Source organism: Triturus cristatus, chromosome 6 (genome assembly GCF_964204655.1).
Source record: "Triturus cristatus chromosome 6, aTriCri1.1, whole genome shotgun sequence".
Classification (NCBI taxonomy): domain Eukaryota; kingdom Metazoa; phylum Chordata; class Amphibia; order Caudata; family Salamandridae; genus Triturus; species Triturus cristatus.
Window position 1 is genome coordinate 1,410,399,303 of NC_140589.1, and position 288,358 is coordinate 1,410,687,660.

Genomic DNA, 288,358 nt, shown 5'->3' on the forward strand with positions numbered 1-288,358 from the left:
TACAAAAATAGAAGGGGAGACCACCCTAGGGCTGACAGGTCCAACATGCGCCCCCCCCAGCCGAAAGAGGGGAGAGCTACCCAACCTCTAGGGAGTTCTCATCACTAAGGCGGAAAAACCTGGAGAGACCGTCAGCATTGGCGTGGTCAACTCCGGGCCGGTGTTCCACCCAAAAATCCATCCCCTGTAGGGAAATGGACCACCTCAACAACTTGGGGTTTTCGCCTCTCATCTGCATGAGCCAGCGAAGGGGCCGGTGGTCGGTCTGAATAAGGAAGTGAGTGCCAAAGAGGTATGGCCTCAACTTCTTCAGTGCCCAGACCACCGCGAAGGCTTCTCTCTCAATGGTGCTCCATCGCCGTTCCCGAGGGAAGAGTCTTCTGGATATGAAGGCCACAGGTTGATCTTGGCCCTCGGCATTGTGTTGTGAGAGCACCGCACCTATGCCGTGCTCTGAGGCATCTGTCTGTACAATAAATTCCTTGCTGAAATCTGGTGTTGCTAGTACTGGAGCGGTACACATCGCCTGTTTCAGTGTGTAAAAGGCTTCTTGGCATGCAGCTGTTCATATGACCTTGCGAGGTTGTTTCTTTGAGGTCAATTCCGTTAATGGGGCTACGATGGTACCATATCCCTTGACGAACCGGCGGTAATACCCAGTGAGGCCGAGGAAAGCTCAGACCTCTGTTCGGGTCTTGGGGGGCTCCCAAGCCAAGATGGTCTCGATTTTGGCCTAGAGGGGTTCGCCCTTACCTCCGCCCACCAGGTGTCCCAGGTACACGACAGATCCCTGTCCAATCTGGCACTTGCTGGCTTTAATGGTTAAGCCAGCGCGTTGCAGTGCCTGCAATACCTCCTGGAGGTGTTGCAGATGGTCCTCCCAGGTGCCACTGAAGACAGCTATGTCATCCAGGTAGGCCGCTGAGAAGGACTCCAGGCCAGATAGTACCTGATTCACTAACCGCTGGAATGTGGCCGGAGCATTTTTAAGCCCAAAGGGAATCACTCGAAACTGGTAGTGGCCCTCGGGGGTGGAGAACGCTGTCTTCTCCCGTGCTCCATCGGCCATGGCAATCTGCCAATATTCGGATGTCAGGTCAATGGTGCTGAGGTACCGGGCTGCTCCCAGCCGGTCCACCAGCTCGTCTGCACGTGGGATGGGGTGAGCATCTGTCTTCATGACAGAGTTCAACCCCCGGTAGTCCACACAGAACCGAAGTTCCGGTGTCGTACCCGGTGGGGCCGCTTTCGGCACCAACACCACTGGACTAGCCCACGGGCTGCTGGAAGGTTCTATCACCCCCAGCTCCAGCATCTTTGCCACCTCACGCTGGATGCTATCCTTCACTCGGTCAGAGAGCCGGTAAGACTTGTTCTTCACCGGGGGGCTGTCCCCTGTGTCCACATCATGGGTACACAAATGAGTGATTCCAGGCGTGAGGGAGAACAACGAGGCGAACTGTCCCAGGACATGGCGACAGTCCCTCTGTTGCTCTGGGGTCAAGGATGGGGAGAGGACTACACCTTCCACCGAACCATCCTTCTTTTGTACCGCTAGAAGGTCAGGAAGAGCCTCACTCTCTTCCTCTTCGCTCCCATCCGTCACCATAAGGAGAGCAAGCTCTGATCGCTCATGGTGCGGCTTCAGGCGGTTGACGTGGAGCACCCTGAGGGGCTGACGGGGGGTTTTCATATCGTCTACGTTCGTGGTCTGGCCTCGCCACTCCACAATGTCGAACGGGCCAGTCCACCGGTCCTGGAGGGCACAAAGCTCCCAAGGTTCCATAACCCACACCTTCTGTCCAACGTCTAACTCGACCGTCCGAGCGTTGCGGTCATACCACTCCTTCATCACGGTCTGGCTAGCCTCCAGGTTCTCTGTGGCTGCCTTCCACAGCTTGGCCATCTGGCTGCGGAACGCCAGCATGTAGCTGACAATGTCACGGGGAGGCTTCTGTGAAGTCTTCTCCCACCCCTCTTTCACTAAACTGAGGGGACCCCTAACGGGATGGCCATAGAGCAATTAAAACGGGCTGAACCCGACTCCCTTCTGCGGTACCTCCCGATAGGAGAATAACAAGCAGGGGAGAGGACGTCCCATTTATGCCTCAAGCCCTCTGGTAGGCTTCGGATCATCCCCTTCAATGTCTTATTGAAGCGCTATATAAGTCCGTTAGTCTGGGGATGGTAAGGAGTGGAGAACCGGTAGGTCACCCCACCTTCCTTCCACATGGCCTGCATGTAGGCGGACATGAAATTGGTGCCCCTGTCCGACACCACGACCTTGGGGAATCCCACTCGGGTAAAAATCCCCATCAATGCCCGCGCCACCACCGGTGCAATGATGGTCCTCAGAGGAATAGCCTCTGGGTACCTTGTGGCGTGGTCCACCAAAACCAAGATGAACCAGTGTCCCGCTGCGGTCGGAGGGTCCAATGGCCCAACAATATCGATACCGACCCTCTCAAAAGGGGTCCCGACCACGGGGATCGGTTCCAACGGGACCTTCAACTTAGTCCCAGTCTTGCCACTAGCCTGACAAGACTTGCAGGTCTTGCAAAAGGTGTCTGATGCAATCCTCATCCTGGGTCAATAAAAATGGGGGACCAACCGTGCAAAGGTTTTGTCCTGACCCAGGTGTCCAGCTAAGGGTATCTCGTGCGCAAACTCCAGCAGAAAGGCCCGGTAACATTGGGGGACCATTATGGCCCTCGACGATCCATGTACCGGCACCCTGGGCTCACTGTATAGGAGACCATCCTCCCAATACACGTGATAACCTCCCAGTTCCTGACTGGCCACTTGGGCTTCGGCCTGCCGCCGCATGCCTTCAAGCGTGGGGCACGCCCTTTGTGCCTGACAAAATTCTTCCCGGGTAGGCCCTCCTTCCACATGCCAGTCAGCAAGGGTCGGCAAGTCCTCCACAAGAACAACATCTACCTCCGCGGACTCCGGGGGCACCTCTGCGGCCTCCCCATCCATCTCACGGGGCATGTCCTCTACTACCTTCTTCTTTCCACGTTTGGCTTTGGGTTGGGCCATGATCCCAGGCTCCAACCCAGGGTGAGTTCCATGCCGGGCAGCCATGGACCGCGTGCTGACGCAAGTCCATCCTGGTAATCCCAGCATCTCGGTGTGAGCGTGAAACTCGACGTCTTTCCACTTGGTGTGCTCCAGGTCGTTCCCTAGCAAACACCCCACAGGCAAGGTAGGGCTCACAGCAACTCTCAGCAGGCCTCTGACTCCTCCCCACTCAAATGGAACACGAGCCACTGGATAGTGACTCATACTGCCGTCAGCCAATACGGCCGGATGGAACTCCTCGGGGACTACTTGGTCTGGGGACACCAGCCGCCGCACGACAGTGGTCATGCTGGCCCCTGTGTCCCTCAGAGCTTCCACCTCCTCCCCATTAATTCTCACCCTCTGCTGATATTTAGCAGTGTTCGGGGGCAGGGAAACTACGGGGACCACCTCTCTATCCCCGAGTGAAACCAGCATCAGGCCTGTCCACTCCCCTTCCCTATCTAAGGGCAGCTCCACCCCAAGCGCTATACTACTCACCCCAGGACTTTTCCTGCCCGTTGGGGCTGGTGGTCGCTTGCGACACTTGGGATCTCCCCTGTAGTGTCCAATCTCCCCACACTCGTAGCACCGCACAATCCTAGGCTGCTGACTCCTGTCAGGGTAAGTGGGTCTTGTGGAATTGGACGGGGGTGGGGTTCCTACTCCCTTCCCAAACTTATTTTGGGGACCTTTCGAGAGTTCCACCTTTTTATCTCCCCCCTCTTTCTTCTGGGGGAAACCCTGTCCGCCTTTCGAGCCATCTCCCCCGGGGCCCTTGTGAGACACCCGGGTGCTCACCCTAATATCTGCCTCCTCCGCAAGCTCACGGGGATCCATCAACTTGCGGTCCACCAGATGTTGGCGCAGCTCCGGAAAGCTCTTATCCAAGAGGTGCTCCCTTAAAAAAAGATCGTACAACCCTTGGTAGTCCTGCACCTCGCTGCCACGCACCCAACCATCTAGTGCCTTCCTCGCATAATCAAAAAAATCTACCCATGTCTGTGTGGACAGCATATGGCTGCCGCAAAACTTCTGCCTGTACCTCTCGGGGTTGAGACCAAACTTTTTTAACAAGGCCTCTTTCATGGTGGCATACCTTACCTGATCCGCCTTGGCCAAATATAGCAGGGTGTTCCTAACATTGGGAGGTATATACCGGTATAAACCACCTCCCCAATTACTCTCGGGTACCCCATGGGCCGTCAAGGCTACCTCGTATGCCTCCAACCATTTCATGATGTCGTCCCCCACTGTGTAATTGGCAATTACCTCTTTAGGTAGGTAGAATTTTGATTCTTGAGGTTCCTTAGGTATGCTGCCACCATTGTCCTTATTGGGCGCGTTCAATTGGAGGGCGCGTAACTCCAGCTCTTTTAGCTGAAGCTCGTGCGCAAGCTTCTTTTCCTCCATTGCCCATCTCCTATTTTCTCTTTCCTGTTCCACTCTGGCCAATTCCCTTTCTTTCTCTTGTTCTAACTTGGCCAGCTCCCACCTTAACTGCCTCTCTTCCCTCCTGTCCTCGTACTCCTCTGGAGACGCGCTCCTCCTCGACCCTGTCCTACTACTGGCCCCAGAACGTCTCCCTGGGGGCACATTTTCAGATACGTCTACGTTTAAGAGGTCGATCACTTCTTGGGCGCTCTCCTCCTGAGGTGCATCTGGCGCCGCCTGTCCCTCATCCCCTCTCCCTTCTGGGTGGGCTTCTAGCCATGCCCTAATGGCGGTGCGGAGTTCCGGTCCTTTGGCCTTCCGCATCCCAGGCACCTCCATCCCCTGCTCGAACTCCCTTAGTTGCTTCACAGTGTACCCCTCGAGGTCAGCTAACCGGAATTCCATACTGGCAGGTGGGGACCTAGACACTAAGGAGAAAAATTCCTAGGGTATAGGCAACAGTTATCGGCTAACCAGGACTCTTGTACTCTCAACCTGGACAGTGGAAATAACAATGCAGCAATCAATGGTTTCAGAGCTCTGGGACAATTAGGCGTTTAATTGTGGTGCCCTTCGCTTCACGGAAGGGTGCTGTATGGTCACAGGTCCTAAGGATCCCACCGCTCGCTAACAATGTAGGACCTGGGGTCTCCAGGCCCTATGGGGCGGTAACGTGACACGAGCGGTCGGGCCACCAAAGGTCTGTGTGTAAAGCAACCATACAACACGTACCTCACATGCGACGAGGAACACACACAATAAGTGACGCCACACTGTAGGAGTTATGTAAATACTCAAGTTTATCCAAGTAGATCATGTTAAATGCAGTTCATGAGGTAGCAGTACATTTCATATGCTGATAATACAATAGCTAGTGAGGTACATATCAGTCATGAGCTATAAAGGCTGTTTCTACCACATATGCAATTCATTAAATAACAGTACTGCCTGGGGCACAACTACCACTCACGTAGCTGCACACGCGCGTTGGGCGCGCTAACCGGTGACGACCTCAGAACGGGGCACCTAGCCTGGAGAGCTACTCGTGATCTCTGGCACATAGCACTGTAATAGGGAATATAAATAACAGAGCGCTACTCGTAATCAATAGCGTTTAACACTTCAACCTGGCACATGAATAACAGCCCGCTACTCGGAATCAATAGCACGTAACACTTCAACATGGCATATGAATCACAGTGCGCTATTCGGAATCAATCGCACGTAAGACTCTAAAGCAGGGCATGTAAAAACAAAGCGCCACTCGTAATCGATGACTCTCAGTACTTTGGAGCGGAGCGTATAACATAAGGCGCCACTCGTAATCAATGACTCTCAGTACTTTAGGACGGAGCATATAACATAAAGCGCCACCCTTAATCAATGACTCTCAGTACTTTGGGACGGAGCATATAACATGAAGTGCCACTCGTAATCAATGACTCTCAGTACTTTGGAGTGGAGCTTCCAGCGGGGAGCGCCACGGGACCTGAGGAGCAAGTCTCTGGCTCCGGTGCAGTTCGTCGGGCACCGCGCTTCAGTACCGCTCGAGGGGGCACACGGAAAGGATCCCTCGGCGGGGTCTCTTCCGTCGTGAAGACGGGGGGGGATCCCACGGAGAGGAAACCCGGCTAAGGGTGCGGTGTGGCTCCCAACCCACAGTGGGCGCACCGGGGGCGATCTCAGCCTCCGGGCTTACCTCGATCTCGGCGTCAGCAGGCGTCCGCTCCCACAATGATGGGGGAACTCGGCCCCGGCCTCGCACACCTCCTCACACAGCTGCGACGGCAGCGACGGGGCCCCGGCTTCTCTGCGGGCCTCGTGACACGGCAGGGCACTTCTCCGGGCCTCCAGGCCACGGCGGTGAGCGCGCTGGCTTCGCCGTCACCAGGGGGGGCTCAAATTAAGGATGGGGTTCTGTGCTCAGCGGAGCACGCTGCCGGGGGTCCCAGACCAGGGCAGGGAGCGCAGGCGTCACAGCGCTAATACCTCGTCGATCCCCGGTGGTTCTCCAGTCAGCTTTGCATCAGGGTTCAGGGGTCAGTCTGGACACGCAGTCTCAGTGCTTGGTGAATAGTTTTTAGAGTTCAGTCTGGACACGCAGTCTCAGTGCTTGGTGAATAGGTTTTAGAGTTCAGTCTGGACACGCAGTCTCAGTGCTTGGCTTGTAAGTTTCTGTTCTTAGATGTCAGATAAGGTCTTGTTGGCGCAGATGTATCTGGCGCCCTTAAGGGGTTCTGTTACAGGGGGTTAGGAATGGAGAGGGCGACTAGATCCTTCCTAGTCAGGCTGGGCAGAGAGTCTCTGGGTCCTCCTACTGCTGGGCAAGATCAGTGGGTTTCACAGGGTCCCTCACTCACTTAAGAGGCAGCACCTAAATCCTGTCACTCTCAGAGGCATAAGTCCCTGGCTAGGCCCTACCGCCTACACTCCTGGTGGATTCTTCCAGCTCTGCTTCACCCCAATGGCCAACTCACCACAAAGGTTTCCCTCCCTCACTTAAGTAGCCCTAGGTCAGGTGACCTCTAGCCAAGGCGGCAAAAGAAAAAACACACCTCCCTTCTAGAAGGTTCCAGCACATTCCAGGAGCTTCCCCACTCTACCTATGGGACAAAAAGGCGGGCTGGAGTCGCAACATTGTTGTGGGGTTCCAGCCAGCTCCTGGCAGCTAGGGTGCTACTATGAAAGACCACTCTGCAGTAGCAGGGGCCTGTGGCAGCCATCTTGGGAGAAGGGAGCACCTGCACCTTAACACTGATTGGCAATGAAAAGGCGCCCGAAGACCTAGTCCAACATAAAAATGAGGGTGGAAAAAATGAGGCACGATACAAAAATAGAAGGGAAGACCACCCTAGGGCTGACAGGTCCAACAGAGGCAGCTAGATTATCCTTACTCCCCTCTCAAAGGGGAGTAAGGATAACGAGATAAGAGACCCGCAGGGGATAGCAGAGGCCTTTGCCTCCTACTTTGCCCAAATATATACCCCCACCAATCTCACAAATGCCAGGGACTCTAGTGATCTGCTTGCTACTATCCTGTTCACCTCTCTCACACAGGAGGACTGTGAATCCCTGGCAGGTGACCTCACAGAAGGAGAATTGACAACAGCCCTATTGGGTATAAAATCAGGAAAGGCTGTGGGACACAACAGAATCCCAATTGAACTGCTTAAATTAAAGGCCTCCAGGAGAGTGCCCACCCTCAAAGCAATGTAACAAGAACGTTTTCAAAAAGGCTCCCTCCCAGATGACCTTCGATTAGCATCGATTGTTGTGATCCACAAACAGGGCAAACCGGCAGAGGAATGTAGTTCCTACCGGCCTATCTCACTCCTTAACACAGAAACAAAGATCTTAGAAAACGCACTAGCTAATAAACTGATTCAAATTACGAATAAAATTGTGCACCCTGACTAATTGAGCTTTCTGCCCGGAACTAATACTGCTCTTAACCTACGGCGAATACACAGGGTATTGGTGAGAGCAGAAACAGTTCAGGAAGACATGGCCTGCTTTCTTTAGAAGCCAGGATGACATTCGATACAATTGAATGGCCTTACCTCTTTGCTGTCCTGGAGTGCATGGGCTTCAGCTCGACTTACATAAAATGGATAGAATGGCTATACACAGACCTGACAGTGCAAATAGTTGTCAACCAACACATCTAGCAGCAGTTTCACCTTGGCTGGGGAACTAGACAGGGATGCCCCCTATCACCCTTAATCTTCGCACTAGTGTTAGAGCCACTGGAGACATGGATGAGAGGGGACCCCTTGAATAGAGGACTGAAATGGTCGCAGCAGCACGAGGATAAAAACTCCTTAAATACTGATGACATACTCCTTTATGTCACGCCCCAAGAAACTCAATCTATTGGATCCTACACATATTCTCAATTTTTGGCAAACATTCTGGTTACACCATCAACTGGACAAAATCCACACTATATATGCTGCATGGACAGGTGCCACGTCTGCTGAGGGAATGCGATGTTACAGTCGCAGTGGAGGGATTCAAGTACCTAGGTATTTACGTCATAACTGAGTCAACACTCTTCCACAAAAATAATCCCCAGGGTCCACTGATACGACTGAAAATCAATTTTCGACACTGGCGTGTTCTCCCTCTGACACTTCTGGGCAGAGCAGCCCTATTCAAAATGCTAGCACTCCCCACTTCCTATATGTGCTTCAAAACACCTTCTTCGGGGTTCCAGATGCCTATTTCACCCACGCAGAGGCCGCGGTCCGGACCCTGTTGTAGGATGGGAAGAACCCACACATTGCAAGGCACAAACTGACAAGGGGATGGTACGACGGGGGGATCTCTCTGCCTGATCTCAAACTATATTATTGGGCATCCCAACTAGCGGTGATTAACCAATGGGTCCACGGCCCTCTGCTTGAACCAGCATTTATGATAGATAAATGGCTGATGAGCCAGGGCGGCTATCAAAGAGCACTTTACACAAACCCCAAGCATCAACACCTGAAATGAAATGAAATGAAATGAAATGAAATGAAAAAAGTATTTAATAAAGCGCACTGCGGCCAAGCGGCTTCCTGGCGCTGGGGACCTGGTCAAAGCTCACAGAGGGAATCCGAGGAGCCTATGAAGAGAAAGCCTGAATGAAAAGAAAAGTTTTGAGGGCTTTTCGAAAATGGGTGTAGATGGGGATAGAACGGATGTGAAGTGGAAGGCTATTCCAGAACTGGGGGGCCAAAACGGAGAGGCGAATACCACCAGTTCTAAGTTTGCGGAAACGGGGGATGTGCAGAAGAGAAAGAGAAGAAGAACGAAGGGTACGACTGGTGACATGGGATGAAATAAGGGAGTTGATGTAGGGAGGGGCAGAGCGGGAGTGAGCTCGAAAAGCGAAGCAGGCTAGTTTGAAAAGAGATCTGAAACGGATAGGGAGCCAGTGAAGAGATTTGAGAACGGGAGTAATGTGAGAGAATTTAGGAAGGGAGAAAATAAGGCGGGCAGCTTGATTTTGGATGGCCTGTAAGCGTCGAGACTCGTAGGCAGGAATGCCCACGTACAAGCCATTCACATAGTCGAGGCGAGAGATGACTAAAGCCAGGACTATGGTTTTGAGTGCATCAGTGGTGAAAAAACGTGAGATTTTCCGGATAAGACGAAGGGAAAGAAAGCAGGAAGACACAACAGAGCTAATCTGACTATGCATTGTTAAGTCGGAACTAACTTTGATGCCAAGGGTGCGAACAGAAGGGGAAGGCGTAGGAGGGGGACCAAAAGAGAGGGGCCAGTGTGCAGGGGACCAGGGGTTAGATGGACCACCCGTGAGAACAAGTTCCGTCTTATCGGGGTTGAGCTTAAGATGGTTGGCGCTCATCCACTCCGAAATGAAGATTAAGGTGGAACTGAACTTAGAAAGAGAGTCAGAAGAAGAAGAAAGATCAAAGACGAGCTGGAGGTCATCTGCGTAGTTATACACAGAGACCCCCCGCTCAAGAAGAGAGGTGACGAGGGGACAGATATAAAGATTAAAGAGAAGGGGGGAAAGAGAGGAACCCTGGGGAACACCACAAGTGACCGGGTGGGGAGGGGCAGAGAAACCGGAGAGATGGACCGCCTGGTACCTATCTCGAAGGAAGGATGCCAGCCAGGAGAAGGCCGCCCCCCGAATGCCCGCTGCGCTGACACGGGCGAGAAGAATGGAATGGTCAACCGTGTCGAACGCAGCGGACAGATCGAGAAGGACCAGGGCTTGGGGGAGGTTGGAATCAGCCTTCCCCTTGAGTTCATCCAAGACCGCGAGAACCACTGCCTCCGTTGAGTGACCTGAGCGAAAGCCCGCCTGATGGGAAGCGAGGAGGCCATTATCCTCGATGTATGAGGAGAGGCAAGAGGTGACATGGGTCTCGAGGATCTTAGCTAAATAGGGGAGAAGGGAAATAGGTCGGAAATGAGCAGGGAGGGAGGGATCCAGACCAGGTTTTTTTAGGATGGGGAGAACAACGGCGGATTTAAATGATAAAGGGACAGAGCCAGCAGCCAAAGAAGAATTAAGTAGAGTGAGCGGGGGAACAGGAGAGGCGGTAAAAAGAGTTTTAAGGATACGCGCCGGAGCACAGTCTGCAGGGGAACCAGATTTAACCTTGATCAGGTAGTTGTAGAATAGATCAAGAGAGATAGGGGGGAAAGTGGCGAGGGAAGAAAGCGGGGAGGTAGCATAGCACATAGAGATAGGTTGAGGGACAGTCGGGATGTTAGCTTTAATCTTCACAATCTTGTCTATAAAAAAGTCATTGAGTGACAGACAGAGGGACTGAGAGGGAACCAAACCGGGGGAAGAACGATCAGAGGTGGCAAGATTGTGAACCAGGGAAAAAATTTCGCGAGATTTGTTTGCAGAGAGAGCTACTCTCTCAGTAAAATAGGAGGTTTTGGCCACAAGAATAGCTTGTTTATACTCAGTGAGGAGAGTTTTATATTTAACGCGCAGAGAGGGAGAGTACTGCCGTCTCCAGAGACGTTCCGACCGCCTGAGGTCGAGTTTTAAAGCTTTAAGCTCTGGAGAAAACCATTTGTGCGCATCGTAAGGGCGGACCGCCTTGATCTTTTTAAGCGGTGCCACTCGATCGCACGAAGAGGAAAGCCGTGTGCTGATGGCATTGGCCTGGGACTCAAGGGGGAGGTTAGTAAGATCAGGAGCGGAGGAAGCCAGAGAAAGTGAAAGAGAGTCAAGGTCGGTATGATTCCAATTACGGGCAAGGTGATTCTTGGGAAGAGAGGGCTTATCAACCACACCCAAGTGAATAGAAAAGGAAATAATATGGTGATCCGACCAAACACAAGGGGAGATAAAGGGGGGTGAAGCAAGGGGACGAGAAGACCAGATTTGGTCAAGAGTATGACCTTGTACGTGGGTAGAGGCTGTGACATGGGAAATGAGATTCAAACAGTGAAGAGTGGCAGAAAAGTCTTTGGAAGGGAGATCTTCCTTTGGATCTCCCGGCCAGAAATTGAAATCTCCGAGAAATAGTACGGAGGAGTTGTTGACCACCAAGGTGGCTAGAAGATCCTGTATAGAGGCTACGAAAGAAGGCATCGATTGGGGGGGACGGTAAACAAGGACAACAGTGAGAGGAGAGGGAAAATTAAGAGAACGGGCCACAAGGCAGTCCACGTTGGATATGAGGGAGTGAGAGAGGAGTTGAAATTTAAATGTTGACCGGACGATCATCGCTACCCCTCCACCGGCCCTGCCGTAAGAGCGATCAGCTCGGAGGGCATAATAGGTATCGGGGACGATGGCTAAAAGATCAGGAAGAGAGTCGGCAGTGAACCAGGTTTCAGTCAGAAATAAAAAATCAGGAGAATCAGTAGTCAGAAGATTAAAGAGTGCTGTCGGGTGTTTGATTGCAGACCGGGTATTCAATAAGTAGGCAGAGGCAACAGTGGGAGCAGGGGGGGGATGAGAAACCGGGGATAATGTAGTGGGACAAAAGGAAGAGTTGAGAGAGGTGGGTATCGAATGAGACAGAGGGGAAGAAAGGATACCAAGTGAGTGTAAATGATGTAAGGAAAAAAGGGGGGGAGAAGGAAAGGCAGATAGTGCTATAAGTTGAGCGGAGGAATAGACCAAGTGAGGAGCAAGATGTGTGGCCCCTGGTCCCGGCCCGTCGCGGACGGGCGCAGACGGGCTTAACTTAGGCGCAACTTCGGCGCGCCTTCGTCGCACCCGCTGCGCCCGTCCGCTGCGCCGCCGGAAGACAGGAGCCATTATATAGGGACACATGAGGGAGGAGGGTCAAAGGGGCGTGGCAGGGGGGTCAGCCAGGGGGGGAGGAGCCAAAGAACTGCAACGCCGAGGCCAGACCCGCCCAAGATGGAGGAGCCGCCCGTCCCTCTCCGAGAGTCAGGCGAGGAGGGGGCGGTCAGCGGAGGGGGTCTGGTCGCGTGCAGGAGAGAGGGCAGCCAGCGAGAATCAGGGCGCCGGGTCCGAGGCGCTCTGAGGCAGTGCAGGTAGGCAGCAGGTAAAAGTCAGGAGATTTTAATAAAACTAGCGTTGCTCCCGGAGAAGCCTCGGGAGGTCTGACGACAGGTCAGGAAGTGCAGCCAGGTAGGCGCCTTAAGTGTCAGCCAGGGGGGGAGGAGCCAAAGAACTGCAACGCCGAGGCCAGACCTGCCCAAGATGGAGGAGCCGCCCGTCCCTCTCCGAGAGTCAGGCGAGGAGGGGGCGGTCAGCGGAGGCGGTCTGGTCGCGTGCAGGAGAGAGGGCAGCCAGCGAGAATCAGGGCGCCGGGTCCGAGGCGCTCTGAGGCAGTGCAGGTAGGCAGCAGGTAAAAGTCAGGAGATTTTAATAAAACTAGCGTTGCTCCCGGAGAAGCCTCGGGAGGTCTGACGACAGGTCCTACGGGTCCCACAGCCCGCACCGTGACAATCTGGCATCAAGTAACTAAGAAAATGGGCTGGCATGAAAGAAATAACACAGGCAACCCCCCTGTGGGAAGGAGAGCAGCTTGACAGATTGAGTGGCTGCCCCGGATATGACAGATGGGACATGATCACTATTGCCTCAGCGGGTGACCTGTGTAAAAGAGACAGGGTATCCACATTTACTGAACTCCAGGCAGAATACCAGTTGGCTACCTCAGAACCTATAAGTACCTACAAATACGTCATGCCATAAAATCAGTGGTCCTACCGGAGGCGTCCCCTCTGGAGGACAGGTTGCTCTCAGAGTATTTGACCCAAAAGGCTATATCCCTGACATTCAAAAAGCTAATAAACAATACACCAGACTCACTAGTCCATCTCCAGCAACACTGGGAGACATATTTAGGAAGACCTGAGGAGGACGAATAACAGGAGGTACCATTATCTCCAAGGAAAGTGGTGATTCCAATGAGGCTCAGACTATTCCAACTTAAGATCCTACACAGGACTTATCTCTCGGGCGGGACCCTGGTTAAGATGAGAATGCTTAAAGTTTTGCACCCAAGAAGCTACCTTTTATCAATTACTGTGGGAGTACCCTAAGATTCAAACCTATTGGGAGGGAATCATCACTAAATTACAGGAGGTCTGCGAGAAAGAAATTACCTGCGCCCCATGACTATGTCTCCTCAACATATGGGAGGCCACTGACCAGCACCCAGCAGACCTGGGTATCTCTGGGTCTGGTAATAGCCAAAAGAAATATTGCCCAGAAATGGGGAGTAAGCGATAAGCCTCAAATTGGGGACTGGGCAAAAGACATGGACAGATCCATGATAGCAGAAAAGGAGGTCTATAAGAATAGAGGATGCCAGAAGAAATGGGACCAAAAATGGGCTAAATGGAATACATTCAGGGGTGAACTTTGCATCCCTCCAACAGAGGAGTTAAGAAGGGGAGGGACCATATCGAAAATCAATAACTGTGATATATACTAACTATGTAATTGTATGCACGGGCTCATATCGAGACACGCTGAGACACTAGCTGTAATGCATACTTCCAACTTTGTGTGGCTTGCCTTCAACAAATTGTTCTGTTAAACACTCTAAATAAAAAGAGTATTAAAAAAAATAGATCTTTGGAGCAGATGCTTATCTGATATTGCTACAAACATTCTTTATCTACTGAAAAAAGACGGGTCGGATTTACTAAGATTCCTGGAGCACAGCGCTCTGTAAAAATAAGCTACATTGCATTTCTTGAATGGACACAACATTGAACAGCATTGGCATGCAACCAACAAACTCATGTGACACAAAATGCTATTTAGCTGTGGACCATGGTGAAAATTACACTAAGCAATAGCTTGTGTGAACTTTGTGCTTAAATCATACCTCTGACTTCAGTTGTCACCGCACAGATGGCCATCCAAGGGGAAAGTCGCATTCTAAGTATAATTTTCACAATCGTTACATGTACTATGCGATGAAAAATATTCCATTCCACCCACCCAAACATCTGGCCATTGTTTGCAATTGTCTTCATTTGACAGGAGTAATCATCCAGCAAAAGGTTTGCAAAACTTTACTAGGTATGCGTTTGCTTCAATATCTATTGGTGCGTGTGCAGTTCCTGCCCTGTATCACCGACCTTGCATCCATTCTCAGGTGTTTTCTGATGTGTAACACAATGAAAATGCATTGGGTTCACAGAGATCTCAGCACAATAATCCTTTTGTGCTTAAAAATTCATTAGTGCCAGCATTGAAGTTGCTTTTAGTCAAATGAACACCCCAGCAACTCTTTGTTAAATCGGTGCCAAATCATTTTGCCAAATTTATTACATCGTACAAAAAAAACTTTAACACTTGCTATAAAGTTGGCAATCTTTCTCCCCGAAGAGGAGATGCCTAAACCTAAACTTATCAGTTTGTCAAATCTGAATACAATAAAAATTTGAACAGTTCACATACAAAACAAATACATCTGGACCTCCCATGCATACACAACTTAGGATAAATAGATAACTATGAAAAAATACAATTGAAGCATTCCATACATAGTCTTATCTAAGAATATAATGCCCACTAAGCCACTTAAATTTGGTGAGGTATTGTCATGAGTATCAATGCATTGCCACATCTTATATCTTTACAGGTGTTTATACAAACTGTACAAAATTTGATTTTGACAGATAAAGACATACATCATAAATCTATTCAACAATTATTTCCTTAACTAATGTGCTTTAATATCTTCATAAAGCCTCTTTCCCTGAAATAAATCAGTGCTGAAAAGGGGCACACAGTCTGGTGATTTAAATGCTTTTCCATACACTCCAAAGCCTATACCAGTAAATCTGCTTTTCAGATTTTACTTAATTAAAATACATTTAATTTAAAATCCTTATACATCCTGGTTTCTAAAGCAGTGATAGTGAAGGCTCATTACCATTACTGAAGTGATGGGATCTATTTTGGTGTTGATGTCCTCATATCAAATGCAAAGAGAAGGGCCCAACATACCAAAGAAACAGAGCTTATATATTCAATTTTTTAATAAAAAATATTCTTTTTTCAATAAGTCTATAAAGATGAAACAATAAAAGTCAATATGAAAACATATACATACTATTCGTAAAAATACAGATAAAGGGAGAAGCAACAAATAAGACAATTACATTTGTCATAAAATCAAGTTAATTTGTAGGGATTTATAAAAACACCACATTGCAGAAACCAATTTCTTTTCAAAATATGATATTGCATCCCACAAATTTAACAAACTCAAGGCGTTGACGCATTTCGGTGGATTGTATATGATAAAACCACCTTGTTCAGGACCACAACAAAATATATTACTCTTCTAGCCATATTTAAAAGCCTGTATACAAGACATGAATGAATATAAGTAACATTTATCTCCCATCCAATCATCAAATGATAAGGTACATTTATTTATCTTCAAGATATCACATCTACAAAAAGTAAAGTCCTTCATTTTTTAACATAGCAATAAAATATTTCCTTATCCCAGAGCTCTCATGCACCCCTCAAGGCTGGAGGACTCACAATCTAAACCTTTCAACCGCATTCCATATCATTCATTCATCACGTGATTGGAATCCCATAAATATTGGTCCCTTATACTAGATATTGGTCCCTTATACTCGATATAGCTGACTCACAGTTGAGATGCACTAGTTAGTAAAAGCTGCTACGTTTGAGTTTTTTCAGCAGTAAAAGTGAAGACCTTTAAATAAATAAATAAAGGGGAGATGGTGATTAATATGATTATTAATCCATCCTATTTACCCAGGTTTCTTATGTGTGAAACTTATTATAATCAATATTCCCAAAGGAGCATACCCCTTTTTTTATATATATATTTTAGGAAACTTTTCTGCTTCAAATCCAAATATTTCACTCCATCAGAAGAAACTAGAAAACGCTGTCCAGCATTCTGTCCTGGGACCTCAAAACCAGGCTTCCGCACACACCCTACAGGGGGACTAAAACATTAAGAAATTGAAAAAATATAATTAAAAAATCCCTTTTTTGTAGCCTTAATCACCGAAATCATATTGAAAATGTTTCATTAATATTCCTCCAATGTGGGTGTAATCAATCTTCTTAATTGCACCAAAGAGAGCTGGAGAACCTCCCTTCATGGTTACTGCTGGGCATAGAGTAGTTCTGTTACATCCGTCCCAGTGGCTAAAAAAAACAAATTTAAAAAACTGAATATCTAGTTCTGTGATAAGCCTCTGAAATTGTGAAAAACGGGTTACAACCACTCTGCAATACTCAACTAGAAGCAAATACGCTCTCTTTTTTGCTCAAGCGAAATAGAGAGAAACTATTGTTGCAAAAATGTACCACATATAAATGCTCACTCTACTTCCTAATGTGGTGACGTGCTAGTCATGATGTGCATCGCAGCACTCATCGTATTTCTACTATTTCAAAGGTGCGCCATGTTTACACGATTGAAGTAACACTAGAGTGCTTATTTCAAAGGGCTCATTGAGCCTAAGGGTATGGTTCAGAAACCTAAATCAACAAATCAATATAAATATAAGCAACTAATTAACATTATCGCACTCCTAAGATCACTCCCTTGTGTGATGAAAAGTTTGGTTTAGTAAAACCAGCCCAAACCCTTATTGCGGTCACATGCTGAATGTGATCTTCGTCACTCCTATCCTCAAGAGTCCAGTATTCGAAAGAGGCGCAATATTTAAATAGTATTTGTAAAACAACAACTCTTAGAGACAAAATTACCATAAAAATACATATAAAAAGAAATTTTTTTACTCATTATTGATATAAGCCTCTATCATAGGGCAGCAATAATCATTCCCTTTTTAAAGAATAGGTTTAGTTCTTACAACTGTCTCTAATATTTCAATTTACTTTTATCTTTTGTATCCTACTTTACTGAAAATGTTTAGTTTTTTGAAGTTCACCATTTAATCTCATTTTATCACATTGTAGTGTTTGTATGAACATATTCACATTTATCAGTCAATGAAGTACAATTTTATTTCTCTCAGGAGGAAATGTAATTACCTTAATTATCCTTCACAACCAAGAGTATAAAGTCTAAAAGCATTAAGCAATTTTTGAAGGCTGCTTGCTGTCACTGCCATTAGCACTGTGTCGTCTACGAATGATAGTAGTGGGATGGGTTTGCCACCAATTCGGTGAAAATTAATTTCCCTGTCCAATAAAAAAGCCTCTAGGCTGTTTATATAGATTAAAAAAAGAAAAGGCGCTAAGATGCACCCCTGCCGGACACCTTCTGTAGACACAATCAGCTTTGTCCTTTCCCCTTTGGGTGCCATATCTTGTAGCAACTGTAGTTTTGGTATGTAACCTGCATAAGAGGGAAATCAGAGCTTCATCAACATCCATTTTCCCCATCAGTGCCCATAGTTTCTCCCGGTTCACGGTATCAAAGGCACTGGACAAATCCATGAAGGCCAGGTGGATAGAACCCTCCCTGGCCATCTTGTACATGCAAATGATCAGGGACAGATTGAGACATTGCTCGGTGGTACCCAGCCCCCTCCTAAAGCCATATTGTGTTTTAGACAAGACCTATGTAGTGGCTGCGCAAGTCTCTAGTCGGGCAAGGATAACCCTCCCAGTACCTTTGTTGTATAGTCTATAAGAGAAATTGGCCTATAACAAGCCAGGTCACTCCTCTTACCTTATGTAAAAACTGGAACCACAATGGCCTCCTTCCAAGTTGCTGGAATGGGGCCAATGACGCCTGCTTTAAAGCCGTTTGTCAATAGAAGTGCCCACAAATTGGGATTTCTTTTAAAGAGATCTAGTGGAACCCCATCAGGGTCAGTGGCTTTTAAACAAATTCCCTTCACTAGAGCCTTCTCAACCTCAGATACTGAGATGGATGAGCTTAGTTGGGAAGCTGCAATTAAATCTGGTGGCAAATCCCCAATATTCTCCTCTAAATGCTTCTGATGCGGGTTAAATATAGCAGAGAAGTGGGATTTCCAAACATCACCCCAAATCAATGTCCATCCGTCTCACATCTTCTGTAAATAGTGGGTGGTTAATAATGTTCCAAGAACTTTTAGTATCTTTGAGGGTGCTTGCTCTCTCCAGATTTTCCCATTCCAGTGTACTCAATTCCTCTTTTCTTTTCCCAATAATGGTTTTGTATGTTAGCCTTGCATTTTTTATTTGGTTTCTTTCATGAGTGATAACATGAAGGGCCATTTTAAGTTTGTTTTGGGCCTCTGTACATTCAGTGTTAACCCATCCACCTCCTAGGGTTCATTGCTATGGGCGGGTCTAGTTAGTCTCTTGGCTACGTCCAAGCAAAGCGGCTCAAATTCCCGGAGCAACCTCACATGGGGGAGAGACTTGCTGTAGGCACCTCAAAATTAGGTGATAATTTGCTATGATAGCTTCTTCCTCAAACTGAGGGGGATTTATCTTGCCCCAGTTTAATCTTACTCCTTTATTTGAGTTATGTTGGATCAGGCGGTCATCGACTTTCCCTATCTGGGCTGTTACGCTGAGAGATACTGTGAGGGGATTCTGATCACTAGCATTATTAGGTTCCACTTCAAAATTCCTGACAAGTGAAATGAACTTCCTAAAAATAAACATATATTCAATGGAACTTTCCCTGCCACAACCAACAAAAGTAAGACACTGGGGTAAGGAACTACAGGCCAAGATATTAATAAGCCACAAGCAATTCCCAGTAGTGATGGAATTTAAAGCTTTACCTTGAGGTGTGTGGAAAGAATGCAGCTGAGGCTGACCCTTGGTATCCAAACCCACAGACACGTTGGGAGCTAAACTTACAGGTAGTGCAGTTAAAGTCCCCCACCCAGAGGCTACATAATGGCTGCCACTTCCCAGAGATTTTAGTAATTTCCACCTGTAGGGATTCAATAACATGTTGGTTATTTTGATCAAAAATATTATAATACCAATTCACCACTGGTATCTTCAACCTTTTAAGCACCACTGACCTTCAAATAAGCACTCCCATACCAGGATAGAAGCTGTACATATTTGAATCATGAGAGGGACCCCCCAGTCTTTGCCTTAAGTACCTCCAAAGGTAAAAGCTCTTGCACTATACAGAGATCCCCCCTCCATGCGATCCCAGCCTCCCTCAAAGGGTGACTCAACCTATCCATCCCACACTCTGGAGTACCCAGAGAATCCCACAATGGTGAAAATTCTGAATAATACCAGATACTCAGAGTCTTCCTAACCCTGTAAAAAAGGCTTCTTACAGCTTTCAACACCTTCAGGTGGACATTTATGAAAAAAGTAGGGACCCGAATATATAAAGGAAGCCTGTGGGTTCCGGTCCTACAACCATTTCTGATAAAATCCAACCCCAGGTGGAGCCATTGGTGTCCTAAGCAACATCCTGCAGTTTTTAAATTGGGAAGCCATACAGTAAGGATTTAAATCTGGTAATGCCAGTCCTCCTTTCATCAATCTCCTCCCCGATGTTTTCCAAGAAAGCTTGGCACCCCTAGAAGCCCAGATGAACCTAGTGATCATCCCCTGTAATTTTCCCAGCTCTTTTTTAGGAAACATAAGAGGAATAGAATTAAAGAGATAAAGTTAGTTTAGGTAAAATTGACATTTTAGTCCAATTCACTCAATTATATATTGACAATGGCAGGTTTCTCCACTTAGTGAGGAGCAAATCTATCTCCTTAGCCACCCATTTTAAATTATGCGCTGGAACCATCTTCAACAAATGTAGTATTGAGATGCCCTAGCCACTTAAACTCAGCCACCACCTGATCTCAGTTAGTAATATTGCAACACATAATCTCTGACTTGGATGTATTCACAGAGTAGCCTGATAGCGCCCCAAAATTTTCTGCAAGTTTTTACACCCTCAGAATAGATCTCATGTATATATAATAAGATCATCTGCATATAACGCTATCTTGTTCCTGAATTGTTGCGAAATGAAAGGGACCACTCGGAAGTCTCCTCTGAGTAGCTGAGCAAATGGATCAATATAAATATCAAACAAAAGAGGAGGAAGCGGTCACCCCTGACTCATACCCTGAGTGATCCCAAAGCTTTCCATCAAGATTCCATTGTCCTTGATATGGGTGGATATCTTTGCATATATTCTCTGAAGGGTCAAGATTAAACATGAGCTAAACCCTATTACTGCCAAGACCACACTAAAATACGCTCAACAAACCCCGTTGAAGGCCTTGGCAGCATCTATTGTGGCAGCAGCCAATGGGATCTTATGGGCTATAGCCAAATCGATACATCCAATTTATTGCTGAGTGTGATCATGTATCTGGCATTTAGTAACAGATCCTTTGTGATCAGTGTGAATTACCTAGGGAGCCAACTTAGCAAGTCTTCCTGCCAAAATGCTGGTGAAAATCCCATAGTCCGCATTTAAAAGTGAAATTTGCCTATATAAATCTGCCCTCTTGGGATCATTAACAGGTTTCAAAACCAGCACTACTGTGGCTTCCAACCATGACTGGGGGATCAGGGCACTCTCAAAATAGAAAAAATTATACAAATTTGCCCAAAATGGTACTACGACCTTTTTTGCATTTCATTTAAATCCGAGGGGATAACATTGGGCCTCGCAGCCTTCCCATTCTTGGCCCGACTCAAATTCTTCCAAAATTCAGTCTCTGTGATTTGTGCTTCAATGGACTCTTTTCCTGTTTCTGAAAGCCTCAGAAGGTCCCTGTCCCTCAACCACCCCCTAAGACCATCAAGGTCTGGGGTTATCTCATCCGTTGTCGTGTAGTTCCTATAAACCTATATAGGATCTGTGCGTTTCGACAACATAGACTGTGGGATTGGTGTTCAAACTAATTCCAAACACCCCCACTGCACTGGGTAATTGTAATAGTTTATGTGGTGTTGCCATGGCACCATGAATGTTCTATGGGCTCCAGGGTGATGGAATGTATGTGCTTGAAGCACAAGCTCATTCCCTGGAAGCTGTTGTGAGATGAGCAGCAATAAACTCGACTTCAACCACAATCTGCTGGTGTATGTGGTCACTTCAATTGGCGACGAGGATGGGATCTACTGCTCATTCTCAGTACCCACGTGTGTACATTTGGAACTGTGCTATTTTCTACAATTTTTTTTTTCATTTTTTCATTTTTTCTTGACCTGTGAACTTCTCCAAGAAATTATTTCTATTTTTTTTGTGAATCCAAGTTCGTGTGTGGACCTACACAGTCATCCAAACCGATGGGACACTCTGTCTCGGTTCTGTTCGTGTTCACAGTCTGGCTGGACAAGTAAAGACTATTGTGGCTAAACGCTTGGAGATACAGCGACGCGCCAACCATATCACTGCATCACTGCAGTGCTGACAAGCGCATCAACTAAGCTCTGACTCGACTTATTGCTAGTGTTGTCGTCGAGCGCACGGACGAGGCGCATGGTGATCGATGCTCCTGCGTGAGTGGCACGGTTGACGTCTGACTCGGAGAGCAGAGACTCGGTGATATATTCGTTTAATGGTGATCAAAATTAGATGTTTCGGCAACATTTGTGAGTTATGTCAGTTACATCTGTTGTATTTTGAAAGTGCTCGCGTACTCACCGCCGTTGCTCAGTTGCGCACGCCATTCACCTCCAAGATTCCATGGTGTTTGTTCACTGCTGTGCAGATTCCTTCACGCAGCGCAGCAAGAGCGTGCCTTGAGCCACACGGCACGGCTCTTAAGTGCGCTCTGACGTCTACGTTCGGATCTACGAAGCAACACACCAGAGACTCCGTTTTTCTTTCCCTTCCTCGTCAAATTGCCACGGAAACAATCGGATGCTTCGTTTCAGAAGTAAAGTGACATGTGACAGTCTGTTAGGTCAAGGTACATTTGACTATATATTGTGCAAGTTTTAGCACAGTCAATAGACAGGATTATTATTTTTATTTTTATGTGTTTTGGATTCAAACAGTGGTAGTTCATTAATACTCTAGCACCATCTTGTGGATGCTCTTTGTTTGCAGCGTGTCATTGTTCATAACAATTTTAGTCAAATACAAGCAACATTTTCAGGTATTATAAAAAAAACAGGGAAAATAGCACATACATAGGGTGTACAGTTATTATATTGTGATATACATATGTTACTCTAATATTCAGGGAGAACGGGGAAACTTACTGTTGCAGTGAAAATTCTGTGGTACTTTTGTTAATTGGTTGATTGATTTTTTTTAATCTTAATTTTCACCATGCAAAATGTACAAGCCCCTTCTCCTTTTCTACAGCTTCCAGGGGATCCACCAGTAGAGTGGAAAGTATGGTATAGAGCCTTTACCAAGTATTTAGGGGCCATTGGAGGTCTCAGATTTAGCGCCGAACGTTAAAGATTTATCCTTGAACATAATTTGGGTTTTGAAGGGCAGGCCGTTCTTGAGCATTTACCTTTGCCAGAGCTAGCAGAGGGGGACGAGCCACTCAATGATTTTGACCAAGCCATTCACATGCTAGAAAAACAATTTGATGTGGAAAAAAGTTTAGTAGTAGCTAGACATAAGTTTTTCACGAGGGAACAACAAACCTCGGAGAGCATTGTATCATATGTCGCTTCTCTACGCATTTTAGCATCTGACTGTGAATTTGAGATGTTTACATCTCAACTCATAAGAGATCAAATTGTTGTACGTTGCAGAGACAAAAAAGTGCAACAGAAGTTACTAACTTTAAAAAACCCAACTCTTGAAGAAACAATTTATATTGTCAAAAGCATTGAATTATCGCAGTCATCGTCCAATGAGCTGAGATCTGATAAAACAACGGTGGGGGCAGTAAGTGATAGTAAAAATAGTGCAGACAAAAATGGCTTGTCTGAGAAAAATACTGGTGAGAAAAACGGCAATGAGGTTAAAGTGAAGTCGCAAGTCACAAAACAAGATAAGAAACAATTTTATTTACAGAAGAAGAATGTGTGTTCAAAGTGTGGTTATTCTGCACAGTTTCCTAACTCACGAGTTTGTCCTGCTCGTAATGCTATGTGCAGGAATTGTGGTAAACAAGGTCACTTTGCAAAAGTATGTAACTCTAGAAGGAATGTCAACATTGTGTGGGAAGAGAGTGACATTCTAGAAAGTAACACAGAGGTTGTGAGTTCCATGAGAGACCTCATGTTAGTTGTGAAGGATGATTGTGAGGACTGTGCAGATCCTATTGTGGACATAGTTGTGGATGGCAAAGTCCTAAAATTGCTGGTCGATTCTGGAGCTCGCATGACAATGATCACGGAAGAGTTATTTGAATCAGTTTGGGGTGACAGACACTTGGAACCTCCTGATAGAAGTCCAGTGTCTTATGAAGGAAGGAGGATCCAACTTAAAGGTTTCTTTGAAAGCACATTGATGTTCAAAGGAAAAATTATCACGGGGAAAGTTTATGTAGCTATCAAGGGACTAGACATCCTGGGGTGGTACCACCAAGCTTTGTTTAAAATGACTCTAAGGCCAGGCACTAAGGAACCAGTCTCTATTGTTAATGAGTCAAGGAGTGAGAAAGTTTTTTCCGTTTGGGGAAGCAGTTTTCCAAAAGTATTTTCAGAGTCACTGGGATTAATCAAAGGCTTTAAACACCTCATTAAGGTAAAAGAGGGAGCCATTCCTTGTAAACATAAGCTACGCAATGTACCTTTGAGTGTTCGGGATGACCTGGCAAAAGAGTTGGAAAAGATGTGTGAAACAGGGGTGATCGAACCAGTCGAATCATCCCTTTGGTTAAGTCCATTGGTTGTCGCACGGAAAAAAAATGGAAATCTTAGAGTCTGCATTGACTTACGCAGTCTCAATAAAAATATCTGGGTGGATTCTCACCCGTTACCCCGTATTGATGACATAGTGTCAAAGTTTCAAGGGTTCAAATGGTTTTCAAAGATAGATCTGTCATCAGCATACCATCAGGTGGAGTTAGATGCTTCATCTAAACACTTGACTGCATTTGTTTCACCATCTGGCACTTTCCAGTTTAGACGGATGCCTTTTGGGTTAGCTTCCGCTGCCTCTGTTTTCCAGCGTGTCATGGAAAAGGTTTTGCTGGGTGTGCACGACACAGTAGTGTTTCAGGATGACATTCTAGTAGCTGGGGTTAGCAAGTCTTCTCATGATAAGAACTTATCTGAGGTGTTGAACAGATTACAGGATAAGGGTATCGTAGGGAACTTAAGTAAATGTGTTTTTGGTGTACAGTCAATAGAGTACCTTGGGCATTGTATTTCAGGTGAAGGCATTCTTCCTAGAGTGGGTCTGATTGAAGCTATTGTCAATATTCCGTCTCCCAAATCCAAGGAACAGGTATCATCTTTCCTTGGCATGTGTGAGTTTTATGCCAAATTCATTTCCAACTTTGCAGCAAAGACCGCCCATCTTCGGGAACTTTTGAAAAGGGGAACTGTGTTTATTTGGGATCAAGAATGTCAAGATGATTTTGACAAAATCAAAAATGAATTGAACCATTGCAACATTTTAACTCCTTATGATCCTGCTCTGGAATCCATTGTGTCGGTGGATGCTAGTTTGGATGGTTTAGGTGGCATGTTGACTCAGATGAGAGGTGGGTCAGAACATACGGTTGGTTTCATTTCCAGATCACTGCGTCCCAGTGAGAAAAACTATTCTGTGATCGAGAGGGAGCTTCTTGCCTGTTGTTGGGCAGTTGAGAGGTTCAAAGGTTTTCTTTGGGGCAGATCGTTCAAGCTTATGACTGATCATAAACCTCTCATTTCCATTCTTAATGGTGTGCTTGTAAAGGATCATACGCCCAGGATAGCTAGGCTGAGCTCCAAGCTTCTTCAGTATAATTTCAATGTTGAACACATTCCTGGGGGGAAAAACATTAGACCAGATTTTTTGTCTAGATTGCCGTTGCCGGTGAGACAAGAAGAATGTGTTGCAGAGGAAGATGAAGAATGTTTGATCGCAAGTATTGATGTTTGTAAAGAGGGGTGTTTCAAGGAGGATGAATGATTTGATGCATTGAAAGCAGACCCTGTTCTCAAAGAAGTTAGAAAGTGTATTATTCAGGGGTGGCCAAAGGAGAAACATTTGGACTCTGAATTACAACCTTTTGCTAAAGTGGCCGATGAATTATCTTTAGAGGAAGATGAAATGATTCTGCGTGGTGACAAGTTTGTGCCTCCAGCGTGTTTGAGAGACCGCATAATCAAGGCAGGGCATGAAGGTCATCTGGGGCAGACGTGCACTAAGCGCAGGGTTCGTTCAATTTATTGGTGGCCCTCAATGGATCGGCATATAGAAAGTATGGTTGAAAATTGCTATACTTGTTGTTCTAGTGACAAAGTAATCAAGACTGTGTCTCCTCCCAAAGTAAGGGTTGAGTTACCTTCAGGGGCGTGGATGAAACTGGCCTTAGACTTCATTGGCCCGTTCAATGTGTTATCCAGTAAATACAGGTTCGGCTTGGTGGTTGCGGACTATTACAGCAAATGGTGGGAGGTGTGTTTTATGACTGAACCTAATTCTACCAAAGTTATCAAATTTTTGGAAAGCTTGTTTGCAAGGGAAGGATTCCCTAAAGAGTTGGTGTCGAACAATGGGGTGCAATTTGTCTCCAACGAAATGTCTGGTTCTTAAGTCAATCTGGCATTGTCCACAAACGTGTGGCTCTTTATCACCCACAGGGCAATGGTTTCATTGAGCGCATGAACCGCATCTTAGTTGATTGTGTGCAGTGGGCTGTTGCTGGTAATATGGATATTGGGGGAGCTGTTCAGAGCATGTTGTGGGCTCATCGGACTACACCGTGTTTGGAATTCGGAAAGAGTCCATTTGAATTACTGAGAGGGAGAGTTGCCACGTTCAACATGTGTCCAGCTTGGATGAGGCAGTGGGGACTTTCAGCTAATTCAGGCTTGTCCTCTTCTCAGGTAAACCATAAAGGTTGTGTTGGCCATGATACTTCTGTATTTCAGGAGGAGAAAGGCTCAAAAGAGAGGTGGTCTCACAATATCAAAGTAGGGGATTGGATCAAGATTAAGATCCCACACAATGTACCTAAAGGTTTTTCAAAATTCAGTCAACCTGTGTGTGTAGATTTGGTCTCGCGGCATGCTGTGAGAGTCAAGGGGAAAAATTGGTGGAATGTGTCCAGAGTCTATAGAATCCCCGACAAGGTTGTGTGTCGAATGGGTTTGAAGGACAATTCTGTTTCGGGTCCCAGTATTTCCTTCCCGGTGGGTGGGAATATTGGGTTGAATGGGGAAAATCGTTCCTGCAAAGAAATGTCTCCAGAGGGATCTTCTGTTTCAATCAGGAGGAGTACACGTAAAAGAATTGTTCCTAAACGTATGGATTTGTAACAGCTCACAATATTTGTAGGGTGTTTTATATGTTCCTAAACGTATGGATTTGTAACAGCTCACAGTATTTGTAGAGTGTTTTAAACTTTTATTGTGCTTTTAGCAAATCTTTTTGTTATTATTCTTTTCTTTTTTGAAATATATTTATTTTGTTTTGTTGTTCTTATTTATGTGAAGAAGGGAGATATTGTAATAGTTTATGTGGTGTTGCCATGGCACCATGAATGTTCTATGGGCTCCAGGGTGATGGAATGTATGTGCTTGAAGCACAAGCTCATTCCCTGGAAGCTGTTGTGAGATGAGCAGCAATAAACTCGACTTCAACCACAATCTGCTGGTGTATGTGGTCACTTCAATTGGCGACGAGGATGGGATCTACTGCTCATTCTCAGTACCCACGTGTGTACATTTGGAACTGTGCTATTTTCTACAATTTTTTTTTTCATTTTTTCATTTTTTCTTGACCTGTGAACTTCTCCAAGAAATTATTTCTATTTTTTTTGTGAATCCAAGTTCGTGTGTGGACCTACACAGTCATCCAAACCGATGGGACACTCTGTCTCGGTTCTGTTCGTGTTCACAGTCTGGCTGGACAAGTAAAGACTATTGTGGCTAAACGCTTGGAGATACAGCGACGCGCCAACCATATCACTGCATCACTGCAGTGCTGACAAGCGCATCAACTAAGCTCTGACTCGACTTATTGCTAGTGTTGTCGTCGAGCGCACGGACGAGGCGCATGGTGATCGATGCTCCTGCGTGAGTGGCACGGTTGACGTCTGACTCGGAGAGCAGAGACTCGGTGATATATTCGTTTAATGGTGATCAAAATTAGATGTTTCGGCAACATTTGTGAGTTATGTCAGTTACATCTGTTGTATTTTGAAAGTGCTCGCGTACTCACCGCCGTTGCTCAGTTGCGCACGCCATTCACCTCCAAGATTCCATGGTGTTTGTTCACTGCTGTGCAGATTCCTTCACGCAGCGCAGCAAGAGCGTGCCTTGAGCCACACGGCACGGCTCTTAAGTGCGCTCTGACGTCTACGTTCGGATCTACGAAGCAACACACCAGAGACTCCGTTTTTCTTTCCCTTCCTCGTCAAATTGCCACGGAAACAATCGGATGCTTCGTTTCAGAAGTAAAGTGACATGTGACAGTCTGTTAGGTCAAGGTACATTTTACTATATATTGTGCAAGTTTTAGCACAGTCAATAGACAGGATTATTATTTTTATTTTTATGTGTTTTGGATTCAAACAGTGGTAGTTCATTAATACTCTAGCACCATCTTGTGGATGCTCTTTGTTTGCAGCGTGTCATTGTTCATAACAATTTTAGTCAAATACAAGCAACATTTTCAGGTATTATAAAAAAAACAGGGAAAATAGCACATACATAGGGTGTACAGTTATTATATTGTGATATACATATGTTACTCTAATATTCAGGGAGAACGGGGAAACTTACTGTTGCAGTGAAAATTCTGTGGTACTTTTGTTAATTGGTTGATTGATTTTTTTTAATCTTAATTTTCACCATGCAAAATGTACAAGCCCCTTCTCCTTTTCTACAGCTTCCAGGGGATCCACCAGTAGAGTGGAAAGTATGGTATAGAGCCTTTACCAAGTATTTAGGGGCCATTGGAGGTCTCAGATTTAGCGCCGAACGTTAAAGATTTATCCTTGAACATAATTTGGGTTTTGAAGGGCAGGCCGTTCTTGAGCATTTACCTTTGCCAGAGCTAGCAGAGGGGGACGAGCCACTCAATGATTTTGACCAAGCCATTCACATGCTAGAAAAACAATTTGATGTGGAAAAAAGTTTAGTAGTAGCTAGACATAAGTTTTTCACGAGGGAACAACAAACCTCGGAGAGCATTGTATCATATGTCGCTTCTCTACGCATTTTAGCATCTGACTGTGAATTTGAGATGTTTACATCTCAACTCATAAGAGATCAAATTGTTGTACGTTGCAGAGACAAAAAAGTGCAACAGAAGTTACTAACTTTAAAAAACCCAACTCTTGAAGAAACAATTTATATTGTCAAAAGCATTGAATTATCGCAGTCATCGTCCAATGAGCTGAGATCTGATAAAACAACGGTGGGGGTTGTAAGTGATAGTAAAAATAGTGCAGACAAAAATGGCTTGTCTGAGAAAAATACTGGTGAGAAAAACGGCAATGAGGTTAAAGTGAAGTCGCAAGTCACAAAACAAGATAAGAAACAATTTTATTTACAGAAGAAGAATGTGTGTTCAAAGTGTGGTTATTCTGCACAGTTTCCTAACTCACGAGTTTGTCCTGCTCGTAATGCTATGTGCAGGAATTGTGGTAAACTAGGTCACTTTGCAAAAGTATGTAACTCTAGAAGGAATGTCAACATTGTGTGGGAAGAGAGTGACATTCTAGAAAGTAACACAGAGGTTGTGAGTTCCATGAGAGACCTCATGTTAGTTGTGAAGGATGATTGTGAGGACTGTGCAGATCCTATTGTGGACATAGTTGTGGATGGCAAAGTCCTAAAATTGCTGGTCGATTCTGGAGCTCGCATGACAATGATCACGGAAGAGTTATTTGAATCAGTTTGGGGTGACAGACACTTGGAACCTCCTGATAGAAGTCCAGTGTCTTATGAAGGAAGGAGGATCCAACTTAAAGGTTTCTTTGAAAGCACATTGATGTTCAAAGGAAAAATTATCACGGGGAAAGTTTATGTAGCTATCAAGGGACTAGACATCCTGGGGTGGTACCACCAAGCTTTGTTTAAAATGACTCTAAGGCCAGGCACTAAGGAACCAGTCTCTATTGTTAATGAGTCAAGGAGTGAGAAAGTTTTTTCCGTTTGGGGAAGCAGTTTTCCAAAAGTATTTTCAGAGTCACTGGGATTAATCAAAGGCTTTAAACACCTCATTAAGGTAAAAGAGGGAGCCATTCCTTGTAAACATAAGCTACGCAATGTACCTTTGAGTGTTCGGGATGACCTGGCAAAAGAGTTGGAAAAGATGTGTGAAACAGGGGTGATCGAACCAGTCGAATCATCCCTTTGGTTAAGTCCATTGGTTGTCGCACGGAAAAAAAATGGAAATCTTAGAGTCTGCATTGACTTACGCAGTCTCAATAAAAATATCTGGGTGGATTCTCACCCGTTACCCCGTATTGATGACATAGTGTCAAAGTTTCAAGGGTTCAAATGGTTTTCAAAGATAGATCTGTCATCAGCATACCATCAGGTGGAGTTAGATGCTTCATCTAAACACTTGACTGCATTTGTTTCACCATCTGGCACTTTCCAGTTTAGACGGATGCCTTTTGGGTTAGCTTCCGCTGCCTCTGTTTTCCAGCGTGTCATGGAAAAGGTTTTGCTGGGTGTGCACGACACAGTAGTGTTTCAGGATGACATTCTAGTAGCTGGGGTTAGCAAGTCTTCTCATGATAAGAACTTATCTGAGGTGTTGAACAGATTACAGGATAAGGGTATCGTAGGGAACTTAAGTAAATGTGTTTTTGGTGTACAGTCAATAGAGTACCTTGGGCATTGTATTTCAGGTGAAGGCATTCTTCCTAGAGTGGGTCTGATTGAAGCTATTGTCAATATTCCGTCTCCCAAATCCAAGGAACAGGTATCATCTTTCCTTGGCATGTGTGAGTTTTATGCCAAATTCATTTCCAACTTTGCAGCAAAGACCGCCCATCTTCGGGAACTTTTGAAAAGGGGAACTGTGTTTATTTGGGATCAAGAATGTCAAGATGATTTTGACAAAATCAAAAATGAATTGAACCATTGCAACATTTTAACTCCTTATGATCCTGCTCTGGAATCCATTGTGTCGGTGGATGCTAGTTTGGATGGTTTAGGTGGCATGTTGACTCAGATGAGAGGTGGGTCAGAACATACGGTTGGTTTCATTTCCAGATCACTGCGTCCCAGTGAGAAAAACTATTCTGTGATCGAGAGGGAGCTTCTTGCCTGTTGTTGGGCAGTTGAGAGGTTCAAAGGTTTTCTTTGGGGCAGATCGTTCAAGCTTATGACTGATCATAAACCTCTCATTTCCATTCTTAATGGTGTGCTTGTAAAGGATCATACGCCCAGGATAGCTAGGCTGAGCTCCAAGCTTCTTCAGTATAATTTCAATGTTGAACACATTCCTGGGGGGAAAAACATTAGACCAGATTTTTTGTCTAGATTGCCGTTGCCGGTGAGACAAGAAGAATGTGTTGCAGAGGAAGATGAAGAATGTTTGATCGCAAGTATTGATGTTTGTAAAGAGGGGTGTTTCAAGGAGGATGAATGATTTGATGCATTGAAAGCAGACCCTGTTCTCAAAGAAGTTAGAAAGTGTATTATTCAGGGGTGGCCAAAGGAGAAACATTTGGACTCTGAATTACAACCTTTTGCTAAAGTGGCCGATGAATTATCTTTAGAGGAAGATGAAATGATTCTGCGTGGTGACAAGTTTGTGCCTCCAGCGTGTTTGAGAGACCGCATAATCAAGGCAGGGCATGAAGGTCATCTGGGGCAGACGTGCACTAAGCGCAGGGTTCGTTCAATTTATTGGTGGCCCTCAATGGATCGGCATATAGAAAGTATGGTTGAAAATTGCTATACTTGTTGTTCTAGTGACAAAGTAATCAAGACTGTGTCTCCTCCCAAAGTAAGGGTTGAGTTACCTTCAGGGGCGTGGATGAAACTGGCCTTAGACTTCATTGGCCCGTTCAATGTGTTATCCAGTAAATACAGGTTCGGCTTGGTGGTTGCGGACTATTACAGCAAATGGTGGGAGGTGTGTTTTATGACTGAACCTAATTCTACCAAAGTTATCAAATTTTTGGAAAGCTTGTTTGCAAGGGAAGGATTCCCTAAAGAGTTGGTGTCGGACAATGGGGTGCAATTTGTCTCCAACGAAATGTCTGGTTCTTAAGTCAATCTGGCATTGTCCACAAACGTGTGGCTCTTTATCACCCACAGGGCAATGGTTTCATTGAGCGCATGAACCGCATCTTAGTTGATTGTGTGCAGTGGGCTGTTGCTGGTAATATGGATATTGGGGGAGCTGTTCAGAGCATGTTGTGGGCTCATCGGACTACACCGTGTTTGGAATTCGGAAATAGTCCATTTGAATTACTGAGAGGGAGAGTTGCCACGTTCAACATGTGTCCAGCTTGGATGAGGCAGTGGGGACTTTCAGCTAATTCAGGCTTGTCCTCTTCTCAGGTAAACCATAAAGGTTGTGTTGGCCATGATACTTCTGTATTTCAGGAGGAGAAAGGCTCAAAAGAGAGGTGGTCTCACAATATCAAAGTAGGGGATTGGATTAAGATTAAGATCCCACACAATGTACCTAAAGGTTTTTCAAAATTCAGTCAACCTGTGTGTGTAGATTTGGTCTCGCGGCATGCTGTGAGAGTCAAGGGGAAAAATTGGTGGAATGTGTCCAGAGTCTATAGAATCCCCGACAAGGTTGTGTGTCGAATGGGTTTGAAGGACAATTCTGTTTCGGGTCCCAGTATTTCCTTCCCGGTGGGTGGGAATATTGGGTTGAATGGGGAAAATCGTTCCTGCAAAGAAATGTCTCCAGAGGGATCTTCTGTTTCAATCAGGAGGAGTACACGTAAAAGAATTGTTCCTAAACGTATGGATTTGTAACAGCTCACAATATTTGTAGGGTGTTTTATATGTTCCTAAACGTATGGATTTGTAACAGCTCACAGTATTTGTAGAGTGTTTTAAACTTTTATTGTGCTTTTAGCAAATCTTTTTGTTATTATTCTTTTCTTTTTTGAAATATATTTATTTTGTTTTGTTGTTCTTATTTATGTGAAGAAGGGAGATATTGTAATAGTTTATGTGGTGTTGCCATGGCACCATGAATGTTCTATGGGCTCCAGGGTGATGGAATGTATGTGCTTGAAGCACAAGCTCATTCCCTGGAAGCTGTTGTGAGATGAGCAGCAATAAACTCGACTTCAACCACAATCTGCTGGTGTATGTGGTCACTTCAGTATGTTTGCCTGTATACCAGCTAGCTCAAAGTGCCACTGTAAACTCCTCTTGTTGCGGGGATTCTGCTCATGCACAGAACTATGCACAGGAAACCAGGACCTCAGGGAATTGTGGTGTACCAAAAAACTCACCTCAGTACCCCGAACCCCTATCCGACTAGCATCAGTGTCTCATTCATTCTCCGTACTACAGCAAAGCTACCAATGATTAGACAACACAGAACAAGCGACTTAGGGTACTCTCAGGAATGGTGGGAATCAAGAACACTCTTTTGTTTTTATTCTCATACCAGTCCACAGCGTGAGTAATCAGTGACACAGAAACGTTTAAAATGTTTATTTTTAACTACGTGCTCTAAGATGCAGTATTTTGGCTAACATAAGCAGGCAAATGATTGGAGATAAAACAATCAGCATTGTTACAATTCCATAAAACACAAATGGAGAAGTCTTGTTACAATGATAGTGGAAACAGGTTGTATAGCATCTTGTGTACCACCCTCCCCTGGCTAGGAGCTAGGTTTAATAATAATAGAAGGTCTCTAGGTTTGAACGGGGAACCCCATACCTCCAAGATCAGTTGAGGCGAATCACATCACAGGATCAGCAACGCTCTCTGTAGATGGAAAGGTTTTTCTCCGAGCGTCAGAATCATGCATGCAATGCAATATTAATGGCACCCGAGTTTCACATATTTGCAGCTGTGTGCGTGTTGTGTCTAGAGCGTGGGCCGATCAACCTGAATCAACAGCATACATTGTTATTTGACCTTCAAGACTTCTGCACACAGTGTACATATTAAGGTCACGGTGTAAGTCTAGGGATGTGAAAAACAGACTGTTCTCATGCGAAGAAAAGCAAACAGTTTAACTTACAATAACAGTTACATGTCGTGTCATGTGCAAAAGCGGTAAAGTGGCAAAATGGCATTTAAACTTCTAATACGCTTATACTAACATAGCAATGTGTGCAAGCAGAATCCTGTCTTCACTACACCCGCCCCTGATCAGACCACGAACAAAAGGAAAGCAATTTAGGAACGCAGAGTTCAAGTTCGAGTGAGACAGAACCAAGTTCATATTTTGCCAAATCGAATAATTGGAAGTGATAAGTTCGAAGATGTGAGGTAAAAATAAAAAGACCAAGAAGGGGTGGTATACTGCCCACCCTGGAGAGAGAAAAATAGTAAAAAAATATTTGAGTACAATACGCGTTGAAGACGGATAATTGCCAATTTAATCCATCAGCGTATATACACAGTATGTTGTTACAGCCTCCAAGAGGAAGTCATTGATATCATCAGTAAAGGATTCAGCCATCCAATTTAATAAACCAAACAAACATACATGTTCTTCGATAGCCGGAGCCTCAAGCACCATCAGAGGACAACTTGCATGTTCTTTGAGGTAACTGTGTGCCAGGAAATCATGTGGCACTGCACATATATCCCAATTCCCTAGAACTCCATGCGGAGCTGCTCAGGCCATAGTCCCGATACCAGAACAGTCCAACTCATGAGCCACTAAGGGACTCATCAGTTGATCACAATCCGGGGCAGGAGATGCTGTATTGGAGAGACACAAATCTAGAGCCCATTCAAATGAACAATCCAGGCAATGGAACACAGGTTGCACGCAAGTAAGGTATGAGAACCGGAAGGATAAACCATAGGCTACACTCAAGGTGGCCAGAGGTAGCGTTCCATAGTATTCAAGCATCCGGTTGCGAAGCTGGAACAGCCGGGGCCGGCTGTCTTGTGACACAGATTGTGCAGCCATTTCAGAGCACACAAACCAACAGCAGCACACCGGCAGCCAAGGCGAGAATGAATGGTAACCCGCCGAAGATGCTGGAAAAAATAGAATGAAAAAATGTCGGTATCACACCAAATATTGTTTGGAACAAGGTCACAAGGCCGGAGCCCACAACTTTGGAAAAATGCGCCAAGCCAGTTGTTGACGAGGCATTGAATATAGTGTGAATCAGAGCGCCAAAATGAAGTGGGAGATCAGTATTCAAAAGCGCATGCACCTCGGTGCGGGTGTTAGCTACGCGAAGGACAAATGTTTCACGAGAAGAAGTCTGGGCGACTTCTTTTTGGGACAATGGAGCCCTTATTCTGCTCATCTTGTTGAACCCTGGTATGGAAGGCCAGATGGATATGTCTAGTCTCCCATGCGGGGGCGGGAAAAGCACATTTTTACAGCAAACTACACGTTGGGAGACAGTTACAATGTACAGAATCCCTGCTAGCATCATGCAGCACGCTTCAATATTTAAAAGCAAATAACTACCGTTAGCAAGTAAAGTGAAAGTGGGTGTTATAGCTGGCACTGGATTTCCCTTTAAAATGCAAGCTCAATTCGGGGCTTGGGTGTTACACGCGCCGTGGAATTGTATATTTTTGCACACTAGTGAGTTATCAGGTGTAGAAGTGCACTCCTCGCCTTTTAAATAAACTTCTTTACCCTCTCTCAGACACCTGTATGTGAATGGGAGCTACCAAACTTCATGGAGAAAAGCGCTACCCAATGGTTCATATCTGCCTAATGCATAATATTTCATACATGAACTGAACTTAAACAAGGGAAAAGGTATTGCAATCAACCCATCAATGAGCCATACAGCCGAGTTAGATTCGGCCACAGAAAATGGTAAAGGTTCCAACTTTTCAATGTGCAAAAGCGAATATGTTGCATCCTTCATGGACAAGAACTTTTGTTTTTCAGTCAGATTAAATGGTAAAAACAGAGATGAGGTATTCATGTATTCCCAAGGAACTTTCTCAGATTTCAATGTTTGTAAAGTCCACGCAAACTGCAATACGGAACGCAATTGATTTTGACCATGGTATAAAACAGACATTTCATCCTGTACAATATCCACAACAGATGAAACAATATTATCAAATATGTAAATTCTGGAAGAAAGAGTATTAATGCTATTATCAACGACAGCAAGCACTTTTTCTAAATTAGCTTGATCAATATCAATAGCCCTCAATCTAGAAGCAGCTTCAATTTGAGATAATTTCCAAACTTTGTTGTAAATAGCATAAACCCATCTTTTTGACCTGCCTCCTACAGGGTCTCTAACAAAGTCATTCAAATCAACATCGTCAGTCAATTGGGACAAATGAAGTTTAACTGATGCTAAGGTAGAATGTTTAAGCCAGTTTTGACATAATTTGCATAGGTAGTAACAGATTAGGAGTGTTCAAAATGGTGATCCATCCTAACCTGTGTATAGCCTGGGGTCAGACCGAGAAAACGATGTTGGCATGTATCCGAACTGGAAAAATTGAATGAGGTATTAGTAATTAGGGACTGCAATTCATCAAGGGACATATATGTGTGATTATCCCAGGTAGGATAAGCACCCATATCAGGAATGGTAGGAGCATTCATTTTTTTAGAAGTAACGAAACCAAAGCAAGTGGTTTGAAAAATAGTAGAATTCAAAAACAACATGTGGTTCAGGATGAGGCATGCGCGATGTAAAGCCTCTGTACCCCGAACCTGCCAGCATTTAGAACCCCAAACACATTTAAGATCAATTGTATCTTTCCACACCTCATAGCCCCCTATAGCTAATTGATCCATAAAATACTTTGAATACAGTAATTTAGTGTGTGTGAGCCTAACTTTGGAAGTGGACTGAGCAGTCATTTTTAAATAAAAGGCTTCAGGTTTGGATCGACTAAAATCGGTAAAATATGTACATTTTATGTCAGTAGAGTTTTCGAACTACCTTCAATGGGAGTTGGGCAATGTTCCCATTGCGTATAATTAACCACATTTCTAAATGCATTTGCTTTATGCAGGAAATGATTGACATAGTGTTGATAACAAAATAACTCTGCATAATTTGCTGAGTCCAAGTACAAATCTTCAGCATCAAATGCTGCATAATATTTCAAATCAGAAAAAAGAGCCTCAATGGCTTGGACATCCCAATCATCAGAGCATATGTTTTGTTTCACAACGTCCCCCATAGAAACATGAAGAACATTTGTACATTAATCACCTCTGTTAGGCCATGAATTTGAAATTTTACAGCATCCCATACAATCCCATCTAACACAGGCCAGGCAGTGATATTGACAAAAGTCTGGTCCCCCTTTATGATGTGTGATGAGGAGTGGGGTGCCAAAGTTCCATCAATTAATCTAATTGCAGATCTTTCGGTAAGATAATGTGCATTCACTAGACAAAAAAAGACAACTACAAATCCAATCGACATGAACAAAAAATAGAGATGAGCACCAACCAAATGTAAGTCCAAGGGGGAATTAAAAAATGTCTCTTAAACCAAACAGCAAAAATAGAAATTTTCGATGGGGCTCTCGATGTCGTTGAGTTAGTGTCAAATGAAAAACGTGACTGGTCAACTGCACTTGTCTGCACACCATCTGTGGGATAGGTATTCTCAGTATCATCATGGTGATCACCAACCTGTGGATTCAACAATGGATTTGTAACTGTATGCATCTCGATGGCAATGTCAGGCCTGTTCGTACTTGCCGAGGCCAAAGCAGAATTTCTAAGCATTGCTGGACAAGAGACCGCTGGAGTCATACTAAGAAGAATCAACCACTCGTTGTAGTTTGACATTGTCAATGGAGATATACCTGTTATCCGTGCGACCAGGAAGTGGAGGTAAAATGACTGTTATTGTACCCTGCACTCCAAGCACTGGAACTGGTGCACGATAAGAGGGGCCAAAGAGCATTTCGTATGGGGTCCGCCCACCCAGAGACCTTCTAGGGAGATCATTAAGTGCACGTTGTATGCTATACAAATGGGCGAACCAGTTTCTGCCAGTACCTATCACCCTAGCTGTTAAGGATTGCTTTAAGTCGCGGTTCATTCGCTCAACAACAGAATTGCCCTCAGGCCGGTATGGAGGCGAACATTTGACCTGCACCCCGAAAGACCTCATGGCTTCCTTGTACACCATAGAGGTGAATGCCGGACCCTGGTCCGAATGGAGAGTGCCACATGCAAAAATTTCCACAAAGACACAAAAATGCCTGATGATAGTTCGAGCATCAGAACTTCTTTGTGACCATACCCATAGAAAGCGTGTGCACGAATCTACTGCAACTAAGATGAACTTATACACAGTATCCGAGGAGAAAGGACTGCAGTGATCTAAATAAACACACCCAAGTGGTTTATTAGATATGTACAACTGTGTTTGAGGTGGATGCGCAGCAGTCGAAGGCTAAATCTGCTGGCAAATGTCACAAGTATGGACATAATCACGAGTTTGTTTATACAATCTGCGCCACCAATAACGTTGCTGCAAGATAGTGACAGTCGCTGAAAGGCCTGCATGAGCCGAGGCCATACCTTCATGCACGGCTGTTATCAAGGAAAGCCTGCGGTCCACGGTGGGAATCAATCTGTCACCAACGTCGGTAATTCTCACATAGGGAACTTTATCAGGACTTAAATGATAAGAGTATTTAGAAGGGCAACCTCTGGGGTAATTATCTCCCTTCTCTGTTGCAGCAATAGCTGCCAAGTTGTCATCATCAATCTTACTTTTGGATCTTGTAACTGCTGCTGCTAAATATGTTGCCACTGCTGTTTTTGCTGCTTCATCAGCTAAACTGTTACCAAGAGCGTGTACTCCTATGCGCTGGTGACCAAGAGTATGAATTACATTCAAGAGAGGCAGATGCTCCTTAAGTTCCGCAACTCGAACCCAAAGCATTTTATGTTTGATTGTGCTACCTTTGGAATAACAATATTCATTCTGAGTCCAAAAGAATACATTGTCATTGTAAGACTGCACACAGTAGTAAGAGTCACCTACAATAAGAGTAGTCACACGTGGATCAGCAAATTTCAGTGCAAGCACCAGAGCACGTAGTTCTGCCAACTGGGTGGTACAGTCCCCTAATGTCTGTGTGTGCACGACATCGGACTTGAATTCGCCATTCACCATGGTACCTACCACTATTGCGCAGGCCGCTGAATAAGCATGCTTAGATTCCGTCGCCGGTTGCGCCGAACCGTCAGTGTAAGTGATACAATGGTAATCCTCAAGCGGGTACATGGACTGAGGAGCAGGATGAACAAATTCATACTGCAAGTACTCCTGAGTTTGCAATGCGGAATCAAAGATAAACATGACATCTGGAGACGTCAAGGAAGTGGCCCATTGTATCCAACATGAATGCAATACTTTAGAATTCGGTACATTGGCTCTCGTCACTGCCTCGAGGGCAGGATATGGTGTCACAACCAACATGCGTTTCCCCTGCGAAAGCGCTCTCCCTTTTAGAATCACCATCTGCACAGCAGTCAATACCTTCTTGACAGAAGAGAAGCGCATTTCAGCCGAAGTGTACAAGTGTGACTTGTAAGCAATAGGGACTGTGTCTCCCTCATTAAATGTCAAATACGTGAAACCCACTGCGCCTAGCACAATTCTTATTACCAGGTTTGTGTGGTTGTCACGTTTCAGTAAGTATTTAGATTCAAGAAGATCAGACTGCAAAGATTGCAGTATAGCTGAATGTTCTGGAAGTCAGCAAGATTTGGTAAAAGTAGGTTGTATCAAGGCATATAGCGGCTTGATGCGCTGGGCATAATCAGGAGTGTAAGTACGCCCAAAATTCAAAAAACCCAGCAAAGATTGTAGTTTTTTCAGAGTTGTTGGAGAGCGCAAACATGCGCATTTCTCCAGGTAGTGAGGTGCTAAACCTCGTCCTTCGTTGTTGAGCTCATAGCCCAAAAACAACACTGTGTACTCTGCAATGTGTGATTTCGCAAAGTTAAATTTGTAACTGAAGTCCGCAAGCATGACAATGATGCGGTCAACACGACACAGATGCGGCCATAATTCGCCGTCTGTGAGATAAATATCATCAACATACGAGTACGCATCAGGGTCGATGCTCTCTAACAGAGAGACAACACATGCAGCAAAGACGCCTGGACTGTTTTTAGAGCCCATGGCTAATCTTTTGAACTGTTTTTGTTTGCCGCCAGAAGTAAAGGCTGTCCATTGACTACTAATAGAGGACAGGTTATGACTATAAAAGTCATTGGAAATGTAAAGTGTGGTCTTAAACCTTTTTCTCACGAAACTATCAACCAGGGCAGAACTGTGGGTTTTCTGTACTGCGCACGTCCGACAATGAGAGTTCAAATTCCGATAATCCAAAACTAGGCGGTACGACCTATCAGGTTTGGTTACAGTGAAAAGAGGATTATTCATGGGTGACACACATGTTTCAATTACACCTTGATATTCCAATTGGCCTAGGATTTCTGCAATGGGAGCTTTCGCTTCTCGCCGTATGGGATATTGGGGTTGTGGCTGTGGCATTGACCGCAATGGAATCTCATGTCTGGGTGAGAGTTTATCCCATCTGTCCTGAGTACGGTACAACTCTGGTGCAAGCACCTGAGCCCTCTCTTCTGTAAAGTTATGCGCCTGCTCCTTTTGCACAGTGTGTGCGAAACTAGGGAGGATTGCCTCCTCCCGTCTCGGAGCACCCAAAATGAAAGGTGGGGCCAGTCCGCCTCCACTAACAAAATGTCATATGTAGAGGTTAGATTTTCCCCCAAAATCCCTCTTATTGTATGTTGTATGTCACCTTCAATTAAAAGGACTATTTCATATAGTCTGTCAGGGTGAGCCACTCTAGTGTCAGCAGTTTCTACTGTAAAGAATGTGTCAGTTGCCTTAAGATACAGACAAGGTGCCGCACTATTGTAACCTTCGCTGCGCTGTCTAGCAGCGTGAACGCCCATGTCAGGTTCCGAAGCTGTGTTCTTACTATCTGCGGCATACCTTGCGGTTAATGCGCTCACTTTCTTTTTCTGAAATGGAGGGCATTGATGTGGAAAGTCGTCCAGCTTGCCTTTGCCATCAGCCAGGCGGGGCTGCTCACGTCCTTGCGGGGCACCCGACCTCTGCCGCGTTCTCCTCCACCGGCTCGTGAGACCGATGTTTTCTGTGAAGAACGAGGAGAACGTTGATCAGGAACCTGAAATCTATCAGGAGACCTAATTCTCGGGCAATCCTGTTTCTGTTGCTGCTCCCCCTGTTTTTTGTCTTTCCAATTTTGTTTAGGAAAAACTGGATGGTCAACTTTAGTAGACTTAACCGTCTGAGTTTGCGGTTGAGCTGCTGTTTTAGCAAAAGGCTTAACAGCCAAACTATTGCAGCCAATGGTCTTATAAGCCTACACAATGATCTTCGGTAACTGCTGGGGTTTATCGGCTTCTGCAACGAGGTGCAAAGCATTAGACACCTGAAAGTTAACCGCATCTCCCTTGATGTTAGCATGGATGAGATCAGCAACTACCTCAAATGCTCCGACAAGCCTCATTCCCAACTCGACTGCTGCCTCCGGACAGTGCTCATCCTGAACAAGCTTGATCACGGAGGGCAGGACTGTCATAGACAGTGTGCCGAAGCACTTTGCATAAACTGCTGCAAATACTTTGCTCCAGTACTCACAATCGGATACCTCGGGTACTAAGTCTTTCTGCAAACTAATTGTTAGAATCCTGTGTTTCTCCACAGGAGTCGTATTAGGAAACACTGCTTCCAGCTGGTCAAATTTCTCTGCAAGCCAATAGGGCACATCGTCCTTATTCTGGGGGCGGTTGCCCACTACCGAATTAACCATGACAGGACTAATAGACATCCCGGCCGGTCCAACTGGTTGCATAGCAACCCCAGGTGCCCACACCTGGAGGTTGCGTGAGACGTATTGCACTAAAGCCCTGTGTACCGCTATCAAGGCTGTATGTAGCTGACGCACGTCGTCCACTGGGGCTTCCAAATAACGTGGATGTGGTGTGAACCCAGCCAAGACTGGCCAAGTGGCCCCAGGGATAGACAAGGGGACTAACCGATCCAGAGTTACGGCATGGGGGAGGGCACCATTAAACCAAATATGATGCTGCCATGGCAAAATCGGAATCTCCTGTGTCCTACATGGTGTGTAATGTGCAGGTATCGCAGTGGGAGTGTAAGAATGGGATGTTTCATCATCCGCATTAATTGCAGGAAACGTAACCCAAGAGTAAAAAAGCTCAAAGGGGAACGCTGCATCGGCACTCTCCACAAAGATTACTGACATACCATCGTCGGGCACCCCAAAGTGCATCAGATGACGCCGGAGTGCTGCGCGACTATGCGGTGCTATATTAATATCACCCATAAGGACACAGAGATGAAAATCAATCTATGAAATGTAGCACAAAAAGGGCAGTAATTCAAAATGCAAATCTTTCTAATTTTCAAGCTTTAATGAACCATTAATCTATCCATTTAGGTAGGCTAATCCGTCACGACTGTCAACCGGAAACAGGAGTGAGGGTGTTGTGGACAAATATAAGAACTACTACTAAAGTGTCTTGAATACAAGACCAAATGTTAGGTGCGCCATGTTGCGGGTATTCTGCTCATGGGCAGAACTATGCACAGGAAACTAGGACCTCAGTGAATTTTGATGTACCAAAAAACTCACTTCTGTACCCAGAAACCCTATCCGACTAGCATCAGTGTCTCATTCGTTCTCCGTACTACAGCAAAGCTACCAATGATTAGACAACCCAGAACAAGCGACTTAGGGTACGCTCAGGAATGGTGGGAATCAAGAACACTCTTTCGTTTTTATTCTCATACCAGTCCACAACGTGAGTAATCAGAGACACAGAAAAGTTTAAAATGTTTATTTTTAACTACGTGCTCTAAGGTGCAGTATTTTGGCTAACATAAGCAGGCAAATGATTAGAGATGAAACAATTAGCAGTGTTACAATTCCATAAAACACTTAGGGCCTCATGTAGGTAGCATACCAGTTACCACTTCTTAAATACCGAGCCGTACCGAATCGGTATTTAAGAAGTGGTAACTCGTATGTAGGTAATGAGTCGGTAATTTTTACCGATTCGTTACAATTCGGTAATTACCGAATCGGTAAATACCGATTCGGTAATTGTGGAGAACATGCAAGGGTGGCAGGGTGTCACATTGACACCCTGTTGCACCCCTGATTCGGCCATGTGTGCACATGTGGCACACATACATGCCCTAAGGGCATGTATGTCTGCCACATTGCACACTGCTAAGCGCTGTAAAATGCTGATACACATACATTAATTATTTACCACCAACTATTAGTTGGTGGTAAATACCGACTCCTAAACACACCCACACACTCCCCCTACATCTCATTTTTGGATTCGGAATTTACCGAATCGGTATAATTACCGAATCGGAAAAATTACCGATTCGGTAACATTACCGATTCGGTAATTTTCCCGATTCGGTAATTTTACCGATTCGGTAAATTCCGAATCCAAAAATTGTCCCCCTACATACCAATAGCCAAAATACCGGTCGGTAACGGTATAATTACCGAAAATCGGCCGTTACCGACCGGTATTTGACGACCTACATGAGGCCCTAAGGGAGAAATCATGTTACAATGATAGTGGAAACAGGTTGTATAGCACCTTGTGTACCACCCTCCCCTGGCTAGGTGCTAGGTTTAATAATAATAGAAGGTCTCTAGGTTTGAACGGGGAACCCCATTCCTCCAAGATCAGTTGAGGTGAATCACATCACAGGATCAGCAACACTCTCTGTAGATGGAAAGGTTTTTCTCCGATTGTCAGAATCATGCATGCAGTGCAATATTAAAGGCACCTGAGTTTCAGATATTTGCAGCTGTGTGCGTGTTGTGTCTAGAGCAGAGGTCAATAAACCGAAATCAACAGTGTTAGAAATGGGGGTCCTCAGTTGCAATGGCGGGCACCAATGTCCAAATAGGGACCCATCTTCCTAAGTCAGGGAAAGCGGGCTACCCCCTTTGACAACCCCTGCTCGACCCTGTGGTAGCGTAGCATGAGCAGTTAGGCCTATCTCAGAGGCAGTGTGTGAAGCCTTTATGGCCATGTACAATAAGGTAGCAACGACACCACACAACTCAGGTAGGTATAGAAAAATAATATCTTTATCTAACAGTTTAACTCAAAATTGTCAAAGCGTTTCAACAACTACAATTCACGTCAACCCGTAGGGACTCCACGAGGCAATTACGTATTCACCAGAATGTGACACTAACTAAGTTCAAGGCCGGGGCCTACTCGACCCGTTGAGCACCAGATACCTGTCGGTGAAAGGGGACACAGTACGCAGCTTCTTGAAGAAGCGGAGACGATGACAGGCGGACTCCCAGCGACCACAAGTCTGGGTTGTGGAGGTTCGTAGCGTGCACTCACAATGGTTCAGGCACTCGGGGACAGGCGGGCTCTCAGCGGCAGCAGCACGCAGATGCGGCGGCCCGGGCTGGTGGTGGCGATGACTCTCGTCGTGCAGCTCTGTGGTGGGCTCACAGTGGCAGCAGCTCTCTCTTAGCTGCGGTGGCTCACGAAACTATAGCAACAATCCTCGACAAGGGTGAACAAGGTGCGGGCACACACAGCGGCAGCAGCTATCTTAGCTGCGGCGGCCCACAGGAAAAAATCCCAAGGATGCAAAGTTGATAAAGGTGCAAGCACAGGACATTTCACGATGGGGTAAAGTGGCACAGGGTGTGGGCACTCAGCGGTAGTAGCTCTCTCTTAACTGCGGTGGCCCACAGAACGAATCACGATGATGCAAAGTGGCAAAAGGTGCGGGCACTAAGTGGCAGCAGCTCTCTCTTAGTTGCGGCGGCCCACAGAATGAATCACGATGATGCAAAGTGGCAAAAGGTGCAGGCACTCAGCGGCAACAGCTCTCTCTGAGCTGCAGCGGCCCACAGAACAAATCACGATGATGCAAAGTGGCAAAAGGTACAGGCACTCAGTGGCAGCAGCTCTCCCTTAGCTGCGGCGGCCCACAGAAGGAATCACGATGATGCAAAGTGGCAAAAGGTGCGGGCACTCAGTGGTAGCAGCTCTCTCTTTTAACTGCAGCGGCCCACACGGATCCAGCGAAGGGTGCAAGGGTTCAGACTCAGGCGGGCTCTCAGCGGCAGTAGCTCTCTCTTAGTTGCGGCGGCCCACAGAACGAATCAGGATGATGCAAAGTGGCAAAGGGTGCGGGCACTCAGTGGCAGCAGCTCTCTCTTTTAACTGCAGCAACCCACACAGATCCAGCGAAAGGTTCAAGGGTTCAGATTCAGGCAGGCTCTCAGCGGTAGCAGCTGTCTCTTAGCTGCAGCAGCCCACACAGATCCAGCGAAACGTTCAAGGGTTCAGATTCAGGCGGGCTCTCAAAGTTGGCAGCTCTCCCTTAGCTGCAGCGGCCCACACAGATCCAGCGAAAGGTTCCAGGGTTCAGATTCAGGTGGGCTCTCAGCGGCGGCAGCTTTCCCTTAGCTACAGCGGCCCACACGGATCCAGTGAAAGTTTCAAAGGTGCCCAGTCCGCGGTCCTCACAGTAGACTAGAGGCTCCGGATTACTCAATGGAGACTCACCTGCAAGCAGAATTCGTTGTATAGGAATTCCGACCGCTGACGGGGTGAAGTTTACTGTCCCTGAGACTTTGGCAGGAGGCGCTCTCGATTCTGGCCCTCGGGTAGTTTCTTCGGCAAGCTTGGTGATAGTTTCAAAGTCCTTTCCTCTGTTCACTCAGACAGAGTTTCGTCTTGTCATCCAGAAGGAACACAAAGTTCCAGCGCAGCATTTTTTTATACCTAAAAAGTCTTTGTTCTCTAAGGTCGCAAATCACTGACTCCAGTCAGACCCAGTTTGGTGGGGTTGGAGAGCACTTGGTTTATGAGGTGACATCCTGCCCTTTCAGAATGAGGTGGTCTGCTATCAGACGCCCACTGGGAGGTGGAGCCATCATTCACCTTGCCAGACACTGCCCTGCTCGGATAAAAGAGTCACCCCTCCCCAGGCTCGGAATACCGATCTCTCTCTCCAGCCAGGTCTGACCGAGCTGGCCCTGCTGCTCCCAAACCAGACGGCCAATACACATTCTCGCAAAGCCTACAGTAAAGCTTAGGCAAAAACTACCGCGTTTTCAGAAGAGGCATTTCTAAATATGGGATATATAAACGAGGTGTCTCTCGATGTCCTGAGCACAAACATATCAAACTCGAAGTTCCTATCCAGATAGGATGATAGAAAGTAATCCTCAACCGGCCCAGTCTGACCTATGAGAACGGATTGTGTCCCACTAGTGACAGTGAAATGGAGGGTAACTCACTATTGGACATGCTACACAGATCTAGGCATTATGGTTATCCTAAGTCATACAGGGGCATATCAGCAAGGAACGGCGATGAATGACGCACAGTGCGCTTAGCGCTTTGTTATTCATTGCCGTCTATCTCTGGAATTTATCGCCCTGGTAGCGCGTTATCAACAACGCGTTTCTCCAGGGCGATAAAAATTCCAGAGATAGCAGGGGAAATCACAGTTTTGTAGAGAACATCGCTGGTTTTCCAGCGATGTTCCCTGCAAAAGGGCGATAACCTTGCTGATACGACTCTGTGGTCGTAGCAGCATAATCCACCCCCTATGTTAGGGATGGGTAAGTCAGGATTTTAGCAGACGTTAGTTTTTGGAGAAAACAGCGGTTTTCTCCAAAAACTAACGTCTGCTAAAATGCTGGGGCAGCCTTGTAAATATTGCGATGTGCACATCAGCGATATTTGCAAGGCTGTACTGCCCAGTGATGCCCACTTTGCATCTCATTAGAGATGCAAAGGGAGGCGTCGGGAAAAAGGGTGCTAACATGCGATTATGCATGTTAGCACCCTCTTGTAAATAGGGCGATAGTTTGATCTCCGCTTTTTTTGCTTTTAAAGCTATAAAAGCGGAGATAAAGCCCTTGCTAATATGCCCCAAAGTTATTTATATACAGGGAGCCTTCGCGCTGTGGCACTGATTAGCAGTGGCACGGTGCCCAAAGCATCTACATCCAGCCAACATAAAAAATAGGAAGAGGAGAGGGGAAGGGAGACCCACGCCAATGATGCCAGGTCTAACACGCATCCCCTCCAGCTGAAATGTGGGGAGAACTATCCATCCCCTTGGGGGTTCTCATCACTAAGGTGAAAAAATCTTGACAGACCGTCAGCATTGGCGTGTTCTGTACAAGGGCGGTGTTCCACCATGAAATCCATACCCTGTAGGGAAATGGACCACCTCAACAACTTGAGATTCTCACCCCTCATCTGCATCAACCATCGTAGGGGCCTGTGGTCTGTCTAAACCCGGAAGTGAGGTATGGTCTCAGCTTCTTCAGTGCCCAGACCACAGCAAATGCCTCACACTCAATTGCACTCCACCTCTGTTCCTTGGGGGAGTAACCTCCTGCTTAGGAAGGCTACCGGTTGGTGTAGTCCCTCCTCATTGATATGTGACAGAACAGCCCCTATACTATGCTCTGAGGCATCTGTATGGACAACAAATTCCTTTGAAAAATCGGGCACCTGAAGCACGGGTGCGGTGCACATGGCAGTCTTCAGGGCATCAAAAGCTTTCTGACAGGTGTCAGTCAAGTTTACCTTCTTTGGCTGCTTCTTAGAAGTCAGCTCAGTCAAGGGTGCAACAATGTGGCCATATCCCTTGACAAAACCTACTGTAGTACCCCGTGAGTCCTAAGAAGGCTCTCACCTGCATCTGAGTTTTGGGGGTTCCCATGCCAGGATAGTTTCAATTTTGGGCTGAAGGGCACCACCTGGCCGCTCCCCACCTGGTGCCCCAAATATACTACAGAACCCTGCCCAATCTGGCATTTACTGGCTTTGATTGTGAGGCCTGCCTTCCACAGTGTCATCAACACCTCCCAGAGGTGGCACAGGTGGTCCTCCCAAGAGGAGCTGAACACCGCAATGTCATCCAGGTAGGCGGTACTGAAGTCTTCCAGCCCAACTAACACCCTGTGACCAACCTCTGAAAGGTGGCAGGGGCATTCTTCATTCCAAAGGGCATCACCTGGAACTGGTAGTGCCCAACGGGCGTGGAGAAGACTGACCTCTCCTTTGCTCCCTCAGTCAAGGCGATCTGCCAATACCCAGACGTCAAATCAAAGGCGCTGAGGTATTTTGCAGCCCCCAACCGATCTCCAAGCTCATCATTTCTGGGGATGGGATGCGCGTCAGTCTTTGTGACTGAATTGAGGCCCCGATAGTCCATGCAGAACCGATGTTCTGGGGTGGTACCAGGCGCGGCAGCTTTTGGTACCAGGACCACTGGGCTGGATCAAGGGCTGCTAGAGGACTCAATCACCCCAAGGGCAAACATTTTGGTAACCTCATCCTTAATGCAGGCCCTTACCTGGTCAGTCACTCTGTAAGCTTTGTGCCTAATGGGAGGACTGTCCCAGTGTCCACGTCATGGACACACCAATCAGTGACACTAGGTACCAGGGAGAACAGATCACTGAATTGCCCCTACAGTTGGTGACAATCACCCTGCTGCTCAGGAGTTAGTGTGGTGGAGAAGACCACGCCCTCTACTGACCATCTCGCTCCCTTGCACACAGGAGGTCAGGAAGGGGCACACTCTTCTCCTCCATCCCAGCATCTGTGGCCAGAAGCATGCCCACTTCAGACCTTTCAAAGTAGGGCTTCAGGCGGTTAACATGCAGGGGGTTCCGGGGAGACTGCAAGTCCACTACGTAGGTAACTGGACTCTTGCACTCCACCACCTCAAAGGGGCTGGGCCACCTATCCTGGGGCACACAGGGCTCCACTGGGGCCATGACCCAAACCTTTTGGCCAGGCTGAAACTCGATCAGAGTGGAATTCTGATTGTGCCAGCGTTATATCTCTTCCTGGTTGGCTTCCAGGTTTGCCTCAGCAAGTTTCCTGAAACGCCGAGTCTGGTTCCTGAAGGCCAGCATGTAACTAAACACATCCTGGGTAGGTTTCCTGGGAGATTGCTCCCAGCCTTCCTTGACCAGACTCAGGGGCCCTCTTACCGGGTGACCATAGAGCAGCTCAAAGGGACTGGACCATAAGGACTTCTGTGGCACCTCAGGGTAATCAAACAACAGGCATGGCAAGAGGACATCACACTTACGCCTCATGGGCTCACCTAGGCCCATAATCATGCCTTTAAGGGTCCGGTTGAATCTCTCAACCAGCCCATTACGCTGGGGATGGTAAGGAGTGGTGAACTTACACGTTACCCCGCACTCCTCCCACAGAGACTTCATGTACTTGGAGATAAAGTTAGTTCCCCTATCGGACACCACCTCTCTGGGGAATCCCACAAGGGAGAAAATCCCCATCAGTGCCCGTCCCACCACGGGGGCCGTCACTGTCCTGAGCGGGATGGCCTCAGGGTACCTGGTGGCATGTCCACCAAGACCAGGATTAACCTGTTGCAGATGGCTGACTTGGGATCCAGAGGCCCCACAATATCAATGCCCACACTCTTGAATGGGGGACTCACAACGGCAAAGGGTTGTAGTGGGGCCTTAATCTTACCCCCACTCTTCCCACTTGCCTGGCAAGTCTCACACGTCCTGCAGTGAGCATCTGAACTCTTGCGCATCTGGGGCCAATAGAAGTGGGTGACTAGCCTCTCAAAGTCTTGGTCTGCCCCAGATGTCCGGCCAGGGGCACATCATGAACCAACCCCAGTAAGAAGGTCCTGAAGTGCTGGGGTACCACCAGCACACGGGCTGACCCAGGCTAGGCTCATTGTAAAGAAGGTCATTCTCCCAATGTGACCCTGTCTGATCACCTGCTGCCTGGGCGGTGGCCTGGCGCCGCAACCCCTCAAGATAAGGGCAGGTTCTCTGTTGCTTGCAAAATTCCTCCCTGGAGAGCCCCCCTTCCTGCTGCCAATGGGTCAGATCCGGTAGGTCCCCCAGTTCAGCCACTTGATCCCCGGTAGGTTCCGGGGTATCCCCCACAGGTTCTGCACCCTCCGGGACCATGGGAACTGCGGAGGCCCGTTTCCCACACCCCCTACCCCTTCTCTTTTAAGGCAGGGGCCTGGGCCATAATGTCAGGCTCCAGGCCCTCCTGAACACCCTTCTGAGCTGTCATGGACCAAGTGGTCGCACATGCCCACTCAGGCAGGCCCAACATTTCCAAATGAGACTTCCTCTCTACCATAGCCCATGGGGAGTTCTCTAGATCATTGCCTAACAGATAGTCTACAGGCATGGCAGGCCTCACAGCCACTTGAAGGGCTCCTGCGACCCCCCCACTCGAAAGGAACGTAAGCCACCTCACACTGACTCTCTGAGTTGTCTGCTGACACTGCAGGGCAAAATGCATGGGGGACAATCTGCTCTTTGGACACCAACCTGGAGCTGACATCAGTCACACTATCTCCGGTGTCCCTGAGAGCCTCCACCCTACGGCCATTGATTGTCACCTACTGCCGGTACTTCTTAGTGTTATTAGGAAGTGTGGGGTTAGGGACCTTCTCAAAGTCTCCTAGCGAGACAAGGATTAACTCTACGGGATCCCACCCACCTTGGACCTCCACCTCCTCCCCCCAGGGCTACACTGGCAATCGGGCGGGATGGTGCACGGGGTGGTGCACGAGGCTAAACAGGCCTACCTGTCGGGAACACTGACTTCTTCTCAGGGGGAGGCTGGGAGAACACTGCTTGGTTCCCTGGGGAATTACTTTGGGGCCCTCTCTGGAACTCACTAAGCTTACCCTTGTCCCCCCCACATCTCTGCTGGGGACCCTGCCCACCTCTGGCGAAGTCTCCCACAAAACCTTTGCGGACCCGGGTGCTCACCCAGCGGTCCGCCTCCTCAGCAAGCTTCCTGGGTTAGTCAGCTTGCTATCAATTATGTGCTGGTGAAGCTCTGGAAACAGTTACTAGAAAAATGCTCCCACGAAAACAAATCATACAACTGCTCAAAAGTTTCCACCTTGCTACCTTTAACCCAGCAATCCATTGATCTGCAAAAATACGATACATATTCAATCCATGTGGTACCCTCTAACTTTTTACAGGTTCTAAACCCTTACCTGTACATTTCTGGGGTCAAACCATACTGGGTCATTAAAGCTTCCTTCATATGGGCATACACCATCCTACTTTCCTCAGGCAGGTCCAACTGGGTATCCCTTCCATCATTCACAAAAGGTCCCCACAACCCCGCTCCCCAATCCTTCTCAGGGACCCGGTGGGACACCATAGCTATCTCATATGCGGCAAACCATTGCCCAATATCCTCACTTTTGTGAAAATCCTTAATGACATCTTTAGGAATATAAACTCTACTATCAGGAGTTACTGAAGGTATGCTGCCACCAGAGGGGGAGACCAGGACACTCCTTGCCCTGATCTCAATCTCCCTCAACATTCTCTCATGCTCCATTTTCATTTTCTGAAGTTCAATTGACAATCGAATCTTCTCAATGTCTAACTTTTGACTCTCAAGGTCCTTTTGACCTTTCAATTTAGCCATCTCCAAACTATGCCTCCTATCTCTCTCCCTGTCCTCCAGCTCTTCTGGGGTCAGGCTCCTTTGGGATACACTAGTACCTGGATTGGAGGCTGTTCTATCTCCCCTCCTCTACTGCGTCATCCTGCTGCCCTCCAGCATTCTCTTCCTCATCCCCAGCGGACTCTCTCGCTTCCCACCAGGCCTTCAGCGCCTTCTGGTACTCCTCTTTCCTAGAGAGGCCTATCACGGAGACTGTGAATGGCTTACAAAATAACTTCAGCTGTCTGGCAGTATAGGTATCTAATCTTTCCTCCTCAAAGGTGAGATCCTCCGAAGCATTGGATGTTGGCCTTCCACTACTAGCAGTACTCATGGCTGCTATCAACAATTCAATACTAAGACAACCAACAGAACAATACTAAAAAAAATATTTGTGGCTGCGCTTTGGTCTACACTCACTAGTGGTGTTTACCAGTTATTGTACATGGATCATAAATGCAAGTCCTGATCCCACCGCTGCCACCAATGTTAGAAATGGGGGTCCTCAGTTGGCAATGGCGGGCGCCAATGTCCAAATAGGGACCCTTCCTCCTAAGTCAGGGCAAGCGGGCTACCCCTTTTGACAACCCCTGCTCAACCCTGTGGTAGCGTAGCATGAGCAGTTAGGCCTATCTCAGAGTCAGTGTGTGAAGCCTTTATGACCATGTACAATAAGGTAGCAACAACACGACAAAAGGACACAACTGTGGTAGGTATAGAAAAATAATATCTTTATCTAACAGTTTAACTCAAAATTCTCAAAGCGTTTCAACAACTACAATTCACATCAACCCATAGGGACTCCACAAGGCAATTATGTATTCACCAGAATGTGACACTAACTAAGTTCAAGGCCGGGGCCTACGCGACCCGTTGAGCACCAGATACCTGTGGGTGAAAGGGGACACAGCACGCAGTTTCTCAAAGAAGCGGAGACAATGACAGGCGGACTCCCAGCGACCACAAGTCCGGGTTGTAGAGGTCCGTAGCGTGCACTCACAATGGTTCAGTCACTCGGGGACAGGCGGCTCTCAGCGGCAGCAGCATGCGCCTGTGGCGGCCCGGGCTGGTGGTGGCGATGACTCTCGTCGTGCAGCTCCGTGGCGGGCTCACAGCGGCAGCAGCTCTCTCTTAGCTGCGGCGGCTCACGAGACGATAGCAACAATCCTCGACAAGGGTGAACAAGGTGCGGGCCCACAGCGGCAGCAGCTCTCTCTTAGCTGCGGTGGCCCACAGGACAAATCCCAAGGATGCAAAGTTGATAAAGGTGTGGGCACTCAGTGGCCACAGCTCTCTCTTAGCTGCAGCGGCCCACAGGACAACTCACGATGGAGCAAAGTGGCACAGGGTGCGAGCACTCAGCAGCAGTAGCTCTCTCTTAACTGTGGTGGCCCACAGAATGAATCACGATGATGCAAAGTGGCAAAAGGGTGCGGGCACTCAGCGGCAGCAGCTCTCTCTTAGCTGAAGCGGCCCACAAAACAAATCAGGATGATGCAAAGTGGCAAAAGGTGCGGGCACTCAGCGGCAGCAGCTCTCCCTTAGCTGTGGCGGCCCACAGAACGAATCACGATGATGCAAAGTGGCAAAAGGTGCGGGCACTCAGCGGCAGCAACTCTCTCTTAGCTGCGGCGGCCCACAGAACAAATCACGATGATGCAAAGTGGCAAAGGGTGCGGGCACTCAGCGGCAGCAGCTCTCTCTTTTAACTGCAGTGGCCCACACGGATCCAGCAAAGGGTGCAAGGGTTCAGACTCAGGCGGGATCTCAGCGGCGGCAGCTCTCTCTTAGCTGCAGCGGCCCTCACAGATCCAGCGAAAGGTTCAAGGGTTCAGTTTCAGGTGGGCTCTCAGTGGCGGCAGCTCTCTCTTAGATGCAGCAGCCCACACGGATCCAGTGAAAGGTTCAAGGGTTCAGATTCAGGCGGGCTCTCAGTGGCAGCAGCTTTCTCTTAGCTGCAGCAGCCCACACGGATCCAGCTAAAGGTTTAAGGGTTCAGATTCAGAAGGGCTCTCAGCAGCTGCAGCTCTCTCTTAGCTGAAGCGGCCCACACAGATCCAGCAAAAGGTTCCAGGGTTCAGATTCAGGTGGGCTCTCGGCGGCAGCAGCTTTCCCTTAGCTGCCGCGGCCCACACAGATCCAGTCAACGTTTCAAAGGTGCCCAGTCCGCGGTCCTCACAGTAGACTAGAGGCTCCAGATTACTCGACGGAGGTCTCACCTGCAAGCAGAATTCCTCGCACAGGAATTCCGACAGCTGACGGGGTGAAGTCTACTGTCCCTGAGACTTTGGCAGGAGGCGCTCTCGATTCTGGCCCTCGGGTAGTTTCTTCGACAAGCTTGGTGAAAGTTTCAAAGTCATTTCCTCTGTTCACTGGGACAGTTTCGTCTTGACATCCAGAAGGAACACACTTGGACAAAGTTCCAGCGCAGCATTTTATACCTAAAAAGTGTTTGTTCTCAAGGGTCACAAAACACTGACTCAAGTCAAGAACAGTTTGGTGGGGTCGGTGAGTACTTGGTTTACGAGATGACATCCTGCCCTTTCAGAATGAGGCGGTCTGCTATCAGACGCCCAGTGGGATGTGGAGCCATCATTCACCTTGCCAGGCACAGCCCTGCTCGGATCAAAGAGTCACCTCTCCCCAGGCTCGGAATACCGATCTCTCTCTCCATCCAGGTCTGACCAAGCTGGCCCTGCTGCTCCAAAACCAGACGGCCAATACACATTCTCGCAAAGCCTATAGTAAAGCTTAGGCAAAAACGACTGCGTTTTCAGAAGAGGCATTTCTAAATATGGGATATATAAAAAGTCCTTCCTAAGAGGTGTCTCTCGATGTCCTGAGCACAAACATATCAAACTCGATGTTCCTATCAGGTTCCCGGGGCCATATAGGATGATAGAAAGTAATCCTCAACCGGCCCAATCTGGCCTATGAGAACGGATAATGTCCCACTAGCGACAGTGAAATGGAGGGTAACTCACTATTGGACATGCTACACAGATCTAGGCATTATGGTTATCCTAAGTCATACAGTTATTTATATACAGGGAGCATTCGCGCTGTGGCACTGATTATCAGTGGCACAGGCCCAGAGCATCTACATCCAGCCAACATAAAAAATAGGAAGAGGAGAGAGGAAGGGAAGGGAGACCCACGCCAATGATGCCAGGTCTAACAAACAACATACATTGTTATTTGACCTTGAAGACATCTGCACACAGTGGACAGACTAAGGTCATGGTGTAAGTTTAGGGATGTGAAAAACATACCGTTCTCATGTGAAGAAAAGCAAGCAGTTTAACTTACAATAACAGTTACATGTAGTGTCGTGTGCAAAAGCAGTAAAGTGGCAAAATGGCGTTTAAACTTCTAATACGCTTATGCTAACACAGCAATGTGTGCAAGCAGAACCCTGTCTTCACTACACTCTTATCAAGGAGAGAATAGTTCCTGGCACTATCGAACATGACAACTCTGTCCCATCAGGGATCGTGGAAACAGTACAGTACTTTTCGCTCAGTCACTCGAGCTCACTTTGTCTCAGAGATATACACAGAATAAATGATGGGGACATTTTAAATAGGCATTTATTGAACCAGCATTATTCTAGTGTAAAATAGGTGTGCTGAGACAACTATAAGTTAGAAACAGATATAAATGATTATAAGCAACGATAGAGTAAAAGGATGGTAGATTCCTACCATAATGCTAAAACAATTAATACAGGCAGATATATATATACATGACAATAATAATGTGCACTCCCATGATACAACCCTAACTAGATGTAGCTAAGTGTACCTGGCATGTATGTAGGTGTAGAGTCAAGAATTCCCCTAGGCTGAAGCCAACCCCATTACCTGAAGTGAGAGACTGTGGGACCCCGTCTTGGTCTCAAGATGGACACTTTGCAAGGGATGTCAGACCACTGCGAGCTGGAGTGTCTGCGTGCAGGAACCTCAGCATCTTGTGGCAGTGTGTCAGCATGGCAGTCTGTCCCCTCTGCCTGCCCTAACAATGATATGGTGTATATATATACGCAAGAAGGTACCCTCAGGTGTTCTACCTTGCTGTGTCATGTCGGCCGAGGATGACAAGGTGTTGTAGAAATTACGTGCAAATCATCTTTTTGTTAAATTGGATAAATGTAAGTTTCAGGTGTCTTGTATGGAGTTTTTGGGTTTTCTCATTTCTTCTGTTGGTATTAAGATGGATTTTAAGAAGACTGTGGCTATTACTACTTGGCCAACTCCTACTTGTGTGAAGGATGTACAGGTCCTCTTGGGTTTCGCTAACTTCTATAGGCATTTTATCTCACATTTTTTAGATATTACTACGCCTATGACAGGCCTTTTGAGGAAGGGGGTGCCATTTGTTTGGTCTTCTGCAGCCCAACTCGCTTTGGAGACATTGGTGGAGAAGTTTACAACTGCCCCTATCTTCAAACATCTGGATTCCGCCCTTCTTTTTTTTTGTTTGGCAGATGTTTCACAATATGCTAGGGGTGGAATTTGTCACAACGGGATGTAGAATCAGGACTTATGCGTCATATTGTCTTCTTTTCTAGAAAGTTGTTACCTGCTGAGCTGAATTATACTGTGGCTGAAAGAGAGCTGTTGGCCATAAAGATGTATTTTCAGGAATGGCGACATCATTTGTGGAGAGTCAGACATACCATCACGATTTACACAGATCATAAGAACCTGTTCTTTCTATCTGCACGGGCTCTAGCTCCAAGGCAGATGAGATGGGTATTGTTTTTTAATGAATATGATTTTACAATCACGTATAGACCTGTGGTTCAACAAGCTAAAACAGATGCCCTATCTTGCATACATGTGGCTCCCTGGGAGGATGCTTCTCCTCATGAAGTCAGACCTATGATTCCAGGGGAAAAGATTGTTGGTTGTACCTCCATAGATGAATTCCTTGTATTGGTCAAGAAAAGAATAAGAGGCATTGATAGGACTCCTTGGTTGAACAATCCACAATTTAAGTTAAGGGATGGAATGTTATATCATGGTGACCGACTGTTTATACCACCAGAATTGAGGAATTAAGTACTTACCTGGTGTCATTCCTCCTCCTTAGTGGGACATCCTGGGATGACTAAGACAAAGGAGTTTTGTCTTTGTTGGTTTTGGTGGGATATGGTAGGGCATGATATACAGGTGTTTGTGGCCTCATGTCCTGTCTGTGCTGTCAGTCAAGCTTCACATACCCCTCTGATAGGTATATTGCACCCGCTACCTATACCTCCTTCTCCATGGCATACTATCAGTATGGATTTTGTTACCGATATTCCCTTAGATGCAGGATGCACCACTATATTGGTAGTTGTGGATCTGTTTACTTAAACAGTTCATTTCATACTTTGGCCTAAAGTGCTTATGGCAAGGGAACTGGCTGATGTTTTCATCTCACAGGTATTACGGTTACATGGCATACCCACTGCCAATGTGTGTGATCAGGAAGCACAGTTCATTTCCCATTTTTGGAGGGAGTTGTGTTCATTGTTAAAGATGGAACTCCGGTTGTCTTCCGCCTACCATCCACAGACAGATGGACAAACGGAATGGACCAGCTGACTATGGAGCAATATATACTTTGTTTATTGCCCTCTTTAACAGGCAGTTAGGTAGCAGTGCTCCCTATCTCTGACTTTGCATATAACAATAGCATACATTCCGCCTTGGGCATGACCCCTTTCTTTTGTTCTATGGGGTTTCACCCCAAGGCTATACCTATTCAACCTTCAGGTCGGGTACTAGAAGTGAGCGCATTGAGTTGTGCTTTAGTAGAGAGTTATGGAAAAAGGCACAGGAACATATTTTGGCAGCTAAGATCAGTATGAAGAAACAGGCAGATAAACATTGGTGTCCAGCCCCTTCATATGCTGTAGGAGACATGGTTTGGTTAGCCACTAAGAACTTGAGATTGGGGAGTCCTAGGAAATTGCAGCCTCGATATGCAGGCCCCTTCAAGATAATTCAGGTAGTGAATCCAGTTGCCATGAAACTGACCTTATCTGATAAATACCGGATACACCCTGTTTTCCATACATCTCTAATAAAATCTTACACTAGAACATCCCTGTCCTTGCCCCCACCTCCTCCGGTGGTGATTGATGAGCATGAGGAGTTTGAGGTTAATGCCATTTTGGATTCCCGGAGGAGGCGTGGTAGACTGTTTTATTTGGTGATTGGAAAGATTATACCCCTGATAATCATACTTGGGAATCTACCAGTTTTGTGCATGCCCCGCCGGTTGGTGCATTTATTTCATGCGTGTCATTCATCTAAGCCTCGGCCTGCGGGAGTTAGTTTGAGAGGGGGTACTGTTAGGTCCCTTGACTAGTGTGGGTCTCCCTGGGATTGGATCTTCTGCTTTTCCTACTGTTCCCTACCTTCGTGTGTGTTGGGAGGTCATTGTTGTAAGCATGTACAGGTTTTACTGTATGGAGGCAGTGGGTATTTAAGCGCTGCTCTCCTTCACTTTCTTGCTTGGTTTTACCTCGGTTCATGCCGCCGGAAGGACTTTGCCTGCAGCATTCCTGGGATTCACGCTGCCTTCCTGCGCACCTTGCTCCACATTAATTTCAGGACGCCGGTTCCTGCAGCGTTGGATTAACCATTTTGTTCTCTTGGATTTCACTGGTTGTGCTTTGCCCAAACTGGATTTAATGTGCAGAACATTTGTTTGGTAAATTAAAGGTTGTATTTGGAGATAACTACAGTTTTTCCCTAATTTTGTTGTCTATTGCTTTCGTTGTGGGTTTCTTGGGCGCTTCCACGAAGCGTAGAGAAGCTGAGAAACAGAAAGGGATCCCTGATTATTTTGTTATAGAAACTGTTTTTTAGTCTTGTTGGGCATTTTTTCTCCAGTCATAGAAGGTGACACTTTGTATTTCCTGATCTGGACAGCCTATTTTTGGTTTTCGGTGACAGCATTGCATTGGTTCCTCATTATCTGGATGGCGTGGAACCTAAGTTGTTTTTGTTACCCTCATGGACAAAGCCTGTGATAAAAAAAGGGGCAAGCAAGACATACCTTCTAGCTCATTAATTTTACCTGATAGTGCATGAACGGGTGATCCTCTCAACACACACTGTCTAATGCATTTTTCATTTCCCTTTTCTCCCAAATGCTGCCTGTTCTTTCCTGGTGTACCTTTTACTGTCAAAGAGAGGGAGCCTAGACAAATGCAGCACCTTGTGTTTTACTTCCCTTGTTTACCCCCACCTTCTCCTGGTGTCTTGCTCTTCTGTTGCCGTAATATATAGATACGGGCAATTGTGGTTAAAGGCACGGGTAGTGAATTGGGACATTCTTCGCTCCTGCAGTGTTGGTTTAACCATTGAGGGGTGGCAGAACAGGTATCTACCTGTGAGTTCATTATTAACTCCTTAATATTGTTCATTGACCTCTCTGATCTTGTTTTTTGTTTACTGGTTTGCATATGCCTGGGTTTAAACTTAACTGGCATGGGGAGCAAGAAAATGATGGATTTAGGCCCAATCTCTATACTGGGGTGAATGTTTTACATTGTTCAATATTTTGTCCATTAATTGTTCTTTTTACACTATAGTGGGGTAGGAATATATTAGCAGAAGAAAAATCAGTACTCGCTTTTTCCTGGGTCAAGATGGTATCTTCGTCAGAGAGAAGAGCATGGACGACCGTCCATCTAGGACTCTAGCTACGAGAGGTGAACTGGATTACCATAGTGACCGATGAATGGTCAGACATATGTCCTAGAAGATGGTTAATTCTTGTATCCTTATCTAACATTTTGTCAACAAGAAATTATATCTAATATTGTATTGTCAACAAAAAAATAATAAACAATACTTGAAAAATAGATGCATTATTTACTATAAAATATGTATCCCTTTGTCGGGCCCATCTGCTGACACCACATATCTGCCGATCCCAGCATACTCCTCAATGATTGCATGGTTTTAGGTGTATTGTTACAATCCTTCCTAGTGGATCTATCGAAAATAAGATCCCGGAGAGTTTTAAAGCCCCCCCAGGACATTTGCTGATACAGTCTCCATCAAATTCCATTCCAAAAAGGAGAGATGGGCGGAGTCATAAGCATTCAGGCCATAATAACCTCCTCAAGTAAATTCATAGTTGGCGCAATGCACACCTGCCAAGACCCATCTACCTGTACTATCTGTTTAAGATGACAACATTTCCATCCCCGTTCCTTTCTTCAGAAGGATAGCTACTCCCTTACAAATCTTCAACTGATCAGTCACTACGAATCTCTTGATCCACCTATAGTTGGAAAAAAGTGCTCCTCTCTCTATTGCTGTGAGTTCGGTCTCCTGCAAAATCAGTACTCTCTTCAAGGTATTGAAATATCAATCCCCGCCTCCCTCTAGATCTGAGGTTATTTACATTCCAAGTCAGGAAACAAATCTCTCTACCTTCCCTCATTTTTTTGTTTTTTTTGTTTTAAGCAGTCTCGACCCACTTTAAAAAAAAATGTGAAGTAAATACGAGATGCGTGAACAATTATAAGAGTTGTCAGGCGATCTTGAGCACCTATTTTTTTTGTTTTTTTCCCACTGCTCCCCACCCAGTGCCCTTAACCGAACCCACCTATATGGCCTTTTGAATGCAAGTAGGCTTTATCCAGAGAGGGGATACAACTCACAAGAACTAGCTGCACTAATTCCCCAAGTGACAACGCCATCCCCCACAGATCTCGCCCTACCTCGCCTCCCTGACATGAGCCTCTGGGATTCATGTATTCGAGTGCTTCTTAATTATATCAATCAGACCATCAACATCTTGAGGGTTATGTTAGTTGTACACTTGATTATTCCACATTATATCCGTGGTGACTGGAAACTTTAACCGCGCTTTAGCTCACAATTTATGAACTCACAATTTATGAAACTCTTCCAGCCTCCTGCCAAGTTCCCACTGATACTGGTCAGGGGCCTTACAAATATCCAACCTAATAATGAAAGAATAACCTTTAATTGTGCATGGCCCACTTTTCAAGGTAATGGTAAGAATAGACTCCTTTACCATATAGGTAAAAAGATTTACCAGTATCTTCCCTTCGTAGGTGTCTGATGGTTTGGATTCCTTTTAAATTTCTCTCTATGCACCCTCTGAATTTCAAGATCTTAATTGATGTCTGGTGGTACTGTATCCCAGAGCAGAGCTACATGAAGGAGTTGATATCGGCCCCTTCCTCCATCTCTGGATATACAGGATCCTGAGGTTATTCCTCCTACAATGGTTCTCGAACCTCTCTAGATCCTTCCTTAGGCCTAGATTTTGTTTAGTCAACAGAGAAATTTCAATAGCATGCTTTCGTACATCTTGTTTAACCAGTACAACTTCTTCCTCCAATACTTTAGTTCTTACGGCCACTTCATCAAGTTTCTTATTCAGGGCTAGGCAAGAGGCTTGAATCCCAGATTGATTGGGCTCTAAAACCTAAAACCTGTTCTTAATCTCAGCCCTGGGCCTAGTAGCTATTGAATTGTCCTCATGTGCATCCTCATGAACTTTGTTTGCCTCAGCACAAGCTGCTCCACCGATCTCACCATGCATCTCCTGGGGAGTGACATTATTGATCCGAGGTATAAAGAAGATCCCCCCACTCTGAACCCTCCGGAGGCGCTAGCACGTCAAACCTATTTTGAGAACAGATTTGTGCAAAAAGCTTGAGTATCACTATTCACCCTCAGGCTAGTGCTCCCTTTAGTTGCTACACTGAGTGAATCTGGGTTTTGTGAACATCCACCTGGGGCACCTTGATTTGATACTGCTGCAGCCATTACTCTGGAGTTAAGGGACGGAGTTACTTTTATTTGTGCTGCTGAGATTATTTTACCTTTTGCTCAATCCAATTTATTAGGCCACCTGGAATGCTTCCAGTCCTTGATTTTGGCCCCCCCAAAGCACCCCCAGCAATAATCTGGTGTACCTTCAGGAGCCACTAACAGAGGGTCTGCGCTAGGGCTTATCTCTTTAGTATTGACAAAATGGGCAGAATGTGCACACAGCGCATACCTTGATTTTCCACCTTGTCTATACGTACTCTTATCCATAGAAACAAGAGGCAGTTGCTAGTGTTTATGCTGGTGATATTGCTGGTTATCTTCCTGACCAGTCTTCCTCCTTGGACTTGTACTGACTCTTCCCCTACGGGCATGGGAAAGAGCTGTTCTGCCTCACTGATGTCCACAAGCCGCAAGATCCCAGCGAGGTATTACACCATGTGTAGTAGTCATGGGGGAATAAAGAAAACCCCACCATCAGGGAAGAAAGTCAAAAGCATGCAGAAACTGAAAGTCAAATAGCCCCCACCCCATCAATCACAAGGCAGCAGAGCACCATGGACACATCACAACTGAGGCAGGCCATACTCTCCCCTGCCAGGAATCCATTGGTCCGATTCAAATACTGACATGCGGCTTCCCCGGTCCCTCACACAGCAAAGGAGATAAAGACCAGTGCAAAAACATATTGCGAGGGTGTAGTGGAGGAAGGGACCACCCGGTGCAAATACTACCTTCCCATCTCCGGGAGCCCACCGCTCTCTAGCACACAACCGCCATGTTTCTCCACCCGAGTCCTGATAGGGGTTTATTTACTAAGCTATGCGCAGCTTTTCATTACTTTCAACTGATTTTTCCAGCATAAAACAGGTTTTACGATGGAAGGTAAATATGTAACAAAAGATTTAGCATTGTTTGGCATCACTATTGTGAATCAAACACAGCAATACATCTTAGTAAATCTCGAATGGGGTCTATTTACTAAGATTTAAAGTGTGTTTGCATCACAAAAGTGGCACACAATGACAGTAAATCTTTTATTACCTATTTACTTCTCAGCAAAAAACTTGTTTTATGCTGGAAAGTCACTTGAAAGTAATAAAAAGCTGCACTTAGCGCTTCTTTGTATTACTTGGTGTCAAGGGGGCATACTATGGGTGGTGCATTGGTGTATTCATGCAGCCACATAAGGTTTCTGACACTAAACCCTATTTACTTAAGGAAGATAGGCCCTATGAAGGCAAAATGCTTTTTGTTCTCTTTATTGTCTGAGTGTGCATGTGAGATGCACTGTACAGCACAAATACAAACTAGGAAAATGTTTAAAGTTAGTCTAAGTAATCTTTCCAGTAAAAAACCTTTTCTTGACTAACAGAGAACTCTTCGCATTATGTTTCAAAGGTGTGTCTGTGGCGCACAGCCGCACATTTCTGCACAGGCATTAGGTAGAGGGCAGGAGAGTGCCATATTCCTGTAAATATGGTGCTCTCCTGCTCTCTCATGCAGCAGAGCATTTGCAGCTGCTGCATTGCGCTGTGTGAGAAACAGCTCAATCTGGTCCATAGCCTCTAGCAGGTCATCGCCATTCCCAACTATACAGTTACTTCAGGTCTTCCATGAAATGAGGGAGAGTTAACAGAGTCAATGGGAACAGAGTTGTGGCTTTGTTATCACTCAGAGGCAACCATGTTTAGCCAAATAGTAAGTGCAAAATAGATTGCAAGGTACTAGTGTGTAAGCAGAATTGCGACACACAAACTTCAGCTGGGCACATTTTACAGTAGTGAAATATTCCTAAGGATTCATCATAGCATATTGTCAGACTCAAATTGTTGTAGCCAGCATTAATTCAACAACCTCAACAAGCTAAACTTTCTGCACTGAGTCATTCTGATGCCCCAATTGAATGATTTGATTCTTCTGATATGATTCCTATGATGGAAACTTCCATAGAGAGTGTCAGTTGACTTCCAATACCATGGAGAGTTGTCCAGCCACACCTAGCACAATCTTGCATGCAGCCTTACTAACACAAACAATCTCTCTCAAGGGACAGACACTCCTTGGGAGATAAAGGGGGAGCCACCGTGATCCAATCCACCACTGACTATGATTGTGAGTGTAGGCGACAACTTGACAACATCAGATATTACACCCCCATTCAGATAGACCCCACCTCTAGACTCAGGACTGAGATTAGCAGTATGGTGGTCGAAGCAGAAGCCAATGGGTGGATATCCAAGAAAGAGGCTGATTTTTTGATCACTAAGGACCCTAGAGTACCCTATTTCTACACTCTCCCCAAGATCCACAAAGGCACCACACCTGTACCAGGGATTCCCATAGTGTCAGGAATAGGGTCGCTCTTGGAACCATTGTCTCGGTTCTGTGATCACTTTTTGCAGCCCATTGTTAAGAAGACTCCCTCATATGTTGAGGATACCACCGACATCTTGCGCATCATTGAGGAGGTAGATGACATCAGTGAGATCAACCTTCTAGTCACCCTTGACGTTGAAGCATTGTATACGAACATTCCACAACAGGAGACACTCAGTGCAGTGGAAATGTGGTTAAGGAAGGAAGATTGGGACTCTCACACACCCATCTCCTTCATTATGGAATGTGCCACGTTGGCACTCACCGAGATGTATTTTGAGTACCAATCGCAATTATTCCATCAGTCACAAGGTACTTCAATGGGTAGTACCTTTGCCCCTAGTGTGGCATGTATCTACATGGCCACCTTTGAAGAGAATATCATCAGGAACATCAATAATCACTATATTAACAACCTTACACTTTGGAGACGGTTTATTGATGATATTCTCATCTTCTGGAAAGGTGACCGCTCCACTTGCGAAAATTTCTGTACATGGGTTAATACACAAAATCAATATCTAAAGTTTACACACACAATTTCAGCGACCAACATACCGTTTCTAGACCTCAACCTACAATTGACACCAACAGGGCTCAGTACTAATCTGTACAAGAAACCCACTGACAGGAATAGCCTATTGTTATACCAAAGTCATCATCCAAGTGCACTTAAAAACAATCTCCACTTTGGGCAATTTGTGCGCTTAAGACAAAATTGTAGCTCCACCAGTGACTACAAGGTTGAGGCTAGGGCCCTTGAAGAGAATCTTAGACATTGAGGCTATCCAGTGAAACTAGTTAAGGACTCCTCCAAGAGAGCATTGAATACCCCCATAAACACTCTCCTGCATAACACAATCAAGGAGCCCACGGATTGCCTTACCTGTGTCACATCATTTACACCCAATTCCACCTACGTCAAGGGGATCATTAAGAAACACTGGGGGATCCTCAATACTGGTGAGATACAATTTCCCCTTCCGAGATTCGCCTTCAAAAGAACAAACAATCTGAAAGATGTGATAGTGCACACTAGACCCCACACTAAACAGGATGTCACACAACGAACAATGTTGGGCCTCCCCCAGTTACTGGGCATTACCCTTGTGGTGGCTGCATGGTATGTGGCCAGACCAAAGTGGTGAGAACATTAGTCTTCTTATCTGACACTTTCACATGGACCATGAGACAACACACAAATTGCAATACATCCAGATGCATTTATTTGGTCACGTGTCCTTGTGGGAAGATGTATGTGGGCATGACAATGAGACCGGTGAAGACCCGCATCACAAAACATAAGAGTAACATCAGATGCCAAAGGGTCACCACCAAAATGTACACCCATTATCGAGAACAGGGACACAACCCAGATTCATTACAATGGTTGGTCCTTGAAAGCCATCCCAAGATTACTCAACAAGCACTGTTCAGGATTGAGCAGCGCTGGATACATCGACTATCCACTTCTACCCAAGGTCTAAACGAAGAGATTCCATGGACAGCCTTGAACATTAGATAGACACTGACTCCATGTATGGGAAGACGTACTTCTACTTTTTGAATACTTTTTGAACCCTTTGAGCTGTTGCACTCTGTACATTGTCTCTGGCACCACTGACATTGCAGACCATCTCTGTACACTCTACGAGTTAGGGGCTGTGAATTATCTAGCTAGATAACAGTGACCCACCAATTATGGGTCAGGCTGCTTTAAACACGATATTGAACATGGGCATTTCCCTTTTTATCTACAGATCTTCGAGGCTCATTTCCTCCATCATTAAACAACTGCCAACAATTGACATCAGTGCATGTTTAATTTATGACAGTACCCATGTGCGTGTGCATTAACTTTGGAGCTCAGACAAATAACATCATTATCTATGACTAACGAGGATTTCTTTCTTTCGGAAATAATCCACACGTAAACATCATTTTATCCCAGACATTATCCCCCATCAATGATCCGTGTGGTTATATCCTTTTACTCAGCAGAATAGTTAGAACTCCATGACTAGCTTCACATTACTTGCTTTTATTCACAATCCAATATGACCGCCATTAAGACCTCCCACTGCACCTCTCCAAGAACTACAGTCAATGTCAATGACGGGGTTTGGACACAGCCACGCCTACTGCTAATCACACGTGACCCGGAAATGGGATATCTAGCCCGTATGGACATGGGAGCACATATCCCGGTACTGGCGTTGTGGGTAGGTGAATCGCCGCGGTCCCCCACTGGACTTGTAAGTATGCCTCGGACTCTTAGGTTGCGCTGTGTATCCGTCACCCGCTACTTTTTGAACGTTGCCGGCATAACAGGGGAACCCGCACTTTTCCCTCAGTCTGAATCACAGATACCCCGGGGGGACTGGCCATACATCAGACAGGGTGACTGCCAGCTTGCATCCAATTTTTGCTTGCAGGGTGGATCGCTATCTTTGCCCGTTGCCTCCATGCCCTCACTGGCAGGTTTGGATACAGGGACAGGCGGGCTCGCTTTGTAATTGTCGTCCGCTCATGATGTAGAAAGGGCGGACATGGAAACCATCAGTCTCATCCCGGTATGTGCATAATCCATGCTTTTTGTTTACTCCTCAAACGTTTTTCTTAGAACATGACTTGTTAACTTGTCCTGAGATCCCTTGCACTGGAGGAGGCACCATTCCTTAAAGTGGGAGATGAGTCCAATTAAGCTAGACAGTCTCCCTTTGACTTGACACTAGGTGAGTGTCGCCACAGAATTGTTGCACCTATTCCATTTACAGTATATGATGGATGATAACTGTTGCTTAGACCAACTACTACTGCTGGTCCTTGTTGGCTGACAACGATTTCCGGTTTCTGACTATAGACTCTTCTGTTTTAAATGTCTTTTAATCTTTTAACGTGTTTTTGGGCTGGCCACTATTCCTGACCAAAACATACTCACACGTTGACTACATATTGTGAGTTTGCCTAGCTTGTCTATGATTTTCGCTGATATTTGCCAAGAAATTTCAAGGAGGTTTGATGTGAACAAATTAACATATGAGCACACTTGTTCTTGATACCGAGCAGGAAATCTTATTGCACCCCTTAATTTCCTTGTTTTCCTAGGTTACCGAACAACACTACTGGAGAGAGGTTTTTGGTAGTTAGCTATCAGGTGCACCATTTAGTGTAGATAGATTAAGTTTACATTTTATTAGGTCCTGAAGAATTGCCACGGTATTTAGTAACCAACAGGCAAGAAACATGTTGACCCCATGAGATGAGCATATATTCAACTGAACCCTCACATCAGGGGAGCTGCCAATCTACACATTTTTAATAAGGTAGATTACCATCCTGAATAAACATTATTTGGACTATCTAACCTTTTTTAACACACCAACTGCACTTCACCTTATCTACACTTTCACGGCCTACACACCCTCACTTCATCATATCGCTTAAGGAACAAAAGATCTCCGAGAAAGAGCCCCTTCGTGGGTGCCCGTCGGGAATTGCACCGCCGACCCTACGAGGAGCAGGTCCATATGATGAAGCATGACACCTAGCTTGCTGGGTATGTGAGGACCCTAGTTCTGCCACAGCTGGATCCCTCTCTCCCCCCTACACACCCCCTCTCCTTCCTGTCTCTCAAAACCTCCATACCACAACTAACCTTAATTGGTTGTTAGCCTTCCCCCTTTTTTCGTTCTCTAGGTAATACCCTTTTAGAGGAAGAGCATCCACATATGCTTTATTCAGTTTGATTTCCAATACCATGGAGAGTTGTCCAGCCACACCTAGCACAATCTTGCATGCAGCCTTACTAACACAAACAACCTCTCCCAAGGGACAGACACACCTGTGGCGACTCAGTATCCTGTTCAACCTCTTACCACCGAGTGGGGACTGAGAAAGAAGCAGAAAGCATAGCTAGTGACGTGACAGTTTACTCCTGGCAACAAAGGCTAATATGGGCATAATCTTGCCAATGTGGTGCTTTTTTCATGAGGTTTTCTTTTTTGCCCAGATGACCCTTTGTTGGCTTTCTTGAGCACAGCAGCTGTGGTTGAAAAAACACAATTTAAAATGTTCAGCAAAGGACATTACCTCTGAATAATCTTGGAACTCTGGGTATGCCATATTACTTTGCAATTGGAGAATGGTCTGCATTGTCCTTGAATTAGAAGGAACGCAAAAAACAAGTAAATCAACAAGCTTATTGCCATAGCACAAAGTTAACAGTTACTTTTGGCTCCATTGTGTTGAGAAAGAAAAGCCGTGAAGCTATCCCTCTTATATTTGCTATCGCTGTACGTCTGTAGTGTTAATGAAGTCTGAAGGTATTGTCAGAATTGACTAACCTTCAATGCAGATACAACGGGAGCGATCTTTGTTTCCACAACTCTTCAAACCTCCTGCCAACCATACACTGACTACATCTTGGTTAAAAGTAGACCAATGGAAAGGGGATTGGATAAGAGTGACAAACTGAGACATTGAATATCAGCACTCTGTCTGGTTTCTCAGTTGGTCATGGTCTGCACTGCAGAAGTTTTGATATCTAAAGACAAGTGGAAGCTTTTGGTGATTTTGTTGTTCTGGCTCCAGCATCTAATTCCTAATATTGTATATGATATGCCTTTCAACAATCTCTACATATCCAACTCACTATAGCCAGATTAAACTTTGTATCTTCCTAGATCTGAAACACAATAATAATCTATGAACACATGCAAAGAGTTTACTGAGCAAATATGCTTTTTCTGGTGTTAAAAACTACCTGTGAGGTTATATGAAAATGTTCTGTTACTTTCAATGTTATTAAATAGCAACATCATAAATGCACACTTGTATCATAGAGCTCCCATGACAACAAGCAATCACTTACCTACCTGATTCAATACCTTAGTTCTTTATGTAATGTTAACAACTCTGTGCAAAGGTGAAGATCCTTCTATCTCCTCCATGGAAACAAACAATTGCATATATAACAGTTTCTACTCCTTACAGAATGACTCCTGAAATTAGTGTTAATTTACCAAGTCTAAATCCTTAAATACAAGTATTTTCCTTGAGCACTTCCCTGTATCCAGCTCAGTCTTTTGCCATCTTCCCAAGACAATAACACTCTGCAATGTTTCAGCACTCTGACAATGCCCTTGCTGTAGCAACTATCTACATTGAATACCTAGCAAGAGGGTTTTGAATCATGAGGAACTTATACTCTAAGAGGTTAACATAAGCACCACCATTTTCCAGTCTCATGGGAGTCCTATGGCTTCATGGGGTATGCAGTTTTCTTTGGTTTCACTCAAGTGGTTTGTTCTAATGTCCAACAGAAATGTAAACTGTCTTTGCAGAGGACACCAAACTACTAACACACCATCAGCTTTGCAATGTGTTTGCTTTCAAGAAGCTCAGAGTATTGCGCCTTCGCTCAAGTCCAGCTTGAGAAAGAAAGCACTTGCCATGAATCATGGCAGCACCACCCCCAACCCCTAAAGACCACCGGCATGGGCATAAATATTGGAAGACAGTACCTATGATTGCTCCTGAGGGCTGAACTCTGCCAGTCCATTAAGTATTGCAATTGTATTTTAATTCATGAATCAAGAGTCTTATGTATTTCATATACTCTCTCAGCATGTACCTAAACTGGTGCTGAATTAGGAGCACAACCGAGTGTTTGCAACAAAACGGACCAATAAACAGGCTGCGACTTACAACATTTCTTTAAGTGTAAGTTCTTAGTACGTAACTAAATGTTTCTAGCCCTGTGGGTTTCATATTGTTTTTTGTAATGGCATATAGCATGCCTTGGGTAGAAAGCCTTGTCTTTTTCTAATTTATCATTTGCTCACTTTTGGACTTCCTGAATTTTGATTAAGTGCTCTAAGATATGAGAAGTGATGAATAAGCTTATAGATCTAATGGCAACATCCTAAGCTAATGTATATATATATATATATTCACTTAAAAAACCATAGGTTTCACACATGTTATAGTTAGCTGGACATTTCACTCGTGAAAAACCATTGAAATTCCCCCGTTATAGTTAGTGCAGGCAACTATAACTCACGCGACCGCAATCCTCTGCTGATGACGTCAGATATTATATCACTGTATTTAGACACTTATTTACCCATGTCTTCTTCCATTAATTTTTAGCTATACATATATTACAAATATTTTTTTTTCAGAAAGACACATATGTCATCAGTGATGTAATATCTGACGTCATCAGCAGAGGATTGCGGTCGCGTGAGTTATAGTTGCCTGCATTAACTATAACGGGGGAATTTCAATGGTTTTTCACGAGTGAAATGTCCAGCTAACTATAACATGTGTGAAACCTATGGTTTTTTAAGTGAATTTGCAAGGTTTTTTAAATGCTAATTCCTAACTATAACGTGTGTGAAACCTATGGTTTTTTCAGTGAATTTGTTCAGTTTTTTAAATGCTAAGTTATGTATTTTTTTTTTTTTTTTCAGGTTTTTCACCGTGCGCGTACCGTACGCGCATGGTGCGCTTCTTCGCGGAATTTTTCCGTTTCTACCGTACGCGCACGCTACGCATACTCCGCAATTTTTCGCCAAAAAATTAAAGGAAATTTTGGCCCTTGGGGGTCCTTCTGGGACCCCTGACAAAGGCTAGGGGTTCAGGAACTGTCCACCCTGCCCCCTTTTCACGTTCCCCACCTTTGTTTTTCACCCCCTCAGACTGCGAGAGACAAAATGGCGGCCGACACTTCCTGGTTTCAACCGATTCGAATGTTTACTAAGTTCTAACAACCAATCAGAATCGCACTCGCGCACGGCAGCGTGCGCATACGGTAAGTTTTACCGTACGCGCACGGTGCGCGCTTACAGATATATATATTGATTTAAATGCTATTTTCTCAGGAAATACTGAACAGATTTACACCAGACCTGCAAAAGGCACATCCCTGACCTGAGGACTACCTCTCTGCCAAATTTCAAGTAATTCTGTTCAGCCGTTCGGGCTGTAGCTTGGACTAAAGGTCCTATGGAAAAATGCATGGGGAAAACACGTTTTGGGACCCCCCCTTTTTCTCAGCCCCCGCTTGACGAATACCCCCGAGACTTTCACGGAAGGAGCGGAGCGCCCCACCTATTTTGAAAATTTCGCGAGGATTCGTCAATCGGCGCCAAAGTTATTCCAAATAGAATGTTGCGGATTTCCTATGGAAACACGGTCCTAACTATAACTATCTACTGGCGACCGCCAGTAGATAATATATGTATATATATATATATACAAAAAAGGGTGACATCCTCACAGCAGAATGTTTAGCATTATTATAGGTCAATTCTGCTAACCACACTGTCACATTGCAATGAGACTTTTCATCCCAAGTACTCTTCAACACGGTGATTCAATTGTTCTGTCTAAGGATGAATACTTGTATACAGATTCACTTCCATGTCTATTTCTTTACACAGTGTAGACCAGGAATTCAAAGTAAATTGAGATGCCCTATCAGTTATCAAAGCTTGAGGTATTTTAAATAAACAAATAATATGGATTTTATAGGAGGATAACCAACTTAATGCATTAGAATGCCTCTTCTTTGCTAAATGGTAAACCACTACTAGCATGGCAGTACATGTTTGACTTTTGGGTAATTCTACCATAGAGTCTGTAAATACTTTATGGTTGGGCTTGATGGACAGTCAATTCTCTAAACAGAACTACATAATTAGTTTGTGAATTCTTAATTGGAGCAGAAATATAAAAATTGTGAACATTTTGTATTACATCAGCCAAAAGAATTGCCCACCAAAAATACCTTGTAACTGTTGCTAAAGGTGTGGTTTTTACAGGATGCTTTGAAGTTTTAGCTTACTTTTTTGTGAGGAAGGCTACTTCATCAATGTTTCAACATTCATCAAAATAATAAAAAGCCTATTTAGAGTTTCATTTAGCAAAATCAATGGTGGTTCACTAATTACCATATTTTCACTTTCAAGTTGATTTTGAGAACATAAGCCACCTGTCTAACCATTGTTTGTGAACCAGGTTTATATTTTAGCGCAGAATAATAAACAGAAAATAATAAGGTTCTGCTAAGCTGTCTGGTAGTCAAGTTCTAGTTGACTTTCAAAACTATAGATTTCTGTGATCAAAGTAAAAGTCTACTTTGTGTTTGACTTTTAATACATTTGGCCTCCATTCCTCAAAGATATCTTAATTGTCAGACATTATTTGTCTGTAAATATCATTCTGTTGGCTTACTATTTATGGGAATAAGCCACTGAAAGCATCTTTCTAGCTGCTAGATTCCTTTAAGCCCCCCATAGCATGATATGAGTTATCTACCTCAAAAAAAAGTTAAAGCTCGATGTTTGTGTGGTTCAAAATAGTGGCTCAAACAAAGTGCTCATTAAAAAAATCTTTGCTCAGACTTTCTGGACCCTACAAAAGCAGCACGTTTAAGAGGTTTGGTAACAGATCTTACTATTTCATAGAGTTGATTATTGAATCGTATATAAAAATTAACAAAGCCTAGGGAGGTTTTTATAGCTTTTGCAGTGGTTGGCATGTGCCATTAGATTATTGCTTAGGGTTGATTATCTACCACACTAATTCTACAGACGTGGTGTAAAAATCACACTTGTCTAGATTTACATAAAGATTGTGGTCTCCTAATGTCTGCAACAATGCCTTAAATGGTTGAACAGGTGTCGCTAAGGAATCAGAGATAGTAGAATAATTTTTTTAATCTGCTTTTGGCTTTAGTTTAAACGATTCTGAGTAAGTCAAGATCTCATTTAAATAAGCTATACAGAACACATCCAAAAACCCTCTCAGCACTTCATCAATCAAATATTTAAAGGCAGCTGGTGCATTGCAGAGCTTGAATGGAATGACATGATGTTCAAATACTCAAGATTAAGTGCAAATTGCAATTTTCTATTCATCACCCTCTTGTACTTTGACTAAATGGTACACTCCCCTTAGAACAAGTTCAGCAAAAATGTATGCATGTTTGATCTGATCTAAGAGTGGCTATCAAAGGCAATGCATATCTATTTTTAACTGAAATACTATTGATTGCACTCTAATCTATACATGTTCTCGCCCTTTCCTTTTGAAGGCATAAATATTACTGTAGGAAATGCAGAAGGCTGTGATACTCTGATACATTCATTAGCTACAATTTCATATGTTTTAATAAATCCTTTTCAGAAGCAGCTTCTCTTCTGTGGGATTCACCCCGAGCAGATTTAAAACGAAACACATGCTGATGGCTTGCTGCAAGCACCTAAAACCATATTATTTTAGATTGTACTGTCTGGTTCAGGTTTATTATCATTGAGTTCCCTGTATTACCTTTGCATCACGTTTGTTCTTTGTAAAGCACTCTCATACCTTTCTGTGATTAGCATTATATAAACCTGGCAAATAAATAAATATAGTCTAAGATGCTCTGATCAGACTCTGTGAGTGCATACACTCAACAAAATGGTATAGATTCTCCTGATTACAATTGCATCTTACAACCATAGTTTTGGTGTGGAGTTAATATACATGTTTTTTCTTAGAAAAGACTTCATGGAAACTTCCTTAACTAGAAGGCAAAGTAATTGCACAACCAATAACATGAGGGGTCATTATACCTGCTAATGTCTTTGAAGGGTGACTAAATTATCATCACCAGATATCAAACAATTGTTCATTCACTAAACAGAATTAAATTGAAGTGTTCTCTCAGCACAATCGATGCTGGCAATATGTAGCATCAACCATGGTGAGCCTAAAATTACCTTAAACTGAATTCCATCTAACATTTCAAAACAAATATTTTTACGATGACCTGATACATACCAAAGACATCATGCATATGAACATATACAGGCCATGAAAACAACATAGAGCCATCTTCCTACCTAATATCTTCAGATATCTCCCTGAACACCTTCAGGAAAACCCTCAAGACCTGGCTCTTTGGCTAAACAGATCTGCGGAACCCCCCCTCAGCGCCTTGAGACCCTCACGGGTGAGTAGCATGCTTACAATTCCATGATTGATTGATTGAGAATTTTTTGGTTAATCTCTATTATCTGTAAATTTTGAGCAAACATAATGCCCATATGATTGCATCAGACTCCTGGTGTTTAAACGTCCTAAAACAGTTGTTAAAGTTACTAAGGGAATGCAGCAGGGATACCAATGTTCAAGGTTTTATTTTGCATTTTTCTTAAAACCCCTAGAATGAGGCCCAGAAATGCTCATGCTTGGGAATGTGAGAAATATGTGTTGGAAGTTGAGGGTGTGACTACCCACCTTAAGTTACAATCACAATTGCTTGGGTTGAACAGTAGGCGGAACCCACATGATCTACTACTAGGCACACTCCTGGACCCTCCCCCAGCTTTCGTTGCTTCTTCTTCCTGATTCCGGTGCCATAGATTCACCTGAGCGTGGTTGTGAGATAGCTAAATTGTCATTCACGTGGTATTCAGAGCAGCACTCGGACGATAAATTGGCATCCGGCCCCAAGGGGGAGTCAGGTTTTATGAAGGTCTTCAAGGGTGAGCAGACAAATGAGCTGAAAGAGGAGCGGGGTCACAGAGTTGTATAACTTTTTGCTGATCTCATTCTCTAAGGTGATAGACAGCAGTTGCAGCAAAGCACCCTGGTGTGGAAGCAATGAGGTTCTCGAGCCGAAGGGAGGTGAGTGCGCTTTGGCTGTGGGAAGTCAATGGAGGGACCACTCTATCACTACGGTCTTTGTGATCTGGCGCATTTCTTTCAGATGTCTCAGAACAGATTTGGGCATGGAACCTGTTTTCTCTGCAGTTATTGACTCTTGGGCAGCATTAACACAGCTCTGTCTGATGCGGCGGCCGAAAATACTGAATTATTGGCTGGTGTGTGTGTGGAACACGCAGCAACATCAAGTGAGACAGTTCTACATCGTCTTACCAGAAAGCAATACAATTAACTGTGGAGTCATGTTTAGCTGCAGCGCACAAGGAGAGAAGTGGTGTTCCTGGAGGAGCATCCTCTTGTGTAATTCTCCAGCCACAGACACAAAGCTAGCTGCCCAGCAGTCGAAGAGCAGTAGTTCACTTGAATTACAATTCAACTTCCCACACAAACGTTGTGATTTTAAAAATGTCATGCCTGCAACAATAGCTGGTCAGTAGCAAATGGAACTAGTACAGGATGGGAAGAGAGTCAATCAAGGGGGCCAAAAACTCCACAGCAAGGAGACAAAGACCAGCCTGTCGAAGCAAGACCAAAGAACTACCCACTTTTTGTCCCATAACTAATAACCTTGGGGCATACTTCCTCATATTTCATGCAATGCAGGACAGCAAGCAAAGATGCTGTGCTGCACTGCCTGAAAGAGAGAGAGCAAAAATGCTCCACATTTACAAAAATATGTAACATTTCATCTCTCTCCTTGTGCTGACTCACTGTGTGCTGCCTAGCTCCAATGGAGGCACCCTTGCACCAAACTAAAAGGGTGCCTGCATTACAGGCAGAATAGTTTTTGTACAGGAAAAGACACCTTCTTGCACCAAAGCAATCCTTAGAGGCATTTTCCTCTTTCTATGTGAATCGCAGATGTCAGCACACATGGAAAGAGGAGTTAACAAGGATCGATATAGATACTTCTCCTTCTTATATACCACTGGGGAAAAAGTGGCATTTTGACACATTTTCACATTTACTAGCTTTAGTTAATTTGTGAATTCATCAAAATCAATTGGTGGATGCAAGGGAACGCCCATGCTCTACCCATGGAGCGCCTCCCAAGTTGAACTGTATTGTAATGAAAAGCAAGCAGGTGTATTGCATTACATTTCTTCAAAAAGCCATGCAAGGTGAAACAAATCGCCCTTCTAGTGGCTTTGTAAATAATAATGAAGCCTCTGCATTGTCCTTGCTTACCCTTGCGTGATATGAAACACTGATTTGTATAAGCCTAAAAGATACTTGGAAATTTCTGTTGCAGAACACTACGTAGATAGTTATATCCCAGTTATAAAGAAAGATCTCTCTTAAACAGGCAAAGGTCTCTTTCTCTCTCAATAATAGAATTTACTGCTCTTTTGAAAATTTCAATACTTCTCCTGATCACTTTCCAGCATCATTTTCATTCATTATTATAGGCTTTCTTTTGAATTTTTGCAGATTGAGAGTTTATTCTCAGTTTGTGTTTGGGCAATTAAGTTCCCCAGGCTAACATTATGGAACTTATGTCTGCCAAAGGAACATTGTGGCATAACATTACCCAACACTAAACTGTACTGTACAGCTGCTTTTGCATCACACTATCCCAGCTTATCATTATAAAAGTAATCTGTACAATGTTTGAGAAAATCACAATCTGCCTGAGACCCAGGTTGTTTCCCCATCTCCTAAGGCTAGGGATTCACATCATAATTTGATTACTACATTGCAAGGGGCTAGTAGAATTTAGGGTGTTTCAGACATTTGGTGTGCATGAGATGCATGGATCATTTTTGTGTGCCCTAAGGTTAAAGAAGTACTAGGCTGCAAATGGGATTATTTGAACATTTTGCTGGGGTTGAATATGAATACTGGGGTGTATGGTGGTCTCTTGTTTTGCCAGGGTGCAGAGTTGTTCCCCATCACTGACTCCCTCCACCTTGGATGCCCTGTTCTGTATGTGAAATGTAAATATTGATTGAAAAGCCATACAATCTACAGCTGTATGTAGTCCAGATTTCTACAAAACCCAAGAAACTCAAATACAAGACATTACAATTGCTTTTTAAAAGGAGGGAAGAGTTTTTCTCATAACTATTCTACTCCTTTAGTTAATGTTGAAACCAGACTGGAAGACTGTGTGCTATCTTGTATCCTATTGACTGACTAGGTTGTACTCGCTACTCCCAAAGCAGCAAGGACCAAATTTCTAACTCCCTGCAACAAGGACTTAGTCAACACATCAATATGAATTAGAAATCAAATAAGACTACAATTTATACACAACCCACTGAGTAATACTCAGAAGAAAGTGTTTCTGGTAACTATCAGCCACACAAGATGAGATCACGGTCACAGTGGAACTCCAAACTCTCTATCGTAAATTAACTCCAAAGATGAAGAAACAGAAACAGCTAGCTCACGTTTTCAGCTGGAAGCACCACCAAGGAGAAAGAAACTGTGTAAAATGCTCCATGTGTTACGGAAGCAAACAAAGAGTCAAACAAGCAATTGCAATGCAATCAGTCTCGCCTTTGGAACTTTATATGTATTTAGCTATGCAGCACATGAGCCTGGGTGCTGAAACATCTACTGTTCTTTAACATGGAAGGAAAGTAAGCACCAGACTGCATGAAACGCCAGGTATGGGAACACATGAGGGGAAAAATGGCCTTTCAGTGGGAAATGGTGTAGTTCGAAGCTCTGTTCAGTGGTCATATCACTCAAAATACAAGATTTGAAAAAAATATTATTGTCTACGGGTGCTCGTGGAAGACAATTTCTATGGACTGGAATTTAGAGATTCCATGCTTAAGTGATTCTGGTATTTTACTGACCCCTGCTGGTCGTTTTCTATCATGAAAGTTAAACAGATGCAGTTGCCAGAAAAAAAATAAAAGGAAGTCACTCAGCACAAAGCAATTATGGTATTTTACTGACCTCTACTGGTTGTTTTCTATCAAAACAGTTAAAGAAAGGCATTTGAACAAGCAGAAAGCAATTCCGGTATTTTACTGACCTCTACTGGTCATCTTCTATCACGACAGTTAAATAGAGGCAGTTGAACAGAAAAAAGTCCCTAAGCAAGCAGGCAAGTCCTAGGGCGGATCTCCAGAGCCCACAAAGTACATACATATATAGTATCTCCTGAAGTATATACAAGAGGTCTTGAATGTTCGACCTAAAAAAGGATTTCCTCCATAAGTAAAATGGCTGCCAGCGTGTGACGTTGAATGTCACTGCAGCATTGGACGTGCAAACTATGACACCCATAGGGAGACTTGCGCTTTAGCCACTTAATGGATTTGCCTAAGTGGGGGGATCATGTCACAGTGAGCGTTTCACCGTGAGCATGTCACCTGAGGATTCCACATGCGGTGAAGAACTTCATCAGTAGGGAACAACTCCTCGAGCTTCCTGCTCGCATTGACACTCGTGGTTGGAGCAGCACTGTCTCAAGCGCTCGCAGTTACAATGTAGTTCCTTCTGATGGCAGATAAATCAAAAAACAAAACAGGCACTGCTCACCACACTAATGCAGGAACTCACATAGCACAGTCTCGTAGTGCGATGCTTTCCCTCATAAATACAGCAAAACTTCGTTGGTGGGTCCCTTGTCCACGTTTTCAGAAATCTTCAAGCCACAGCCATCACACTCATGGTACCAGATGTGATGTGGGGTAAAACAACAACACCATAAAGACCACTGGAGTCTTTGACTGACACAGTTGTAGGTTTATTTCGAAGATAAGGACCCACGACAAGGAAGGCATCTGGATAGATCTGAGTACTGCCAAAGAATTATCATTCTCAGAACTGTGCCGTATGTTCTAAATACAATATATTTCATAACAAAATCACAACAAATAGTATCATAAAGAATACCAATACTATGGCATAGCAACTTCATTGCTCGATTGGCTAGCATTGACACCGTGAAATACGAGGAAAACTATAACTGAATACTCAAGACACCCTGCCACCTCCAATCATTGAGAGGTCACCGGGAGTTCTGGAACTTGTGGTTCATTGTGAGGGGGCATTGCTTAGAAGTACCTCCGTGAATGTACAGCCTTCCTCCAGGCCGTGACAACATATATTGTGCACCGCCAGCCCCTCTTCCCAAGAATCTCTAAGTGCGGGCAGCCTCAACACATGGTGCCCTCAAGCTTGTCTCACTGCTAGAGGTAAGCCCTGCCTCCTGACAGCCACCTTCAAAATATATAATAAATACCTTCAAGATGGGTGGTTGTTAAAACTGGCTTTGCCAGTGCCAGAGCAATTTTAAAAGCATCAAGCATTAGCAAGTCAGTGGCAGCAAAATGCGGGCAATGACGAACGGCAGAAAGAGGACGAGAGAGATGGAATGAAAGCAGTGGCATAGCAAGGTCAGGTGGTACCCAGTGCGGAAAATTTCTTGTCACCCCCGCTTGACAAAATGGCAAAAATATGTGTTTAAAACACATACTTTTGCTGTTTTGTCCCTCCCCTCAGTGATGACACCCGGGGTGGCCCGCACCCACTACACCCCCCTTCCTATTTCACTGTATGAAAGAGGGGACATGGGAGGGAAAGACAGGCAATTGACGAGAGATGGAAAGAGATACGAAGAAGGGCAGAGGGACAAAGAGGCAGAGAATGAGAGAGAAAGACTACAACACTGAACCACAGCAATGCTCTTTGTTGGAGGGAGATGAAGGGAGCCTGGGGGAGAACACGTTCAGAGAGCAAAAGGAGGGAACAGGACATGCCCTCCTATAGACTCCTAAATTACCACAGAAAAATTGAAAATGTAGTTCCATGATTTTAGCAGATTCAACTCATCCAAGCAAAAGCAGGATAAATCAGAATTGAGGAAAGCTATCAGGAGCAGGGAATTTAAATGAACAAGAAACACATACAAACCTGAGCAAGGGTGTAACCCAAAGACCACATTTTGTAATATTGTATTAAATGCAGTCTTAAATCAACAACTCAACCCGTCTGCCTTCAGACCAGAAAATCATTGGCTTTTGTTTTGACAGTCAGCTGACGTTGGAAAGCCAGTTCAAGCCAGTAGCACCTGCAAGGTGTTTCTAATGTAAAAAACTGAGGAAAACACAAGCGTAATTAAGTATATTTGACATGTTCCTCTCCACAAGCACAAGAATGCCCTCTACCTGTGCTGTAATACTCTTTACATTACAGAGCTTCAGCATGTGCACATTATGAGAGCATAGCTGATAACTGGGATGGGCATGTCCTGATTTGTAATGGTTCAAGGCTGTTGAGAGGATTTAACCATTTGCACTTATCACAATGTACTTCACAAAAAGACACATTTTCCCTCTCATAAGTAAAATTCCAGCCTAGAAGCTGCTGCTGTTCAAGCCCAAAACATGTTCTCTGTGTCTCTCACAATGAACAGAAGGGAAAAGGTAAAATGTTTGTGCGGAACTGCCCCCTAAATTGGGGAACTTTCTTTCGGACTTCCTTAAGCTTAAAGAGAATCATATGGACCGGAAGATAATTATAAAAAACTATGGGCCTCATGTAGGTAGCATACGAGTTACCACTTCTAAAATACCGAACGATACCGAATCGGTATTTTAGAAGTGGTAACTCGTATGTAGGTAATGAGTCGGTATTTTTTACCGATTCGTTACAATTCGGTAATTACCGAATCGGTATTTACCGATTCGGTAATGAGGCATACCTTCCCATTGAGGGGAAGGTATGCCTCATTACCGAATCGGTAAATACCGATTCGGTAATGGTGGAGAAAATGCAAGGGTGGCAGGGTGTCACATTGACACCCTGTTGCACCCCTGATTCGGCCATGTGTGCACATGTGGCACACATACATGCCCTAAGGGCATGTATGTATGCCACATTGCACACTGCTACGCGCTTCCAAATGCATACAAACATACATTAATTATTTACCACCAACTAAAAGTTGGTGGTAAATACCGACTCATAAACACACACACACACTCCCCCTACATATCATTTCTGAAATCGGAATTTACCGATTCGGTAAAATTACCGAATCGGTAAAATTACCACATCGGTAACGTTACCGATTCGGTAATTTTACCGATTCGGTAGTTTTACCGATTCGGTAAATTCCGATTTCAGAAATTGACCCCCTACATACCAATAGCCAATATACCGGTCGGTAACGGTATAATTACCGAAAATCGGCCGTTACCGACCGGTATATGGCTACCTACATGAGGCCCTTAATCTTTTTTTAACTCGATGAACTTGGCTTTGGCTCTGATTTGAGCCCCAAAATATCTAAAGGTAATGTTTGTTGTGTTTTACAAATCAACAAAAATAAAAGCACAAGAGCTTATTTATGAGCCCCTGGCAAAACACTTTTGCGCTGCCATTGTGTCACTTTTCATGACTCAGCGGAGGTGTAAATAATGCACCATATTGTGCCATATTTACAGAGATCTAGGCAGATGCAGCACTTTTTAAACCCCTGCACCACATTATATCTGCGTCAGGTAGAATGTATGCAGGGTGGGTGTTCCCCCGCAAGAAAGCCTCGTAGAAGTGGTGCAGTGAAATCTATCAGATTTCACTGTGTCACTTCTAGGACACCACTGCATCAAAATCTTACACCCTAAATCATAGCAGGCATAAGGGTGATGCAGTGCACTAGGTATAGGCCTCCCCATGCATTGCCGGAGTTGTGTCATGCTTACAACACAACTCCAGCAATGCATGAGTTTTGCATCAACAGATGCGTCAGGATTCTTGACGCATCTGTCAATCCTTTCAACATGGAGTGCCGTACAGTAAATACGACGCATCCATGCTATCGCAAGAAGGGTTCAGTGAAAAGTATGCATCGCTGTTGTATCGCAGAGAAGCAACACTTTTCATAAATGAGGCTCACGATTCATTAATGAACAAATGGTGACGCTGTAGCACATAGACTAGGGAGCAGATTTACTAAGATTTTGCGTGAAGGTTGCGTCACTTTTGTGGCTCAGCCCTAAAGTAAAATCACCTTTGTAATTTACTAAGCCATTCAAAGCCACTTTGCATGACCTTGCGTGGTTTAGTAAATCTGAAGTAAGGTAAGGCAGGGAATAGCGGTGCTTTGTCTTATCTGTTATCATGCATTGGGAATGCGTTTGATGGGTGGCTCATGGACGTTCCCATGCATCAACTCATGTATTTTTGGCAATTCCCAGATTTACAAATGCTGATAAACCAATGCAGGTGATCATTTATAGACCTCTGGCTGGAACCACTGTCATGGCAGTTCCTGTTAATGCTTTTCGCATTTCGGTGTAGGACTCATTCAACCTGACAGAACCTTGCACCAAACTGGTTTCTTTTTTATTTTCAAAACGAAAATACTGAAACAGGATTTTCTTTTTGAAAATATAAGAAGCTAAGACCCCCTCACTATAATAGTCATCTCCCATGGTGAGGGGGCACTTTTTGATTTTTTACTGTTCCTTCTTACCAGGATTTGCCTGGCAGTGATAGACAGTAAATAACGACTATATGTCCGTCTATCCTAATTGGGCAAATGGCCATATAGCCAATTCTGTGACGTCCCATACTCTGTTGCTCAATCAGAGACATTTGGCTTTGGTGGTGATAGAGTAGTCACCGCTATAGCCAAACCTATGGTCAACCCACGTATAAATTGGGCAGATAAACCACTGTGTTGGTTTTAGGGAGCGAACGCTGTTGCTGTTGCAATAGAGTTTCCTCTCCGCCAACATATACATTTGACCCATTGTCTTCCTCTTCACAGTCCTTACCAGTTAGCACTTTGTGTCTCACACAGAGAATTCTCCCATAGCAAGAAATATACAAATGATGCCCCAACCATTAGGGCTCCACAGGAAATGATTAAAATGTGACCTATAAAGGAGGGGCTAATATGACTTAACTTGCTTACCTACATAGCAATACGATAGATCACAATTTTTCACAGGGGAGGAAAGGAGGGAACCTAGGACTGTGAAAAGGAAGACTATGAAGAGCAGTAATGAACATTACTTGTAAGTGACAAATTCTTCACCTACCTCATCCGTCTTCCTGGTCCCACTCCTTACCAGTAGTGTGTACTCAAGCTGCTAAAGAAAATATTGACACATTACTACTAGGAGTAATGCTCAAGTGATTTATCAAAGAAGCAAAAAAAAAGAAATGCCTCAATTAACTGAAGACTGAACAGCCATTCAAAATTCCAAAGGAAAATCCTCCCCCATTCTTAATATGTAGTGAGTGATAAATGTGTGGAGAGAAGACCACGTTGTAGAAGCACATCTACCATCTAAGGAGACACCCCTAGAAGCTACCCAAGAGAAGAACACATCCCCAGTAGAGTGTCCATGCATGTTATAATGGACGGCAACACCAACATTTCCAATAGGCCAGAGAATTCACCATCCTAATCCACCTACTTCAAATCAAAAGGCACTTACAAAGTGCATGACTACTCTATAGAGTGTCCTGGCAGTACTTAAGTTTGTAGTAATGGAGCAGCGGCCTATTGTTGGATAAATCAAAAGTGACACATAGGATGTCCAGTTTCCTAAAAGGGGAAGTTCTGTCAATGTAGATAGAAAGGTCTCTAGCAAGTTTATGAGTATGCCACAGAGTCTCTTTCTCTGTCGAGAGGCACCGATAAAAGTATGGAAGAACTAAATCCTGGGACTAATGAAGGTCATATCATGCCTTGAGCAAAAAGGAAGGATCTGGACGTAACACTACCCTGTCCTGAAAGAACCTTAAATATGGGGTGTGGTACAGTAAAGCTCCAATCTCCCCCGAATCTGCAACAGGGTGTAATGGCCACCAGAACGAAGCCTTAAGAGTTAAGTATTTTAGAAATAAAAGACAAAGGTTCAAACAGGGTCCTAAGTCTGAGAGGCGAATCCAGTGGCATCACTAGGGAGGTGCGGTGGGTGCGGACCGCACCGGGTGACACCATCACATGGGGTGACACCGTGGAACACAAGGAAAATGTGGAGGTAGGGAGTGCAGAGGCAGAGTACAGGGGGGCACGGAGAAGTGCGAAGAGTGCGTCAGCTTCGTCGGTGTGGATATTAACATCTGCTCGGAGATCTTGTTGAGGTGTGCCTCGCTTTGCTTTCCTCCTCTGTGGCTTCAGATCGCAGAATGGCTCTGTTTAGTCTGCTGTTCACCTTGTATTTGGAGCAAACGGATGCAGCTTTGGCTGCCAGAAAATGCTTCACCTGCCTGTAGAAAGTGGGCCTTTCAATAACGTGGTACACGTCTGTGACTAAGAGCTAATATTTGTTGCCGGTTGTTGAGTAATGTTTGTTTTCCGAAGATCCTGGACACAGGAAAAGAAGAAGCAACGGGCGGTACCTAAAAGGCCAACGTCAGTTAGCAAGCTAAGTTGAGAGGTCGTGGAGGCGTCTCTCATCTCTATGGTGATGAGCCTTGCCGTGGCTCTGAGTTCAGTTTATTTCACTCAACAAATCGTTTTCGGAACATTTTGAAACTGGCTCAAAACATAAATATATTTTTAGAAAACAAATAGCAACTTCTTCTAGTTTTACACGCAAAATACGCAGTTATTATGATGGTCCGTTAATCAAAGTTAAACCGATGGGAACACGTGACAGACCAGTTTGGAAAGGGGAGAATTTCACGGCAGGCAACATGTGTGAAAGTCAGGTAAGGCTCGAGTCCAATAAGTCACATCTCAGGTATACCATTGTCATAAACCTAATTTAAAGATACGAAATGACTCATAGAAACCATGATCCGGTTCTGGGGTTTCATTTATCTATAGATTCGCAAAGTGTGTACGCGGAGGTGAAATACCTACAGCTACTCGTTGAAGAAGTGTTCCGTGAAGAAGAGTGCTTTCAGTTATTTAGGTCTTGGCAGTGGGGTCACTAAGGGGGTGCGGGGGTGCGGCCCGCACGTCTCCATGAGTAACCGCACTGGGTGACACCAACCCTAGTGATGCCGCTGGGCGAATCCCAACTCCTCAGCGAAAGCAAAGTGAAAGGGTTGAATTTTGAGATAGAAGGATCGCTAATGGCCTTGATCACTGTCCCCACGCTAAGTAATGTGGACACAGACAAACCAAACAGAAAACCATCTCTAAGAAATTCAAGGTGCTTACCTTCCTTGCAAGTAACAAGAAAATACTACCATGGAGAGCAACATTTGGAAAAATTCCTTCAATGTGTCTCATAGACCTTAAGGGTACTCCTTTTTCTCGAGCTCTGGATTGGAAGAGCTATTCCAGGGGATTAGTCTAACTCCTGCAAACTCCTCCTCTCAATCTACAGACCCAGAGGGAGAGATGGTTGAGAGAATTCACTTAAAGAAGAGTGAAACTGGGAGAGGATAGAACCACTGGAAACAACCAGGGAGGTAGAATGGATATATTACTAGGCCTGGGCGATAATTCCGTTCCGTTCGTGGAATTTGCGAAATTTGGGTAATTTCGCGTTCCGCGGAGAACGCGAAATTGAAAAAAAATCTACGTTCCGCAACTTCGCGAAATTTTTTGCTTGTTCGCGTTCTCAATATGCGTGTTCGCGAGATATTTGACCCTGAGCACGCAAACAGCGATCGCGAACAGGAAAAAAGTATCGCGAACAAGCAATTCCGCGTGTTCGCGGAATTTCTGCATGTTCGCGGAGATTTTTTACCGTTTCGCGGAGATTTGCGTAACGCGATTACGCAAATTCCGCCCACCCCTATATATTACACAACAAAGGGAATCAAAGCTGGCATGTCCAAAAGGGAACAACCAGCAAGACGTCCACTTGTTCCCTCCTGATCTTTGATAGAACCTCGCTGAGAAGAGGAAATGTAGGTAAAGAAAGAGGAGGCCCTCCAGCCACATGAAGCTTATTGTGTCCATCGCTTAAGCTTGCTGACATGGTAGATGGGAGCAAAAGCTGGACAGAAGAGCATCCTGGGGGGACCAAAAGGTCCAGCCATGTGGCACCGAATAGTGATAACCTCCAGAAATATCTTGTAAAAGAGAGATATTGAGACTGAGGAGGGGAATGAAGCAGTTCAGCTGATCCACACACCCATTCTTCCCCCCGCAGATACATTGCTGTCAGATACAAAAGATTGTCCACTGCCCAAATCCAAATCTGTTCCACCAGAAATGCCTGAGAAGGAGTGTTGGTACACTTAGATGGTTTGCATAGGCCTTTATGATTGTCTGTTCTGATCTGGGCAACTGCTCCCTTGTTCCACAGAGAAAATGCTAGCAGGGCCTTGTAGACAGATGCCAACTCCTTCCAATTTAAGAGGTCCTGGCATCCGCTGAAGTCCGCAGACCTTGGACAGACTGATTTTCCAGTGTTTCTCCCCATTACAGAAAACTGGCATCCATTGTGGTTAATCATGGAATTAGATGATCCAACAGAATTCATTCAGCCAGATTTGATCAATTTAGCCACCGCTCAAGTTTTTGAGAAATTGGATCCCTGATCAGAACCGTAAATGTGCAATTCTGAGACATTGAGTCCAAAAATGAAAGACAGTGAAAGTTCATATCATACAGATGTCTGCAAGCCCAGAGAACCAGAAACAGAGCAGACACCATATCAACCTGTACCCGTAACCTTTATCTTGCTGAGGCACTTGGGCAATCTTGGAGAGTACTCAAACACCCCATCCCCTTCACAGGAAGGAAGAAACATTTTTCCCACATTTTTGTTGAAAAGTGCCCCAAGGCCTGGAGCTCTTGGGCAGGGGTGATCAGAACTTACGGAATTTGATTCAGCAGATTTCCATTGAGTTCTGACAATAGGCAGAAATAGGCACACTGCGCTGCTTGTGCTGTGATTTAGCTCCCAGAGCTCATTCTGCTCTGAACAATCAGTGTGAATTGCACCACACAGCATGCCAGAGGGTGCAGCTACTAAAGTTGATTTTGCTGCCACTCGAGTAGATTTTCTGTCTACCCAAATGTACCACAGCACAATCCACAGCAGGGTACATTTCCTACCTCCATGATGTTTTTTTTTTCCGAGCATTCAACTGAGTTCCAACTCCAGTTCCGACTCCATGTGTACACAAGTTCCTCAACTGTTAATGTTCTTATGGATTTTTGCTACATCATACACTGAGCTGATTTTTTAACCATGACTGATGATTGTATCAATCAATCAATCAATTCATTTGTAGAGCGCACCACTCACCCGTGAGGGTCTCATGGCGCTGGGGGGTGGGGGGGCGGACGTGCTGCTACTGCTCAAACAGCCAGGTCTTGAGGAGTCTCCTGAAGGCCAGAGGGTCCTGGGTCTGTCGTAGGCGGATGGGGAGGGTGTTCCAGGTTTTTGCTGCGAGGTGGGAGAATGATCTGCCACAGGCGGTCATTCAACAGATGCGGTGGACGGTTGCGAGGGCGAGGTCAGCGAAGCTAAGCTGGCAGTTAGGGGTGTAGAAGGTGAGTCGTTTGTTGAGGTACGCTGGTCCGGTGTTGTGGAGTGCTTTGTGAGCGTGGGTGAGGAGCTTGAAGGTGATCCACTTGTTGGTGGGGAGCCAGTGCAGGTCTTTCAGGTGGGCTGTGATGTGGCTGTGGTGGGGGATGTCGAGGATGAGGCGTGCAGAGGCGTTCTGTATGCGTTGTAGTAGTTTCTGGAGTTTGGCTGAGGTTCCTGCATAGAGAGCGTTGCCGTAGACCAGTCTGCTGACGAGGGCCTGGGTGACCGTTCTTCTGGTTCCGGTGAGGATCCATCTGTAAATCTTGCGGAGCATGTGGAGGGTGTTAAAGCAGGAGGAGGAGACAGCGTTTACTTGCTGGGTCATTAACAACGCGGGGTCCAGGATGACTCCCAGGTTGCGTGCATGGTCAGTGGGTGTTGGTGCAGTTCCCAGTGTGGCAGCCACCATGAGTCGTCCCATGCGAAGGGGGTGGAGCCGATGATGAGGACCTCCATCTTGTCCGAGTTCAGTTTCAGGCGGCTGTTCATCATCCATTCGGCGATGGCCTTCTTCCCTTCATGGAGGTTGGATTTGGCTGTGGTGGGGGCCTAAGTGAGGGAGAGGACCAGCTGGATGTTATCGGCGTATGAGATGATTTTGAGGTCGTGCGCTCGAACGATGTTGGCGAGCATTGCCATGTAGACGTTGAAGAGTGTCGGGCTGAGGGACAATCCTTGAGGTATGCCACAGATGATCTCGGTGTCTTTAGAGCGGAATAGGGGGAGGGGGACACTCTGGGTTCTGCCGGTGAGGAAGGAGGTGGTCCAGTCCAGTGCTTTGTCACGGATCCATGCGTTGTGGAGGCGTGTGCGGAGTGTGTGGTGGCAGACAGTGTCAAATGCAGCAGAGAGGTCCAGGAGGATGAAGGCCGCAGTGTCTCCGTTGTCCAGCATGGCCCTGATGTCATCGGTGGCGGCGATGAGGGCTGTTTCGGTGCTGTGGTTGCTGCGGAATCCAGATTGGGACGGGTCCAGGATGTTGTTCTTTTTGAGGAAGGAGGTCAGTTGCCTGTTGACAAACTTCTCGATGACTTTCGCCAGGAACAGTAGGAGGGAGATGGGCCGGAAGTTCTTGAGGTCCTTGGGGTCTGCCTTGGGTTTCTTGAGCAGGGCGTTGATCTCGGCGTGCTTCCAGCTCTCCGGGAAGGTGGCGGTCTCGTAGGAGCTGTTGATGATCATGCGGAGATGGGGTGCAATGGTGAAGCTTGCTTTGTTGAAGATGTGGTGCGGGCAGGGGTCAGATGGTGAGCCGGAGTGGATGGTGCTCATGATTTTGATGGTGTCTTCGTCATTGATGTGGGTCCAGGAGAGCAGGGGATCGATGTGGCTGGGGGGCGGAGAGTCTGAGGTGTCTGTGTCTGTCGGGGGCCTGGTTGCTGAAGCTGTTGTGGAGTGATCTTGCGGTGGAAGAACGTTGCTAGGGAGTCGCAGAGGTCCTGTGATGGCTGGATGTCGTTGGAGTTGGAGCTGGGGTTAGAGAGTTCGTTCACGATGTTGAAGAGCTCTTTGTTGTTGTGTGTGTTGTTGTCAATGCGCTCTTTGAAGGAGGTCCTTTTGGCGGTTCGGATGAGTTGGTGGTGTCTACGAATGGCGCTCTTGTAGGCTGCGTTGTGTTGCTCTCCGGTGTCTGTTCATGGTGTCACAGCAGGCCTGCTTGGATGCCTGGAGGTCGGCGGTGAACCAGATGGCTTTTCTGTCAGTGCGTCTGGTTGAGGTTTTCTTGATCGGGTGAGAGTGTTGGCGCAGTCATCGATCCATTGCCTGAGGTTGAGCAAGGCGGAGTCGGTGTCGTTAGTGTCTGTTGGTGGGTTTTGGGCGAGAGTGGTGGCTAGCTGGTCTATGGTGACTTTGCTCCAGCTGTGGTGGGGGGCCCCTTGTGTGCGGTGGTGCGTGGTAGGCTTCCCGAAGGTAAAGTGGACTCAGCGGTGGTCAGTCCAGTGGAGTTCCGTGGTGTGGCTGAAGGTGACGTGGTTGCTGGCGGAGATGATGTTTGAGTCCGAGGTTGGTGAGGTTGTCAAGCAGGGTGGTGGAGTTGCTGTTGTTGGTGTTCTAGAGGTGGAAGTTCAGGTCTCCAAGGAGGATGTAGTCCGTGGATGCAAGGGCGTGCGTGCTGACGAAGTCAGCCAAGGAGTCGCTGAACTGTGGCCAGGGGCCGGGTTGTCTGTAGATGAGGGTTCCTCTGGGGGTGGTGTTGGGGTCGGTGTGGATCTGGAAGTGCAGGTGGTCAGCGGCAATAAGCGTGTCGTAGGTGCTGGTTGAGATTCTGAGGGTGTTTCTGTGGACGATGGCAATTCCTCCTCCTGTTCCGTTGGTGCAGTCCCTGCGGGTGATCGGGTGCTGAGGAGGGATTCATCCAGGTCTCCATCAGGAAGGCGACGTCTGGGGAGGAGGAGTCGAGTAGGTCCCAGAGTTCGATGGCGTGCTTGCGGACAGAGTGGGTGTTGAGTGGAATGCATCGGTGGCTGTTGTGTCCTACACCGGTGGACGTGGTGGTGGTTTGGAGGCTGGTGTAGCTGCAGTTCCGGCAGGCGAAGGGTCCATGGGTGTGCTTTGGGGTGGCCCGCAAGCAGGTGTCTGATCAGCCGGTGTTGAGTGCGTGGAGGGTCCCGGCGTCTTAGTGGCGTTGAGTGTCGTGGTGTTGGCGAGGGCCAGGGGGTCTGGCACTGGGCACGGTCCAGGCACGGATGGGCACAGACGGGCTTGCCTTAGGCGCACCTTCGGCATACCAGCGGCGTGCCTGCTGCACATGGCCGCACAGCGGCTGCCATAAGATGGGGCGGTGGGTGGGAGAAGCAGCTGGGAGGCGGGACGAATGGGCGCATGGGGGGTGGGGCCACAGGGGACGCAGCGGCAGGAGAGGGAGAGCAGAAACGGGCAGGAAATGCGAGGCACAATACAATGCTAAAACAGAAATACAGAAAATAAAAACTGTGGCAGACAGGCAATAACAGAGGCAGACAGGCAGAAGGGGGCACAGGGGGTACAGAAAACGATTACACTAAATAACAGAAATACAGAAAATAAAACAGAAGGCTGACAGGCAATAACAGAAGCAGTCAGGCAAAGGGGGTGCAGGGAGCACACAGATACTTACAGCTCCCCACTGGGCCACCAGGGATGAGGCGCAGGTGGAAGCCTGCGGGTGGAGGAGGGCCTCGAACTCATGGCAGCAGCAGCGAGCGGGACACAGGCACACAGGTGGTGCTGCGCGGTGTGGGGAGCGACCTGCCTGAGAACAGGGTCAACTCTTTGGAACACTTTGAAATTTTGTATCTGTACCCACCTCACCCTTTCCATTTGAGTCAATGTCGTGGATTGATTTCAAGTTTTAAATCTCATCTATGTCTTTATCCTTGTAGTGACTGACGTAACAAGGTGACATACTATGAGAACCACATTCAGTCCAGTACTAAGACTCATGTGGGCATATTCTCAAGGACACATCGCCGATTTAGCGGCACTTCTCCACAACAAAAGTGGCGATAGATTCATCGCCCTATTCACAAGCCTGCACTAACAGTCGACATTTCCAGTTTACATGCGATAGCTGCCGCAAAAAACATTGCCAAAGCTGACAGCGACAACTAACGCTAATCATATGCAGAGTATGCGTTCCCGTTCAAAAACTCACGATAACACCATTTTGCGATATTCTCAACGACCAGCCAGATCGGCGATGCAGGCAAAAAACAGGCAATAAGGCACGTTAGCAGCAGGGACTTAAGACCTGCTTTTTTCTGGTCTTATGCAGGACGAAAACCTGCTGTAGAAAGGGAGCCCAGCCCAGAGCCACATCTGATGACCAACAGATGCCATGGAGCTACTAATCATGCAGCTCGGAGACCCAAGAGGACCACAACACCCACCGCCACCACCCCCAGGACCACCCCCACCCCAGGACCACCTCCCCGGGCTACCACCGAGGCAGCGCAGAACAAGACAGCGGACCTTCTGAAAATGCACCAGCCTCAGAGACTTAATGCCAGAGGATGTCATTGACCACTACAGGCTCAAAAGGACAACCATCCTCCGCATCCTGACCCACATCGCCCACAGGCTGACGGTATCAACACAGCGGACAGCCAACATCCCTCCGCAGACAAAGCTGGTGACCGTGCTGCACTTGTTGGCCTCTGGTACCTTCCAACCAACTACTGCCAGAGTCGAAGGAGTCTCACAGCCAGCCCTATCAAAGTTCCTCACACCTGTCTTGGATGCCATCATCAGCTTTATACCCCAGAACCTTCACTTCCCCCACACTGCGCAGGAACAGCTGGAGACCAAGCAAGGCTTCTACGCCATAGCTGGCTTCCCGCACGTGTTAGGGGCAATTGCCCTACTTGTGCCCCCTGCCGATACTGCACAAAATTACTGCAACAGAAAGCACACGCATTCCATCAATGTGCAGGCGATAGTGGACCTGCGGGGAATGTTCACCAATGTCTCTGCCAACTTCCCAGGCAGTGTGCATGATTCCTACATCTTACGACAGTCCATCATCAACCAGCGCTTCCAGGATGGTACCTATGGAAATGCACTGCTCATTGGTAAGTACCAATGAAACACACCACACACCTCAACTCCACAATCATTCAATTCACAACTGTGGGAATGCACACGTAACAAAATCACATACAACATGCCAAACAACATGCCCACCCACCAGACACGACAACACAAGTAACTGGTAACAGGGGCCAGACATGTAGATAAACCATCCACAAAGGCATAACCCCTCTGACACACAATTGCAGAATGTGTGGAGAGGTTGGAACCAAGAATGTGCGAAGGAGGCAAGTGACCCATGAACAAGAATGTACACAATGCCAAGTGTGGCGGTGATGTGCTGGACAGTCTTGAGTATGCAGAGCACAGACATGTCATGTGGATATATACTGCTGGTGTTTGTAGTGTTGTGGACAGTAGACGCAATTATGTTACCTCAGGCAGTGGGGAAGACCTTGGACATGTAGCTATGTCGCCCCCCTGTAAGTGTGAGTGAAGTGGGCTGGGCCGGCATATGCCAGTCCAGTGTAGGTGTGTGAATAAATAGCCCAGGGCTCTGGGCGTGGTTCACTTCTGGGATGGCCACCAAAGTAATTACTGTGTCCATATCCTGACCATAGGGCTACACACTTGTGGCCGACCACCTTCAACGGACAAATCTACACCGGCGACGAAGTGGCTACGTCACACACCACCCGGCACACATCTCGTCATCGCCTGCAGGGGCGTGTCTGCCAGGGTGGTGCCCCTCATCCTGCCACGAGGCCACTGTGATGACTGGTGGTGCCTCTGCGATCCCGTGCCCCTGCTGCACCCCAGCCCGCTGGTCCCCAGACCCATCCGGCGCCCAGCTGTGATTGCCCGCCCCTGTGCACCCAGGCCTCACTGCTCACCTGCCGCCAACGGCGTGTCTCCAAGAGGGACCAACATGCAAACTTTAAGCCAGAAGCCCACAAGCTTGGCAGCCTCCTCAGCCGATCGCTTTCTTCCGCGCAACAGGCCCCCAGCGCACCCAGTGGCACCCCTTCACAGAGTTCTGTGTGTGCTAACTGCTCCCTTCGGCCTACACTGCAGTCCAGCAGGTCTCAGACAAATTGCAGGCTGCACACCCGCTCAACCCAACCGACTAGCAATAGTGTCTCATTCGGTCTCCTACAAATATCAAGAAGCCATGAATGTTTTGACAACCCAGAACACGAGCACTCCCGAATCACCTCAGAGTTGCGGGAACAAGACAATCTTTCGCTCTCTCGTACTAGTCCACAATAATAATAATCAGAGTCACTAAATAAGTTCAAAATGTTTATTTTGATTATAGTGATTCATGAAACAGTATGCGAACCACGACCAGCAGCAAAATGCATAAAGCTAGCATCACCAGCATTGTTACAATACCTTAGAATCAAAAAGGAGTTGTCATTTTATAAAGACTGTGAAAAAGGCAAAATAACTAGGCCTAATCACCCTCCCCTTGGCAGTAAGAAGTTATTTTATATAACAGCAGATCTCTAGGTGTTATTAGCAGACTCCTGAAAGCTTAAACGCAAAGAGGTTTACATCATAGGGACAGCAGAGCTCAGCTCCATGGAACAGCTTTCTTCGAGTGTGTTTCAATCAATCAATCAATCAGGGGTTTATATAGCGCACTACTCACCCATGAGGGTCTCAAGGCGCTGTGTCAGAAACATACAACTACGTAATATCAAAGCACGATTCTTCCATATTGCAGCTGTTGCTAGCATGTTTTGTCGAGGTAATAGGGAATGACCAGAAAAGATAAACAAGAGACATTGTTGGTTGACCTTCCACATCATGGTCGGACAGAATTTGAAGGGAATGCTGAGAATGTGAAAAACAATCTGTTATCATGTACAGGAGGCAAAGTGTCCCGAAAACAAACTCTTGCAGAGGCGTGCGCAAAAGCAGCAGCATAGGGCAAGATAACCTTTGCTAACTTAGCAATGACGACAATGTATCCAAAGGGTCTCATAACCCCATATAACACCCTCCCCCTGGTAAGTCAGTAGGACATAGACAGAAGAACAAAAACAGAGTTCAGAAGTCAGGCAGTGTTCAAAATATTGGCGATGAACTTTCCAAAATAATAATAGTCAAAATCTGAGAAAAAATTGAAAGTTCATAGAAAAAGCTGAAGGCACATTGAGCTTTTGTAAAAAGAGTCAATAATGCAGACAGCGGAGTTGTGACGACCTAAGCAGTTAATCCATGAAGGTACATGTGCAAAGAAATGCAATTCCCTCTAACAGTTTATCCTTGTCATTGGTAGAAAAAAGCGATGACATCCAATTAAGTAAGTCGAAGGAACAGTTATGTTCCTCATAAGCAGAAGCATCCAAAACCAGAAATGGGAAACTTGCGTAATATTCAATGAAACTACGTTGTAGGAAAGTCTGCACAGCCGCACAGATATTCCATTGAGCCAAGATTCCGAGTAAAGCTTCACGCGTCATTTCAGCATCCACAGAACAAGCCTCGTCATGTGCCTCTCAGGGACCCATCAACCGGCTGAAATCAGGGATTGGACACCACGTGTTCAATAAGCAAAGTTCCATCACCCAGGAGAAATGACATATTTTGCAATTTAGCACAGATTGCACGCAAGTATAATAGGCAAAGCGAAAGGTCACGTCATAACTGATGCCAATCATTGCTAAGGGCAAGCATCTAAAAGCCTCATACAGGCGATTGCGGTACAGTTGTAGCTGGGACGGCCTGTGCAGAGCCACAAAGTGAGCAGCCATTATGAAGCACAAAGAGGAGAAGCAGGACACCAGCTACTAGCACCAATATTAAGGGGAACCTTCCGAAAATGCCAGAAAATATAGAATGAATAAAAGCTGGTATTACCCCGAATATAGTTTTAATAAAAGAGACCAGGCCAGAACCCACATATTTTAAAAAATGTGCAAGTCCTGTCGTCTCAGATGCATTAAACATTTGGTGAAATAGTTCCCCAAAATGAAGTGGGAGGTCAGTGTTAACAAGCAACTGTATCTCACTCGAGGTCCGAGCCACATGCGATCTGAATGTTTCTCTGGCGGAAGTAAGGGCCACCTCCTGTTGGAATAAAAGGGATGTGAGCCTGTTCAACTTGTTGAACTCTGCTTTCAAAGTCGGAATGAAAGGCCAAAGTGAAGAATCTAAACTCCATTGCGGGTGCGGGAAAAAGACATTGCTACACAATGTTACGCGCTGGGAAACTGTTACCAAGTATGGGACTCCAGCCCGCAAGCCACAGTCTTGATTTTGTAAAATAGGATAGCTGCCGTTAGTAAGCAATGAAAAGACAGGCGTGATGGATGGTACTGGGGACCCCTTTAAAAAGCATGCTAGATTTGGCTCAGACACGTTACATTCGCTGTGCAATTTAACGTTTTTGCACACAAGAGAGTGAACCACTGTTGAATAACACTCCCCTATAAGAAAAACTTCTTTATCCTCCCTCAGACACCGATAAGCAATGGGCAGCTCCCATAATTCAAGCAGAAAAGCGCTACCAAGCGGTCCAAAGCGGCCAACAGGAAAGTGTTGCATACATGATGTAAATTGAAAAAGCAAAAAGGGCAAAGTGATAACTCCACGAATTAACCAAACAGCAGAGTCTGTTTACGCCTCTGAGTACGGCAAAGGCTCCAATTGTTCAATATGTGACAGTGTGTACACAGCATGCTTCATGGACATGAACCTATGTTTATCAGTCAAGTTAAAAGGCAAAAAGAAAGCAGTGGCATTCAAATAATACCAAGGCACTTTACCCATTTTCAGTGTCTGCAATGTCCAAGCACATTGCATGATGGACCTTCACTGATTTTGACCATGATATAACACTGAACCACCAATTAACACTAATCTCACTTACCTCTCACAGGTGATAAAGGATATGCACTCTGCCCGTGGATGATGACACCCCTCTGAGCCCCGAACACCCCGGCCCAGAGGCAGTACAGTGTGGCACACAAACGCACCAAGGGCATTTTTGAGTACACATTTGGCTTGTTAAAGTCATGTTTCAGGTGCCTGGACATCACAGGTGGAAGACTGCTGTACAGCCAATAAATAGTGTGCAAGATGATCATTGCATGTTGTGTATTGCACAACATATGTGTACGCACCAATGCCCCGTGGATCCAGGTGCCAGATGCGGAAGTTGAGGCAGGTGGACCACACCCCACGGCAGCTGCAGCAGGAATAGCCCGAAGGAACACAATCATTACCAATTTCTAGGCATGAGCACGTCACATTGTGACTGTCCTTAGCAATCATGGAACAGTACAAAATGACCACATGAACAGCATGTGTAAATAAATTTATTGCAACACACATTCCCTGTGTGCATGTCATTCCTCTGCATTAACTCTGACAAGTGTAAGTGTAACATTAAGTGCTAACAGTCTCAATAATAGCAAAAGGATGGTGGGTATATCGCCTCTGTACAGGGAGGCTGTTTAGGGTGTCACGTATTTGAAATGCCATTTCAGGGTGTCAAGTGTGGTATGTAATCCCACTCATCAGCGTATCACATGTGTGCAAAAACATGACATGAAGACTGTTCTTGGTGTCCAAAATAAGACAACAGGGTGTCATTTAGGGTCTAATATGACATTTTGGGTGTCATTTAGGGTCAAATATGAGCCACCCTGATGCAGAGATGCACCCTGTGACTCAAGTCCCACAACATGAGCAACATGGACGAAAGGGGGATGATGTCAGGGGTTGTTTATGCATGTGGATGTGTCAGAGTGTGACCTGCTCCTTTACGGATGTGGTCCACACTCAGCCACCTCAGTGTCTTGGCATGCACCATGTCATGATGATTGGACTGCCGCCATGCTAATCGTCATGCAGTGTCACTTGCATTCTCAGTCTGTTTCATGGACCCACAGCTTTGCTGGGTTCAGCACATGTGCATGGGTTTGTAGTGAAATTAGTGATGTGTGGGGAGCCACCTCTGGGCACATTGTCGACATGGGCCTACTTGCTGTTTCTATGTGTGCTGCAGTATGCCAAGGAGATCAGAGACATGATCCAGAGTCATTGTGGGTGTGCACTGTGCTATACATAATTGTGCATGTGTGCCATTGTGCCCATCTCCCCCGTCCCCCCAGTCCCTGGTTGTTACTCACCCTGTTGCTGTTGGGTCAGGTCATGGTGAGCAGTTTCTGGTCCCCCAACTCCTGCCACTGTCTTGCCACTGATGACTGTGGACACCATTTCCTCATCTCATCCAGCTCCTGCTGTGGCGCTGGACTCCTACCTCCAGTCTGCATTGCTGCTTTCCGGTTGTTAGCGAGTTTCAGCTTGGTTTTGCGCTTCACATCATTCCAGCGCTTCTTGGCACTTCACTCCGATTGCATTCACCTTGGCCAAGATGGACTGCCATATTACATTTTGAGTTGCCAATGACGCAGTGGAGGTGATGAACAGTTGTTGGGGGTGTTCTCTCATCTCCGTAATCAGTATCTTGTTTTCCTGCAGACTGAATCACAGGTTCCTCTTCTTCTTCTCCTTGCCCTTCTCCTTCCCCGAGGTCCCTGGCTAGTCCTCCAGGGGGTTTGTGGGGTCTGGTTGGCCCCCGTAGTTGCTCCAGCTTCCTCCATGGTGCTGCTCAGTTCTTTTTTTTTGTGCAGCTTTTATGGTGAATTTTCCCACTTGCCATGGGAATAGGAAGCCTGGCGCTGCTTGTCGCTGATATTTTTATCGCTGTTGGGCCCATCGCAATTTTTTTCAAGTTCGGGTTTCCTTTTTCATTGGTGTCCTGGTAATTGTAATGCGGACATTTGATACGTTATCGGGGAACTATCGCCTATTGCCGGCATGTTGAGAAAACGCCGTTAACACGGTGTTGGTTTCCCGCGATAGACGGTGTTATGTAAATTTGCATTAGCCTAGGTTTTCGATGATTATTGCACGTTCTTGAGAATATCCCCCTTGTTTTCTTAGCAGGAGACACACACCTCAGAGTTGTCCACCACATGCTGAAGGTGCTGAGTAAAGAATCCTTGTCATGGTGGAGGAGCTGCAAAAATGCCGAAGAGGTAGACACTGCCATTTCAATAGGCTGTGGGTCCAGGCTAGCCCCTGCGAAGTTGAATTTGGTACTGCTGTAATATCGGGTGATGCATAACAGAGAAACTATGGCATCTGTATCAAGACGCATTGGCTACATGAAATTATAGGTACAAAGGAGAGGACTAATATCATATTTAAATATCTATGGCACCTTGTTACATTGTGAAAAAAACAGAAACATAAAAGAGAAAATATTTTATAAGCAACATAAACACAGAAGATAAAGAAAAACAGAACGCTCTACTAATCGGTGTCATTGGATTGGGAGCATTTCCTTCCAGTATAAGATATTGTCATCATGTTTGCTTCATGGTCATTTTGCATGAGAGGATTTTCCTCACAATTATTAGTCCTCTAGTTTCTACCCATGCCTTGCCTAAGTTCTTTCCTGCTGCCCCTGGCAGCCTGCTCTAGTGCATGAGAGGCAGTGTTGGGAACTCTAGCAGTACTTGGGTAATTTGTCTGCCTTCCTTACACTACAGCAGCAGACAAATAAGTTTTCCATCACCTTTGAAAAATGTAAAATTGTGCAATACTCCTCCCACTGTTTTCCTAGGAACTTTGTGAAGAGGAGGGGCTATGATGCAGATTAATTTTCACAGATTCAGCTACTTTCTGGAAACGTGTTTAAAAATGTAGATTCAAAAACGGTATGGAATAAGCCATTACATTTTACGGTGTTTTCCAACAAAGTGACTTTTATCTCCTAAAATTGTATACTGCAAGCTACCACTGAGAAAGTAATTAGCAAATTTATTTAAAGACACAATGACCCTTCAAACCCTTTTGGTTGGTGTTCTAACAGTCAGAGCAGAAAAACAAATAAGACAATTAGAGGGAATGACTTGTCTTCATGTTTTCTTCATATTCACTTTAGAATTTGCACATTGAATGGTGGGAACAACTATTGAAATATAATGGATACCAATCGATATGCATGTTTTATGCTATATATCAAAATTAAAATCCCACTTACAAGCAAACAGGCATGAGAATGTCAGGTAACACTTTTTCTTCCGATGTGGCTGTGTCTTTAAAGGCAGACTTGAGGACTAGACTAAATAAAAAAAGGCCTCAGTTCTCAGTGCAGTTTAAAAATGAGAACACAGACAATTAAATTAGACAAAAAAATATTACACATGAGTATTTGGCACATATTAAAGAAACTCCAATTAATTAATTAAATAATTAAACATTCTCTAAATTATCTAAAAATGACAATATTTGTTCTATGATTTCGTATAAGTAAAAAAAATAAAGATTATCTATGTTTTAGAAAGACCGATAACAGAAGGGCATTTGTGAATTTCTCAAACAGCAAAAGATAACAATGTTATTCCTTTCAGGGATTTGTGATTTATCTTTTGCTTTCTGAATGTAAACCTCTTCACTAAGGTATCGCTCAGGGTTCCACACTTGGCCTTACTCACTTTAATTCATATGTTACTCCCTTTTAATTACTAATTAGCGCATTAGGTTTAACCTTTTTTGTGTACGTTAATGAAATGGAATTTATCTTGGGACTTGATGGAGACACTCCGTACCGCCAGTCTCAGTTGAAGAATCACATGACCTCTATCGCATGTTGGATGAATAACTATTGACTCATAAGACCGAGATACTATTAACCAATTCACTTTTATTTCAGCTAAAAGCCATAAAAAGCATATATACAAAATGTCATCGAATAAAATTCAATACATTTTCCAGTGCTGATCCAGCACATTTGCAGCTTGCCCTAGACTCAGGCAAATAGGATTAAATACAATAAATAACGTTTAACTGTCGCTCCATTTGGAATGTATCTTGCTGACCTGTTGAAATCAGTTCAACAACTCTCCCTGTTACCACTGCCAACAAGCGGTGAGTTATTTTTGTCTCATATGTGACTTTTCATGTATAGATTTCTAAAATAAATTCTGCTTGTTTCTGTGTCCTTAAAATCTTGACAAAAGTCATACTTTTCTTCTTCATTACAATAAAATGATTGTTGCAACTACAATCATACACTGATTTGACAACTGTGACTCCATCGTCTTAGTCTCCATAATACCTTTAACAAAGGTTGCAAACGATTAAGAAATCAGTCGCATGCCTATTTCTTGACATCAAAACACACTGCCATGTCTCACATCAGTATTGTGTTGTTCATTGGCTACCTGTAGCCAAAGGTTTCCTTTTTTAGGCCCTATGTTTTTGTCATTGGGCCCTTTCTCAATCTGGTTCTACCCATATCCAGAAGATTTTTTCTCATAATACCTTCTCACCTGCCAGCGACATTCTGCATCTGGTCATCTTGTTTGCATTCCTTACACCAGACATTCCAAACTATGTGGTAAGTCTTTCAGTTATCTAATTCCTAAAGACTGAAATACTCTTCGTTCATCCCTGCACTATATCCAATTAAACCATGTTTTGCAAACATATAAAAACATATTTGTTCACTCACTAGTCTCACCTCATCACCCCTCGGGTAACTTTCTGCACTATGTATTATCCTTGTAAGTAGCAGTGTACTTTAGAAATATCCAAATTTTCAATCAATCAATCAATCAATCAGTTAGTCTAATAAGATTCTTTTAATTTTCCAAAAATGTATTTCCACAATATTTAAAATTATGTTTTTATCAACTGTAATTATTTCAGGATGTTCTACAATAATTCCACTTGTTTTCCCAACAGAAATGACATTCTTTTATCAGGGTGGGGGTAATATACATGAGGAATAATTTGTTTATAGAGGAATCTAACAATGTATCTCCTGAAGAACTACCCTTCTAAATGAAATACAGCGGAGCAGACTTATCTGTGTTAACTTATTGATTTGTAGGACATAATACAGGACAGAAATCATAAAACATCCAAAACTGTCATAGTGACTTAAACATTATTTTTATTTAGAACAGATTACATTTTAAACTAGCTAAATTATATAAGATTGCCTATACTGCCGGTGATATATGTTGCATGCCATATGCCGTTTTATAGTGACAAACTGTTTGGTTGTTGGCACCTATTAGGGTATAAAGTGAATTAATTTCTTACATTGAATTTATCTCTTACTTTTCCACATTTGTTTTGTTCTTTTATGTAATGTTATCAGTATTAGTTACTACAAAATATTAAATGCATTATCTCTTCTGTTTTTCAACAAGTCACCTCATGTTGTGAAGACTTTTATAAGCTTTCTCATTTAGCTTAGCGGAAGGGTATCCGTTCAAATGACAGAATTGACAAAATACATTCTTTTTCAGCCCAGTCAAATGTATATTTTTAGGTTAGCTTTAACTAATGTCTTTTATCACCGAAATATCTCTGTAATCAAACAACCTCTATCTTTGATTCAATCCATTTCCACCTATTTAAAATTGTATAGTTAAGATATTCATATTTGACCCTGTTTTCTTTCCTTTTCAAATTCATTCTTTCCTATTTCTTTTCTTATTGTATTACTTTGTAGTATATTTTTATATTAAATGTAAATATTCCTCCAAATGTGTGTTTAATTATTTAGATTACCAACCCTTTGTTAATGCTTTTGAAGTAAATGTTTCATTTTCATTAACAATTAATTACTAGGTGTTATATTGTTTCATATTGCTATTGTTGTGTTTTGTAATAGCCTTTTGATCTTGTTATCTCATGTCTGAAAAATGTTTTAAAAAGCAACTATTAAACACAATTTAAAAAAAAATAGAAAGACTGAGGTCCTTACTGGGCAGGTCATTCCTACCCCATGGAATTGTCTAGGGTCTACTTCCTCTAGGACCAGCCAAGGTGGCAATGAAGCCTATGCTATTCTGTTGCTACCAGATCCAAGGCTGTTGTGCCTTTAGCAGTGGACCTTCTATAATCTAAAGCAGCGGCTCCTAACCTGGGATCCACAGACCCCTGGAGAACTATGACACCTACTCATGGGTTCTACGACTGTTTCAAAAATAAAATAATATTAGCAACTTAATAAATTATATAAATATAAAGTGTAAATTTTTTAAGCTCTGTAAATGTGAAGGAGGCAAACAATCACGTAATAACCTTAGCATGATTTGTTGGAACAGTGCAAATACAGCATATTGAATCTAGTATGAATAGTTGGTGGGCTCAATTGCAGCACTACTATGCACTGACAAAAACCAAGCATGCATTGAGAGCACAAAAGACAAAGTGAAATGATTAATTCTAGCATACTCTTTTATGTTTAAAAATAAATCCACATTTTTAAAAGCTCAATCTGCACGTTAAAATTAAAAATTTAGATTTTTTCATTGTATGTGTTTGCAAACAAAATAAACATCTTTACATTTGTCTATTGTTTGATCTTTCTTATTTTTTTTTTAGGTTTAACTGTTAGGCATTGCTTAGGGATAGCGCGTTCTTATTGTGATTCAGCGGGCATACAGAGAAGGCAAAAGGTTAAGAATCTCTGCTCTACAGCAAAGAATTTTGATGATTATTTATATCCTTCTAGTTCCTTGCCTTATGTCCCATCTGTCTGATTTATGTGAATCATCAACAAATGTACTTATATCAAAGTCATAGATTCTTCATGTGGAAATTCCCCAAACAATTGTCCCACCTGCTCTCATGGAATTCTCTGGTAAAGGAACTCTGTCTGCTATGGGAGCACACATTATATCCCCCAATTTTTACCTAAATCAACCTTGCATATTTAATGGATAGGAGACAGTGTTAATCCTCAAATTCACAAGGTAATGTGTCCGTACCTTAAGGCACCCCCCCAAACATCAAATCACTAGTGTAAAACAACTCACTGAGTAATGGGGTCCACCCAGTAACTGAGTTCTAGATCGATTAAAGGTTAAAGGGTTTATTGCAAACATTTAAAAATAGGAAGTACAGCGTCAATGTCATAAAGACTCTCAGATGCAAATTTATATAGAGTATGACAAAGACTAAATTATTATAAGAGCAACTGGGCAGCATCCCTGACAGAATAGGGAAGTATTCTGGCTCACTCACAGCATATCAAAAATAAATATCATATTGCCTTGCAACTAAGCATTAGCCAATTTTTTTAATGATAATTCAACATCATCTATGCTAATAATGTCTGGAGATGTTTGAATAAACTATGAAACATTGATAATAAGACTTTTTTCAAGCAAAAGGTTTCAGTGTAGAAATGGTAAATGTAGTTACAAGCAATGATTTTACATCAGTGCCATGGAAAGTTAATTGTGAGCAAAACAGTACAGCAATGAAAATAAAATAATATGCATCTTATTCAGGATGGCGTCTGCACAGAAATTGCACATTACAAGTTGTGAGATGAAAAAAAAAAAAATCTTTAAAACTCTTCTACAGATCCCCCAATTGATTATTCTATAATCACTAAAACAATTTATAAGACCTTATTAATCACGAGTTTTTTTAGTCAGCATCATGTTCTGCTTTTTTCTTGACTTCTCCTTCATTATCTTTAGCTGGTTGTAAACACTATCTTTGATATGCTCCATCATATAGTCTTGATTCCTTTTTGATGATTTCCTTTAATTTTTACACTCATAATTTTTACCTAAACACCCAGAAAATCTTGCAAGAGAAAAAGGACAATTGCACAAATCATTCTAATTATTACAGGCATTAATATTATACATAAATTCCATCTGCCAAAATTATCGATCCATTCACCAACCTTCCTAAAACACTTACCTAGCTCACTAACCCAAGAATCTACAATTTTCCACAAGCCATGGTCTTTTAAAGCTTGATGTACATAAGAGATGTTAATTACATTGTTAACATAAGAATTAATAGCAGATTATTGGGTATGAAAGAACAGCACCTTTTTACTTTCAGTACCCAGCAAACACCACCTTCTTTTACAAGAAGGATAGCTAGAGATAAACGCTTTTGCAATAACATGGCTATAATATCATTTAATTCATAATGAATTTATGATAGGGCAATATAAGTACTTAAAGCAAGTTTGAACACCAATGGAGACAAACGTCTAATTTTCACATCATGCATAGCCACACCTATAGTAGGAGAAATAGCATTTAATATATTTAATACTATTTGGCCAAATCCATGTTTTACTCTTCCCAAACCAACTGCATCATCCATTCCACTTCTAGAATAGACTATATGAAGTACTAAGGAAAGATACCAAGACCCAACCCAATTATGGGTCAATGTGAAGCAAGCAGTCTAACCACACACATAATACATTCCTCTCAAAATCATCTTCTCACCAATTACAACATAACTTCTTTCACGGGTGCTCTCTCCCACATATTCAGTCTTGCCACCCTTCATAGGTTTATGGTGTACTATACACATTTCAAATTGCCTCTCCTGTTCCATTCTCAATTTAGGTGATAAAGTCAACAATCTAAATTCCTCTTCTTCTTTAATCTGTTTTATAATCTCTATTTCATCTCTCCAATCTCTCACATTCATTACTCTTCTCTCATTTTATTCCCTAATAAACTCATGCACCTCTTTACTCAAATTACACACATTTTGTAGATTTAGTTCCATGTTCAATATTTGCTATCATGTTCTGAAGTTGATCATATTTCAAACCACTATGAACACTTCCATCTTTAACAAGCGGATCCTTCAACAAGATGTTGAAATCCTACAAATTCGGAGACAACAATTTATTTTTCTTAAATATAATAACAAATTCTGTACATGATAGGCCAAAGGAAATGAGGTGTTCTGTGAACCTGGAACCTTCTCCTGTAGAAGAGAACGAAAAGTGCATATAACACAGTTATTAATACTCACTATTTTGACATAGTCCCTCAACATTTTAGCCTAAATACTATCTTGAAATCCACTAAGCTTTCCCTATGTGTCACTGAACTATGTTTCACTTCATTATCTACTGTAGTTAATTCAACTCTTGTGTAGATGTATCAGAGAAGAACAGGTCAGCTAATACTAATAATGTTATTGTTCGACCTGGCACCATTGGTGTCGGTCTCCCTTCCATTTTTTGCTGTTGCATCCTGTGGTTTTGCTATGTTTTTCCTGGTCTAGATGCTCTGGGCACTTTGCCACTGCTGTTCAGTGCCAAAGTAAAGTGCTCCATGTGTAAATTGTTGTTATGGATTAGTGACTCCATGATTGGTCATTTGATTTACTTGTCAGACCCTAGTACAGTGAACCATGTGTGCCCAGGGCCTGTGAATCAAATGCTGCTGGTGGGCTTGTAGCACTGATTGTGCCACCCACAGAAGCCGCCTGTAAAATGTGACTCAGGCCTGCCATTGCTGAGCCTGTGTGCTGTCTGGGACTGCCATGTTGACTTGGCAAGTGCACACACTTGCCAGTCCCTAAACCTTCCCTCTTCTACATGTTAGTCACCCCTACGGTAGGCCCAAGGTACCCCTGTGGGCAGGGTACATTATATGTGAAAGGTTGGACATGCCCTGATGAGTGTGTGGCATGTCCTGATAGTGAAATACAGCCAATTTTGTTTTTCGCTATTGCAAGGCTATCTGTTCCCATAGGCCAGAATAGGCAGTTAGTTTAACACATCTTATAAACATAACTGGCCCTAGGAACAAGATAGGAAAATAAAGTTTAGCATGCCTGAACTCATAATGTTAAAGTGCATCTTTTAGTGAGGGTGATTTTTACATTCTTTGTTTGAAAATACCACTTTTAGAAAGTAGGAATTTTCTTGCCTACACATCCAGTGGGCCACTGCTAGGTTTGTGTATTGCATGTCTGGCTTGTGAGTGACAGGAGCTGGGGAGAGTGATGCGGCTCCGGCAGTCTGATGAGTCAGGGCTGAGCTGAATGGGACCTGGGATGAATTTAGAGTAGGGGGAGGAGATTTCCTTTCACCTGCCTGGGCCAGGTCTGTCTTCAGCAATGCTGTCTCCACCTCCTGCCAGACAGCTGCACCAATGAGGACAGAACTGGTTTTGGCTGGGTACACACAGTCTCTGCCTTCAGAGAACAAAGAATGTGTGTGTATAAAAAGGGGGATCCAGACCCCAGAACTTTAGATCACTTTTGGGAAATCGAGAGGAAACCTTTGCCAAGGAGAACAGCCGGATAAGCTGAGGAGGAATACTGCCCCTGTGCTGTTTGCTGTCTGGGGTTGGCCTGCAGTGGCTGCTTGCTGCCAAGGAAAGGAGAAGAAGGACTTTGCTGTTTGCTTTGTCACCTGCTTGAAGAAAAAGATCTCCAAGGGCTTGAAACTGAGTTTGCCTCCTGGTCCGAAGTCTCAGGGGCACAAAGACTTCACCACCTGCTCCCCTGAATTTCCTTGCTGGGAATTCTAACCTGCAAAGAGGTGCGTGCTGCTGTTTAGGACCTCTGGAGACTTTTTGTCGCTGGGAGCTGGAAGATCGATGCAACGAGAAGCATGTTGCATCCTCACCGATTCCCGATGCATCGCAAAACCAAGGTGAGGAAGCGTGGCGCATCCGCACTTGGTTCAGACGACTAGCCGAACAACCAGGAAGAAGCACGCCGCATCCACACCGGATCTTGACGCATCGCTGAGAAGACCGTGGCAGTACCTGCCATGCGGCTGCAAAAGATCACGCATCGTACCACACCGTTGCATCGCACCGGATCATCGCCACGCATTGAGGCCCCATCTTGTCGCATCGTAACCAGAACACAGTAAGAAACAGATGCATTCCCTCCTCTTCGGTAAGGAACCGATGCATCAACTCCCCTGCGCTGCTGTAAGGAACCAACGCATAACCTAGCCTGAAGCAAGGAACAGACACATCACCTTCCCTGCAATCCTTTTGCTTGTTTTGCCTGACACATCTAAGGTACTTTGTGGGAAAAGTGTTGCATTTACAACTTGCATTAAACTGATCTATTTCTACCACTAACGAGCCTTATTTCTTATACTGTATTGTGAATTTTTGTTGTTTGTTCTTGTGTTGGTTCATATAAAGATTACTTATTTTCTAAACTGGTGTGGTGTCCATTTGTAGTGTTTTCACTGTATTACTGTATGTGTTTACAAATGCTTTACACACTGCCTCTGAGATAAGCCTGTCTGCTTGTACCAAGCTAACAAGGGGGTGAGCAGGGGTTATTTTAGGAGTGTATCCCCCTCACCCTGACTAGAAGCAAGGGTCCCTATTTGGACAAGGTACCTACCTCTGCCAACTAGAGACCCCCATTTCCACAAGTTATTAATAGGACAATCATACTAATGGTTTTACACATTTGCTGTACTCCATTTTCTATTGAGACTAGAAAAACAAAATTATTGTGAAGTTTCAAAAGTTTAAATTAGCAGAAAATGTCTTCAAGCAATACATTATTTCTTTTTGTCTTATTTCTTCAAAAAAGAATTGAAACCTTTTCAAAACTTTTCTATTTTCCAAAGTTTCTTTTCAGTTCTGACTTTAAGAAGTTTCTATTTTCCTCTTTTAGAATTCCTTTTTGTTTAAGCATTAACTTTTTCCTTAACAGTAATTCAACTTCTCAATTGAGTTAATCTTCTTCTGATTTACTTTCAGGTTCACTTTTCAAAGTGTAGTGACAGTGATTTATTGGGCTTTAGACCTCTGCTTCTGATTCTTCTTCTTCCTCAGACGCGGTTGCTAAACATGCACATTCAGGCGATGCATATTTTCTATTTGGGGTTCTCTTTCTTACTGGTCTTTTAGCAACTATTGATTTCTTTAAATTTTTTCTGAATCTAATTTCAATTATCTCTATTGCTTCATTGATTGGCATTAGGCTCTCTGGTTGCTCTTGTTGACAATGCTTTCTTTTACAATTATTTTACAATGACTTCTTTTCTTCAACTCTCTCTTTTTTACCTGCACCCACTGTTGAGCATTGTCCATTTACTGATGAACTCTGTTCAGTTTTAACTGCACGATTCACTGTGAACTGCTTTCTTCCTCTGAGGGTTTGTGTGTCTTGAATTTCCAACTGGAGTCTTTGATTGTTTAGATCAGAGACTACTTCTTGCTACCACTCATGCCCTTGACTTTGACATTGCAACTGCCCTTGACTTTGACATTGAAACTGAACAACACCACTGGTAGCGGTACCAATATCTTCACCGGAATTTTCACTTTCTCCGATCTGGACTTTTATGACTCCATTATATTCACTTGGTTCATTCTCAGAATTTTAAATTTTTTCAAAATGTTCACCCCTCCTCAGATCCATGCTGCGAACTTGAGCTTAACTCTGTGAATAAGTAGTTCTTTTTGCCCTTCTTCCGCTGTCACTGTCACTCTTTTCATGCGAGCAGCGTGGATCCCTTGTAGGATTCCAGCAGTTTTTTAACAGGATTACGTGACACAGCCCCCTCCAAAGTTCTTTCAGGCAACTCCTCCTCACTTGCCGTCAGACAACTGGCCAGTAACCTGGTCTCAAAATGTGGCACTGTATTTCTTTTTTTGCTTCTGTTTCTGTGTTCACCAGGCGAGAAACAGACTTCACCCTATCAGCTGGACCTTTGCAGTAATCCAGGACGATATCATCTGTGATTGACACAAGTGCAGCTGAAGGAGTAAAAACCAATCCTATTGATTTACCCATGATCACTTCATATGATGAAAGACTAGTCTTTTTGTCAGGGATACAGCTGGTGCTCATCAAAACAAAAGGAAGAGCATCCGGCCACTTTAAACCAGAAGGAACACAAACATTGTCCAATTTATCTTGATGGTCTCATTCATTCCCTCAACCACACCAGAAGACTGAGAATGATAGCTACAAAGAAACTTCTGATCAATTTGGAAAGAGGTGTGAATCCATTTGAAAATCATATCTTTAAGATGGTATCCCAGATTTGTCTCAATAGAAGGTGAGATTCCAATCACAGTATCAATTCCCTCAAGTAAGGTTTGGCAACTCTAAGGCAGTCTGATCTCTGGGTAGGATAAGCCTTGACCCATTTAGAAAACAAGCAGACAATTACCAAAATATATTGCAAGCCATTGCAAACTGGCATCTACACAAATCTTGTTAAAGTCTTGTAAATGGGCCCTCTGGGTTGCCAACATCATTCATTATGGATGTTGTTTCCTTATCCTGATTATTTCTCGGGTAGACTAAACAATGCAGTCTCAGCAACATATCTGAAACATTCATTTTCTCAATATTTTCTAAAATTTCTAACCATTAAATCTCTCCCTGATTGTGATTGGCCATGAAAATACCTTGCCTGGGGATACAGAATTGTATCAGGTAGTACATTCCAGAGGTAACATACAAATCTTGATGATTCATCCTGTAACCTAATGTTTCCCAATTATTCTTCTCATCTTCTACAACTTCTCCTGAAGTCCCTTTAACTCACTTAGAGAAGTTTGAATTGAACTCAATATGAATCAATTCTCATTTTCTTTAATTTGCATTAAATTGTTCTTCCTTCATACTTCTCAGTTCCTTGAATCACTGTTTCATCCTCAAGTGCACAATATCTGGCCACCTCATCTGCATAATTATTCCCAAGAGTGACCTCATCCTTTCCTGTCTTATGGGCATTGCACTTGACTACAGCAATCTCCTTTGGTTGTTGTAATGGTTTTAACAAATCAACCACATAGAGGTTATTATTTATGGGAGCTCCAGAAGAAGTCATAAAACCCTTCTGTGATCACAGTTGACCAAAATCATCCACCACACCAAAACCATACTGGCTATCTATTTAAATTGTCACATTCAAACATTCTGACAGGCAACAAGCTCTTTTTAAAGTAACCAATTCTGTCATGGCAGATATGATGTCTCAAGAATTTCAGAAATAAACATGCTGCTACATATTGGTCTTTCAAACAAGCACCACCAGCAAACAAAGACTGGTCAGCCATTTTAAGAGGAGCTTCTCTGATATCTAGTCTTGGTTTGATACATAATTCTGCATCTGCTATGCAGATGTGGTCTTGCTTGTTATCATCATCATTGTTATCCATAGCTTCACAGCTATTGATTGGAATTGAAAATATATTTGCTGGATTCCATTAGTTCCAACCCTTAAACAAAATTGAAATATTCTCTGTTGCCAGTTTGACTTGGTCATATCTAATCAATTATCTGTTTGTCATATGTTGTGTTTTTGTTCATGTCAATCGGATCTCAACTGAGTGTGGGACATATATAATTAAAGTATAGCCCATCACTATCCCTTCAAGTTGTTCATGCAAAGAGCTGCAGCCAAATTCAAACAACTGGGAAGACTTATAGGTGCCTCATCTAATAAAGCTGAGAGGTTCACCACTGATCTCATTGCTCCCCCATTCTTTTGAGTAAGAATCCATAATGCATACTGCTGGATGTTACCCTTTCCGCAGGGTCATCCCCAAACGTTTTGCCTTCACCCTCCTTCTGAACTTGTTTTTGTTGGATTTTTGGACTCTTTGACTTCACCACTGCTAACCAGTGCTAATGTGTGTGTGTTTTCTCCTTTAAACATGGTCAAATTGGTTTACACCTAATTAGCGCATTACATTTACTTGTACGTCCCTAGGGAAGTGGTGCTAAATTTAACCAGGGGGTAAATTAATGCTACTAGTGGGCTTGAAGCACTAATTGCGCCACCCACCTCAGTAGCTTTGAAAACATGTCTCAGGCCCGCCATTGCAGCCTGTGTATGCAGTTAAACCTTCATTTTGTCCTGGCAAGTAAACCTCTTTAATACACATAAACCCTGGAAAATATTCATGGTAGAAAACTAGAGGCTATGGGTACTCAAGGGTGAGCTGGCCTCCAGCCGCAAACTGTTACACAAAAAGCCACCCAAGTAAATCTTTTGAAATGTTTATCAATTCTAACACATTATGCAATATGCTCATGTTACATAAGCCTGCTCCTAGACATACTCACAAGAGATGACCATCGGGAAGAAGGAGCCAGTGCCAGGACCAGTAGGAGACCAACGAGGAATACATATTGATGTTTGTGTGACTACAAGGGTTCCTGAGTCCTTCCGCCTTGGGGCACAGATGACCTGTAATTAAGACACCTAGAGACCTAAGAAAATAGGGTGGCGACAAAGGTCAGGCTACCAAAACAGTGGCATGTACATTGTTTATGTTCCACAAGAGGATCTTGTCTGCTTATGCTTAGGGACTTTTTTTCTGTTGAACTGCCTGTATTTAACTGTCTTGATAGAAAACAACAAGCAGCTGTCAGTAAAATACCAGAATTGCTTTAGCATTCTCTAGATTCCAGTCCATAGAAATTGTCTTTCATGAGCATCCGTAGACAACAATATTTTTTTCAAATCTTGTATTTTCAGTGATATGACCAACGAAGGCCCTTATTTTATATTAAAAACAGAGCTTTGGACTATACCATTTCTAGCTGAAAGGCAAAATTTCTCTCCATATGTTCCCATACCTGGCGTGTCACGCAGTTTGGTGCTTACGTTCTCTCTCTGTTAAAGAGCAGTAGATGTTTCAGCACCCAGGCTAATGTGCTGCTTAGCTAAATACATATAAGGTCCCAAAGGCGAGACTGATTGCATTGCAAATGCTTGTTAATTGATTATTTTTACTGGTCTGTACTTAGAAGTGCCTCACTGACTTCAGGGTGTAGGCCTGCTCTTCATCAATCCAGGTTTTTGAAGAGCCTTGGGAATCCTATGAAGAAGCGTAACACCTGATGTGTATGTCTAGGAGAAGGCTGATGTAATATGAGCATATTGTAAAATGTGTTAAATTAGATCAACATCTCAAAAGCCTCTACCTGCTGTGAGTCTTGCCCCTCAAGTGTTGTCACCCCAGTTCTGGACCTTTGGAAGTGGGCCTGAAGGTGCTCTGCCAGGCCAGCTGTGGTCTTGTGGGCAGAACTGACGCAGTGCAATGTATCTCCTCGCAACCCCACTTTGTAACTGCAGCTGTGCAAAGCATCCCCAGTGCAGGACCCTGTATTGAAGCCCTCATCTTCCTCAGAACTGCTGCTGCACAACACATCTTCGACGTAAGCCCTCACATCATAAGCCTCTCATTAATGCTATCCTTGTAGATGTCGGGGGGCTCTGCATCACAGCCTCAGAACAGCCGCTGCACAATGCATCCTCAATGTAGTATCTCACAATGCTCTACAACCAAAATTTAGGGTACTTTGTTCAGCGGTCTCTCTTGGTCCCTGTATCTGGCCTGCAACCCATCACAGTAAGACTGAACTTATGACTTTGTCTGGATCCGATAACCACAGTTGGCGCATTGTGCTTTTAGGCACTATTTCCACTTAAATCTTTAACCCCTTGGGTGCGGGTTTATTTCCCGCGCTGTGCGGGAGAAATAAACGGTGGGTGGGATTACGACGGCTCCCGGCCGTCGTGCGCACACGCCCACCGTGATGCATAACGGCCGGGAGCCGTCATGCGCATACAAGGGGTTAAATGTGCATATCTCTAAATTGTTTTTTTGTAATTTTTGTCTCAAATATTCTATCTAATTTTAACCTATTTTTCTAAATTGGTGTTGTGTTTTCACTTCTTACTGTTTGAAGTCCGGCATAAATAATTCACACATTGCAACTAATTTAAGCCTGATTGCTTTTGTGCCAAGATACCTGAGGGGTAAGCATAGATTAATTTGTGGTTTGCTTGTGTTTCACTCTCACTGAGATTGTGGTTGCTGCTTGAGTTGAGATTCACCCCCTCAGCCAGTAACCCGATTTCCAAAACACACATACATCTTTTTTTTTCATGACAGAAAAGAAAGAAAGTCAAATTGGAGTCAGGTATTCCAAGGGTGGGTGCACTACGTAAATTTTTTCTCAATATCCAGAATGCCTCTGAAAACTCTTTATCAAATAGTAAAGGGTTCTTTATTTCACTGTGGTTCAACCTTATTAAAGGTGTTGTAATCAAGGAAAAGTTTGGTATCCACTAATGAAAGTAGTCAACAATTCCCAGGAGCATCTTCACCTCCCTCTGGGTGGGAGGAGGTTTCATTTTCAGAATTGCAGAAACACATTCTATTGAGACTTTCTTTGCTCCTTTTTCAATGTGATGACCAAGATAAATTACTTGCTCTTTCCTATACTGCATCTTTGTTTATGGAATTTGTATGAATACTCTCAGCTAAATGATTCAGCAAAGGAATTGTGACATGTTTACAATCTTATTTTGTTGTACATGAGACCAAAAGTTCATCAATAGACTGCACCAAGTTACAAGCTGCTCTCAAAGATTTGACTACAAATTGAAGTATTTTCAGAATACCATGTGGGATTCTACAAAAAACAAGAACTTTATTTTGAAATTAAAATGCAAAGAGGATCTGGCTCATTTTGCAAGTGATGGAACTTGAAATAAGGTTACAGCTGTATTCAATACCACTAGATAACATGGGATAGCAAATTAGCTGTTTCCTTAAATCCTGCAAATTTTCCATTTCCCATTAAATTTCTTTATTGGCATCGGGGAAGAGCTGCAAGTGCTACAAAGTACTTTCTGAAGAATCACATGCTCAATCATTTGCTGACTGACAGGTTTCATTCCTTGTTCTGCCTCTTTTGAAAGTCTATATTGTTTAGTTCTAGGTAAAACAGCATTAGGTTTCACACTAATCTTCACACGTCGGGCACCTTTTATTAATCCTATCTCTTTTCCAGAGAAATCCCACACTTCTTCTTTGACAGCATGTCTTGAATCTAGCGGTAGGTCATCTTTTGTCAATGGTGGGAGCATTGAACTCTTGATTCTTGTGGTTTAATTAAAAAAACTGAGCTTTCATTTTGGGTTTCTATTTCAACACCATCTGTTGTGCAGTAAATCTCACAATTTATTTTGTATAACAAGTCTCTGCCCAACAAATTTACAGAAATTGAATCACACAAAATTAACTGATTTTCATTTGCCTTATTTAACTGGGTTATCTGCTCTAGTCTGCTAAACAATTTGTTTATTGCTGATCACTCAGGCTTCTCTTCTCGAGAGGGGTAGGTTTGGGACTTCCACAGAATGAACTGTAGCATGAGTAGCTCCTGCATCCATCAAAAATGAAACAGGGTGGTCATTGACTTCATCATCAATGTATTTGCACCTTTGGTCTACCTCTAGAACTGCTCCAAGTAGGCAATCCTCCTTGCCTCCCAGGCACCATCATTGTGAATTATTCCCTGAAGAAAACTGAGGAGAATCATTAATCAGAATAAATGGATCCTGTTGGTACCCTTAATTATATGGCATTTTATTTCTAATATTTTACTGCAACACTGAGGCTGAAGGTGTTACCATTTGAAACTGTTCCTGATCATGCATACTCTACACAGACGTCAGTTGGGATGGAGCAGTTGGCAGTGTCTGTATACATCTGGGGAATACATTTATTCAGAATTCTAGCTGAGCTCTGTCTACATTCCCACTTCCAGTACCCAACTTTACCACAGAAATGATAAGTAGTGTTCCTTTTCAGCATTTCAACATTCATACTCATTCCAGTATTATTCATCATTCCTCTTCCACAACCTTGTATTTACATTAACGCATTTCCCATTCTCACGCCTTGCATTTGATACATCCCATTCACTGAAGCATTTCAGGATTGCATATAACCCAAATCTGAAGCCATTAACCGATTTTGGGCACTCCTCTCAAATTGCTGTGACTGGGCAACAGTCAGCGTATGCTTGTTTTTTTCTGCTTTGCATCAAACCAATCACTGCTTAATTTGTCAAGCTTCAGAATCTCATCTATACTCTTTGCCTGCCACCAAATTTCACTTTGCTGAAGTTGAGTACTAAGCTCTAGACCCAAACTCATAATGAAAGCAGAAATAAAACCACTATTATCATCCTTCTCTGGACATAGACTCCACAATGCAAAGTATGCATAAAACTCTCATATTAAGCATGCATTGATTCTTTTGGCTTTTGTAAAGTTCTCAAAATCTTTGGCCAATTTATATCCTTTTCAGGCAACTTCTTTTTCAAATGCCCAATCACCTGTCAATATTGGTAGCTACCTCCTCAAAAGGGGAATTCTTAAGTACACCCCTAGTTGGTTCTTCAGTTGGCCAAGCAAGAGCAACCTTACATTCAGACCACAAGTCACTAGGAACTACAACTTCAAACAACAAATTCAAATCAGTCCACATTTGTAAAATCACAGTCAACCTATGTACTTCCTTATACTACCTTTCATGTTCTTCACGCAATTTTGGAAAAATTGTAATAAAAGCATAAAGATCAGCTCTTGCCCAAGGTACATGCACTAAATTCTCTCTATACACTTTTCTTAAGGGAAACTCGAAAATAGTTTTTGCTTCTGAATACTTTAATTAAATATTTAATTTTATCAATATTGTTGGTCCATAATCTGTTTAAATAAATTGTCCCTCAGAACATTTCTCTAAATTCAATTTTCAAAAGTTCAACATTAATAACTCTCTTCTTAGGAAACTCCTCAATCACAAACATATTAACATGTGGATCAATTAGAATAGGAGAAACAGCTGTGATATCTCTGCTAGTACTCAGTAATGATATCCTTGTGTTCTCAGGTGGGGCTCTTGTTGTTGTACTTACATCCACAGATATAGCTGGTGCCTGACTCTGAACCATTGTATTTTCTCCTGCTGTACCCACATCTTGCACTCCACTAAGACCAGGGCCTGTTCCCTATCCCTGTAAACTGCCAGTATATGGAGGAGGCCTAGAATTTGAAAGATCATGAAGAAAATTATCTTCCTCAATTGAATCACGATTCCATTGTTTTCCCTTACCAAATGTCTTTTTGTCATCTGTTTCTTTGACTATTACATCAAAAACTCTCACCCTTTCCATTGTATCCTTCCTCCAGCATTTCTTATGTCAATCACATTTATTTTTTAGCCATTGTGTAAATGAGACTTTCACTTGCTTTGTCAATTAATGTTCTTTCTCTCCTTCTCAGTAGCCATTCAATCCCATTTGGTTAGTGCCTCAAACTGTGTAGGTCTAGGTAACAGCTTTCTGTCATTCATATTTTTGTTTCAGAAAATCTAACATTTTAATGAAGGAAGTGCCCTCTAAATGAAGCTGTCTGTTTTTACCAGAAGCGGTATATTCATTCCATTTGGAAATCTATGTACATTCATAGAAACCAATGTCCATCATCATTTTAAATTCAAGCATTCCCACAGCAGGTAATTTCTGACTCCCAGTAGAAGGTACAACAGAAATTGTAGGCTTTTTCAACACAGCACCCATTATTTTGGCTGGAAAGATCTGAAAACCACACAAAAAGTAGTGAACAACAGCTAATCCCAGCACAACTCTGTCAAACGTCAACCTATCACAGAGTAGCTTTGTTAGCAACAAACCAATGACAGCACAGCTTTGTGGTGATGGATCACCAATTTCAGAACGGCTCCCTGGCTAACTGATCACAGTGCACCAAAAACCCTTAATTAAGAAGAAATGTATGTTATTAAGGTTTGGAATTTATCCAACCAAAGATGGAACCCCTAAATGGGAGTCCAAATGGGCATCGAATATTTGTCGGCTTTGTGGACAGTATGACGAAACCTTGATGCATATGGTAACACTGTGCCCAAAAATGATGAAGGAATGGAAAATAATTTTAAAACCTATTTTTAAAAAAATGGGACTTAGGACTTGTAGATCGGCATTAATATTTTGCCTAAGTGATGTCAATGTTTATATTATTCACCAATTTGTAAAATTTATGTTTATAGTAGAAAAGAAATGATGTAAGGTTGACACCCAAAGTAAATGTTACATTTGTTAAGACTGTGAATTATTGATGTTGTTGCTTTTAAGGTGATGATGAATTAATTTTATGGCACTTTTTCATTGTTTGCTTTCATAGTACTACTTTAAGATAATGTATTAATTGTCTGTTTTTAGAGCGCTATTCTTAGATGATGTTCCATTTATAATGTTTATTATTTTTACCAAATGGCACACGTGCACTTTATCCCTGAAAATTGTCAAGTGCTGTAAACTATTTTAAAAATTGAATTAATAATTTTGGATTATCTCGAACTGCAAAAAGTGAATTGATTGTGGTTAATTTTATGCATTGTATCCAGGAATGTTCAATTAGGTAAAATGTGTGGTTTGTATTTATTTTTGTCCTTTTTTGTAATGGTTTAAATTAATCAACAAATAAATAAATCAATCAATCAATGATCACAGTGCAACTTCTCTGTGAAAAAGGAAAACAATTGCAAAGCCCTTTTCTCAATGCACTTACTCTTATTTGAACAAAACTTACTCTTATTTGAACAAAATAAAGTTTGTCTTCTCAATATAAAATTGAAATAATATCAACAATTTAAAATAAGACAAATCATGAAAACAGTAGAAATAAGAGAAGCTACAGGAAACACCGCTATACATACCAGTTCAATGTTGGCAGACCACATCCACTAGAAATCTACCCTGCCTAGTGCATGTAGGAGCAAAGCAAGCCCACCCAAATTAGACATGCAATCCCAGGAAAGGAAAACTCTTAAATTAAGAAACCCCTATTTGAGAATGTAGTGTCTCAAAAGCACACTATCTTATGCAGACAATTAAAGCACAATATCTTGAGATCTTGGATTTTGATGAACCTAATAACTAAACTAATCAATAATAAAACAAAATGTTTTTAAACAAAATTCACAAATAAGAATAATACAGGAGAACAACGTGATCAAACCACCACTTGAACCCAAAATCAACCTGGCATAGCCAAACACTTCACACATAGCATATTAATCCATTTCACAACACACAATTCAACAGCATACCATAAGTACATCAGAATCACTCTTAAGCATCAAAATCATTGTGCTTTAGTCATACTTATGCCCCAAATCACTCAGGAAAAGAACTGTGGGTCAAGTTTCTCTGCAAAATCCGAGGATTGGGAAACTATACAAGGAAAATTCCCTATCTTTGCATATTGGATAAAGGAAAGAAAAGGGACTACAACAAAAGCTACAGGACGCTTCTAGAAAAAGAAAGTGCTCTTCAATATGCTACCATCCACTACTAAGAGGATTTGTGGGGGCAAAAACAGAGCCCCAAAATTAGGAAACCTCAAAACTGTACCTAAATTGAACTTTACACCTTTATTGGATTGGAGACGGTGTTAAACCTGAATTACATAAGGTAATGTGTCTCCTCATAAAGGCACATCCCAAACATAAAATCAGCAAAGTAAAACAACTGATTAAGAAATGGGGTTCACTCAATAACTAAGTCCTAGATCAATGAAAGTTCAGGGGTTTTATTACAAAAGTTCACAGCTAAGAAGGACAGAGTCAGTGCTTTATATGCTCTCAGATGTAAATGTATACAGAGTATGCCACACTCAGAAAATATTATAAGTCACAATAGGCAGCAAACTCATTAGAAAATTAGGCAACATCCCTAGCAGAATAGGAAATTCTTCTATCTCACAGCCGAAATCAAGGATTTTTACACTCAACTCTTACATATTAAATCAACAGTACTGCATCGTAGTGTGACTAAATATATGATTTCTGCAGAAAACCAAAGCACATAGAAAAAACGTCATATTGCCTTAGCACCTAAGCACTCACCCATTTAATGAAAAAATATTCACCATCGTTTTTGCTAATGTCATCCAGAGACGTTTTAATAAAATATGAAACATAGACAATAAGGCTTTCTTCAAGTGACTAGATCCAGTGTTGAAACAGAAGATGTAGTTACAAGCAGAAAGTTTACATCTGCACCATGGAAAGTTAATCGTGAACAAAACAATACAGCAATGACCATAAAATAATATGACCTGAGCTTGACTATGTGCATCAGAGCCTCTGGGTAGAGGATGTGCACTTGGGGGAAGCACAAGTGAATGACAGAAATGGCATCCAACTTGCTTAGATGGCGTCTGCCCAGAAATGTGGCATAACTAAAAAATATTATTAAACGCACTTCTATAAATCACAGGACATTCCTTTGAAAGGCAATTGCACTATACCAATCAGTGGGTGTAAAATCATGAGTGAGAATGCATTTAACACATTGTTAATGTATATTATACATTGTTAATGATACAAAAATAAATCTTTAAAAAAGATTCACATTGCGCAAAATATATTAAGGATATATCTGCATTGCACATAATTTAATGTAAATATATTATGGGGTGCACAAAGCAGTGTCTAAGAAGTTTGCTTACGAGTTTTCCTGTGTATTTTGCTAAATATAGATCTTGGTACTTGCTGCATATATATTCACATATTTAGTAGCAACAAGAGCACCCAGAAAGGTCAACTAGGGACCTTGGGAATTAAGTGATTATAAACAACAATTGTCCCTAGTCATAAGAAAAAATAGAGTTAATGATAAATAAGGACCCAGTCAGTACTTATCAAAAGGGAGACTTGTCCAGCCGGACAGAGGTCATGAATTTTACTGATATTCAGAAAGTAGCCAAAATATAAAGAAAATTAATAAAGTGGGACACAAGCCTGCGTCCAGTACATACATTAGAACATAGAAACAAGGAGGTTCAGGCATAAACACATAGTTTGCTTATAGATATCAACAGTAATTGAGAAACAAACAGTTTAGACAACACCCTTATGTCTCAAAAATCATGTTTTTAACATTTCGGGTATTTGTAAGTGTCGACGGCGTTTCGATCCTACTAAACGGATGCAAGGATCATCATCAGGACAAGGAACAATAATGCCTGCACGATGCAACCGCAGCCGCGGTAAATTCAGAACCGATATTTGAAGTTGATGCGGAGGTAATTGTCCGAGGGCTAGGTATTGCAATCGATTTCTGAGCTTGGCTCGGATTACCAGGGGTCCGTGGACCTGGGAATAGGTTCCCCATTGCCGGTAACCTGCTCCCGCACTGTCGGATTGTCCCGTTACTCAATCACCATCGGAACCTATTCCCAGGTCCACGGACCCCTGGTAATCCGAGCCAAGCTCAGAAATCGATTGCAATACCTAGCCCTCGGACAATTACCTCCGCATCAACTTCAAATATCGGTTCTGAATTTACCGCGGCTGCGGTTGCATCGTGCAGGCATTATTGTTCCTTGTCCTGATGATGATCCTTGCATCCGTTTAGTAGGATCGAAACGCCGTCGACACTTACAAATACCCGAAATGTTAAAAACATGATTTTTGAGACATAAGGGTGTTGTCTAAACTGTTTGTTTCTCAATTACTGTTGATATCTATAAGCAAACTATGTGTTTATGCCTGAACCTCCTTGTTTCTATGTTCTAATGTATGTACTGGACGCAGGCTTGTGTCCCACTTTATTAATTTTCTTTATATTTTGGCTACTTTCTGAATATCAGTAAAATTCATGACCTCTGTCCGGCTGGACAAGTCTCCCTTTTGATAAGTACTGACTGGGTCCTTATTTATCATTAACTCTATTTTTTCTTATGACTAGGGACAATTGTTGTTTATAATCGCATATATATTCACTACACAAAGCCCAGAGGAAAGGACATGAATGAGCTGTTTTATTAAAATTACACACACATAAAAACACAAGATTAAAAGGGCAATTGTTAATAATTCTTAAAAACGCATGAAGTGAAACCTGTTTATGTATATGGCTGCTTTAGGAAGTAGTGGGAGGCTGCATAGCTAAGATCGAAATAAATGGTCCAGTTCTGATGGTGTTGTAATAATTTACAAGTGAGCAACTAAATGATGCATTGATTATTTGTAAACCTGGAGTTATTTTTCTTTTGCTCAGCTTCCATGATCGTTGTGTGATCTTTCATTATCTTGTCATTCGTACTTTTACAAATCGAGGCTTTTACGAGTGGATTCAGGTCAGAGTTTGCAACAGTTTTTCGTGCACAATGAGGAGTTACACTACTCCATCAGGTGAAAATGACTTTTCAATGAGTCACTTTATCTAAAGCAGCATCATGAACAAGTCACAGATTAAGAATACACCATTTTCTCAGAGTTGCAAATGCTATCTGTCAAAACAATCCCGGCCTAGATGAGATTTCTGGTAAAGCTTGTGCTCCACTCAAGTTATTTTTTATTGTATAGTTAATTTAAACCTTCATAATTAATTCATTAAAAAGACACTTATATTGATACAGATAAAATGATTTTTCATAGCAATCTGTAAAAATCATAACCAATACAAATTCATATAAAAGACAGGCGATTATCCATCCATGCCTGTTATTATTATTATTATTATTAACACTTATGGAGCGCGCGGCTACTTCCAACGGAAGTGTCCCGGCGCTAGCATCCTAACTAAGGGAGGAGAGACCAGGAGGATCACTGTATTTAGGGCAGACCAAAAAGCCAGGTTTTAAGAGCCTTCCTAAAAGGCATTTCCGCTTCTATATTTCTCAGATCATTAGGCATAATATTCCATAATGTAGATGTTTTAACAGAGAATGCACGGCCGCCCGTCCTTACCTTCCTAAAACGAGGGGTGACCAAAAGGTTCCAACTGTTAGATCTGAGTGTTCTCACTTGACGGTATTTCTGGAGCCTCCGCTTCAGATAATGAGGACCTACCCCTCTTATTGCTCTATGAGCCAATACAAGAGCTTTAAACTGAACTCTTCTCCTCACCGGAAGCCAGTGTAGGCTGCGTAAATGGGGGGTAATGTGATGTCGCAGTGGCACATTTCTAATCAGCCTGGCTGCTGCATTTTGAATACGCTGTAGTCTCATCAGATACTCTGGGAGACCAATATATAGGCTATTAGCATAGTCAAGTTGGGAGGTAATTAGGGCATAAACCACTGACTTCCTGCAATCCATCGGCAGGAAGTGAAGAAATCTACGCAAAGCCTTAAGTTTCCAAAAGCACTGGGAGGAGACATGTGTAATTTGTGCCTTACCTGTGAGTTGTAAATCAAACCTGAAACCCAAATTCCTCACCGAGGACACAGGTAGACGGGCGGATTTAGCTCAGTTGGCCACCATAGCTCCGTACGTGGAGGAATTGGTTGATTAAAAAATAAGACCTCCGTCTTATCAGTGTTCAACTTTAGGCAGCTATCCGTCATCCATGATGAAATATTTAAAATACACTGTCTAAAATAAGCGAAGGCTGTCTCGCTTTGACCTTTAAAAGAGAACACAAGTTGAGTGTCATCTGCATACGAGACAACCTTCCCTCCCCATTTTTCTACAATTGCCGCAAGGGGAGTCAAATAAACATTAAAAAGTGTAGGGCTTAAAGCAGACCCCTGTGGGACTCCATAAGGCATAGGACTAGAACGGGAGACATAGGGGTGCAGAAATACTTGGTGCGACCTTCCTTCAAGAAATGAGTGAAACCATCGCAAAACAGTCCCTGTTACTCCTAAATGATATAATCTATTCAGGAAGATCCTATGGGAAACCGTGTCAAAGGCAGCGGACAAATCCAGCAGCACCAACATTGCACAGCTTCCTTGGTCTAAGGTTTCACAAATTGATTCTGCCACCTCCAGAAGGGCTGTCTCTGTACTATATCCTGTCCTAAATCCAGACTGAGAATCATGAAGATGGTCATTTGATTCTAAGAAGTCCGAAAGTTGTCTCTGAACTTCTTTTTCTAAGATTTTAGCGGGAGCCAGCCGGAGAGAAATAGGCCTAAAATGTTTTGCTCTGCTGGATCGGCATCCACTTTATTAAGGATAGGCTGAACAAAGGACTTTTTTCCAACTAGATGGAAAGATCCCCGTCTCCAAAGAGGTATTCCAGATTGAATGCAGGATACCATTAAGCCTAGGTGCTAATAGCTTAAAGAATCTGGCAGGCCAGGGGTCAAGAGGAGAGCGTGATTTAACTTTCATTAGTTCTTTCAGTGACATCTCCATCTCAAAAGGACAAAAAGCTGACCATTTATCTGATGTGTCAGGAGTTGCAACATCAGACGTTCCTGATACAGGAAAGGCAGAGTAAATGGTAGAAATGTTATTTTGAAAAAAAACAGCTAGTTCCTCACAGAGATCCACCGATGGGGGAATCGTGCTCTTCAAGGCCTGAGGTTTCATAAAGCCTTCTACTATTTTGAAAATCTCTCTAGGGAAGTTGTCAGAGTCCATAATCTGTTTTGCCACGTATTCCCTAATAGTCCTACGCTTCGCTGTGTGGAATTTCCTCTGTGCTGCCTTATATTCACACTTAGCTGAGGGTTCATAATTTCTTCTCCAAACACGCTCAAGCCTCTTACACAGACTTTTCTCCCTATGTAGCTCCATGTTAAACCAGGGCACAGAAGGTTTACTCCTGGACAATTTGACCGATCTAATCGGGGCCAATTTGTCAAGGGCTGAATTGATCCAAGCATTAAAAAGAGGAGCATCGAGATTGAGATCGCCGGAGTGTTCGGGGGGGTGTTATATAATTCACCACCCATAGAATCAGGAATAACCTTCCTCCAGTTCCTCCTGTTCTCTGTGATAGACCTTCTATGGCTGTCACAGACCCTCCAAGTCAGCCTGAACGTGACCAACATATGGTCCGACCAGGTCACAGGTAGGGGCTCCTCCACCTGAATAACAGGGTCATTAGTAAAGAGGAGATCTCAAATATGGCCAGCTGCATGAGTTGGATATGATACCTTTTGAGTCAAATTTAGACTTTTAAGGGTATCTTCTAATTGAATAGCTGACGGGCAGTTCACCTTGTCCATATGGACATTACAATCACCAAACGGTGAAATTAGAGTACCTCAAAGAAAGGTTCGCAATACAATCAAACAGTTTCTGCCAATAAGTGGCCACGGTATTAGGGGGTCTATAGACCAAGAGCCCTGCCATAGAGGACACATTACGAAATACAGTGCTGCTTCTTTTCATATAGCTCAATAATTTAAAGAGAAGTTCATCTAACAAAAGAGCGTAATACATATTTTTAGATAAAAATGTATCATAGGAATGTGCAAGTGCAGAGCATTCCTTTTAAAATCATACGGTTTAAATTCATTTAGAGAAACTGAGAAAGCAAGTTATTTACATACGCCTGTTACCGACATATTATGACATCAAATAGTATTAAAGTGCATCTAGATAAATGCATAATGCAAATGTTAATCTAATATTAAGCAATTGGTATAAAAATAGTTCATCATAAGAAAGTGCAAATATAGAGCAGCGGTATGATTGCATTTTCCAAGACTGCAAATCGTTCATCAGTGTTTTCTAGCAATCCTTAAAACGTTTGTGTACCTACAAATCAACATGGGTCTGTAGATTTTAGGCTTGCAATTACTGCCTGCCTGCAGGTCTGAGTACCACACTGATTTAATTGGACTTTCAGCAGTAGTCTTTTATCTTGTAGAAAGGCTGGGCATTACATGAAATGTTAATGATATTTTCTTCCTCCTTACACAATCTGCAACTTCCCTTTGTAGTCACCCTTTTCCACAATTTTCTAGTGATTTCTCCCAGAAGATGGCCAAAGCGATAACACATCAAATCAATTTTTAAGCGCATTGACCACCCGGTCTCTAAATAAAATTGGCTGTTAAGTATCCTATATTCATCAAGTACTGTCCAAGCATGCAATCCAAGAGAACAAGTATCTTTGTCTTTAAGCATGAATGTTTTCTTCATAATGTAATTAATCAAAAGGCAGCCGGAGAGGGGAAACGGTCCCATATTGAATCCCTGGATCTTTAATGGCCAGATCGAAGAAAAGGTGGGTTGGTGCAGTTTCATTCGTTAGCAATTCCTGCCAAAGAGCTTGGCACAATTGACTTCCTGAGGCAGACCTGATTCTTTTCTTACATAGTACTCTTTCCTCACTATTAGCTGATTTAATATACCAAAATTCAGCCTTATCTAGACTGGGTAAGCATTTGGAGGGAGGCGGAATAGCAATTTTGAAGTTTTAGATAAGATTGAATTTATGTGTGCTGCATCTCTGCCCCGGAGTGGTTCACGCCCATAAATAATACTCAGAATACGTTTGCTGCTAGTACTTTCAGTAAAAACAGAAAGCTTGGTCCATTCAGAGCTCTTTGTAGGGTGCCAAAGGCCAGGATCAGAGTGTTACCTCTCCTCATCAAGTCTTTTCTTTGCTGTTTTAAGGAGCCTCTATCATCAAAAAGTTCTAATAGATACCTATAGGTTCTTATTAGCTCAAGTTGTTCACTTTGTATGAACCATTTGTAGCGTTTCTTTATCCTGCAACTAACTTCCACAATCTTTATTATTTTCAGATTTGCTGACATGCCTTTGGTTGAAGAGTATAAGAATAGCTTGTCAATAAGTAGTTGCAGCTTAATTTTTGTCTGGCTGACCAAGATCACATCATCTGTGTATAATACATCTGAAATGTACATGGAACCTGATTTAGGGGAATGGGAGTTTCCTGCATCCAATTTGGACAATAGATCAGCTAAAAACAGATTAAACAAATATGGCACCAAACACAACTTTGCAATAAGCCCTGCAATGTTTGCATATTCCTGGATTGAATAGAACCATCTCCAATTTGCAACCTTGCCCAGGTGTCCATGTACAGCAACTGTATGGCTTTCAAAAGATGAGCCGGGATACTCTTGGATGATAACTTTTGCTAAAGAAGGTTATGTTGCACCCAATCAAATGCAGCCTCATAATCAACATCACATAATAGAATTGTTGCTTCTTTTGGCTGAGTTCCTCCATTATTAATTATAATGCAAAAATGTTGGTTGCTGTAGCTGCCCCTTGTGAAAACCCTGCTTGGTTTAGAGGGTACACTTTAATTGTCTTTCATCCACCTCAGCAGGTCTGTAAGTAACAGCCTACAAAATGTTTTGCCTCGATGTCTTGGAAGGTGATCAAGTGATAATTTTTGGGTTGGTGCTGATTGCCATTCTTGAAAATTGGGTCAATTATGGAGTCCCTCCACGAGTATGGTATAATGTACAGTTAAATACTGTTGTTAAGGTAGCGGCCCAGAACATTGGGTTTGATTTAAACAATGCCTGTGGCATAACATTTGGTCCGAGTGCCCCATCCTGCCTGCATCTTTGGATATCATTATGGGTTTGTTCTTTTGAGAAAATATACAGAACAACTTCCTGGCTGTTAGATGGAAACCGTGTAACCTAAAACTGATTATGAAGGTAAGATACAGTTACTGCAGGAAGAATTTAAAATGCTCCTTCAAGAACTTGACCCAAATGTCCTCCGATAGATAAGAGCTGGTAACTGCGGCAGGAGCGGCTTGGAAAGGTATAAAGCCTTTCTCCCAAAATTTTGTTTTGCATTTACTTTTTCATCCCATATTATATTTTCTGATTTTATTTAATTTGTTGAAGGCTGTACGTAAGGCTAGGTTCATTGGAATTTTGTTTGACCAATCTCCAAAATTGATTGGGCTCCTTCCTTACTGCATGGCAAAAATTGATAGTTTGATTCTTCTTTGATCTTCTACATAGTCTTTGTTATGCAGCGGCAATGTGCCACTCGTAAGACATTGGTTGTCCGTAATTTTTTCAGTAAAGAGAGACATTTCGTGATTAAATTAAGCAAGTCCTTGCTAAAACAGTGATTTGCTACAGTTACGGCCATATCCATTATATATTCTGTTATGTTTTCTGACCAATGGAGCTTACGATAATTAGTTGTGCAAAGTTCTCCCAGTAAGGAAGATGCCGTATGACAGAGACAATTTTGGGCTTTAATTGCTAATTTCTTGTTGCCAATGGTCACTGTTTGTTGTTTTAACAATCTCAATAATGTGACTAGGTGGAGTAAGGGAGAGTGGCAGCTGCATTGTCTAGTATGCTATTTGAGACAGTGGTAAAATATGACCACTCCAGTGGAGTGTCTTGCTGGTATCTGCAATTCAAGACTCTTAGGCCTAGGGATTTTAGGACTTTGATTGTTGTATTTCGCTTAGCATCCCATAATCTCCTACTTTTGCACCTCGTGGACTGAACAGGGGCGGACCATAGATGGTCAAGCTGGGTTATTTGGTTGTCTTGCAGAAATGGGCAGAGTAGAATTATGGTAAAATCCCCTGTGATTAAAATATCGGAAGATAGTTTTTTCTTGCAAGCTGGCTAATAATATGTTTAAAAGTTTAGATATACTTGAGGACCTTGTTCCTGGATTTGGAGGTATATACCGGTTTGTCAGTAGGAGAGAGCTCCTTATTTCTTTATGCCACTTCGAGGGATTGATTTTTAAGATATTTCAGTTGTTTGAATCCACCAGTTCACTTTCAAACTACAGTGCTATCAGAATAAAGGTAGCCAAGCCTTCCTTTAGGCATCCAAACTTTTTTGTTTTGAATGCAGGGCTAAACAAATCCAGAAAAGCCATTTATTGAGAGCAGGTGAATAGCCCTGGTCTCTTGCAAACATGAGATTTCCTTTCAAACTATATGAAAGTTTTTTTCCTGATTTTTGGTTTGGGCACCATTAATGTTGCATGAACAAATGTATAACGTTCCAGATGATTCGGTGCTTGAGATGTTTTAATGTTGTGACCCCTAGTACACAGTTAGGTATAAGTTCCAATACTAAATCCCATTAAACACACCACCTTATTAATAATCTTAGACTAGAAGTAGAGACTATGTGTACAATGATTGAGGGCCTTACTTCCATGGTCAACCTTTTATTGCAATAGGATTCTTCCCATTCTGAGAACATTAACTCTAAGACAAGACAACCATCCCAATCTTGTCAGGTAAATTATTTAGAACGCGAGACAGATATTAAAGACAAGGGCTACTGTCATAAGGCTTCCACCCAGCTCTTCCCTGCTGCCACATCTGATATGTTAGCACCAGCTCTCACGTGGACAAAGCGTCCAGTAGATTTTAGTATAAGCTCAGCACCAGTGCAGGCACATCTCACCAGTAGCAGACCTCTTTCTTTACCTTTAGTACATAATCCTTTGCATAGCCCACAACAACGACGGGCTGACCTGACTAGTTCCGACTTGCTCCATGCTCTTAAAATCTTTGTGGTTAACAGACCTAAGTATGATACCAGAAGCGGCAAAGAAAATGCAGACTCCATGGCTAACAAAGTCATCCATTGAATTTGCCTTGTTAGGGGCTGCCGCTCAGTTATTCGGGAAGATATTACCAGGGCACATAGACTTATCTCCCGAGCCTAACCATTAAATTGTATTTAGATCACTTTGAAGGGGCCTGACCTTGCTGAAAAAATCCTTGCCCTGGAATTCCGCACTTACCCTCCAGAAAGCTCTTCCATACAGTTTAGGCGGTTTCCACCTAGTAGCCACTATGGGCGACCGTCTCGGCAACCACCTCCTTATCTAGCAGGATGTTCTTCTCTGGAGGCTAACGACTGACTGCAGAGCAAGCCCCAAAACCACCTGGGATTTCATGCTGTTTCTCCAATTTGCAGGGAAACCCCCTCTTATACCCATCTAGTATCCAGTTCCAGTGCATCACCCCTGACCTGGCACCTAGGAACATGGTGACAACACCTCTTTTGCCTGTAGGAATGTGGGTTTCTAGCGGTGAATCATCTAATATTCCCAATGGGCAAAGGCTAGGTTCCCACACTTTTTCAGGGATATCTGGGATATCTTGGAATATAGCTGGGTCGAGGACAAAGGTCACATCTGTCGATTGGTACAGCTTTATCGAGTATATCGACATCTGTCTTTTTCCGAAAACCTGGCTGGTGGATCCCCTCCTCCGTATAGGCTACTTAAATTACCATATTCCAGCTATTAGCGGGGGAAAAGGTTGACCCTTAGGGGGTCTTTAAATTTGGGTCCGCCAAGCTATCGCCTTTGATATCCAGATACACCAGTCTCAGAGTAAGGATACTCTTACAATCAGGTTGAAGTGGGGTCAGCAAAATGTAGTTGACATTTATAATGTCTATACGAGAGGATCAAACGGGAACAAGTCGGAAGTCTTAGCGGCTCTTGATGATTTATTAGACCGGTATTCCGGGGGTTCCAACGTCCTAATCGCTGGTGATTTTAATGTGTCTTTTGAGCCTCTTACAAACAAGAAATGTGATCTCACTGCTGAGGAAGATGCTCAGTGGGGCATCCCAAAACTAGAACTAGCACCCATAAAAAAATGGTCGGATGTGGCTATTCAAATAAATTCCATCTGCCTGGAGAAAAGCCTACGGGCGGCAATTGGAAGATCTCCATCTGATAGACATGGGACTAGCACATATAATAATGGTCACAGTGCTAGCCGCATAGACTATCTACTGACCAACTTGCAACTATGGCACGCTTTTAGGGATATGGTTGTAAGAGAGCGGCTAGAGAGCGACCACAACCCCCTATGTGCAATCTTTGATTTACTGCCATAGAGAAAACTCACTCAGGCAGTGTATTGCTCACTCTCTATGTGGTTCCCACAAATAACATGAGATGACAAAAATGGGTTAACATACTTGAGAAACCTGATGATCTAGATATTATTTCCTTAGACATTGAAAGTGCGATAGCTGAGCTAGAGGCATGTGTGGCCAACCCTGTGATTTCTGAGTCCATAATTGGCATCCATGATAATTCTTTTGGTTTTGCCCAGCTATGCACTCACTACGTTAGGCAAAGTAAGGCTAGGGGCACTCAGCCAAAGAAAGCTTGCCAGTGGTTTAATGAAGATTGTTAAGTGGCACGCAGATCTTTAGGGGTTGCGATTAAAGAAGGGGGCCCCAGCAAAGTACGGCTTTTAAGGCAAACTTACAGGAGAGCCCAGGAAAAGGCCAAGAAAGCATGGGACGAGAATAGGTGGCAGGACCTCAGACGGGCATTTGCAGGCAAAAGTTCTAAACAGTTCTGGATTATAGTAAAGGGGGACAGGGATGGCCAGCCATCACAGCCACAAAATCATGGAAGCCAGGACCAATGGGTCATCCATTTCAAACCCCAATATGCCCGTAGCATAGGCGAAAGTGAGGTGGAGGAGTCCACACATTCGCATTCGCATTCGCACTATCATGGCTTGGTTTTTGACGAGCTCATGTCTGGGAGCAGTAATGAGGAGCAGTAATGAGAGGAAAAGCACCGGGCCCAGATGGTATCCCGGCAGATATATTCCTTTATGACAAGAACAAATGGTATTGGTCTATAGTGCTGCTGGCTAATGCAATTGCCCAGGGTACACCAGTCCCAGATTCCTGGAAAGGGGCTGAGATCACCCCTGTTTTCAAAAAAGGGGATAAATCTCACCCGGAAAACTATAGGCTTATTAGCCTAATAGATGCCCTACAAAAGATAATGGGGCAGTTAGTTTGAAATAAAGTGCAGGACTTGATAGACGAGCAGGGAATCTTATCCACACTACATGCTGGCTTTTGGGCACGTACCAGTACTATTGACCAGGTATTTCGATTCATCTTGCTATACTGGAAGACGGTGGTCCTGGACAAGAGCAGCTTGTATGCTGCTTTGTGGACCTCAAGTCAGCTTTCAACCTCGTCTCCCGTAGGAAATTATGGGTAGTACTGCAAGTGATGGAAATGTCCCCTGAACTGTTATCCCTCATTGCTAGGCTTCATGAGGGCAACTATGCCCAAATTTGTTGGGGCTCGCAGGGTAATGCTACGAATCCCTTTCCCAATCAATCAATAAATCAATCAATATACTTATAAAGCGCACTACTCACCCATTTGGGTCTCAAGGCGCTGGGGAGAGGGGATGCTACTGGTCGAAAAGCCATGTTTTGAGGCGTTTCCTGAAAGTTAGGAGGTCCTGGGTCTGGCGTAGCTGGAGTGGTAGAGAGTTCCAGGTTTTGGTGGCGAGGTGTGAGAAGGATCTTCCTCCGGCGGTGGTGAGGCGGATGCGGGGGATGGTGGCGAGAGCATGGTTGGCGGAGATTGCGTGTGGGAGCGTGGAAGGAAAGTCTGTCGTTAGGGTAGGCTGGACCGGTGTTGTAGAGAGCCTTGTGTGCGTGGGTCAGGAGCTTGAAGGTGATCCTTTTCGGTACGGGTAGCCAGTGTAGGTCTCTGAGGTGGGGAGAGATGTGGTTGCGGCGTGGGACGTCAAGGATGAGGCGGGTGGATGCGTTCTGGATACGTTGTAGCTTGGTTTGTAGCTTGGCCGTTGTTCCTGCATTTAGGGCATTGTCATAATCCAATCTACTGCTGACCAGGGCGTGGGTGACGGTTTTCCTGGTCTAGACAGGGATCCGCTTGAAGATCTTGCGGAGAATGTTGTAGCAGGAGGAGGAGATTGCGTTGACCTGCTGAGTTATGCTGAGAGTGGAGTCCAAGATAAAGCCCAGGTTGCGAGCGTGGGTGGTGGGTGAGGGTGCGGTGCCTAGGGAGTTGGGCCACCAGGTGTCGTTCCATGCTGAGGGGTTGGAGCCGAAGATGACGATCTCTGTTTTATCGGTGTTTAGCTTGAGGCAGCTTGATTCCATCCAGTTGGAGATGGCGTGTAGGCCATTGTGTAGGTTGTTTTTGGCAGTAGTAGGGTCTTTCATGAGGGAGAGAATCAGCTGGGTGTCGTCTGCGTATGATACTATGTTGATGTGGTGTGTCCGAGCGATGTTGGCGAGAGGAGCCATGTAGACATTGAAGAGCGTTTGGCTGAGGGAGGATCCTTGAGGGATGCCACAGATGATCTTGGAGGCCTCAGACAGGAATGGCGGAAGGCGGACTCTCTGGGTTCTGCCGGTGAGAAATGATGAGATCCAGTTGAGAGCCTTGTCGCAGATTCCGGCGTTGTGGAGTCGTGTGCGGAGGGTGTGATGGCATACCGTGTCGAATGCGGCAGAGAGGTCCAGCAGGATGAGTGCTGCGGTTTCTCCTTTGTTGAGCATGATCCTTATGTCGTCTGTGGCAGTGATGAGTGCGGTCTCGGTGCTGTGATTTTTTCGGAATCCGGATTAGGAGGTGTCGAGCGCCTTGCTGTCTTCTAGGAAGCGGGGAGAGCTGGGTGTTGACGACTTTTTCGATGACCTTGGCCAGGAAGGGAAGGAGGGAGATCGGTCGGTAGTTCTTCGGGTCGTCTGGGTCCGCCTTGGGCTTCTTCAGTGGGGCGTTGACTTCTGCGTGTTTCCAGATATCCGGGAAGGTGGCTGACTCGAAGGAGCTGTTGATGGTGTTGCATAGGTGGGGAGCGATGATGTTGCTAGCTTTATTGATAATGTGGTGAGGGCAGGGGTCCAATGGGAATCCGGAGTGGATGGAGGCCATGGTGTGGGTGATGTCTTCTTCGTTGACGAGGGTCCAGGTGTGGAGGAGGTTGGTGTTGCTCAGGGTGTCAGGTTCGTGGGTGTCTGCGGTCTGTTTGGGGCTGAACCTCCTACTTTTGCACCTCGTGGACTGAACAGGGGCGGACCATAGATGGTCCAGCTGGGTTATTTGGTTGTCTTGCAGAAATGGGCGCAGTAGAATTATGGTAAAATCCCCTCTGATTAAAATATCGGTAGATAGTTTTTTCTTGAAAGCCGGCTAATAATATGTTTAAAAGTTTAGATATACTTGAGGACCTTGTTCCTGGATTTGGAGGTATATACCGGTTTGTCAGTAGGAGAGCGTTCCTTATTTCATTATGTCACTTCGAGAGATTGATTTTTAAGATATTTCAGTTGTTTGAATCCACCAATTCACTTTCAAACTACAGTGCTATCAGAATAAAGGTAGCCAACCCTTCCTTTGGGCATCCAAAATTTTGTTTTGAATGCAGGGCTAAACAAATCCAGAAAAGCCATTTATTGAGATCAGGTGAATAGCCCTTGTCTCTTGCAAACATGAGATTTCCTTTCAAACTATATGAAAGGTTTTTTTCCTGATTTTTGGTTTGGGCACCATTAATGTTGCATGAACAAATGTATAACGTTCCAGATGATTCGGTGCTTGAGATGTTTTAATTTTTTGACCCCTAGTACACAGTTAGGTATAAGTTCCAATACTAAATCCCATTAAACACACCACCTTATTAATAATCTTAGACTAGAAGTAGAGACTATGTGTACAGTGATTGAGGGCCTTACTTCCATGGTCAACCTTTTATTGCAATAGGATTCTTCCCATTCTGAGAACATTAACTCTAAGACAAGACAACCATCCCAATCTTGTCAGGTAAATTATTTAGAACGCGAGACAGATATTAAAGACAAGGGCTACTGTCATAAGGCTTCCACCCAGCTCTTCCCTGCTGCCACATCTGATATGTTATCACCAGCTCTCACGTGGGCAAAGCGTCCAGTAGATTTTAGTATAAGCTCAGCACCAGTGCAGGCAGACCTCTTTCTTTACCCTTAGTACATAATCCTTTGCATAGCCCACAACAACGACGGGCTGACCTGACTAGTTCCAACTTGCTCCAAGCTCCTAAAATCTATGTGTTTAACGTACCTAAGTATGATACCAGAAGCGGCAAAGAAAATGCAGACTCCATGACTAACAAAGTCATCCATTGAATTTGCCATGTTAGGGGCTGCCGCTCAGTTATTCGGGAAGATATTACCAGGGCACATAGACTTATCTCCCGAGCCTAACCATTAAATGCTATGTCCCATGCTACATGAAGCACCAACCAAAGAATGGATGTCCGGTATGCTGGGAGGGTGGGTGGCACAAAACGCATGTTTGAATCAGAAATTCAGAAGTCCCTTGCTCACTTTGCCACTGGATTCAAGCAAGCCTGGCTGAAGACGGCTGAAATGCCAGAAACCGGTCCTAGGAAGCTTGTTTCCGGTCCAGGGAAGACATGGCTTGGCAGTTCGGGCTGGACTGTTCCCATGAGGCACAGAGTCAGACTGATTTGCATATGGCCATGTCTGAACTGGGGTGGCGGAGTGGGCTAAAGAACGGTGATGGATTAAACCCAGATCAGTTGACTGGGTTGAGTGCTTGCAATGTTCAACACTCCGTCCATCATTTCCTTTGGTTTTTGCTTTGTCCGCCATAAGTTGGCAGGGTATGCTCAGATGTGAGTCCCTTGCTCACTTTGCCACTGGATTCAAGCAAGCCTGGCTGAAGACAGCTGGAATGACAGAAACCGGTCCTAGGAAGCTTGTTTCCGGTCCAGGGAAGACATGGCTTGGCAGTTTGGGCTGGACTGTTTCCATGAGGCACAGGGTCAGACTGATTTGCATATGGCCATGTCTGAACTGGGGTGGCGGAGTGGGCTAAAGAACGGTGATGGATTAAACCCAGATCAGTTGACTGGGGGTGAGTGCTTGCAATGTTCAACACTCCGTCCATCATTTCCTTTGGTTTTTGCTTCGTTCGCCATAAGTTGGCAGGGTATGCTCAGACGTGAGTCCCTTGCTCACTTTGCCACTGGATTCAAGCAAGCCTGGCTGAAGACGGCTGAAATGCCAGAAACTGGTCCTAGGAAGATTGTTTCTGGTCCAGGGAAGACATGGCTTGGCAGTTCGGGCTGGACTGTTCCCATGAGGCACAGGGTCAGACTGATTTGCATATGGCCATGTCTGAAATGGGGTGGCAGAGTGGGCTAAAGAATGGGGATGGATTAAACCCAGATCAGTTGACTGGGGGTGAGTGCTTGCAATGTTCAACACTCTGTCCATCATTTCCTTTGGTTTTTGCTTTGTTTGCCATAAGTTGGCAGGGTATGCTCAGACGTGAGTCCCTTGCTCACTTTGCCACTGGATTCAAGCAAGCCTGACTGAAGACGGCTGAAATGCCAGAAACCGGTCCTAGGAAGCTTGTTTCCGGTCCAGGGAAGACATGGCTTGGCAGTTCGGGCTGGACTGTTCCCATGAGGCACAGGGTCAGACTGATTTGCATATGGCCATGTCTGAACTGGGGTGGCGGAGTGGGCTAAAGAACGGTGATGGATTAAACCCAGCTCAGTTGACTGGGGGTGAGTGCTTGCAATGTTCAACACTCTGTCCATCATTTCCTTTGGTTTTTGCTTTGTTCGCCATAAGTTGGCAGGGTATGCTCAGACGTGAGTCCCTTGCTCACTTTGCCCCTGGATTCAAGCAAGCCTGGCTGAAGACAGCTGGAATGACAGAAACCGGTCCTAGGAAGCTTGTTTACGGTCCAGGGAAGACATGGCTTGGAAGTTCGGGCTGAACTGTTCCCATGAGGCACAGGGTCAGACTGATTTGCATATGGCCATGTCTGAACTGGGGTGGTGGAGTGGGCTAAAGAACGGTGATGGATTAAACCCAGATCAGTTGACTGGGGGTGAGTGCTTGCAATGTTCAACACTCCGTCCATCATTTCTTTTGGTTTTTGCTTTGTTCGCCATAAGTTGTCAGGGTATGCTCAGACGTGAGTCCCTTGCTCACTTTGCCACTGGATTCAAGCAAGCCTGGCTGAAGACGGCTGAAATGTCAGAAACCGGTCCTAGGAAGCTTGTTTCGGGTCCAGGGAAGACATTGCTTGGCAGTTTGGGCTGGACTGTTTCCATGAGGCACAGGGTCAGACTGATTTGCATATGGCCATGTCTGAACTGGGGTGGCGGAGTGGGCTAAAGAATGGTGATGGATTAAACCCAGATCAGTTGACTGGGGGTGAGTGCTTGCAATGTTCAACACTCCGTCCATCATTTCCTTTGGTTTTTGCTTTGTTTGCCATAAGTTGGCAGGGTATGCTCAGACGTGAGTCCCTTGCTCACTTTGCCACTGGATTCAAGCAAGCCTGGATGAAGACGGCTGAAATGCCAGAAACCGGTACTAGGAAGCTTGTTTCCGGTCCAGGGAAGACATGGCTTGGCAGTTCGGGCTGGACTGTTCCCATGAGGCACAGGGTCAGACTGATTTGCATATGGCCATGTCTGAACTGGGGTGGCGGAGTGGGCTAAAGATCGGTGATGGATTAAACCCAGATCAGTTGACTGGGGGTGAGTGCTTGCAATGTTCACACTCCGTCCATCATTTCCTTTGGTTGTTGCTGAATCAGAAATCAGACACAATTGCCCTCATCCCATATGGCCCAAGGTACATACCCATGCACCATGCGCAATGCACAGGGATTGAGAAAGTACTGACAAGCTAGCTCATACTTGGCCCTGGTGTAGGCAGCACAAGGCCCTCCTGTGACCAGTGCAAAGACAAACACCAAGACAACAAGGTCAGATATCTAGGACAGGAACTCACACTCACTCTCATGGCAGCATGCTCCATGGGGGGACAGCTACATCACCTGGGAGCCCGACGGCCAAATCACACTACACACACCAGCAGGCCCTGTCACACACACCCATTACACAAACAGACACAACCAGGACAGGCAATGGATGTACCCACTGTCACAATGGACATGCAACACAACAACACCAATACATAGCCGAAGAAGCATCCAAGCCACAAATCGACATGTCAAAAGACTCAGGAGAACATATCAAACTGTCCCCCGCAACATACCCATCCACAAGTGAACATTGAGGAGAATGCTAGGCACATACAACTACCTGGAGGAACAGTGCCAACTTGAATGTGTATCAAACATGTATGTTGCATGAAACAGCATTAACATTGTCTGTCTCTCACACACAGGGCAATGTAATGAATATCCCCCCAACAATAGGGGGGAAGAATCACAGTCACAGGCTCTGGAGGAACCTGATCCCACCGGCAGCGACGCCTCTCAACACTCCGCGGATGACCCCGACCGTCCTGGACCCTCTGGTGTCCAAGCCCCTGCAGAACCTGGTTCAGGAACATCTGTGCCAACCACCACCCTCATTCCTGCCACATCCCAGGAGACACCGAGGAGCCCTGCCCGCAGTGAACAACTGAGCCAGTCTGACCAGGAGGAACAAGGTGCGGCAGGCACTCAGGAGGAGGCAGACAACACCGCCACTGCCATCCCTCAGGGGTCCCGTAGACCCGATGTGCCCACAACGGCAGGCCATGCTCGTGTGGGCAGGGGTGGTGGGAGTGGAGGACGACGGAGGCAAGAACCTGACCAGCCAGCTGAAGGGACCGGTATGTCACACATCCACAACATCATGGAGGCATACCGGCGTGACACCAGGGAGTTCAGCCAGGTAGTGCTGACCCTCACAGAGATCAACAACCAACAGGCCGAGCAACACGCCAGTCAACAAGAACACCAAGGACGGATGGAGGCAAGACAGGCTGAGCTCCTGGCGGTGCAAAGGGACATAAGCCATTCACTCTGTCGGATCGCCGACAACATGGGCAACCCTCCCTGTGCCACCAGGCACAGACCACCACCAGCCACAGGGAGGGAGGAGGAGGAGGATTCGTCCGACGGAGCGTCCCAAGCATCGTCAAGGCCTGCATCTAAGGGTCCCGCGAGGAAGGTGGGTCGTCCACAGAAAAGACCATGAGAGGCAGCGGCCCATCCACATCTCCCAGGTCACCTGGCCTGCCACCTGGCCTTCATGTGCGACACCATCACCTCATTGACTGACATCATCTGCCACATGGACTTGCTGGTCAAAGTCTGACCAATGATGCCAAACACTGTGGTCTGGACTCTGATGACTTCAAATGCCAAGGATCCCATCTTCCCCTGTGAACTTTGGATTCTATGGTCCCCGCATAGCACCTTTTTCTGTGCACAAATCACGCCCCAGACCTATAAATAAAAAAATGAAGACATAAAATTTCATGTTGCAGTCATTTAGCATGAGTCCACAACATACGTGTGGGGATGTGTCGAAGTATGCCTGAGTGTGGAACAAACTCCAGCCATCCATACACTTGGATCTGAGTCCGGTCGAGGACACACATGGGTCACAATGTTTCACAAAAGACAAACATGGAGCCCAATACTCACCCGTGATGGCCTCAAGCTGCTGAGGGGGTGCTTGCAATACTGCTCAGACAGACCAATTTGGAAGAGTATCATGAAGGTGTAGAGGTCATGGGTCATGTTGATGTGCCCGGGGAGGGAGTCCCAGGTCTGTTTGGCGAGGTGGGAGAACTATCTCCTGCATGCAGTTTTCATGTGGATGTGATGAATGGTGGCCAGAGCAAGGTGGGCTGCATGGAGTTGGGCCAACGGGGTGTTGGATGACAGACATCCAAGGTCGGTGTTGGGTCTGGGGTTGTGGACTGCCTCCAGAGTGTGGTTGAGGAGACTGAGGGTGATCCTGCAGCACACAGTGAGCCATTGTACCTATCTCAGGTGGACGTTGATGTGGCTGGGGCGGGGGATGTTGCAGATGAGGTGTGCGGATGCACCCTGGATGTGGACAACTTCTCCTGCAGTTGTGCTGTTGTGCTCCGTAGAGGCCAGTGCTGTAGTTGAGCCGGCTGGTGTCGTGGACCAGGGGGATGGTCTATCTTGCCTTAGAGTGGATCCATCTGTGGGTCATTTGCAGCATGTGGAGGGTGTTGCAGCATGAGGTACAGATGGTGGTGAGTTGCATGGTAATTGTGAGCGATGGGTCCATGATGAACACCAGCTTGCGTGCATGGCCACTGGGTGCTGGTGCGGTGGAGAGACCAGTGGGACACAAGGAGTTGACCCAGCTGTAAGGGGACAATCCTCAGATGATGACCTCTGTCCTGTCCAAGTCCAGCCTCAGGTGGCTGATGTTCAGCCATTCCTCAACGGATCTCATGCCTTCTTGAAGTTTGGATCTGGCAATGGCTGAGTCTTTGGTGAGTTTGAGGAGCAGCTGGGTGTCAATGGCATCCAAGATGATGATGAGGTCTTGTGCGCATGTGATGGTGGAGAGTGGGGTCATGGAGACATTGAAGATCGTCACGCTGAGAGAAGAGCCCTGTAGCATGGCCCAGATGACCCCAGTGTACTACATGTTGCAGGGTGGAGGCAGACTCCCTGGGCCTTGCTGGTGAGCGACTTTCCAATTTAACCCTGGGCCCTCCTCTGGATACCGGTGTTGGAGATGTGTGAGCTGACAGTGTGGTAGCACATGGTGTAGAATGCCATTGAGAGGTCAAGGGTGGTGGCCTCACCATTGTCGAGCATGGCAAAGTTGTCGTTGGTGGTGGCAATGCTGACGGTTGCAGTGGTGTGATTACTGTGGAAGCTGGTCTGGTGCCGGTTGCCTGGAGATGGTTGCATGGAGGAAAATTGTCTTTTGCTTGTTGAGTGTCTTCCTGATTACATTTGCTGGGTAGGGAAGCAGAGTGATGTACCAGGAGATCCTGCGGTACTGCCGTCCATTGTTTAAGAAGGGCCTGGGTCTCTGCATGCCTCCTGCACCCATGGAATGTGGCAAACTCAAAGGAGACATTCAGGACGCGCTAGACGTGGGCTTCAAGGATGTGGAATGATGTGGTTTAGATGTTGTGTGGGAAGGGGCCTGATGGAGAGCCAGAGTGTATGTTGCATATGAGCCAGGTTGTGTCATTGCTGCTGATGAGAGTCCATAACCTGATGGGGGTTTGTCCTGCGGATAATAGTCCTGTCTGCCTCTGGGTGCCAAGGCTGTCGTGTATGCCCATGAGCTTGCAGTGGTACAAAGTTGCAAGGGATGTGATCTGCCTTGCAAGGGTGGGGTGTCTTGGATGGAGATCTGCTGTCAGTTCACTCACAATGCTGATGACCTCCTTGATGTCGTGTGTTTGGGTGTCTCGCCACTATCTGAAGGATCTCCACTTGTCCTTGCTGATGATATGGTGATGGCTGTGTGTGGTGTTTACCAGGGCTGTAAGGCAAATGATGGCTCTTTGTCTTGCAAGGTTTGCACAAGAGTCCGGCTAAGTCTGTAGGAGTCCAGTAGGTCTGCCTTGTCCCAGGTGCCTTAACTGTTGTTCTGCTTCACAGAAAAGTCCGTCAATGTGGCACGATTGTTGGATCAATTGCTGATCCAGTGCATGAGGTTGCAGGGTGTGGCGGGGGTGTTGTTTTGAGTGTCCCAGACAGCTTGTCTGTGGTGACTTACATCAAGCATCTTTGGGGGATCGGTAGCGGGGTGTGGGGCAGTGTGTTGCTTGTCGGAGACGTGGATTCAAATGTTGATGGACCAATGATGGATGGTGATGTGGTTCCCCTCCAGCAAGAAGTTACTGGCCCCCAGCCACATGTAGCCCATGGAGGTGAGGGCGTGCATGCAGATGTATGTGTTGATGGCTTAGCGGAATAGTGGATGTAGGCCCGCAGATCTGTAGAGGAGTGTTACACAGAGGGTTGCCATGGTGTTGCAGCAAACCTGGATTTGTGACTCTGAGGGTGTACTTGTGAATAAATAGCAATTCATCCCCCAGGATTGGTGTTGCCGTCCCTGTGGGAGATCTTGTATCCGTCTGAGATGGCAATGAAGACGTCATGTGTTGAGGATGCTTTTGTCCAGCTTACTGTCATGAAGGTGATGTGTGGGGCTGTTGTGTTGAGGAGGTAATAGAGTCCAATGGCGTGCTGGTGGATGGAGCGGGTGTGGGGTAGGAGGCACATTACCTGGTTGTTCTGACAGGGTCTTGTAGGCTGGGCAGCACTGTGTAGGCAGTTGGAGTAGCACACTCAGCATGCGAAGGTGTCGTGTGTGTGCTTAGGGGTTGCCTGATAGCAGGAGGATGATTGTCACGATGACATTGCTTGGAGAGTGGCTGCAGCATGAGCCTGTTGTGTTTTGGGTCATGCAAAGGGTCGTGCACTGTGCATGTTACAGGCGCAGACGTTCCTGCCTTTGGCACGGCGCTGGGGCTACAGTGGCACACAAAAGCTGCTGCCTGCATTTCGAATCGGTGGAGGGGGAAGGGCAGAGCATTTTTGAGGCTGGGGGTTGCAAAATCAGGGTACTCGGTGTACTACTAGTGCGTACCCGTAAGGGGATCGCAATAGTAGTACACGTACCTGTACGCACTAGTAGTACACGTACGTGTACTACTAGTGCGTACACGTACATGTACTACTAGTGCATACCCGTAAGGGGATCACTCTCCTCGTACACGTACATGCACTACTAGTGCGTACACAGTAGTACATGTATGTGTACTACTAGTGCGTACACGTACATGTACTACTAGTGCATACCCATAAGGGGATCGCAATAGTAGTACACGTACGTGTACTACTAGTGCGTACCCGTAAGGGGATCGCACTAGTAACTAGTGCGTGCACGTACGTGTACTACTAGTGCATACCGCAATAGTAGTACACGTACATCCTTGTGCGACTGGTAGCCCTCCATTCCAGGACATGTGTACGCCTGTATAACTATTGTAAGCGTGTGAAATGCTTACACGTACGTGTACGCACTAGTAGTACATGTTCGTGTACTACTAGTGCGTACCCGTAAGGGGATCGCACTAGTAGTACACGTACGTGTACTACTAGTGCGTACCCGTAAGGGGATCGCAATAGTAGTACACGTACCTGTACGCAAGCGTACCCGTAAGGGGATAGCAATAGTAGTACACGTACCTGTACGCATGGGTACGCACTAGTAGTACATGTACGTGTACTACTAGTGCGTACCCGTAAAGGGATCGCAATAGTGGTACACGTACCTGTACGCACTAGTTGTACACATACGTGTACTACTAGTGTGTTCCCGTAAGGGGATCGCACTAGTAGTACACGTACGTGTACTACTAGTGCGTACCCGTAAGGGGATCGCACTAGTAGTACACGTACGTGTACTACTAGTGCGTACCCGTAAGGGGATCGCAATAGTAGTACACATACCTGTACGCACTAGTAGTACACGTACGTGTACTACTAGTGCATACCGCAATAGTAGTACACGTACATCCTTGTGCGACTGGTAGCCCTCCATTCCTGGCATGTGTATGCCTGTATTACCATTGTAAGCGTGTGAAATGCTTACACGTACGTGTACGCACTAGTAGTACATGTACGTGTACTACTACTGCATAGCCGTAAGGGGATCACACTAGTAGTACACGTACGTGTACTACTAGTGCGTACCCGTAAGGGGATCGCAATAGTAGTACACGTACCTGTACGCACGGGTACGCACTAGTAGTACACGTACTTGTACTACCCGTAAGGGGATCACAATAGTAGTACACATACCTGTACGCACTAGTTGTACACGTACGTGTACTACTAGTTTGTACCCGTAAGGGGATCGCACTAGTAGTACACGTACGTGTACTACTAGTGCGTACCCGTAAGGGGATCGCAATAGTAGTACACGTACCTGTATGCACTAGTAGTACACGTACGTGTACTACTAGTGCGTACACGTATGTGTACTACTAGTGCATACCTGTAAGGGGATCACACTAGTAGTACACGTACGTGCACTACTAGTGCGTAATACGTGTACTACTAGTGCGTACACGTACGTGTACTACTAGTGCGTACCTCTAAGGGGATCGCACTAGTAGTACACGTACGTGTACTACTAGTGCGTACACGTACGTGTACTACTAGTGCATACCGCAATAGTAGTACACGTACGTGTACTACTAGTGCGTACACGTACGGGTCAAATGCACTGTACAACAGGTGCCGTAGGGGTATGTGTGAAACGCACAGTAACTGTGTGTGGATTTCAAAATTACATAGGGGACACATAAGGGACAAGTGTTAGGCCATAAATGCGTGTACTACTAGTGCATACCGCAATAGTAGTACACGTACATCCTTGTGCGACTGGTAGCCCTCCATTCCTGGCATGTGTATGCCTGTATTACCATTGTAAGCGTGTGAAATGCTTACACGTACGTGTACGCACTAGTAGTACATGTACGAGTACTACTACTGCGTAGCCGTAAGGGGATCACACTAGTAGTACACGTATGTGTACTACTAGTGCGTACCCGTAAGGGGATCGCAATAGTAGTACAAGTACCTGTACGCACAGGTACGCACTAGTAGTACACGTACTTGTACTACCCGTAAGGGGATCGCAATAGTAGTACACATACCTGTACGCACTAGTTGTACACGTACATGTACTACTAGTTTGTACCCGTAAGGGGATCGCACTAGTAGTACACGTACGTGTACTACTAGTGCGTACCCGTAAGGGGATCGCAATAGTAGTACACGTACCTGTATGCACTAGTAGTACACAGTGCGTACACGTACGTGTACTACTAGTGCATACCTGTAAGGGGATCACACTAGTAGTACACGTACGTGCACTACTAGTGCGTTATACGTGTACTACTAGTGCGTACCTCTAAGGGGATCGCACTAGTAGTACACGTACGTGTACTACTAGTGCGTACACATACGTGTACTACTAGTGCATACCGCAATAGTAGTACACGTACGTGTACTACTAGTGCGTACACGTACGGGACAAATGCACTGTACAACAGGTGCCATAGGGGTATGTGTGAAACGCACAGTAACTGTGTGTGGATTTCAAAATTACATAGGGGACACATAAGGGACAAGTGTTAGGCCATAAATGCATGCTGGTTGTCATGGATACCGAGTTTTCAGTTGAAATTTGTCCATCAGGTGTCCTGGAAAAGTCAGTTGGCAACAAAATACAATGTTGCAAAGTGGTTGTTGACTTGACATGATGCTCAAATGTTGAACGATGTAAATGCTGTCACTGGTGTATGTTTAAAGGGATTGGAGTAAACGTATGATGCGAATGATTCAGACCAATCACTATGTACTCCTCAAAATGAATGCCCCTCAGCAAGACAGATATAAGGCAGCCAGAACCCATGAGAGGGCACTTGCCTGCACAACTCAAGAGTCAACAACACTGCTGCTGTCTCTGCTTCCTCTGGCCATGTCACGTGCTGTGGAGAGGGCCCAGCTATTCACCCTGGAGGAGAATGAGGCATTGCTGGACGTCCTCCTCCCACAGTACACCAGCCTGTATGGGAGACCAGGGGAGCAGGTGAGTGCTGACTAGGCCTGGGCAAAAATTTCGTTCCGTTCGCGGAAATTGCGTTAATTTGACATTTTTGCAATCCGCGGAGAGCGCGAAAATGTCAAAAATTCCGGTTTCCGCAGCTTGGCGATAATTTGTTTCTTGCTCGCGCTGTAAAATGATACATTCTCGCGCGCGCGCGATCGCCTTACCTGAATCCCTGCGTTCGCCGACAAGTTTTCTTGATCCGGTCGCGTTCTCCATGAGATGTTGTATTGTTTTTAGCCATTTGCGCTGTCTCGCGACAGTTCGCGCCCGCAGTGACGTCATGCGTCGCGCGATCACGTCTTTCTTCTCGCGATCATGCACCGCGAGAACAACTCAAAACAAGATGGCCGCGCCCGCAAGCAACCACATGGGTAAGTTGGCGACCCGCAACCATGCAGAAAATCTCGCGAACATGCCGGAAAAAAACTTCCGCATCTTTGCGATATTTCTGCTTGTTTGCGATAATTTTAAACATTCTCGCGATAATTTGCGAAGGTTAATTCCGCAAATTCCGCCCACCCCTAGTGCTGACTCCACTACCTTTGCCTATGCACCTGTTGTGTGACAGTCCATATAGTGTCCAGGAGGTTCACACATGTAATGTTGTTTAGAGTGTGTCCCGGGGGGGAGCATGCATATGGTTCTCATGCAGAGCATGATGTAGTTCCTGTGTGCACTCCTCACTTGCAGAGTGCTTACAGTGACTTTCACTGCATAGTGCATGACACATTCAGCCTGGCAAATCCTTGGTGGCTTTTCTTCCTGTTGTCCTGAGGTGATTCAGTGGTCGCCCCGGTGTGACAGGTGACTGTACCCACAGATGTGTATGAGTTGAGTGGACCTGTGGTGAGAGTGTCCAAATGACGTGTACGGCCTCGTGGACATTGATGTGTGTGAATGTTCCTTGTCATGTGGGTGAGTGTCTATGTGAAGTTTTGCACCACAGCTGCATGGTGGAGGAAACATATCTACCCATCTGATGTGACAAGTAAGCGGTGCTTTGTGTCTGACTTGCAGAGCTAGCACGACACCTGTGACTCCCCACCGGCAAATGGCACATGTGCATAGTGAGGGTTGTATCCGCTGTTGTCAATGACAGGCAAGTGATCTGTGCCTGGGTGTGTCTGTCTAGTCTGCTGAGGGTGCGTCAGTGGAGTGGGACATGTGACTGCTTGGCACGTGCTGGCCACCAGCCTGCTGTTGCATGTGCTGCACAGTGTGTGGCATGATCAGTGAGTGTGTTGCACCCCTCATGCCACCTGTTGACTTTCAATGCCATGTAGTGCATTGGCGCTTGCACACAGGGCTATTTCTTGTTGTGAATGAGGCAATTCATGTCAGCATCCTATGCCCTGTTCAACATTTCAAAGATGTTCTAATGTGTGTCTCTGGGACATGGAGCAGGTGTATTGATGTTGTGTCACTTTGTCATCCTGACAGGTAACTGCCTATGAGAAGGGAGTGATCTGGAACAACGTCGTCAGGGCCATGAGAACTGCGGGGGAGCGTAGTCGGCAGCTGCCACAGGTCCGCAAGAGGTGGCAGGACATCCAGTGCTGGACCCGGTGGATCGCCCGGGTCCAGCTGGGGCTGGACCCTCCTCGCCCCCACGGCGGCCGCCGATGTCTGACCCCCCACATGAGACGTGTCCTGGCGGTGGTCTTCCCTGACCTCGATAGGCAGTTACAGGAGAGACCGCAGCAAGGAGGGGGTAGGTACATGGCTTTTGGTCGTGTTATGTGTCACCTGCTTTTGAAAGTGCTCTTTCGCATGAATACACTCCCAGAGTTGATATGTGCAGTGCATTTTCTGTTCCCCATTGTCACCTGGAGCTCTTTTTCATCCCTTCCCCTCCTTGACATGTGTCCCCTGGTCTGTGTGTAATCACATTTGCACATGGTCATCTAGGGTGCCAGTGAATCTAAGTGCACATAGCTTTCTGCATCATGTTGGAGGGTGGTCTGTGACTTGTTGGTACCTTGCCTGTGCCATGACCTGTTCACTATGTTGAGGGTCCATATTTGTTGTCACTGATGATGATTCTCAACATAGGAGTGTGAGCTTTCAACTGAACCCCCTTGCAGCATGCACGACCAATGTTGTGGCCTCAGACATGATGTGCATGAGTGGGAAATATGCATAGTGCCATGACGGTTGAACATGGTACAGTCAGCTCATTCCAGGACCACAGAGCAGTGTGTCCACTACAGCCTCCTGAGACAGCCTGGCCTCCTAATCATGTGTGTCATCCAACACTGTTCACATTCACTGTGGGTTTGGCATAGGTCTGCCTCTGTGGCATTGTTACCTGGCCTAGTTTGTATTTTTCAAATGTGTGCTACATGTGTCCACTGGACAGGGATACACCATTTTGCTTGTGCATACTCACACTGGGCAGTGCCTGTGTGGCTATTCACAACAATCCGTTGATGGTTGTTTGTCACAAATATGTGTTGCCAGCCCCACAAGGTGATGTTGTGTCAATGAAGCAAGTTTTCAAGCACAGTTATTGTAACCCTGAATAAGAGGTGTCACTTCTTGATCTGTTTCAGTCACATTGACTCAGGTATGGGGGGTTGTGCGGGAGGGGCATACATGTGCAACCATGATTTTTCATTGCCAGGTCTGACTTGTGTGTGAGAATTGGCTGTACATAAAATCAATGTGCAGTGCTCCAGTGATGGTGGCCAGTGCTTAATGTTAATGCTTTGCAGCCTGTGTCAGTTCTTTACAAACATGTATCGTGCTCATACATTTTTGGCACCTGTGTGTGGTTCAGATGCAACGCAGTTTTGACTTTGTGTGCTGACATCTGTGTGTACATTCTGGCTTGCCATGAGGGTGTCCCCACAGTACAGCTAGGCTTTTTTTTCAAAACCAATTGCAGGCCCATTAGCTTATGCATTGTCCTGGGTGTGGACTTGTGTGCCACTCCAGATGACAGGCAGGGCCTGGTTCTCCTCCTCAGTGAAGGCTGGGGCCCTCTCCAGAGTACGTGCCATAGCAGAAGCCAGAGGATGCAGAAACAGCAGCAGTGGCAGCAGGGATGTGGTCCAGTAGCATGTAGTGCAGGCAAGTGAGCTCCCTGGGGGCCAGCCAGCCATATATCTGTGCTGCAGAGGCAGACTCTGTGCCATGTGTCCCAAGTGGTAGGTCCAACACGGTTGCATTTTATGAATCTGGCCAATCCATTTAAAAGTACGACTCGTACACGCCTTCTGCATCGTTCAAATCTTCACCTTCATGGAACAGTTGAAATTGCAACATTGCTGTAGGCATCCAACTGAATTTCCAGTGCACAAATCGTACAAGTTTTGAATCCGCATCCGTCTCCATGACAGTCCTGAGCCAATGGGTGCACCTGGCTCGTTCAACTGACTGTACAACGCGTACTGTACAACGCGTATTTTGAATATACACATGCACCCATCTCCATACGATTCAATGGCCAAGGCATACGCCTGTCTCGGACCATGCCTGTTCGACGCGTATGCATGATAGTCACCCGCGTCGAACCTCATTGCATTCAATGACAAAGCGTACGCACGGCTTGGACATGAGCCATGCAATGCATACGCATTGTCACCCGCGTCGGACCTAATTGCATTCAATGACAAAGCGTACCCACGGCTCGGACATGAGCTGTGCAATGCGTACGCATTGTCACCTGCGTCGAACCTCATTAGTGTGACTATTATATGGATGCAACATACATATACTGGCCATGGACACCTGCGCACATCTGCCACACTATAGCATTGGCCACACAGTGTCCCATGGCATGTAAGGCTGCATTCCCTGGGTGTTTGGGGGGCCACAACTGTTTTTTTGGCTGGCACTTTGTGCAGCCACTCCCAGGCTGTGCACGTGTACATGGGGGCAGAATCCTTTGTGTGTTGTGCACATTACCACTGTGATGTGCAATTGGACAGTAATGGGCATGAGTCAAGGCCACAGTGTCAGGTTGGATATGTTTAGGACGTGTCACATACACCCTGAGTCCTAGGGGTGATGGCATGTACATCACAGTGAGACCTGTAGCCACAATACTGATGTGCACACACAGTCTGTGTGCATGTTGTGTCTCAGATGTGTCTGATCACATGTTACCAATGGGTGACAGTCTCCACATCCATGTGGTATATGCATCAACCTTGATGGGCTGTTTGTCTAAGAGACGCACATGTAGGGCCGGCAGGAACAACAGTGGCCACTACCTGTGGGACTTACGCTTGCCTTGTGGTGTGTACGTGCTATGCCATGTCCATTGCTGTGTTGATGTGGCAATACAGGGAGCCTGGGTTTCTGCATGGCAAAGATCTGTGATACCTGGGAGGCATAAGGCCTCAATTGTCACTGGGGTGTGTTTTTTAGGCCTCGGCTAGCGTGCAGCGCATGCGCTGCTCGCTTTGCGAGGCATGCAGTATACACTATAGTGGGGAAGCTTCGTGCAAGCTCCGCCCACATACCGCCCACATTTCTTATTGGCTTTTTTCCTCAATGCAGCCTTTGGATAGGTTTTATGCTTGTTAGTCCCGCCTTATGACGACCATGTCGTCATTTGTATCCTGCCACGGCTACTGGCCCCTTTTCTTCAGGCACTATTTAGGTCCCTTCCCTCCCCCGCAGTCCGTCGTTCTTGGCCCCTCTCACCCGCTCTCCGTTCATGCACTTTCTTCGCGTGCGCATCCTGTGAAGTGATGTGGTGTGGAAGGCAGTTGTAATTATCCATCTGTGCCACTTACTGCCGTTTGGTGAGGGCACGTGAACGAGCTCCCCTGGCTCCAGCACTCTCCTTATCCGGTGCGGACCGGGCCGTTTGACAGCGAAAGCATGAAAGCCTCAGTGGCAGTCTCGTATGTGTACAGAACAACACATGTAGGGGAGCAGCACCGCCACAGTAGTATCTTGAACATCAGTTTCCTCTTCTACCGGTGCGCCGTGTGTCCTGGTTCAGTTTGAATAGGGCCGCCTCTCCGGAGATGCTCTGTGGAGGCGGCCGGCAGAATCCGTCTTGCCCGGTGTGAGTGCGCCGCAGCAGTGGCTGGAGTTAGCACCGGCGTAGTACCATTCTCCCCGTGTTTCTGGCAGGAGAGAGCTGCGCCCGTGGCTGCATCAAGGTGCCAAAACCTCTTTCGTGTCGTGCACTGCGTGACTTTCCTTCAACATTTATCTTCCTAGATAAGTCACTTCTCGAGCCCAGGCCTCCACCCCGCTACTAACGGGGCAGCCATGTGGAAGAGATTATGAAGAGAGGATGTGGTCCGTCATCCATGTAGACTTTGGTGCTGGAAACTAGAGTTCGAGCCTCGAGGTCGCGTCCTGCGTCCACATCCTGTGATTCTGGACAAATCACAGGATGTGTAATGTAAATACAGTGCTCATGTAAAGCCTCCAATACTTTCGGGTCGAGTTTGCGCTATATAAATAAATTAAAAAACCAAAAAAACTCCCCGTGCCTGAATGTGTAATGTAAATACAGTGCACATGTAAAGCCTCCAATACTTTCGGGTCGAGTTCGCCCTATATAAATAAAAAAAAAACGGGACAGCCATGACGGAAGAGGAGCAGCAGGCACCTAGAAAAGTCGGCTTCTCACCGCCACGGCCGGCAACACCAACGGGCTGACAAAGTCGATCCAAGCTGTGAGGGTGTGTTTGTGTCTGAGTCAGTATGTCTGTGTGTGTTTTTGTATGGTATGCCTCCGAGTCTGTGTGTGTGCCAATGCGCGTGTGTTTCTGTGTCCAAATATGCGTGTGGGTGGGTCTGTGTGTGTGCCTGTTTGTGTCTCTGTGTCAGCATGTTTGTGTGTGTGCTTACAGGACTGCATACCTGCATATTCTAACTGCATACATACCACAGGCAGAAATATATGCGCGATAGGTGCTTTAAAAAGTTTTCACGACGTGTGATTTTGAAAGGCTCGGTCCTTCTTTGGGTTTTCGGGTCTCCGTTTCACTCCAGTCTGTTCCTTGTCTGGTGTTAAAACAAGTTATAAGTTATCTTTCTCTCACCCTCACTCTCTGTCCCCTTTCTCTCATGCAAGTTTCACAGTGTGTGTATATGGGTGTATATAGCGTGTGTGCCTATATATGGTTATAACACATGTACATTTTGAAAATGGTCATGCACACACACATTTAAGTTCCATTACCATACATTTACGATGCATATTTTACAAAAATACACTCCGCCCATTGTTGCAGTATTGTATGTCTTTTATACATTCATATACACCCGAGTTCCCATATGTATAATGTGTGTGTGTGTGTGTGTGTGTGTAACATGTGGTTATATACCAATAAAAACAAATTTGTGTACGTGTGTAGATGGATGGATGGATAGATTGAGTATGGTATGTCTGGATAAACTAATCTGCGTGTGTGCCAATACGTATATGTGGAAATATGAATATTGTATACATGCACACTAATGCACTAAATGCGTGTTGATGCACGTGTTCGTGCCAAACAATTGAACTACTGCAAAAAGAAAGGTAGTTCGATGATAAGGATATATGTCAACTACAATACGTTTGGCGCACGCTACTTTGTGGAGAGCCACATGTGTGTAACACAGCAGACATCTTCCGGCGGGCCCAGGGAGAGAGGCCGCGGTATTTACATGAGTTTATGATGCCAAGTCAGGTGACAATACTCTTCCGGTATTAGCCAATAAAGCAACGTACTATATGGCCGGCTGCGGCCTTGTGATGGCATGCTGAGGGGAGCCCACCTCTGGACATCAAAGCAGGCCACACTTAATACCACGTTCCTAAAACCAAAGCCACGTCCTTGCAAGAGGCAAACTCTAAACCGGAAAGAGTCTCTAAAAACAGGGGTTGATTTTCACTGCCACCGGATAAATAATTCTGTGTATGATTATTTGCGTATTTAGTTTGCACAGCAAGAATGCGATCACGAAGCTGACTTCTGTGTTCCCCGCGCAGAAGAGGAGGGTGGGCTCTTAAAATAACCTCTCCACTGAGGTTTACCGACTGCCCTGTTTCCCACGAAGGGACACCTCGGCTGGAAGGGGGAAAGGGGCAGGCAGCATACCCCCTGCATGGAACACATGTGCAGAACAGATCTGTGCAGGCAGTCGGCTGTGGCTGCATGGCGTACCGTCTGCTGCCAGGTGAACGCCAAGGGTAAGCAGGCCTCCGAGGGCCCGACAGGAGCACTTGACAAAGCCAATAGCCTGGCTTTGTGGCGCCAGCTAGGCCTGGGCAAAAATTTCGTTCCGTTCGCGGAAATTGCGATAATTTGACATTTTTGCGTTCCGCGGAGAGCGCGAAAATGTCAAAAATTCCGGTTTCCGCAGCTTGGCGATAATTTGTTTCTTGCTCGCGCTGTAAAATGATACATTCTCGCGCGCGCGCGATCGCCTTACCTGAATCCCTGCGTTCGCCGACAAGTTTTCTTGATCCGGTCGCGTTCTCCATGAGATGTTGTATTGTTTTTAGCCATTTGCGCTGTCTCGCGACAGTTCGCGCCCGCAGTGACGTCATGCGTCGCGCGATCACGTCTTTCTTCTCGCGATCATGCACCGCGAGAACAACTCAAAACAAGATGGCCGCGCCCGCAAGCAGCCACATGGGTAAGTTGGCGACCCGCAACCATGCAGAAAATCGCGCGAACATGCCGGAAAAAAACTTCCGCATCTTCGCGATATTTCTGCTTGTTTGCGATAATTTTAAACATTCTCGCGATAATTTGCGAAGGTTAATTCCGCAAATTCCGCCCACCCCTAGCGCCAGCACATGCTTTCACAAATGCTGATTTTTGCAAGTGGTACGAAAGGTGGCTTGACTGATCACCTCACTGTATCACCGTGCATGCTAACAGTTACATTACACAAAAAATGTTGGCATGTATACAGGGCTTTAAGTGGACCGGGTCTTGCCGGTGATGAAGTTTTAACAAGCATTTGCAATGCAATATGTCTCCCATTTACGTGAGTTTAAGCTATTGGCATTGTAATTGACAATGCCTTTTATTTATGTTTTAAAAAACAAAAATAATACCTGGTGTGTCACGCAGTTTGATGCTTACTTTCCCTCCATGTTAAACAACAATAGATGTTTCAGCACCCAGACTAATGTGCTGCATAGCTACATACATATAAGGTCCCAAAGACGAGGCCGATTTGCATTGCAAATGCTTGTTTAACGTTGCAGCGGCACATAGGTTGGGTGACACAGCCAGATGATTGGCCCATTACACTACATGGGATTCATGTGGACATGTGGGATTGAGATGTGAGGTGGTGGTCTTGTAGGTGACATATGTGTCCATGCCCAACAGCACACACCTCAGTACATTGTGTAATGTCATTAACTAGCATGTGATAGTGATCGTGGTCATGGCCACATGGGTGGATGTACTGACAATCTTCCTTTGTGCATCTCTGTACTGCAGGGCACCAGCTGTCCATCGTCCGTTCCCAGACCTTGCAACCATGCAGGAACGCAACTGCATCAGACAGTACCGCTTCACCGGGCCACCGATTGCGGAGTTGGCGGATCAGTTGGTGCCACATCTGCTACCTGGCCGGACATACCCTACAGCACTGACCCAAGAGGTGAAGGTGATGGCAGCCCTGCCTGCTTTGCTACCGGTACCTTCCAGTACACTGTGGCTACTGCTGGTGGTATGTCGCAAACAATGTTTAGTCGGGTGCTACTCGATGTCTTGGAGGGGATGTTGCAATTCCTCGACCTGTATATCAAGTTCCCGAGCCCAGATGTACTCCCAGAAAATAAGGATGCCTTTTATATACTGGGGAGGATGCCGAACATCATCAGATCTATTGATGGGACACATGTTGCCCTGATACCACCACAGGCACATGAGCAGGCATACCGGAACAGGAAGCACTACCATTCGATCAATGCTCTGGTGGTCTGTCTTGCTGACATGTTGATCACACATGTGTGTGCACGGTTCCCTGGTTCGGCACACGATGCCTACATTATGAGCAGTAGTCGCATTGCAACGCTGATGTCACAGATGCCAGCTCAGCGTGCCTGGCTTGTCGGTGTGTACTGACTGTCTCTCATTGTGTGTGTTTGTCACTGTTGTATTCCGCACTCCTACAGAACTCAGCTACTTGTTCATGTTTGTGTGTGTAGGTGACTCCGGATACCCCAACATGCCGTGGTTGCTGACACCCCTCAGGAACCCTGTGACACCAGCCGAGATGCGTTACAATGAGGCACATGGTCGGAGCAGGAGGGTGATTGAGCGGACATTCGACCTCCTGAAAAGCCGCTTACGCTGCCTGGACAAGACCGGAGGGGCCCTCCCATATGAGCCTGCAAAGGTGTGCAAAATAATACTGGTCTGCTGCATGCTACACACCATGGAGGTGCGGAAGGAGGTGCCTCTCATCCAGGATGACGATGACGCCGACCAACCTCCGGCACCTGTAGAGGATCCCGGCCTGTGCCAAGATGCCAGTGATGATGAAGATGATGGTGATGTCCGCTCCCAGCTCATCAACAACTTCTTCACCTGAATGTGAGTTTCCAGGGTTGTTATGTGAATGTATGGAGGTAGCCTGGAATGTGTTGAGCCAGCTCTGTTGCTGTCTGAGTGTTTCTGTGTGCCACTTGACTGGATGCGTGCTGTGACATGTCCATTCAGCTGGTGTGTACTCCACAATAGGATAGTACTGCTAACTAGTGTTTGTGTAGGTGTTTTGCAACATGTTTTGTGCATGTGTATTGCATTTCTCTCCTGTTCTTCTGTGCTTTTGACTGTATCTTGTCTGTCCTTCCCAGGCTACTTTGCCTGTTGTGTGGTCAACACTGACCCCCAACACCCAGAAGCCAACACCAGTGTGGAAGTTGACAATTCCCATCAACTGATGTACCACACATCCCTGGACTTCCATTCTCCAACACATTGGGAGCGTGTGTCCACTGTTACGTAGAATTATCGTGCCACTATTGTGGAATAAATGTGTTGCTGATGTGTAATGAACCTGCGCTACGCTTTGTTATATGCGTTGTCTGTCTTCCCACATCTGAGTGACATCTGCTTACCTCACCTGTGGACTTGTTACCACTGACTGGGGTTGTGCATGCCAATGCGTTTCAGGTCAACATCATTGTGTGTGATGAGTAACACGGCCATGGTGAGTATGTTTTGTGTTGCCATAGTGGTGAGTCTCCCTCACATGTGTCACATCCCCAAGACTCACCTTACGTTGGTCACATTGTTGCAGTATTTGGCATGCACTGTGTTGTGTAGCTGATTGACATCTCCCTGAACATGACAATTTGGAATCACAACTGAGGCAAGTATGGTGAACTGGTGAGTTTATGTACAAACATGTGTGAGGGAAGTGCACAGGATGGTGGGTGCTGTACAGTGGTTTGGGAATCCAAAGTTCACATTGGAGTTAGAAGTGCTGGTAGATGAAATGTCCAGAGTAAAGTCCACAGTCATCTGATACATTGGCCCAACATGAACCCTCCATGTCATGTTGGTGAGTTGTGTGCGATTGGACAAGGTGAACGGGTTGCGCACAAAGAACATTGTCCAGAACAGGTTTGGAGGCCCTTGGGTATGTGCTGGGACATCTGCCTCTCACATGTCCTTCTTCGGACGACCACTCTTCTTCTGGGGGGGGGGGATCCTCATGTGCAGGCCTCTGCGGTGCAGGGGACTCTCCGCCAGAGTCCTCCTCCCTCGCTGTGGCACTGGCAGATGGTGTTGCGACAGATGTTGTGGGCACACAGGGGGGTGTGGACAGGTTTGTGTTGATCTGGCGGAGGCATTGTAGTATGTCCCAATGCACCGCAGTGATGTCATCCCACTTGGCCTCTATGCGGGCATGGTGGGCGACCTGCTCATGTTGCATGTCCTTGAGGATCCCCACTACCGGGCGAAATCCTCCGGTGCTATCCTGGTACGCATCTAAGATGCGTGCCAGTTGGGGGTCATCATGCAGTCCAGACCCCTCTGCAAGGCATACCCTGTGCCTCACACCCCTCCCAGCACCCCTCTCCATACAGGCAGGACCAGCGGCGGTACGCACAGGTGACACTGGGACCGCTTGGGTGGTGTTGCTGATGGTGTTGGCTGTAGCTTCCGGTGGGTCCTTTGTCCCTGTGCTGTGGGTGTTGATTGTCCTTGGTCTGTCCGTGTTGGCGGGGGTGCCCAGTCAGTGTCCAGATGCTGAAGGCATGGGTACAGGAGGGGGGCAGATGTTGATGCTGCTGGTGCTGCATGATGGCTCACACCGGAGGGGCCAGGTTGGTCGTCGTCATCTGAAGAGGACAGTGAGAGAGTCAGACCAGAGAGCTCAGTGTCCACCAGAGTCTGGGACTGGGTATCCTCGTCATTTGGTGCTGGGTGCCCAGCACCACCTGTGTTTGGAAGAGACACACAATGTGATTTATGTTTCTACTTGCATCGTTGGTTCACAAGCATGACATTGTCTACTTTTCAAACGGATGCCTGCCTGTACACTGCTTTTTCCCAGCTTGTCACAGACAGAGTTTGATGTTGTTGTTGGCCATTTCCCAGCATGGCCTTGTGCTCCCCACAGCAGAGCCCAGTGTCAGACATCTTGTCAGTCCCTTCCCACTCCCTGTGAGGCGAGTATGGTTCAGTTTGATCTTGCTGGGCCATGTGCGTGGGTGTAGGTTGTCTGTGACTGCGACTCCCATCATACTCTTGGCTACACCCCCCTTCCCAGCATGCCCATGCTTCCTGCCTCTTGACTCTGCTTCCCTGTGAGGGGGTCTGACAGCAATGGCAAGATGGCTGACTATGTAGTCCTGATGTATGATGTTGGCCATTTTCCAGCATGGCCTTGTGCTCCCCACAACAGAGCCCAGTGTCAGACATCTTGTCAGTCCCTTCCCACTCCCTGTGAGGCGAGTATGGTTCAGTTTGATCTTGCTGGGCCATGTGGGTGGGTGTAGGTTGTCTGTGACTGTGACTCCTATCATACTCTTGGCTACACCCCCCTTCCCAGCATGCCCATACTTCCTCCCTCTTGACTCTGCTTCCCTGTGAGGGGGTGTGACAGCAGTGGCAAGATGGCTGACTGTGAAATCCTGGTGTTTGTTTGGCTACAAGTCCCAAGTGAGCTCCTGTGCTTCACACAGCAGCACCCATTACGGGGTATCTTTTGCTGATATTTCACAGAGATGTGTGTCAATGCATTGTCCCCGGTGAGTTGTGTGGAGTTTGTGTTGAGGGGGTGTGTGTCTCCACATGCTGGTAAGTATGGTCAGAGCTGTCAGTCCTCCTTCCCACCCGGCCAGACATCCCACCATGAAACGTGCTTCCATTGTAGGGCGTGCAAGTTGTCTTTCAGGATGTCAGTTAGTGGTGTCCTGCTTCTGATTTGCACACAAGCCCTAGCAGGGCCTTGTGCTCCCCACAGCAGGACCCAGTGTCAGCCATCTTGTCAGTCATTTGCTCTCCCTGTGATGTGGGCATGTTTAAGAGAGGTCTTGATGGGCCAATCAGGAGGGTGTGCATTATCTGTGACTACAGGCCCCATCATGCTTTTGGCTACACTCACTTCACCTGCATCCCCACTATTCCTTCCTGACAGTCAGCAGCACTGTGAGGTGGTGTGTTTGTGGTGGCAAACTGTCTGGCAGGGTGTATTTGGCTTAGTGCCACTGGCTTGCTCTATTTGTTTGTATGTTGGTGCATGTCATGACACAGTCTCCAGTCACTATGAGATGGCAGGTATTGTGTGTGTCTGACTGGCATACACATCTTGGACTGATTATCTATTGGTTTGTGTAGCTTTGCTTGCGGTGCATGGTTTCACTGTCCCCTTGTCACACAATCTTGGGTATGTTGTTTGTGTACTCACCAGGCTCTGGGATGTGTGTTAGGCCATGGACGCTCTCTGGTGGTAGGATGTCCCGCACCTTCTCCTCCCAGGTCCTGAAGTAGACTGGTTTGGCAGGGCGTGATCTTTTTCGATGAGTTTCTTGACCCTCCTGCGCACGTCATACCACCTGTTCTGGATGTCGCCCTTTGTGCGCCTTGCTGGTGCTTGTGCGTTCACCTTGGCCACAATCATCGCCCACATCTTGGTTTTCTGTGAGATGGGGGTCCTTTGAACCAATGTACCAAACAAATGTGGCTATACTCTGATGATCTCGTCTATCAGCACTTCTAACTCACTATCTGTGAACTTTGGATTCTTCTTTGGAGGCATGGTGATGGGTGGTGGTGGTGAGGGAAGTGTGTGTGAGGGTGCAAGTGATGGTGGGTTGGTGTTGGTTTTGCTGTGTGTATGTGTGTGTGCTTTTGTATGAGGTGCTGATGGTGTGTTAGTTGTGTGATGGGTGAGTTGTGAGTGTGTCTGTGGTTGTTGTGTACTGGTGTTTGCTGCTGGCTTTGTCTCCTGTTTGAAAGGGATGATGGTAGTGATTGTAGTCCTTTATATAGTTGGAGTTGTGGGTGTGTCTTTGTCCCATGTTTATTTTTTTGGGTATTTATTGACTTTGTCATTGCTTGTTTGGTCCTTTTTTTGTCTTTTTTCCTTTGTGTTTTGTAGGCATGAAGGAGACGTTCATGTGACGGAAACGGACGCTGCTGTTGTCTCGTGCGGGCTTCTCCACCTCATTCACGCTGCCTGTCTGCTGTGTTTGGTACGCGTCGTTCGGGGCGGTCTCTATTGCTTGTGTGCCGGGTTGTCTGTGCGTGTCGGTCGTGCGGCTTGGTCTCCGTGCGAGTCGGTCTGGCTTTACACACATTGCATCGTACTGCGCTAATCGTACATCGCGGGTACGGGTCGGTCGGGTTCATTCCGGGTTCGTGTCGGTCAGTGAAAACCGCGCAGGTTTTCCGGCCGAATCACTATTTTCCCTACGGTTCGGTCGTACGGCTTGTATTCCGTACATGTCGGTTGTAATTCACACGCGTTGCATCGTACTGCACGGGTCGTACGGCGCTGGTCCGTGTCGGTCGGTATTCGGACCGGGTCCGTGTCGGTCGGTTCGTTTTGCGGCCGGAATCGGAATTGGCCCCTGAGTGTTTATTACACTAGGGGGCCTCTCCGATAGACCGTTAACCCAAGTGAACTGATAGTTCTTCATCAATGTTGTGCCCTGACGGCTGTGCTGTCTGGTATTAAATTATCATTCTGGACTCAAGGTGTCTTAATTCAAGGACTCTATTCCCTCCCCTCTCTCTCACTGGAATAGTGTCTAGAACACAAAAGGAAAGGAGGCTGGTGTTATGTTTGTGCGACTTCTTAAAATGCCTTGCTATTGGGTATTGCTTGTCATCTTTGGTGATCGCCCTTAAGTGTTCCAAAACTCTCTTTTTGGCAGGATGGATAGTGCTGCCAATGTAATTTGTTTCACACGGACACTTAAGGGCGTTCAAAGCATAGTCAGTGTTGCAGGAGACATGTTTAGTGATCACAAATGGTTTGCAATTTGCCGACAGTTTGACCAGTTTTCAGTTTTTGCTATATTTACAAGCCTTGCACTTGTTGCAGGTATAGAAACCACGCACCGGATTGGCCGCAGGTTTGATAATGGGTCCCACAGTGCTTTGACATATGATGTCTTTTAGGGATTTGGCCTTTCTGTATGTGACCTGTGGATAATGCTTTTTTTTACTTTAGAAAGATCCTCATCTGTTTTAAGGATTCTCCAGAACTTGTTTAGACATTCTCTAACTTCATGTGCCTGATTGGAATAGGTAGTGATAAACATAATCTATATATATACATCCACACAAGTCCGAGACAAAGGTAAAGTGAGCACCGATTACCTGGGTGCGTGCATTACTTTTTAAATACACTGCAACCTGCCATCTGGGCTGTCCAGGGCCTTCTCTAGGGGTGACTTATATGTAGTAAAAAGGAAGGTTTGGGCCTGTCAAAAGGTGTACTTTTCCAGCTCGAAATGGCAGTGTAAAAACTTCATATACAGGCTGAAATGGCCAGCCTAAGACATTTTTAAGTGGATAGCAAAATCAGTGCTACAGGCCCTCAAGTGGTATTTAATTTACAGGCCATGGGTACAGTTAGTACCACTTTACTAGAGACTTATAAGTGAATTGAGTATGCCGATTGAGGATACGCCAACGTTACCATATTTTAAGGAGTGAGCACATGCATTTTAGCACTGCTTAAAGTCAGCAAAAATAGGATCAGCATAAAATAGAAGAGGAAGGTAAAACATTTTGGAGAAGACTACCCTAAGGCTGACAGGTCTAACATGTGTCCCCTTCCCTCCCCAGTGAAAGTGGGAGATAACTTCACATCCTCTTGGTAGTTCTCATCACTAAGGCAGAAGAACCTGGATAGACCATCAGCACTGGTGTGGTCTGACCCACGATGGTGTTCCACGATAAAGTCCATTCCCTGTAGGGAGATGGACTACCTCAACAGTTTGGGATATTCACAACTCATGTTCATGAGCCATCTGAGGAGCCCGTGGTCTGTCTGAATCTAGATGTGAGTGCCAAACAGGTCTAGTGTCAGCTTCTACAGCGCCCATACAACAGCAAAGGCCCCCATTTTATTAGTACTCCACCTCTGTTACCGTGGAAGAAAGCTCCTACTAATGAAGGCTACAGGTTGGTCTAGACCCTCCTCATTTAACTGTGCTAAAGCAGCCCCTATGCCATGCTCTGATGCATCTGTCTGCACTATGAACTCCTTAGAGAAGTTGGGAGCCTTGAGTATAGGTGCTGTTCACATGGCCTCCTTAAGGGTATCAACGGCTTTCTGGCAGGCCTTTGTCCAGATCACGTTTCTGGGGTGCTTCTTTAAAGCCAGCTCTGTTAATGGTGCCAGATCCCTTAACAGATCTACTACAGTATCCTGTGAGGCTCAGGAAGGCCATCACTCACACCTTCTGGCCAGGTTGCAACTCAACTAGAGTGGCCTTCTGGTCATAATAGAGCTTCATAACTTCTTGGCTGACCTCAAGATTGCTTATCACCTTTTTCCTGAAGCGATGTGTCTGGTTGCAGCGGGCCAGCATGTAACTTACCACTCCTGAGGGGGTTTCTTGGGAGCTTGCTCCCATTGCTCTCTTATAAGGCTAAGAGGTCCCCTAACAAGGTTAACATAGAGGAGTTCAAAGTGGCTAAACCCCACTCCCTTCTGTGGCACCCCCATTGGCAAACAGAAGACATGGCAGGAGGGCGGTTTACTTATGCTTCAGGGGCTCAGGAAGGCTCATTATCATGCATTTGAGAGGTTTGTTGGTGGTCTCCACAAGCCCATGTGTTTGGAGGTGATAGGGTGTGGAGAATTTATAAATTGCTCCACACTCATCTCACATGGACTTGATGTACGCCGACATGAAGATAGTGCTACTGTTAGACACAACCTCTTTAGGGAAACCCATATAGGTAAAACGTCCCATTAGGGACCTGGCCATTGCAAGTGCAGCCACCGACCTCACAGGGATAGCATCTGGGAAGATAGTGACATGTTCCACCAAGACCAGGATGAACCTGTTGCCTAAAGCTGTTTGGGGTCCAAGGGACCAACAATGTCATTGCCCACCCTCTCAAATGGAGTGCCAACAACAGGTAATGGGGTCAGGGGAGACTTGAGCTTTTTCCATGACTTTCCACTGGCCTGGCATGTGGAACAGAACCTACTGAATGCATCTGAGTCTGTCTTCATCCAGGCCAATAGAAGTGGGTAACAAGCCGGGTGAAGGTCTTGTCTCAGATGTCCTTCCAGGCGAATATCATAAGCCAACCCCAGTAGGAGGGCCCTGAAACATTGGAAGAAAACAAGCACACAGGCTGCCACAGGTTGAGGAATCTCAAGCTCGCTATATTGGTCATCATTCTCCCAATAGATAGGGTGATCTCCAAAGGTATCACCTGCTGCCTGGGCAGTAGCTTGCTGCCTCAAACCCTTTAGAGTGTGGCACTTTTTTGGTGCTTTACAGAATTCCTCCCTGATGGGCCCTGCCTCAACTTGCCATCCAGCAAGCCCAGGCAGGTCACCCAGGGCAGCAACGTTCTCCCCGGTTAGCTCGGTATCATACTCCTCAGGTGCCCTGTCTGCTTTCTCGCGTCTGTTGCGTCTACTCTTTTTGGCAGCTTGGACCATTGTTCCAGGCTCCAGGCACCCTTGACTCCCTTTCAGGGCAGCCATGGACCTTGTTTTTATACACACCCATTCAGGCAATCCCAACATCCATAAGTGTGACCTGAGCTCTCCCTCCTTCCAGAGAGTGGGCTCCAGGTCATTGCCTGACAGACAATCTACAGGCATGGCTGGACTCACAGCTACTTTTAGAAAACCTAAGACCCCCCACTCAAAGGGCACCAGAGCCACTGGTAGATGACTCTCTCTCTGTTATCTGCGACTATGACTTGGTGGAATGTGCTAGGGATGGCATGCTCTGAGGATACAAGCTGACACCATACAATAGTCATGCTGGCTCCTGTATCCCTTGGAGCCTCCACCCATTGTCCATTGACTCTACTTACAAGTTTTGACAGGCAGATGTGCTTTTGGCACCAACACCTTACCTCCCAGGGACACTAGGGTCACCTCTTTTCTTTTTTTCTGTTCACCAAAGCTAACAAGAACCATACCTACCCAAGTGCCACACTTGTAACACTCTCTACATTGGGGGACAAACTTCCCTGTCTGTTTATCAAAGAATCCCTTTTACTTTGGTTCAGATTGAGATTGGTTACCACTACTCCATTTTGAAATACTTTGGCGGCCTTTTGAGACCTTCTTACTTTTAACATTTTCTCTCCCCCTCTATCTTTTGGTGGGACTAATGGCTACCCTTTTGGGAGTCCCTCCCAGATACCTTTTTGGACACCCTGGTGCTAACCCAGGAGTCGGCCACTTTAGCAAGCCTCCTGGGGTCAGTCAGCTTGCTGCCCAGTAGGTGTTGGTGCACATCTGTAAAACAAATATTAAGCATGTGCTCCCCGAGAATCAAGTTGTACAGCCCATTGTAATCATTAACTTTGCCCCCCCTCACCAAGCTGTTCAGAGCCTTGTTAGACAAGTCCAGGAAATCCAAATGTCCAATATAGTTTAAATTAGTCCAAATCCGTGAGGTTTCTTTTCAAAGTAATCTTCTTTATTTTAATTGTCATATACACTTTAAAACATCCAAAACAGCCAAAGCAGCCGACGCGTTTCGTCCACCTCGGGACTTCTTCAGGGCAAAAGAATTGCCGTATTAATCATAGTATTTCTTATGTCTTTCTCTATTTCAATTGTCATGTAACTGGAAGCATCATTATGTATCATTCAAAGGGGTGTGTGTCTTGATTTCAATTGCAAGGAAAAGAGATTATTCGCTAAGTAGCTAGGTCGAGTCTTGTCCTTCCAGCATGGGTCCTATTTACATTCTGTCCAACAGTGTAAGTGGCAGTGTCGCTCTTTATGATGGCCGATTCCGCATCCGTTTCAGGAAGAAACGTCACCCCCGTCAGGTTGCAACCTGACGGGGGTGACGTTTCTTCCTGAAACGGATGATACATAATGATGCTTCCAGTTACATGACAATTGAAATAGAGAAAGACATAAGAAATACTATGATTAATACAGCAATTCTTTTGCCCTGAAGAAGTTCCGAGGTGGACGAAACGCGTCGGCTGCTTTGGCTGTTTTGGATGTTTTAAAGTGTATATGACAATTAAAATAAAGAAGATTGCTTTGAAAAGAAACCTCACGGATTTGGACTAATTTAAACTATATTGGACATTTAGAGTGGTGCAACTTGTGCTGTTTTTTTCACTTTCATTCCAGAACTTGGAATAGCACTGTGTTAGCGGGTGCTAATCAAGTTTGCACACTCATGGTGAATGAGAATATCACCATTAGATAGGATGGGATAATCCTAAATCCGGTGCTGTCCCAGAGGGATACCGCTAGCTTTGCTTTCTTTTGTTTAAGTCCAGGAAATCAACTCAAGATCATTTCGGAAGTTTGCAGCCGTCCCTGATCCTCTGCTCATACTTTTCAGGTGTCAGCCCTCATTTGGCTAGAAAGATAGATTTAATGAGAGTGTACATGATTTGGTTCTCTACTTTGTGCACTTTAGCACTAGTCAGCAATGGTAAAGTGTGCGGAGTCCTAAAGCCAGCAAAAACAGGATCAGGAATTGGTTTTTTTTTGGGGGGGGGGGAAGGTTTGGGGGTATCCCACACTAAGACTGACCGGTCAACCAACATGTTTTATCATTTTCCCAGGATCTAAAATGTTATCTTACTTGATTGAATAAAGAAAAAAGAAGGCAAAATACAGGATGCTATGAACTTCATCACATAAATTGCAATACAAGTTACATTGAAATGTTATGAACACATGCATAGCATGTGCAAAAATATAATTTTATCTGATACACATAATGCCCATTTAATCATAACTCACAATTTACATAACTATTATCCCAGTATGTACAACAACATTTGCAGGGGTTTGGGAAATGCTCTGTTTAATCCAATAATTTTTTGCAATCAAAAGCCCACTAACGAAGAATGATATGTCAATACTGTGCACAAACACTTGCTTACATGGAAACCATGCAGAGAAGACTCAATAAAAAATATATATTATTCAGAGGTATAATAGAAAATGATTGTACAATCACTGTATGAAATTAATCCACCTAATGTGAAGATATAACTTCAGCTTGCAATTGCACCTCTAAATACATTAGCAACAATAATGGGAGTCTTCAGTCACACTTTGGACTCCTCTCAAATTCTATATGTTATGCTCAGACACAGTTATACGCTAATCTAATTTCAACAAATTATGGTTCAGATGACTTCATCAAGTCCACTTGTCAGATACCATACAAGAAACTCAGTTACATTGGCATTACTTCGTGATTGATGGATGTGTAGTAATATTCTTTTCAGAAACATTCGATGAATGATCAGGCAAATGGCAATGCAGATTTCTCCATCAACACTACCTGAGCAAAAATATCCAGTAATGACTTGCTAATGCCTCAGCAGATGACAGTAGTGCATGACCTAGGAAGGGTTAAGCAGACCCCATAACATGATTCTGGCAAACTTTGCAATACTTCTTTAAAATACGATACTTTTTCCTCAAAATCAAGTCTCAAGAACTGTAACAAACAAAATCTCCCACAGCATGCTCATCATTGTATGTTAGGATTTTTTCTACATACTACTGTACTTTCTAAACACATTTCTGAAACAAACAAACACACAAACTTTTCTACAATGTTAATAAACCTGAATGTGGATTAGTAGCATACATTCTAAAAGAGGGTATCACCATATTAGATTATACTAAATCACTCACCATCAGGCAAATATGTTTTCAATCAGTTCATGACTGATCTCTGTCATCTTGCTGATGCATCTCACCAACACCACCCTGAAGTTCCCTTCTTTGCTCATCACTAGCATCCTGATGATGGAGCACACCAGTATCACCCTGGGGTTCAAACTGCTAATCATCATCAGGGATGACTGGAAGGTCTTTGCTGTGAAGCATAACACAACAGAAAAATATATAAAGTGTGCACATTGATGGATTGGAAATGCTTCTCATTGCAATATACTTGCTTCTAGTCATGAGGTGGCACTAATGTAACATGGGCTCTATCTATTTCACCAACATAGTGTATGCCACCCAAGCCAAATAAATCAGCCTTGATATTGTTGAGTGTATCATTATCTGTTGGAGATGAAATGTAGTCACTCATATGTCCAGCAGAAAATCCAAGACCTGTCTGAGGACAGCTGAAAAGATTTACTGTGACATCCCATTGGGGTCACTAACTGTGTAGTGGAAAGAGCCAGTTGGACAGAAATGTAATACTGCCATACATAACTTTCACAATAGATCGGAGCGTGGTCTGAAGCTAAAAAGTCAGAGGTGCCAGCATGCACTTATCAATAATGTGCCTTTTCTTGATGGTTTCCAGATCTGGACATGGTTTTTACACTCCTTCATTTCATTGACATACCCTTTTTCTTTTCCCCGAGCCAGTGGATACTCATATCTGCAACATTTAAGTGCAGTGTTTAAATGTTGTATGTTCATACACTGGTGTTGGATGTTTTTATTTTTATTTTTTTATTTTAGCCCAGGTAAACTGACATACATATACATTTCCATGTTTTCTTTATTTTTTCTGAGCAATTGCTTTCATATTTTATTATTTTGTCTTACACTTATAAACATGTAATGAAAATAATGTTTCTTTTTAAAAATCAGCAAATACTCAATAAATACACTTAAACAATTTGAAGATTAAAAACCACTTTCCTAATTTCCATAATTGTTTCTATTTATTAATGTAAATTTCAATTATTGTATGTCTGCTGCACATTTTTGTTTAAACTTTTATACCATTTGATGAAATGTTTGTCAAAGTTGACATACATTACACCTCAAATGGTATATCGCTATACGTTTACTGTAGATGTTCTGGTTGTTTTTGACGGAAGTAGTGCCACTGATTATGGGTGCTGCAGTCAGTAATGCACTACCAATGCATCATGTTGTCAAGCATACTTATGCTGACAATGTTGGGATATGAAGGTGGAATAAACATGGCAGATTTCTGACATATCCGTCACAGCTGACAGACAGCTAAGTATTGTCTATACCTTCCTTTTCCAGTGTTCATGGTTTAATGGTCCATGATTGATGTAATCCATCATACGTGAAACATCATGATTGATGGAATTCTTAATCCGTCGTATAAGCATTCATTGCAGAATTTCTGTCACACTGGTGTACACTTTTTTAAAGTGAATTCATCATTTGTCTTCCTACCATCAAGTGTAACAGCCCTCATACATGTGTTGATGCTCATTTTCTTCTTCTGGAGCCTACCATAACTGAAGGAGCAGGTGTCAGGATCCCAAACAGCAACCCAGAGGAATTGACTGTCCTTGGGGTGGAGTCCTTGAACAACTAAAGCCAACTATTTGGGCCTGCAGAGAACCAGGTACGCTCCATACCTGGAGTGGACTTCAAATAATAAGATATTTGCTTTCAAAACGATTGTGAGGGACTTTGCAATCTCAAATTAATATTTGAATACTCACATCCCCATAAGATGGTTTTTTAAAACCTATGATGTGCCAATTTGTGACTTACACACAAGGTAAGGTAAAATCAAATTTGATTTTGACCTTGTGTGCCAACATTATAAATATAATGGCTTAATAAGACACAGTGCCCCTTGGGCAACCACCCAGCTCCTAAATGTACAAGTCAATGCTTCACCAATATATAAAGTTCTTTTTACCTTCTTTTTTAACCAATGTGTATGGCTTGAACATTTTTAGGTTCTGGATTCCGCTAACATTAATGATTCCTAAGAAATATCCTCATTTAAATGTTGTGACAAAATACTTACCCAGGAAGGTATGCTGTGTTATAAGAAAAAAAGTATTGCATTGTAGAGGATTTGCAGGACCCTCCTTTGCTATGGAGAAGCTATCTGGTCAATCAGGGCAATAGCAATCACAGTGACAAAATTATTTATATCATTGGTATTACCAAACATGTTATGTTTTCTGAAGAAGGTTGTTTTAATGTCATATATGTTTTAGGACAATACACTACCAAAGCCCAGGAATGCCCTGCCATGGAATTTAATTTTCCACTGCTAAGTCAGTGGTGAAAGTGCCTTTAATAAATGAACACTGCGCTTGACTTCATCAAGAACCATAAATGTTTGTTTTGTGGCCTGGGTACTTCCTGACATTTTAAAAGAAGTTACATCTACATACAACATAATGAACTTGATTTACTTTAGGACGTATGGCTACTCAGTCACAATATGACAAATAAGTCATACCTATAAAGACAAGTTTCTATACTTTGAAGACTACTGTACTATGATGCAGACTCCTTCCATTACAATTTCATGAAGTAATGGTCTATAATAAAACACATACATCTCTAAATATGGGCATTAATGCAATCAAACAATGTTGAATGATGGCCAAATAAAATGTAACATACACTTTTCTAAGTAATTTGATATGAAAAGATTTTGCATGATTTTTAGGTTGTTTGGCATTTTATTGATTCAGATGTTAACAGATATCCCAGACACTATATTAAATTTAACAAAACTAATATCTTGACAGTCTCTGACCCTCCATGACGGGGTTCATTCGGGAGGTGGCCTGTCCTGATTTGGTTAGGGTGGTGAAGACCAAGGAGCAGTCGCAAGTACAAATGGGTAAGTGTGTTTACTTTGAGAAATACGCATGTTGCTCGTAGCCATTCTTCAATGTTTTTAGGTTGCAGTTATGTCACAATTTCACCACCGTCATTTATGGCCTGATGTAGAGTTTTGCAGACAGTTTGCTCTGTCAGATGTGAAATAGATATCCTAGTCACCTTAATACAAGTCCTATCGGATATAAAACACTTGGAAAAAGACTGATGGGACATCCTGCACATTTGTCACAGAGTAACTTGATTGACAAACTATAAATCAGTACATTAAAGATCAGTACATTAAAGTTTTAAAGAAAATGTTATTATGAGTATCATAGAATATATTAGATTTTGTCCTCAGATTATTTATTTCTAAACAGATTTCCATCACACATTTGACAAATATCCCGGTCACTTCATTATAAGTAAAATTACTCATAAGTGCAAGAAGGCGAATGGAATATTTGTCCTGTTTATGACGCTGCAACATACGCATCAAAATATAAATGCGGCACAGTGGCAATACTATAGTTGTACATTTACTGATGCTATAACTGTTACAGATGAATTATGCCCTCTAAAACATTTCCAACCAGCCCTTTTATCAAGTGGTTCATGAGACCCATACTGCTGTTGTGTACATAAGCAGTTTAGGATGTGTTCGTGTTTATTAAACATGATGGGCCGTATTCATAAACTGCACCTTGTAGTACATTTAGTAATACTACAAAAGTGTTACTAAAGCACTACATAATTCTACTCACAATACTAAAAGTAGAGCTCTCCTCCTCCAGATATTTTCTATGGGGCGATCTCACATGTACATTTACTACTTAGTACTAAATGTGGAAGAGACCAGTGGTAGTGGTTGAAAACTGGGGCATACTTACACCAAAATAGCTGGAGTTTAGGAAATATAAAGAATAGTTAGTGGAGGGTTAAGGATGGTTTTAAGGATGGACAGATACCCACTCACAAAAGAGTAAGTACATTCCTATACACAAACTGGACTTCTAAAGTTATTAAAGGAAGAAAGAACCAAAAGAGTATTACATGTACTCTAACTCAGACCTGGGGTACATCCTTTACCACACAAGGCATAATACTGGACTGCAACACCTTCCCATAGAACATAATGTCATTAGGGACTTAAAATTAAAACATATAAGATATAATGTTGAATTAAATTGCATTATTTAAAATTGTTGCAATTGTAAATAAATGTAATTTAATGTTAAAAACATTATCTAAAAATTAAATGATTTTTGTATTTTATTTTAACATTTCTAATGAAAAACAATTAATTTAAGAATTAATATAACATTATTTTTTATTAAAATGCAATTAATTATTTTTTATTAATTCCACTTAATTCCATCATTTTAATAACCAATAATATATAATAAAGAAATAATTTTTATTTTATATTAGGGGATATTTTTAATTTAAAAGTCAGAAGAACAAGAAATGTAATTTAGTTTAAGAAAATTAAAATAATTACACTATAAGTTATGTTATAATTGTAATGTATTTATTTTATTATACCTGTACAATGCATATGAAAAGGAATTTATATCAATATTTAACATAAAAATAGCTTTGGAAATATTTCTTCAGTTTAATAAAATCTTTTACTTTTCCTTATACTTTACCATAGGGGAGAACTCCAACCCAATTATTCATACTTTTAATTATTTTAAAGAATTGATTTGGTTTTAATTGAATTTAACATTATTTCATCTAGTTTTATTTAAGATCTTACCTCTATTATTTTCTATGTGAAGTGCCTATGAGTGAGCATGGATGTGGCTGAACTTACTCCAACTCTGAGGTGGAGTACATTTACAACTGTTTTGAGTCCTGATGGCAGTAAAAACTACAGAGGTGCAGTTTGTGAATAGGAGTCGGCTTAGTCTTTTATGGGAGGGAGCATGTCCCTCTCTGTGACCCTCTTTAGACCTCCTTCAAACCCTTCTTACTCCTTCCTAAACCCCTCCCCTTTAGTCTTAAAAAATCCCCCATTTTCCTGCCCTTTCCCCCATATTTGCTACTAAAATGTTAACTTGTATGTGCGGAGACTCTGGATTCAGGAAGGAGAAATCAGCCCAGAAAAAAGTAGGACAGATGGAGACATAGGCCTTTGCAGGTAGTTTGTGAATTGCATTTTGCAGTACATTTGTCATATTATTGTAGTACTACAAAATGTACTGCAAAGTGCAGTTTAATGAATAGGCTCTTTGGAGATTAGTACAATAATGTTAGGTAAGGCTGCACATGTATGCAAAAATACAGTGCATGCAGCACATGGCTGTGACATATGAAATTGACATATCACATATGCAAAGCCATGGATTGTATATGGAATGTAGTACCACTTCACCATACATTATGAGGAGTTCATATATTTGAGTTCTGCGACCATATAGAGGAACAAGCCCAAAAAGTGAGTCACGATATATAATTAAATTGAACTTCGAGTTAACCTACAAAATCTTCTTAACATGTGGCAGTGGGTATTTTAATCGTTACAATATAATACACCATTACCATCCCACGAACTTCTTAAATTATTGGTGTCTTGCTCCTTCGTATGATAGAGTAAGTATGGTTGCACACCAAACGGCAATTAGTAATTTCTTGCAAAAAAAAAGAAGTTGGAACCAGAGGTCAAAATGCATAGTAACATGCTGATTCTTTCTCTTAAAAGAATAATGTGCAAGCCTTGCCTTTCTGCTGATCAATGTTCATTTTAGAAAAGAGATCACACAAGTGAAAAGTCATATCTCATCGCCCTTGTCAAAACTACTGAAAGGCCTGCTTCTCACCTCCACTGCTGGCAACAAACATTATGAGGTTACAACTCAACTGTAATAAGTTATAATTGAACATTTGTCTTGCTACAGGTGGCTAGAGATGTCACAAGTTGCCTGTAATGAGGAAATTAGAAACAGGTTTGTTTACTGGGAGTGCTGGCTTCCATGTATTATGTAACAAATAGCAGGCATGAGCAGCTTAAATACAGAAGGGCCACTAATTAGGACACACCCAGTGAACTTGGACTCTAAACATGGTTTTAGAAATGTGCAACTTGTACATGAAAGACACACTATAACTGCTAGAATCCTGTATTAAAAAAATCTAAGAAGAACACTTTTAATAAGCTGGGGGTTCCCTGAAAAAGCAGTGGTTATGGAGAATAGTAGACTGCTTGGCAAGGGAGCAGACAGAACTCTGCATGAACTCAAAAGTATATTTTAAATGGGGAATAGTAGATATTCAATCACTCAATTTTCTGGGCCTTTTAGATAATCTTCTGCGCCATGCTGATGCCCAACCGCAACCAAATGTGCCTGTTCAAATGAGTGTGTGCACACTGTTCTCACCACTGACAGGCCAGTAGATGATGTGACTGAGAAGTGGTATTTAAAATATTGAGCCTAGATGGTTTGTTAGTGAAAGGGCCAGTATTTTAGTATCAAGATCAGTAAAAACTAATGGAAAATTCAGTAAATCTTTGCGTTTTCTGTTGAAATGTAAGCCTAAAACAGATATCTAAACTGCTTCCAAATTATTTTAGTGAAAATAGAAGCACACTTCTCATGTAAAAAAAAATATTCTAGAGTTTGCGTTACAAAAACCCTAATTAAAGGCCAGCTCTTGGAACTTTAAAATCTCAAAGAAAGAAAATATGGCCAGTATTTTGAGAAAGATGGCAAATGTAAGTGCATTGCAAATGTGATGGAGTGATGCAATTAAAATGACCTTGAGCTTGCATGCATGCACACACACACACACACACTCACACACACACATTTGCATACACCACAGCTCCAACAATATGTCCAGTGCTTGACTTTGCACCCAAAGGTAAAGGTAACTGTGCTAAGTGATGACTGTGGGGGTCCCTCAGGGTTAATTAAGTGTCGATCTCTACAGTTGGAAAGTTTCCTTATGGAAAAGTCACTGGACCACCTTCTTGATGGAATGAAGTTGAGTTTCACCCAGGCTTTGTGGGAGAGAAAGAGACCAGAAATCGGTTTGCATCTCCTTGATCTTTCCTGCAGTCAGTGTCACTAGGTAGAGTATGAAGAGGACACAAACATGTATAAAGACTCATCAGAGTACAGCAGCACAGTTCACACCACCATCTGGTATACTAAATGTCCATCAATTGGCTTTCATTCTCGGCTATCCTAAAATATGTTTCAGATCAGAGAAATAAGTGTTGTTGCTGATCACTGGCAAACACTAGCACTAATTAAACAATACCTTAGGATAAAGTGCTCCCCTGATTGGAATGGAACATGTCATGCCTCTGGTTATTTGTCTCTTCCATAATGGATCCATGTGTGGGTCCAGAAGCTTCATGGAAAGAAGAAGGTATAGGCACTATGCAGGACTGTAATGCTTTGAGTCTTGGCACTGGGATGTGTGCTTCCTTGGCATTTAAAGACTTGAAAGGGTCCAGACTATTTCTAGATAGACCCCAGGGACTCCTAGGTGTCTCCTTGCCTGTCCACAAGTTTGAGTTAAGGCTCAGAAGAAATTCTAATGATCATGTGATTGTTTTAAAAGTAGTTTGTGAGATATATTCCTGATAAAAAACACTGTCATGATTGATTCCAAGAATGCCTTTGATAAGTTTATATGAGGAGATCTCAGGGCATACCAACAAGGGGCCTGGTTCACAAACCTAAAGTTACACTTATGAGTAAATTTATTAATTTGCAGCATTTTCTGTAAATGGGGAGGAGAACTCTGCACACATATTTATAGGAGTGTGGAGTCCAAAAACTCTGCATCTAGTTTGTGAGTACTGAAAAGTAGTAAACATACACAAAAAGTGAATCAGGATCAGGCATTGTAAAGAACGTGCAAACACTGCAGTAGGGCCCATCAAATGTGCTGATTATAAATAACCAGCTGTCAGGACGGATTCATATTTTTGGGGGAAGAAGGATGGAATGTCCTATGGAGCACATTCATATTCGTTTTTTGTACGGAACCTCTGGTCCATTTAATTGAAAGAATTTTATAATAAAGAATACAAATTTTAATGAATACCAACCTCACATAATCTATATATGGAAAAAATTACTAGGATATAGTACAAACATAGGTCAATCAGTGAACCAATCAGAACGAGGCTCAGAATATACATGTCTGTCTATACCAAGATAATATCTCTTAATTGTCAGACAAATCTTTGATCTTTATAAATACAGCAAAATTTCAAATGTATGAGGATTTGGAGAGTTGCAGATCCCAATCTGATGTGCTGTTATGATTATAAGTAAAAAACACAGAGTTAATTCGAGATTTAAAATGTGTGAGGAATTTATGTATACATATTATTGAATTACCTAATTTATCAAAATTGCTGGTATTACCAAATACTCCATTTGAAATGTAACTTGTTAAATCTTAACATCCATCTAAATTCAAGTTTCAGGTTATTGACAGATTGAACATAAAATGTAATCATCAGCACAAAGCAACAAGCATTTACAAGTCTTCAGAAAAGAATCGCAAGGGAGTCGCAAGACCTCTGCAACTCCCTCGCCTCATACTTCCACAACAAGATCGCGGACATACACAACAGCTTCAACAACCAACCAACGCACACCACGACCGAACAACCACCCCCCACCACCACCCTCCACGCCTGGACTCCGATCAGCACCGAAGACACCATCCGCACGATGAACTCCATCCACTCCGGATCGCCGACCGACCCCTGCCCTCACCACGTCTTCAACAAGGCCGTCGCTGTCATCGCACCCCACCTGCGAGACATCATCAACACATCCTTCGACACCGCCACCTTCCCGGAGAGCTGGAAGCACGCCGAACTCAGCGCTCTACTCAAGAAACCCACAGCGGACCCCACCGAACTCAAGAATTACCGCCCCATCTCGCTCCTCCCGTTTCCAGCCAAAGTCATCGAGAAGACCGTCAACAAGCAGCTGGCCGCCTTCCTTGAGACGAATGGATCCCTCGACCCCTCACAGTCTGGCTTCAGAGCCAACCACAGCACCGAGACCGCCCTCATCGCCGCCACCGATGACATCCGAGCCCTGATGGACAACGGAGAAACAGCGGCCCTCATCCTCCTAGACCTCTCCACGGCATTCGACACTGTCTGCCACCGCACCCTAGTACAGCGCCTCAGCAACGTCGGAATCCAGGAGAAGGCTCTGGAATGGATCATCTCCTTCCTCGACGGAAGAACACAGAGAGTCCACCTACCACCGTACAAGTCAGAGGCCACCGAAGTCATCTGCGGCGTCCCTCAAGGATCCTCGCTGAGCCCCACCCTCTTCAACGTCTACTTGAGCTCCCCCGCGGCCATCGCACGCCAACACAACCTCAGCATAATCTCCTACGCCGACGACACCCAGCTGATCCTCTCCCTGACCAACGACCCCGCCGCCGCCAGAGCCAACCTGCACGAAGGGATGAAAGAGGTAGCCGAGTGGATGACGACCAGCCGCCTAAAACTGAACTCAGACAAGACGGAGGTCCTCATCCTGGGCTCTTCACCCTCCGCCTGGGACGACTCCTGCTGGCCTCCCGCCCTGGGCACCGCACCCAAACCGTCAGACCACGCACGCAACCTGGGCTTCATCCTGGACTCCTCCCTCTCCATGACCAGGCAAGTCAACAACGTCTCCTCGGCGTGCTTCAACATCCTACGCATGCTACGGAAGATCTTCTGGTGGATCCCCACCGAGACCAGGAAGACCGTCACCCAGGCCCTCGTCACTAGTCGACTGGACTACGGCAACGCCCTCTACGCCGGTACCACCGCCAAGCTCCAGAAGAGACTCCAGCGGATCCAGAACGCCTCAGCCAGACTCATCCTCGACATCCCACGAACCAGCCACATCTCCGGACATCTGAGAGACCTACATTGGCTCCCCGTCAACAAAAGAATCACCTTCCGCCTCCTCACCCACGCACACAAAGCCCTACACGACCAAGGCCCGAGCTACCTCAACAACCGAATCAACTTCTACGCTCCCAAACGCCACCTCCGATCAGCCAACCACGCCCTCGCCGCCGTCCCCCGCATACGAAGAGCGACTACAGGAGGAAGGTCCTTCTCCTACCTGGCCGCCAAGACCTGGAACTCCCTCCCGACCGACCTGCGCCTGACCCAAGACCACCTCTCCTTCAGGAAGAAGCTGAAGACCTGGCTGTTCGAGCAGTAGCGGCACCCCCCTCCCCCCAGCGCCTTGAGACCCTACGGGTAAGTAGTGCGCTCTATAAATGTCTTTGATTGATTGATTGATTGAATCAGTAGAGAAAATAAATAAAAATAAATAAAACCAACAGTTTAAATAATTAAATACTAAGCACATAAAACATCAATAAAAACACTAGAAATTATATTAAGACAAATGCATAAGCAATCCCTGAGCAGGTGCTGAAGTTTGGTAGGCAGGCAGACAATATATATCTAACAGACCAGGCAGCAAAGAGAAATTTAGATATACCAATCACTAACACGCTTGTAGAATCACTCTTACATATTCTAAGAGTGCTTATATGATTTGTCAAGCCCAAAAGATGACACAAAGGTACAATCCAAGTGGCTCTAGGTCTGGCATATCTTGGGCAGAAAAATAGTAAGCGTTCCTCAACGAGCACACATGACTGGCACAAAGTAGGCCCAGGCTTTGCAGAACCCCAAGATGATGCATACACAGCAGGTGGCAAAGTCCCATACCTAAACTGCAAAAAAAAGTGGGATAGCACGTGGCAGTTGAATGTAGTTTAGAAATTCCTGTGCCTTAGATGTGGACTAATGCAATATAAAAGCCTCATGAGGCTACCCATAGAACTAAGTGTTTCATTCTGAGCAGCGTTCCCAGTATCTTGACTTAATCACAGTAACTGCAGTGGACGAGATAGAGGATGGATCTTCCCAAAGGTTAGCTAGGCCCAGATCATGCAATGATTGTTTTACATGGGCCAGGCTCTTGAACTTCTTTGAAAATTGCAGTTTAAGAATATCTGAAAGAAGCCCTCAAAGGGTTGCAATTCTTCAGTAGCCCAAATGTGAATCCAGCAGAGTAATGGCCTTAGAATGGCCAATGCAGAGATGGCTTAAGGTCAAGGTCCAATCAGATGGATGCTAAAGGGGTATCTCTTCCCAGTCCTGTTAGGGCTCTGATAAAGTTGGTTCTCGCTACTGCCCAATGGACATGTGTGAACGTAGCCCCATAATTCTCTACCACATAATGCAGCACTCCTTAGTTGTGCCTTATAAAGGCAGGAGGAATTTGGTAACAGGATGACTTTTTTGGCAAATCTAAAGATAGCTCCAGTTCTATGAGTTAAGAATGCAAGCTTTTACAGTTCTGAGAGGCCCATGATCTGGAGCCAGCTAAACAGATTCCTAGATAATCAAATTCCTTGACCCTTTCTAATACTTCCCTTTCCATGCTGACAGTGCCCCTCACCCTCTTTCTCTTACAATACGTCATCTGCTTTGTTTTAGAATCATTAATTTCCAGTCCATACAAGGAATAAAACAGATTAAATCAATCCACAATGGTTATAAACCACTCCTAGTTTTGGCGAGCAGGAGAGTATCATCAGCAAAGAAAAGAGCCAGAACTTTCTGATTGTCGGTCAAAAACTTGACACAGTTGTGAATATATAAAGGAAAAAGAGTAGGAGCCAGAAAAAAGCCCTGAAGAACACCCTTGCCAATAGCAATTTCCTTGGGTAATTGAAGCCGCACAATGATGTTAACCAAATTACTAGGAATTCCCATCCAAGTTAATACCTCTCAAAGTTTCTTCCAGGGAGCCAAGTCAAATGTGGCACAGAGATCAATAAATCCAACAAAAAGAGAACCCCCTCCAACATCTACAGTCTTCCACCTAACTAGTAGCAAGTGGAAGACCTGATCGATGCAACTAGTCTTGGATCTAAATCCTGTCTGGAGGTTGGAGACAATATTATTTTCATTGATCCAATCCAATAGACCCTTCAGAAACATATGTTCAAAAACCTTTTTCAAGTTGTCCAGGAGACATATTGGACAATAACTGAATTGAATGTGCGCGCTACCTATTTTATAAACAGGGAAATTCTCAGTCCCTTTCCAAGTAGCGGCATTGCTGACCCTGCGGCAACTGCATTTGAAACAATATTGATCTAAGGAACCCAAATATTAGGGTCAGATCTAAAAAGATCAGCTAGAATCTTATCTAATCCAGGGGACTTTCCGTGCTTCAGGGAGGATCCTGCAGCTGCAGTCTCTGGCATGGAAAAACAACAGAAAAAGGGGCCAATATACAGGCAGTATCTCCCTCACAGCTAGAGGGTGTCAAATCAAATTCTCATGGACAAGAATAAAGATTCCCAAATTGGGCAACCCAATCACATGGCAAGATAGATGTCTCCGCTGGTTACCCTCTACTTTGGCTTACAAGCTACCAGAGTTTCTTCAGATCGTTGTTGATGTGGGCATCTAAAAGGTTGTTCAATTTGTTGCTCTCCCAATTTGCCTTGACTTGCCTTATTTCATACCGCATTGAGTTCAGCATTCCCTGATCTCATGTCATAGTCCTTTTTTAATTTCTCTGGGAAGATTTCTCTTTGCCTCTATGCAATGTTCTAAAAACAACCCATTCTGGCCAGCCTTCTTGGGGGCCTTCTTAAACTTCTTAAGAAAAAAGCTTTTAGACATGCAAATAATCTAACATGCTCATCGTTAACCTTGTCATTATTCCCCCAATTATTAGACATTGCTGACAAATGAAGAGCAACAACTGAATACATATCCACGACTAACTCGGGTGAAGAACACACAGCATATCACTTCACGTTCCTACGGTTGATTGTTACTTCCGATAGCTGGCCACAAACCTGGGAGGGAGGTGGCAAAATGCCAGGAATCCTTCAAGGTTAAGATGAAAGGATTATGATAACTCTTGTTTCTTTCTATCAAAAGTTGCAAAGTTTTTATTATGATTTGGAACTCAAAGAGGTTCACATAAAAAAGACACAGGGGTCAACATAACCAAATCTCACAATTCGAAATATACAAAATTAAATACATGTCAAAAACGGTTATATACAAATTTAAACTAGGAAAATGACATCATCTGCATAGAGTAGACAACCAAGTTTCATTGTTCCTAAATTTGGTGGGTCCCCCTTACACTGACCAACTCTACTAGGCAAGTTGTAGATTTTTAAGGGAAAAGAGGATTGGCGCTAGTAAGCACCCTTGCTTCAACCCATTATGGGTTTCCACTTGGCTCAACAAGCCCTGGTTCCCACCCATCAGGGCCTGAGTCCAAGTAGAAGAGTGCAAAGCAATACCTAGCCTGAGCAGGTGCGCTGGAATCCCTAATGCAACCAATTTCCTCCACAGCGTCCCATTATAAACCACGTCGAAGCTGTAGAGAAATCTATAAAAGCAACATATTACCTATTCGATATTTTTCAATCAAAGTTTGGAGGGCTGTGATATTGTTGAAAGTACCACAATGCTTACGGAAGCCAGCCTGTTCCACATGGATGAGATTATTACCAAAGGCCAGGTCCTGGAGGCGCAGAAGAATACTCTTGGCAAATAGTTTCCTGATCGAATCCAGTAATGTAATCTGCCTAAAGCTGGCAGGAGAGGTTTTAGGACCCTTTTTCTATAAAGGTACCACTATGCTTCCTTTCCAAGAGGATGGTATAGTCCCATATACCATACACATAACAGTATTGGAACACTGGCTGGAGAAAAAGGGCCCATGCCGAAGTATCTTGTTTAATAAGAGATATCAGATGATAGTCCAGGCCCACTGCACCAGAGTGCCTTGCACCCTTATAAAACTTTCTATCTCTTCAAAAGAGGGAGGGCCATATACATTCAATAAGGGAGACTCACCAATTGAATCCAACTGAATTCCGTCACTAGAATTTGATGCAATTAACTGTGAAATATATTGGATCCATTCTGCATCGGATATTAAAATGGCTTCTGCCTTAACTCTACAATCACAGTATTCTGCTACTACTGCCCAATATTTGCATGAGTCACCAGAAAGTTCAACCTCACTCATCTTTATCCATTTCTGATACTCGTCTCCTTTACATTTTGACACCTTCAGTCTCGGTCTCACCCGTTTCAATCAATTGATTTCCTTTTGCCTCAGTAGTGATGACTGCTTAAATTGTTCCCTTACTAGAAAGTTTATCTTTTGATTTATCTTTTTTACCTCCCGAGAGATAGCCACTAAAGATTTAGCGCCAGTAACTCATTTTTATTCCCACATGATCTAAATAAATTCAACTGCTTCTCAAACCAGGCAGTAGGATTTTCTTGTGCAGGCCCAGAGCTCGCTGTTTTAACAAGTCCTGCAAAGTTTATTGAATTTTTATTTGACCTAAAGGTACCCCTATTTGTTTTAGTATAGACAATCATGTCATTTCTGGGATTCCAGGACTCAAGCACCTTGAGTTTTAAATTGATGACCTCCGAAATATTACCATGCTTGCTCAAGTTCATCCTCAATACCTTAAACTGTGAACAAGCACCAAACAATTTGTAGGATACCACAATGTAATCAATTGGTGATTGCCCTCAAGAGGAATGAAAAGTAAAAGAAGCTGGGGAATACTCTGGGAATCTCCCATTTAAAGCAACAAGGTCATTGGTTCTCAGACAATCCAAAAAACGTAAACCTCGCCTGTCTAATCTAATATAACCAGGCAAAATTGCCTCTGGGATACTCTATACATCGTCCAGCTCAGGGTTGCCAAAGGTCCAACTGGAACAATTTGAGATTTTAGCGTTAAAATCGGCCACCATAATTATCATTGTTCATTCATCTACGGTACTAACACTCTGCACAAAAGAGAACATAGACTCAACTAGAAAGTCAGACAACCTCCAAGGGGGATGTACACATTTACCAGAAGTAAGGATGACTACAGTCCTCCTATAACATTACCCAAAGCCAGTTGTATAAATATGCAAAGATCTGAGAGATGGACAAAAACCATGTGATTCCAGTTTATACTGACGCTAAGTAACATAGCTAAATCTCCTGTGGAATGGCTTTTTACTGTAGGTTTTGCTGCACAAGTAAAAACAAAGTAGTTCTCATATTTAAAATCGGAACAAATACAGGTTTCCTGCAAGCAAATTATCATAGGCTGGAATTGAATTAAAAATTTAGCATGGAGGTAGGCTGTCCTAAGTCTGCCGTATTCCAGGAGATAATTTTGTCCAGCGGTCTACCTCTGCAGCATAGGGAGTTTTGCCTTTTGTTTGGAGCCATTCAGTGTACCTGCTACCCAAATCCAGGGGGCCAACTCATCTCCCATCTGTATTTCCTGACCCTCTGGTCCTCATAGCCCAAAATATGTATCACTCTTCTTCCTGAGACACTACCAATGGAGATTCTAATATCCTTCAGATTTACAACCCCCCCGCTATTACGTCCTACTCTAGAGAGGCCCTGCATGTCTACCCTATGGTTATCTATCAGAGCATCCACCATCTCCTCAAACAGGTAGACATCAATACCCTTTTTACGAAAATGGTCAACATTAGCCAGGATTAGCTTTACAATAATCCTAGAACTAAACGTTACTCTGGAACTTGGAAGTATGCTTTGAGGATCCAGGAACACCCAATCAATGTCTCTACTTGATACCAGACTCATATCTTTAAAATCTGACAATAGCTGCAGGATAAATCTTCTATTTAATGGGCCCAGTTCCCTATCTAACAGAGAAACAAAGTTCATGGTATTAGATAGATATCCTGGCCCTGGTCCTTCAACTAACTTATTGCGCTGCTTTTGTCCAGCCCCCGATTTAAGGAATTGAGCTGGTGGGAAAAAAAGGGCGGCTTCCCCATTAAGAATCCTCCTATAATTTAGATCAATCAGTACAGGGAGAGAATCCGCACAAGAGAGTGGAGATCTTTCCAAGTTTTACCCTGCCTCTAGGGGAGCTCCCTTAACTTCCACTTCTGTACTCACCAATTCTACAGAGCCTATCCCAGTAACATCTTTCACTGTTTCAGTGCCTAACCTACCACAGTTATTACAGTCTGTTACCCCCATATCCATGAGCCCCATTCTCCTGCCCAAACCTACCAGAAATTGGAACTTCTGATATATTAGAATAAGGACTAAACAAAGTATCGTTCCTGAGCAAAGGACAAATTGACATTCGAAGTTAGATCATATCAAACTATCAGTCCAATAAAGTTTCCGGATTCAAAGTATTCTCAAAAAGTTATCTTCTTTATTTTCTTGTTTTCTTTATTCTTATCACATTTATAGATGTGTTACACATAACTTCTTGATGGTAAGTTGGTATAAATGACTTCACCAAATGTAGCCAATAGCCGACATGTGTTTCGTCTCAGGGCAAATCACCCGACGACTTCCGCAGGGCAAGCACAAATCATTCACTTACGGACCGAGGATGACGGCAGGATTACTCTCCTTCTTGTGAACTCATTCTATCTACACTTATCCGGACCAGATTAACTGACCGATTGAGACCCATGTTATTTGGGACCACACACAGGTTTTACCTGGATTGTGGTGAATTTATCTACTGAGATTTGTGCTTGCCCTGAGGAAGTCGTCGGGTGATTTGCCCTCTGACGAAACACGTGTCGGCTATTGGCTACATTTGGGTATTGGCTACATTTGGTGATGTCATGATAACTTTTTGAGACTACTTTGAATACGGAAACTTTATTGGACTGATAGTTTGATATGATCTAACTGTGAATGTCAATTTGTCTGCTTGGGAACAATACTTTGTTTAGTGTTCATCCAACGTGTACTATTTAGTCACAGAGGATTGTTGGAACGTGGGTGGCCATTTCCATTTTGTTACCTGGAGCAACCTTGAAGACATTTGGTCCTGTTACTTGAATATTAGTTTTGCGTAGAGTGTAACCTAGCCACGCTACTATGGTGAATATTAGAATAAGGATGCAGGGTATTTACTTCTGGGGAGTCTGTTTCCAGATCAATAAGAGGTCCAGCCTTCACTGACTCATTTACTTTTTGGGGCTGGGTAATGGAATTGGACTCTTAAGGGGTGCTGGAAAACCTCTGTTCTTTAGGCTTGAACTTCGTAATGTGCCGGATCCTTTTTCTTTTTCTCCTTGCGGGATTTAATCCCATTACACCCTAAGGGAAAGAAACCTTTCATGGGAGAGACATCGTCTTGTTGTTTAACCTTGTACCGTTTGGCACTGGGAGGATCATTTTGTAAGACTATAGCCCGGGGAGTTAGGGGGAACCCTTTTTTAAAAATCAGAAATAAGGGTGGAAAATTCTTAAGTACGGATGCATTTACAGTCTCCCCTTGGGCGGCCTGATGTTGGTACCCAGGTACCTTGCTTCGGTAGGAGGAACAGGGCATATTGATGGCCTTGAGTATATCTTTGGATTCCCCAATAGGGGTGGCAACCGGACCAACATAATTTCCCACCTGATCTAGCTTTCCTACCACCCCATTTAATACCATTATATTAGTCTGGGAAACCTGAGATCTTATTTCAATATCCCTTTCATCCTACTCTGGACATAAATCAACAGAAGTGAGATGTTCACCCTCCTTATGATGAGGGACAACACTTCTAACACATAATCAGAGTTAGCAATTGATTTATCCAACAAAGCCAACATAGAGCAAAGAATCCACTCTAAAGAATGTGGGATATCAGAGTGTGCCCTTCCCCCACCATTCCCATCGATATCCATGTTCGATGACCCTATGGGGCCTTGTGCCCCTGTACATGTAGAGACATCAAATTTCAAGGATTCCAGTGAGCCTAAAAAAGAAACACTTGAGGAAGGCGTACTGCTGAACAAAGCTGGTAATGGAGGACGACTAAAAGGACAGTCGGAAGACAAGCTCAAGGCCATGTCTGAGGCAAATGGCAGCATTAAATTAGCCTCCATAACTTGATTTTTCTCCATAAGTATAGCAATGTCTGGCAAAGAAAAGTCCTCCAATACACCAGGATCACCACTACACACATTGGCACATAATCCACATAATTCACTGTGAGTCACTCAAGAGGCCTCTTTAGGCAAAAACATTCCTAGCATATAGTCAACATTTAAGGTGTCAGATAAGGCCCAGTCATAAGCACAGACTCAGAGTCCAACTTAAAACCAACTGTATTTGTCACAGAAGCATCCCCCATGTCCATTTCTTCCATTGCCTTCTCTATGCAACAAGGCTCAGTGAGGTGAGTTTGAGGAATGGGCTGCACTGAGTTATGCATGAGGAGATTGAGCTGGCGTGACACTTAGCCCTGAGAGTGGACTGTAACGATACCCAGCTCGCCTTTTTCATTTGCCCCTGTGGACATCCCCAGTTCCTTGTTTCCTTCCCCTCTTCCTTTCGGAAAACAGAGACAATCGGGGGATGGGACTTCTTTCCTCAAATAGTTTTAATTGTTTAGGAAAGCTTATGTGATTAATGATAGGACCAGCTGAACCTGAGGGGGGGCTGTGGCCTAGGCCTCTCCAACATGCCATGCACCAAGACAGTACTGGGCCCACCTCTAATTCCTGGTTGCTGACTGGTTGCTGATTGCTGTTAGCAGGTTGCTTTAATGCTTATGTGCTGCTTGTATGCTGCTTACGTGCTGCTTGGTGGCTACTCATATGCTACTGCTCTTGCTGCTCCTTCTATGAAGCCCCTCAGTCTCGTTTTTTCTCTCTTTTGTTTTTTTCTTGCGCCAGCCCACCAATGCGACCCAACTCCCCTGAGCAATTAGACCAAAGGAATAACCCCCCTCTGTAGAAAGGCGATGAAAGCTGGAATAGCACAGCAACGCCGAGTCCAAACTCAAAATGAAATATCCTTTGCAGCACAGAAAGTGGATTGAAGTTGAAATTTTGACCAGTGGTACCAGTTTCACAAATCCACATAAATTGTTATAACTTTTATAACTGTTATGGCCAATGGTGTAAAAAAGGAGCTCAAAGTGCTCTAAAGATGAGTTGTGGGTTTATTGAGGGAATCTCCTTAAAAGGACTTAAAATGAATGAAATACAAGGCTTTTCTTTTTTTTTATGCTTAAAACAGAGTTCAGCACAGGATGCCAGGCACCCAGGTAGATATGGCCATGAGTAACTAGAGGGCCTCCCGCTGGTGTTCCTCTCTGCTGAGGGATTGTTGCCAAGCTGAAGTCTTCACCTACTGAGAGCCAGAAAAGGGCTGGAGGTTAAGCCACAATTGAATAAGGCATGTTTACAAACATCCAATGCAAGGCTTTCTTATCCAACCACTCTTTTCAGGTAGCTATGAAGATCTTTTTTCTAAATCGTTCCCTCTGGCTCAGATGGTCCCTCAAGGTTCCTCCCTGAGTTAATCACTTTTTAATGTGTGTATACGCCCCCTGCAGATCTTACTGACTCTTTCAAGGTGACTCTACTTTCCTATGTGTATGACACACAACATTTAATTTCTCTTATGGAACAACCAACATTTCCAAAGCTAAAGACATGCCTGTCTGAGGTGTCAATGTGGATTAGTCAGAACTGTGTTAAACTTAACATCTCCAAGACACAGGGATTGATGATAGGTAGGCTAGCCAGTATCTGCCCACCGACTTGATGGCCAGATTTCGTGGGAAGGCTGCCTACACCTAAACGAATGGTGAAGACACTTAGGGGCATATTTTCAAGGACCTATCGCCGAGTTAGCAGCACTCTATCGCTGCCAAAGTGATGATAAATTAATCGCACCATTTACAAGCTGGTGCTAACAGCCCAAATCACCAGTTTTCTGGCGATAGCAGCCGCAAAAAACATTGCCACAGATGACACTGGCAACTAACGCTAATGACATGCAGAGTAGGCGTTCCTGTGCAAAAAGCAGCAACAACACCACTTCGTAACATTCTCAACGACCAGCCAGATCAGCGATAAGTTCACTAAACTTGCGATAAGGCACGTTAGCAGCAGGGATTTAACACCTGCTCTTACCTGGTGTTAAGTCGGACGACAACCTGCACCATGAAAGGGAGGCCAGCCCAGAGCCACACCTGCAGAACGACAGATGCCAAGGAGCCATTAATCATGCAGCTCGAAACCCCAAGAGGGCCACAACACTCACCACCACCATCCCCTGGCCTGCCACCCCCCCAGAAGCCCTCCGCCCCCCCACCGGACCACCACAGAGTTAGCGCAGACAAGGACAGCCGACCTTCCGAAAACGCACCAGCCTCACAGACTTAACACCAGAGGATCTCATTGCCCACTACAGGCTCAAAAGGACAACCATCCTATGCATCCTGACCATCATTGCCCACAGGCTGACAGTACCAACACAGCAGACAACCAACATCCCTCCACAGACAAAGCTGCTGGCTGTGCTGCACATGTTGGCCTCTGGGATCTTCCAACCAACAACTGCCAGAGTCGGAGGAGTCTCACAGCCAGCCCCATCAAATTTCGTCACAACTGTATTGGATGCCATCACCAGCTTGGTACTCCAATACCTTCACTTCCCACACACTGCGCAGCAACAACTGGAAACCAAGCAAGGCTTCGAAGCCATAGCTGCCGTCCCGCACGTGTTGGGGGCAATCAACGGCACACATGTACTCCTCTTGCCCGTTGCCACCACTGCACACAATCACCACAACAGGAAGCACACGCATTCCATCAATGTGCAGGCAATAGTGGACCACCAATGTCATCGCCAACTACCCAGGCAGTGTGCATGATTCCTTTTTCTTCCGACAGTCCATCATCAACCAGCGCTTTGAGGCTGGCACCTATGGGAATGCATTGCTTGTTGGTAAGTACCAAATGAACACACCACACATCTCAACTCCGTAATCATGCAACTCACGACTCTGGGAATGCACACGTTACAAACTCACACACAACATGCCAAACAACATGCCCACCTACCAGACATGACAGCACAACTTACTGTGGTGACCTGGGCAAGCCATGTACATGAGCCATCAATGGAATGGCACCTCAGCCACCCAATAGCAGAATGTGGGGAAAGGTGGAAACCTTGCATGTGCAAAGAAGGCAAGTGACCCATGAATGAGAATGTACACAATGCCAAGTGTGGCTTGGATGTGCTGGACAGCCTGCAGTATGCAGACCACAGACATGCCCATGTTCACATATACTGCTGGTGTTTGGGGTGTAGTAAACAGTGGACGCAACCATGTTACCCCAGGCAGTGGGGAAGACCTGGGACAATGATGGGAAAGATATGGCAGGTGTAACACACCCTACTGCAGCTGCAGCAGGAATATCCCGAAGGGACACAATCTTGGACAATTTCTTTACATGAGCACGATCAGCTCTGGTGCCCCTACCTCAGTGCACTGCGACTCGCCGACCCTTCTAATTTGATATTGGGGTGACCTCCGTACTTGTTCCGGCTACCAACATGATGCTTCGCAGTTGTTTGTGTTATGTTGGTGTTTTCTGTTTCCGCTTAAATGGTGAACACTGTTCAAGTTGTTGCTACCACCAACCACTCCCTGAGGGCTGGCTCACACTCACCCCACACCCATCCAGCAAAGGCGTCACTGGTCAGATGACCCTGGTACTGAAGAGTGGCCGGGCGCACCTGTCCGTAGCCAGTTCAACTGACTATCAAAGTGTGTCCGTGTGCTCATTACGTATGCATGATGGCCCCGGGCCCTACCACATTACATTGTGCGTTGTACAGCGGACGCAACCATGTCACCCCAGGTAGTGGCTCTGACCTTGTACATGTAGCTCTGTCATCCCCCCTTCATACATAGGAGGAGTGGACTGGGCCGGCATATGCAAGCCCAGCGTAGGGGTGTGAATGATTGTCCCGGGACTCTGGGCGTGGTTCAGTACTGGAAATGTACATATGCGTGTGGCTCTGTCACAGTGTGTGTGTGTCAAATGGTGAGTGTAAGTGGTCCCTCGTGAGAATTAGACACCGACGTATGTTATCGAGTTCAGCTGCCATGAGTTCGAACCCCACCCGCACCTGTTCAGCCATCTCCTTCTGGCAGTCTAACACCTGGCCGTGGGATGCGATGTGTGCTTCTGTGAGGTGCTGGGAGCCATCCGTGGTGGTGTGTGCTTCCTGCTGTGTGGTCTGTGCAGGGGGTGGGGTCTCCTGGATGCAACTGGGCTGCCCTACTCCTGGTGTTGGGTTGCCTAAGATGTCCATGAGCTGGTGTAGGGCGTCGGTGTCGATGGTGTGGAGATCCTCTTCATCATCACTGATGAGTTGTCTGGTCTGCTCTGCAGGAAGTGTTGATTGTCCCTCTGCTATATGAAGGGGAGATGCATTTTCACATTGTGTTGACATGTATGTTGATGCATTGTTCATGTTTACCTCGGGACTGCATGACAATTTACATTGTGACTGTTTGGGAGGAGTTGACTGTTTGATGCGGGACAGTGGACATTTGAACTACATCACGGATGTGAGGTTGTACACGTACATTTTCATCTCACAGTTTCCTGCTATGCCAGATGTGATTAGCCAGTTTCCACGCACAGGTGGAACCACTTGTGTCCTCTGTTCTGTCGTGGGAGTGTTGCACTTTGTACCACATTGTTGTCAATGTTGATGTGCTGTCATTGCTATGTGTGTGTGCTGCATTGTGGTTGAGTCGCCCCTGCTGCTCAGATTTGGCTGCCCCTTATTCCTTTCAGGCAGTGTGCCTTTGACTTCTGTGCTTCGACAGTGCTGGGATGTTTCAGACTTGGGTATATTGGGCTCTTGGTCTAGTTGTGATATTGGGCATGGTTTGTCCGCAGATGTTTTGTTGCATCAGGGGTGGTTTGTGCACGTGGATGTGTCGGAGTGTGGCCTGCTCCTTTACGGATGTGGTCCACACTCAGCCACCTCAGTGTCGTGGCGTGCACAATGTCATGATCATTGGAGTGCAGCCATGCTAATCGTCGTGTAGTGTCACCTGCATTGTCGGTGAGGCTCACAAATACGATTCTTTGCTGGGTTTCACATGTGTGCATGTGTTGGTTGTGATATTGGTGATGTGTGGGGTGGGACCCCTTTGGGTACGTTGTGGATGGGGGCCTACTTGGTGTTTGTATGTGTGCAGCAGTGTGCCATGGGTGTCAGTAACATGATACAGAGTGATTGTGGGTGTGCAGTGTGCTCTGCTTAATTGTGCATGTGTGCCATTGTGCCTATCTCCCCCCATCCCCCCAGTCCCTGGTCGGTACTCACCCTGTTGATGTTGTGTCAGGTCATGTTGAGCAGTGTCCGGTGCCACAACTCCTGGCACCGTATCCCAATTGCTGACTATGGCCATCATTTTATCCATGTCATCCTGCTCCTGGTGTGCCGCTGGACGCCCACCTCCAATCTGCGTTGCTGCTTTCATGTTGGCATCGAGTTTCTTCTTGGTTTTGGCCTTCACATCCTTCCAGCACCTCTTGACCTCTTCCATTGTCCTCCTCGACGCTGCATCTGCTTTCACATGGTCCAAGATAGTCTGCCATATTTGCGTCTTTGTTGCCACTGACACGTTGAATGTGCTTCTATCACCTCCGTGATGATGATCCAGTTTTCCTGCAGACTGAACCGCGTCTTCCTCTTCCTCTTCTCCTTGGCCTTCCCCAACCCCGAGGTTCCTTGCTGGTCATCTGTGGGGCTTGTGGGTTTCGCGTTGTCCTCTGCACTCGGCCTGGGTGCATCCATGGTGCTACGCAATTTATTTGTTTTTGGTATTTGGTTTACAATGATTTTATAGTGCATTTACCTGCATGAGGCGTGGGGATTGCAGACCTGTCGCTGGTTATCACTGATTTTTGTTTTGAGATTTGGGACATCACAAATCTGTTTGCTTTGGTGTTTCGCATTTTTTTGGCATCGCGTTGTTTTTAACGCGGTCATTTGGCGCGTTATCGTGAGACTATCGCATGGTGCCATTGTGTTGAGAATACAACATTAACACTGTGTTATATTCCCGTGATCGACTGCGATGTGCAAAGTTGCGTTAAGCAAATTTTGCGATAGTTATCACACGTTCTTCAGAATTTCCCCCTTGGTGTGTGGACACCTTATCATTCATGCACCCGATCAAGTCTTTCTTGACCGTTAGCTTCAGAATACTTGGGAGCTTGAAGACAATTCAGTTTTTTTTCCTCTCTCGGCCAAGAAAACCATAGTCCAGGTCTGAATTAATCTCTTTTGGATTATTGTAATGTGTTATACTCAGAGCTCTCACAGGGTCTTCTCAATCATCTTCAGACTGTTCTGAAATATTCTGCTTGCTTCCTTTTGAAACTCCCAAAAAGGGTTTTGTTGCACAGTCATCCTGTGCCCTGGGCACCCCCCAACTTTTTACTGACTGATGCTGGTGGTAACTGACTCTGACTGACTCTGGACTCTGCCTAACCACGCCCAGGGCCAGTGCTATGCTGAAAGAAACACATTAGAATACAGTTAAAACACCTACATACACTAGGGTACACAATGATATGCTGGGGTACCCCTGTGATTGTCATGACCTACCCTATAAGCCCCTAGTATATAATAGGGCAGGGGGGTTGAAACTACCTAGAAGTCCCTAGTACCCTGGGGCATGGCAGTTTAGAGGCCAGTAGCTCTTTTTGTACTTGCATGTGTGCACTGCTGAAACCTGAGGTCAGTTTAAAAGCAGCACTGGGTGCCAGGACTGCTTTTAAAAAGTAAATTGTGTCCAAACTCGACTTTGGTGTTTGGGGCACTTAAAAATTGATACCCTACAATATTTTGGTATATTAGAGACCCCCGGGGTATCCCCTAGGTATCCCAGGGGTGGGGGGTCAGGTATTTATAAGTTACACCCTTATAAGAATGAGTTTCTATATGCCTGGGTAAAGTGAAATTTCACATTTCACTCCCCACATTGTGGTACAGTGCTACTCAAATTTGACTTTGATGCTAGGAGCACTGTGGAGGGAGGATCTGCAATATTTCTACAGATTCAGAACCCCTAATGTCTCCCCTAGTTGAACATGGGCTGGGGTTCCTGTAAACATAAGTACTTATAAAATATGTTTTTGTAAGTCCTGGTGCTGAAAAAATGGCCCAAGTCATTTTTCCCATTGCAAATCCCCTGTTACATAGATTAACATGGTAGGAAGCTATTGATTAATAACTATGGATAGGAGAGGGCTAGACATACCATTCAAAGACTTCCCAGAATGGTATTATTAAATCCAACAATATCATATTGTTGAATTTCTGTGTACATGCAAGAAGTTATAAGACTTTCTTGTTTGTAATTCCAAATTCAGACTTCCAGTGGTCTGCCCTGTATGGTCGGAGTTAAGTGGATTAGCCAGGCTGCCTTGTAGAGGTGATAAAGAGCCCCTGGGGTTGACCAGCTCTGCTGGGAGGGCAGTGTGCTGTTCCATAGGAATTCCAGGCCAGGGGGAGGAGTCATAAACCATGGTCTTCAAAGAGGAGAGCAGAGGCCAGTGTCATTTACAGCTCTGAACTTACCACCTCAGGCAGATGGTAGGATTAAGGAAGGTATGAGCAGATGCAGGGGGAGAGTCTAAGTAAATTAGCCATTCTAGGGGTGTGTTTAGCCAGCTCTTACCTCCTTGCTGGAAAATCAGCCATTATGGATTTGGAAGATTTGATGCACTCTGGGACAAAATAATGCCACACTCTACAGGATGTGGTCATAAATTGAGGAGTTACCCTGCTCCCAGTGGTCAGAAGTGACCTCTTGCATGACCCAGAGAACTTGGAATAAGTATCTGAGAGGGGCAGAGCCCTTCAGATCTGCTGCTTGAAACTTACTGAAGCAAGACGTGCCCTGCTGAGAAGTGTTGCTGTGCAAAGATGTCCAAGTCCTGACCTCTGAAAACTGAACCATCTGAAACTACAGCCCTGTGGATTATTTTGCTAAAAAATAACTAAAGAGTGAAAGCTACAGGTTAAAAGAGCTCAACAGTAACATCACCAACTAAATCTATGCCTTGGAGAACCATCAGTGGATTTGTAAGGGTTTTGTACCAGTGGATTGTGGAAACTGACGTCCTCAACTTTCAAGGACCATCTTGGAGCTTCCAGACCCTTGGAGTAATGATGAATACAGGCCCCAGCTAGGCCCGCAGGACACAAGGGTTCGCTCTCCTGTAACGGAATCTATAAGGAAGTTGGCACGGAAACTGCAAAGTACAAAGACAGCATTTATTAACCCTTAAGGGTGGTCCTACAATCCACACAACACTCTTCAGTATTGCATAGAGTAGCACAAAGAACTTGCGTACACAGTCCCCTTTTATACACAACAGAGGGGCTCATAAGTGGGTGGATACAACATGAGGCCGAAGAACATTACCATTTATGGTCATTTTCGATACTGAATCAATATGTGGGCGGAGTTAACACACTCCTTAAGCCCGCGAGGACATGGTCAAGCAAGGCTAACTGATAACAGATGTGGTCAAGTCTGGGCATGTGCCAGATGGACAAAGGAGCTATTTATAGACTGTTACTAGGCAGATTACAAGAGCAACTAACACAGAGGTTGGACTCTTCTCGTGGGGATCACGTGGAAGCATGACAATACAAAATGGAGTCCAAACTTCGGTCAACATTACAGAGAAAACATGATCTATAAGAGGGGAATTAATGTCTTTAGTAAATGCTTAATCACATCGTTGTTTCAATTTACAACAGACGACCCTTTCAGCATTTACTGAAGACATCCGGTTTGTTAAGATAATCATCATATATGTCAATCGTCATCATTTGTTCAACTTCTTTAGCTAGACGTTTCTGGTGAGCAACATCGGCAATAGCTTTCTTATCGGGGATACAAAATGATACACATAATGAGCAGAGTAAAGGACCACACTGAACGCAGATACAGCATGAAAACAGAACCGCTACAATAATGCAGAGACCAGTTAGAACCTTCCATCCCCAGGCAGTAATTAACGCCCAAAACCATCCAGAAAAGGACCAAGTGCCGTTTTCTGTATGGATCTCAGCTGCAATTTTATGCAGTTTATTGATGGCATTATAAACTGATGGCGTATGATCAGGGATAAACACACAACAGCTACTTCCAATAATTTTACATGCTCCTGCTCTGTCAGCTAGCATAACGTCTAATACCATACGATTCTGCAATGCAACAATTCTAGTAATCTGTAATTCCTCCGTAAGATTCCCAAGAGCAGCAGCAGTCTGATTTGTCACAGCTTCTACCACTCTTGTTAACCTTCGGATCTTCCTACTGTTCAGGGCAGCTCCAACAAAGAAAAGCAGTCCTAAGTTAAAATCAATATACTGTTGCAGACTGGTATCAGTCTGATCTACATCATCAATTGATAAAGTACGTTTATACCTATTTACAGTCACATTATTCAATAATTTCAGATCCTTATGATAAGATGCGGGAGCTAGGAATACAGGAGGTAATAGAAATGATACATAGCATACCCCAGGCCACCCAGCTGGCAGACGGTAATAACCTTTATTTCCACACACAAAATACGTATTATGGGAGGCCAAGAAGGTACTATTGTTCAACCCATCAATATTCAGAACAGTAATGCAATCACTAACACCAACAGGAATAAAACCCACACTCTGGACACACAGGTCCGCTTGAGCTTGTGCTACTTGAATTACAAACTTGTCCTTTCCCACAGTGTCTCTTGTGTTCGTAAAGATGTAGGGAATGGATTCATTGTCTGGTCGGTACTCTTCCCACTCCCAAATTGTCCCATTCGCTTGTGGATACCCATTTTTGTCTTGATGGCATTCTTTATTGAGTCTGAAGAGCAATCGTCCCACTGTTGGTTTCCGAGTAGCAAAAAGCAAAGTATACCATGCTCTACAAGAGCCATTATGAGAGAAAGGAAGTGGTATAAATGGCGTTCCTCCTTTCTTCTGATGAGCTGGCATCATCCCACATATCCAACAGTTCGTAGCATTCGTAGCAACGTGGGTATGATGCAGCATCTGGATGAAAGTGTTATTCAAGTAAGATTGTCGATGCTTCAACTCTTGATACGGTAATGTATAAAAGTAGTGCTCCTCAGGCACCGGAGTTGTCAACACAAGAATCTTCCGAGCAGGAGTTACATCCTCCACGAACCATGTGGTTATCCCAACAATGGCTACTGTCAACATGAACCCTAATGCACAAAGGATTTTCTTTTTCTCCATATCAAAACAAAAATAAAACCCAATATCTTCCTGAAACTAAAAGTCTGTCAGAACTCTTCCCCTTGGGCAGCGGTTGATTTCTTCACCAACGGGCCAAGACGGGTGTCGCTACACTAATGCAGGGCTGATCCCCCCCCCTTGCCTCATCGGCTCTCCGTTTCACTAACCCAAGGGCCGTTCTGACAGTATGTCCCGGTACTGAAGAACTCACTTCCTTGGTCGAAGATGATATCGCCTTCCTCCAGGAGTCGCGTGGTCCGGAAAGAGCTCCTCAGTGGCGTTTGGCTCCGCAGCACGGCCTGTCTCTGCAGCCAAAATTTCTCGTTGATCGGTCAGCACGGCAGGTTCCACCAATCCGGGCGGCACCTTCCTACAGTGCAGAGAGTGGATCCAATTCTTTCGGTTGGAGACTCGCACAGCCGTCCTCGTTGCGAGGAGGACCTGCTCAGGGCCCACCCATCTCGGTTCCAAGCTGTTCGTCCTGTCGAAAACTTTCACCATGACATGGTCACCAGGCCGGAGACCATGTCCTTCGCCGGTAGACCGATCAGGGAGCGCCTCTCGGACCTGTTGATGGATAGAAACCAAGTTATCCGTTAACTGTGCTAGATAATCGTTCATCATTACACAAGGTACATCATACATAGCCTTAGGTTTTGGCGGACCCCAAATATTCATTGGGCGTCCGAAGACAATTTCGTAAGGTGTAAGGCCAGTTCGAGAGTGTGGTACCGATCTAATTGACAATAACGCCAGTGGCAGAGCGTCTGGCCAAGTCAAAGACGTTGAAGCTTGAATTTTAGCGATCTTAAGCTTCAGTGTACCATTATACTTCTCAACTAGGCCTGCAGACTGAGGGTGAAACACGGCGTGGAACTTCTGGGTGATGCCCAGGCCCTTCAAGACGTACTTTATAACATCCGCTACAAAGTGAGGGCCGTTATCACTCCACAGAAGTCTACAGACGCCATATCGAGGGAAGAACTCTTTCAGCAGCATCTTCGCAGTAGTCATTGCAGTATTGTCTTTCGTAGGGTACGCTTCAACCCATTTGCTGAAAGCGCAGACCACTACTAGGACATACTTCAGATTATTACAGCGCTCCAGTTGGATATAATCCATCTGCAGAACCTCAAAGGGTGCAGTGGGTGTCACAAATCCTCCTGCTGGAGTTCGAGTACCTTTTCCTGGGTTATACCTCAGGCAGATCATACAGGTCTGCACCACCCTCTTCGCTGTGCTAGCAATCTCTGGATGCTCCCAGACTTGGGTAAGCAATTTCACAATTGCGGAAGCTCCAACATGTGCTAGCCCATGTGCCATCTGAACCATAGGCTGTACAAAAGCCGTAGGTAATTTCCATCTATCCATCTGCTTATTTCTCCAGCAGCCCTCGTCATCCAGTTCTCCCTCACTAGCCCATTGTTCCCGCTCTTTGTCAGAAGCGGTCCGTTGCATTTCTCGCACTTCCTCCTTCGCATCATGCCATCTTTCCACCTGTGACTTTACTACATACACGGCAGTAGCACCGGGCTGCATCGCAGTCTCCCGTGCTACTCGATCTGCTAACGCATTCCCTTCTCCAACTTTATCAACTACTTTCCTATGGGCGCTACACTTAACGATGGCAATTTTCTTTGGGTATGTCAGTGCAGTTAAAAGATTATGAACTAACTCTCCATGCATTATCTGTACCCCATGTGACGTTAAAAACCCTCTCTCCTTCCAGAGTAGGCCGAAGTCATGCGCTACTCCGAAGGCATAGCGGCTATCAGTATAAACATTCACACATAGTCCTGTACTGAGCTCACATGCTCGTGTTAATGCTATCAGTTCCGCTGCTTGAGCTGATTTCTGTGGTATGCGTGCTGTCTCCACTATCGTTTGCAATGTGGTAATCGCATATGCTGCTGAAGTCGTACCATCTGGTAGCTTCAGACAGGATCCATCCACCCACAGTTTTCCATCTACATCTGGAAAGGGCGTATCCTGGAGATCAATACGACCCTTTGTTTGTTCCTCAGTCACGAGAATACAATCATGCGCTTTCCGCGCCTCAGGCTGGGTTTCGGGGTATGGCAACAATGTTGCCGGGTTTAACGTTACGCACCTTTTTAACGTAATATGAGGAGCCAAAAGCGTCAACTCATATCCCGTTAAACGGGCACTGGTCAAATGCTGCGTCTTTGTTTGATTAAGCAGGGCATCAACAGCATGGGGGACTAATACCAACAGCTTATGAGATAACACAATTCCCTCGCTTTGGCGTATTGACACAGCTGTCGCCGCAACCGAGCGAAAACACCCTGGTAATGCTCGGGCGACAGGATCAAGTACAGCCGAAAAATATGCACAAGGGCGCTGCTTATCGCCGTGCATCTGCACTAAAACTGACAATGCACATCCATCTTTCTCATGCACATACAACGAAAAGGGTTTTGCATAATCAGGGGTCCCTAACACTGGTGCTGAACAAAGGGCCTGCCGTAGTTGCTGAAAAGCAGTATCACACTCATCTGACCAAGGGATTGGGATAGGCGTGTCCTTTGTCAAGAGGGCTAACAATGGCTTAGCTATGTGCGAAAACCCCAATATCCACTGTCTACAAAAAGAAACAAGACCCAGAAATGCACGCACATCCTTCTGTGTGGACGGTCTCGGTGTATCCAGAATTACTTGGATACGATCCGGTGTGAGTGCACGTCCCTCCTTAGACAAAAGGTGACCCAAATAAGTCACCTTTGGTCTACAGAATTGCAATTTCTTCCTAGATACCTTATGATTGTGGGATGCTAAAAAGGAAAGTAAGGATAACGTACTTTTTTCACACAACTCCAGGGTGTCAGCCGCCAGCAAGATGTCATCGACATATTGAATGAGGGCGACACCCTCGAGCAGTACAAAGGAATCCAATTGTCGTTTCAGAGCCTGACTGTAAATGCTAGGGCTTTCCGTATAGCCCTGGGGGATCCTACAGAAACGATAAGATCTATTATTCAATGTAAACCCAAAAAGATATCGGCTATCAGGGTGAATGGGAATGGAAAAGAAGGCATTCTTCAAATCAATCACTGAGAACATGGTCGCCGTAGGCGGGACCAAAGTAAGCAACGTCGTGATATCGGAAACCACTGGGTACTGAGGTATCACGATCTTGTTCACTTCTCTCAAATCAATTATAAACCGATAAACTCTGGCATCCGTATCCTTTTTCAGTATGGGAAGGATCGGACTGTTACAAATGTTGTAGGGGACTTCCTCCACTACCCCTACCGCCATCAAATCCTGCACTATCTGTATGAGAGCCTCCTCGCCCTCCTGGGAAATACGGTACTGTGGGAGGCGTGGTAACACCGCCCCCTCCTTGACGCTAATGTGGACCGGTGGAATCACCATTTGTCCCACATCAGTATCCGAAGTTGCCCACAAAGCACGAGGGAGGGTAGCTAACAGCGCATCCTCTGACATCGTACACATCCGTTCTGATCGAGGGTAATTGTCATTCAATATTACCCGTACACCAGCAGGGGAGCAACGGATCGTAGCCCTAAAATGCTTTAACATATCAAGACCCATAATGTTATCCGGTGTGTACGGGGCAAGCAGGAATGGACAGGGTGCAGAAAAAGAATCAACCTTAAACATGAGGGGCTGTGAAAGAGGGCTTCGGGAGAGTGTACCGTCAAACCCTACCGATGTGACCATTAAGCCGGATGGGGGAGCCCCCGGAACCAATTGCTTAGACAGTGCACTACGTGTCGCTCCTGTATCCACTAGGAACTGATCAGTAGAGCCCAAAACCTCAGCCGATACATAAGGGCCCTTCTGATCGACCGGCACCTCAACTGATTCTAACCCCCATCCAACGCATTCCTATGCATGCTGAGAGTCATGGTACCCCGACCGGTCAATCCCCGACGCTTGGTACTGATGCTGGCGATCAAAAACGTTTGATCTATCGCGGTGCTGTCCGGCAGAGTCAAAACGAACCTGTTCGTTAGAATTCCCTCGAAAGTTCGAGAAACCCCCTCTACCTCGCGGGCCACCATAGGTGTGCCCCTGACGCGATGCATGCAACACCGGGCAGTCCCTAGCCCAATGACCCGATTGCTTACAATACGCACATTGGTTCCTATTTAAATCAGATCGGCCCGAGGGAGGACCATAAGATCCTCCCCTACCTCTATTACTACCCCGCCGGGGCGGGCCATAGACTTGTGCCAACATCACCTTTGTTTTCAAATCTTTCGATTTCTTTTCCTCCTGGCCCTTTGCTTCTTGCTCCTGACGCTCATAATACTGGGCGATAGTCAGGAGGGCCGTCGGTGTAGCGGAGGACCAAGAACTTTCACTCGCTTTTAACCGGGCCGCAACTGCCGGCAGCAGATTAGCCACATATTTATCCGCAAAAAGGTGGCGACCCGTATCGTCAGTAAGCGACTGGCCACTAAAATCATGAAACGTCTCCTCAAAGCGCGTAAAAAAGTCCGCAACTGACTCGTCAACTTTCTGTTTACATGCAGCTAACATATTCCAGTCAATCTTTTTAGGGGGGATAATTGTCTTCAACTTAGCCACAATAGCAGCAGGGAGATCTAAAATATTCTGGGGCGGTTTCTGCGCAGGCTTCCTCTCCCTATCCTCATCCTCCAGTTCAGACCATCGAGCCTTAAAAGTGGCAACATCATCTACCTTTCGCACAGATCGCCACATATCTGGTGGTAGAATAAGCCCAAAGAACAAATCTATATCTGCTAGAGTCATAACGCAAGAATTCAAGGCCCCCTCGACTTCTTCATAGAAGGCCGCTGGATTCTTGCGGGGGTCAGGCAGCGCATTCTTTAATGCCATCACATCAGCTCTATGCCACGGAGTATAAACCCAATTATACACAAAATATCCCTTAGCATCGGCGGAGGTAATGTCCGAGCTAGTCCCCGCTCCTTTAGGAGGAACATACAAAGGCGCCGCCTCGCGCATTGGCTTAGCATGCACTAGATCGCTCTTATCTGATTGAGAGGTGGATGAATGGCCTTCTGCGGTACACGAATCCGACTGCGTCTCCTCCCCTGCTCGTTGGCGCGCTTTTTCTCTGTGGGCCAGCACCGCGTCCCGCAAGGCGAATAGCCGCCGAGCCGTATCAGGAGCCTTAGAGGGAGGAAAAACACCATCATGCAATGCTTTAGCATCCGATGTCACTTCTTCAGGCTCAAAGACACTAGAATATTTCCGAAAAGCAGCAATCACTTCCTCAGCGAAATGACTCAAAAAATACAATCTCTCTCTATCCTGCCACGACCCCCAAGTATGGAACAATTCGTCCACGGACACCTTACCCTTAAGTGCACGGAAGGAAATTTGCCGAAGCTCAGCCATATGCTCAGCCGATAACATGGACCGCGTATCTACCTTACCCGTACCCGGGACGGAATCTTGCGGCCTCGGAGCAGATGCGCCGACATAAGGGGGCGGAGAGCGATCTAGTAAATAAAAATCATCATCAAGATTATTAAGGACAGGATAGAGTGGCTGCCGAACAGCATATTGACCCGAAACTTGTAGCCTACGCTCCTTCTCTTGCCTGTCCGTCTGCTCTCTGTCCTCCCGACGCTTCGCTTCCTGTGCTCGCACATGATCATTCTTCCGTTGTTCTTTATCAAACAGCGCTTTCTCACGCTTCTCTCGCTCACGCACCTCCTTCACCCACAACCGCACACACTCAAACATATCCTGACGAGCACGCCGCTTACACATACACTGTTCCACATACTCAATCTTACGTATATCAAACGATCCATACAAAGGCCATCGTAACTCAGGATCTTTTTTTGTATATTTCCTCCATACTGTGCTGTACATTATGGAAGAAAGACCATGCTTCACATACATATCCCTATTAGGAGTCCCCTCTGGGGGAGCTGGAGCAGATTCCTCGAGGTTCAACCGGTTCCCAAAACAGCAACACCACTTACGGAGTGCGCTGAAAGCAGGCATGCTCAGAAATAATGCAAAATATGCAATATTATAGAAAAAATGGCACTTAATCGTTGCGCCGTTCAAAGTTACACAGCTCCGGAGAAATTTCTCCACATTACCTGCCTATATGTGTTGCAACGCATATATATTTTCACAAAGACAAATACAAAATATGACTAGTCATCACAAATCAAACTCAAATAGCCAGATCAGGCTGCAAAAAAAACTCGGAGCAAGTACCGTACACCGGTTCTTACCAATCAAGAGTCCAGATTCCAACTGCCAAGCTCCACAATCGCCCAAACGGCTTTCACGGCAAGACCGACAGAAGAGGTCTCAGTCGGGGACCGGCGCCACCCAGACGGTCAGCTCGGAAGGGAAGGAAGAAAAACCTCGGGATGCCAGGGCTAAGACGCCGCTGGCAGTGATCACGTCCCCGGCCAAATTCCTCACCTTCGTCGCGACCAGTCCTTCGAGCATCCGAGTCGCCGATGAGCCCCACGTGACGGGCGCCAATTGATGAATACAGGCCCCAGCTAGGCCCGCAGGACACAAGGGTTCGCTCTCCTGTAACGGAATCTATAAGGAAGTTGGCACGGAAACTACAAAGTACAAAGACAGCATTTATTAACCCTTAAGGGTGGTCCTACAATCCACACAACACTCTTCAGTATTGCATAGAGTAGCACAAAGAACTTGCGTACACAGTCCCCTTTTATACACAACAGAGGGGCTCATAAGTGGGTGGATACAACATGAGGCCGAAGAACATTACCATTTATGGTCATTTTCGATACTGAATCAATATGTGGGCGGAGCTAACACACTCCTTAAGCCCGCGAGGACATGGTCAAGCAAGGCTAACTGATAACAGATGTGGTCAAGTCTGGGCATGTGCCAGATGGACAAAGGAGCTATTTATAGACTGTTACTAGGCAGATTACAAGAGCAACTAACACAGAGGTTGGACTCTTCTCGTGGGGAACACGTGGAAGCATGACAATACAAAATGGAGTCCAAACTTCGGTCAACATTACAGAGAAAACATGATCTATAAGAGGGGAATTAATGTCTTTAGTAAATGCTTAATCACATCGTTGTTTCAATTTACAACAGTAAGTTTGAGACACTTTGGGACCCCTTGAGACACTTCAGGAAGAAGTTCAAGAAGTTTGGAGAAGTTTGGCGAACTTTGGAGCAACTTTGAAAAAAAGCCCCATAGAGGGACCGACTCAACCTGGCCAGCCAGGCCGCCTGCCTTCAACCGCGAGCCGGTCACGCCAACCAGGTTCATCCCGCTAAAAGCTCCATAGCTTCAAAGAGATTGACCGGGACTAAGAGAAATCTGAAGCCGGCGAACCCTCACCGTATCCGGTTACATGAGGAGCATCGAGACACCCCGCAAGAAAAAGCTCCAGAAAAGTTTCTAAGTCTGCTCGTAGAAAAGGTGACCGGGTGCAACCGCGAGAGCCAAGCCGCCTGCCTTCCATCGCGTGCCGGCCTGGATTCCTGGGTTGCCCCGCTGAAGCGATCTTGAGAAATTTTCTAAGTCCGCTCCAGGGAAGTTGACCGGGAAGTCGTCACAATTCAAGCCAGCGAATCCTCACCGGATCCGGACTGGCTGGGAGCTTTGAGGACCCTCGGAAAGAAAAGCTCCAGAAAGGTTTCTAAGTGTGAAGGTAGAAACTGAGACCGGGACCTGCCGGGAGCTGTAGCCGCTCAGGGCTCCATCGCGCCCGGCCTGAAACTTTGACTTTGGTCCGGTGTATCGCGAACAGGTATCACAATATGGTGATATAATCTACTAAGTGCTATATCATATCTCTGGTTCCCTACATTGGATTTTTGTCGTTTTGGTGTCATTTTAAAGATAAAAATATTTCCTATTTTTATAAATCGGTGTTAGATTTTTATTATGTGTTGTGTCTTAATTATTTACTGAAATGGTGTTTTTAAATGCTTTACATACCTGTCTTTGAAGTTAAGCCTATCTGCTCGCAATCACGTTACCAAGGGTTGAGCATAGGAATAATTTTCTAAGACCTATGCTGAGTCTTATCATGTGCTATTGGCCTTATTGCCAGTGGCAGACCTACAATTGCCCCTACCTATAACCCACTTTCCAACAGGTTTCCATCAGTTTGCATCATGCTCAGCTGCACTGGCTTCCGGTGGAAAAAAGTCAGTTCAAGGCCGTGTGTTTTGCCTACAGGGTACTATCTAAAACTGACGCCAAGTACCTTCAACCCTTTCTCACTCCAGATAGGCCCTCTCGTCCTCTTGTATGCAGTGTCAGAAAACTACTACCAAACTATGGAATTCCTTGCCCACTAAACTGTGCTCAATAATTGTTCAGGAAGCTTCTGAAGACCTGGTTCTCAAGGCTAATCAGCTATGCTCCTTAAACATGATTCTAGCGCTGGGGTGCTACCTTGTGTAGCAGCTATATACTTTATAAATTTAATTTATATTTATTCTGCCTATAACAGCAAGTGCAGACCCTTGTACAGTGTACTATTCACGAAGAAACCACAGCACAAAACAGCCAAATAGCCCGTATCTCCAAGTAAATCACCTAATGTTGATGGGGCGAGTCTGATAGTATACATTGCAGCAAAAATGAAGTTAAACAATTGTTTCCGAAGTGTGTTTTGTAATGCAACTTCGGAAGAAAGCCATTTCACTTTTCACGAGCTTGCCATTTATATATTTCTTTTTTTTACTACCTGTTACAGTACACTGTTTATAGTTTTTTTAACTGGGCACATTGATACTTACATGGCACTATATGTTCCTTTTCCTAAAAAAAGAACGATATAGTGATAATAAAAACAATATTATTTGAAACATTACCAAGACAGACTCCTGTAAGTAGGTTTCATCTATATCCGGAGTGTGTGTTCTTAACACTTCATTAACCTTGGAATGTAGAACTGAATGACACAGATTGGACAGATTGATGCCATAAGTAATCATTTAAGGGATTGAAGAATGTATTATTGTCCTAACCTTCTGTATAGCTGCATCGGGCATCACAAGGCCAGTAAACGTTTTCATCATGTCTTTTCTGCGGTGGTGCAACTCTGATTGCATCTAGCTAAATGTTCCATCGAACTTGTCATTAGCACATGACATACAGCTAAAACCTTGAAATAAACAAAAAGGAGTTTATTCAGTGTGAATTTCACGCAGTTAAGCAGTAGTAATGCACCGCTTTGCCAATGTTTTCCTTGATTCTTTTATATCTGGTCCTTTATTCGTCTTTAAAAGTAGTCTATATTCAGCTTTACAGGTCTGCACAGTTGTGTGTCGTTCTTCATGGTTGAACGTTACAAGTTTGCATAAATTGCCCCTTTCTATTGACCTTTCCCGATTTGGTATTGCGATTTCTTTCAGTTCTATTCTCACACTGCATGTGCTACTTTCTCGCGAGTTTACCTGAAACCAGATGTGCGGTGACCTTTTTACCTCTTCCTCTCAACTTTAAAACTGATAAATAATTCTGGCATTCCAGGGGGTACGCCAATGCTAGATTGATACAGTAGTGTGAAATGATGGAAAGTTTTTGGGGTAAAATTTGGCTTTATGTGATATTAAAAGCATTGGGATGGTCAATTTATGGCGAGTTAGTAATTATTGCTTGGCACAATACTAATAATGGTGAACATGCGAACTGCATTATTGCATCATATATAGCACATGTGAGAATTAGAGCCAAGCCAGAGCAATGAAACCGGTCCTAGGATGCTTGTTTCCAGTCCAGGGAGAACCTGGCCCTGCAGTTCGGGCTGGACTGTTCGCATTGGGCGCAGGGTCAAGACTGATTTGCCTATGGCTGGGTCCAAACTGGAATTGCATGGTGAGCAAAAAAATGATGGATTTAGGCCCAGATCTCTGTACTGGGGAGAATGTATGACATTGTTCTGCATCCTGACCATCAATTGTTCTCTTTGCATTTGTCACCCCGAGTGGGACGAGAATGCCCAGACGTGGGTCCCATGCTCTCCATGCCACTGGATTCAAGCTATCCTGGCTGATGATGGCTGAAAGCCCGAAACCAGTCCCAGGATGCTTGTTTCCAGTCCAGGGAGGACCTGGCCTGGCAGTTCGGGCTGGACTGTTCCCATTGGGTGCAGGGTCAAGACTGATTTGCATATGGCTGGGTCCAAACTGGAGTGGCATGGTGAGCAAAAAAACGATGGATTTAGGACCAGATCTCTGTACTGGGGAGAATGTATGACATTGTTCTGCATTCTGTCCATCAATTGCTTTTTTTGCATTTGTCACCCCGAGTGGGACGGTATGCCCAGACGACGGTCCCGTGCTCTCCATGCCTCTGGAGTCAAGTTATCCTGGCTGATGAGGGCTGAAAGCCCGAAACCGGTCCTAGGATGCTTGTTTCCAGTCCAGGAAGGACCAGTCCAGGGAGGACCTGGCCTGGCAGTTCGGGCTGGACTGTTCCCATTGGGCGCAGGGTCAAGACTGATTTGCATATGGCTGAGTCCAAACTGGAATGGCATGGTGAGCAAAAACACAATGGATTTAGGCCCAGTTCTCGGTACTGGGGAGAAGGTATGACATTGTTCTGCATTCTGTCCATCAATTGTTATTTTTGCATTTGTCACCTCGAGTGGGATGGGTATGCCCAGACATGGGTCCCGTGCTCTCCATGCCGCGTGGGTCAAGCTATCCTGGCTGATGAGGGCTGAAATCCCGAAACCGGTCCTAGGATGCTTGTTTCCAGTCCAGGGAAGACCTGACCTGGCAGTTCGGGCTGGACTGTTCCCATTGGGCGCAGGCTCAAGACTGATTTGCATATGGCCGGGTCCAAACTGGAATGGCATGGTGAGCAAAAAAACAATGGATTTAAGCCCAGATCTCTGTACTGGGGAGAATGTATGTCATTATTCTGCATTCTGTCCATCAATTGTTCTTTTTGCCTTCCTACATGTCAGCTGAACACCACCCTTATGTGCCTGCCTACTAAGATAGAGGATCTCTCTTCTGAACCAAACACAATAGACACTAATGCCCAACTTTTGCTGAACAAAATTAATCAAGTCCCTACAAAATACGTTGTCACCACGCTGGATAATGCGCAGACCAGCTTTAAATGCATGTTCAGCAAACCTTGCCTTTTTCGGCAGCTACTGACCAAGGCAAATTCATCTTCAGTTTCTACAGGGAACATAGACACTTCTTGCCAAATTTAAGTACTTCTCTCTTCTCTCTTTGTAGAGGAGGTCAATAAAGCACTTCACAAGACACCTCCCAAGGAGACTTCCTCTTCCCTTACAAGTTATGCATCTCTACACTTTCACCAGCTTTATTGTCCCGAAGCAAAATCCAGAAGGTTGTGGGTCGCATCACGCAGTTTTTCCCCCAGGTGACTCTCCATCACCACAGATTTGTTGGCCTTGTAGACTGTGGCTTGTTACTGGATAGACTTCTTTGTCTTTTCCCTGTTAGCTCTTTTATCTCTACTCAATTGGTTTTCACAAAAAGAATTGTCTTTGGTGGATCAGGTGATGCAAGATATGTTTCAGAAATACATTGTGATTCAGGTTCTAATTGAAGGAGGTTTGTGAGCTTGCTTTTCGGTGTCAGGAAGATATCAAAGAGCCTGAGACCAGTCATGAAGCTCCAGTCTCTCAATCATTGGGAAGTCAAACAGCACTTGAAAGTGAAGGTATCAAGCTTCTGCAATCCATATTCCATTCTGTGAAGTGTATTGTCAAACCTGACCTAAAGGATACATACTTTTGCATCCCTTACACACAGAGCACTAGCTTCTTCTAAACTTGCACTGGAGGGATCAAAGGTGACAGTTACACTGCATCTCACTGGCCTTTGCTACAGCCCATGGTGGTTCACCAAGGTCCTGTGTGGAGTTAAGGCCTAGCTACGATCCATGGACATTTGCCTTATTTCCTTTATATCATTCTGATGTAGCAGTGTCCCATCACCCTCGCCAACCATAGCTATTCTATCTGTCTTCCTTTTCCATGATTTAGGATTTTTAGTCAGTTTCAATAAAGTCATCCTGTGCTCTTTCTTTAACCCCTTGGATGCTCATGACGGAGCGGTTCCGTCATGAGCATCAGTTGGGCTGTGCTCATGACGGAACCGCTCCGTCATGAGGACAGCCCCTGGGGGAAGCGCTGGCGCTCCCCCCCTGGGGCATCGATCGTGCCCCCACAGACGGGGATGGCAGCGGAAGAGTTTCCGCTGCCACCCCCGAGCCCCCCCCCACGCTTCCTGGTGACGTCAGCGCGCACAGCGCACGCCGGCGTCATCAGGAAGTGCTCGGACGCCTGGAAGCCATTTGCTTCCAGGCGTCCACAGAGGCAAGGTGAGTCTTGTTTGCTCCGGTGGGGCGGCGGGGGCCTTTCAGAGTGTATTGAGGCATCGGGGGAGAGGAAAGAGTATTTCCTCTCCCCTGATGTCTCAATACAGGGCATTCCTGCTCCACGATCACGCACAGCGTCGTGATCGTGGAGCAGGGATGCCCCACTAGACACCAGGGATGTGTGTTTTTTTTATTTTGGAAGCGACCCCTTGGGTAAGGGTCGCTTCCTGGGGCCATATATCATTAGAAGACTTTTCTGCCCCCTCTGGGGGCAGATCGGTGTTTTTTTTTCGCCGTTTCTGCTCCCAGGGGGGGCAGAAAAGCCCACTAGACACCAGGGATATCAGTATTTATGTAGGAAGCGACCCCTTGGGCAAGGGTCACTTCCTTGGGCCCCTAAATTGTTGGAAGACTTTTCTGCCCCCTCTGGGGGCAGATCGGTGTCATTATTTTGCCGTTTCTGCTCCCAGGGGGGGCAGAAAAGCCCACTAGACACCAGAGATCTTATTATTATTGTAGGAAGCGACCCCTTGGGCAAGGGTCGCTTCCTTGGGCCCCTACATTTTTTGAAGACTTTTCTGCCCCCTCTGGGGGCAGATCGGTGTTATTTTTTTGCCGTTTCTGCTCCCAGGGGGGGCAGAAAAGCCCACTAGACACCAGGGATCTAATTTTTGTTGTAGGAAGCGACCCCTTGGGCAAGGGTCGCTTCCTTGGGCCCCTAATTTTTTTGTAGACTTTTCTGCCCCCTCTGTGGGCAGACCGGTTTTATTTTTTCGCCGTTTCTGCTCCCAGGGGGGGCAGAAAAGCCCACTAGACACCAGGGAATTAGTTCAAATAAAAATAGAAGTGACCCCTCGCTTCCAGGGTGCAATTTGTTTTCTCGCACACAACCCGATTGACCATTTGGGTAGTGACATAGCATGTTATAATGTTTATTGTTATATTTTTTGTGAATTCCAATTGTAATGTTTTTTTTTTGTTTACTTTTTTGTTCTAGGTGAAGGCTTTTCTTCTTTTCACGTTGCCGTTTTGTGACTGGTGGTTCTGCTGTTTGTGTAGTTTGGTAAGAGACTTATTTTTGTACAATGTAAATGTGTTTGATTTCTCTGCCTGTTTTTTTTTGTGCAAATGGTGTAATAATAGCAGTATGTTTGGTTTTTGAGTGTCAAAAACTTTTTGCATTGGTGCTCGATGTGTATTTTGTTGTCTTGTGAGTAATTTGTTTTTTTTTCTTCTTTCTAGTTTGATATCGTTGGTTTTTGCTGTGTCACTGCAGAGTTTGTTTCTGGTGAGTGCAGCTGTCTCTTGTAATTGGATTGTATAGTTTTTGAGTACATTGATCTTTGTGATAAAGGTACACATTTCTTTACTTACTTGGTTTGCACATTGTTGGTTGTTGTTGACTTGTTTGTGCAGTCTTCTATCTTAGTAAGTATAATGGCTAGCCGCAGGATTACTGCTCAGCAGGTTGTTGGTTTGCTGTTTGAGTCTTCCTCTGACCATGGTTCAGAGACTGACTCTGCATCTGAGGGAGAGGAGGCAGGGGACGATTCTGGCAGTGGGTTTTCTCTCCGTATGGGGTCATCGGATGATGAAGATACTCTTAGTGCGGATGAAGTGCCTGTGTTAGAGGAGGAGACTGATGTGCCGATAGTGCGGCAAGAGGCATCTGGGCTGCAGCCTGCGGCTGCAAGGCTTCCCGTTGGTGTAGTGCGGCAAGAGGCTTCTGGGCTGCAGCCTGTGGCTGCAAGGCTTCCCATTGGTGTAGTGCGGCAAGAGGCTTCTGGGCTGCAGCCTGCGGCTGCAAGGCTTCCCGTTGGTGTAGTGCGGCAAGAGGCATCTGGGCTGCAGGCTGGGGCTGCAAGGCTTTCCGTTGAAAGTGATGACCTCTGGGTTGCCCCTGGCATGGTGCAGCCGGCATTGCCAGAGTTTACTGGTGTTCCAGGGTCTAGAGTGAATACTGAAAACTTTTTTCCGGTAAATTTTTTTCAGTTGTTTATGGACGATGTGTTTTTGGCAGAGATTGTTGAGCAGACTAATTTGTATGCCGAACAGTTTTTGAGGGACAACAGTGCCAGTCTTAAGCCACACTCTAGAGCTACCCGGTGGACTCCCACAAATGTTGAAGAGATGAAGAAGTTCTTGGGTTTAACTTTTTTGATGGGCTTGCTAAGGAAGCCATCAATGTCTTCATATTGGTCTAGCAGTCCCTTGATGGCAACGTCTATTTTTCCGGCAGTCATGAGTCGTGACAGGTATTTGCTTCTGCTTCGGATGATGCACTTTGTTGATAATGGTTTAGCGTTGCCACGAGATCACCCTGATTGTGACCGTCTTTTTAAGATTAGGCCTGTCCTTGATCACTTTGTTGATCGATTTTCTGAGATTTATGCCCCTGGTAGAGAAATTGCAGTGGATGAGTCTTTGGTGTTGTTCAAGGGCAGCTTGGTTTTTAGGCAATACATTCCTAGTAAGAGGGCACGCTATGGAATAAAGCTGTATATGCTGTGTGACAGTAGGACTGGATATGTCTCTAATTTCAGGGTGTACACCGGTAAGGAATCTAGGTTTAACCTCCCTGGTTGTCCGTCCACTTTTGGAGTGACTGAGAAAATTGTTTGGGAACTTGGTAGAGGAATTTTTAACAAAGGCCACCATTTATATGTAGATAACTTCTACACTGGTGTGCGGTTGTTCAGGGAATTGGCCAAAGTGGACACTGTTGCTTGTGGCACAATCCGCTCTAACCGTAAAGGTTTCCCGAAAGAACTTGTTTGTCAAAAGCTTGTGCGGGGACAGTGCAGTGTGTTGCGTTGCCAGGAGCTTCTTGCTGTGAAGTTTACAGACAGGAGAGATGTCTACATGCTGACTTCCATCCATGATGAAAGCACTGCACCTGTGACTGTTTGGGGTCAGGTCGCTGAAGCGCGCAAACCTGTGTGCATTTTAGACTATAATAGGCACATGGGTGGTGTTGACAGAGTAGATCAGAGGTTGGAACCTTACACTGCTCTTCGTAAGGCTTACATTTGGTACAAGAAGTTGGCTATCCATCTTTTCCACTTGGCAATGTTTAATGCTTTTGTTGTGTTCCAGGATTCTTGCCCTGAGTCAAAGATGACTTTTGCTAAGTTTCAGGAGTCTGTAATAGGCAGCCTTGTTGTAGTGGAACAGGCAAGTGTTCCTAGAGTTGGAGTGGTGGAGGATGTTGCTAGATTGAAAGAACGCCACTTTCCAGATCACATTCCTCCCACACCCGCAAAAGATTTTCCCAGTAGGAGATGTAGAGTCTGTTGGCGAAGAGGTTTGCGGAAGGAGAGTCGTATGTACTGCCCCGATTGTCCCTCTCATCCTGCACTGTGTCTCCCTGCTTGTTTCAGAGCGTACCACACGCGAAAAAACTTTTGGGAACATTCATGAGTGGTAAAGTGAACTGGCTGGTCTGTATTCTTTGGAAAATATGATTCTGTTTCAAGGTTGGTGTTAGTGCAATGTATTTAGTTGCTGATTTTCTGTTAGAAGATTTGTATCTATTTGCAATTTGTTTGTGTTTTTATTTTTTTCAAAAAAAATCCTAAATGTGATGGCGGTGTGTGTAGGCTTGCGCTTGGCTGTTGGCGTGTGTGGTCTGGCACTTGGTTGGTGGTGTGCGTGGAATGGTGCTTGGCTGGCGGTGCGCGTGGACTGGCGGTGTGCATGGACTGGCGGTGTGCGTGGACTGGTGCGTGGCTGGTGGTGTGCGTGGAATGGTGCTTGGCTGGTGGTGTGCGTGGAATGGTGCTTGGCTGGCGGTGTGCGTGTAATGGTGCTTGGCTGGCGGTGTGCGTGGACTGGTACTTGGCTGGCGGTGTGCGTGGACTGGTGGTGTGTGCGGACTGGTGTTTGGCTGGTGGTGTCCGTGGACTGGAGCTTGGCTGGTGGTGTGCGTGGACTGGAGCTTGGCTGGCGGTGTGCGTGGAATGGTGCTTGGCTGGCGGTGTGCGTGGACTGGTACTTGGCTGGCGGTGTGCGTGGACTGGTGGTGTGTGCGGACTGGTGCTTGGCTGGTGGTGTCCGTGGACTGGAGCTTGGCTGGCGGTGTAGGTGGATTGGCGATTGGCTGCCGGTGTGCCTGGACTGGCGATTGGCTGGCGGTGTGCCTGGACTGGCGCTTGGCTAGCGGTGTGCGTGGACTGGCATTTGGCTTGCGGTGTGTGTGGGCTGGTGCTCGGCTGGCTGTGTGTGAGTAGTGACTTTCTGCTGGTCACTACACACACTGCTAGCTGAGTGCCACTCCACGCAATCCATCAGCCTGTGTAGTTGCTGTGTCTGGATTGTGGGCGTGTGAAAGTGATGGGCCCTTGAATGGCGCTGTGTGCTGGTGTGAGTTTTGTTATGTGATGGGCCCGCGGCTGGCGGTGTGAATGGTTTTGTATGTCTCACACGTATGAAAGGTGTATGAATGGCCTGTAAAGAGGTTGGTGCCTTGTCGTGGCTTTACAGCTCACGAGCTGTGAGTCAATGGTTCAGTTTCTCGCCCTTTCAATTATTACCAGTGCATTTCATGTTTTGTGAAATCACTTGCTAATACAATTTTATCTACTGAACCATCACTCACCCTCGTGCCAAATCCAACCAGTATGTGTGTGTGCTTGCGGATTAGATGGCTGTGCAGTAATATTTGTCTTTCTGAAGCAGGGTGTACCTTGTCCCTTTTTGGTGATTTTTGTACTGTGTTGCTTTTGTACCTGGTGGTGCGAATGGTCTTGTTTGTATCACGTATGAAAGGTGTGTGAATGGCCTGTAAAGTGGTTGGTGCCTTGACGTGGCTTTACAGCTCACGAGCTGCGAGTCATTGGTTTGGTTTTTTGTGAATTTAATTATTGACAGTGCATTTCATTTTTGTGAAATCTCTTGTTAATAAAATTTAATACACTGAACCATGACTCGCCCTCGTGCCAAATCCAACCAGTATGTGTGTGTGTTTGAGGAATAGATGGTTGTGCAGGAATCTTTGTCTTTAGTTTCTATGCCAAGGTACACTTTCAATGCAAGAATAACCCACCAACTGTAGATATTGTCGAAAACCCTTGGGAGTTCATGGTGATGTCTCTCTAGTGAATTGAAAAATATTTTTTATCCCCATTGTCCTGTAAACCTCAAACTGTCTGCCACATTTTCTTTGCAGTATTATTCCAAAATTCTCACGCTGTAGTAACAATAGTTAATCTGGTTTTGCAAGGGGGGTTACTTTGGTTTTTTGCCCGGTGCTCGGCGGCCATCTAGGGAAACCTACCAAACCCACACATTTCTGAAAACTAGACACCCGGCGGCTTCCAGAGAGGTATGGCTTGTGTGGATCCCCCAACGTTTCCTTACCCAGAATCCCCAGCAAACCTCAGTTTTTGCTCACAAAATCACTTTTTTCACACATTTTGGGGTGGGAAAGTAGTGGCATCACCGGGCTCACACAAATTTACCACCACCCAGCGTTCCCCCAGGTCTCCCGGTAAAAATGGTGCCTCACTTGTGTGGGAGGCCCAAGTACCCGCGGCAGGCAAGGGCCCAAAACGTAGTGAGGCGACATCAAAATGGCCTATCGCTAAACCACCTGGTTTTGCAAGGGGGGTCACTTTGGTTTTTGGCCCGGTGCTCGGCGGCCATCTAGGGAAACCTACCAAACCCATGCATTTCTGAAAACTAGACACCCGGCGGCTTCCAGGGAGGTATGGCTTGCGTGGATCCCCCAACGTTTCCTTACCCAGAATCCCCTGCAAACCTCAGTTTTTGCTCGAAAAATCACTTTTTTCACACATTTTGGGGTGGGAAAGTAGTGGCATCACCAGGCTCACACAAATTTACCACCACCCAGCATTCCCCCAGGTCTCCCGGTAAAAATGGTGCCTCACTTGTGTGGGAGGCCCAAGTACCCGCGGCAGGCAAGGGCCCAAAACGTAGTGAGGCGACATCAAAATGGCCTATCGCAAAACCACCTGGTTTTGCAAGGGGGGTCACTTTGGTTTTTGGCCCGGTGCTCGGCGGCCATCTAGGGAAACCTACCAAACCCACGCATTTCTGAAAACTAGACACCCGGCGGCTTCCAGGGAGGTATGGCTTGCGTGGATCCCCCAACGTTTCCTTACCCAGAATCCCCTGCAAACCTCAGTTTTTGCTCAAAAAATCACTTTTTTCACACATTTTGGGGTGGGAAAGTAGTGGCATCACCGGGCTCACACAAATTTACCACCACCCAGCGTTCCCCCAGGTCTCCCGGTAAAAATGGTGCCTCACTTGTGTGGGAGGCCCAAGTACCCGCGGCAGGCAAGGGCCCAAAACGTAGTGAGGCGACATCAAAATGGCCTATCGCAAAACCACCTGGTTTTGCAAGGGGGGTCACTTTGGTTTTTGGCCCGGTGCTCGGCGGCCATCTAGGGAAACCTACCAAACCCATGCATTTCTGAAAACTAGACACCCGGCGGCTTCCAGGGAGGTATGGCTTGCGTGGATCCTCCAACGTTTCCTTACCCAGAATCCCCTGCAAACCTCACTTTTTGCTCAAAAATTCACTTTTTTCACACATTTTGGGGTGGGAAAGTAGTGGCATCACCAGGCTCACACAAATTTACCACCAACCAGCATTCCCCCAGGTCTCCCGGTAAAAATGGTGTCTCACTTGTGTGGGAGGCCCAAGTACCCGCGGCAGGCAAAGGCCCAAAGCGTAGTGAGGCGACATCAAAATGGCCTATCGCTAAACCACCTGGTTTTGCAAGGGGGGTCACTTTGGTTTTTGGCCCGGTGCTCGGCGGCCATCTAGGGAAACCTACCAAACCCACGCATTTCTGAAAACTAGACACCCGGCGGCTTCCAGGGAGGTATGGCTTGTGTGGATCCCCCAACGTTTCCTTACCCAGAATCCCCTGCAAACCTAATTTTTTGCTCAAAAAATCACTTTTTTCACACATTTTGGGGTGGGAAAGTAGTGGCATCACCGGGCTCACACAAATTTACCACCACCCAGCGTTCCCCCAGGTCTCCCGGTAAAAATGGTGTCTCACTTGTGTGGGAGGCCCAAGTACCCGCGGCAGGCAAGGGCCCAAAACGTAGTGAGGCGACATCAAAATGGCCTATCGCTAAACCACCTGGTTTTGCAAGGGGGGTCACTTTGGTTTTTGGCCCGGTGCTCGGCGGCCATCTAGGGAAACCTACCAAACCCATGCATTTCTGAAAACTAGACACCCGGCGGCTTCCAGGGAGGTATGGCTTGCGTGGATCCTCCAACGTTTCCTTACCCAGAATCCCCTGCAAACCTCAATTTTTGCTCAAAAAATCACTTTTTTCACACATTTTGGGGTGGGAAAGTAGTGGCATCACCGGGCTCACACAAATTTACCACCACCCAGCGTTCCCCCAGGTCTCCCGGTAAAAATGGTGTCTCACTTGTGTGGGAGGCCCAAGTACCCGCGGCAGGCAAGGGCCCAAAGCGTAGTGAGGCGACATCAAAATGGCCTATCGCAAAACCACGTGGTTTTGCAGGGGGGGTCACTTTGGTTTTTGGCCCGGTGCTCGGCGGCCATCTAGGAAAACCTACCAAACCCACGCATTTCTGAAAACTAGACACCCGGCCGCTTCCAGGGAGGTATGGCTTGCGTGGATCCCCCAATGTTTCCTTACCCAGAATCCCCTGCAAACCTCAATTTTTGCTCAAAAAATCACTTTTTTCACACATTTTGGGGTGGGAAAGTAGTGGCATCACCGGGCTCACACAAATTTACCACCACCCAGCGTTCCCCCAGGTCTCCCGGTAAAAATGGTGTCTCACTTGTGTGGGAGGCCCAAGTACCCGCGGCAGGCAAGGGCCCAAAACGTAGTGAGGCGACATCAAAATGGCCTATCGCTAAACCACCTGGTTTTGCAAGGGGGGTCACTTTGGTTTTTGGCCCGGTGCTCGGCGGCCATCTAGGGAAACCTACCAAACCCATGCATTTCTGAAAACTAGACACCCGGCGGCTTCCAGGGAGGTATGGCTTGCGTGGATCCCCCAAAGTTTCCTTACCCAGAATCCCCTGCAAACCTACATTTTTGCTCAAAAAATCACTTTTTTCACACATTTTGGGGTGGGAAAGTAGTGGCATCACCGGGCTCACACAAATTTACCACCACCCAGCGTTCCCCCAGGTCTCCCGGTAAAAATGGTGTCTCACTTGTGTGGGAGGCCCAAGTACCCGCGGCAGGCAAGGGCCCAAAGCGTAGTGAGGCGACATCAAAATGGCCTATCGCTAAACCACCTGGTTTTGCAAGGGGGGTCACTTTGGTTTTTGGCCCGGTGCTCGGCGGCCATCTAGGGAAACCTACCAAACCCACTCATTTCTGAAAACTAGACACCCGGCGGCTTCCAGGGAGGTATGGCTTGCGTGGATCCCCCAAAGTTTCCTTACCCAGAATCCCCTGCAAACCTAATATTTTGCTCAAAAAATCACTTTTTTCACACATTTTGGGGTGGGAAAGTAGTGGCATCACCGGGCTCACACAAATTTACCACCACCCAGCGTTCCCCCAGGTCTCCCGGTAAAAATGGTGTCTCACTTGTGTGGGAGGCCCAAGTACCCGCGGCAGGCAAGGGCCCAAAACGTAGTGAGGCGACATCAAAATGGCCTATCGCTAAACCACCTGGTTTTGCAAGGGGGGTCACTTTGATTTTTGGCCCGGTGCTCGGCAGCCATCTAGGGAAACCTACCAAACCCATGCATTTCTGAAAACTAGAAACCCGGCGGCTTCCAGGGAGGTATGGCTTGCGTGGATCCCCCAACGTTTCCTTACCTTCCTTATGTTTGAGCCCGGTGATGCCACTACTTTCCCACCCCAAAATGTGTGAAAAAAGTGATTTTTTGCGCAAAAATTGAGGTTTGCAGGGGATTCTGGGTAAGGAAACGTTGGGGGCTCCACGCAAGCCATACCTCCCTGGAAGCCGCCGGGTGTCTAGCTTTCAGAAATGTGTGGGTTTGGTAGGTTTCCCTAGATGGCCGCCGAGCACCGGGCCAAAAACCAAAGTGACCCCCCTTGCAAAACCAGGTGGTTTAGCGATAGGCCATTTTGATGTCGCCTCACTACGTTTTGGGCCCTTGCCTGCCGCGGGTACTTGGGCCTCCCACACAAGTGAGGCACCATTTTTACCGGGAGACCTGGGGGAACGCTGGGTGGTGGTAAATTTGTGTGAGCCCGGTGATGCCACTACTTTCCCACCCCAAAATGTGTGAAGAAAGTGATTTTTTGAGCAAAAACTGAGGTTTGCAGGGGATTCTGGGTAAGGAAACGTTGGGGGATCCACGCAAGCCATACCTCCCTGGAAGCCGCCGGGTGTCTAGCTTTCAGAAATGTGTGGGTTTGGTAGGTTTCCCTAGATGGCCGCCGAGCACCGGGCCAAAAACCAAAGTGACCCCCCTTGCAAAACCAGGTGGTTTAGCGATAGGCCATTTTGATGTCGCCTCACTACGTTTTGGGCCCTTGCCTGCCGCGGGTACTTGGGCCTCCCACACAAGTGAGGCACCATTTTTACCGGGAGACCTGGGGGAACGCTGGGTGGTGGTAAATTTGTGTGAGCCCGGTGATGCCACTACTTTCCCACCCCAAAATGTGTGAAAAAAGTGATTTTTTGAGCAAAAACTGAGGTTTGCAGGGGATTCTGGGTAAGGAAACGTTGGGGGATCCACGCAAGCCATACCTCCCTGGAAGCCGCCGGGTGTCTGGCTTTCAGAAATGCGTGGGTTTGGTAGGTTTCCCTAGATGGCCGCCGAGCACCGGGCCAAAAACCAAAGGGACCCCCCTTTCAAAACCAGGTGGTTTAGCGATAGGCCATTTTGATGTCGCCTCACTACGTTTTGGGCCCTTGCCTGCCGCGGGTACTTGGGCCTCCCACACAAGTGAGGCACCATTTTTACCGGGAGACCTGGGGGAACGCTGGGTGGTGGTGGGGATCCACGCAAGCCATACCTCCCTGGAAGCCGCCGGGTGTCTAGTTTTCAGAAATGCGTGGGTTTGGTAGGTTTCCCTAGGTGCCGGCAGGGCTAGGGTTCAAAATCTACAGCTAGTCACTTTGCTAAAAAAAGGGTCATTTTTCACTGCAAAACCACGTTGCGTTTTGCGCCGTTTCCTGTCACGGGCACTATGCCGACCCGCACAAGTGAGGTACCATTTTTCTCGTAGGACTTTGGGGAACGCGGGGTGGGTGGAAATTTGTGGATCCACGCAGATTCCAGAACTTTCCATCACAGAAATGTGGGGAAAATGTGTTTTTTTTGTCAATTTTTTACGTTTGCAAGGGATTCTGGGTAACAGACCATGGTGGGAGGCAGTCAAGTCACCCTATCCTGGATTCCCCTGGGTGTCTAGTTTTCAAAAATGTATAGGTTTGCTAGGTTTCCGTAGGTGCCGGCAGGGCTAGGGTTCAAAATCTACAGCTAGTCACTTTGCCAAAAAAAGGGTCATTTTTCACTGCAAAACCACATTGCGTTTTGCGCCGTTTTCTGTCGCGGGCACTATGCCGACCCGCACAAGTGAGGTACCATTTTTCTCGTAGGACTTTGGGGAACGCGGGGTGGATGGAAATTTGTGGATCCACGCAGATTCCAGAACTTTCCATCACAGAAATGTGGGGAAAATGTGTTTTTTTTGTCAATTTTTTATGTTTGCAAGGGATTCTGGGTAACAGACCATGGTGGGAGGCAGTCAAGTAACCCCATCCTGGATTCCCCTGGGTGTCTAGTTTTCAAAAATGTATAGGTTTGCTAGGTTTCCCTAGGTGCCGGCAGGGCTAGAGTTCAAAATCTACAGCTAGTCACTTTGCCAAAAAAAGGGTCATTTTTCACTGCAAAACCACGTTGCGTTTTGCGCCGCTTCCTGTCGCGGGCACTAGGCCGACCCGCACAAGTGAGGTACCATTTTTCAATAGGACTTTGGGGAATGCGGGGTGGGTGGAAATTTGTGGATCCACGCAGATTCCAGAACTTTCCATCACAGAAATGTGGGGAAAATGTGTTTTTTTTGTCAATTATTTACGTTTGCAAGGGATTCTGGGTAACAGACCATGGTGGGAGGCAGTCAAGTCACCCCATCCTGGATTCCCCTGGGTGTCTAGTTTTCAAAAATGTATAGGTTTGATAGGTTTCCATAGGTGCCGGCAGGGCTAGGGTTCAAAATCTACAGCTAGTCACTTTGCCAAAAAAAGGTTCATTTTTCACTGCAAAACCACGTTGCGTTTTGCGCCGTTTCCTGTCGCGGGCACTAGGCCGACCCGCACAAGTGAGGTACCATTTTTCTCGTAGGACTTTGGGGAACGCGGGGTGGGTGGAAATTTGTGGATCCACGCAGATTCCAGAACTTTCCATCACAGAAATGTGGGGAAAATGTGTTTTTTTTGTCAATTTTTTACGTTTGCAAGGGATTCTGGGTAACAGACCATGTTGGGAGGCAGTCAAGTCACCCCATCCTGGATTCCCCTGGGTGTCTAGTTTTCAAAAATGTATAGGTTTGCTAGGTTTCCCTAGGTGCCGGCAGGGCTAGGGTTCAAAAACTACAGCTAGACTCTTCGCAAATAAAGTGTAAATTTTCAGTGTGAAAATGTGGTGCATTCACCTTAGGTTTTGAGCCACTTCCTGTCGTGGGCACTATGCCTACCCACACAAGTGAGGTACCATTTTTATCGGGAGACTTAGGGTAGTTCAAATTTGTAAAGCAACTGTTATTACCTATTGATTTTTGATGCATTTCTCCCTTCCAAATGAAAGACATTGTGTAAAAAAAAAGTCATTTTGAAAAATGACCAATAATTGTCATGCAAATATGAGTATTCCCAATTTCGAAAATGTGCAAATATGCACTGTTTCTAAACTCTGTAATTTGTTCCCATTTCAGAAATACATAGGTGACTTTCATACCGATTTTTCCATGTATACATTTTCCCACAATAATTGCTATATACCCGGAACAAAAAAAAAAAACATTACAAAATGCTGCTCAGTTTTCTACTCTGGGTTCGTTGGGCTCTTGGTGAACCTACAAGTCCTATATGTCCCCACAACCAGGAAGGTCCACCGGATGTAACGGTACATTGCTTTCAAAGAGATGTCATAATTCGAAGAAGTTACAGGTGAAAACGTTGACTCAAAATGCTGCTTTTTTCAACAAATTTTTAATTTTTCCTATATTTACCTGTAAGTTTCTATAAAGAAACCTTGATGGATCTACACAAATGACCCCTTGCTGAATTCAGAATTTTGTCTACGTTTCAAAAATGTATAGCTTTCCAGGATCCATTATTGTTTTTGTACCCATTTCTACCATTAACTGGAAGGAGGTTGAAAGCACAAAAAATAGCAAAAATAGGGTATGTCCCAGAAAAATGCCAAAACTGTGTGAAAAATGTTGGTTTTCTGACACAATTCTGTCATTCTCTAAAAGCTGGAGAAATGGTGATTTCAGCCCCACAACCCCTTTTTTGATACCATTTGCAGAGAAAAACCCAAAAGCTTTCATTTGCAGCCCGTTTTTCCAATTTTTCACAAAAAAAACAAAATTTTGCTGTATTTTGACTAATTTCTGGGAACCCTGTAGGAGAATCCACAAACCCTGGGTACCTTTAGAATCCCCAAGATGTTGGAAGAAAAGGACGCAAATTTGGCATGGATACCTAATGTGGTCAAAAAGTTACAGGGGCCTAAGCGCGCACTACCCCAAATAGCCCAAAAAAGGCTTAGCACAGGAGGGGAAAAGGCCTAGCAGCGAAGGGGTTAACTACAGATTTTCTGAATTTCACCATGGACACCTCCTTCTGTACACTCAGATTTTCTCCAAAGGAAATTGACCAAAAAATGTTGGGTGGTAGTTTGCACTCTGTTTCCTCTATTTCCTTTTGGAGCCTTGTTCGACTGATAAGCCCCCTGGGTGCCTCATGTCAATCTGTTTTCTACCCCTTTACACTATGAGACTCTCCAATGCTGGAACAGCGCCCATCTTATTAAAAGTCACTTATACTCAGACCACATTATTCCAGATGAGGAATCTTGGTCTTAAAGTCTCTGGAACTCTTTGCCGCTACCTTTACCAAGTTCTATTGCTCTATTTCAAGTTGGACACTTTTGGCCAGAGTTCATTATGTGAAAAACTCAAAGTCATATGATCAATGCCACTTTGTAATTAAGTTATTAGCTGCAGAGTATGTGTGTCATTCACAAGTGATAAGTCCACAATTGTTTTTTTACTGGGAACCAGGCACCTCATTGTACAACTTGATTCTCTCAGGGTAGCAGAGCAATCCAATACCTACTCATGGAAAGTGGTGTGTGCTAGTAACAATAGCTTGCTGGTACAAAACAACAACATTCAATAAATCATTGTCCAGTTGGTGCTATTTCCTTTAAAAAGGAAAAGTGCTTTTATTACACAAACACTACTAAATACTGTGGATTAAATTACAATCATGCACAAATAGGTAGATGGAAATATCTTTGGTCACACCCTCGCATCACGTTACATCCCTAGTGGGTCGAAAACACTGGATGTAACATCACAATATAAGGGGTTGTCATTACCAATAAGGCAAGCCTAACGACTTTTCGAGGGTGCTACCACATCAATAAGCAGCCACATGTATACTTCATCATTGTAACACCATGGAAATCTTTGGGAACAATAGCAATATGCACTACATGTTATAAACCACCATTAAAGTCAATGGGGTAGTGGAAATGTTCAACAGCGCCTTTTTTGTTGTGACTATTTTATTGTTTGATTAATTGAAAATCCTTACAATGTGTATAAAAACAGCATTTATTAAACTGGTAAATCTCATATTGTTACCATCAACATTATGAATAGCATACTGAATTCAATAATATATGCCTCAGAATTTCTTTTTGACTATTACTCTACTGCTACTACAGCTTTAGGACCATCCAAAAGGAGTCCACACACCCTAGAGCCTCTGTGCCAGTATAAGCTCCAGGAGAACTAAGAAATGAAGGAAGACCTTTACCTGGGTCATACAGTCTACCGCATGGGAGACTTAGGGTGATGTTGTAAGGACAACTTCTGTGGTGCTGCTGCACACCCTGCAACCCCCCACAAACACAGTGCAAACATGATGGTTGCACCAGTGCTCATCCACAGAAAGCAATATGGGGTGATTATGGGGCATTCCTGTGCTGAATCAATCCGTATTTAATAAGAGGCTTCCCACTCTCTTAGCCATGCCAAAAGCGACTTTGTGCCACTTTCCTTTTTTTATGATGGGAGCACCCAAAAGCCTTTGTTCATTTTTTTTTTTTTTTTTTAGAGCAGCACAGGGATTCCACTTTGGTGCTGCCTGGAAGGCTGTATCCCTCGCCGACACACTCTATATTAGTTCAGGAGCTGACATGTTTCTTCTCATGCCCGCACTCCATGTGGGTAGGAACTCCTGATTAGTATGTCTCCCCCTCTAGACATAGGCATCAGTCATTTCCAAGAGCTTTGGCCTGACCCCAGAGACGTCCTGCCTCTGGCTTTAGTCCCAGGAGGATGGGGTTCCCAAGACAATTTAAAATGAGCCCTGCCTAGTTGGATGGGTCCTCGAGGAACAGAATAAGTCAGAGGAGGAGGCCCCATGCACGTCCATCTCTGGACAAATAAAGAGGCTCCTAGCAGCCAGCCCTAGCCACCACTAACTTTCTCTTCAGGCTTTCTGGCCTTTAAAGGACACTTTGTGCTGGAAGATTGGTTTTCTGTCTCCCTGTGTCAGATCTATCCTCTGCCTGGCTCCTGGTGCTCTTCTCTTGCTTGTGGGGGACTCTTGAGCAGCCCCCTCAACAGCCAAAATACAAAACACTCTTCCTGCTGCACTCAACAGATCCTAGAAACTCCTGGCTACTTGCAGGGTACCTGTGTGTCAGTGAAGTGAAGGGCGACTCCCCAGAAATCCCAGGTGAACCATCCAGGGTCCCCCATCAAGACCATTCCTCCACCTTTTTCCTCGGGAGGCATAGTGAGTCCAGTGACACTGGCCATGGAAAGACCCCTGATAATACTTAGGGTGATCTGGAGTCAAGTTCCAAAGTCTATCCTTGCATGGACATCAGGTGGCTTCTCCTTCCAGCTGGAATTATTCTCACCTGTTTCTCTTTTGTCCAGGGGTTCTTAAGTGGGGGTGGGAGGTTTTACAAAAAACAGGAGAAAAGGCAGCGAGGGATAATTCAAAGCTGCACCACCTAGCTATACACAAGTCACAAATATACGTATAGGTCAAAGTTGCCCATCTCCTTGGTCCACTGCCAACAGATCACACAGTTATAGTACACTTAAAGAAGCACAGAAGCATACAGCCAAAGTGCAGCCTATGTGTTTCGCCCTGAATAGGGCTTCCTCAGGGCAGTAATCAAAGTACTCCAATCTTATAATGGTCACTGAAGTCCCAGGATCATTATATCATACACTTCAAATTGGTATGCAATCATTCCATTAATGCAAGTACTGTCAAGGAAAAAAACCTTCAGTTTGTCTTCCACTTTCGTCAATAGTCCACAGTTACTCAAAACACGATGTAAAATCTTCAATATGCGTAGTGCAATCCAAATTCTAAGTTCTTGTGTTCACTATGATAGGTGACACTCCTGGGGTTAAACGTTGTCTGCGATAGTCACTTCATATCAGGCCCCCGTACAACGTCGTGCCTCTCGACCCGCCGTCAACCTTGAAAACACAATTCAGAGTGAAACGCATTGGCTGCACTTTGGCGGTATTGTTGCATCATCCTACGCCATTAGTGGTCCAAGAATCCATTAAAGGATCATATTTAACATCACTGAAGAGTCAGGATTGATTCGTCTATTGTGCATTTTGAAATATTCATGTTGCCTCTCTGTGCTTCTTTAGGTGGGAAGTTTTAGAAGCCAGGTTCCCTAACCAATTCTAGAGCATGGCCTCATCACACAACCCTAGTGTCAACCCTCCTGAACAGTATTCGGGGACATTCCAATTTGGCGACTTCAAGTCATCTGTCGAAAGAGCTCCACCGAGAGCCTCAACCCTGACCCTAGCTGACACAGCTGCCTGATACCTTTCCATCAAGACTTCAAAGGTGAGCCCCTCCTTTGTTGGATTTAGAGGTCTGACCCTCCTCCCTTGTCTAGGGGCCTGGCCTGTTCCAGTCCAGTTGTAGTATGGAAAGGAAATTACCAAATGTAGAGTTCCGCCCCACTCCTTCCTTTCCCAGGAACAGGGTCAAGCATTGTTAATGGCCATTCTGTGTGGGGAGTCCTTTGATCCTCCTCTTGGAGGGAAGAGCAATTAACTTGGCCCAGTAGGAGGGACAAAGGCAGGGAATCTGATTATGAGCTGAGCCAGAGAAATAATAATAATTGAAGTGGCAAAAGGAGTATAGGTATGATATCATAGACTGTAAATCTACCCTTAGGGTGCATGTTTTGTCCTAGATTCATACCTCACCGGATCCTCTAGGCCTAATTGGGGCAAAACTTCAGTGTAGATTTCGCCTGTTATGTATAATACGGTGTAATTTGGCAATGACCTTCAGAAAGCACCACAGACCTACACTATAAATGCCAGTTCATATTGTAAAGCCTACCCCAGGTCATTATCATTTCTTGAAGAATCCCTTCTGTGAAAGGCTACCTGTGTGCAAATACCAGACTGAAGACAATGGTAGTCTCACATGTGTGACCATGATTGTGCTAACATGTTCATGTGCAATCAGCTCAGAGCCTCTTAACATTGCTGCGCAGCAGCAGATTTATCTTAAAATCTGAACACTCAGTCTATTCACTATGAATTTACAGTTAGTGATTCTTAGGTTGTGAGATTCACTCACAGTAACACTCCAAAAACCAGGTGGTCAAGTTGTGAAAAATCTAGGAGGATTAAATGTGCAGAACCCATTTTCTACACTTTTGCCGATCTCTCCCAAAGATTTCTGTGTACACAGCTTTCCCAGCTACCTTGTGGTTATAAGGGAATAGCTACCAGCTTCTCCAATTTATCTGAAGATTAGTACTCTCATCACCCCTGATATTCCGGCAATTATATGTTGAATCCATAAGATTGTCAGCACATTAAAACCCTAAGGGTCCTCTTTATTTGAAGCTCCTCACCTCCCTTGTCAGTCATCAGCTTCTGTTCTTCATGATTATGCACCTAGATACAAAGGGTTCACCCACAGACAATTTTCTCTGGGACTAGAGCAAATTCCATCCTTATAGTTTTCCCCATTCTCCCTTCTCTCAAGAGTTCTTCTGTTACAAAACTTGGTTGCTTTGGCTGTCCTGCTGAAATATGGATTCATCAACTTCTGGAATGTATAACCAACTTTTCGTGCCTGATTTCTCACTACAAATTAGTTCACTGATTATGGAGGGTTATCCCATAACCTAGTCCTTTGAAGCCAGCTCCACCACACTGATTGCAAAACTTATGGCGATCCTTGTTCTGCCAAGACCTTTCAGAATCCGCTTCTGACCTGGTCAATGGGTCCTTGGTTCCAAGAACCAGATGTGATTAGAAGCCTTGCTGGACATCTTGGCTTCCTGGTATTTGGAATGGAATATGGATCCCATCCTTACCTCTCCTATCTCTATATTTAACTTTACATTTTCAGCATCTCAGCCCTGCTGAGGGTATCAACAATTTACAGCTCTGTCTCCATGGTGAAAAAAGGAAGGTAGGGCACCTAATTTTAGAAAACTGAGAAATAGCCAAAGGAAAACTCAGAAAGAATTAAAAAGAGGTCAACTCTGGTGTCAAATCATTTATCTGGGATTTTGTGAAACACACATCACTGTGTGGTACTGTACAAACACAAGTCCTAAGCCACACTGTTGAACACAAATCCTGGAAATTGGGTTGTTGGTTGACTGGGGTGTTAGCCCTGGTAAAACAACAGCCATAATCCCTGGTAGGGTGAACCGCAAAAAGGCACTAAATTAACCTATGCTTAACCAGTGTAGATTCGCAAAAAAGCAGTCAGGCTTAACTTAGAGTCAATGTGTAAAGTATTTATGCAGCACATATATGACAATAAGGTGAAACCACAGCACAGGAAAAATCCCACACCAATTAAAAAAAATAGAGTAAAGTTTAATAAATTTTCTGACACCAAACAACAAATATCCAATCAGTAGAACTGGACTTAAGGGTTTTTTAAGTTTTCAGTAAAAATTAGCACCTAAAAGATCAAAGCGCCAACTGCAGACATCTAGTCGTGCGAGACCGGGTTAAAGTTGAAAAATATGGCTGAGCGCGATCGAGCACAAGTTAGATACAAGAAGTAGATTGGGCGTGGTTGGCACTTACCTTTGGAATTTTTAAGAAACATTTTCGGAGAAAGTAAAGTTCAGGGAGTAAGGCTGCAGGCTGTGTCCGAGGAAGGAGCGTCATCATCGGGGTGTCACTGGTCGAAGTTTGAGCGTAGTCACTTTTATGGAAGTTGGAGGCTGTAGTCGACAAGAGTTGCAGGAAGCCGGATACCCCTTTGGCAAAGGATGTCTGAACAGGATTTGATGCTGCGGAGAAGAATGTTTTAGGAGCTTCTTATGATTCCAAATCCTTGCACCCAAGCTTGTGTCATATGCACATCAGGCCAACACACCACCAACCATATTGCCATTCCCTTGTCCCATTCAGCATGTGCTGTTTCCTAAAATCTGTAATATGTTTTGAAAAAACCACCATGGGTCTCATATTTTTAAATGTGCACTAACGGTTGCTTAAATCATGAGACATATCTGTCCATATCCACCTGTCTGTAACAGCCGCATGATTATGAGTCAAGCCCAGACCGTTGCTGTTACTCTTGTGTCAGTAATCTGGCACGTGCCTGTATATATCCTCATAACACGACTTGTGTACTCAGCCAATCATTATCCTGTACCGGAAAAGTGCACTTGGTAAATATTCATGTGTTCCTAATTATCCATGTGCCGCAATCCTCCACATGCTTCCATTTGAACATTATTACAGGAAAACGTATGTCTTTCTAGAAAGAGATGTAACAATTATAAATATCATAGCTCTACTCGTTTCAAGTGCTTGGCTTTTTCTCCTAAGAGAGAGCTCTTCTCCTCGTCTCCTCCAGGAGGCTCGCACCCCCACCTATCTTAGTGAAGCTCCCAGCCTGTTTTCAGCAATTCCTGCATTCTCTACACAGCCAATCGGACCTCACTGGTTCCCCTCCTCCTTTTTAAAAGAAAAGACGTACCTTCCCACAAAACAGCATTTCTTCTTTGGCTGCCATTCTTCCAGAGTGGTGATCTTGCTGGACCATTTTTTTTAATCTACAAACAGTAAACTATATTTCCCTCCTAGGAGCTCTGGAAAAGAAAGCGTGACATAAACGAAGACTCATCCAACAGGAAATACGAATGACTTTCTCGTTATCAGCAGCAACTATTGACAAATAAGGGTGGGTGGGTCTTCCAGCGGAGTTCACTGAGTTTTAACAACTCTGTGCTGTGCTTGGAGCATGGAGTTTGGCAAAACCCCACCGACCACTGGCAGAGCGGTGTTTACTGACAAGCTCTATGAGCAGTATTGTCTTATGTTGTAAAGCTGGCCCATTCCAGGAATGCTGCTTCTTTTGCGGTACTTCTAACACAGAGTAGACATTGCTGGCTTGTAAATGGGGGCAGCAGTGCAGAGAAAGATGATCAAAGCAAAGCTCTAACGCTCTAACTGTCACTAGAACTACTCCACCACCCATGCGAAGCATGACTTAAATTGAAATTCGAATACACTTGTTTCAAAAAGTCAGCTAAAACTCCTTTGTCTCATGGTGGCACTTGGCTCTCTTCTCTATGTGCGTATTGAAAACTGTCACAGAGAAGTGACTCCAATACCCCAAACCTCAGCTAAATAGCAGGGTGTGAGCTTGCTGGAAAAATTATGCAGCCACTCAGATGAGATGGCTACATGAATCCACCAGGTAAGGGCGTGTTAGTTGTCATGCTGGGACAGCGACTTCACAGCCTGCGGCATTGCTTGGGCTAGGGGGGCTGCTGGTGCTCCAACAAAGTAGGGGGTGAAGAGGGCCCAATCTCCGATCTACAGCAAGAACAACATCAGAGCCCTGAGCGGCAGCAGGCTGCCGCCTGGCACCCAGTGCCATCGGAGAATATCCTCCCCAATCAGAGACAGCAGCAGGGAATGCCAGGGTGGAGACAGGCTATCACTGATAGACTTAAGTTCACTGGCTGGATTTTGTAAATGACTTACTGTATGTGATACCCCAGCCACAGGTTGACAGTCAGATCCAAACCACAAGGCACCCACCAGCTAGCTGATGACTGATTGGACGGGCAGTGAATACACACAGTAAAGACTGAGGCAAGTGTGAATCCACAGCGAATGAGTACTTCGGAATTCTGTGAAGTGTGCTAGGACTGGCTGAGTTGCCCCCAATACAGCAATCCTGGGTCGCCTAACACATCAGGAGTCCCTCACTCTACCAGGTGACCCTCATAAAATAAGTTCAACCGTGAGATTGGCTTCCTAATGATGAATAGCGGACCCCAAACAGACTTGGACGATCCAGCGAGTAGCGGGCAGGTGGTTGTTGGACTTGGACCTTTTTGCAGGGTCATCCCTGAACTTTTTGCCTTCCTCCTGTATTTTCTTCTGACCTGTTGTTGGCTGTTTTATGACTCTGGGCACTTTACCACTGCTGATCAGTGCTAAAGTGCATATGCTATCCCTATGGTAAATCGATGTATGGATTAGTGATTCCATGATTGGCTGGTTTGGTTTACTTGTCAGATCCTAGTACAGTGCACTGAGTGTGCCAGGGGCTTGTAAACCAGATGATTTAATCAACTTGTGAAGGATCTCCAAGGGCTTGAGAAAGAGCTTGCCTCCTGCTTAAGTCTCAGGGACAACAGACTTCACACACCAGCTCCCCAAGAGTTTTTTGGAAGTGCCTGCAGTTGTGTTGGGCTTTCTAAGGGACTGCGTGTTGCAAGGAGCTGGAAGCGCGATGCTCGAAGAAGAAGCATGTCGCCGAACTGTCGCTGCCGCTTCACAACGCGACAGCACCTCGCATCACCGGAGAAGAGGATCGACGTTGCATCAGATGCTGCTGCATCATTGGAGAAGCGTGCCGCAGCCAGTGTCGTCGCATCGCTGGGAAAGCGTGTCGCTACTGCAGTTGTCGCATCATTGCCGAAGCACCTTGCATCGCATGAGAAGAGGATCGAAGTCGCATCAGACACCGCCCCATCACCGGGATGCGTGTCGCAGAGCCTGTCGCGGCTCAGAAGAATCGTTGAGTCGCCGCACAGCCATCGGGCGTGCATGCATCATGTCACATCAAGAAGAAGATGCCATCTTTGTCGCATTGTACCGGATCTTCATCGCATCACGGCGTTGCGAGCCGCATCGCCACGGAAGCGCAGTAAGAAACCAACGCATCACCTCCCCTCGCAGAGAAGAACTGACGCATCCCCTACAAATCAGTAGGGACCTGATGTATCACCGTTCTTGCGTATAAGGAACCGACGCATCACCTTCCCTGCAACACTTTCGTTGTATCGCGTTACGAATCCTAAGGTACATTGAACTCAAAGTGTTGCATTTAAACATCTAAAGAGAACTAAGTTAATTCTACCATTTCAAGTACAGTATTGTGGATTTTTTTCATTTATGGTCTTGTGTTAAAACTATATAAAGAATACTTATTTGTATACTACAACTTGTGTGGTGCCCATCTGTGGTGTTGTCACTGGGTTACTGTATGTGTTCATAAATGCTTTGCACACTGCCTCTGAAATAAGCCCGTCTGCTCGTGCCAAGCTACCAAGGGGGTGTGTTGAAAATTAAAACAGCGATATGATTAAGCATTCACTAAAGACATGAATCTCCCTTCCTTAGACCAAGTTTCTCTTCTTATGTTGACCAATGTCTGGACTCCATTTTGTATTGTCATGTCTCCACGTGCTCTGCACGAGAAGAGTCCTATCTTCGTGTTAGTTGCTCTTGTAATCTGCCTAGTAACAGTCTATAAATAGCTCCTTTGTCTGTCTGGCGCATGCCCAGACTTGACCACATCTGTTATCAGTTAGTCCTCGCTTGACCATGTTTTCGCGGGCTTAGGAATGTGTTAACTCCGCCCACATATTGATTCTGTATCGAAAATGTCCATAAAAGGTAATGCTTTTCGCCTCATGTTGTATCCACCTACTTATGAGCCCCTCTGTTGTGTATAAAAGGGGACCGTGTACGCAAGTTCTTTGTGCTACTCTGTGCAATACTGAAGAGTGTTGTATAGGTTGTAGGAGCACCCTTAAGGGTTAATAAACTCTGTCTTTGTATTTGCAGTTTCCGTGCCAACTTCCTTCTAGTTTTCGTTACAGGAGAGCGAACCCTTGTATTCTGCGGGCCTAGCTGGGGCCTGTATTCATCAATTGGCGCCCGTCACGTGGGGCTCATCGGCGACTCGGATGCCCGAAGGACTGGTCGTGACGAAGGAGAGGAATTTGGCCGGGGATGTGATCACTGCCAGTGGCGTTTTTAGTCCTGGCATCCCGAGGTTTCTTCCTTACCTTCCGAACTGACCTTCTGGGTGGCGCCGGTCCTCGACTGAGACCTCTTCTGTCGGTTTGCCGCGACAGCCGTTTGGGCGAATTTTGGAACTTGGCAGTTGGAATCTGGACACTCTTGATTGGTAAGAACCGTTGTACGGTACTTGCTCCGAGTTTTGAAGCCTGGGTTGGCTATTTGAGTTTGATTTGTGATGACCGGTCATATTTTGTATTGATTATTGTGAGAATATATGCGTTGCAACACATATAGGCAGGTAATGTGGAGATATTTCTCCGGAGCTGTGTAAATCTGAACGGCGCAAAGTTTAAGTGCCATTTTTGATAATACTGCATATTTTGCATTATTTGTGAGCATGCCTGCTTTTAGCGCACTCCGTAAGTGGTGCTGCTGCTTTGGAAACCGGTTAAACCTCGAGGAATCTGCTCCAGCCCCCCCAGAGGGGACTCCTAATAGAGATATGTATGTGAAGCATGGTCTTTCCTCTATAATGTACAGCACAGTGTGGAGGAAATATACCAAAAAGGATCCTGAGTTACGATGGCCTTTGTATGGATCGTTTGATATGCGTAAGATTGAGTATGTGGAACAGTGTATGTGTAAACGGCGTGCTCGGCAAGACATGTTTGAATGTGTACGGTTATGGGTGAAGGAAGTGCGTGAGTGAGAGAAACGTGAGAAAGCGCTGTTTGATAAAGAGCAACGGAAAAATGATCATGTGAGAGCGCAGGAAGCGAAGCGTCGGGAAGAAAGAGAACTGGCGGAGAGACAAGAGAAAGAGCGTAGGTTGCAAGTCTCGGGTCAATATGCTGTCTGCCAGCCACTTTATCCTGTCCTTACTAATCTTGAAGATGATTTTTATTTATTAGTTCGCTCTCCGCCCCCTTATGTTGGCGCGTCTGCCCCGAGGTCACAGGATTCTGGATCGGTTTCGGATAAGGTAGACACGCGGTCGATGTTATCAGTTGAGCGTATGGGTGAGCTTCGGAAAATTTCTTTGCGTGCGCTTAACGGCAAGCTACCTCTTTCTGAATTATTGGAGTCTTTGGAAATGTGGCAGGATAGAGCGAAGTTGTATTTTCTTGAAACTTTTTCTGATGAAGTGATTACTGCCTTTCGGAAATATTCAGATGTTTTCGAGCCTGAAGCTGTAGTAGTGGATGCTAAAGCATTACGTAACGGTGTTTTTTCTCCCTCTAAGGCACCTGATGCGGTCCGACGGCTGTTTGCATTGCGGGACGCGGCGTTTGAACTTAAAGAGAAGGCGCGCATAAAGACAGGGGAGGAGGAGCAATCGGATTCACGTACCGGCGGCGACCAATCATCTACCTCCCACTCAGATAAGAGCGAACTAGTGCATGCTAAACCAATGCGAGAGGCGGCACCTTTGTATGTTCCTCCTAAAGGAACAGGGACTAGCTCAGATATGTCTTCCCCCGATGCTAGGGGTTATTTTGTGTATAATTGGGTTTATACTCCCTGGCATAGGGCTGATGTTATGGCATTAAAGAATGCATTGCCTGACCCCCGCAAGAATCCAGCGGCCTTTTACGAAGAAGTCGAGGGGGCCTTGAATTCTTGTACTATGACTTTAGCAGATATAGGCTTATCTTACCACCGGATATGTGGCGATCTGTGCGGAAGGTGGATGATCAAGCCGCTTTCAAGGCCAAGTGGTCTGAGATTGAGGATGAGGATAGGGAGAGAAAACCCGCGCAAAAACCGCCCCAGATTATTTTAGATCTCCCCGCTGCTATCTTGACCAAGTTGAAAACAATTATCCCCCCTAAAAAGATTGACTGGAATATGTTAGCCTCATGTAAACAGAAGGTAGATGAATCAGTTTCAGATTTCTTTACGCGCTTTGAGGAGACATTTCATGATTTCAGTGGTCAGTCACTTACGGATGATACGGGTCGACATCTTTTTGTTGATAAATATGTGGCGAATTTATTACTGGGAATAGCAGCTCGTTTAAAAGCGAGTGAAAGTTCTTGGTCCGCTTCGTCTCCGGCATCCCTCCTGACTATGGCTCAGTATTATGAGCGTCAGGAACAAGAAGCAAAGGGGCATGAGGAGAAGAAATCGAAAGATTTGAAAACAAAGGTGATGTTAGCACAAGTGTATGGTCCGCCACGTCGGGGTGTCGACAGAGGTAGAGGAGGATTCTATGGTCCCCCTTCCGGTCGGTCAGATGTTAATAGAAATCAATGCGCGTATTGTAAACAGTCGGGTCATTGGGCTAGAGATTGTCCGGTATTATATGCATCTCGTCAGGGACGTGGTCAGGGACGACCGAGAGGTAGAGGGGGCTTTTCGAATTTCAGAGGGAATTCTAATGATCGTGCTCGCTTTGAACCTAACGTGCAGCAACGAGATAGACCTAATGTATTTGATCGGCAAAATCAGTATCAGATGTCTGGGAATGACCGCTCTGGGTACCATGATTCGCAGCATGCATAGGATTGCGTTGGATGGGGGTTGGAATCAGTTGAAGTACCGGTTGATCAGAAGGGTCCTTATGTTTCAGCAAATGTTTTGGGTTCTACTGATCGGTTCCTAGTTGATACAGGAGCTACTCCCAGTGCACTGTCCAAACAATTGGTTCCGAGGTCTCCCCCATCTGGCTTAATGGTTACATCGGTAGGGTTTGATGGTACACTCTCTCGAAGCCCTCTTTCCCGACCCCTTGCATTCCATGTTGACCGCTTTTCTGCACTCTGTCCGTTTTTGCTTGCTCCGAACACGCCCGACAACATTATGGGTCTTGATATGCTCAAGCACTTCAGAGCTACGATCCGCTGCTCCCCTACTGGGGTACGTGTGATATTAAACGATAATCACCCAATGGCAGATCGGATGTGTGTGGTTACTGAATTAGCTTCCCTCCCTCATTCTTTGTGGGCCACTTCGGATACTGATGTGGGACAGATGGTGATTCCGCCTGTCCACATTAGTGTCCAGGAGGGTGCTGTGTTACCGCGACTCCCTCAGTATCGTATTTCCCAGGAGGGGGAGGAGGCACTCATACAGATTGTGCAGGATTTGATTAAGGTGGGAGTAGTGGAAGAAGTTCCCTATAATGTTTGCAACAGTCCTATTTTACCCATTTTGAAGAAAGATACCGATACCAGGGTTCATCGTTTTATCATTGACTTAAGGGAAGTGAACAAGATAGTGATACCTCAGTATCCAGTGGTTTCTGATATCACGACGTTACTTACTCTGGTCCCGCCAACGGCAACCACGTTTTCAGTTATTGATCAGAAAAATGTTTTCTTTTCGATTCCTATTCACCCTGATAGCCGATATCTTTTCGGCTTCACTTTGAATAATAGGTCTTATAGATTTTGTAGAGTCCCTCAGGGTTATACAGAGAGCCCTAGTATTTACAGTCAAGCATTGAAAGGACAATTGGATTCCTTTGTTCTGCCTGACGGTGTCGCCCTTATACAATATGTCGACGACATCTTGTTGGTGGCTGACACCCTGGAGTTGTGTGAGCAGTGTACGTTATCCTTGCTTTCCTTTTTGGCATCGCACAACCACAAAGTGTTGAGGAAGAAATTGCAATTCTGTAGACCAAAGGTGACTTATTTGGGGCACCTTTTGTCTAAGGAGGGGCGTGCACTCACACCAGATCGTATTCAAGCAATTTTGGACACGCCAGTGCCTTCCACACAGAAGGATGTGCATGCATTTTTGGGTCTTGCTTCTTTCTGTAGGCAATGGATATTGGGGTTTTCACACATAGCTAAGCCATTGTTAGCACTCTTGACAAAAGACACTCCGATTCATCTTCCCTGGTCAAATGAGTGTGAAATTGCTTTCCAGCAATTGCGACAAGCCCTTTGTTCAGCACCAGTGTTAGGTACCCCTGATTATACGAAGCCCTTTTCACTGTATGTGCATGAGAAAGATGGATGTGCATTATCAGTTTTAGTGCAGATGCACGGCGACAAGCAGCGCCCTTGTGCATATTTTTCGGCTGTACTTGATCCTGTTGCCCGAGCATTGCCTGGTTGTTTTCGCTCGGTTGCGGTGACAGCTGTGTCAATACGCCAAAGTGAGGGAATTGTGTTATCTCATAAGCTGTTGGTATTAGTTCCCCATGCTGTTGATGCTCTGCTTAATCAGATAAAGACGCAGCATTTGACCAGTGCTCGTTTAACGGGATATGAGTTGTGACGCTTTTGGCTCCTCATATTACGTTACAGAGGTGTGCAACGTTAAATCCAGCCACATTGTTGCCGTTCCCGGAAACTCAGTCTGAAGCACGAAAAGCACATGACTGTATTCTTGTGACTGAGGAACAGACAAAGGGTCGTATTGATCTCCAGGATACGCCCTTTACAGATGTAGATGGAGAACTATGGGTGGACGGATCATGCCTGAAGCTACCAGATGGTACGACTTCAGCAGCGTATGCAATTACCACATTACAAACAATAGTGGAGACAGCACGCATACCGCAGAAATCAGCTCAAGCAGCGGAACTGATAGCATTAACACGAGCATGTGAGCTTAGTACAGGATTGTGTGTGAATGTTTATACAGATAGCCGCTATGCCTTCGGAGTAGCGCACGATTTCGGCCTACTCTGGAAGGAGAGAGGCTTTCTAACGTCACATGGAGCACAGATAATGTACGGGGAGTTAGTTCACAACCTTTTGACTGCATTAACATATCCAAAGAAGATTGCTATAGTTAAATGTAGTGCCCATAAGAAGGTGGTTGATAAAATTGGAGAAGGGAATGCTTTGGCAGACAGAGTGGCACGAGAGACTGCGATGCAGCCTGGGGCTACTGCAATGTATGTTGTAAAGTCGCAGGCAGAAAGATGGCACGATGCAAGGAGAGAAGTGCTGGAAATACAGAGGACCGCTTCTGATAAGGAACGGGAGCAATGGTCCAATGATGGAGAATTAGATGATGAAGGGTGTTGGAGAAGTAAGCAGATGGATAAGTGGAAGTTACCCACAGCCTTTGTACAACCTATGGTTCAGATGGCACATGGACTAGCGCATGTCGGAGCTTCCGCAATTGTTAAATTACTCACACGAGTTTGGGAGCATCCGGAGATCGCTAGTACGGCAAAGAGGGTAGTGCAGACCTGCATGATTTGCCTGAGGTATAACCCAGGAAAGGGTACACGAACTCCAGCAGGAGGATTTGCGACACCCACTGCACCCTTTGAGGTTTTGCAGATGGATTACAGTCAGCTTGAGCGCTGTAACAATCTGAAGTATGTTCTAGTAGTGGTTTGTGCCTTCAGCAAATGGGTTGAGGCATACCCTACGAAAGACAATACTGCAATGACTACAGCCAAGATGCTATTGAAGGAGTTCTTCCCTCGATATGGTGTTTGCAGATTGTTGTGGAGTGATAACGGACCCCATTTCATAGCCGACGTTATCAAGTATGTCCTGAAAGGCCTAGGCATTACTCAGAAGTTCCATGCAGTATTTCACCCTCAGTCTGCGGGATTGGTTGAGAAATATAACTGTACTTTGAAGCTTAAGATCGCGAAGATCCAAGCTTCGACTTCTTTGACTTGGCCAGACGCTTTACCGCTGGCATTATTTTCAATTAGATCGATACCGCATTCTCGGACCGGTCTCACACCCTACGAGATTGTGTTCGGACGCCCAATGAATATTTGGGGTCCACCAAAACCGAAGTCAGTGTATGATGTACCTTGTGTAATGATGAATGATTATCTGGCACAGTTAACGGATAATTTGGTTTCTATTCATCAACAGGTTCGAGAGGCGCTCCCTGATCGGTCCACAGGTGAAGGTCATAATCTCCGACCTGGCGATCAGGTTATGATAAAAGTATTTGAAAGAACGAACAGTCTGGAGCCGAGATGGGTTGGTCCTGAACAGGTCTTGCTTGCAACGAGGACAGCTGTGCGAGTTTCCAATCGGAAGAACTGGATCCACTCTTTGCACTGTCGTAAAGTGCCGCCTGGATTGGTGGAGCCTGCTGTGTTGACCGACCATCGAAAAATCCTGACTGCAGAGAAAGGCCGTGCTGTGGAACCGAACGACGCTGAGGAGCTCTTCCCGGACCAATCGATTCCTGGAGGAGGAAGATATCATCTCAGACCGAGGAAGTGATTTTCTTTTTTGTATCTAAAGACGTTGTCAGAACGGCCCTTAGGTTAGTGAAACGGAGAGCCAATGTGGCAAGGGGGGGGATCAGCCCTGCATTAGTGTAGTGACACCCGTCTTGGCCCGCTGGTGAAGAAATCAACGGCTGCCTAAGGGGAAGAGTTCTGACAACCTTTTAGTTTCAGGAAGATATTGACTCTTTATTGCAAGATGGAAAAGAAGAAGATTCTTTGTGCGACGAGTTTTATTATCATTGTAGCTATTGTTGGTATAACCACATGGTTTGTTGAAGACGTGACTCCTGCCCGTGAGTTGCTTGTTTTGACCACTCTAGGGCCTGAGGAGCACTACTTTTATACCCTTCCGCATAAAGAATTGAAGCATCGTCAGTCTTATTTGAATAACACTTTCATCCAGATGTTGCATCATACCCATGTTGCTACGAATGCTACGAACTGTTGGATATGTGGTATGATGCCAGCTCATCAGAAGAAAGGAGGAACGCCGTTCATACCTCTTCCTTTCTCTCATAATGGCTCTTGTAGAGCATGGTACACTTTGCTTTTTGCCACACGGAAACCTACAGTAGGACGATTACTTTTCAGACTTAATAGGGAATGTCATCAAGATAAAGATGGCTATCCACAAGTGAATGGGACAATATGGGAATGGGAAGAATATCGACCAGACAATGAATCGATCCCCTACATTTTCACGAACACCAGAGACACTGCAGGGAAGGAACAATTTGTGATTCAAGTGGCACAGGCTCAAGCGGACCTGTGTGTTCAGAGTGTGGGTTATATTCCTGTTGGTGTTAGTGACTGTATTATTGTACTAAATATTGATGGGTTAAATAATAGTACTTTCTTAGCCTCCCATAATACATACTTTGTATGTGGGAATAAGGGTTATTATCGTTTATCAGCCGGCTGATCCGGAGTATGCTATGTAGCATTTTTATTACCCCCTGTATTCTTAGCACCTGCATCCTATCATAAAGATTTGAAATTGTTGAACAATGTAACTGTAAATAGATATAAACGTACTCTATCTATTGATGATGTTGATCAAACTGATACTAGCTTACAGCAGTATGTTGATTTTAACTTAGGATTGTTTTTCTTTGTTGGAGCTGCCCTAAATAGTAGGAAGGTTCGAAGGTTAACGAGAGTTGTAGAGGCTGTGACGAATCAAACCGTTGCTGCTCTTGGGAATCTTACGGAAGAATTACAAATTACTAGAATTGTTGCATTACAGAATCGTATGGTATTAGATGTTATGTTAGCTGACAGAGGTGGAGCATGTAAAATTATCGGAAGTAGTTGTTGTGTGTTTATTCCTGACCATACGCCATCAGTTTATAATGCTATTAATAAATTGCATAAAATCGCAGCTGAGATTCATACAGAAAATGGCACTTGGACCTTTTCTGGATGGTTTTGGGCATTGATCACTACATGGGGATGGAAGGTTTTAACTGGTCTCTGCATTATTGTAGCAATTCTGTTTTCTTGTTGCATCTGTGTCCAGTGTGGTCCTTTACTCTGTTCTCTATGTGTGTCATTCTGTATTCCTGATAAGAAAGCTATTGCCAATGTCACCTATCAGAAACATTTAACCAAAGAGGTGGAAGAGATGATGAAAATTGATATATATGATGATTATCCCAATAAGCCGAATGTCTTCAGTAAATGCTGAAAGGGTCGTCTGTTGAAAATTAAAACAGCGATATGATTAAGCATTCACTAAAGACATGAATCTCCCTTCCTTAGACCAAGTTTCTCTTCTTATGTTGACCAATGTCTGGACTCCATTTTGTATTGTCATGTCTCCACGTGCTCTGCACGAGAAGAGTCCTATCTTCGTGTTAGTTGCTCTTGTAATCTGCCTAGTAACAGTCTATAAATAGCTCCTTTGTCCGTCTGGCGCATGCCCAGACTTGACCACATCTGTTATCAGTTAGTCCTTGCTTGACCATGTTTTCGCGGGCTTAGGAATGTGTTAACTCCGCCCACATATTGATTCTGTATCGAAAATGTCCATAAAAGGTAATGCTTTTCGCCTCATGTTGTATCCACCTACTTATGAGCCCCTCTGTTGTGTATAAAAGGGGCCCGTGTACGCAAGTTCTTTGTGCTACTCTATGCAATACTGAAGAGTGTTGTATAGGTTGTAGGACCACCCTTAAGGGTTAATAAACTCTGTCTTTGTATTTGCAGTTTCCGTGCCAACTTCCTTCTAGTTTTCGTTACAGGAGAGCGAACCCTTGTATTCTGCGGGCCTAGCTGGGGCCTGTATTCATCAGGTGAGCAGGGGTTATTTTAGGAGTGCATCCCCTTACCCTGACTAGACGCAAGGGCCCCTATTTGGTCAAAGGTACTTACCTCTGCCAACTAGAGACCCCCAAATCTAATAGTGGTCATTTTAACAATGCACAGACTTGAGGAGGGGTGTTTTGAATGGAACAGAATGAAAGGCTTGTCGAAAACATTTAGTAGTGTGTCAATTAGAGGTGGCCATCGGCCGAGCAAAAAACTCTGCAGAATTTGCTGGAGTTTCTCTGTAACTCTGTGAAATTCCTCTTATTAACAATACCATTTTTGATAGCATGGACATACCAATGATTAGTATATGAAGTTAATATGCTTGCTGAAGGGAATCCAACCTGAAATTCTAACCTAAGATCTGGCTCGTCAAAAAACTCTGTGGACTGTGATCAGATAAGAAATCAGGAGATATAATTTTCTATGCTGAAATAGAAATCTATTTCTGTGAGTAATTAATCCCAAAATTGTTCTGGCACATAAGTAACAGTTACAGTTTGTGTTTTTATTAATGTATTTCATGTTCCTTCTCCCTTAGTATCTCTTGTGAAGACACATTCTGAAGGTGGAAGACTCCAATCATTGGCAGGCAGGCTAACGGACCAGACACTTCACACGAGGTGCCAGATTCAATCTTGTGCAGTCTGTCTCTCTTCCCCCTTCCCTCCTGGGACAGCACCTGATTTGAGGTTCCCATCCTTGATCGGTTGCAGTATCAGGAGTAAGCGCAGAACCAGCATCGTCTCCACAGAAAGGCTTCCAGGTGAGTGATGCAACAGATCTACCGTGAAGTCAGGTCAACAGGCAATGCACTTCAGGCCGATCGATGAGCAGGTTGGTCCTAGTCTTCTCTCTGTTCTCAGAGCAGGTTTTAGCCCAAAAAGTTTCAAGTCTCAAATTTAGGATTTTGGCTATCTGGGCACCTTTAGCACCACCACGAAGGATCCAGGACTAAAGGGGCACAACTTGGAGGTTTAGGATTGACTCAGATGGGCCCAGATGGCGGGAGCCTGCTACGTCCCTGTGGTTCTGAAAACGAGGCTAGCAAACAAGCCCTTGAAGTCAGTCTAGTACTCCTGGGTTCAAGTGAAGAAGCAGGGCTCAAGCAGCAGGCCAGGTCTCTGATGGTTCAAGCAGGATCCATGCAGCAAAGCAGTCCTTCCAGTGGTAGCAAAGCATTTTTATAACCACAGCAGCAAGCAGTCCTTTGACATTCCTTTTACAGGTCTAGGAAGTGAACTAAAAAGAGGGTTTGAGGGCCCTATGTAGATACCTGGTCTTTTCATTGGTGAGGGAAAAGTTTGCAGAAGTTTCTCTTCGAAGTGCCTGGAATTGCCTGACCTTCCTGCCCTGGCTCCAACCTGGCTGCAGAGAAAATGTAGAGGTTACAAACCCTGTGTGTGAAGGTATAACAGTCTATTCTGTTGCAAGTGGGGCTGTACCCAGCACCTCCCCCACCCTGCCTGCAGATGGCCCATTCAGGCACACTTAATCCTTTTATTGCGTGTCTGTCTGGGAGAAATTCACTTAGTCCTAACAGCCAACTACTCCCTGTCATGTGACCGAGGGGAGGCTGCATGAACTAAATGGCAGAGGGCAGGAAAATCCCCTCTTTCTAAAAGTAGCTTTTTCAAAACTGTAATATAAAATCCAACTTTAACATTAAAGAGGACTTTTAGTTACAATTTCATAGATGCCAAACATGAAATGTTTATCTGTCTCCAATCAAACGATCACACTTATTAAATGTAATAAGACAGCCCAATGTTATCAAAGGGGACAGGTAGGCCTCACAGTAGTGAGAAATCAATTCAGAGGTTTTTCACTACCAGGACATATTAAACTTATAGGAACATGTCTAACATTTTAATTACAATGCACCCTCCCCTATAGGCTACCTAGGGCCTACCATAAGGGTGACTTATATGTAATAAAAGGGGAGTTTAAGGTTTGGCACAGGGTTTATATTGCCAAGACAATTGGCAGTTTAAAACTGCATCCATGCTGCAATGACTGGCCTTCAACTTGTTTTAAGGGGCTACTTAAGTGGGTGGCACAATAAGTCTGGCCTGGGGAGTAAACCAATTTGACCATGTTTTAGCGAGTGAGCACATGCACTTTAGCACTGGTTAGCAGCGGTAAAGTGCACAAAGTCTTAAGGCCAACAGTAACAAATTCTGCACAAATGGGAGGGGTGAGGGTAAAATGTTTGGGGGTGATCCTGCCGAGAAGGCCAAGTCCAATAAAAAGTGATAACCTTTGTTTGGGAACATGTTCAAAAGTCATGTTTCATCTCTAAATAATTGTAATTTAAAATGCTCTTTAATGGTAAAGTTGGAGTTTAAGTCACAATTCTGAAAATGCACTTTTGAAAAGTTGCAATTTTCTTTTCCTAGCCATTAAGGGCCCGGTTCACACAGTGCCTCCACACTCATGACAGAGGCCCCGCAGTTGTGGTGGGGGTCTGCACTTGTGACGAGGGCCCCGCACTTGTGGTGGGACCTCCACAATGAGAAACTGCAGTGCAGAGGTCCCGCCATGAGTGTGGGGCCACCACTATGAGAGCAAGCCCCTGCCCCTGCCATGACTGCTGGGTTTCTACCACAAGTGCTGAGGCCCTTTGTGAATCAGGCCCTTGGTGTCTTCAGTCTGTGCCCTTGGTCACATGACTGTGATTAGAGTGACAGTTAGATTTTATGGCTTCTACCCAGAAAGTGAGACAATAGGGGCAGAGCTGTTCCCTCCCCGACTTACATTGCAAAGAAGCTGCCTCCAGCGCACTCAGAAAGAACTTTAAAATATGACATGAAGATTCTGACAAAGGTTCTAGTGACTTGACTAGGTAAAGTCATCCACTTCTTCATACATGACAATCAAGTCAGATTTGTACCACATCACTCACATCATAATCATATGTGAACTTTATCCCATGTACTTCAGCAGACTTGAATGGATACAGACGAAAAATTGCTACTCTCATTAGACGATTAGAAAGCATTCGATTGGGTGTAATAGCCATACCTTTCTTGTACCATGAAACGCTTTGGCATAGGCAATACTTTCATGCCAATGGTACAGTGTCTCTAATGGATTCCTCTCAACCCTGATGTCATCGCATGAGAAACAAGACAGTCATGCCCACTCTCACCTCTGCTCTTCCTTTTAACTCTGAAGCCGTTGGCTAGCTCCATCTAGTTCTCATCACAGGTGGCGGGCTATAAACTCCAGTTGGAGAACTCAAGATACTATTGTATGCCAATGATGTGCTCCTGACTGTTGGTGACCCCAGAAGACCGATCCTGGCACTGATGAGCCTCATTGAGGATTGCTCTTGTTTCTCAGGATATAAGGGAAACTGGACTAAGTTGGAGGCCATGCAACTAACCCCAACACTGTGCCCATTTCCCTACTCTGCCTACCAGTGAAATTGACCTACAATGGGTTGAAATATGTGCGCATCCTGGTGAGCAGTAATTTCTCTGCCATAATTCAGGACAGGGTCTGTGGAAAAATAAAAAGTAATTTTCTCCACTGGTCCGCCTTACAGATCTCCCTATCGGGGAGGGTTCTGACTGTTAAACTCCTTACAACTCCCAGATTGAACTACATATTCTGGATGCCCACATTCAGCAAATCGGCAACACTCCTCCAGAGGATCGAAATAACTATTCAGAAGTATATCTTGGGCCAGACAGGACCATGGCTTGCTTCCTTCCCTCTTTATACAGCTTTGACTTCAGGAGGGCTCCGACTCCCCCAATTTCGGTCTTATTATAGAGCTCAACATCTTTCCCAAATGGTGTACCATTTAAATATTCTTAAAGAAATGCCTATGTGAGTTAACATCACACATCAGCTTTTTCAAGACTGCCCAAGTCTCTCTGTTCTGTATGCGCGACTGAAATCCTTGATTGATCCTCACAAACCGATGCTGCTCAAGATGCATAAAATCTGGACATCTACACTTGCCCTGCTGTAGGGAAGATGGTCTAACTCATCCTAAAGCCCAATTTTAGTACAACCAGGCTCTAGCCATCTACAAGGCCCCTTTGATATGGCCTCAGTGGAAACGTAAATGGATCACTACACTGGAGCATGTCTTGCAGGACCAGTCCATTAAACCCTTTACAGAGCTTTATGAGTAATTTAAGCTCCCCAAGTTAAGTTTTTTGAACTACCCCAACTCTTTCACTGTTTGCAGACCCACCAAGGATTCATCAAATGGGTTCATGACCTTTTATATGACACCTGTTCTCCAAACCTTTGGAATGCCTCCTACTACAATGGTGGGGATAATGACCACACCTACAGAACTCATCAACAGACATGGCCCTACTCATGGCGACTCTTGATAACATTCTTTGAGAAGCAAGTATGAAGTTCAGTTATTAACACACATTTTTCAGAATTGGTATTTAAACCCCTACTACCCTTCATATGACTAAATTGGCGCCTGGCCCACATTGTTAAAGAGGCAAACAACCAAACAGGGACCATTTTCATATTCTCTGGTGCTGTCCTAGGATACATGCCTTCTGGTCCAGAATATAGAGGGTGATACAGGACACACAGAACTTTCATCTCATACCAAATGCTGCCCTTGCTGTTCTTCGTGGCACTTCTGATATCCCGGAGAGGACCAACCGTGGCTGCTGCCCTGGCTTCGGCGAAAATCTGTCTTATTCGGAGCTGGTTGACATCCAAGGTGCCCACACTGGTGGACTCGATGGGGTGCATGGCGCCAACGGCGGCAAAAAAACACCTGATGCACAAGCTGAACGATTGGCTACCCTTAATCCTTTCTGTTACTCTTCATATTAGTGGATATCGAGCATCTTGTGAAAATAGAGTAACACGCTGCGACGAATATTGGTATGTTTCTCTGCATTATCCACTTCCGCATATTTCTGCTCATGCGCACTGCTGTGTAACTTCTGTTTACGTGTTCCTATACCTGTTATTGCTACTCGCTCTGAGGTATAATGGTTACATCACGTAGAGATGACCTGTTAGGATGTTAACTTTTTTCCAATTGGTGTACTGATAACAATTTTTTTAACATAATCAAGGGCTGAACCTCAGACCGTCGAGATTGCTTTGAGGAAGACGCATGAGGCCATAACAGCGCGATGCCTAGTTGAGAGTCTACGTGTGTAACTAGTAAGAATGTAACTTTCACGCTTTATGACAAGACAACTGTCGCTGTATCGGATATTGTATCTAAAACTGGGCTAACAATTCAGGAGCTTCATGGTAAAAACATTTGGCAATATTTCCCCAAAAGCTAATTAAATGGTACCACACGGTCAATTTAAACCGAAAGCCTCAGTTACCGAGTTTTACACTTGGGACTAACTGCAAACACGAGCGAGAGAAAGAAACCTGTAAACGCTGCTTCATAACCATTAAAATACACTTAGGCAGTATCCATTTCAAATATACATTAGCAGATGTTTCGCAAACACTTGTAGCTGATGAATATTTGCTAAGCTAGTCAGAGTAAATGGAATTTTCAAAGTGTTTTTATCAACAGGCTAATGTGGAATTATCTCCATCCAGCTTCAGTCTAAAAATAGCTAACATATGTAAACGATGCAGTATCTTTGACTGCCATATGCTACTTTTAATGCAAAGCATGTAGCTCCACGCTGCTGAGATGCCTGTAACAGCTCCTATATTTAACGGATAGCTGACACCACAGCATTACTGTGATACTGTCATGTGTTTTATGCTTTATTTTACGGAGATATAACACTTTGCAACCTATTACATTTATACGTTAGTACCCAATTAAATGCATTATCATTTTTATCCACAAAGATGGGATACAAGTTCAAGACAGAATGGCTGCAATCAAAAAGCACTGACTGAGTCATTGGGTTTGACTTTGGTATGATGTATGCACACGAAGATATACACTGTTCATGCACACGTTGACATAACCCGCACATTAATGCATATTTGCACAAAGAGAAATGCACCTAGAGACACTCATGCACAGAAGAAGCACGCATCTACTGAGGTAAAATACAAAGACCAATAGATATAAAGGTATCCATGCCCACAGATCAACAGGTTACCATGCACACAAACCAAGAAATGTGATGATTACATGCACACAAACCAATAGACACCCATGCACATGGGCGATCCGATTTAGAGCTGTCAGAGCACACAGACCAACTGAGGTGCACACACCCCTGCAATACACAGACAAACGTACAGTTCCTCATCGTATTTAGCGCTTCTATGTAACAATACAATGCGCTTTCCATTCCAATTTTTTTAATGGCCTCTTTGATAGTGCCTCTCTCTCTAGGACTAGCAAATGTCACATTGCTAGATTTAACCTTGACCTTTGGAAACTATTATCAAGTGTGTTCATACAACTCGTGTAAGTATACACAAACAGTGATACTAAACTTAGGAGCAGCTCATGCGTACTGCCGTAAGAGTGTTGGTGCCCTTACCCTGTGCGTTACTTGACATTGGCACTTCATTCTGTCATCTCTTTTGTATTATTTACATTGAGTGGGATTTCATATGAGCAGTTTGTGGCCCTGTATGAGTGCGCCACTGTGCTCCATCTTTGATGATGCCTTTGAGGAGCAGAGTCAACTCTATGAAGAGTGATCATTGCGATATCTCAGACCTTAGACACATTGGAAACAGAGGAGGTCCAACCTTTAGCTACATTGAGGAAGGTGTTGGAGGATTCTCCACATAAATGAACAGATGCAAAATGCAAAGTGAAAGGCAGAATGTCTGAACTAGCACTATCCTGTTGAGTCAATGGAGACCAAGCTTACCAAACAAAAAGGAGAAGATAAGGAAAAAAAGAAAAGGGATGCCCTGAGTAGTGGTCTGAACCAAGTACTGCAACCGGGAGTTGTCTGATTGATCAACTACCCATGCATGAGAATTAAAGAAGAGCAAAGACATGTGGCACCATTTACAGGTATGGGGAAGGGAACCGCACAACTACTACCCATGAGAATTAAAGAGGAGCAAAGACATGTAGCACCATGTAAAGGTATGGGAAAGGATCCCCACACCTAGTACCCATGCCATGAGAGTTGAAGAGGAGCAAAGACATGTGGCACCATTTAAAGGTATGGGAAGGGATCCCCACAGCTAGTACTCATGCCATGAGAATTAAAGAGGAGCAAAGACATGTGGCACTATCTAAAGGTATGGGGAAGGGAACTGCACAACTACTACCCATGCCATGAGAATTAAAGAGGAGCAAAGACATGTGGCACCATTTAAAGGTATAGGGAAAAGGATCTTCACAAAAACACACTGGTATTATATACCAAGATAAAATAGATCCCCCATACCTATTGGTGAGCAGGTGATCTTCACCCTGACCATTAAGACTAAAAACCATATGACTCGATGTTGCAGAAATGCCTGAAATGAAAAGACTGATTCCAAATGCATGAAATGTAACTTCTTAGCTTGTGGTTGGTAAGAGCTCTCTGTTAGAAAACCTCTACCTCAATCTTTATTGTGAAACAATACCAATATGTTGTGGAAGGAGTGGCACAGAACCTAGCCTAAAGATATGTGAGGCAAGAACCTGGGCCATATCTAAAGTAGAGGTAAGCCCTCGAAAATGCACTAAATTTGAAATGTTAGCAGAGATTGGCCCTGAAGGTATTAGGTCTCGTCTGAGCCAGCGCATGCGCTGTACTGGTGAGACTTTTAGTAAGAGCTTCAGAAAATGCTACCACTGTGGTCTAGAGCTTGCGGTTACGCGCGTGGGCGCGCGCTTACGAGCAGAGATGCCATATGGCTTTCCTCTCTGTCATGGGTCATCAGCTTTCAAGATACGAGAGCTTTCTTTCACATTCCTGAAGTCGATAGCTTCCTTGTCATTTGCGTTACTAAGCAATCCTGGACGGAGCCAACTGTTAAATTAAATGAATCAGGTTATTCGTGTTTACAAGCATCTCCTGAGAAACGCGGCAAAACTTTCAAACGACTCCGTGGTTTGAAAGTTTTGCAGCGTTTCTCAGGAGATGCTTTTAATCAGCTTTCAAGATAGGAGAGCTTTCTTTCACATTCCTGAAGTCATTAGCTTCATTTTCATTTGCCTATATATCCCTACCTCTCTTCTACCCCTCTACCTCTACTCTACCTCTCTTCTATCCCTCTACCTCTACACAACTCTCTCACAGACACTCTCTCACAGACACTCTCTCACAGACTCTCACAGACACTCTCTCACAGACGCTCTCTCAGACTCTCACAGACACTCTCACAGACTCTCACAGACACTCTCTCACAGACACTCTCACAGACACTCTCTCACAGACACTATCACAGACTCTCACAGACACTCTCTCACAAACTCTCACAGACACACTCTCAGACTCTCACAGACACTCTCTCACAGACTCTCACAAACACTCTCTCACAGATTCTCACAAACTCTCACAGACACTCTCTCACAGACTCTCACAGACACTCTCTCACATCACAGACACTCTCAGACTCTCACCGACACTCTCTCACAGACTCTCACACACTCTCTCTCACAGACTCTCACAGACACTCTCTCACAGATTCTCACAGACACTCTCTCACAGACATTCTCTCACAGACTCTCACAGACACTCTCTCACAGACAGTCTCTCACAGACTCTCACAGACACTCTCACAGACTCTCACAGACACTCTCTCACAGACTCTCACAGACATTTTCTCACAGACACTCTCTCACAGACACTCTCTCAGACACTCTCTCAGACAGACTCTCACAGACACTCTCTCACAGACTCTCACACACTCTCTCACAGACTCTCACAGACACTCTCTAACAGACTCTCACAGACACTCTCTCACAAACTCTCACAGACACTCTCTCACAGACACTCTCAAAGACACTCTCTCACATACACTCTCTCACAGACTCTCACAGACACTCTCTCACAGACACTCTCTCACAGACACTCTCTCACTCCCTCTCACAGACTCCCTCTCACAGACTCCCTCTCACAGACTCCCTCTCACAGACTCCTTCTCACAGACTCCCTCTTCCACTCTCTCTCACATGACTGACTCACTCTCACTGACTGACTCACTCTCTCTCACTGACTGACTCTCTCTCACTGACTGATTCTCTCTCACTGACTCTCTCTCACTGACTCAGCACCATCACAGCATCACTCAGCAACACCACAGCATCACTCAGCAATACCACAGCATCACCCAGAAACACCACAGCATCACTCACGATCAACACAGCATCACTCACGGCCAACACAGCATCACGCAACACCAACACAGCATCACTCAGCACCACCACTCAGCACCACCACAGCATCACTCAGGGCCACAACAACATCGCTCAGCGCCACCACAGCATCAGTAAGCACCACCACAGCATCACTCAGCACCACCACAACATCACTCAACACCACATCAGTATCACTCAGCAATGCCTTTGCAATAGTACACCACCACATCATCATCACTCAGCAAGACCTAAGTATCATTCAGCATCACCTCAGCATCGTCTCAACACCAGTCACCACCACCACCACCACTACCACCTCAACATCACTCAACACCACCTCAGCCTGCTCTCGGAATCTGCCATCGGTTGATTCTCCCCTAGCATCTGGCCGCTGCTTGTGTTATAATACAGGTACTAGTTCACAACCGTCAAGCTCCAATTGTTTATGCCCCCTCAAAAAAAAACTTTAACAAGCATTGCAAGAACAAAAGAAAAACGAGGACATTTTTTATTGTACATACATTTTTTAATATGGTTGTTCTGTTGGATATAATATTTCTTGGTCATATATAAGGTAACAAAAATGCTTCTGGAACTTTTTTATTACAACTTTTCAGCATGCTCCACAGCAGCCACACTTCTCTACAGCACAGCTTAAACACATTGGCAAAGTCAATAGCTCTGCCTAAACACTTATAAGGCCCCAAAGGTGAGACCTGTTGGCTATGCCAATGCTTGTTTTTCTATAGGTAGAGAGATCCATGCCTCTCACCCTGCAGGAGTTGCCAATTAAACCCCTCAAGTTCCTTGAGGTTTTACAATCAACAGAGGAGATCAGGGGCAAGATGAAAGAGTGGCACTGCAGATGGGAGGCCCAAGTAGAATGAGACAGCAATCTGTGGGTCCTGCAATGTAGATCGTTTGCCCACATACACTTGTTGGCAACCAAAGTTGACCGGCCGGGTTGTAAACGTAGCATCAGTGTAAGCTACTAGTAAGTAAGCTGGTTATTCACACGTGTAGTTTTGTTCCTTCCTAGCTGGACCCAGGGGGCCTGTGTGTGTGTGGGGGGGGGGCTAAGATTGAGTGCCCACTTTCACAGAAGGTTATTTCAAAAGTGTTTACTATTCTGATGAAGAAGATTGCTGGAAGAGGTTTGATGTCTACTAATTTTATGCAGTAACGTATTTTCATGTTCTCCAGAACTGTTAAACAAATATACCCTGTAAATTGATACGGGGCTTGTTGAATCGCACTTAATTTGTTTTTTCTTACAATAATCTATTCTATTAAGTATTGACATATTTGGGCCAAGCTAAGGAGGGTGTCTCTTTCTAGGTGTTCACCGTAAGCCAGTCGGGCTTTCTCATGGTTGATCTACATGCAGAAGGGACTTATTTATTGTTAGACCAAAAATACGTTTACCTGGTCACATACAATATATAATTGTTTTCACAAGTGGCAGGCGTCTGAACTGGGTTTATGTTGGCGTTGTGCATTGCTATTATGGCACATTATTGTATGGACAATTATCTAGGGGTGCATTCGGTGTATTATAAGGGTTTGGTGTTTCAGCTACATATGTACACTGCTTTGTGTTCTAAACTGGTTAGTTATAAGCTGATTACGCCCTGCACTTAATGAAACACACTATTTTGTTTCGCATATATAGATTTTAGGGTTATGGCAAAAAAAGAAGACCAGTGCCCTATCACTATCCACATTGGCAATACATGAATTAAATGTAGCTTTGGCAACAACATAATATACTTTCACTTTGAACCTTTTCAATGACTATTGACGAATTAGAGCAGGCACTGGCATTTCCAGTGGTAATAGTGACACAAGATAAGCCAAATTGTCAAATTGATGAATGATGCCTCAGAGGTGAAATCGGGAATTGATAATGTTGGAGTTACTAGCAGTCAATCGTTAACATCCTCTATAATAAATGGACTGAGGCTTGAAAACGACCTCAATGCAAGCAGAAATCCAAAGCATGCATTTTCGAAAAGGGAAAGGTTCTCCTTTGTAGTATGGACTCAACTCAGTATTGCTTTCACCGGCCCTTCTGGAACCTATGGGTGAGGGCCTTAATCACTTTGTCCCTTTAATCCGTACCAACAAGACTTATTCCTCGGAGAGACACTCCAAAATAATGAATAATGTACAGTCGAGCTGGTTGGAGAATGTGTAGGTTAGTGTTTTCAAGTTTTCAGGTTCAAGTTTATTTACTTTGTGTAAGTTAGTGAATATAGAAGGTCTTGACGGGGCAGGCAGCTCGGAGTGCAATCAAATGGCTGATGACAATTGCCAATCTGTGGCTATGCTGGCTAGAAAGCAAGTTCTAGGAAATGAGTTCTATTCATAATGAAGTAGCATTGTTTAGCTTTGGCCGTGCTAGTGTATCGTCATCTAAGTAACAGCACAGATAGTGATTGCAATACTTAAGATGAAAACTTGTTCTTTTGAAATTATCTTTATGGCGAATCAAGCTGCATGACTGCCCGTGCCTAAGGTTCCAGGAGGTATCCCAAAAAAGGCTGTTTTTTAAAGTAATTTTAAGTACATCTGCTCTGGCTACTGACTTCCTGCAGCTTGAAACTCACGCCCATATGTATCATTTTTCACGCAGTGCAGTGCAGCACGCCACCTTGCTGTGCTGCATGAAAGGGCAGGGTTGTGTCATATTTGCCATTATATGATGCTTTCCTGTCCTTTCCAGGCACACTATTGCTCCCAGTGATTTGTGCTGCATTGCGTTACTCTAGATATATCCAGACGTGCAGGGCCATGCAAGGTGGCCTTGCGTGGCTCGAAAACTCTCACTTAGGTTTTGCGTTGCCCTTGCACCACTTTGCGTGGTGCAAGCGCTACGCAAAACCTTGATAAATATGGGCCTTAGTGCGCCAAACGTGGGTATACACTTACCTCTGATACAGCTGCACATCAGGCAACTTGTATTAAAAGGAAACAAAGGTAAACATCAGTAGACAAAACAAAGTGACACTGGATTCTTCTGTGAATTTAATTGAGTCAGCCTCTTAAATGTCCTGCTTGCCTTAACACATGACACGGTGCCCCTGCGAAAGATTGCATCTGTTGACATAGTCCCCTCAATGCCAAACGTCCGATTTTACAGAATAGATTTAGTGTTGACCAAGCCTAGCAGGGCTGTGCTCCAAGATGGAGGACCCTGACTGATCACGTTTCGTCAAGGCGTATGACATATGTTGCTTTTAGGAAACACGAGCACTTGAAGAATAGGCGTTTGAAGGTTATATTTCCTCTTTTTTGCTCCTGATGTAAAAGACATGAGTGGAGACTTCCTGCAGCCTTGTAAACCTTAGTAGCAGATTCACAGTAATACAATCACATCAAACACTTTCACACTAACCTAAGTATACAGCACACACAGCTTCTGCACATATTTCATAATATGTTCAAGGAGGGTGAACATAATATGAAGTAATTTGTGTAACTTAAATATCGAACATGATGGCTCCTTCTGACTGATGAGTGACCTTAAAGAGTTATTGTTAAGGATAAATGAGCATCGGAGTCCACCTCGGTAAGCATGTTCGTTTACAGAGGCTTAAAGTGCCCCTCCATCTCAAATTGCCTCTGAGACTTAGTGGGATGGATAGAGGAAGATGGGTTTGGGGCATCCTAAAAATTTAATATGGGACTGTAAAGTGAAATAAAGCATGAAGAGTTATGTTAGATGTCTATTGCTTACGTGTAATCAATAGATATTCTTCCTCAGGTGACCTGCACAGAGGACCTGAGATGGGGTCAAGGGAAAGTTTAATAGAATACGTCACCATCAACCCTATAGCTTGCCACACAGTAAGTGATCTGAAATTATTACTATGGAGAGAAAGTGATCATGTCAGGTCAACAGACATAAAAATGTTCCTTGAGCCAGACTCTTCAGTTGCTCTGCACTAGCCACATTAGGACTGACTCTAGCAGTAACACTTCAAGGTCAGTAAAGGCAGAGAGGCTATAAAGTCCTACAGGAGCAATCTTTCTGGCAACAGTGGTTGTTATGACTACTTCACTTCATCAGTTCGCGCTTGGCATATTTGTTAACCCATCTATACAATGTTCCTCTTCTCAATTGACTCAGTTCCCCTTTTCTTATTGTTTCTGTGGTATGCCTATAACTTTTATCTGTTCCTTTTTTCTCCTTACTCGCAGGCATCGTCCTTCGTGGTGCTACAGTGATAGGTCATTATTCCTCTTCAGTATGACTGCAGGTTTGCTTCAGCGCTAGGTACAGTTCACCTGCACGCTACACTCGGTAAGTCCCTATCTATATAATTGTTTGTGAACAGTGCCACTCTTCTTACTCTAAATGAATTGCCCATGCATAAGCTCTTGGCTGTGTTTACTGAGTTCTGCAATTGAAAAGGTAATATAAAGATGTATTCTAATACTAGTAGTAAAGTAGTGTTCCCAGATTTTACTGTAGTAGTAGGTTCCCAGACCTACCTGACCAACGGATGGTAGAGGGTCCAATAGCTGCTCTTAGGATATTTCCTAATGTCATCGCTGTTGATGTCCTCAAGGTGACCACCTGAGGCTATTACATGACAGAAGCTGACAGGAGAGAGAGAGGCATGCATACCGTAGTTAGTCATCGTAAATCCTAAAGAATCATAACAGAAGATGCTAATATATGGTTTGAAAGTTCATTTTGAAACCCGCAAACATTGCACTCCTTTAACCCCTTCACTGCTAGTCCTTTTTCCACCCTGATCTAAGCCCCTTTTCGGCTATTTGGGGTAGTTCACGATTAGGATTAGACCCACGTAACATTTTGTCCACATAAGGTATCCATACCATATCTGTGTCCTTTTTTCCAGCAGCCTGGGGATTTTGAATGCACCCAGGGTTTGTGGATTCCCTGGAGGGGACTGAGAAATCCACCAAAATACAGTAAATGTTGTTTTTTTTGGGAAAAATGGAAATAAAGTGCTGCAGAAGAAGGCATCTGTTTTTTTCCCTGCAAATGATATCAATAAAGAGTTTGTGGTGCTAAAACCACCTTCTTCCCAGCTTTTAGGAACAGTCAGACATTTGATAGAACACCACATTTGTCAACACAGTTTTGGTATTTTACTGAGACATAGCCCATTTTTTTCCTGTTTGTGATTCCAACCTCCTTCCAGTCAGTGGGAGAAATGGGTGTAAAACCAACGGTGGATCCTAGAAAGCTATACATCTCTGAAAAGTAAAAAACATTACGAATTTAGCAAAAGGTCAGTCACATAGATCCTTCAAGGATTTCTCGATAAAAGTAACAGTTGAAATAAACAAATATTGAAATTGAGTTTAAAAAAACCCATTTGTGCCTATGTTTTCACCTGTAACTTCTTCTAACAATTGCATCTTTTTAAAAGCAATATACTCTTACATCCGCTGGACCCTTCAGGTTTCAGGGATAGATAGGGCTTGTAGGTTCACCAAGAAGTACCCAGAGTTAAAGCTGAGCTACAAGTTGCAATGGTTTTTCATTGTGTACCGGTTATACAGCAATTAATTTGGTAAAATATAAAGAGTAAAAAATAGGTATCAAGGAAACCTATGTATTTCCAAAATCGGAACAATATATGAAGTTTAGAAGAAGTGATTATTTGCACATCTCTGAATTTTTGGGCATCCATGCTAGCATGTGAATTAGAGAGCATTTTTCAAAATTACTTCTTTTTACACACTGTCCTACATTTGGAAGGCATAAGTGCAGAGAAAGCCAATGTGTGATAACACCTGGTCTACTCTTATGCATTCCCCTAGGTCTGCCAATAAAAATGGTACCTCACTTGTGTTGGTAGACCTAGTGCCTGTGACAGGAAATGGCCCAAAACGCAATGTGGATACATCTCATATTTCCACTGAAAACTGACACTTTTTTGCAATGTGCCTAGCTGTGGATTTTGGGCCCTAGCTCAGCCAGTAACTGGCAAACCTAGCAAACCTATACATTTGTTAAAGCTAGACACCAGGGGTAATCGAGGATGGGGTGACTTGTATGGCTCACATGTGGTTCTGCTACACATAATTCCTTGCAAACCTCAAAAGTTGTCTAAAAAACACATTTTCCTCATATTTCTGTGATGGAAAGTTCTGGAATCTGAGGGGAGCCACACATTTCTTTCCACTGAGCATTCCCCAAAGTCTCCCATTAAAAAAGGTACCTGAGTTGTGTGGGTAGGCCTAGTGCCCACGACAGGAAACTGCCCAAGATGCAAAGTGGACACATCAAATTTTTCCACTGAAAACGGACCCTTTCGTTTACAATGTGCCTGGCTGTGGATTTTGGGCCCTAGTGTTAATATTGATGTTAATGTACGCAATGATACGTGCATGTACAAAAATGAAATCAAATCAACCACATTACACTCACAAAACAGGATCAATTTATTTATTTAGGCAATTTGTAAAGCGCGCAAATACCCATGGGTGTCTTGGCGCTAAGGACGGCTGAATAGAGGAATGACTGGAAGCGAGTAAATTATTGGTTAAAGATCCAGGTTTTTAGTTACTTCCGGAAGGAAATCAGGGTGGGAATGGTCTTGATGTGAAGGAAGAGTGTGTTCCATAGTCTAGCAGTGGCGACAGTGAATCTTCTGTCGCTCCAAGAGGCTTTCTTGGTTGTGGGGACAGAGAGCAAGTAAGCTGCTGATGAGCGAAGGGGTCTACTAGGCATGTGGGGACAGAGAGTTTTTTTTCAGGAACTCAAGTCCTGTGTTGTGAATTGCCTTGTAGGCGATGCATAAAGCTTTGAACTTTGTTCTGCTTCTGATAGGTAACCAGTGATACTGTCGTACCACCTTGGAAATTGGTTTAAACTTGGGGGTGCTGATAAAATCCTTGCAGCTGCGTTTTGCACCATTTGTAATTTGTTAAGGACTCTTTCCTGGGCATTGATTTGTAGACCATTACAATAGTCTACCTTGGACATAACCAGCGTGCTAATAAGCGTCCTGCCGGCGCTGGATGGTAAGAAAGGTAGAAGTTTTTTTTAATCACCCTGATGGCATAGAATGATGATGATGCATGGTGCATGAATGATAGCTTGCATGGTGCATGAATGATAGCTTGTCGTCAAACAAGACACCTAGGTTTCTGACCTTTGCGACGGAGGACGGAGGTGAGCCTAACACAGACGGCCACCAAGTGGGGGACCAGCTAGGGAGGAGGTTACTAAATATTATCACCTCCGTCTTGTCTGAGTTTAATTTAAGGCAGTTGTTTGCCATGCAAGTGATTATTGCAAGCATTCCCTCTTGGAAGTTTGCCGCGACTGTCCCTCCATCATTATGAACCGCTAGCACTAGTTGTGTGTCGTCGGCGTATGAAGTTAGTCGCATGTCGTAGGACTTTATGATCCTTGCCAAGTCCAACACTCACATATTAAACAAGGTTGGGATTAGCGATGATCCCTGTGGAACACCGCACGGGAGTACAAACAAAGGAGAATTGAAGTCGCCAAGATATACTAGTTGGGTGCGGTTAGATAAAAAGGAGGCCAGGAGGGCCTTGGCTCTGTCTCTAATGCCTATGGCTGAGACACGGTTGATCAGGGTTACGTGATCGACCGTGTTGAATGCTGCTGAGAGATCCAGCAGCACCAGGACCGCGGCACCCCCATGGTCGAGTATCATCCTGATTTCATCGGATGCCTTGATGAGGGCTGTTTCGGTGCCGTGGCCTTTCCTGAAGCCAAACTGGGTGTCATCCAGGAGTTTGTTTTCTTCAATGAAATGGGCCAGCTGAGTGTTCATCACTTTTTCAAAGAATTTTACGGGAAAAGGGAGACATGCAATGGGTCTATAGTTTTTGGTCTCTGTGGGGTTGAGGTTGTTCTTTTTTAGTAGTGGTTTGATGACAGCTTTTTTCCAGGTGGAAAGGTAAATTCCTGTCCTGAACATTGAGTTGCAGATGTTTGCTAGGTTAGGGCATATAATGTCGGGAATCAGTTTCAATGAACCAGATTTGATGACGGAGATAAAGTTGATGATTTGGTCTACGGTGACCTGGCTGAATTCCGAAAAGGTAGGGGTAAAGTTATCATCGGTGGGGCTGTGTTCCCGGGGGATGGGAGAGTTTTTGTCATTGCTAGGGGCGAGGCACAAATTGTTGGTTGTGGAATGTGCTGAGAAGTTAGCGTAGGTGAGGCTGACTTTTTCTTGAAAGAAAGTGGCCAGAGAGTTACAGAGAGTTTGTGTGGGGATTATGGGAGATTTGGTCCCTGGCCCTGATAGCTTGGTCACAACCTGGAACAGCTGTTTAACAGAGTCTTGTGCTGTTTCAATTTGGTTGAGGAAGTACTTGCTTTTCTCTGTGATTAGAAGGAGTTTGTATTTAGTCATGGCCTCCTTGTAATGTGTTTTTTCTACGGTGTTATAGTCTCGACGCCAGCGTCTTTCTAAGTTCCTGCATTTTTGTTTCTCCAGTCTTAAAGCCTCGGAGAACCAGGGGGCAGATGGTATTTTTCTATTTTTTGAGGCATTTTTTAATGGAACCAAGGCATTGAAAGCAGTGTGAAGCCATTGTGTGTAGTTAGTGGCTGCCTGTTCAGGATCGTGCGGTAGATCTTTTTGAGTAGACAGCAGGTATGCTTTGAGGGCATGCAGGGAAATGCTACCCCAGGCCTTGAACTGTTTGGTGGGGGGAGAGATCTGGCATGACTGGGGGTGTGGCTTTCTGTCTGGATGTTGAAGAGTACAGCAGAATGGTCCATCCAGGGTAAAGGGAGGAAATCCTCTAAAGTAATTAGGTGGTTGTTGAACAACCCATCTAATGTATGGCTGGCTGAGTGTGTGGGCATTGTTACTATTTGTGGGAGTCCTACCGTCTCGAGTTCTGCAAGGAGGACTGAGGTGTCGTGGTCGCTGTAGGCTTCAAGATGAAAATTGAAGTCTCCCAAGATGGAGAAGTTAGATTCTCCTGCTGATGGTTCTAGTAGGTGCTCTATGGATGAGATAAATTTAGCTTGTGGTCCAGGTGGATGGCAGAGAAGGATGCTTTAAGGAGTGGGAGAGTGTTATCGTGAAGATAAAGGCTTCGCAACTTTTAGTGGGAATTAAATCTGCTCTAACTGAGTATTTGTCTTGGTAAATGAGCGCCAGTCCCCCGCCTTTTTTGCTGGGTCTGTCGAATCTACGGACGGAGAAGCCGTCAGGTGTTGCGGTGGAGAAGTCTGGTCCGAAGGACGGATTGCCCCAGGTTTATGTTGAGAACAATGAATTGCATTATGCTTCAAGAAATGTATATAAAGCAATTCAAAACTATTGTACTAGAGTTGGTCCACAGACCCGTTTCTGTATGCTGCACTCCAGGCAGTAGTGTTTGAGTAAACCAACCATTCTTGTTTTGCCAAACTCACTTATATTTGTTTTTTAAATTCATATTCAAGCAACACAAGCTCAGCCACCACTTAGGGAAACCTAGAAAACCTGTAAATGTTTAAAAACTAGACACACAGGGGAATCAAGGATGGAGTGATTTGTGTGGCTTTCACCAGATTCTGATACCCAGTATACCTTGCAAACCTCAAAATCTGTCTAAAAACACATGTTCCTCACATTTCTGTGATGGACAGTTCAGGAATCTGCAAGGAGCCACATGCCACTCAGCATTCCCCCAAGTCTCCTGATAAGAATGGTACCTCACTTGTATGGGTAGGCCTAGTGCCCGCAACAAGAAACAGACCAAAGCACAACATGGGCACATCACATTTTTCCACTGAAAACGGAACTTTTTTTGCAATGTGCCTAGCTGTGGATTTTTGGCCCTAGACCAGCCGGCATCTAGGGAAACCTAGCAAATCTACATTTTTCAAAACTAGATGCAGAGGGGTATCCAGGGTGGGCTAACTTGTGAGTCTCTCACTCCATTGTTTACCCAGAAACCATTGCAAACCTCAAACTTTGACTAATAAACACACTTTCCTCACATTTCTGTGATGTATACCTCCATTAACCTGGCATCCTCACAAGTCTCTCAATTAAAATGGAACCTCAATTGTGTGGGTAGGTCAAGTTCCCTTGACAAGTGAGGTATAATTTTTATCGAGAAACCGAGGAGAATGCTGGGTGGTAGAAAATGTATGCTGGTGCTGTGTTCCCAGACAGAAATGTGAAGAAAATGTAAGGTTTTTTTAGCAGAATTTTAGTTTTGCCATAGGGAATCTTGGTAAGAAAACATTTGGCCACACCTCCCTGGACTCCCCAGGAGGTCTAGTTTTCAGAATTGCCTGGGTTTGGTATGTTTCTCTAGATGGCCGCCGAGCCTGGACTAAAACGCAGGTGATCCCCTTGCAAAATCAGGTCATTTTTTCATCGACAATTTTGATGCGTCCACAATAAGTTTTGAGCGCTTCCCTGTCGTGGGCACTTGGCCCACCCACACAAGTGAGGTAGCATTTTTATCGTAAGACCTGTGGGGACTGCTGGTGGCAAAAGTTTTGTGCCGGCCCAGTGATCCCACAACCTGTCCACAAAGAAATGTGAGGAAATCGTGATTTATTTTGCTAAATTTCAGGTTTGCTGGGGATTCTGGGACTCACCAGAGTGTTTCGTTTTCAGAAATGTCTGTGTTTGGCAGGTTTCACTAGATGGCCGCCGAGCCGGGGAGCAAAAACACAGGTGACCGCCTTGCAAAAACAGTTTTTTTATAATAGACTATTTTGATTTGTGATCTCCACAATACGTTTTGATTATCTCCACAATACATTTTGGGCCCTTCTCTGTCATTGACACTTGGCCCACCAACTTACACAAGTGAGGTAGCATTTATATCGGGAGATCTGGGGGAACACTGGGTGGTAGGAAATTTGTGGTTTCATTCTGATCTGGAAGAACATGGCACAGTAATTCAAGGAAAATGTATGATTTTACTCACATTTTGAGGTTTGCAGGGCATTGTGGGAACACAAATTGTTGAGCTCCACAAAAAGGCACACCACCCTGTACTCCCATGGGTTTCTAGTTTATGAAAATATCTAGAGCTGGTAGATTTACCCTGGAGACAATGTACACTTTGGCCGAGAAAGAAAAGCTAAATATTACTGTACAACCATCTATTCCTCAAGTATACACACACTAGTTGGATTTGGCACAAGGGTGAGAGAAAGGTTCAAAATGTATATTTCATTAACAAGAGGTTTCACAAAAATGAAATGCCCTATTAATAATTAAAAGGTCAAAAAACTGAACGAATGACTCACGGCTTGTGAGCTCTAAAGCCGTGACAAAGCACCAACCTCTTTATAGACTATTCACACACCTTTCATATGTGACACACGCAAGAACATTCAAACCACCAGCCGTGGACCCAGCACATTACAACACTCACATCAACAGAAAATGTAGAGATAGTGTACACTCTGGCAGAGAAAGAAAGAAAAGACAAATATTACTTCACAACCTTCTATTCCTCTAATTCACATACATACTGGTTGGATTTGGCACGACTGAAGGTTCAGAATGGAAAATTGTATTAACAACCGATTTCACAATAATGAAAGGCACTGTTAATAATTGAAAGGTAAAAAAATTTAACAATGGCACAGCTCGTGAGCTGTAAAGCCGCCACAAGGCACCAACCGCTTTACAGGCCATTAACATGCCTTTCATACATGACACACACAAGACCATTTACACCACCAGCCACTGGCCCACCACATTACAACACTCACATCAATAGACAGCACCATTAAAGGGCCCATCACTTTCATACATCCACATGACTGACACATCATTCACACCAGCTTGTGGCTGATGGAATGTGCTCACTGGTGTTTGACTAGCAGTGTGTGTAGTGACCAGCAGCAAGTCACTACTCACACACTGCCAGCCAACTGCCAGCTCATACACTGCCAGCCAAGTGCCAGCTCACACCCACCACCAGCCAAGAACTCGCTCACCACACTGCTAGCCAAGCACCAGTCCATGCACACCACCAGCCAAACACCAGTCCATGCACACTGTCAGCCAAGCACCAGTACATGCACACTGCCTGACAAATGCCAATCAATGCACACTGTCAGCCAAACACCATTCCACTCACACTCCCAGCCAAGCGCCAGCTCATGCACACCATCAGTAAAGCACTAGTCCACACACCCTGACATCACATTTCTTTTTACAAAAAGGAAAAGACAAACCAATTGGAAGTAGATACAGAACTATACCTACAAACACAACAGCTCTAACTAAATACATCAGACTAATGCCAAGCATGAAATCTGAACAAAAAATATAAAACGATACAGGCCAGTCAGTTTACTTTTACTCTCGCCATTGCTCCCAAATACTCTATGGCATGCGGTACAATTTGAAACGTGGGCACACACAGCCCAGGATTAAAAGGAAAATTGGGGCTGTACATACGACTCTCCTTCCTCACACCTCTACTGGTACAGAATCTACATCTCCTACACAGAAAGTCTTTTTTGGCTGTGGAAGGAATTTGATCAGGAAAGTGCTGGTCTTTCATTCTTGCCACATCGTCCATTGCTGTAACTCTAAGATATCTTGCCTGTTCAACTACAACAATGCTGCCCATCACAGACTGCTCAAACTGAACAAATGTCATCTTTGAGTCTGGAGAACAATCCTTCAGTACAGCAAAAGCATTGAAGGCTGCTAAACGGGTAGCCAACTTCTTATACCAAATGTAAGCTTTACGAAGAGCAGTGAACTGTTCCAACCTCTGATCTACTCTATCTATACAGACCATGTGTTTGTTGTAGTCTAAAATGCACACAGGTTTGTGTACTTCATCAACCTGATCCCAAACAGTCACAGGCAAAGTACTTTCATCATGGATTTTACTCAACATGTAGACATCTCTCCTGTCTGAACATTTCATATCTAGAAGTGAATCGCTAGGCTAAGCACTGCACCATCTCTTTTCAAGTTTTTTGCACACAAGCTCTTTTGGGTAACCTCTACAGTTAGAGTGGATTGTGCCATAAGCAACAGTGTCACATTTGAACAATTGCACACCAGTGTAGAAATTATCTATGTAAAAATGGTGACCTTTGTTAAAAAGTCCTCTGCCACGTTCCGACTTTTTTCTTACTAACTCCGAAAGTAGACAGACAACAAGGGGGGTCAATACTGGAATCCACACCCTGAAATTATAAGCATATCTAGTAATACTCTCAGACAGAAAACACATCTTAATTTCAGAATGCGCCATCTTGATAGGAATGTACTGCCTAAAAACCAAATGGCCCTTAAACAGGACCAAGGACTCACCCACAGCTATTTCTCTCCCTCTTAAATAGAGCACTGAAAATCGATCTACAAAGTGGTAAAAGGACAGGCTGAATCTTAAAAATATGGATACAATCAGGGTGATCTTGTGGCAACCCTGAAGCATTAGCAACAAAATGCAGCATTCCAAGAAGAAAATACCGATCTCGACTCATGGTTGCAGGACATATAGCTGTTGCCATCAAGGGACTAGTAGACCATAATGAAGGCAACAACAGTTTCCTTATCAAGCCCATCAAAAAAGTTAAACCCAAGAACTTCTTCAACTCATCCATATTTGTGGGTGTTCACAGGGTAGCTCTAGAGTGGGGATTAAGTCTGGCACTGTTGTACCTCAAATGCTGTTCAGCATCCAAATTAGTCTGGTCAACAATCTCATCCAAAAATACACCGTCCATAAACAACTGAGAGGAATTTATAGGCAAAAACGTTTCAGTATTCACTTTACACCCTGTGACACCACTAAAGGTAGATAATGCTGGCTGCACCATTTTTGGGGCAGCCCAGAGTTCAGTTCTTCCAATGGGAAGCCTTTCAGCTCAAGGGTGCAATCAAGATGCCTCATGCTGCACTACTGGCACATCAGTGTCCTCCTCTAAAAGAGGCATTCCCTCCAAACTGAGAGTGGCTTCATCATCAGATCATTCCTCTCAGACAGAAAATTCACTGACTGTTGCGCCACACCTCTCCCCCCACTGGGCGACCCCCAAAAGGTCAGATCTGCTGAAAATATTTCCGAATTAGCCCCCAAAGGGGCCGAAACATGGACATTTGTAGCCCCAGGGTAGCGACCCTTGGATAAGGGGTCGCCCCCTACAACAACAAAAAAAATATCTGGTTGTCTAAGGATATGGATTGCTGCTCCACAATCACGTCCCACCCACGATCGTGGAGCAGGAATCCATTTCAAACAGACAAGGGGGGAAAGGAAAAGCTCTTTACTTTCCCTCTGCATCTGCAATATAAATTCCTTCCTCCCCCCGAGAGAAGGATGGTCTTGCAGAAACGTCCTTTCCTTGGACGCACTGGAAGCAAATGGCTTCCAGCTTATCCCTGGCTGCACCTAATGACGGTGGCACTGAGGGCAGGTTGGGGGTGGGAGCATAAGGTCATCCGCTGTCTTCAATGTTGAGGGTTTGAAAATCGGCCTCTCATGTAGTGAGAACCTGCTCTTTCCCCATGGGTATGTGTGAGGACAGAATGGTTCCATACTCAGCACACACCCATAGTGGCTGAAGATGGAACGGTTCCGTCCTCAGCACACAAAGGGTTAAAGCTTAACATATATCTTCTAGTGCTACTCTTATTTTAGTAAGGCTAAAAGAAATTTTTTAATACAATGTATGATATATAATAAACAATAGCATTTCATATTGAGCATGGTGCCCATAAATATATTAGAAACAAAGTCAAAGAGCAGACATCCAACTCACTTGCCACTACCATCCAATTGCTGTGTAGTGCCAGTCTCGATTTTGGTGGACTGCTAAGAGCAGAAGTCAACACTGTGGCAGATGGTGGATGGCACAATAACAACGGAACTTAAAAACATTAAAGTAAATGTATGAGTTTATAACAGTGTAATAGTATAAACGTCAAGGTTACATTTGAATAAAATTATAAGTAATTCCTAAACAGATTGTCAAATGTATTGTTAAGATTTAACAAGGTAAGTGATCGAAGTTCTGTATAGTGTGTTAGTCACATTATTAGCATAAGGACATACCTTTGTGTGTAGATGGGTTGCATTTCAAGACCTGCCATGTGTGTTACCCTACTGCAGTTGTAATGACTCCTCCACTAGAGGAAGCAACCAATGTACTCAAATGAGTTTCTGTACGAAAAGAACGAAAACAAAATATATATTTTTTTTTTATAAGGCTTGTGTTAGAGGATGTTTTTAAGGGATATAGATTTCAAGTCTGCCTAACAATACAGATGTGATTGAATGGCTGATATGGTTGATTGATTGTAGGTTTGCTTTTAGTGGGGGGGTAGAATCTTACCTAGCACTACATTCCCGCAGGTCACTGATGGAATTGGTCATCTTCTGCCATAAGCTGCCTTCTAGGTGCCACATAGGGTTAATGGAGGTGTCCCATATAGTTGTTTAAAGTATTTTACCACAAATGTAACTGCAAGGGCTGTCTCCTGAGTGAAATTTCTTCACCTCTTCATAACAGTGGTCTGCATTCTTCAGGAAGAATGCGGTGGCTGCAGGATCTGAAAGCAGTAGAGAATAAAAGCAGATCCTACAGTGTGGGCAGTATACATGAATAGTTTCAAGCGCACAGAATTGTCTTATTCCCTTACTCATGGAAGTCTCCTACACTGTTGCAGAGGTCTTCACCCTGAGTGTGGAGGTCTTACAAACTGTGCGAACATCACCACCCGAGTGCTGTGCTGCATAAAAAATATATTCATAACCTTACTAGTCATAACTTTACTGTTAGAAATTATGTATATTCTGACTCCAGCCCCCTAGATTGAGGGGTGGAAAGATGAAAGTCTTCACTTTGTAATAAAATAGCACCAGAAAATGGTGAAGAGCCCAAATTAAAACATTTGCTACAAACTATAAGAGTAAACATACACGTAGTTTTACTCACATGTAAATGTACATTTGAGAATAGGCCCCCATGTATCAAATGCATAAGTCACATGTATACTGTGGGACTATAGGGATATTTGAAGAAGAATATAGTGGACTTGAGCATATTGTTTTTTCATAACATGATAAATCCTCATTTTGTTTAGAGTACCTGGAACTTGCTAAGGCCCTCAATACGAGCAGCCTTTAAACAGTGCGATATTTGTCGCACCTGATAAAATTTGACTCCGCAGAGTCAGAATGTAGCGGGTGAGATAAATATCACCTGATTGCAAGTTTTTGGAGAATAACTTTTAGGTTTTGTGCTTACAGCACCAAAATCCACATTTGCTTGTCAATACCAGGCATTTTTCCCCAGATAAATTTCAGGAGGTTTGACCTGTCAGAATTTATCAGGGTAAAACTACCAGGGTGAGATAGTTATCACGCAACTCATAATTCTGATCTCTGTGCAAACACGGATTTGCAGAGGGATGGAAATTTAACCCTGAACTCTTAAAGACTCCCGAAACATGACTGGGAATTCTGTGGGCTGCCAGTTTGGGGGCCAGTCTTGGGCCCCTGGGGAGGCCATTTTTGTTACCGGGGGGAGCAGCAACATCGGCCCCCTGTAACAAAATCGCCCAATACTGGCCCTAGCAAACAGCTCAGCTGCCCCCCCTCCCCCCAGGGCCGGCCGAGCAGATTCCCAGGGCCGGCCCTGCTAATACATAGACATCTTTGTGGACAACTTACAAATGTAATTTTACAGCTGCAGACTGCTTTTCATAGATCAGCACTTCAGTACTATTTTACAGTCTCTCGCTTAGAAAAAAAGGCTGTTGAAATTAAAGAGGTATGCAATGAAAAAGATTTTATTGTTAGGAAAAATGCAATCATTCATATTTAGCTAAAATGCATCATAGTAGAATTGCACCTGAAAGAAATTTGCAAGTATTACTGGAAGAAAATGAAAAATGCAGACAAATAAAAACATAGTATATTTTGAATTGAAGCACAGTTTGCATTTCAAACGTAAATTAACTATAGGTGAATGTGCATGATATGATGTGAGAATTTACTACGTCCTGAACAGCAGTATTACTGTGCCTATCTTAAATCAACCACATCCTAGTGACTTCATTTTCGAAGAGAATGACAACACACATTTGGCACAACAGGAAAAGTTTCAGTTTTATCTAAACTTTTCTCAATATACATAGTAGTATAGAAATGGCAATGATGATCAAGTAAAATATATCATAGAATGTGCTGTTAATCATTTTCAGTCCAAATGAAATATTCATTGATACACATTTGCCCACCTAGCCTGAGAACCAGAGAGCCCTTCCTGTCATTGTCCACTGAGTAACCTGCTCACCTGTCCACCTGCACACTTTTCAGATTTGGCATGACAGTACAGTAGTCTGCAAGACCTATTGTTATTAATATACAGATAGGGTATTCAGACAAAATATCAGAATAAAAATATTGTCATACAAAAATATCGTCTCCAAAATATCGTGATATGGAAATATATTCAGCATGAATATCGTCATCAAGAATATTGGTTTTAAGGTAAGTAATATCGATTTTTAAAATATCAAAGGCATTAATATTGTTTACAAAAATATAGATGTTTATAATATTATTTTAAAATTCTTGTTATGTACTTTAGTATGTATTTTAAATGTATATGATGTGAATTTTTTGTATAAGTATTGTTTTTTTATATAGGGCCAAATTACGTTGTCGGGTGTCTGGAACCGTCCGACCATAGGTTGGCGGTTCCACCTCCTAATTTGGATGCAACCGCCGTTAGGGTGGTTAGAAACATCCATTTTGCTATGGTAGCTAGTGCCATGGTAGGAAAAGGCCCACAGCACAAGCTGACATAGCAAAATGTTTTTTTGGAAATACACGGTGCCTGCCACACGGTGCAGGGATGTTAAGGGAGGCAACGTAGGTGCCTCCCATGCCCCATAGCAGAGGGCCAGGGGGGTAGGGGACCCTGCTAGAAGCACATAGGTATCTCCCCGCAGGTTTCACTACGACTGCCGTTATCCTAATATGGGGGTCGGACTGAAACTTACGATGTCAGGCAGAAAGCATCCTACAGCTGGTCGGAAGCTTTCCGCCTGACATCGTAATTAGGCCCATAGTTGTTGAATTTCTAGTAGATATGAAATTGAGTTGAATTATTATTTGTGATTTTTAGTACCGAAGTGGGTTGTGAGTTTTTAGGGGTACAGGGTAAATTAATACATTAATAATGAGTTTTAATTAATAATATTTGTTTATTTGGTAATTAATTGTGTTAATTGTGAAATACATTTTTTTAAATTTAATTTGTAGGTGCCTGTAATGGGGGTACAGGGTGGGAAGTAGTTTAATTTCAATTATTTAAGATGTAGTTGTTAATTACTATCATCTATTTAATTGATAATTAATTATGCTAATTGTTTAAATAATTTGTCTTCATTTTAGGTGTGAGCTGTGGGGTTTATAGGGTTACAGGGTGGGAAGTAAATTAATTCAAATTAATTAAAAATTAGTTGTTAATACAACATTTTTAATTGATAATTATTTACGTTAATTGTGTAATTAATTTTAAATGTTTTATTTTATGTGGGTTGGGGGTTTATAGCAATACAGGATGGGAAGTAAACTAATTATAAGTAATTAATATTTAGTTTTTAACTAATAGTAAATATTTCATTCATCATTACGTATGTTAATTGTGCAATTACATTCTTTTAACTTAAATTTTAGGTGTGAGTTGTGGATTTTGTATGGGTATAGGGTGGGAAGTAAATTAATTATAATTAAGTAATAATTCATTTTTAATTAATCATGATTTGTTTATTGATAAATGTTAATAGTGTAAATAATGTGCTTTTTAAAGTTAAGTTTTAGATGTGGTTTGTGAGTTTTTTAGGGGTATAGGGTGGGAAGTAACTAAAATAAAATTATTAATTACATATTGTTTTGTTAATAAATAATTTGAAAATACAATTATTTATTTAAATGAACAATATATATTTTTTAATTATATTAATATTTGTAGTTATTTATATGTGTTTAACATTGTAATATGTATGTATTTTTTTTATTTCTAATATAAAATATATTTGTATTTTATTTATATATTTATATTTGTATTTGTTTACTATGATTTTCCAATTATTTTATTGTGTTGAAGACCATTTGGTTATTTTTAATGTAGCACAGACTGGATTGGGAATAGTACATTTTACCTCTCTGCAATCCAACACTTTCCCTACTGTTGCACTAATTGGAGTGGGAATAGTACATTTTAACCCTCTGCAATCCAGCACTTTCCCTACTGTTGCACTAATTGGAGTGGGAATAATACGTTTTACCCCTCCGTAGTCTGAAACTTTCCCTACTGTTGCACTGACCAGTGTGGGAATAATACATTTTACCCCTCCTCAATCCAACACTTTCCCTACTGTTCCTCTGACTGGAGTAGGAATAGTAAATTTTGGCCCCCCGTAATAAAACACTTTTCCTAATATTGAAGTTATGGAACTTTTACCCATCTGCAATCCAACACTTCCTCTACTGCTGCAATGACTGGACTGTGTATACTAAATTTACCCCTCCGCAATCTAACACTTTCCCTACTGTTGCACTCATTGGAGTGGGAATGGTATATTTTACCCCTCCACAATCCAACACTTTCCCTACTGTTACACTGACTGGAGTGGGAATAGTAAATTAGACCCATCCATAATCCAACACTTTCTCCACTGTTGAAGGTATTGGAGCTGGAATAGTGAATTTTACACCTCCACAATCCAACACTTTCCCGACTTTTGCACTGACTGGAGTGGGAATTGTAAATGTTGCCTCTCCACAATCAAACACTTTCACTACTGTTGCACTGAATGGAGTGGGAATTGTAAATGTGACCCCTCCAGAATCCAACACTTGCTCTACTGTTGCAATGATTGGAGAGGGAATACTACATTGTGTGATGTAACAGTTTTCCTTCTGTTGCATTGCATGCAGTTGGAGTAGTACTGTTTTAGACATCTTTAGCAGATAACTCTGCCTACTACCTTTGCATAAATTGCAGAGGGAATAGTATGAAATGTAAAAATATATAATATATTTTTTATAATGTTACAATATATACTATGGTTTTGGTTGTTTCAAAGAATATTATTTATAATTAATAATGTTATACAATTGTATGAAATGTTTGTTGTTTGCTATTTTATTTTATTTAAAAGTGTTTGTTTTTTAAATATGTTATGGTATGTATATATATATATATATATCTATATATATATATATGTTATGTTATGTTATGTTATTGTGCTTGTAAAGCGCTCAACTCACCCTGGGGCATCTCGGCGCTGCCTGGTAGACCAACAACTTAGACAAAAACCAGCAGAAAGGACTAAGAGAAAGCTCCGAACAAAAAAGCTTTAAGCTTTTTCTTAAAAAGTTTATATCTGGGCGTTGCTCGCAAAGCAAACAGGAGCTGGGTCCAATATTTTGGGCCTAAATAAGAAAAAGATCGGCCCCCTGTCCGAAAAAGACGGAAACGGGGGACCTGCAGAAGACCCTGAGAGCTAGATCTGAGATTCCTTGCGGGGCAATATTTGAAAAGTTTTTCTTGTAAATAGAGAGGGCCACTATTGTTAAGAGCAGAATAGGTGAAACAACAGATCTTAAAAAAAGCTCTCTTTTTCACCGTTAGCCAGTGGAGTTCTCTAAGTAGTGGTCGAGAGGGGGTGCCTGCAGGTTGATTCAGGATCATCCTTGCAGCTGTGTTCTGGACTACCTGCAGCTTGGCTAGGTGGATCTCGCCTACTTCTGCCATCAATGCATTGCCATAATTCAGATGACTGGTGACCAGGGCTTGTACCAGAGTCCTGCGATGGTAGGTAGGCATATAGGGAAGGATTTTTCTCAAAAGCCTAAGGCTTTAATAGCAGGATGCAGATGTGGACACGATATGTTCTTTCATAGACAGTGCCCTGTCGATTTTTATGCCCAGGTCATTGACTGAGACCTTAGGGGTGGGGGCAGAGCCCAATTTAGTTGGCCACCAATCGCTTGACCAAGCATTGGTTGCTTTACCCAGTAACATAATCTCTGATTTGTCTGGGTTTAGTTGTAAGAAATTTGCCGTCATCCAGTCATATATTGTCACCAGACCATTTGCAAAGCAAATTTTCTCCTCCTCTAAGTTACCCCCAATAGTGAACAAGAGCTGGGTGTCATCTGCGTAAGAGATGATCTCGAAACCCAACTGTTCAACTATCCTTGCCAAAGGAGACATGTACATATTGAAGAGGGTCGGGCTCAGACAAGATCCTTGCGGCACACCTCTCTTCAAAGGCATCTTTGGCGAGGAATAGGGACCCAGGATAACTGTTTGGGATCTATCCGCCAGGAAATGTTTTAGCCATTTCAGAGCCGTTCCTTTAATACCCCCAGAAACTAGTCTCTCCGCAAGCTTAGTGTGCGAGATGGTATCAAAAGCTGCGGAGAGATCTAGAAGGATCAGTATTACTGCACCCCCTGCATCAACTGTTCGTCTAACTGAACCAGTTACTGCCAGCACGGCTGTTTCTGTAATGAATCCTTTCCGAAAACCTGATTGTGAGGGGTCTAGGATTCCATTTTGTTCAAGGTAGGAACAAAGTTGTTTATTTACAAAGCCTTCCAACAATTTGCCCAAAAGTGGTAAGAGGGAGATGGGACAGTAATTGGAGAGGATAGTTGGGTCCGCTGAGGGCTTTTTCAGAATAGGATGGACAGATGCCTCTTTCCAAGCCGTAGGGATGGTGCCTGTAATTAGAGAAGAGTTGAAAATGTCTCTAATGGCCGGAGCACAGCTAGTGGCTAAAAGGGCCATGATTTTCGGAGGACATAAATCATTAGGAGAGCCTGATTTTGCCTTGGACAGGCCCTTTATGATCTCATCAGTGGTAGTTAATTCAAATTGCTCCAAAAAACCCTTAACCGTTGGGGCTCCAACATTCGGTTCGGACAACAGATCTGGAGTCAATGACATTTCTGGAGGAAAATGATTGTAAATTGTGGATATCTTATCCTTAAAAGACAATGCCAAGGAATTACAGAGGTCCTGAGATTCAATAGGTGTTTGGGCGCAGGCTCTGGGAGAGGAAAAATCTTTGACTATAGAGAATAAAACTTTAGAAGAATTACTGGCTTGTTCTATTTGTTTGATGGTGAAAGAGCGTCGTGATATTTTCAGGTTTTGGTGGTAAGTGGCCAAGGACTGTCTAAACAGGAGTCTGGATTGACATTCCTTATTAGCTCTCCAAATTCTCTCAAGGCGCCTACAATTAGCTTTTTCCCTCTTAAGCTCCTCTGTATACCAAGGACTAAAGTTTCATCTTGTAACTGCACTCTGTTTAATTGGTATGATTGCATCAAAAGCAGTAAGAAGGGCAGAGTTGAAGGCTTCTAATTTTTCGGCGGGCTCAGTTAGGTCAGTTTCCCCGAGAGGGGGGAAGATCTTGTTAAAAGCTTCTATAGAAAGATTTCACCACACTCTATGTTGTCCCAAAGCTATTCTCTTCTGTGGTTCCCCCTTTTTTTCCCACGCCTTATTAAAGGTGAAGGAAATCATTGAGTGATCCGTCCAAATCAAGGGGTAAGGTGGATCACAGCTCAATTGGTCATCGTTAGCAAATACTAGGTCTAGTAAGTGGCCAGCTCGATGTGTTGGGCCATATATATATATATATATATATATATATATATATATATATATATATATATATATATATATATATATATATATATATATACATATATTCAAACTGAAGAGGTTGCCACTATGGTGGGACGCACTTGCTGGAGGTAGGCCATAAGCAAGGTTAAACACAAGCAACATCTCCCCATACTGATTCTGCAAACGCGTTTTGGGATGACTCCCTTCCTCTGGGTAGGTAAAACAAAAAATTACAGGCAAGCAGTTCAAAACATAGTCCCTTCTTTAGACTGCGTGATGCACTACCTCGATCAAAATCAGGTGGGTAATGAGCTTTGCATGATGGGACTGGTAGTCCATATTTACATATCCAAGTGGATGCTGCCTTACAATTGTTTAAAAACTTCTCACATGGGACAACCAATGCTGAAAGTGTAGCCCTGGTAATAGGAAAGACCCCTCCAGCTCCGCATCACACTGAGAGTGCACAGCTGCGGACCCACTCGGGTCTTGTGGTGGTGCGAGCCGTGGCCTGGGCTTGGCCACAAATATTCAAACTGAAGAGGTTGCCGCTCCGGTGGGACGCACTCGCTGGAGGTAGGCCATAAGCAAGGCTAAACACAAGCAACATCTCCCCATACTGATGCTGCCAACGCGTTTCGGGATGACGCCCTTCCTCTGGGCAGGTAAAACAAAAAATGAAAGGCAAGCAGTTCAAAACATAGTCCCTTCTTTAATCAGCGTGTTGCACTACCTCGATCAAAATCAGGTGGGTAATGAGCTTTGCATGATGGGACTGGTAGTCCATATTTACATATCCAAGTGGATGCTGCCTTAAAATTGTTTAAAAATTTCTCACATGGGACAACCAATGCTGAAAGTGTAGCCCTGGTAACAGGAAAGACCTCTCCAGCTCCGCATCTCAATGACAGTGCACAGCTGTGGACCCACTCGGGTCTCGTGGTGGTGCGAGCCGAGGCCTGGGCCTGGCCACAAATATTCAAACTGAAGAGGTTGCCGCTCCGGTGGGATGCATTCGCTGGAGGTAGGCCATAAGCAAGGCTAAACACAAGCAACATCTCCCCATACTGATGCTGCCAATGCGTTTCGGGATGACTCCCTTCCTCCTGGCAGGTAAAACAAAAAATGAAAGGCAAGCAGTTCAAAACATAGTCCCTTCTTTAATCAGCGTGTTGCAATACCTCGATCAAAATCAGGTGGGTAATGAGCTTTGCATGATGGGACTGGTAGTCCATATTTACATATCCAAGTGGATGCTGCCTTAAAATTGTTTAAAAATTTCTCACATGGGACAACCAATGCTGAAAGTGTAGCCCTGGTAACAGGAAAGACCTCTCCAGCTCCGCATCGCAATGACAGTGCACAGCTGTGGACCCACTCGGGTCTCGTGGTGGTGCGAACCGTGGCCTGTGCTTGGCCACAAATATTCAAACTGAAGAGGTTGCCGCTCTGGTGGGACGCACTCACTGGAGGTAGGCCATAAGCAAGGCTAAACACAAGCAACATCTCCCCATACTGATGCTGCCAACGCGTTTCGGGATGACTCCCTTCCTCGGGGCAGGTAAAAAAAAGAATGAAAGGAAAGCAGTTCAAAACATAGTCCCTTCTTTAATCTGCGAGATGCACTACCTCGATCAAAATCAGGTGGGTAATGAGTTTTGCATGATGGGACTGGTAGTCCTTATTTACATATCCAAGTGGATGCTGCCTTAAAATTGTTTAAACATTTCTCACATGGGACAACCAATGCTGAAAGGGTATCCCTGGTAATAGGAAAGACCCCTCCAGCTCTGCATCGCAATGACAGTGCACAGCTGCGGACCCACTCGGGTCTCGTGGTGGTGCGAGCCGAGGCCTGGGCCTGGCCACAAATATTCAAACTGAAGAGGTTGCCGCTCCGGTGGGACGCACTCGCTGGAGGGAGGCCATAAGCAATGCTAAACACAAGCAACTTCTCCCCATACTGATGCTGCCAACTTGTTTCGGGATGACTCCCTTCCTCCTGGCAGGTACAACAAAAAATGAAAGGCAAGCAGTTCAAAACATAGTCCCGTCTGTAATTTGCGTGATGCACTACCTCAATAAAAATCAGGTGGGTAATAAGCTTTGCATGATGGGACTGGTAGTCCATATTTACATATCCAAGTGGATGCTGCCTTCAAATTGTTTAAAAATTGTTCACATGAGACAACCAATGCTGAAAGTGTAGCCCTGGTAATAGGAAAGATCCCTCCAGCTCAGCATCGCAATGACAGTGCACAGCTGCGGCCCCACTCGGGTCTCATGGTGGTGCGAGCCTTGGCCTGGGCTTGGCCACAAATATTCAAACTGGAGAGTTTGCAGCTCCGGTGGGGCGCACTCGCTGGAGGTAGGCCATAAGCAAGGCTAAACACAAGCAACATCTCCCCATACTGATGCTGCCAACACGTTTCGGGATGACTCCCTTCCTCTGGGCAGGTAAAACAAATAATGAAAGGCAAGCAGTTCAAAACATAGTCCCTTCTTTAATGTGCGTGATGCACTACCTCGATCAAAATCAGATAGTTAATGAGCTCTGCATGATGGGACTGGCAATCCATTACATATCCAAGTGGATGCTGCCTTAAAATTGTTTACAAATTTCTCACATGGGACAACCAATGCTGAAAGTGTAGCCCTGGTAATAGGAAAGACCCCTCCAGCTCCGCATCGCAATGACAGTGCACAGCTTCGGACCCACTCGGGTCTCGTGGTGGTGCGAGCCGAGGCCTGGGCCTGGCCACAAATATTCAAACTGAAGAGGTTGCCGCTCCGGTGGGATTCATTCGCTGGAGGTAGGCCATAAGCAAGGCTAAACACAAGCAACATCTCCCCATACTGATGCTGCCAATGCGTTTCGGGATGACTCCCTTCCTCCTGGCAGGTAAAACAAAAAATGAAAGGCAAGCAGTTCAAAACATAGTCCCTTCTGTAATCTGCGTGATGCACTACCTCAATCGAAATCAGGTGGGTAATCAGCTGTGCATGATGGGACTGGTAGTCCATAGTTACATATCCAAGTGGATGCTGCCTTAAAATTGTTTAAAAATTGCTCACATGAGACAACCAATGCTGAAAGTGTAGCCCTGGTGATAGGAAAGATCCCTCCAGCTCCGCATCGCAATGACAGTGCACAGCTGCGGACCCACTCGGGTCTCGTGGTGGTGCGAGCCGAGGCCTGGGCCTGGCCACAAATATTCAAACTGAAGAGGTTGCCGCTCCGGTGGGATGCATTCGCTGGAGGTAGGCCATAAGCAAGGCTAAACACAAGCAACATCTCCCCATACTGATGCTGCCAATGCGTTTCGGGATGACTCCCTTCCTCCTGGCAGGTAAAACAAAAAATGAAAGGCAAGCAGTTCAAAACATAGTCCCTTCTTTAATCAGCGTGTTTCACTACCTCGATCAAAATCAGGTGGGTAATGAGCTTTGCATGATGGGACTGGTAGTCCATATTTACATAACCAAGTGGATGCTGCCTTAAAATTGTTTAAAAATTTCTCAAATGGGACAACCAGTGCTGAAAGTGTAGCCCTGGTAATAGGAAAGACCCCTCCAGCTCTGCATCTCAATGACAGTGCACAGCTGCGGACCCACTCGGGTCTCGTGGTGGTGCGAGCTGAGGCCTGGGCCTGGCCACAAATATTCAAACTGAAGAGGTTGCCGCTCCGGTGGGACGCACTCGCTGGAGGTAGGCCATAAGCAAGGCTAAACACAAGCACCTTCTCCCCATACTGATGCTGCCAACGCGTTTCGGGATGACTCCCTTCCTCCTGGCAGGTAAAACAAAAAATGAAAGGCAAGCAGTTCAAAACATAGTCCCTTCTGTAATCTGCGTGATGCACTACCTCAATCAAAATCAGGTGGGTAATGAGCTTTGCATGATGGGACTGGTAGTCCATATTTACATATCCAAGTGGATGATGCCTTAAAATAAGCCTGGGCGAAGCACTACGCTACGCTCGCGTAGTTTGCAAAGTTCGCGCTACTTCGCACTACGCGAACTGCACGTAGCACAGTGCGAACACGCGTAGCGTAGTGCTGCGGTCATTTTTTGCTTGCTCGCGGTCCTCAACGTCAAGTTGGCGACCGCGAGCAAGCAAAATGACATCCCGGCGAGACTTTTTCCTTGTTCGCGATCAGCAACTTCAAGTTGGCGATCGCGAGCATGGAAAATAAACCCCCCGGCGAGATTCCCAACGCGTGGAGGTCAGGTTTCTCATTGCGAGTGGTCGCGTATGCTCGCGACCGCTCGCGATGAGAAACTACCAGTTCGCGTTGAGAAAGCTGAAGCTCGAGTAAAAATCTACTCGAGCAGCAGAAAACTACAGCGCGCACTGTGCAAGATGCCATTTTCAATGATTGCACAGTGCCGGTTGCTTGTCCGCACTGTGCAATCATTGAAAACGACATCTGGCAGAGTGCGAACAAGGTACTACGCAGTTCGCGAAGTGCTACACGTAGCTCGCGTAGTGCGAACTTCACTTTGCGTAGTTTCGCAAAGTGCTACTTCGCGAACTACGCCCAGGCCTACCTTAAAATTGTTTAAAAATTGTTCACATGAGACAACCAATGCTGATAGTGTAGCCCTGGTAATAGGAAAGATCCCTCCAGCTCCGCATCGCAATGACAGTGCACAGCTGCGGACCCACTCGGGTCTCATGGTGGTGCGAGCCGTGGCCTGGGCTTGGCCACAAATATTCAAACTGAAGAGTTTGCCGCTCCGGTGGGGCGCAATCACTGGAGGTAGGCCATAAGCAAGGCTAAACACAAGCAACATCTCCCCATACTGATGCTGCCAACACGTTTCGGGATGACTCCCTTCCTCTGGGCAGGTAAAACAAATAATGAAAGGCAAGCAGTTCAAAACATAGTCCCTTCTTTAATCTGCGAGATGCACTACCTCGATCAAAATCAGGTGGGTAATGAGCTTTGCATGATGGGACTGGTAGTCCTTATTTACATATCCAAGTGGATGCTGCCTTAAAATTGTTTAAACATTTCTCACATGGGACAACCAATGCTGAAAGTGTATCCCTGGTAATAGGAAAGACCCCTCCAGCTCTGCATCTCAATGACAGTGCACAGCTGCGGACCCACTCGGGTCTCGTGGTGGTGCGAGCTGAGGCCTGGGCCTGGCCACAAATATTCAAACTGAAGAGGTTGCCGCTCCGGTGGGATGCATTCGCTGGAGGTAGGCCATAAGCAAGGCTAAACACAAGCAACATCTCCCCATACTGATGCTGCCAATGCGTTTCGGGATGACTCCCTTCCTCCTGGCAGGTACAACAAAAAATGAAAGGCAAGCAGTTCAAAACATAGTCCCTTCTTTAATCAGCGTGTTGCACTACCTCGATCAAAATCAGGTGGGTAATGAGCTTTGCATGATGGGACTGGTAGTCCATATTTACATAACCAAGTGGATGCTGCCTTAAAATTGTTTAAAAATTTCTCAAATGGGACAACCAGTGCTGAATTTGTAGCCCTGGTAATAGGAAAGACCCCTCCAGCTCTGCATCTCAATGACAGTGCACAGCTGCGGACCCACTCGGGTCTCGTGGTGGTGCGAGCTGAGGCCTGGGCCTGGCCACAAATATTCAAACTGAAGAGGTTGCCGCTCCGGTGGGACGCACTCGCTGGAGGTAGGCCATAAGCAAGGCTAAACACAAGCAACTTCTCCCCATACTGATGCTGCCAACGCGTTTCGGGATGACTCCCTTCCTCCTGGCAGGTAAAACAAAAAATGAAAGGCAAGCAGTTCAAAACATAGTCCCTTCTGTAATCTGCGTGATGCACTACCTCAATCAAAATCAGGTGGGTAATGAGCTTTGCATGATGGGACTGGTAGTCCATATTTACATATCCAATTGGATGATGCCTTAAAATAAGCCTGGGCGAAGCACTACGCTACGCTCGCGTAGTTTGCAAAGTTCGCGCTACTTCGCACTACGCGAACTGCACGTAGCACAGTGCGAACACGCGTAGCGTAGTGCTGCGGTCATTTTTTGCTTGCTCGCGGTCCTCAACGTCAAGTTGGCGACCGCGAGCAAGCAAAATGACATCCCGGCGAGACTTTTTCCTTGTTCGCGATCAGCAACTTCAAGTTGGCGATCGCGAGCATGGAAAATAAACCCCCCGGCGAGATTCCCAACGCGTGGAGGTCAGGTTTCTCATTGCGAGTGGTCGCGTATGCTCGCGACCGCTCGCGATGAGAAACTACCAGTTCGCGTTGAGAAAGCTGAAGCTCGAGTAAAAATCTACTCGAGCAGCAGAAAACTACAGCTCGCACTGTGCAAGATGCCATTTTCAATGATTGCACAGTGCCGGTTGCTTGTCCGCACTGTGCAATCATTGAAAACGACATCTGGCAGAGTGCGAACAAGGTACTACGCAGTTCGCGAAGTGCTACACGTAGCTCGCGTAGTGCGAACTTCACTTTGCGTAGCTTCGCAAAGTGCTACTTCGTGAACTGCGCCCAGGCCTACCTTAAAATTGTTTAAAAATTGTTCACATGAGACAACCAATGCTGATAGTGTAGCCCTGGTAATAGGAAAGATCCCTCCAGCTCCGCATCGCAATGACAGTGCACAGCTGCGGACCCACTCGGGTCTCATGGTGGTGCGAGCCGTGGCCTGGGCTTGGCCACAAATATTCAAACTGAAGAGTTTGCCGCTCCGGTGGGGCGCAATCACTGGAGGTAGGCCATAAGCAAGGCTAAACACAAGCAACATCTCCCCATACTGATGCTGCCAACACGTTTCGGGATGACTCCCTTCCTCTGGGCAGGTAAAACAAATAATGAAAGGCAAGCAGTTCAAAACATAGTCCCTTCTTTTATCTGCGTGATGCACTACCTCGATCAAAATCAGATGGGTAATGAGCTCTGCATGATGGGACTGGCAGTCCATTACCTATCCAAGTGGATGCTGCCTTAAAATTGTTTAAAAATTTCCCACATGGGACAACCAATGCTGAAAGTGTAGCCCTGGTAATAGGAAAGACCCCTCCAGCTCCACATCGCAATGACAGTGCACAGCTGCGGACCCACTCGGGTATCGTGGTGGTGCGAGCCGAGGCCTGGGCCTGGCCACAAATATTCAAACTGAAGAGGTTGCCGCTCCAGTGGGACGCACTCACTGGAGGTAGGCCATAAGCAAGGCTAAACACAAGCAACATCTCCCCATACTGATGCTGCCAACGCATTTCGGGATGACTCCCTTCTTCGGGGCAGGTAAAAAAAAATGAAAGGAAAGCAGTTCAAAACATAGTCCCTTCTTTAATCTGCGAGATGCACTACCTCGATCAAAATCAGGTGGGTAATGAGCTTTGCATGATGGGACTGGTAGTCCTTATTTACATATCCAAGTGGATGCTGCCTTAAAATTGTTTAAACATTTCTCACATGGGACAACCAATGCTGAAAGTGTATCCCTGGTAATAGGAAAGACCCCTCCAGCTCTGCATCTCGATGACAGTGCACAGCTGCGGACCCACTCGGGTCTCGTGGTGGTGCGAGCTGAGGCCTGGGCCTGGCCACAAATATTCAAACTGAAGAGGTTGCCACTCCGGTGGGACGCACTCGCTGGAGGTAGGCCATAAGCAAGGCTAAACACAAGCAACTTCTCCCCATACTGATGCTGCCAACGCGTTTCGGGATGACTCCCTTCCTCCTGGCAGGTAAAACAAAAAATGAAAGGCAAGCAGTTCAAAACATAGTCCCTTCTGTAATCTGCGTGATGAACTACCTCAATCAAAATCAGGTGGGTAATGAGCTTTGCATGATGGGACTGGTAGTCCATATTTACATATCCAAGTGGATGCGGCCTTAAAATAAGCCTGGGTGAAGCACTACGCTACGCTCGCGTAGTTTGCAAAGTTCGCGCTACTTCGCACTACGCGAACTGCACGTAGCACAGTGCGAACACGCGTAGCGTAGTGTTGCGTAGTGCTGCGGTCATTTTTTGCTTGCTCGCGGTCCTCAACGTCAAGTTGGCGACCGCGAGCAAGCAAAATGACATCCCGGCGAGACTTTTTCCTTGTTCGCGATCAGCAACTTCAAGCTGGCGATCGCGAACATGGAAAATAAACCCCCTGGCGAGATTCCCAACGCGTGGAGGTCAGGTTTCTCATTGCGAGTGGTCGCGTATGCTCGCGACCGCTCGCGATGAGAAACTACCAGTTCGCGTTGAGAAAGCTGAAGCTCGAGTAAAAATCTACTCGAGCAGCAGAAAACTACAGCGCGCACTGTGCAAGATGCCATTTTCAATGATTGCACAGTGCCGGTTGCTTGTCCGCACTGTGCAATCATTGAAAACGACATCTGGCAGAGTGCGAACAAGGTACTACGCAGTTCGCGAAGTGCTACACGTAGCTCGCGTAGTGCGAACTTCACTTTGCGTAGTTTCGCAAAGTGCTACTTCGCGAACTACGCCCAGGCCTACCTTAAAATTGTTTAAAAATTGTTCACATGAGACAACCAATGCTGATAGTGTAGCCCTGGTGATAGGAAAGATCCCTCCAGCTCCGCATCGCAATGACAGTGCACAGCTGCGGACCCACTCGGGTCTCATGGTGGTGCGAGCCGTGGCCTGGGCTTGGCCACAAATATTCAAACTGAAGAGTTTGCCGCTCCGGTGGGGCGCAATCACTGGAGGTAGGCCATAAGCAAGGCTAAAAACAAGCAACATCTCCCCATACTGATGCTGCCAACACGTTTCGGGATGACTCCCTTCCTCTGGGCAGGTAAAACAAATAATGAAAGGCAAGCAGTTCAAAACATAGTCCCTTCTTTAATCTGCGTGATGCACTACCTCGATCAAAATCAGATGGGTAATGAGCTCTGCATGATGGGACTGGCAGTCCATTACCTATCCAAGTGGATGCTGCCTTAAAATTGTTTAAAAATTTCTCACATGGGACAACCAATGCTGAAAGTGTAGCCCTGGTAATAGGAAAGACCAATCCAGCTCCACATCGCAATGACAGTGCACAGCTGCGGACCCACTCAGGTCTCGTGGTGGTGCGAGCCGAGGCCTGGGCCTGGCCACAAATATTCAAACTGAAGAGGTTGCCGCTCCGATGGGATGCATTCGCTGGAGGTAGGCCATAAGCAAGGCTAAACACAAGCAACATCTCCCCATACTGATGCTGCCAATGCGTTTCGGGATGACTCCCTTCCTCCTGGCAGGTAAAACAGAAAATGAAAGGCAAGCAGTTCAAAACATAGTCCCTTCTGTAATCTAAGTGATGCACTACCTCAATCAAAATCAGGTGGGTAATGAGCTTTGCATGATGGGACTGGTAGTCCATATTTACATATCCAAGTGGATGCTGCCTTAAATTGTTTAAAAATTGTTCACATGAGACAACCAATGCTGAAAGTGTAGCCCTGGTAATAGGAAAGATCCCTCCAGCTCCGCATCGCAATGACAGTGCACAGCTGCGGACCCACTCGGGTCTCATGGTGGTGCGAGCCGTGGCCTGGGCTTGGCCACAAATATTCAAACTGAAGAGTTTGCCGCTCCGGTGGGGCGCACTCGCTGGAGGTAGGCCATAAGCAAGGCTAAACACAAGCAACATCTCCCCATACTGATGCTGCCAATGCGTTTCGGGATGACTCCCTTCCTCGGGACAGGTAAAAAAAAAAATGAAAGGAAAACCAGTTCAAAACATAGTCCCTTCTTTAATCTGCGTGATGCACTACCTCGATCAAAATCAGATGGGCAATGAGCTCTGCATGATGGGACTGGCAGTCCATTACATATCCAAGTGGATGCTGCCTTAAAATTGTTTAAAAATTTCTCACATGGGACAACCAATGCTGAAAGTGTAGCCCTGGTAAAAGGAAAGACCTCTCCAGCTCTGCATCGCAATGACAGTGCACAGCTGTGGACCCACTCGGGTCTCGTGGTGGTGCGAGCCGTGGCCTGTGCTTGGCCACAAATATTCAAACTGAAGAGGTTGCCGCTCCGGTGGGATGCACTCAGTGGAGGTAGGTCATAAGCAAGGCTAAACACAAGCAACATCTCCCCATACTGATGCTGCCAACGTGTTTCGGGATGACTCCCTTCCTCTGGGCAGGTAAAACAAATAATGAAAGGCAAGCAGTTCAAAACATAGTCCCTTCTTTAATCTGCGTGATGCACTACCTCGATCAAAATCAGATGGGTAATGAGCTCTGCATGATGGGACTGGCAGTCCATTACCTATCCAAGTGGATGCTGCCTTAGAATTGTTTAAAAATTTCTCACATGGAACAACCAATGCTGAAAGTGTAGCCCTGCTAAAAGGAAAGACCCCTCCAGCTCCGCATCGCAATGACAGTGCACAGCTGCGGACCCACTCGGGTCTCGTGGTGGTGCGAGCCGAGGCCTGGGCCTGGCCACAAATATTCAAACTGAAGAGTTTGCCGCTCCGGTGGGATGCATTCGTTGGAGGTAGGCCATAAGCAAGGCTAAACACAAGCAACATCTCCCCATACTGATGCTGCCAATGCGTTTCGGGATGACTCCCTTCCTCCTGGCAGGTAAAACAAAAAATGAAAGGCAAGCAGTTCAAAACATAGTCCCTTCTGTAATCTGCGTGATGCACTACCTCAATCAAAATCAGGTGGGTAATGAGCTTTGCATGATGGGACTGGTAGTCCATATTTACATATCCAAGTGGATGCTGCCTTAAATTGTTTAAAAATTGTGCACATGAGACAACCAATGCTGAAAGTGTAGCCCTGGTAATAGGAAAGATCCCTCCAGCTCCGCATCGCAATGACAGTGCAGAGCTGCGGACCCACTCGGGTCTCATGGTGGTGCGAGCCGTGGCCTGGGCTTGGCCACAAATATTCAAACTGAAGAGTTTGCCTCTCCGGTGGGGCGCACTCGCTGGAGGTAGGCCATAAGCAAGGCTAAACACAAGCAACATCTCCCCATACTGATGCTGCCAACGCGTTTCGGGATGACTCCCTTCCTCGGGGCAGGTAAAAAAAAAAATGAAAGGAAAGCAGTTCAAAACATAGTCCCTTCTTTAATCTTCGTGATGCACTACCTCGATCAAAATCAGATGGGTAATGAGCTCTGCATGATGGGACTGGCAGTCCATTACATATCCAAGTGGATGCTGCCTTAAAATTGTTTAAAAATTTCTCACATGGGACAACCAATGCTGAAAGTGTAGCCCTGGTAAAAGGAAAGACCTCTCCAGCTCTGCATCGCAATGACAGTGCACAGCTGTGGACCCACTCGGGTCTTGTGGTGGTGCGAGCCGTGGCCTGTGCTTGGCCACAAATATTCAAACTGAAGAGGTTGCCGCTCCGGTGGGACACACTCACTGGAGGTAGGCCATAAGCAAGGCTAAACACAAGCAACATCTCCCCATACTGATGCTGCCAACGCGTTTCGCGATGACTCCCTTCCTCGGGGCAGGTAAAAAAAAAAATGAAAGGAAAGCAGTTCAAAACATAGTCCCTTCTTTAATCTGCGAGATGCACTACCTCGATCAAAATCAGGTGGGTAATGAGCTTTGCATGATGGGACTGGTAGTCCTTATTTACATATCCAAGTGGATGCTGCCTTAAAATTGTTTAAACATTTCTCACATGAGACAACCAATGCTGAAAGTGTATCCCTGGTAATAGGAAAGACCCCTCCAGCTCTGCATCTCAATGACAGTGCACAGCTGCGGACCCACTTGGTTCTCGTGGTGGTGCGAGCTGAGGCCTGGGCCTGGCCACAAATATTCAAACTGAAGAGGTTGCCGCTCCGGTGGGACGCACTCGCTGGAGGTAGGCCATAAGCAAGGCTAAACACAAGCAACTTCTCCCCATACTGATGCTGCCAACGCGTTTCGGGATGACTCCCTTCCTCCTGGCAGGTAAAACAAAAAATGAAAGGCAAGCAGTTCAAAACATAGTCTCTTCTGTAATCTGCGTGATTCACTACCTCAATCAAAATCAGGTGGGTAATGAGCTTTGCATGATGGGACTGGTAGTCCATATTTACATATCCAAGTGGATGCTGCCTTAAAATAAGCCTGGGCGAAGCACTACGCTACGCTCGCGTAGTTTGCGAAGTTCGCGCTACTTCGCACTACGCGAACTGCACGTAGCACAGTTCGAACACGCGTAGCGTAGTGTTGCGTAGTGCTGCGGTCATTTTTTGCTTGCTCGCGGTCCTCAACGTCAAGTTGGCGACCGCGAGCAAGCAAAATGACATCCCGGTGAGACTTATTCCTTGTTCGCGATCAGCAACTTCAAGTTGGCGATCGCGAGCATGGAAAATAATCCCCCCGGCGAGATTCCCAACGCGTGGAGGTCAGGTTTCTCATTGCGAGTGGTAGTGTATGCTCGCGACCGCTCGCGATGAGAAACTACCAGTTTGCGTTGAGAAAGCTGAAGCTCGAGTAAAAATCTACTCGAGCAGCAGAAAACTACAGCTCACACTGTGCAAGATGCCATTTTCAATGATTGCACAGTGCCGGTTGCTTGTCCGCACTGTGCAATCATTGAAAACGACATCTGGCACAGTGCGAACAAGGTACTACGCAGTTCGCGAAGTGCTACGCGTAGCTCGCATTGTGCGAACTTCACTTTGCGTAGCTTCGCGAAGTGCTACTTCGCGAACTACGCCCAGGCCTACCTTAAAATTGTTTAAAAATTGTTCACATGAGACAACCAATGCTGAAAGTGTAGCCCTGGTAATAGGAAAGATCCCTCCAGCTCCGCATCGCAATGACAGTGCACAGCTGCGGACCCACTCGGGTCTCATGGTGGTGCGAGCCGTGGCCTGGGCTTGGCCACAAATATTCAAACTGAAGAGTTTGCCGCTCCGGTGGGGCGCACTCACTGGAGGTAGGCCATAAGCAAGGCTAAACACAAGCAACATCTCCCCATACAGATGCTGCCACACGTTTCGGTATGACTCCCTTCCTCTGGGCAGGTAAAACAAATAATGAAAGGCAAGCAGTTCAAAACATAGTCCCTTCTTTAATCTGCGTGATGCACTACCTCGATCAAAATCAGATGGGTAATGAGCTCTGCATGATGGGACTGGCAGTCCATTACCTATCCAAGTGGATGCTGCCTTAAAATTGTTTAAAAATTTCTCACATGGGACAACCAATGCTGAAAGTGTAGCCCTGGTAATAGGAAAGACCCCTCCAGCTCCGCATCGCAATGACAGTGCACAGCTGCGGACCCACTCGGGTCTCGTGGTGGTGCGAGCCGAGGCCTGGGCCTGGCCACAAATATTCAAACTGAAGAGGTTGCCGCTCCGGTGGGATGCATTCGCTGGAGGTAGGCCATAAGCAAGGCTAAACACAAGCAACATCTCCCCATACTGATGCTGCCAATGTGTTTCGGGATGACTCCCTTCCTCCTGGCAGGTAAAACAAAAAATGAAAGGCAAGCAGTTCAAAACATAGTCCCTTCTGTAATCTGCGTGATGCACTACCTCAATTAAAATCAGGTGGGTAATGAGCTTTGCATGATGGGACTGGTAGTCCATATTTACATATCCAAGTGGATGCTGCCTTAAATTGTTTAAAAATTGTTCACATGAGACAACCAATGCTGAAAGTCTAGCCCTGGTAATAGGAAAGATCCCTCCAGCTCCGCATCGCAATGACAGTGCACAGCAGCGAACCCACTCGGGTCTTATGGTGGTGCGAGCCGTGGCCTGGGCTTGGCCACAAATATTCAAACTGAAGAGTTTGCCGCTCCGGTGGGGCGCACTCGCTGGAGGTAGGCCATAAGCAAGGCTAAACACAAGCAACATCTCCCCATACTGATGCTGCCAACACGTTTCGGGATGACTCCCTTCCTCTGGGCAGGTAAAACAAATAATGAAAGGCAAGCAGTTCAAAACATAGTCCCTTCTTTAATCTGCATGATGCACTACCTCAATCAAAATCAGATGGGTAATGAACTCTGCATGATGGGACTGGCAGTCCATTAAATATCCAAGTGGATGCTGCCTTAAAATTGTTTAAAAATTTCTCACATGGGACAACCAATGCTGAAAGTGTAGCCCTGGTAAAAGGAAAGACCTTTCCAGCTCTGCATCGCAATGACAGTGCACAGCTGTGGACCCACTCGGGTCTCGTGGTGGTGCGAGCCGTGGCCTGTGCTTGGCCACAAATATTCAAACTGAAGAGGTTGCCGCTCCGGTGGGACGCACTCACTGGAGGTAGGCCATAAGCAAGGCTAAACACAAGCAACATCTCCCCATACTGATGCTGCCAACGCGTTTCGGGATGACTCCCTTCCTCGGGGCAGGTAAAAAAAAAAATGAAAGGAAAGCAGTTGAAAACATAGTCCCTTCTTTAATCTGCGAGATGCACTACCTCAATCAAAATCAGGTGGGTAATGAGCTTTGCATGATGGGACTGGTAGTCCATATTTACATATCCAAGTGGATGCTGCCTCAAAATTGTTTAAAAATTGTTCACATGAGACAACCAATGCTGAAAGTGTAGCCCTGGTAATAGGAAAGATCCCTCCAGCTCCGCATCGCAATGACAGTGCACAGCTGCGGAACCACTCGGGTCTCATGGTGGTGCGAGCCGTGGCCTGGGCTTGGCCACAAATATTCAAACTGAAGAGTTTGCCGCTCCGGTGGGGCGCACTCGCTGGAGGTAGGCCATAAGCAAGGCTAAACACAAGCAACATCTCCCCATACTGATGCTGCCAATGCGTTTCGGGATGACTCCCTTCCTCGGGACAGGTAAAAAAAAAAATGAAAGGAAAAGCAGTTCAAAACATAGTCCCTTCTTTAATCTGCGTGATGCACTACCTCGATCAAAATCAGATGGGCAATGAGCTCTGCATGATGGGACTGGCAGTCCATTACATATCCAAGTGGATGCTGCCTTAAAATTGTTTAAAAATTTCTCACATGGGACAACCAATGCTGAAAGTGTAGCCCTGGTAAAAGGAAAGACCTCTCCAGCTCTGCATCGCAATGACAGTGCACAGCTGTGGACCCACTCGGGTCTCGTGGTGGTGCGAGCCGTGGCCTGTGCTTGGCCACAAATATTCAAACTGAAGAGGTTGCCGCTCCGGTGGGATGCACTCAGTGGAGGTAGGTCATAAGCAAGGCTAAACACAAGCAACAACTCCCCATACTGATGCTGCCAACGCGTTTCGGGATGACTCCCTTCCTCTGGGCAGGTAAAACAAATAATGAAAGGCAAGCAGTTCAAAACATAGTCCCTTCTTTAATCTGCGTGATGCACTACCTCGATCAAAATCAGATGGGTAATGAGCTCTGCATGATGGGACTGGCAGTCCATTACCTATCCAAGTGGATGCTGCCTTAGAATTGTTTAAAAATTTCTCACATGGAACAACCAATGCTGAAAGTGTAGCCCTGCTAAAAGGAAAGACCCCTCCAGCTCCGCATCGCAATGACAGTGCACAGCTGCGGACCCACTCGGGTCTCGTGGTGGTGCGAGCCGAGGCCTGGGCCTGGCCACAAATATTCAAACTGAAGAGGTTGCCGCTCCGGTGGGATGCATTCGTTGGAGGTAGGCCATAAGCAAGGCTAAACACAAGCAACATCTCCCCATACTGATGCTGCCAATGCGTTTCGGGATGACTCCCTTCCTCCTGGCAGGTAAAACAAAAAATGAAAGGCAAGCAGTTCAAAACATAGTCCCTTCTGTAATCTGCGTGATGCACTACCTCAATCAAAATCAGGTGGGTAATGAGCTTTGCATGATGGGACTGGTAGTCCATATTTACATATCCAAGTGGATGCTGCCTTAAATTGTTTAAAAATTGTGCACATGAGACAACCAATGCTGAAAGTGTAGCCCTGGTAATAGGAAAGATCCCTCCAGCTCCGCATCGCAATGACAGTGCACAGCTGCGGACCCACTCGGGTCTCATGGTGGTGCGAGCCGTGGCCTGGGCTTGGCCACAAATATTCAAACTGAAGAGTTTGCCTCTCCGGTGGGGCGCACTCGCTGGAGGTAGGCCATAAGCAAGGCTAAACACAAGCAACATCTCCCCATACTGATGCTGCCAACGCGTTTCGGGATGACTCCCTTCCTCGGGGCAGGTAAAAAAAAAAATGAAAGGAAAGCAGTTCAAAACATAGTCCCTTCTTTAATCTTCGTGATGCACTACCTCGATCAAAATCAGATGGGTAATGAGCTCTGCATGATGGGACTGGCAGTCCATTACATATCCAAGTGGATGCTGCCTTAAAATTGTTTAAAAATTTCTCACATGGGACAACCAATGCTGAAAGTGTAGCCCTGGTAAAAGGAAAGACCTCTCCAGCTCTGCATCGCAATGACAGTGCACAGCTGTGGACCCACTCGGGTCTCGTGGTGGTGCGAGCCGTGGCCTGTGCTTGGCCACAAATATTCAAACTGAAGAGGTTGCCGCTCCGGTGGGACACACTCACTGGAGGTAGGCCATAAGCAAAGCTAAACACAAGCAACATCTCCCCATACTGATGCTGCCAACGCGTTTCGCGATGACTCCCTTCCTCGGGGCAGGTAAAAAAAAAAATGAAAGGAAAGCAGTTCAAAACATAGTCCCTTCTTTAATCTGCGAGATGCACTACCTCGATCAAAATCAGGTGGGTAATGAGCTTTGCATGATGGGACTGGTAGTCCTTATTTACATATCCAAGTGGATGCTGCCTTAAAATTGTTTAAACATTTCTCACATGAGACAACCAATGCTGAAAGTGTATCCCTGGTAATAGGAAAGACCCCTCCAGCTCTGCATCTCAATGACAGTGCACAGCTGCGGACCCACTTGGTTCCCGTGGTGGTGCGAGCTGAGGCCTGGGCCTGGCCACAAATATTCAAACTGAAGAGGTTGCCGCTCCGGTGGGACGCACTCGCTGGAGGTAGGCCATAAGCAAGGCTAAACACAAGCAACTTCTCCCCATACTGATGCTGCCAACGCGTTTCGGGATGACTCCCTTCCTCCTGGCAGGTAAAACAAAAAATGAAAGGCAAGCAGTTCAAAACATAGTCCCTTCTGTAATCTGCGTGATTCACTACCTCAATCAAAATCAGGTGGGTAATGAGCTTTGCATGATGGGACTGGTAGTCCATATTTACATATCCAAGTGGATGCTGCCTTAAAATAAGCCTGGGCGAAGCACTACGCTACGCTCGCGTAGTTTGCGAAGTTCGCGCTACTTCGCACTACGCGAACTGCACGTAGCACAGTTCGAACACGCGTAGCGTAGTGTTGCGTAGTGCTGCGGTCATTTTTTGCTTGCTCGCGGTCCTCAACGTCAAGTTGGCGACCGCGAGCAAGCAAAATGACATCCCGGTGAGACTTATTCCTTGTTCGCGATCAGCAACTTCAAGTTGGCGATCGCGAGCATGGAAAATAATCCCCCCGGCGAGATTCCCAACGCGTGGAGGTCAGGTTTCTCATTGCGAGTGGTAGTGTATGCTCGCGACCGCTCGCGATGAGAAACTACCAGTTTGCGTTGAGAAAGCTGAAGCTCGAGTAAAAATCTACTCGAGCAGCAGAAAACTACAGCTCACACTGTGCAAGATGCCATTTTCAATGATTGCACAGTGCCGGTTGCTTGTCCGCACTGTGCAATCATTGAAAACGACATCTGGCACAGTGCAAACAAGGTACTACGCAGTTCGCGAAGTGCTACGCGTAGCTCGCGTTGTGCGAACTTCACTTTGCGTAGCTTCGCGAAGTGCTACTTCGCGAACTACGCCCAGGCCTACCTTAAAATTGTTTAAAAATTGTTCACATGAGACAACCAATGCTGAAAGTGTAGCCCTGGTAATAGGAAAGATCCCTCCAGCTCCGCATCGCAATGACAGTGCACAGCTGCGGACCCACTCGGGTCTCATGGTGGTGCGAGCCGTGGCCTGGGCTTGGCCACAAATATTCAAACTGAAGAGTTTGCCGCTCCGGTGGGGCGCACTCACTGGAGGTAGGCCATAAGCAAGGCTAAACACAAGCAACATCTCCCCATACAGATGCTGCCACACGTTTCGGTATGACTCCCTTCCTCTGGGCAGGTAAAACAAATAATGAAAGGCAAGCAGTTCAAAACATAGTCCCTTCTTTAATCTGCGTGATGCACTACCTCGATCAAAATCAGATGGGTAATGAGCTCTGCATGATGGGACTGGCAGTCCATTACCTATCCAAGTGGATGCTGCCTTAAAATTGTTTAAAAATTTCTCACATGGGACAACCAATGCTGAAAGTGTAGCCCTGGTAATAGGAAAGACCCCTCCAGCTCCGCATCGCAATGACAGTGCACAGCTGCGGACCCACTCGAGTCTCGTGGTGGTGCGAGCCGAGGCCTGGGCCTGGCCACAAATATTCAAACTGAAGAGGTTGCCGCTCCGGTGGGATGCATTCGCTGGAGGTAGGCCATAAGCAAGGCTAAACACAAGCAACATCTCCCCATACTGATGCTGCCAATGTGTTTCGGGATGACTCCCTTCCTCCTGGCAGGTAAAACAAAAAATGAAAGGCAAGCAGTTCAAAACATAGTCCCTTCTGTAATCTGCGTGATGCACTACCTCAATTAAAATCAGGTGGGTAATGAGCTTTGCATGATGGGACTGGTAGTCCATATTTACATATCCAAGTGGATGCTGCCTTAAATTGTTTAAAAATTGTTCACATGAGACAACCAATGCTGAAAGTCTAGCCCTGGTAATAGGAAAGATCCCTCCAGCTCCGCATCGCAATGACAGTGCACAGCAGCGAACCCACTCGGGTCTTATGGTGGTGCGAGCCGTGGCCTGGGCTTGGCCACAAATATTCAAACTGAAGAGTTTGCCGCTCCGGTGGGGCGCACTCGCTGGAGGTAGGCCATAAGCAAGGCTAAACACAAGCAACATCTCCCCATACTGATGCTGCCAACACGTTTCGGGATGACTCCCTTCCTCTGGGCAGGTAAAACAAATAATGAAAGGCAAGCAGTCCAAAACATAGTCCCTTCTTTAATCTGCATGATGCACTACCTCAATCAAAATCAGATGGGTAATGAACTCTGCATGATGGGACTGGCAGTCCATTAAATATCCAAGTGGATGCTGCCTTAAAATTGTTTAAAAATTTCTCACATGGGACAACCAATGCTGAAAGTGTAGCCCTGGTAAAAGGAAAGACCTTTCCAGCTCTGCATCGCAATGACAGTGCACAGCTGTGGACCCACTCGGGTCTCGTGGTGGTGCGAGCCGTGGCCTGTGCTTGGCCACAAATATTCAAACTGAAGAGGTTGCCGCTCCGGTGGGACGCACTCACTGGAGGTAGGCCATAAGCAAGGCTAAACACAAGCAACATCTCCCCATACTGATGCTGCCAACGCGTTTCGGGATGACTCCCTTCCTCGGGGCAGGTAAAAAAAAAAATGAAAGGAAAGCAGTTCAAAACATAGTCCCTTCTTTAATCTGCGAGATGCACTACCTCAATCAAAATCAGGTGGGTAATGAGCTTTGCATGATGGGACTGGTAGTCCATATTTACATATCCAAGTGGATGCTGCCTCAAAATTGTTTAAAAATAGTTCACATGAGACAACCAATGCTGAAAGTGTAGCCCTGGTAATAGGAAAGATCCCTCCAGCTCCGCATCGCAATGACAGTGCACAGCTGCGGAACCACTCGGGTCTCATGGTGGTGCGAGCCGTGGCCTGGGCTTGGCCACAAATATTCAAACTGAAGAGTTTGCCGCTCCGGTGGGGCGCACTCGCTGGGGGTAGGCCATAAGCAAGGCTAAACACAAGCAACATTTCCCCATACTGATGCTGCCAACACGTTTTGGGATGACTCCCTTCCTCTGGGCAGGTAAAACAAATAATGAAAGGCAAGCAGTTCAAAACATAGTCCCTTCTTTAATCTGCGTGATGCACTACCTCGATCAAAATCAGATGGGTAATGCGCTCTGCATGATGGGACTGGCAGTCCATTACATATCCAAGTGGATGCTGCCTTAAAATTGTTTAAAAATTGTTCACATGAGACAACCAATGCTGAAAGTGTAGCCCTGGTAATAGGAAAGACCCCTCCAGCTCCGCATCGCAATGACAGTGCACAGCTGCGGACCCACTCGGGTCTCGTGGTGGTGCGAGCCGAGGCCTGGGCCTGGCCACAAATATTAAAACTGAAGAGGTTGCCGCTCCGGTGGGATGCATTCGCTGCAGGTAGGCCATAAGCAAGGCTAAACACAAGCAACATCTCCCCATACTGATGCTGCCAATGCGTTTCGGGATGACTCCCTTCCTCCTGGCAGGTAAAACAAAAAATGAAAGGCAAGCAGTTCAAAACATAGTCCCTTCTGTAATCTGCGTGATGCACTACCTCAATCAAAATCAGGTGGGTAATGAGCTTTGCATGATGGGACTGGTAGTCCATATTTACATATCCAAGTGGATGCTGCCTTAAAATAAGCCTGGGCGAAGCACTACGCTACGCTCGCGTAGTTTGCGAAGTTCGCGCTACTTCGCACTACGCGAACTGCACGTAGCACAGTTCGAACACGCGTAGCGTAGTGTTGCGTAGTGCTGCGGTCATTTTTTGCTTGCTCGCGGTCCTCAACGTCAAGTTGGCGACCGCGAGCAAGCAAAATGACATCCCGGTGAGACTTATTCCTTGTTCGCGATCAGCAACTTCAAGTTGGCGATCGCGAGCATGGAAAATAATCCCCCCGGCGAGATTCCCAACGCGTGGAGGTCAGGTTTCTCATTGCGAGTGGTAGTGTATGCTCGCGACCGCTCGCGATGAGAAACTACCAGTTTGCGTTGAGAAAGCTGAAGCTCGAGTAAAAATCTACTCGAGCAGCAGAAAACTACAGCTCACACTGTGCAAGATGCCATTTTCAATGATTGCACAGTGCCGGTTGCTTGTCCGCACTGTGCAATCATTGAAAACGACATCTGGCACAGTGCGAACAAGGTACTACGCAGTTCGCGAAGTGCTACGCGTAGCTCGCATTGTGCGAACTTCACTTTGCGTAGCTTCGCGAAGTGCTACTTCGCGAACTACGCCCAGGCCTACCTTAAAATTGTTTAAAAATTGTTCACATGAGACAACCAATGCTGAAAGTGTAGCCCTGGTAATAGGAAAGATCCCTCCAGCTCCGCATCGCAATGACAGTGCACAGCTGCGGACCCACTCGGGTCTCATGGTGGTGCGAGCCGTGGCCTGGGCTTGGCCACAAATATTCAAACTGAAGAGGTTGCCGCTCCGGTGGGACTCACTTGCTGGAGGTTTGCCCATAAGCAAGGCTAAACACAAGCAACATCTCCCCATACTGATGCTGCCAACATGTTTCGGAATGACTCCCTTCCTCTGGGCAGGTAAAACAAATAATGAAAGGCAAGCAGTTCAAAACATAGTCCCTTCTTTAATCTGCGTGATGCACTACCTCGATCAAAATCAGATGGGTAATGAGCTCTGCATGATGGGACTGGCAGTCCATTACATATCCACTCGGGTCTCGTGGTGTTGCGAGCCGTGGCCTGGGCTTGGCAACAAATATTCAAACTGAAGAGGTTGCCGCTCCGGTGGGACGCACTCGCTGGAGGTAGGCCATAAGCAAGGCTAAACACAAGCAACATCTCCCCATACTGATGCTGCCAACGCGTTTCGGGATGACTCCCTTCCTCTGGGCAGGTAAAACAAAAAATGAAAGGCAAGCAGTTCAAAACATAGTCCCTTCTTTAATCTGCGTGATGCACTACCTCGATCAAAATCAGGTGGGTGATGAGCTTTGCATGATGGGACTGGTAGTCCTTATTTACATATCCAAGTGGATGCTGCCTTATAATTGTTTAAACATTTCTCACATGGGACAACTAATGCTGAAAGTGTAGACCTGGTAATAGGAATGACCCCTCCAGCTCTGCATCGCAATGACAGGGCACAGCTGCGGACCCACTCGGGTGTCGTGGTGGTGCGAGCCGTGGCCTGGGCTTGGCCACAAATATTCAAACTGAAGAGGTTGCCTATATATATATATTTTTTGTCCTAGCCTTTTTTAAAAAGGCTAACTCCGAAACGTATATTGTACATTTATTGTGCACCACGACGTTAACCTTTTTCAAAACAAGCTAACGCCGAAACGCGTCGTGGTGCGCAATCAATTATTATGCAAAGTCCCCTGGTGTTCCGCTTTAGTTATTTCTTCCGGAGTTCTGGAGGAGACTGTGTGGTGAGAAAATTAAGACGGCGGCTGCCGCCGTAGC